The sequence below is a fragment of the Salvelinus namaycush genome, chromosome 23, assembly GCF_016432855.1.
Source record: "Salvelinus namaycush isolate Seneca chromosome 23, SaNama_1.0, whole genome shotgun sequence".
Lineage (NCBI taxonomy): Eukaryota > Metazoa > Chordata > Actinopteri > Salmoniformes > Salmonidae > Salvelinus > Salvelinus namaycush.
In genome coordinates, this window is record NC_052329.1 from 29,887,802 (window position 1) to 30,145,733 (window position 257,932).

Below are 257,932 nucleotides of genomic sequence, written 5' to 3' on the forward strand. Positions count from 1 at the left end.
ACATTCACTATTGAAAAATCTGCAGGGAAGTTTGAAATTGATAAAAGCAATGCTATAAAGACAAGTTGGAATATTAAATAGACAGCTAAGCACATCCCTATCAAATCCTACAAATAAATAATATGGTTGGCATGAGCACATCCCGGAGGTATTTTCAGTGATTGCCTAAGTCTGTTACTGAACTGTGTGACAACATTCATTCAAATACTAATTCATAACCATGATTCAGGTATAAGTAAGAGATCTTTGTAGATCTTTTGGTATACCGTAGCTTCTACAATTACAATGTAGTAGCTTGCCTTGACAACACTTTACACTTTAACAAGTCTTCAACATAGCTACGATAGAATTGAACCATTGTACATGCCTTAAAACATAATCCGTTTGAGAACAGAGTATGGTGATAACCAATGTGTTGAAAAGACATTTGATTATCAAAAGAGAAAATTGATTGAGTGCACAGACGTGCCTTGGAGTGGAGGTCCTGGGCTGAAACACTTGTTTTTATGTCACATCTCTTTTCCTTTGGCTATGATGAGCAGCGGCGAGAGCAGCGGCGAGAGAGCAACCCTCTGTGCTCTGGACCCTCTCACACACACAGATCTGGTTTGGATTAGTGCATCAAGGCTGAGATTACACAGCACACAGGCCATGACAGCCACCCCCAAAACACACAAACACACACATTCACATAGGCACACACACACAAAGGCACGCACAGACACACAGTCACACACACGCTGGTGCACATGCTGGCATGCATGTACGGACATGCTCACGTGTGTGCGCGCACACACACTCACAGATAAGTAAGACACACTCATACACTATACTGAGCATTTAGGATAAATCTGAACCTTGAGATGGAGTCTCATTGTTCTCTTCATTTGCCCAGCAGTCACTGTCTAAACCTGTATCCAACTGTATGATAGCACAGTGGTTTGACCAACAGGGGGCAGCCTTTTGTTCTATTACAACAACCATAACTGCATCCTCCAAATCCTGAATTGGGAGACAGGGAGGGAGATGGCTTGCAGGCTTCAACAGATTATATATACAGTACAGGGATTTTGTTATAACTTTCAAAGGAATAGCAAATATTAGTATTATATTAGTGCAGCTTCTCTCACACACTTCTTAGAAGGTGATAGCCTACACGGCAGGTTTCTTACAGACCTACATATTCTCACATACAGTAATCTCCTCCAAAAGGATAGTAAGGAGTGGAAATAAGAAATAATTCCATGATTATATGGAATAATGACACTACTTTTATCTAAAATCTAAAAGGTCAATGTCACATTTGTCTCTATCAGTTCTCTTTGGAACCGCATATTTTGTTTTGCATTAATGTGTTAGGTAAATATGGCATAGTACTTTAATTGATGGTTAGTGATGACGTAAAAGGTGCATCATAACTCTCAGACCGGAGTGCATTAGCAGTAGAGCCTGGTCTCAACAAAGCTGTGTATGCTTGGCTTTCCATCACAGCTGAATTGTAAATGTTTATTATACAGTTTATGCATAGATTTTTGATGAGCGGCTCACATACACACGTCTATATTACCAGTAGTACCATCATCATTCTTAACAGTTTTTGGTTATTGTTTTGTAAGGTGTACTGGAGCATTTCTGTTGACTGTGTTTCTCATCTATGGTACCTCTCAGAGAGTTGACATGTATGAAAATATGTGGAAGAGGAGACGATAGCACATCTAAACGCACTCACTTTCAAATTTCTTACAGTAATAACAAAAACACGATGAAATAATGTTAAAAAACAGATTCGAACCTCAACTGGAACTCTTCTAGAGTTTACTAGTTAGTCATTTATTAGACAGATCGGATCTCTGAGCCCTGTGACTAGACATATGATAGAGATATTCAAGACACTCAATGGAATAAGATGAATTATCAAGAATCTTCCATTTGTTGACCGTCCACTCCTGGCGGCTATATCAAGTAGTCTTAGACAGACCTAATGAAGTCATCATGGTTCAACTAAAACCGTTGGTAAGGCTTTACATGAAGGTATCCTATTTAAAGGGTTTCTAATTAGTTTATAGACTGTTCCCTTTGCCAGAGTGCTTCGGCTAGCACATCACTGCTTGTCTGAGCTATACCATGAATCACGATTCTACAATTTCAACCAAGTTATAACTGTTTATTACTGATTTATAAACTCTCAATAAAGGATTCCTTTACCATTAATAAACTATGAATAAACTCTAAAAAACCTTTATAAACTCTTCATAAATAAAGTGGGACCGATACTAGGGCACTTTTTTAAAGAAAACCTGGGTTAACAAGAGGAAACTTCCAAACTTGTTGAGTTGAGCACTACTTCTCTCTTCTCTCACTTCTCTCAGTTTTAGGTTTGGAGATGCCGAGTCATCAGGTTGTTGGCTCCTTGCATTTTGCTGCCCCGTGGGCAGGAGTTGTGCCTGCCACAGGGAAAGCTAGGAGGTTGTACAGTTATCTCCCGGGGTGTAATTCTCAACTATACAACCTACTACCTCAGCCTGGGAGCAAGCAGTACCGCAGTCCTGGAGTCACTGGGTAGCAAGGGTCTTGGCGACAGCGATAACAGTGAGTTGCTGATTGTGGTTCCAATGGATCAGTGGGTTAGAGCATGGTGCTGCTGGCAATGCCAGGGTTGTGGGTTCCATTCACACACGGATCACAATAACATGTACTAAATGTAGCCTACTGGGTCACTGTCAACTTTAAGCGGCTTTGGATAAAAGCGTCTGCAAACGAATCTGCTAAATTGCCAATATTTAAATTGAGTAGAGGAGAGACATTCCACCATACCTAATAGCCTTTTAGTGCCTGGAACGGTATAGTATTGAAGAACGATCTTAAGATACTATATGACATACCTGTCTCATTACAAAGAGATAAAAAAGTATGCCGTCCTATTGGTTAACACTAATATCCATGGATTCAAGAGTGCAACAGTTTGGGTGAAGGTCAGCTGCATGGGCCACACAGACAGAGACCTATAGAATCAAGCTTGTGAGGTCAGTTAGCACAAGTTCGGATCTACGGGTTTGTGGCTGTGGGCAGGTTTCTTCCATCCATACGTTGGGTCCATCTACTGTAAGGAGTCAAGAGTATACAATACCTAATAACATGATGAAACCACTTATTATATATTCTCACAGATAAGCTTGATATGGTGACTAATTGTATCCACAAGGAGTAAATCTAATCATATACCTTGAGGCAATAAGAATAATAACACAAGTTAACAGATTCATTTATTAATGGCAAAAGGTGATATGCAAATTGTTTTTTCATCCAGTTTTTTATGTATTTAATGTTGAGCAGTGCTCAGTGTATTCTACAAAAATATGACCGATTTTTTTATTAACTACTTTTTAACATAATCTTGCAGCGGTGTCATGGAAATTACAATAAATTATATTTGCAGTTGTTAGGAATGAGGTTACTATAGTGACTTAAGTGAATATAGTCTCCACTGTTAGTTTATGACAATGTTCGGACAATATTATGACATAGTGTTTCCAATGACAAGTTGATTATGTAGCGTAGAATATATGTGTTAGGAAACAGTAAGGCTGCCACATCATTTGGAAAAAGAATTACTTAGAAAAGTCTAATCACACTAAATCCTATATGATCCGAAGTTATAGTCAATTCTAAGTAAACAATTATAATACTCAATATCTCTTCGTCAATGACTACTTTTTAACACATTTGCTTCAGCTGAGGTTTTCATATTAGCTACATTGATAGTGAAAAAAATGACATTGCAATTCTAAAGAAATGACCCGCTTATTGCTCAAGTGTCACTCTGGGCTTACATATTGAGTGCTGAACTGAAAGAATATATGCACAGGAATTGACAGTACCCTTTTCTGCTATGAATAGATTATCAAAGCACTCCAAACCACTAATTCAGAAATAGATACTTTACGCAAAATGAAAAACATGACCGGTGTTCTAACCCAATCCGATAAAACATCATTCAGTTTTCTTCTTCAACTGCAAGCACACAGATCAGTATTATCACTAAAACTGATCCCAGATAGCACTAAGGCTTACAATCACTGATTGTAACTCTGTTTTATCACCTGTTTGGAAAAGTCCAACTCCTCAAAAATCCACTCCCCCTTTGCTGTAAACTGTTTTACTAGTTTATATTTCTAGCCATATATTCTAATTGTCTGTTTTCATACAACACTAAAACCTAAAGAGAACATGTACATAAGATAACTACAACTCAGACTAATTGTTCAAACAAGTATTTGGGCATAGATGTACTCTCAAAAACCTCGTGTTCAGTACAGTCTTTTCCCAGAAAATCATGTCTAACCTAGCAATCAAAGTAACTCAATTAAATTGTATTGACTGCAATAAAACATGTAAAACAACCGTTACACATCTCTCGTGAGCACTGAAGATTTACTACAAATACATTGCTTTTACTCCAAACAATAACATATCTAATCAAATTGGACACTCCCAACCTAATATAAGCTATAAAAACTGCAGATTTGAGTTGTCCCCATCCTACATGGGCAGAGAATGAACATAGTAAATTAACTCATTTGTAAAAAAATATATATATTTTTGAAGTTTTACTTGACAAGTTGTTGCGATTGTGAACAAGGTTGTGTTTCATAATCATTTCCATGATTTGGAGATAATTAACGTTGCCTTCCTCAGTGTATAGTTGTTAACGGAACTAAGTGGAGGAAGACAAAATAGTATTTCTGCAATCGAAAAACTCCTCCAAAGAGGTACTGCTGTTTGTGTTTTATTTACATTATATTTCAAAAAGACGGCTAAACTGCAAGCTTCTCCAATATCCATATTTATGATATTCCCTTGCTTGTTTTTTAGATCTTGAGTCCCACAAACCAGTCTGCTCTTTATTTTACTGGCCTGCTCACAACAGTGAGAGCACATCCCCAGGAAAGAGTTATTCATTAAATCACACGAACACTACAAAGCTTAAGACTAAAATTCCTCACTCCAGGTGTATCACTGTGTTGACCAATGTATCTACCTCCTACACAAATCACATTGAAGAAATATACTGTAAGCGTTGCTAGTATATAGTAAACAAACCAAAAGAGAAATTCTTCAAGTTGCAATGTGGATTGAATAGACTTCAATGGATTGAATGGAATTGCATGCTTCATGTCATTCATTGATTTCATGTAATTCATCCACTTCTTCATAGATACAAATATAATATGCAAAAAAAATGTGATTGATGAAAATGAAGATGTATGATAGATATTTTAGCAGATAATCCTGTATGGGTTACTATGGAGTGACAAGTGGCCTAAAAAAGAAGAAAACGTAAGTCAAATTGAACTTTCAGAGCCCAAAGTTGGTTTCCTCCTTGTTTCCCTCAACTTGAGTTGAAATCAACAGATTTGACTTTGAAGCTGCTGCCTAGGTACTCAAATGATGTTAGTGGGGCTGTGCCAAGAAGTTAAAAGACACCTTGAGAATAGTGGGCCAAAAGGGGCAGCGGGGGCCAACCACACCCTAGAAGCCCTAGCATCAGACCCAGTGGAGCAGAGCCCCTCGACCCTGCATGGGGGTGGAGAGGTTAAATGCACCAGGGTGCTACCGTGAACACACTCTCAGAGAGACAGAACAGAGCACAGAGCCAGGGATCACTACAGCCACCACCACCGCCACCACCGTCGCTCGACAGCAAGCAAACACAACAACACGGAGACAAACGCAGGGAGATTAAAAGAGAGGTAGGTACGCGACACGTCATTAGCACCTCGTAATGTCTAGAAATGCAAACAAAACGCACAGCCAGGAACTGTAGGTACAGGTAGGCCCTATCGCTGCACTGAAAAGTGTAAACAGCACAAAAAGAGAAAGTTATATCGACGGTTGAAACTGTGAGGTTGGAGAAACTATTAGAGAGAGAGCTGGAAGACGAGGAAGAAGCACCAGCGAGCTTGAAAGCAGGTTAATAATGACTTACCGATTGTCTTTTTATTGTTTCCAAATGTTTTCTCTCTCTACTCAGGGTGCCTACAGCACTTGGCAGAAGGTCCACTGTGGCCCACAAGGAAACAAAACACAAACATGCAACTAACGAACCCATCAAACAGGCAATAGAAAAGAGAGAAAGAGTGAGACAAAGAAAAACAGACAGAGAGAGGAAGGAAGAGGAAGGAAAGGAAAGCTGACAGAGAGAACTAAAAGACAAAAAAAGAAAGAAATATAAAGACAGATTTCCGTGTTTATAAGAGTTCGATTTTCATCATGATAATGAAACGACAAATAAGAAAGAACTAATATTTTCAGGCAGTAAAACCTCTGTACTCTACTAACCGGGTGCCTGCTTAACGGCCAAATGACAGGCAACATCTGTTTGTAAGAAAGCCAAGATCGACTCTTAAAAAAATTGTCTTGATTCTCTCTATTTCACTCTCTCTCTCTTTCTATCTCTCTCTCTCTCTCTCTCTCTCTCTCTCTCTCTCTCTATTGCTCTCTTTCACTGACTCACTCTGTTGAATAAAAGCGAAAGAAAGAAGAGACTGTGGAAATTCGGCGAAAGGGAAAATGGAGTTGTGCACCAGCCCCTTCACCCCTTTAACCTCGCCCCTTCCGTTAACGCTTCTCTTCCCCAGCTGGAGAGAGAGAGTCCAGGTACACCACAGTCCTCCTACAGCTAGCTCTCTCCCCCCACACATACACCCCACACCTCCCAACAAACACACACACACACACAAGCATGGACACTCACACAACCACACAAGCATAAGCATACACACACGCACACACACATGCACACACACACGCACACCCACATGCACACACACATGCGCAAACACACACATGCGCACACACACACACACACACACACATGCGCAAACACACACATGCGCACACACACACACATGCGCACATACACACACATACATGCACACACACTTCTTGGAAGACTTCCCTGCACCAAAAATAAATACCCAATCTGCAGTTTGCCTAGGCCCTGGACTTATAGAAAATAAGAAGTCATTTTGGGAGCTTGGCACACACTGCCGATATCTATTGACCATGTGTGTGTGTATTTGAATTTGAGCTCCCATACTGTACATTGATACAGTATGGTTCAGGTTATAGTGCCTGTGTCACCCTGTCACTGTGCTGTACAGTATATCACTGGATTACATCCATGTTGTAGCACATCTAACGATCCGAGGTGAATAAATATAGCACTGAGCAATGCACACGCATATAAATCACGAGCGACAAACCCAAAATAAGCCGTCAGGAAAAACAATGATGGCATAAAGTATTAGTTGCTCTGTACTGTTATAGAGGGCGAGCTATCACTATCAGTGTTCAGACAGCACAAACACAAGCATGGAGATAAAACACACACACACACACACACACACACACACACACACACACACACACACACACACACACACACACACACACACACACACACACACACACACACACAGTTAAGTGACTGGGGTAACATTTAACTGCCGGTATAATGCTTGTTAACTTGTTATTAGCATGTATGAGTCTTTAACATGTGCTATAACAAGGCGTATAATGTCTATCTATGTATCCACATTTCTACAATGGCTGGTATTTAGTCAGGATCATTATGAGATGATAATAAGACACTAAGGGGGTCATGTATGCTTATAACAAGTCTTATAATGCATTACAACCATTACAACCATATCATAATTCGTTATACCTGTAGGCGTAAAATAAAGTGTTACCGACTGTGGGAACTGACTTCTCTGAATCCTAGTCTCCACTTCCCCTTCAATAACCTGAGGCTGACACCCTGACATGTGCATAACCCCGGCCCGGCTGTCAGGGATTCACACACAGCCAGCTAATAGAGCACAATAACCACATATATCCTATTAAATGACTCATTACTAATTCTATGACAACAACAGAACACACTGAAGAATACCCATTAAAAACAAACGTGAACCAGCAACCAGCATTCACAGTGTTCTGCATGCTCAATTCTAATGAAGGGTGGGGGGAAACGTTGTTACATGTGCATTGAAATAAATAAGCGCTGAGTGCATGCAGCCTATGAGTGTTCATTTACTGTAAGAAGACACTGTGTCTCACCCTTTGCAAATTTTCTCACTCTCCCTCTTCTGCCCCTCTCTCTCTGATATTCCACTCACGCACTACTGCGGCAGCCCTCCACCAATGCCTTGCATTAATCCACACCTCAGCCAGCCCAGTCGCTCATTCTCTACTCTTCCACAACGCACAGCAGCACCAAAAGTTTTCCAAGCCACAATCGCTCACCCCAGAGACGTCAATTAGCATGAGTTGGTATTGATTAGTATAGTCTAAAATTCTCCTCATGAGTTTATGATTGTTATCTGGGATTGTCATAAACGTCTGAGGAATGTGTCCGTCTGGCATTGGGACAGGACACCACTAAGAGGATCATCGGACCCCAGCCAAGCTGGAGAGGGCCATATGAGCCAATGTATGGAAGGATGCATAGGGATGAAGAGTGCTTTTGTTCTCCAGTGACACTGTGAGATATGTTCCATCTCCACTGCCTGGCTGTCTGTCTGTCCAGCCCTGTGGCACACAGACCCAAAGAGCCAGAGGCAGACCCAGGATCACAACCTCCCTTCCTTCTCCTGCCTTTTCTACAGGGAGGCAGTCAGTCAGTCAGTCAGTCAGTCAGCCCTCCCTCCCTCCCTCCCTCCCTCCCTCCCTCCCTCCCTCCCTCCCTCCCTCCCTCCCTCCCTCCCTCCCTCCCTCCCTCCCTCCCTCACCTCTGTCTCCTTACCTCTCCCACTTTTCTCCCTCCCTTCCTCGTTCTTCCCCACCCCTCCCTCTCTCTCTCCCTCTCTCTCCGTGTCCTTAGATGACCTGGCCCAAATGAGCGTCAGTGCCCAGTGGGAGAGGGCACAGCTGGTGTTGCGAGCGATTGCCACCGGCGACAGTCTGTCCTTTCACAGCCCTCCCTCTCTACTTAGCAAGCCCGGCATTAGCTGTAGTTGCTAGTCAGGGGAGAGAGAAAAAAACACTCACTGGCAACAGATGTTGTCAGCCATATTAGCTAGCTGCTAGGACCTATATCTAGGAGGAGGATGAGGAGGATGAAGAAGGCGAGGGGGTGGAGGAAACAGACAGTAATGTAAAGTGTAAGTTCTGTCCAATCACAGATGAGGTGCTTGATAACATCAGGAAGTGGATTGACTGCAATAGTAACCCCAATATGGATTGACGGGTACAGTAGCAGTGGGCAACTGTAATGAGCTTCAGGTGTGTGTGTGTGTGTGTGTGTGTGTGTGTGTGTGTGTGTGTGTGTGTGTGTGTGTGTGTGTGTGTGTGTGTGTGTGTGTGTGTGTGTGTGTGTGTGTGTGTGTGTGTGTGTACAGCAACACAACATAAATGCATCATGCCAATAAAGTGAACCTGCACATGGGTCAAGGGCCAAAATAAGTATTTGAAGATGGTGAACATAAGCGGATAGCAAATTCCATATATACATGGCAATCGTCATCAGTTGTCACAAATAGTGTCGGCAATATAATGTATTAGCAGCAGTTATTTGGAAAATTGGAAAATAGGTTTAAATTGTCACACCGAAACTGTCAATACCAAAACAAAGTTGTATTTTGTTGTGGTAGTGACATCATTTTGGTAATGACACAAACTGCTGTCCCACATATTGCATGACAGCCCCTGATTGACACATCAACATGATGAAGCGATGCGTGAATTTACATTGAAATCAAACAGACTAATTCCATTCCGTTTTTTCAGAGAAAGCATCCATGCTTTTGGCAAGAGAGAAGGAAAATTGGAAAGGAAATCAATACTGGCAGACAAGGGAGGCTCATTTCTTTCCTTACTGAACATAAGATTTTGTAGAAAAATAAAAAATCAGTATGCCCTAAAGAAATGAAAAGACAAACAGTTCAAGCTGTTGGGATAAGAGGACCAGAACACACACAGAGTCTTACTCTAGTCTTTTTATTTCTCTCTAATTCATTCTTCATCGCTCCTGCATAACAACCCTCTCTACCCCGAACAGGCTTGATTTTAACTATGCACAGCCCTTTTCCCACCTCCTCCCCTTTTCTCTCTGCCCTTCTTCGTTCCTTTACCTCCCACTCTCCCTCTCTCTCTCTCTCTCTCTCTCTCTATCCCCCTCTGTTTCTCTCTCTCCTGATCTTTCTCTCTCTCTTTAATTTACAAATCCTCCGGTGAAGGACAGCCCAAGTGAGCTCCATGGCAACCTGGCGCGCTGCCATCTCATTACACTGCCAATTGATTTTGGTCCACCGCCACACTGCTGTCCCCTGCCAGCACACTTCCCATCATGCACCTGATAGCCACTGTCTGGGTGCTAAGCAGGTTTGAAGACAAGAGAACACCAGAAACCAGAGTTCAATCAAATGCGCAATCAGAAACGATATGCAGTTGGTTCCTGAGCCATGGCAAAGTAAATGGTAAAATATATGTTAGATGGTGTGCGATGGTACATTGTAATATCTTACAATGATAAATGATCCTGACTAAATAACAGCTGTTAGTGGATGTTACAAAGTAGAACCACATTGACAAAAAAATGCTGTATTTTAATGCCATGGAAAGATATGATATGCTACATTCCCATTATTTTATTCTCATCTGTCCATGAGAATAACTTGCTGCTTGGCACATTTTTCATGTAAAAACCCTCATTATCAGTCCATACCCTATCAAGTATTTATCTTTCATCCCTCCAAAAACCTTTCTAATCAAGCACTGAAATTCATACTTGTCTATAGCCGTGCCAGAAATTCCTCTTCGAGGTCTGAATAGCAAAAAGAGTTTGCAAGATGTGGCTACAGTATAGCACAAGTCCATCATTACAAGACGGGAGGCCTTTGACAAACCAAACAATGAGGAAAAAAAAGTAACACATGGACAACTTGTTTCATAATGGACTTCACATGCTCCGGGGTTGTTTCGGAACACAAAGACAGCACACATCTGGCGCACACGGGACAGGGGGGAAGCCAGCAGGGAAGATAGGGAGAATGGAACCGAAGAGGTTCCAGCTGAGCCAGATTATCATTCTCAGGGCAGCCAGGTGGCTCTGCAGCCACCACACTGGAACTCAATACCACACAGGAGGGCCCCGGGCCCCAACCCCAGCCCCCAACTCCGGCCCCTGATCAGCGGAGCATCTTCCAAAAAGTAGCCAATTAGGTAAAAATGTGAAATGCAGGAACCCATCAGTGTGTGTATGTGTGTGTGCGCACGTGTGTGCCTCTGTGTGTGTGCTTGGCCAAATACAAATAACTGCCCTAGACATTTCTAGAAATGCTGTGGTCCAAGCCTTTGAGGACAGCTTGCGGGTGGGGATTTCTTGATCAAACTATACTTACCATGACTTCCAGTTGTCACATGTGCTCCCTCTCTGGCCTCTAGGTCACCAGGCTGCTCGTTATGGCGCACACCTGTCACAATCGTTACGCACACCTACGAGTCATCAGACTCATCTGGACTCCATCACCTCCCTGAATACCTTCCCTATATACGTCACTCCCTTTGGTTCCTTCCCCAGGCGTTATTGTTTCTGTTCCAGTGTCATGTCTGTGCGTTGTTGGTGTTTCTTACTTCGTATTATGTTGTGTTTATTTATTAAAACACTCACTTCCTGAACTTGCTTCCCGACTCTCAGCGCACATTCGTTACACCAGTAGACTACGTAAGAGAAAATGATGAGTAAAAGTGTCAAAAATTCAGATTATTGGAAGTAGAGCCCGACCGATATCGGACGATACTGGCCTTTTACCGCTATATCGATAACTCCACTGATATTCAATGAATAGAATGAAAAAGGGGAATCTCATGCTGATCTGAATTATTTGAGGCCATTCTCATGATGTGTCATTAATGTCACAATGTATGAAATCAACATTTGAAGCATAGTTATTGGACAGTTGCTCTTTTGGATGGCAACTAATGACAAATCAGTGTGTAAAAGGCCACTTTTTAATTTCCGTGCTGTAAAACACTATATTGGCAAATATATCGGTACGTTTTGTGCCCTCCAAAAATGGTAATTGGTATCAAACCAAAATAAACATATCAGTCGTGGTCTAATTGGAAGGCCTTATAGTTTGTCAGCAAGTACTAAACCCAAAAGAAACTGGCTCTAGCCATTTTGATTCCCGGAAAATCACTACAGAGCTTTCAACTATTTCTTAGAGCACATACTGTAGATGGTGTTGAAGACAATTTAGATTGTCTATAGAAAACACTCATCCACTGCTATTCCCTCTTCTGGGATGCCTACAAGCCCCCCCCCCCCCCCCCCCCCCGGCAAAACAGATCACGTCTCCATTTTCCTCCTCCTTCCTATCCATGAGTTTCCCGTGTCCCATGATGTCTTGCGCGAATTATGGGCGTTATTTTCGGTTCTAAAGTAAACAAACGGTTTCTTCATTCATTCATTCATTCATTCATGAAGAGCTTGCCAAACGAATAATGATGTGGGAACACAACCTGACGGAGATCAAAAAGGGTAATATTAGCCGACCTTTACCCTCCGTAATTGATGGTTGGGAAGATGACGTGAAGAAGTGGCCTCGTATCACGTACGGTAGCATATTTACTTACTTTGTTGAATCCGTAGCTTGCGATGGTAAGGCGATGAGGTGTACCAATACCTACACAGTAACAAAGTCGGTCGGGTGTTATTGAAGGATGTTGGAGACGACCTTGTCTACATAAAAGCAGACAGAGCCGAGTCAGAGCCTGCACGCATCTCATCACAAGGCGTGGGTATTAGCATCAACGACAGGTGTCATACAGACAGAGGGTTGCTCATGTATTGCAGGGCCAGGACGCTCTTGTAGTCATGCTGCAGCAATTCTGTGGAAGGTCAGTAAAGACCAAAAATGACATGAAAGTGCAGGACAATGGGTACTCCAGGAGAGGAAAACACTGGGTTAGATAATAACTAAAAATATTTTCTTCAATGTAGGTTGAGAGTGCAGACAGGCAAGGCGAAACAGGAATTGCATGCACTGATGTGCAAAGGAAGTGGAACTCAGGTATGAGGAAGAATGTAGGGCTGAGGAAGGCGAAACACATTCATTTGAAACACCACAGACCCCACCACACATATCCAGGCCCATCAACGTCGTCACAGGACGATTCCACAACCTCCCCCTTACTTTTTAGGAACCATGCAGAGTTCACAAGCCACATCAACTCCTCGGTAATGGCCCCACTATTTCGGCTCCAGACAAATGGTCTTCTTCAGCTAAGTTACAAAGCAGATGTAGACAGCAGCAGCAAGGCAGGCCCAAGCCAATATGATTCAGCCCACACGAACACACTGAACAGAGCACAACACTAACCTGTAGAAAGTGCACAATGTTTTATGAGGCCTACATCAAATGATCCCCTGTGCAAGAAGCTACATTGATGGAAGAAACCAAGATCCAAAGTGCTTCACAGCTACAGCATGATGCTAGGAAGCTGCGTCTAACAGCCAGCACAGCGAAACGAGTCCCCAAACGAAACACCACAGATCCCCAAAAATGTGTAAGTGAGCATTTGTACCCAACCTTCATTGGCAAAACAGCAACAAAGCACGGCAAAGAAAATGAGATCAATGTCATCACATTCCTGGAGAGCAGAGAGCATGTTGTGGAGAACAGAGGCCTGGTGGTGCACCCTGACCATCCTTGGTTGGGAGCCAGCCCAGATGGAATCCTTGATGCAACACAGCTCCTTGAGATCAAGTGCCCCTTTAAGAGTTCCACGTCTCTGACAGAATTTCTGAGTCGGCCAAAGGTTGACATCAAAAACTTGGATGATGGACAGTATCTAATTCGTCCCAATGGAAAAGATGGGTACTACCTTCAGGTGGGTAAAAATATTTTCAAGAAAATTGATTATTAGCTGTATTATTACAAGTATTGAACATTGTATTGTAAACTCAAACTAATCAGAATTTTGTGGCAATGTGCTTTCTTATTCCTTCTTTCAGAAACAAGTGACCATGATGTGCCTGAGCCTACAGAGCTGCAAACTGGCCGGCTGGACACCAAGCGAGCACATAGAAGTGGACATTCCATTTGATAAAGATACACAGATGCACATGTGCAACAGCTGAAGAAGTTGTGTCTATTTGCTAGAAATAAGCTCTCCTCTCAGATTTACAAGAGCTGTACAAATGTTAAGTATGTTGTCAATTTTAGGGACCAAACTAATAGGCACAATTTGTGAGAGAATTTCGTACACCTTAAGACGCCTTATTGCTCATTCCACATGAATACAGACATTAGCAATGTGCAAGTGACCTGCTCATTTGTCAACTGGCATTGCTTGCGTGTAAATGCTGGTAAGACCAAGCGTACATTCCGTTCCTCTAGCAAGTCTCTAATTGTGAAGCCACGGTCCCGTAGTCAGATTCTTGTAACAAAAACTGAAGACAAACATGCGATATCAAAACTAGTCAACATACCTGTTCTTGTGACATGTCTGTCAACCCTCCTGCTGAGGCGACGTCTCTTCTCTGGTGGCCTCTCATAACCCAGAAAGAGCGTTGGGTATGGGTTATCCTGCGTTGGCGTCTTATCAACAAAGCGAAACGAGCAAACATTAAACTTTTTTTTTTGCCAATTTCTTTTCGATTCATCATCATTTGGGAGGCGATGGCAACTGTACAATCTCTGACAGGAACATTCTGATTTAGTTTTAGGTTTATGATCGAAGCACTCCAATTTAAGCCTATCATTAAGTTTTGTCTGGTTCTATGTACAACCACGAACAGCACGTTGTCCCCGAGCTCCATAACATTTCAACATCTAGCGAGTGAATATCTTATTATTGCTTATCCCAGTTGGCTAGCTTCTAAAACCAAAAATACCGCCGGTCAACTCAGTACTTTGCTAATTCCGCCGGAAGTGCCACCCATAATCGTATCCCCAGTAACCTCCCCAGGAAACTTGTGGACAGGCAGAAACTCAAACAGGAAGTACCCGTGCTAAGATCTATTCAACGCTGGTCTGACCAATCGCAATCCATGCTTCAAGATTGTTTTGATCATGCGGACTGGGATATGTTCCGGGTAGCCTCGGATAATAACATTGATGTATACACGGACATGGTGACTGAGTTCATCAGGAAGTGTATGGGGGATATTGTTCCCACTGTGACTATTAAAAGCTACCCAAACCAGAAACCGTGGATATATGTCAGCATTCGCGCTAAACTGAAAGTGCGAACCACCACATGTAACCATGTTAAGGTGACTGGGAATATGGTCGAATACAAACAGTGTAGTTATTCCCTCCTTAAGGCAACTTCTTAGGGATAGCCCCCTTTTTTACAATTTTCGCCTAAAATGACAGGATATGCATATTCTTGGCACCATTTGAAAGGAAACACTTTGAAGTTTGTGGAAATGTGAATTGAATGTAGGAGAATATAACACAATAGTTCTGGTAGAAAAAAATACAAAGAAAAAAACAAACGTTTTTTTCTATCACCATCTTTGAAATGCAACAGAAAGGTCCCAGTTCTAGCCATCACTCTGGTTGTAATTCCGATGGTGTCCACAAGACGGCAGCAGTGCATGTGCAAAGTCTCAGACGGATACCTTGAAGTATGAGCGAACTACATGACATTTAGTGTGAAGTCACCCAGGTACATTTGGGCAAATCGTGAAGGAGACATTTGCATTTATATAAAAAAAATTCTGCAAGAATATCGTCAAATCTGTATACTTGGACTTTGATTTAGCTTTCCAGTATTAGTAGCCATATTATAAGTTTGCAAAACAACCAGTTTTCATAACTTCATAACTCTGAATATTCTTATAATTTTTGTCCAAAAGGAAAAGGCATGATGCACAAGGTTAGCACAGCAACATTTTACGACAGGTACAGGGTTACTCCCGTAAAGCCCAGCTCATTGGCTATCTATTTAGCTTTGTTTGACCCCAATTGGTACTTATTTGACAAAGTTAGAGTCGATCAAGTTAAGACCGCCCGCGTCATCGGCATGCCATGAAGGCGTCGCTCTCTGACCAAATGTGGTGTCCTATAGGATATACTACACTCCTAATGATATAGTGAAGTCTGGTTACGTTCTAGGATCTCTGAGGAATACATATAAATGCGATTTGACTGATTGAAACAACATTTAGGGTTAGATTTTCACAGATTCCTTTCTTTGCAAATTGAACGAGTGGAAATACAAAATCGATCGTGCATGCTATATGGACGTTTTTAGGATATGAAAAATGATTTTATCTAACAAAACGTCACCTCATGTTATCTCTGGGACCATTTGGATGATAAATCAGAGCAAGATTTCATAATGTAAGTACACATTTCACCTTCAGAGGTGAATTTATCAAACCTATGAAAAAACCGGTGAAAAAACTGAAAAAAGACTGAAAAACAGCTTCCATCTCAAGGCCATCAGACTGTTAAATAGACATCACTAGCTGGCTACCACCCGGTTACTCAACCCTGCACCTTAGAGGCTGCTGCCCTGTATACATAGACATGGAATCACTGGTCACTTTAATAATGTTTACATAGTGCTTTACTCATCTCATATGTATATACTGTATTCTATTCTACTGTATTTAGTCTATGCCACTCCGACATTGCTCATCCTAATATTTATATTTTTCTTAATTCCATTATTTTACTTTAAGATGTGTGTGTATTGTTGTGAATTGTTAAATATTACTACACTGTTGGAGCTAGGAACACAAACATTTCACTACACCCTCAATAACATCTGCTAAATATGTGTACGTGACCAATAACGTTTAATTTGATTAAGTATAGCAAGGATTTTACAGCTTATTAATAGTGCATCTCACCACACTGTACAGGATAAAGTGAGGCTAGCACAGTAACAGTTCATTCAAATCTGTTGATAACTGATATTGATCTCAATGATCCATTCTAGGAATGGTGTAAACAGAAGAATTCTGTTAATCTGGAAGGGGTATTTGACGGGGGGAAGGGGAGAAAGCTGGCATATATAAACCATTGATGAATCGATGAATGCTGCTTCGGAGCTGGAAAATGGCTGCTGGCACTGGGAGTCGTAGCTGGTTGCCAATGTGGGGCCCCCTTTAGCACATGTCTGAATGTACATGGGTTGTTTGAGGACACAGTAATTTATGCTACTCGATCCTGACAAAAGACAGCCAGCAAGCGAGAGAGAGGGTGCCTGGCCCTGGGAAGAAGCATGCCAGGAATTTTAAGAGCTGAGACTGCTGGCTCAGTGCTGCCTCCAGATGTGGGAAGAAAGGCTTTATGCTGGCTAGCTACCTGGAGAGAAGAGGCTGCAGTGCATGCTACTTAGCCTGTGCACTGAGGCAGGAGGCAGGGAGGAAGGAGAGATGGACTGTGTCTCAAATCACACCCTATTCCCCATGTAGTGTACTACTTCCTATTGCTTATAGTGCACTACTTTTGACCGGAGTCATTCGTCTTCAGAGCCAAAAGTAGTTGATTGTATGGGTGTGGCTGTGAAAGTGGATAGTACTGTATGAGCAATAGGAGGTGATTTGAGACACAGCCATGGTCTCTCCCCCCCACCTCTCCACTCCTTCACTTATGACAATGGCCACGTCCTCTGTTGAGTCCATAGTTCGGAGTTACGTTTTATTGACAACCATAAGCCTATAAACTAAGACTTTCCCAGACCGGTTTCAAACATGGACAACTTGCTAGCTAACATCCTTATTTGCATTTTGTGTGGGTATCATCTCTACAAAATGAACAAAACCATTTTGGAACAATAGATACATAAATAAATTTCCAAAGTATGAGGCCTGGTTTGATAAAATTCTCTAAGACTATAGAGTTTTGTGAGCATTTCATTCGGTGTACAGTATATTTTGATGGTATGAGTAATGTGTAATTTGAGACCCTCAGCCTGCTATGGCTGGGGCTAGGAGAGACATTACTGAGTAATAAATGTGTGACCTGAAGGTCTGCACCTGCTGTGGGGAGTCCACAACTTCTTATCTCTCCTCAAGATCTGGAGTAGACCCATCATTCCTGTGAATCACTTCCAGCACCACTAAGACAGCAGCAGCCAACAGTCGAGCTAGTTGGGATCCTAAGGTAGGCAGGGCTGGAGGCACCACTGGGATTTTCAAATAAACTTTACCATTAGGAATGATGCACACAGGCATGCACGCACACGTACACACACATGCACACACTGTGTAGAGCACAGGTGGCTGGTGGTACTTTAATTGGGGAGGTCGGGCTGGAATGGCTGGAATGGCTGGAATGGAATGGAATTAATGGAACGGTATCAAACACATCAAACACATGATATCTACGTGTTTTAATACCGTTCCATTTATCCCATTCCAGCCATTATTATGAGCAGTCCTCCCCTCACCAACCTCCTGTGGGGTAGAGGAGAGGGTATCTGCCCAGAAGATCAGGGGTTGTCAGCTAGGTTCATCTCAATCACTATCTCCAACTGCAGAGATACTGTGTGTCTGTATACTCTTAGAAAAAGGATTCCAAAAAAATAAGGGTTGACCATGGAACCCAAAAGGGATCTTCAAAGGGTTCTCCTATGGGGACAGCCGAAGAACCATTTTAGGTTCTAGATACCACCTTTTGTTCTATGCAGCGAGTGTCAGGAATCGTAAATATTCCCCCTAACTCTCTCCATCATACTGTAAGCTTATACGACGGTCCGGATTTCTGTTGATATTGAGAGTAGAATTTGGGAGAGTTGGCTGGCTTCGCTTTCCTTAAAACATATGTTTCCCATTAATTGTTGAATGGAACGTTTTCCAATTAGAAGAGCCTGGGGGATGCGTAAAATAGTGGAGGATTCCGCTAAAAAGACAAGGTCTCTAAATTGTATTCTATCACACATAAAATCAGAGCTCTGTTATCTTGATGCAAACTACAGTATGGTTTTAAAGACCTCCAACTCTCAACCTATAGACCCCCTTTCTCTGAAAAAGAAAAGCTATTCTTTAAAACAATAGGGGTGGTAGGTATATGATAGCTTTTGAAAAATTCCAAAACTGAATTGATGCTGAACATTGCATTCGTTGTGGTACTCGACCAGATGCTGCCCACACAGTCAGTTGTGAGGTTATGGGTTGATAATAATCACATGAAAATGTTCTGTGAGCCATCCTGACAGATCTACAGTACACAGTATGATGAGAGAGTGGTTCAAAAGACTAGCGACACTCAGACCTGAACCACAATACCCCTCACACTCTGTCTGTCTGTCTGTCTGTCTGTCTGTCTGTCTGTCTGTCTGTCTGTCTGTCTGTCTGTCTGTCTGTCTGTCTGTCTGTCTGTCTGTCTGTCTGTCTGTCTGTCTGTCTGTCTGTCTGTCTGTCTGTCTGTCTGTCTGTCTGTCTGTCTGTCTGTCTGTCTGTCAATCTGTCTCTCTCTTTCTGTCTCTCTCTCTGTCTCTGTCTATCTGTCTGTCTCTCTCCCTCTCTCTGTCTATCTGTCTCAATTCAATTCAAGGGGCTTTATTGGCATGGGAAACATGTGTCAACATTGCCAAAGCAAGTGAAGTAGATAATATACAAAAGTGAAATAAACAGTTAAAATGAACAGTAAACATTACACTCACAGAAGTTACAAAAGAATAAGACATTACAAATGTCATATTATGTGTATATACAGTGTTGTAACAATGTACAAATGGTTAAAGTACAAAAGGGAAAATAAATAGGCATAAATATGGGTTGTATTTACGATGATGTTTGTTCTTCATTGGTTGTCCTTTTCTTGTGGCAACAGGTCACAAATCTTACTGCTGTGATGGCACACTGTGGTATTTCACCAAGTAGATATGGGAGTTTATCATAATCGGGTTTGTTTTCAAATTCTTTGTGGATCTGTGTAATCTGAGGGAAATATGTGTCTCTAATATGGTCATACATTTGGCAGGAGGTTAGGAAGTGCAGCTCAGTTTCCACCTCATTTTGTGGGCAGTGTGCACATAACCTGTCATCTCTTGAGAGCCAGGTCTGCGTACGGCGGCCTTTCTCAATAGCAAGGCTATGCTCACTGAGTCTGTACATAATCAAAGCTTTCCTTAAGTCTGGGTCAGTCACAGTGGTCAGGTATTCTGCCACTGTGTACTCTCTGTTTAGGGCCAAATAGCATTCTAGTTAGCTCTGTTTTTTGTTAATTCTTTCCAATGTGTCAAGTAATTATCTTTTTGTTTTCTCATGATTTGGTTGGGTCTAATTGTGTTGATGTCCTAGGGCTCTGTGGGGTCTGTTTGTGTTTGTGTACAGAGCCCCAGGACCAGCTTGCTTAGGGGACTCTTCTCCAGGTTTATCTCTCTGTATGTGATGGCTTTGTTATGGAAGGTTTGGGAATCGCTTCCTTTTAGGTGGTTGTAGAATTTAACGTCTCTTTTCTGGATAATTAGCGGGTATCGGCCTAATTCTGCTCTGCATGTATTATTTGCTGTTTTACGTTGTACACTGAGGATATTTTTGCAGAATTCTGCATGCAGAGTCTCAATTTGGTGTTTGTCCCATTTTGTGAATTCTTGGTTGGTGAGCGGACCCCAGATCTCACAACCATGAAGGGCAATGGGTCTCTCTTTCTCTCTCTCTCTCTCTCTCTCTCTCTCTCTCTCTCTCTCTCTCTCTCTCTCTCTCTCTCTCTCTGTCTATCTGTATCACTGTCTCTCTATCTCTGTCTGTCTGTCTGTCTGTCTGTCTGTCTGTCTGTCTGTCTGTCTGTCTGTCTGTCTGTCTGTCTGTCTGTCTGTCTGTCTGTCTGTCTGTCTGTCTGTCTGTCTCTATCTGTCTCTCTCTCTCTGTCTATCTGTCTCTGTCTATCTCTCTCTCACTCTGTCTATCTGTCTCTCTCTTTGTCTATCTGTTGCTCTCTCTCTCTGTCTCTCTGTCTCTCTGTCTGTCTGTCTGTCTCGCTCTCTGTTTATCTCTCTCTCTCTCTGTATGTCTCTCTCTCTGGCTCTGTCTATCTGTCTCTCTGTCTGTCTATCTCTCTCTCTCACTCTGTCTATCTGTCTGTCTCTCTCGCTCTCTCTCTGTCTATCTGTTGCTCTCTCTCTCTGTCTATCTCTCTCACTCTGTCTATCTGTCTCTCTCTCTGTCTATCTGTCTCTCTCGCTCTCTCTCTGTCTATCTGTCTCTCTTTCTCTCTGAATTTTTTCAACTCAATTTGCTTTATTGGCATGACGTAACAATGTACATATTGCCAAAGCTTACTTTGGATATTTACAATATTAAAATAATAAGAATCAAAATTGTCAGTGGGACAACAGTAAAAACAATAACCAAGGGTCAAAATAACCATACATTGAACAATAACAATAAGCATTGAGGACATGTGCAGGTTGGTTGGTCTGTCAGACACTGTCCCTCATCTTATGGCAGGCAGCAATGTAGTGCGCTGCCAACCCACAGCTCTCTGCGTCCTCCCCCAACAGGACAGGTAGCCTATTCTCATCAAAGAGGTCTTTGAAACCTTGAATAAGGGTTTCAAATTTTGGGAAATGACAGTCTCTAATTGTTTTATATTTTTGACATTTTGTCAGGAAATGCAGCTCTGTCTCAGGTTCTTCTGTTATGCAGTGGTTGCACAGTCTTTCCTCCACAGGGAGCCAGGTTTTCCTGTGTCTACCCTTCTCAATGGCAAGGCTGTGCTCACTGAGCCTGTACTTTGTCAAGGTTTTTCTAAGGTTTTGATCAGTAACCATGGTCAAATAGTTAGCCACAGTGTACTGTCGATTTAGGGCCAGATAGCACTGCATTTGCTTTGTGTTTGTGCTTGTGTTTCCCAATAAGCAATGTAGTTTTGTGTTTGACTGTGTTGTAATTTGTTTTATTCTGATTGATTGGATGTTCTGGTCCTGAGGCTTCAGTGTGTTAGTAGAACAGGTTTGTGTGCTCAGCCCCAGGACCAGCTGGATGAGGGGACTCTTTTCTTTGCTCAGCTCTTGGCATTGCAGGGCTTGGTAATGATATGAGAGGGGGTCACTGTATTTTAGATGTTTCCAAAACGTAATTGCTTGTAAAGGCACGGGGACGAAGACCAAACAAACACATAACAAAAACACAGGGTTGAAACCCAAAACAAACGAGCGAGGAGTACCTCGAATAAATGACACCAGCGCACAATGATTAACACACGGGACGAGACACGTACTCATCTGCACAATCCACAAGGGCACAAACGCCAAAACACACAGCACAGGTACTCACACGCACCAAAGGACACTGTAACAATAATCGACAGGACAATGGTATACCAAGGGCACACTTATACAATTACAAATCACTAGGAATAGGGGCCAGGTGTGTTCGGCCAGCTGCCGAAGTTGTGGCGGCATCGGACGGACCAGTGCAGTGGCTTCGGATGGACCGGTTGTGGGGGCGTCGGACGGGCCAGTTGTGGCGACGTCGGACGACCCAGTTGCAGCTGCCGAAGTTGCGTCGGCGCCGGACGGACCAGTCACAGCATCGTCGGACGGGCCATTCCCGCTGTCTCCCTTAATGGTCAATATTCTGTCACGGTGGTATGAATGATTCGGGAGACATGCGCAGGAATGTGTAATAGGGTTTTTAATTTCACCCCAAATTACGGCGTGCCGTGTAAAGTACCAAACAAACACTATACAAAACACAGGGTTGAAACCCAAACAAAAGAGCGAGGAGTATCTCGAATAAATAACACAAGCGCACAATGATTAACACACGGGACGAGACCCGTAATCATCTGCGCAATCCACAAGGGCACGAAAGCCCAAAACACACAGCACAGGTACTCACACGCACCAACGGCCATAGTAACAATAATGGACAGCACCATGGTGAACAAAGGGCACATATATACAAATACAATCAGTGGGAATAGGGGCCAGGTGTGCGCAATGAAAGTTCCAGAGGAATCCGTGACAACCCTACACCTCGCTGCCATAAAGTGCAATTGGTTCAATGACACATTCAATTCGTTTTAGCCAAATTTAAATAGGTATTTCAATTTGATTTAGTTTTTTAATGGTGTAGAATGCCCTGCGTGCTTTCTATCTCAGTTCATTCACTGCATCATTAAGGTGTCCAGTTGAGCTTTTTTTTTTAAAAACCTAAGTAATTGAAGTGTGTGCAGTACTCCATATATGTTGTACCAATTGAGAACTTTGGTCTAATTCCCTGAGATCTGGATCCTCTCTCTGTCTGTCTGTCTGTCTGTCTGTCTGTCTGTCTGTCTGTCTGTCTGTCTGTCTGTCTGTCTGTCTGTCTGTCTGTCTGTCTGTCTGTCTGTCTGTCTGTCTGTCTGTCTGTCTGTCTGTCTGTCTGTCTGTCTGTCTGTCTGTCTGTCTGTCTGTCTGTCTGTCTGTCTGTCTGTCTGTCTGTCTGTCTGTCTCTCTCTCTCTCTCTCTCTGTCTATATCTCTCTCTCTCGCGCGCGCTCTCTCTTTCTCTCTCTCTCTCTGTCTATCTCTCTCTCTCTCTCTGTCTATCTCTCTCTCTCTGTCTATCTCTCTCTCTCTCTCTCTCTGTCTCTCTCTCTCTCTCTGTCTATCTCTCTCTCTCTCTCTCTCTCTCTCTCTCTCTCTTTCTCTCTCTCTCTCTCGCACGCTCTCTCTTTCTCTCTCTCTCTCTCTCTCAATTCAATTCAATTCAATTTTCAATTCAATTGACTTTATTGACATGGCAAGTTCATTATTACTTACATTGTCAAAGTATACATTTCGAAAAATAAAAATCAAATATATATGTATATATATACAAAATATATATATATTTATATATAAATAAATGGTGGGACCAACAGCAATAATAACAGTAGTAGTGGACATGGGATTACCATTAACAACAACTACAACAACAATATTAATCAGAACAACAATAAATTAAAGCAACAGTAGTAGACCAGTGTCTCTGTCTATCTCTGTCTATATCTCTGTCTATCTCTCTCTCTCTCTCTCTCTCTCTCTCTCTCTCTCTCTCTCTCTCTCTCTCTATCTCTATCTATCTCTCTCTCTCTCTCTCTCTCTCTCTCTCTCTCTCTCTCTCTCTCTCTCTCTCTCTCTCTCTCTCTCTCTCTCTCTCTCTCTCTCTCTCTCTCTCTCTCTCTCTCTCAATTCAAGGGGCTCTATTGGCATGGGAAACATATGTTAACATTGCCAAAGCAAGTGAAGTAGATAATATACAGAAGTGAAATAAACAGTTAAAATGAACAGTAAACATTACACTCACAGAAGTTCCAAAAGAATAAGACATTACAAATGTCATATTATGTATATATACAGTGTTGTAATAATGTGCAAATGGTGAAAGTACAAAAGGGAAAATAAATAAACATAAATATGGGTTGTATTTACAATGGTGTTTGTTCTTCACTGGTTGTCCTTTTCTTGTGGCAACAGGTCACAAATCTTGCTGCTGTGATGGCACACTGGTATTTCACCAAGTAGATACAGGAGTTTATCAAAATTGGGTTTGTTTTCGAATTCATTATGGATCTGTGTAATCTGAGGGAATGTGTCTCTAATATGGTCATACATTTGGCAGGAGGTTAGGAAGTTTTTGTGGGCAGTGTGCACATAGCCTGTCTTATGCCTACAGCGGCCTTTCTCAATAGCAGTCAAAGCTTTCCTTAAGTCTGGGCCAGTCACAGTGGTCAGGTATTCTGCCACTGTGTACTCTCTGTTTAGGGCCAAATAGCATTCTAGTTTGCTCTGTTCTTTGTTAATTCTTACCAAAGTGTCAAGTAATTATCTTTTTGTTTTCTCATGACTTGGTTGGGTATAATTGTCTTGCTGCCCTGGTGCTCGGTAGGGTCTGTTTGTGTTTGTGAACAGAGCCCCAGAACCAGCTTGCTTAGGGGTCTCTTCTCCAGGTTCCTCTCTCTGTAGGTGATGGCTTTGTTATGGAAGGTTTGGGAATCGCTTCCTTTTAGGTGGTTGTAGAATTGAATAGCTCTTTCTGGATTTTGATCGGCCTAATTCTGCTCTGCATGCAATATTTGGTGTTTTACGTTATACACAGAGGATATTTTTTGCAGAATTCTGCATGCAGAGTCTCAATTTGGTGTTTGTCCCATTTTGTGAATTCTTGGTTGGTGAGCAGACCCCAGACCTCACAACCATAAAGGGCAATGGGTTCTATAACTGATTAAAGTATTTTTTGCCAGATCCTAATTGGTATGTCAAATGTTATGTTCCTTTTGATGGCATTGAAGGCCCTTCTTGCCTTGTCTCTCAGATCGTTCACAGCTTTGCGGAAGTTACCTGTGATGCTGATGATTAGGCCAAGGTATGTATAGTTTTTTGTGTGCTCTAGGGCAATGGTGTCTAGATGGAATTTGTATTTGTGGTCCTGGCGACTGGACCTTTTCTGGAACACCATTATTTTGGTCTTACTGAGATTTACTGTCAGGGCCCAGGTCTGACAGAATCTGTGCAGAAGATCTAGGTGCTGCAGTAGGCCCTCCTTGGTTGGTGACAGAAGCACTAAATCATCAGCAAACAGTAGACATTTGACTTCAGATTCTAGTAGGGTGAGGCCGGGTGCTGCAGACTGTTCTAGTGCCCTCGCCGATTTGTTGATACATATGTTGAAGAGGGTGGGGCTTAAGCTTTATCCCTGTCTCACACCACGGCCCTGTGGGAAGAAATTTGTGTTTTTTGCCAATTTTAACCGCACACTTGTTGTTTGTGTACATGGATTTTATAATGTTGTATGTTTTTCCCCTAACACCACTTTCCATCAATTTGTATACCAGACCCTCATGCCAAATTGAGTCGAAGGCTTTTTTTTTTTAAATCAACAAAGCACGAGAAGATTTTGCCTTTGTTTTGGTTTGTTTGTTTGTCAATTAGAGTGTGCAGGGTGAATACGAGGTCTGTTGTATGATCATTTGGTAAAAATCCAATTTGACATTTGCTCAGTACATTGTTTTCACTGAGGAAATGTACGAGTCTGCTGTTAATGATAATGCAGAGGATTTTCCCAAGGTTGCTGTTGACGCATATCCCACGGTAGTTATTGGGGTCAAATTTGTCTCTACTTTTTTGGATTGGGGTGATCAGTCCTTGGTTCCAAATATTGGGGAAGATGCTAGAGCTAAGGATGATTTCAAAGAGTTTTAGTATAGCCAATTGGAATTTGTTGTCTGTATATTTTATCATTTCATTGAGGATACCATCAACACCACAGGCCTTTTTGGGTTGGAGGGTTTTTATTTTGTCCTGTATTTCATTCTAATTGGAGAACCCAGTGGGATCTGGTAGTCTTTAATACTTGATTCTAAGATTTATATTTGATCATGTATATGTTTTTGCTGTTTGTTCTTTGTTATACAGCCAAAAAGATTGGAGAAGTGGTTCACCCATACATCTCCATTTTGTATAGATAATTCTTTGTGTTGTTGTTTGTTTAGTGTTTTCAAATTTTCCCAGAAGTGGTTAGAGTCCTATGGATCTTCATTTACATTGAGCTGATTTCTGATGTGCTGTTCCTTCTTTTTCCGTAGTGTATTTCTGTATAGTTTTAGTGATTCACCATCGTGAAGCCATAGACTCAGGTTTCCTGGGTCTCTATGTTTTTGGTTGGACAGGTTTCTCAATTTCTTTCTTACGTTTTTGCATTCTTCATCAAACCATTTGTCATTGTTGTTCATTTACCTCTTTCTCTCTCTCTCTCTCTCTCTCTCTCTCTCTCTCTCTCTCTCTCTCTCTCTCTCTCTCTCTCTCTCTCTCGCTCTCTCTCTTTCTCTCTCTCTGTCTGTCTCTCTCTGTCTCTGTCTCTCTCTCTCTATCTGTCTCTGTCTCTCTGTCTCTATCTCTCTCTCTCTCTCTCTCCAAAAGACTGGTGACACTTTGACCAGAACCCAAATACCCCTCTCTCTTTTTCTCTCCCTCTCATTCTCTGTGTCACTCCATCGTGCCAGGCCCCTGCTGGACTGGCTTTGTTTCTTAATAGGGGCTAATACTCAACCCTGGCTCCTTCCGTGGGGACGGGCCCTATGAATACCCCCAGTGTGTGCCTGCTCCCTCTCTCTGTTCCTGCTCATTCTCTCAGGGAATGCCAATGCCATGAGGTAAGGAGCCTTTGTACCTCCCAGACCAGAGCAACACACACACACACACTCACACACACATGCACACGCAAACACACACACACACTCACACACACATGCATACGCAAACACACACACACTGTTCACGTGGTGCCAACGGCCCTCAGAAGGAACTATTGTAAACTCACTCACACTTTCAAGCAGTACTGAATGTCCTGCAGAAAGTGTTTAAGCAGGGGTAGAACTTAGGAAGCGCATTAATAAAAAAAAATCCCAACGTGCTCATTGTCTGAATCAATGAAGATATCGAAGGTCGCATTCCCTCCCAGGCTGATGGGGAAAAAGGAAGGATGATTCCGTAAGAACAGTAATACTTTGTAAGACATCATACTATATCAGATCTGACATCATTGCGCTTAAACGTTGATAACCTTTTGGCTTTCGCATACTGTGTTAAGACCTCTCATGGTTTCGAGGTGTCCTCAATCCCACAATACCTCTTCATGGGCTCTGAACAGCCACGGACCACACAGTGAGTGAGTTTATTAAAATGGCCCCAGAGAGGGGTGAAGGGGGCAGTGTGTACCCCTGAGAGGGCATCCAAGGCAGTCATTGTGTTCACTGGCATAGGTACTATGTTGGAAGAGCATCATCTCAGGCTAAACCAGGCCAGGCCAGGCCAGGCCAATCTAAACAGGCTGCTAACAGAATGCTGAGCCAGCCATGTCTTTGTGTTGTGACTTCCTCTCTCACAGGGGGGCTTCACATAACCCCCCCCCTCTCTCCTGCTCTCTCTCTCTCTCTCTCTCTCTCTCTCTCTCTCTCTCTCTCTCTCTCTCTCTCTCTCTCTCTCTCTCTCTCTCTCTCTCTCTCTCGCTCTCTCTCTCTCGCTCTCTCTCTCTCGCTCTCTCTCTCTCTCTCGCTCTCTCTCTCTCTCTCTCTCTCTCTCTCTCTTCCCCCTTTGGAGGTGGAATCTTTCCCAAGGTCAGTACCAGTGCTTCAAAGGATGAGAGAGAGACAGAGAGAGAGAGAGAGAGAGAGAGAGAGAGAGAGAGAGAGAGAGAGAGAGAGAGAGAGAGAGAGAGAGAGAGACAGGCAGAGAGAGAGAGAGAGAGAGAGAGAGAGAGAGAGAGAGAGAGAGAGAGAGAGAGAGAGAGAGAGAGAGAGAGAGAGAGAGAGAGAGAGTAAGGGAGAGAGAAAGAGGGTTGTGTCCTCAATCCACATACAATAGGACTAGAGACCTCCTTGTGGACCAGGATTTGGAAGGGTTTTGGACTGGAAACTTAGGTTTTGTGTTTCAATGGAACTGAACAGAGGGATGAATGACTTTCAGCTCTTCTGTAATGTTTGGTCATGGTAAACAGGTGACCCACATCTGATTGGAATACAGTAATTCCCTTCACCTAGTCATTTCAATTGCTGACATATAGTATTTATGAGAAAACCTCACATAACTTTACAATATATTGTATGTACAGTCGGAAAGCGCATAAGGCAGAATATTACTGAGTATGAATCAAAGTAGGGAAAACAAAGTCACAGAGCGTTTCAGAGTAGGCCTGGATATCATGATCCTAGCCATATTATCATATACTGGAACAAAATGATGACATCCTCTCAAAGGGCATTCAAACAGTGGGATTAGAGAGAACATGCACTGACCTGCCTCCACTCGTCTCTCTCTCAGTCTCTCCTCAGTCCACAGCCTCTAGAGTACAGCATCTGCAAATGGCAACAAAGGTCTGGTCAGATCAGATGAAACAGGCCAAAGTACAGAATTAAATAGAACATTGTCTCTATAGTATATTGGCCAAAGCATATGGGAAAAATAAAAATGTAAAAACACGGAAAATCTTCCAGGAAATAATGTACAGTACCATATCATCATATCAACCCATGTGACCCTACAGCACTGTGTATACCATTAGTGATGGACCATGTGACCTTGCTGCGGCGGTATAGCTGAGCAGGTTGTTGACTCGTTGGGCTAATGGAGGGGAATACAGTATATCGAGAATAACATTTCCCACTGCTCATTTGCATGAATGCAAATTAATAGCATATCGAAAACCACAAGCAAAGAATTCAAGTAACACTTCGCCCATGTAATACCACACGACACAGGATATTTCAGGACTTTTCCCGAAATGACAGCGAAATGACAAACTCTCACTTAGTCTTTGAAATGCACTTGATGCCATGACACCAGGAGAGCCTTCGACAGTCAATTGTGCAGCACTAGTATCTCAATCAAAAGCTCTTAACAGACTCCCTTAACAGACTTGCGCTGACTCTTTCTTTTGACGTAGGCTACTTCACATACTCAGCCTGTGACCTCTGCACATAATAAAACCCCACAAATCATCCTCAATGCATGAAGTACCAAGAGAGCATCGTCTGTTCCAGGTTGGTTAGGCTCTGGGCTATACAAATAATTCTGTGAGGTCTGCTAAACTCTGGGTTCTACACATATTCCTGAGGTTGGCTAGGCTCTAGGTTCTACACATAATCCTGTGACATCATGGTGGGAAGACATCAAAAGAGGAACCAAAGTAGACAAGGAAAAATATTTTACCCCAGGGAAATGTCAGCATGGATGGTATGGTAAATGGTACCTCTCTGATGACCCAAATGAATGGTATAGGATTATGTTCACTATTGTTGGTGTTCATCTATAGCGTTGTCTCCAACCTTGGCTGGTAGCTCTCCTAGCTCCCTAGCAGTTTGGTTGTTGGCATATTCTTATTTACTGCTTATTGCTGTGTTATTATGTCCTTATGTAGGTATGGTCAAATAAAGTGTTACCTAATGTAGGCTTTTAATGGCCGCCTAAAATATAGCTGCCTAAGGAGTGACACACAGAGAAGGTTAGGACATGGTCTATCGAAATACACAGCAACATGTTCAGTCCCAACCCAGATGGAAAGCGGTGGTCCGTGGTGTTTATGAGAAAGGGACTCTGGCCGCTTGATGTACAAAGAGTTCTGAAGAGAAAACGACACAAAATGACACTGGTGTTTCTTAAAGATATTGTTCCTGTTCTAACCTCCAATAATGTGTTTGATCTATTTTGGGAAAAGCGTTAAAAGCAACATTTGCTGACTCTGACAAAAGTTGAGTGGAGGAGGCCATCACAGCCCCCTGTATCATTAAAGACAATGACCTTGATCAGCGTGATGGGACAGCTTGGCTCCAGATGAGAGGACAGCTATTTCCATCCAGTCCATTTATTTGTGTGTTTGTATTAAGATACCTACACCAGGCAGAAGGCAGCAGGCAGCGCCATGCTGATAAAGCAAAAAAAGCCACTGTTTTCCCCTGGAGAGACAGCAATGGGACAAGTGGATATGTGCCAGTGACTGACTGTTCAACTGACGCCCTGGCTCGCTGGGCGCCCGACTACTCCACTGACTGACTGACTGACTGACTGACTGACTGACTGACTGACTGACTGACTGACTGACTGACTGACTGACTGACTGACTGACTGACTGACTGACTGGCTGGTTGGAGCTTGGCTGGATGACTGACTTACTGGTTGGATGACTGGCTGTCTGGTTGGATGACTGACTGACTGACTATTCCACTGATTGACTGACTGACTGACTGACTGACTGACTGACTGACTGACTGACTGGCTGGCTGAATGACTGACTTACTGGCTGACCAAAGAGCTCCACTCAGCGCCACCTCCCTGCCTGCGGGGACAGACTGCTTGCCCAGGTCTAAGAGAATGCACATCTAATAGCCCCCCTGACAAACTCACTGAGATTTGACTATGGATGGACAATGTCAGAGATACGGTATGGTATAACAGGGTCATTGTCACGGTCTGTTCCTTAGAAGAGGGAAGAGAAGCTAGCATGTAACGCTGCATTCAAATGTTACTCTGAATCTTATTTTCTAGTTGGTGAAGTCATAAATTGCTTGGTCGGTCTAATGAGATAGCTAGCTATTAGAGTATTATCAGAAACTGAGCAAGCTAATGTTGCCAATAATAAATTAGCTTGCTAACATTGACAATATAGTTAAACTAGCGACATAGCTACATTATTATGTTGTAAACAGCTTTGTTCCATCATCTTTTATAATCTTTCATAGAAAATGTGAATAATCAGAGCGTTTACGTTATTCCGACTTGGAGGGTCGTTCAAATGATTCTGACACCACTTAAATGCATCATAAACACTTGCAATAAACTCACCAACAATATTTTCAGTGATACTTGCTAAAATGGTTGGAATTCATGATGATGTAAAAAACTAGGATATGGAAAACTATGGAACAGCAGCACACATGAAACAAAGCATCTTTGTGCCCACCATTTGATGGCCAATGAAAAACATAGTGGGCAATAACAAAACACACCACCATGAAAAGAATCCAGTAGCACATTCCAAACAGTAACCGACAGATCTCATAAAACTCTGCACAGGCCAATGCCCTGGAGCTACACTTCAACAAGAATGAAAATATATGGAAAATGGGTTGCACATTTCTTGGTAGGGATTTTATGTCTAAAAATCACATATTTGGTTAAGCATAATAATCCTGTCACTCTAGTGCAGACACCCACTGTAAATTCCAAACGGAGACAAATACTTTCTGCTCTGCTGCTTCTCTTAATTACTGGTTATACTTCTCAATCCGAATGTGGAGTGGTCAGCGTCAAATTGAGCATGATAGCAAAGCAATAATTGGTTATTCATTTTGAATCCCGATGGCCAAGGCTGAGTGGGTGCAAGCACGATCGGAATGAAAATTCATTTACACAGAAAATATGTGGCTTCACAAAGAAACGCTGCATCAATTCAGCAATGTCACATGGTAAAAGCTGGCATTGTGATGCGCAGTCTCCATCTTTTTGGCCAAATGACACAAATCCTCAAGGACAGCTAGAGCCCACTAATAATAACAATCATGAAAATGGCCAGTTTCTGAATATCAGAAAATAGCAGTGCTTAGTCAGTGAGTTTACATAATGTTTCCATAATCTGCATTTAATCACATTTAGAAGGTTTTCAGAGGAGTTACATATTAATGGCAGATTTATTTGTGCAAGAGATTAACCAAGGGGAGCAGTGGTACTGGAGAAATGTTTGTTCCTTTAGGTTTTGGGGAGTTTCAAGTCTTTTTTTTAAGTTTCAAGTCAGCTAGAGAAGGCAAGAGCAAGCACTTCAATAACTCAATTTCTTCTTTATTTGGATATGACTTTTTTAAATCCTGAAAATTTTAGTGGATATAATTCAATACTTGTCACAGATACTGAGTAACATCTGCTATGACCTCAAATCAAATCAAATCAAGTGTATTGGTCACATACACATATTTAGCAGATGTTATTGCGGGTATAGCAAAATGCTTGTGTTCCTAGCTCCAACAGTGCAGAAATATCTAACAATTCACAACAATACACACATCTAAAAGTAAAAGAAATATATAAATATTAAGACGAGCAATGTCGGAGTGGCATTGACTAAATACAGTAGAATAGAATACAGTATATACATATGATATGAGTAAAGCGGTACATTATTAAAGTGTTTAAAATATCTGATTATGATCAACTAAACTGTGACAACTTCATTTGAAATAAGCACTAAAGATATGTCTAGCGAGAAGGCCTGTAATGGCAAAATCCTTCAGCGCTGACATACTGTAGTGTTTGCGTGCAGCGATGTTTAACATCGACAGACATCTTAACTGCTGTTGGCTGTACAATAAATATACAGCTGTAATACATGGTATTATGTTTCTATGATAAACATGTCTGTTATATCTAGCTTAGCTGCAGAAGAACGCACATCTGCACGGTTTCACATTGTTTGTTTTCACACTTTCTCGTTTAATGAGATGTGCCACTCATTCTCACAACCCATTCATCCGTAAAGCAGCACACTGTCGTAAACCATAACAATGTACAGTACAACGTACAGCACATCGTACCATACATTACATTTTCCCCCCTTCCAAAACCAGGAACTGGTACTGTACCATATATAAAAATGTCCATAGGGCAAGAACCTAGAGTGATACCTGTAACAACTAGCCCGAACTAGCCAGTTCATTCCATTAACCTGGAGGTTGACTAAGACACCTAGCGGAGCCTTAGAATGAGAGAAGGTTAAGTAGCTCCCCAGATGATCATGGCGAGTTCGTGCCCGCATACGCCGTTCTTCAGCCGCCACCGCTTGTGGCTCTGGCCCTTGGAGAGCCCACAGAGGCTGGGGCTCGGGTGGTAGCAGTGGAGAATGTCCATCAGGTGGCGTCCAGAATGAGGCCATTTTGTTGCACTGCTGATGCCGTCGGGCTTGGACCCTGTCTGGCTTTTTCACCCTGTGTGCCTTGTTGAAACGCTGTTTCATTTGGTGCCTGTCACTGCCTGCTTTTCTTGGGTGCTACTCTCTGAGTCTGTCCAGTGGCAGTTCCATCTCAGCCTAGCATGAGAGATGCCGGGGAGACCTGTGTTTTTGTGTGTTTGCTTGCTCTGTAGTGCATTAGCATTTGGTTCAAGGCAGTTTGGAACGTGCACCCCTGGACCTCTGATGCCGTTCTTCAGCATTCCAACAGGTTGTAGTAGGCCTCATGGATGTTTTTGATTCCCTTGTTTCTGAGATAGGAGGAGAACTCGACAGAGGTTAGCTGGGGCCCATTGTCCGTGGTGAAGATGAGTGGTAGGCCCCACCTCGTGAACAGGCTGTCAAGGATGTCCACGATGGCCTGTGCTGTGACAGTTCCGACAGGAAACACTTCTGGCCACTTAGAGTGGAGGTCATACGCCACCACCAGGAAGCTCTGATGGTGAGGGACTGCGCGCCCATGGATCTCGCCACAGATGTCCAGCTTGATGTGATCCCAGGGGCGGGACGGGCTTCAATGTCGTGGTCGATGTCTGGCCACCACATAAGGTCATTGCTGCTTGACCTTCACTATGCCCAAGTGAGCTTCATGCGCCATGGATAGAACACATCCACACAGGCCACTCAGGACCACAGTGCAAAACCCTCGAGAGACACAGTCTTCTTCCCAGCAAGTAAGTTTGTGATTCACCCTGGCGAAAGGCGCCAGCTCTTCCGTTACACGTGCTGGCCATTCAGTGCGTATTTAGGTGCGCAGGGTAGACAGTGTGGGATCCTGTTCAGATGCTTGCTTCAGCTCCTCCAGTGAGACGGCTGACTGAAAGGGAGCGTAGAGCCTTTGTACGAGCTCTGTTTCATAGTCGTCTGGCAAGACGGTCAGAGTAGGAGCGTCAAAGGAGAGTGAGAGGAGGTCTGCCATTATGTTATCCCTCCCCGGAGTGAACTTCAGCTGATAGTCATACTGTCTGAGGCGGTCGGCCCATCTGTGCAGCCGAATTGGCTTGTGGCCAGTTCCTAATGCTGACAGTAGCATTGTGAGGGACTGGTGGTCGGTTCGGAGGGCGAACAGCCGGCCATATAGGTAAAGGTGCCACCTTTCACACGCCCAGACACAGGCCAGTGCTTCTCGTTCGCCCACAGAGTACCATTGTTCAGTGGGGATCAGGGCCCTTGAAGCGAAGGCGATGGGCCTCTCAATGCCATTCTGCAGCTGTGAGAGGACAGCTCCTAGTGTTTCAGCTGAGGCGTCACAGGTGACAATGGTGGGGCAGACAGGGTCAAAGTGAGCCAAGACTGGGGCTGTGGTCAGCTGGCTCTTCAGTGAGCGGACCGCGTCTGAGCAGGCTGCTGTCCAGGCCCATGGCTCGTCCTTCTTGAGGAGCTGGCGCAGGGGCACTGTGGTCTGAGAGTAGTGGTGCAGAAACCGGAGGTAGTAGGCTGTCATGCCCAAGAATGAGGCCACCTGAGAGGCTGAGGTCGGTTCCAGGATGCGGTGGATGGTTTAAATGTTCGACATGAGTGGGGCAATGCCTTTGGACGATAGGCGGAACCCTACAAATTTGACGGCTGGAGCTGCAAAGGTGCACTTTCCACCCTTCGGGGTCAGGTTGTTCCTTAGAGCACTGGATACTCTGTGGAGTCGATGGTCATGGATGTGGAGGTCAGGGCTGTGGACCATGATGTTGTCCAGATAGACTGTCACCTCGGGTATTCTAGCGAGGATGGTGCTCATTACCTTCTGGAAGCAGCTGGGGGCGGAGCTAAGTCCAAAAGGAATGTGTGTGTATCTGAACACAACACCATGTGTAACAAAGGCCGTGCGATCTCTGCTGGCTGGGTGGAGAGGCACCTGAAGATAACCCTGATGGAGGTCGAGCTTTGTAAAGACCCTGGAGCCATGAAATTGTGCGGTCAGTTCCTCAGCTGTAGGCAAGGGGTACTTATTCGGGACAACAGCCTTGTTCACAGCACAAAGATCCACACAGGTCAGGATTCCACCAGACTTTTTGGTTGCAATGACCAAGTTTGAAATTCAGGGGGCAGTGTTGACTGGCTCAATGACGCCTGCCTCCAACTGTGACTGTAGATCTTTTGTGACATCATCACGCATTGCAAAGGGAATGCGCCGCAGGGGCTGCAAGACTGGGGTCACGTCCAGGTTCACTAGGGGCCTGTGAGTAAAAGCTGTGAGGCAGCCCAGTCCATCAAACAGAGCTGGCCAGTTATGTTGCCATGTGCCGGTAACTTGGTGGATAGCTGACCCACTGTCATCTCTCAGTGTGAACCCCAAGCCTGTGATGAGGTCGAGGCCCAGGAGGTTGGCACCCCGCTTCGAAGGCAGCTGCTTGGCGCCGTAGTGCACTGGGACCTGGAGGGTGCCTGCAATGTCTATCTTGGATCTACATCACCCACACAGGGCAGTGGAGGGCTGTTGGAGTGGTAGGTGACCGAAAAACGTGTAGTAAGTGGCAAGGTTGAGGAACAACATCGCAGCGCCAGTATCCAGTAGCAAAGGCAAACCCACCTTGCCCAGCTGCACAGTGCATGTCTTGAATGACACATGGTTGGTGGAGACGGTTCGAATTTCAGTGTGTTCATGTTGAGAGTGAGACGAATATAAGGGCCTGTTCTGAGTGGAGCTAGTAGCTGGGGCAGAACGACACACTTTTGCAAAGTGATTGTATTTTGAACAGTTCTTGCATATTTTCCCATGGGCTGGGCAGTTTGAAGCCCTTGAATTGTGAGAGCTAGCACCACAGTTGCCACAGCTACTTCTGTTTGTTTGTCTGTGTCCATGCAGCTATCGACGTGGGAGGGCGTGCGCAGCTTGTGATCGCTGTAGTGCGCCTGCTCGGGCTAAAGCTGCTGTGTGAGAATGGCTGGGGGCCTGAATGTATGCTGCAGAACTGTCTGTTAGCATAGTAGAGCATTCCAAAGCCGCTTCAACCTGGAGTGCTATTTTAATAGCTCCATCAAGTTGTAAATTATCCGATTCCAAAAGCGGTTTCTCCCTTGTCTTTTCACATAACGTCCCCTCTATCAGCTGATCCCTGATGATCTCATCCTGAAGTGTCCCATAGTTACAAGAGCTAGCCAAATCCCTCAGACTAGCCAACAAGCTTTGAATGGTCTCTATCGGCCGTTGTTGTCTTCTCCGTAGCCGGTAGCGTCGGAGGAGGCTCTTTCCCGGCAAAGTGGTTCCATAGGAGGCTGACTGCAGCGTTGACAAGTGCCACTCATTCTCACAACACATTCATCCATAAAGCAGCATACTTTCATAAACCATAACAATGTACAGTACGACCATACATAACAATGCCAACCCAAGCCTAGTCATTCGCTGTTTCTCTTTACTTGAGTAATCTTCATGTGTCAGACTAACCTAATTTAAAATATTTAAATTTGAAGTATTATATGATACCCTTGCAAGTCTGAAAAACACTGATGAAAACATTGTCCAAGTGGATGGCTATTGTCCATGTGAGGCAGTTGGACAGACTCTAAAAGTGCCGTTAATCAGCCAGACTAAAACGCTAGCTGTGTTGCTAGCTGATCTTCAGTTTTTCTTGACACTGAGCCATGAGAGGGAGTTGGTGTTGGGGACAGTTGAGAAGCCATCACATTACTTGCTGCAGAGAGAGAGAGAGGAGTGGTGGCGGCAGGACCAGATGGCTAGCTCTCTGGACTCAATGTACCATCCCTCTGATAAACCCAGACAGAGCCGTTACACTTTCCAAAAGAGAGATGAAAGGAAATACAGGGAGGGAGGAAGGGGAAAAAAACAAAGGCTCGCCTTTCGCAAATCTTTAATTACCCAACTGTCGGCTGCTTTTCAGATTGCTGCTTTTTAAAACAACCCCTTCCCCAAAGAACACACACATATACACACACATATACACACACATATACACACACATATACACACACACACACACACACACACACACACACACACACACACACACACACACACACACACACACACACACACACACACACACACACACACACACACACACACACAGTGACCCCCCGCCAGAGGATCCCTATACGACAGTCTTGCTCTGCTGAAGAGGGGGAATCAAAACTGTTAAAAAAGGAGGAAATAACACATAAAAGATATGCAAATACAACTGTCTGGGGGCGACGATGAGCATTAACCAGCATTGAGGTTCTGCTATTTTTAGCTGGCGTCTCTTTGCAGACTCTGAAAGATGTGTGATGACTTCCTTAAGCGCAGGATTTTATGTGCTACAGAGACAGCTTGGCTGTGCAGATATGTCGGGAGAAATATTCCCCTTAATTGAGACACTTCACAAATGAAGCTGTCAAACCAAGTACAAGCAGAATACAGTGAGAGTTGAAACTGGATTTCGAGGAAAGAGCTACGTTGGAGTCTTCACTCTTCACACATAAAAAAGTAGAGTGTATAAAGTGACTAGCAAGGTTTGGAGCGGATCTTACGGAGACGGTTAGGCAGTAGCGCAAAGATTCTCTCCCTTTTACTAATATAACCACTGGCAAGTGTACAGTGCATTCAGGAAGTATTCAGACCCCTTATCCTTTTCCATCTTTTGTTACTTTACAGCCTTATTCTAAAATTGATTAAATAAAAAAAAATCCTCATCAAGCTAAACACAATACCCCATAATGACGAAGCAAAAACAGGTTTTTAGACCTTATTTGCATAAGTATTTAGACCCTTTACTATGAGACTTTGAGTGCAGCTGCATCCTGTTTCTATTGATCATTCCTCAGATGTTTCTACAAGTTGATTGGAGTCCACCTGTGGTAAATTCAATTGATTGGACATGATTTGGAAAGACACACACTTGTCAATATTTATAAAAGGTCCCACATTTGACAGTGCACAGATATGGGGAAGGGTACCAAAACATTTCTGCAGCTTTGAAGGTTCCCAAGAAAACAGTGGACTCCATTATTTGCAAATGGAAGAAGTTTGGAACCACCAAGACTCTTCCTAGAGCTGGCCACCCGGCCAAACTGAGCAATCGGGGGAGAAGGGCCTTGGTCAGGGATGTGACCAACAACCCGATGGTCACTCTGACAGAGCTCCAGAGTTCCTCTGTGGAGATTGGAGAACCTTCCAGAAGGACAACCATCTCTGCCGCACTCCACCAATCAGGCCTTTATGGCGATCTTGCATGGAGCCCCAGACCGAGGGTGATTGACCGTCATCTTGAACTTCTTCCATTTTCTAATAATTGCACCAACAGTTGTTGCCTTCTCACCAAGCTGCTTGCCTATTGTCCTGTAGCCCATCCCAGCCTTGTGCAGGTCTACAATTTCATCCCTGATGTCCTTACACAGCTCTCTGGTCTTGGCCATTGTGGAGAGGTTGGAGTCTGTTTGATTGAGTGTGTGGACAGGTGTCTTTTATACAGGTAACGAGTTCAAACAGGTGGAGTTAATACAGGTAATGAGTGGAGAACAGGAGGGCTTCTTAAAGAAAAACTAACAGGTCTGTCAGAGCCGGAATTCTTACTGGTTGGTAGGTGATCAAATACTTATGTCATGCAATAAAATGCAAATTAATTACTTAAAAATCATACAATGTGATTTTCAGGATTTTGTTTTTTGATTCCGTCTCTCACAGTTGAAGTGTACCTATGATAAAAATTACAGACCTCTACATGCTTTGTAAGTAGGAAAACCTGCAAAATCGGCCGTGTATCAAATACTTGTTCTCCCCACTGTATGTGTTTTCATGCATGCATGTGTGTGTACAGTATGTGCATGCATTTGTATGTGTATGTGTGTGGTATTTACAGTAGAACATAATTGGTGCGGGGCAGCGGCAGATGAGGGGAAGGCCAGTGGGTCTGACAAAAAGCAGGGCAGCCAGGCAGAGGCAGTGCTAAGGCCTGGTGGGTATGAGTGGTGTGCAGGGGGACAGACAGAGAAAACTGAGCAACTCTCACTGGGAAACAATATGCAGTTTCATCTGAGGAAGACATTTTGCAGCTCTTTCTCTCTCTCTCTCAGAGCCAAAGAGCCGACAGCACAAAGAGCTCCATTGTTCCTTCTGCAGCAACCTCACCGCTCTCAACTAGAGCAGCAGGGTCAAGGCCGCATAGGACCTGCCAGGGGCTGTTAGAACCTGCTCCCACTGTGTGTGTGTGTGTGTGTGTGTGTGAATATCGCTTTTCTTCAATATAATGTTTCATGCTAGTTCTTGGTCAGGATTATCGTACAGTTATATCTGTTTTTTTTCCTGTACTGTATAAATGGAAGCGAGTTCTAACACTGTACCTACCACACACTGTATGTGGTTCTAATGTTTCATACAGGGATGTGTTTCAGCGGGTTGTGTCAGTATCAGATCATGAATAGTTAGGACAGATATGCCTCCCTCTGTCCGTCTATCGCTCTCTCACCCTGTTTCACCCTCCATCACCGTCTCTCTGTAACACACACTTACAGTACTCGAGCACGCACACACACTCACACACACGCACGGCTACAGGACATAATGGAAAATCCTTTTATATAGAAGTGCGGGTCACATCCTTAGAGGATCCAGCAGATTTCTAGTTCATAATACTCTGGCAGGCAGGCAAGGTCTGTGGAGAGAGGAGGGGAAGAGAGGTAGCGGGAGGGAAAGGGAGGAGAAGGGAGGGGAGGTGAGGTCAGGGAAGGGAGGGAGGGTAGGCTAACGACTAATTGAATAGATAAGATCAAAGGCTGGATGAGAGAATTCTTCAAACTCAAAGGGCTATGAGAAAATTAAGAGACATGGAGGGCTGCGACTAATCAGCAGTTGGAAAATCCTAATGCTCCACTACCGGGTACCACAGTAATCCCCGTAAATTGTAGCGAGACAAATGCTTGCATCATTCAGTGAAGTCGAAATCCATTTTCAGAGAGGTGAAAACTAGTATGAGTGTAATAATGAAGGTGATTCGGTGAGCCACGGTAGTGTGATAAGTAACCTTGTCTGAGACTTGTGTTCACTCCCCGAACTAATGCCTAGGCTTGAGCTCAGCGAGCTAACAGAGTCTAATAATGAAAAAAAAACTCTTCTTCAGTACATACAGAGGAAATCAAGATTACTGCTATCAATCATGGGTAGATGATTCTGTTTCATCAACGTGCTAGTTTAGCAGAAGTGAAGTAGTTAGCTGTGTGCCCTAGGAACGGCGCGGTAGTGTTTAGCATGTTAGTTAACACCCGATAGTGTGTCCTCACCAACCAAGACCATGGTTTTGTGAGGCGTCTGTTTCTCAAACTAGACACTCTAATGTACTTGTCCTCTTGCTCAGTTGTGCACCGGGGCCTCCCACTCCTCTTTCTATTCTGGTCAGAGCCAGTTTGCCCTGTTCTGCGAAGGGAGTAGTACACAGCGTTGTACGAGATCTTCAGTTTTTTGCATGGAATAGCCTTCATTTCCCAGAACAATAATAGACTGATGAGTTTCAGAAGAAAGGTCTTTGTTTCTAGCAATTTTGAGCCTGCAATCGAACCCTCAAATGTTGATGCTCCAGATACTCAACTAGTCTAAAGAAGGCCGGTTTTATTGCTTCTTTAATCAGAACAACAGTTTTCAGCTGTGCTAACGTAATTGCAAAAGGGTTTTCTAATGATCAATTAGCCTTTTAAAATGATCAACTTGGATTAGCTAACACAACGTGCCATTGGAACACAGGAGTGATGGTTGCTGATAATGGGCCTATGTACGCCTATGTAGATATTCCATAAGCTACAATAGTCATTTACAACATCAGACTGCGTGAATCAGGCCTTCATGGTTGAATTGCTGCAAATACACCACTACTAAAGGACACCAATAATAAGAAGAGACTTGCTTGGGCCAAGAAAAACACGCAATGGACATTAGACCAGTGGAAATCTGTCCTTTTGGAGTCCAAATTTGAGATTTTTGGTTCCAACCGCCGTGTCTTTGTGAGACGCAAAGTAGGTCAACGGATGATCTCCGCGTGTGTGGGTCCTACCGTGAAGCATGGAGAAGGATGTATGATGGCGTGGAGGTGCTTTGCTTAGAATTCAAGGCACACCTAACCAGCATGGCTACCACAGCATTCTGCAGCAATACAACATCCCATCGATACGCCATCATTTGTTTTTCAACAGGACAATGACCCAACAAACCTTCAGGCTGTGTAAGGGCTATTTGACTAAGAAGGAGAGTGATGCTGCATCAGATGACCTGGCCTCCACAATCACCCGATCTCAACTGAATTGAGATGGTTTGGGATGAGTTGGACCGCAGAGTGATGGAAAAGCAGCCAACAAGTGCCCAGAATATGTGGGAGCTCCTTCAAGACTGTTAGAAAAGCATTCCAGGTGAAGCTGGTTGAGAGAATTATATATTTTTATTTTACATTTATTTAACTAGGCAAGTCAGTTAAGAACAAATTTTTATTTTCAATGACGGCCTAGGAACAGTTCTGCCCCTGAACACTGCCTTGTTCAGGGGCAGAACGACAGATTTTTACCTTGTCAGCTCGGGGATTCGAGTCCAACACTCTAACCACTAGGATACCTGCCGCCCCAGAATGCCAAGAGTGTGCAAAGCTGTCATCAAGGCAAAGGGTGGCTACTTTGAAGAATCTAAAATCTAAAATATATGTTGATTTGTTTAACAGTTTTTTGGATACTACATGATTCCATGTGTTATTTAATAGTTTTGATGTCTTGACAATTATTCTGCAATGTAGAAAATAGTACAAATAAAGAAAAACCCTTGCATGAGTAGGTGTGTCCAAACCTTTGACTGATACTGTATATACTGTATATACAGTTGAGGTCAGAAGTTTACATACACCTTAGCCAAATACATTTAAACTCAGTTTTTCACAATTCCTGACATTTAATCCTAGTAAAAATTCCCTGTCTTAGGTCAGTTAGGATCACCACTTCATTTTAAGAATGTGAAATGTCAAAATAATAGTTGAGAGATTTTTTAAGCCTTTATTTATTTCATCACATTCCCAGTGGGTCAGAAGTATACATACACACAATTAGTATTTGGTAGCATTGCCTTTAAATTGTTTAACTTTCGGGTCAAACGTTTCGGGTAGCCTTCCACAAGCTTCACACAATAAGTTGGGTGAATTTTGGCCCATTCCTCCTGACAGAGCTGGTGTAACTGAGTCAGGTTTGTAGGCCTCCTTGCTCGCATACGCTTTTTCAGTTCTGCCCACAAATTTTCTATAGGGTTGAGGTCGGGGCTTTGTGATGGCCACTCCAATACCTTGACTTTGTTGTCCTTAAGCCATTATGCCAAAACTTTGGAAGTATGCTTGGGGTCATTGTCCATTTGGAAGACCCATTTGCGACCAAGTTTTAACTTTCTGACTGATGTCTTGAGATGTTGCTTCAATATATCCACATAATTTTCCTGCCTCATGATGCCATCTATTTTGTGAAGTGCACCAGTCCCTCCTGCAGCAAAGCACCCCCACAACATGATGCTGCCACCCCCGTGCTTCACGGTTGGGATGGTGTTCTTCGGCATTGCAGCCTCCCCCTTTTTCCTCCAAACATAACGATGGTCATTATGGCCAAACAGTTCTATTTTTGTTTCATCAGACGAGAGGACATTTCTCCAAAAAGTACGATCTTTGTCCCCACGTGCAGTTGCAAACCATAGTCTGGCTTTTTTATGGCGGTTTTGGAGCAGTGGCTTCTTCCTTGCTGAGCGGCCTTTCAGGTTATGTCGATATAGGACTCGTTTTACTGTGGATATAGATACTTTTGTACCTGTTTCCTCCAGCATCTTCACAAGGTCCTTTGCTGTTGTTCTGGGATTGATTTGCACTTTTCGCACCAAAGTGCACTTATCTCTAGGAGACAGAACGCGTCTCCTTCCTGAGCGTTATGACGGCTGCATGGTCCCATGGTGTTTATACTTGCGTACTATTGTTTGTACAGATGAACGTGGTACTTTCAGCTATTTGGAAATTGCTCCCAAGGATGAACCAGACTTGTGGATTTCAAGCAAAGAAGCACTGAGTTTGAAGGTAGGCCTTGAAATACATCCACAGGTACACCTCCTATTGACTCAAAGTATGTCAATTAGCCTATCAGAAGCTTCTAAAGCCATAACATCATTTTCTGGAATTTTCCAAGCTGTTTAAAGGCACAGTCAATTTAGTGTATGTAAACTTCTGACCCACTGGAATTGTGATGCAGTGAATAATAAGTGAGATAATCTGTCTGTAAACAATTGTTGGAAAAATGACTTGAGTCATGCACAAAGTAGATGTCCTAACCGACTTGCCAAAACTATAGTTTATTAACATGAAATTTGTGGAGTGGTTGAAAAACGAGTTTTAATGACGCCAACCTAAGTATATGTAAATGTCCGACTTCAACTGTATATACAAAATTATAATTACATTTATTTTGTATGAATATTACTAACAACAACAGATAAAACACATTTTGGCCAAGGGATATGAGGAATAAGTTTAGAGATTGTAATACAATACAATGTCATAATATTAAAGGAGCTATATGTCATTTTTTTGTATTGTAATTTCATAAAATGTCCTTAATATACAGTATACAGTAATAGTGGAATGATAGTGTTTCACAATATTTCCTCCCCCAAAAATGTATGAAACACTATCATTCCTCTACTACTGTAGATACATTAAGGACCTTTGCTGAAATTACAAATATGACATAATAGCTCCTTTAATCTACAATTGATGTGTTTAACCCTGGGAAACATTGGCCTGGAAGACTCACAGGGATATTGGCATCCCCAGTACTCCACCAATAATCAATTGTTCAACTCAATACTTCTTATATTCCCCTTAAAACGTTTTTAATTAATTAATTTTTTACATAAATACAATGTTATTGAAGCTTTAAAACTGCATTTATTTTGCTCTGCCTCATGGCAAAATGTGTAGAATTGCAGGATATTAGCTTAAAAGCTGTAACAACAAAAAGTCTCTCTGCCCCATGACAAAATTAGTAGAATTGCAGAAAATTAGCTTGAAAACTACAACATTTCTCTCTGATGCCAAAGGGAGGGCCTTTAACATGTTCCTTCCCAGGGCCAAAGACTTGGCTTGTCCAGCCATGCACTGCCAAAGTCATATTATAACTCCTTGTATGCTATTTTAATCCCACTCGAGCTGTGTTCTGATTATGAGGGGGTCCCTGATGAATTTGCTATCACAAAAGGGGTCCCTGGCCCCAAAAAGTTTCAGAACCCTGGTCTACCTAACATTACACTACCAGTGTTGTTTCAGGTCATGGTCTCTACTATTCCTTCCCTACCTTTGGTAAGTAATGTACACGCTAGACATGCCGCACATTAAAGCAATTTACTCAAATCAAATCAAATTTGATTTGTCACATGCGCCGAATACAACAGGTGTAGTAGACCTTACAGTGAAATGCTTACTTACAAGCCCTTAACCAACAATGCAGTTTTAATAAAAAATAAGTGTTAAGAAAGTATTTACTAAATAAACTGAAGTAAACAATCAATAAAAATAAAGAAGAAAATAGAAAAATAACAAATAATTAAAGAGCAACAATAAAATAACTGTAACTAGGCTATATACAGGGGGTACCGGTAGCGAGTCAATGTGCAGGGGTACGGGGTAGTCGAGGTAATTGAGGTAATATGTACATGTAGGTAGAGGTAAAGTGACTATGCATAGATAATAAATAGCAGCAGCTATGCCATTATTATCTGAATTAATAGTGTTTCCCTGACCACAGCATACCAAGTTGTTTGCCACATAAACCAATAAAACAATGACTGTATTGAGAATTAGAATTTAGAGTAGAAATGACAACCGCATCCTCTGTCAAAAACAAAAATGCAGACAATCTTGTTTTAAGAGGCAATGGAAGTCCACCAGCTCTTACTGGTTGATGACAGATTATCAGATCCTCTGACAGCCCTCACACAGGCAGGCGCTTGAACACACACACACACACACACACACACACACACACACACACACACACACACACACACACACACACACACACACACACACACACACACACACACACACACACACACACACACACACACACACACACAGGGAAATGCGCTGGTGGAAAGTCAACAGCTGTTCCCATAGTAAAATCCTTCATCTGAAACATGCTCAGAACTGCTCTGTTTCAGTAGTGTTGTATGTTAACCCCAATAAGACGACGAGCTCTAATCATAGTTGTTTTTTCTTTGTTTAATTATCTATTGTTGCAGCCTAGATATCGCTGCTTTGTAGAGGTTCGCCGTCATATCAGCCGTAACTATTCACAACAGTTATGCATGAAGCGTTTGGTGCTTAACTTCTCTCATTATTAGGTTTCAATAACCATTTTTTCACTTTGACAGGTTCATTAAAGCCTCTCGAAAATATTCAAATATTAAAACGTGCCATCGTACATTTGATCTCCAAACAACCGCAGAGCCATGTCTCCCTGTTACCAGCTCATCTCTGTCACCATTTCAAAGGCTCTCTCTCAATCCCTTTCTCTCGTCCTCTCTCTTTTCATTCTCTCCCCTTCTCTCTCTCTCTCATTCCCTCACTCTCTTTCTCCCCCCACTCCTCCTCTCTCTCTTTCTCTCTCCCACCCTCTTTCTCACTCTGCCACAAAACACAGACATCAGCTCCTATTGGCTGATAGTCTGTCTCGAACCACGCCAATATTCCCTGACTCATGTGTGGGTATTGGCAGGCACTAGCTCAGCTAATGGCAGGTGAGGCAGTAGCGCTGTGCTGTGCTGTTTTGTGTCACTTAATCAATGCCCTGCAGAGGGGAGAAGTGCCAGACAGCTCAGCACTGGCAGCTCCCTCGGCGTTGGGCACGGCAAACTTTCTGGAGCCAGCAGAGCTGGGGAGGGCATGGCATTGCTGCATACAAACACACACACGCGCATACCCAACCCCTTCCTCTTCAAAACACCCTGCCCCCACCCCCAAACCCCACATCGGCTCTAGTGGTGTGTTGTCGGGTACATACAGCGTATGCCAGGCTGGTCTGACGTATCCTACACCCCACGTCGCCCATCCTGGCTTGGATCAGGGACAACATCCAAGATTCCGTCTCTCTCTCTCCCTCTCTCTATCACGCTCTCTCTCTGTCTCTCTATTTCTAGCAGCTGCGGTAGCCATGAGCTGCAGTAGACAGTGGCTCCAGGCCCCAGACTGAAAAACCCTCAGCTTAAAGCTTTCAGCATTATCTCTGTAACCCCAAAGCAATTGGCGAGAGGAACTTGGCCTTTTCGGCTGTCCTCAAAATGTGTTCCTGGCATCGGGTCCTTATCCCACTTCTCTCTCTTTCGACGACGTGCTGCTGGGCTTTAACCTTGCAATGACTCCTTCTCCTCTGCACCAGGTTAATGCCTGGGATTGTTTGCCACGCTCACTCAGTCAAATCCTTGCAAGCTTTCATCTGCTCATTTCATTGTTCATTTACAAAGAATTGTAATGGATGTCTGTGGTTGCAAATGTTGTAGACAACATGTACTTGAGGCTGTTTTTTTGTTGCCAAAAACAATAAACAGACTGCATTTGAAATGATAAAAATGAAAGGTATAAGAGTGGTCCATTTGTTGCTGTCATGGGCAGCAGGCAGACTCTGCTGGGGTTAGTATTATGTGTGTTGGTACAGGGATTTTGCTATCGCTCACAAATAACATCCATGTGATGAGAACTACCATTATACCGTACTTGTGGTTTGGTATTTTAATGAACATACACTACATGACCAAAAGTATGTGGACACCTGGTTGTCCAACATCTCATTCCAAAATCATGGGCATTAATATGGAGTTGGTCCCCCCTTTACAGCCTCCACTCTTCTGGGAAGGCTTTCCACTATATGTTGGAACATTGCTGCAGGGACTTGCTTCCATTCAGCCACAAGAGCATTAGTGAGGTCGGGCACTGATGTTTGGCGATTAGGCCTGGCTCGCAGTCAGTTGGTATTCCAATTCATCCCAAAGGTGTTCGATGGGGTTGAGGTCAGGGCTCTGTGCAGGCCAGTCAAGTTCTTCCACACCGATCTCAACAAACCATTTCTTTATGGACCTCACTTTGTGCACTGGGGCATTGTCATGCTGAAACAGGAAAGGGTCTTCCCCAAATTGTTGCCACAAAGTAGGAAGCACAGAATCATCTAGCATCTCATTGTATGCTGTAGCGTTAGGATTTTTCTTCAGGGGGCATATTATTGTGACCCTGGTGGCACAAAATAATCAAAGGTCTGACTGCACAGAGACGCTTGGGAAAATGGTCACAATGGGGGACCAGTGTGTGTGTGTGTGTGTTTCAGGGGAAGGGAGTGTATCTGATCTCCATCAACTAGGACTTGACATTGGTTCATCAAATCTCCCCATTTTTGCAAATTTTGCTCAATCTTGCATGCTTTCTCAAACAGCTGAAGCTGTATATGCTTTCGTAAATCAAGTCCTTTCTTGAGTTGGGCTCTGGGATGTAACAACCGTTGGGCATCTGAGCTTATGGATGATTGTAGGGGAAAGGGGTTGAGTGTGTAAGAGTATGTGTGTGTGTGTGTGTGTGTGTGTGTGTGTGTGTGTGTGTGTGTGTGTGTGTGTGTGTGTGTGTGTGTGTGTGTGTGTGTGTGTGTGTGTGTGTGTGTGTGTGTGTGTGTGTGTGTATCCCACATCTGTTGCTTGGGAGTAATGATGTTATGGACAATATAGGATGACTCACAATAATTGTTTGCTAAAATAATAATTGCTTGACAAAAATGTAACGCAATGGCAATCCTGGTTATCTGTAACAATCCTTTGCATGATCTGTCGACATTATTACACATATTAATTGTTAATGATGGGAATTAAGTTAAGCAATATTTTTGAATATATATCGTTTTTTATATCTATATATAAAGCAAATCGAGGTGAGGGCGATGGAAATGCTTTTGGCGGTTGATCTGCTTCTGTTCTGTGGGTGGCACCGTGTTCTCTTTTCAAAGAATAGGTCCTGGCCTCTCGGGGGGTCTAGGGATCCGGGGGGATGGGGGTGGCCTGCCGGTCACTGGGATGACAACCCAACTTGGGATGGGGAGGGGCTTTAGCGGGTGGAATAGTGGAGAACAATTGGAGGGTTACATAGTAGCAATGAAAATATCATGGTACAGCTATATGGACACTCAATCATTATGGTACTTTTCAATGGTAAATTTACAAACATATATTATGATAAATAGATCTGAAAATTGTATCTCATTATGGTAATTGGTGAAATAAGTATAGCCAGTTATAATTGTAATGGCTTAGCTGTCACGATCGTCAATGGGAGAGAGAGAGGACCAAGGCGCAGCGTGTGGAAAATACATCTTCTCTTTAATTGGAAGAAGGACAACGAAACAAAACAACAAACAGACGAACGTGACAGAATTACCCACCTAAATCGGACCAAGCGGCGTGTCAAGCGGCAACAGGACCCACCTACACAGGATTTCTGGACATGGGAGGACGAATTGGATGGTAAGGGACCTTGGGCTCAACCAGGAGAATATCGCCGCCCCAAAGCTGAGCTGGAGGCAGCGAAAGCAGAGAGGCGGCGATATGAGGAGGCAGCACGGAAGCAAGGCTGGAAGCCCGTGAGTACAACCCAAAATTTTCTTGGGGGGGGGCTAAGAGGTAGTGGGCCGAGGGCAGGTAGGAGACCTGCGCCCACTTCCCAGGCTAACCGTGGAGAGCGAGAGTACGGGCAGACACCGTGTTACGCAGTAGAGCGCATGGTGTCTCCTGTACGCGTGCATAGCCCGGTTCGGTACATTCCAGCTCCACGTATCGGCCGGGCTAGATTGAGCGTTGAGCCGGATGTCATGAAGCCGGCCCAACGCATCTGGCCACCAGTGCGTCTCCTCGGGCCGGCTTACATGGCACCAGCCTTACGCATGGTGTCCCCGGTTCGCCTACATAGGCCGGTGCGGGTTATTCCACCTCCCCGCACTGGTCGGGCGACGGGGAGCATACAACCAGGTAAGGTTGGGCAGGCTCAGTGCTCAAGGGAGCCAGTACGCCTGCACGGTCCGGTATTTCCGGCGCCACCTCCCCGCCCCAGCCCAGTACCACCAGTGCCTACACCACGCACCAGGCTTCCAGTGCGTTTCCAGAGCCCTGTTCCTCCTCCACGCACTAGCCCTATGGTGCATGTCTCCAGCCCATTACCACCAGTGCCTACACCACGCACCAAGCCTCCTGTGTGTCCCCAGAGTCCTGTGCGTCCTGTTGCTGCTCCCCGCACTAGCCTAAAGGTGCGTGTCCTTAGCCCGGTACCTCCAGTTCCGGCGCCACGCACCAGGCCTATAGTGCGTCTCAGCCGGCCAGAGTCTGCCGTCTGCCCAGCGGCGCCTGAACTGCCCGTCTGCCCAACGCCGTCTGAACTGTCCGTCTGCCAAGCGCCGCATGAACTGCCCGTCTGGACTGAGCCTTCAAAGCCGCCCGTCTGCCATGAGCCTTTAGAGCCGTCCGCAAGACAGGAGCCGCTAGAGCCTTCCGCCAGACAGGATCAGCCAGAGCCTTCCGCCAGACAGGATCAGCCAGAGCCATCTGTCTGCCAAGCGCCATCTGAGCCATCCGTCTGCCAAGCGCCATCTGAGCCATCCGTCTACCAAGCGCCATCTGAGCCATCCGTCTACCAAGCGCCATCTGAGCCATCCGTCTACCCAGCGCCATCTGAGCCATCCGTCTACCCAGCGCCATCTGAGCCATCCGTCTACCCAGCGCCATCTGAGCCATCCGTCTACCCAGCGCCATCTGAGCCATCCGTCTGCACAGAGCCATTAGAGCCGCCCGTCTGTCCCGAGCCGTCAGAGCCGTTAGTCAGTCAGGAGCCGCTAGAGCCATTCGTCAGTCAGGATCTGCCAGAGCCGCCAACCAGACAGGATCTGCCAGAGCCGCCAACCAGACAGGATCTGCCAGAGCCGCCAACCAGACAGGATCTGCCAGAGCCGCCAACCAGACAGGATCTGCCAGAGCCGCCAACCAGACAGGATCTGCCAGAGCCGCCAACCAGACAGGACCAGCCAGAGCCGCCAGCCAGACATGACCAGCCAGAGCCGTCAGCCAGACATGACCAGCCAGAGCCGTCAGCCAGCCAAGACCAGCCAGAGCCGTCAGCCAGCCAAGACCAGCCAGAGCCGTCAGCCAGCCAGGATCCGCCAGAGCCGTCAGCCAGCCAGGATCCGCCAGAGCCGTCAGCCAGCCAGGATCCGCCAGAGCCGTCAGCCAGCCAGGATCCGCCAGAGCCGTCAGCCAGCCAGGATCCGCCAGAGCCGTCAGCCAGCCAGGATCCGCCAGAGCCGTCAGCCAGCCAGGATCCGCCAGAGCCAGCCAGCCAGGATCCGCCCCTCAGTCCGGAGCTGCCGTCCTTCAGTCCGGAGCTGCCCCTTATCCCGGGGCTGCCCCTTGTCCCGGTGCTGCCCCTTGTCCCGGTTCTGCCCCTTGTCCTGCTGAGGCCTATTATTTTAGGTGGGGGTATTTGGAGGGTGGCCATTTGGAGGAGGCTACCAAAGCGGGTATGGACAATGGTGGAGTGGGGGCCACGTCCCGCACCCGAGCCGCCGCCATGATGGGGCCCACCCCGGACCCTCCCCATTCTATGTCAGTTTGTGCGGTCGGAGTCCGCACCTTTGGGGGGGGGTACTGTCACACCCTGGCCTTAGTATTCTTTGTTTTCTTTATTATTTTAGTTAGGTCAGGGTGTGACATGGGGAATGTATGTGTTTTTTGTAGTGTCTAGGGTGGTTGTAAGGTTTAGGGGGTTTATTAGAGTAGTTGGGTTTATGTTTAGTATAGAAGTCTAGCTGTGTCTATGGTTGCCTGAATGGTTCTCAATCAGAGACAGATGTCATTAATTGTCTCTGATTGGGAGCCATATTTAAGGCAGCCATAGGCACTAGGTTTTGGTGGGTAATTGTCTGTGTCTATGTTGCATGTTTGCACTTAGTCTTTTGATAGCTTCACGTTCGTCTGTTTGTTGTTTTGTTTCGTTGTCCTTCTTCCAATTAAAGAGAAGATGTATTTTCCACACGCTGCGCCTTGGTCCTCTCTCTCTCCCATTGACGATCGTGACATTAGCAGATAATAAGAAAAGACAAACAATATTTACCTGGCTTAAAGAGAAAGAATATAACATCTATTGTTTACAGGAAACTCATTCAACTCATTAAGTTGTGTGGAAAAAGGACTGGGGGTGAAATATACTTCTCCCATGGGCAAAGAAACTCAAAAGGGGTGATGATATTAATTAACAGTAATTTTGATCCGAATGTGCAAATTGTCCAAGCAGATCCGCAAGGTAGATGGATGATTTTAAATATGTCATTGGACCTTAAACAGATATGTCTCATTAACCTTAATGGACCAAATAATGATGATCCACGTTTCTTTGAAAATCCAGTAGCAGTCAACAGTTTGGACACACCTACTCATTCAAGGGTTTTTCTTTATTTTACTATTTTCTACATATGAAATAACACATATGGAATCATGTAGTAACCAAAAAAGTGTTAAAATATATTTTATATTTGAGATTCTTCAAAGTAGCCATCCTTTTTGGCACCATCCCTACGGTGAAGCATGGTGGTGGCAGCATCATGCTGTGGGGATGTTTTTCAGTGGCAGGGACTGGGAGACTAGTCAGGATAAAGATGAACGTAGCAAAGTACAGAGAGATCCTTGATGAAAACCTGCTTCAGAGCGCTCAGGATTGGGTCGGGGCGAAGGTTTGGGGTGAAGATTTACCTTCCAACAGGACAACAACCCTATGCACACAGCTAAGACAACGCAGGAGGGGCTTTGGGACAAGTCTCTGAATGTCCTTGAGTGGCGCAGCCAGAGCACGGACTTGAACCTGATCGAACATCTCTGGAGACCTGAAAAAGCTGTGCAGTGTCGCTCCCCATCCAACCTGACAAGAGCTTGAGAGGATCTGCAGAGAAGAATGGGAGAAACTCCCCAAATACAGCTGTGCCAAGCTTGTAGCGTCATACCCAAGAAGATTCAAGGCTGCAATCACTACCAAAGGTGCTTTAACAGAGTACTGAGTACATTTAGATTTTTTAAAATTATTTTTGTAAAAAAAATAATCACCTTTATTTAACTAGGCAAGTCAGTTAATTAAGAACAAATTATTTTTTACAATGACGGCCTACAACGGCCAAACCCGGACGATGCTGGGCCGCCCTATGGGACTCCCAATCACGGCCGCTTGTGATCTGAATACTTATGTAAATGCAGCTGTTGGCAGGTCAGCTGATGTATGTATAGGCTGATGACCATAAAGAGGGAACAGCTGCAGTAGTTGAACAGAGCTGAGAGAGGAGGCCCAGACCCTTCACTGTGTTTATTTACCATCTCCTCCATCTCAGTAGACCGTTCAAGGTACATTCCAGCAGGGTGGCTAGCTCCAAGGACTGCTCCAATACAGATACTACAGGTACACTTGAAATGCGGTTTGGTAAAAGTAGTCGTGGTAAAAGTAGCTGGATCGTTCCACCATTTCAGTGCCTTTTGAGTAGTTTAACTTGGTCAAAAGAAACTTTTGATTTCACACAAATGTTAACATTCTGTCATAAAGAGCACCTGCAACATAATAAAAACATGTTTTCCCATCTCGAGAGGTTAAATAAAGTAACAGGGTTGATGATTTCATCTTAAATCAGCCAAAAATCCCCTTGTGACAGGGGGAATAGAAGCTTGTTGTGTGCAACAGGGAGTAGCAATTGAATGCAAATTTCACCCAAAAATCGCAATTGTTAAAACATTTCTAGCCTGGGTAACAGGGTTGAAGTGTTATGCTTATCCCGCTCAGTTTTCCATCACAAAACACCAGATAATGGTCAAGAAGAGTAGAACCAGCTCACCTGCTTTCACACTATGATTTGACTATTAGAATGTTTTGAAAAAAAATATTTAAAAGGACTAGTTTCAACATATTAAAAAGAGAGTTCAGTTCACTAACAGTGTTGACCTTAAAATGAGGGACAGACGTAAACGAATCACTAATCACATAAAATTAATAATACTCTTCTGAAATGACTTTGTCAAAGCAACAAAAAAACAGGGCTTTACAATGATGGTGAAAACTTTAAGAAATGTTGGGGTTAAGTGGCTTATGTAAAGTGCAGAATTCTTTAATTATATAAAAAAAATCTGATTCATTGAATTCTCCAGGGCACTTAATATAGCAGGCTTTTAAATTCAATATTGGTGCACAATTTCTACTTAAAATATCAAAGGGATGCAAAAGGCACTCTTTTCGTGGAACGACCCAGCTGAGAATACTCTACTCACAGTCCAGAAGTGGTGCTAATGATCATGTGAGGCTGCTCTCTTCCACTCATTGGCTTCTATGGTTACTGTCTCTGGTTCCTGAAAAACATGAAAAACTCCAATATCTTATCACCATGCCACTATGTTGACATACACTGAGTATACAAAACATTAGGAACACCTTGTAGAGTCCATGCCCCGACATATTGAGGCTGTTCTGAGGGCAAACGGGGGTGTAACTCAATATTAGGAAGGTGTTCCTAATTTTTGGTATACTCAGTGTATATGGCATGAAGGATCTAAGATAGATGAGCAGTATCTGATGCTTCACTAGTATCAGTCTATGTACAGAACTGCTGAATCACATGCAGAGATGGTGGTTTACACAGCACACTAATTTCAATAGAGGGAGAAACAGATTCTGGTGTAAAATATGATCTTCACATTGACTGAGAGTGAACAATAATCATTGTTGTAAATGATTGTTGCATGACACACTAGATTCTCAACTACATTAGGCAGCCATGATGTAGAATAGAGTGGAAACAAGTAGTGTTTTACAGCCATTATCTTTATTGTAACAATTACAACCCAAATAAAAATGCAATTCCGCTCATTCCTGGCATGTCGCATAATGCCTGGAAAATCTGGGAATCTTTCAAAGGGGAAATTCTCATTTTGAAAGTTTTTTTTCCTTTGCATTTCTCAAGACGAGTGGTCTATTCTGGGCACCGATTCAAAAAACACAGGGAAAAAAACCTCTCTCTCCAAATTAGCCGGCGGTTCCTTTTATTGGAGTGGATTCTGTTCTAATTTTAAAGCCTTTTGTAATAAAAGGTCTTAATTATGACCTTGCATTCCAAGTAGCAGTGGTGTAACCAGAGAGCTATTACAGTGAGGCTCCTACTGGGCGTCCATTAGCCAATAGCCATGCACTACACCACCAGTCTTCCACTAGACAGCCTCTCTGCTTTACTGACGAATTCCCTCCCAGCCTACCTGGTAACACAGCTAATCAAAGGAGCAGTTAATGCCATGTACTTTGAGTTAATGTCTATAGCGGTGTTGTGTAATTATATGCGCCCTGGTCATGACTCAGACACGGATTGACGGACAACGGTAGAGCACTCCTCTGTCTGGTGTAGAAGACACAGCCGTTGGTGTAAGATGTAAGGTAATAGGAAATGGTTAGGAACACCAGAACAGGTAATGACGCTATTCTGACTGTAAGGTAAACAGGGAAAGGGGGAAAGGAATGAGTATTTCAGGAACATTTTAACTGTGAATGTGTGTTTTGTAGGTTCCCACTGGTATCACAGTTTGTCAACCTAAGTGTATCCTAAACGACACCCTATTCCCTATATTGCAGTGCTTTTGACCAGAGCCCTAAAATAAGTATGCTTCAGTATATAGGCTAGGGAATAGGGTTCCATTTCAGACCCCTGTCCCATGTTGTGGGTGGTGTGGACTGAGGGTTAGGATGGCTCCAGTCTGATGCCGGGGTGTACTGCAGTCATCAGGGGAGCTTTGAGAGATGTCAGTATGAGAGAAGCTTTCTTTGTGTGTCCTCAAATAACCCAATGTCCCACCCTCCTCTCTGCCTCTCTTTCGCCACTCCACTCCACACCACCCTCCCTCCCTCCCTCTTGTCCTATCTTCCTTGCCTATCCTCGTTCCCGACTCCTCGTATCGTTCCATTTCGTTCTCCCTCCTTTCTCTTTGTCGCTCTGTCTGTCGTCCGCCCGTCTCTCTCAACCTCTTGCCAACCTTCCACCCCTGTTTCTCCTCAGCATCTCTTCTATTAAAGACTATTATCTCTTCTATTATCTCTTCTAATATCATTTTTTGGGGGGAAAACAAACTCAAATGAAAACTGAGTAGAAAAGATAATGGACCTAAATTCATAGTTTCTTGACTGTGTCCAACTCACTAATAATCACTGAAATGAAAGCTAGTCAGTCAGGGAGCATCAAAAATTCTCAAAAAACGATGTATAGAGGACAATTTTTTGCAAACGTTGACGGCAAGGAAATATAACACATTTTCAGTGGGGCCCTCCAGACCTCGTTGAAGACTGAAGGCGGCCCGCGGTGAAAAATGTGTTCCACACCCTGCTCTATTCCATCTATTCAGTCTATCTATCATCATATCTTTTACAGGATACCCACCCAGAGCACAAAGACAGAAAGCTATGGCTAGCCTGTAGCTATCTTCAGGTTGGTACCTTCCTTTCCGCTCCCTCTGCCCCAGTTTTCAGATTCATCAGATCCTTTAAAATATCCTACTAGATGTATTTACATTCTAAAATATATTTGATCCAGGGCCTCCGGAGTGACGCAGCGGTCTAAGGCATTGCATTGCAGTGCTAGAGGTGTCACTACAGACCCTGGTTCGATCCCAGGCTGTGTCGCGCACAATTGGCCCAGCGTTAGGGGAGGGTTTGGCTGGCTGGGATGTCCTTGTCCCATTGCGCTCTTGCGACTCCTGTGGCGGGCCGGGTGCATGCACGCTAACTACAGTCGCCAGCTGTACGGTGTTTCCTCCGACACATTGGTGCGGCTGGCTTCCGGGTTAAGCGAGCAGTGTGTCACGAAGCAGTGCGGCTTGGCGGGTTCGTGTTTCGGGGGACGCATGGCTCTTGACCTTCGCCTCTCCCAAGTCCATACGGGAGTTGCAGCGATGGGATAAGACTGTAACTTCCAAGGGGAGAAAAGGGGGTACAAAAAAATATATATTTGATCTATTAAAAGATATAGGCTAATACAGACATACCTGTACCCCGACCCCACCATCTATCTCTCTCTCACGCTCTCTCTCTTCCTGATGGAGGGAGGGTGGGGTAATCCACACTGGTTGCCATGACACCAGACAGCCCTTGCTCGGTGAAGGGTCGAAGCTTCCTCTCTGGTCTATTTCTTCCACAGAGGAGTGAGTAAGTGAGTGAGAGAGTGAATGAGTGTGTGTGTGTGTGTGTGTGTCTGTTTGTCTATGTTAGTGTGTGTGAGTGTGTGTATATAGCTCCATTCTTGTGTATTTTATTCCTCTTGTGTTACTGTTTTTCTTTTCTTATGATTTGTTGTACTCTGCATCGTTGGAAAGGGCTCATAAGCATTTCACAGTAAAGTCTACACTATTCGGCGCATGTACAATATTGAACCGTTATTATTTTAAAACTTCTCAATCAAATTCTGATTTTGCCTTTGCTTATATCTGTATTCCATTTATTTTTTATCATAAAGTCTGTGCCAATAACAAGCATACCCATAACATGATGCCATCATGCTTGAAAATATGAAGGGTGGTACTCAGTGATGTGTTGTGTTGGATTTGCCCCAAACATAACACTTTGTATTCAATTTATTTTCCACATGCAGAATTACTTAAGTGCCTTGTTGCAAACAGGATGCATGTTTTTGAATATTTTATTCTGTACAGGCATCCTTCGTTTCACTTTGTCATTTAGGTTAGTATTGTGGAGTAACTACAATGATTTCTCATACCATTAAACTCTGTAACTGTTTTAAATTCATCATTGGCCTCATGGTGAAATCCCTGAGCAGTTTCCTTCCTCTCCAGCAACTGAGTTAGGAAGGACGTCTGTATCTTTGTAAGGACTGGGTGTATTAACCACTATTATTGAACATGGAAAGAATCCTTGCAACTTATTATGTGTGGGGGCGGCAGGTAACCTAGTGGTTAGAGCGTTGGACCACCAGTAACCGAAAGGTTGCTGCATTGAATCCCCGAGCTGACAAGAAAAAAATCGTTCTGCCCCTGAACAAGGCAGTTAACCCAGTGTTCCCCAGTAGGCAGTCAAAATAATTTGTTCTTAACTGACTTTCCTAGTTAAATAAAGGTCAAATTGAAAAAATACGATTTGTTAAGCACATTTTTACTCCTGAACTTATTTTGGCTTGCCATAACAAAGGAGTTGAATACTTATTGACTCAAGACATTTCAGCTTTACATTTTTTATTAATTTCAAAAAATGTCTACAAACAAAATTCCACTTTCACATTATGGGGTATTGTGTGTAGATCAGTGAGGCTGTAACACAACAAAATGTGGAAAAAGTTAAGGGGTGTGAATACTTTTTGAAGTCACTGTAAGTCATTCACAAGGGGGGGAGTTAAGTGCACGAAATGGAATGTAATTCCCTTTTTATGTACTTTTCTCTCTAAGCATATTCTGACCTTGAATTTAAGCATGAGAAAAGCATGCTATTCACCCACTATTCATTTGGGGTGAAATATATCTTCAATAAGAACAAATATCATTTTTACAGCTATTTGAAGCTGGTGGACCAAAAATGAAAGTTACTTTTGGTTTTGGTCTACCAGCTTCAAACAGCTGTAAAATCTATATTTTCTGTTATTGAAAATATATTTCACAGAGATTTAGATGATACAATGATTCCCTACACTAAACTGAAATTGAGCGAACAGTGTAGAATTTTTGCAATCAGGAAATGAATGATTTCCACTAGACAGATGCTGCTAAGGCGGAATAAATCCATACACGAATGAATATCACAGCCAACCACAACACTGGCACGTAAGTAATACTGTAAAATCTATCATTCCACTATTAGCGCCAGATATAAAATGAACATTTTCTGAAATGTTCAATTGATCCCTAATATTCTGGACTGTTCTCTCCATATATTCTATTGACTCTAATTAAAGGTACACCAAATTGAAATGGATGGATTTAGATAAATGTAATAAAAACCCCATTGAATAAAAACTCCACAAGAAAATCTGTTGGCCAGCAAGTGTGAGGGTTTTCAGCAGTTGAATTAAATGTATTCAGTGTTAGCAAGCGAACCATGCATGGAAAGCCTGTTATGCACCTGCATAAGGTAAGTCTGAATACCAACAATTTAGAAGTGTGTAGGAAATCCATGCATAGGAAAGGCATCTGAATTGGGCCCAAGGTAAATAATAATACACTTAATGTGTCATGCATCAGATGCAGCATGCAACAAAAATGTATCATGAATAAAGTGCACCGCTATCTTACTTAAACACCATGTAACCGTGTAATCATGCTCATCCCATTTACAGTAATGTAGACAACATGCTAAACAGTAAGGGGCCGATTCCAACTCAGGAAATGTATGCCTTTCCTAGGCACGCCTTTCCTAGGCATTTCTCAGACTAATACCTTACGCAGGTGCGTAATGAGCTTTGCAGGTGTGGTTCCCTTACGCGCTGAATACATTTAATTAAACTGCTGAAAACCCTCCCACTTACTGACCAACAGATTTTCTCATGGAGTTTTTTAGTACATTTATCTTAGGCCATCCCTTTAAATGTCAACAGACTAGAATACATAGAGAACCGGTTCAGAATATAGGGATCAATGAAAGAATGCCATCTATGCATCTTTGTCTTCGTTTCAGCACTAACTGGTAGATTTAAAATCACTCTAATCTTATAGATTATTTTGGCAAACTTTAAAAGTTAAAAGTTGTGTCTATGTCCTCTTTTGTTGGCCTAGTCTTGTTAAATGTTTCCAGAATGTATAGTTTTTCATGAAATATTGGAAGGTGGAAAAAAGTGTACAATAGGTGTTGAACAATAGTCCTATTAATCTACCCTAATTCTCACTATTCATGGAACTGTGTGACAAAGGTCCAGTCGTCATGAACCATCGCCAGGCTCCAGAGGCTCCAGGTTTAACCTGCTACTTGTGGTCTGAGTTCCATAATGATTCATAGAGGCTACATGTCCCAACATTAGCCTAATATGATCCAGTAATGTTAGTGACCCTCAGGAACAACTACACAGACGTGACAGAGGAAAGAAAGGTCAACGGAATGGAATGATGCAAAATGTAGACTACAAATTGAAGAAAACTAACACCTAAGTGACAGTTATAAATGTATGTGGGTATTACTGACGGTGGCTCCCGATAGTGACTAATATTTAACATGGTACAAATTGTAAAATAAAATGGAGAAAAGCCAGGGTATATCATTTAAACTTTCTAAAGCGGATAAATCAACTCAGCAGGTTCAGCCCCACAGAAGCCTATAGCTTGGGTCTCCAAATTTCATCCACGCAAATTATGATGGCACACAGTTACAATTATGAATAATGGCACAGCAATTTATAGCCTACTTCACTGTGGAAAAGGGGCCACAATACATTTCATGTTAATATCATTTTCAGTTTGCTTCGATATGACTGGTTTCACATTCGTCTCCCGGGATCATAAGAAAACATTTTCTAAAACAATTTCTATGTGTATTTACAATTCCCTTCCCCAAACGGATTACTAATTAATCTATCTATTATCAATAGCTCTTATCAATTTATAAATTAAAGTGCGTGGAGAATGCTGATATTTATATAGGAGAAATTAAGTCGATGCTTTTCGACTTTGAACCGGCAGGTTTGCTCAACCTTGCAAGTAAAGGTGGTGGAATTATTCAAGAACGGAGTCAAGGTCAGAATATGGTGTATTTATAGACACACCTCCACCACACCTTCATTACTTACATCTCCAAGCCAAATGAATAGCGGGTGAATAGCATGCTATTCTCATGCTTAAATTCAAGGTCAGAATAAGCACAGAGAGAAAAGTGCATCAAAAGGGAATTATGTTAAATTTATGCACGCTTAACTATGAGTGCAGAACTGCTTGTATCTAGACTGTTTACAGTATCTCTTCCTCCCCTCACTCTCTCACTCTCTCTCTCTCTCTCTCTTCCCCCACCTCAATCTCTCTCTTTCTCTCTGCCCACCCACCCACTCCCCCACCACTTCTCTCTCTCTGAGTCCTCCACCGACTCCTAGCTAATAAAACCGTCCACTCTAGCTAGCTTCCCATTCATCCCAAGGCTCCAAACCTGATGAATAATTTAGCAGTCTATATTTCCAGCCATCTGGTTCTCTTTGCCTGGCCATCAGTCCTCCTCCTAGTCTACGGACACTGGCTGCCTGCATAGGCTTCAAACATTCACATACCTATTCACACCCATAGACATATGCAGTACATAGGCACATTCATATACATTGGCATACATATTCATACTCAGTGTTAATATACATAATTGACCTTAAATGGTTTGCTTTTCATTCGCATAGCCACACTACAAGGAATCCAGGTGTTAAAGGTTTGAGGAGGAAGATAGCCACAGATCATTATAATGATAAAGCCATGACAGCCATGTCATGAATATTTATGAAGGTATATTTGTATGAATTTATTATACTTCTGTGAAGTAGCTGACTTTTACTCAACATGCAACAAAAGTGCAACTTAGGGAAATGTACGACAAATGCAGCAATCATAATTTCCCCTCTGTAACGACAATCAAAAGGAATCGCTGTCATATGAACACCACCTTAAAGCTAAAACGACTTGAAGGAACACTTTCACCAGTCCAAATGCCACTTTCTGGTCATGAACCTGCTGCACTAGCCAACACCCACCAGCAGAGGACAGAGTAACCCCTCTGTCCCCTTTAACAAATGATTCTCCAGAGAGGACCACACCAGGTTCAACGCTATACAATAAAACAGGGTTAGGGTTCTGATCAGTGAGGTTCACGACGACAGCAACAATCCTAATCTAAAAACATAATTACATACAATTTCATATTGACACAGCACATGGTTATGAGCAACTAAAACTGGCGGACATCTTGAAATGACTGTTTAGATGGGGTTGCTGTGCTGTGCTTACTGAAATAGATCATTTGAGAAAAAATCAGATGATGGGAAAAGCTGGGAATCCCTCCCTCCTTCCCTCCCTCTACTGAACACTGTCCTTTTCTCTGTTAAATTACAGCTCACAGAGATCAAGCCCCTGGTGGAGCGCCAACACAACCAGCCTCTTTGTTCAGGTGAAATTCTTCCCTGGTATCTCCGGCTCCCAAACTCCCGAGCTGCGTTTACTCAGCTTAAAGAAATGAGACGAGTCTTGTAGCTAGCTGCTTGGCGCCCACCCTCTTCCCCAGCCATCTCCATAGACAGAGGATGCGTCCCAAGTGGCACCCTATGTCCTATATAGTGCACTAAAAAGAAAATAGGATGCCGTTTGGAAAGCAACCATAGACAGAGATGAGCATTTAAAGATGCAAATGTAACAGCCAAGATAATCCAGTCATTCTTCGGGTGCAGGCCTACCCTGTAAACAGGATTTATATGGTGCCGGCATAACGTAGACATACCTGCGGTAATGATATTAGGATTCATAAAAGACATTCTAGAATTGTAACATATGTCTCTGTAGTGTCATAAAATGAAATACCAGGGTAAATTAGGTTCATAAAATGAAAGCTCCAGTGAAATTGTGATGTGTATGAAATGACAGCACTGGATAAGCCACCGTGCCATGACAGTACCTAAGGAAACCACAGTGAAAACACTTTTGGTTCAGTGAAAAAACCCACATTTGTCTATTGTATGAGAGGTAGCCCAGCGGAATGAATGTGTGGCTCATTGTGCTCTCTGCCCTGACATCTTCCCCACCCATCCCAGACATTAAATATCAGCCCTCCAGCATCGGCAGTTGTGTGTGTGTGTGTGTGTGTGTGGTGTGTATGTGTACATGCATGTATCTGTGTGTACACACGTGTGCGAGCGTGCATGTGCGCACATTGGTCTGTGTATATGTACAGTACGTGTGTAGGGGTGGCTTGCTGTATCTGCTAAACATGACTGAGCCCAGTCTGGCTGGCTCAGAAAGAGAGAGGAGGTCAAACATTCATGTTACACTGCCTTTACACACACTGACAGATAAGGCTTTGATCTAACTTCAGCTGATCCTGTCTGTCAGTTCGCTGGTGGTGACGGCATGGTCAGGAAGCAGCTTAAAGGTTCTGCTTGTCCTGCGCCACAGAAAGATAAGCTACGCAATCTAACACTATGGGGAGAGGTCCAAATCGCAGGCAAATACAAACACCAGTAAGGCAGTAACCCTTTGCTTTTCAATTCTTTACAGCTGCCTTTCAGTGCACAACCAATCGCCCAGGCAGGGACACTACCTTGGTCTCCGTGCCATATAACATATTTCCAGGAACCGCAAGCTACTGTGGTGTGTGTGGCTCTGTGTGGACGTAATGAGGAGTTGTGAGGAGTGACAGTTAAAGGAGAGAGGGAGGAAGAGGGCATTGGGGAGGGGGTTGCAGTGTGCCAGGCACTGCACACAATGGGGTTCGCCCGCCACGGAGAGAGCGAGAGAGAGAGCAGGAAGGAATCTGGCTGCTCTGTTTCTCTCTCCCTCATTCCCTCTCTCCCTGTCTCTCACTGGCTCAAATAGGAGAGGAGCGGCGAGGGGAGAGGAGAGAAAGGAGAGGGGCTAGGCGAGGGGAGAGGGGCTGGCTGCACTCGGAGCACTGCACGGCCAGGCTGAACTGAGTGAACTGCACCAGAGTGTTTGCTGTGAGGTCAGAGAGTCCAACATTCCTCTGGAGCTGTGTGTTTACACTGCTTGGGAGAGAGAGAGAGAGAGAGAGAGAGAGAGAGAGAGAGAGAGAGAGAGAGAGAGAGAGAGAGAGAGAGAGAGAGAGAGAGAGAGAGAGAGAGAGAGAGAGAGAGAGTGAGAGAGAGAGAGAGAGAGAGAGAGAGAGAGAGAGAGAGTGAGAGAGAGTGAGAGAGAGTGAGAGAGAGAGAGAGAGAGAGAGAGAGAGAGAGAGAGAGAGAGAGAGAGAGAGAGAGAGAGAGGCGCCAGGGGGGAATGAGGGGGCTTACAAAACAGGAACAAATCAACGTCCCGTCTCTCTTTGTGCCATACAGTCTCCTCCTGCTCTACTCTACTCTAACGCTGAACCAACGCAGCACTATCTATCACTTCAACTGGGTTTTTGAATCGTTACAAACTTTACATTATCTGTGAAGAAAAGCAACAGGCTGACAGCTTTTTATTTAAAGCCTGGGATCAAGTACAGATTTTTGAACGTTTGCAAGATGTGTGGTTTATTTAACGTTAATAATTTATGTGTTGAAAAGTTGGGGGAAAACTGAAAGGAGCAGAGTTAGTTCTGGTAATAAAACGCATATTTCTCTGTGTCTCTAGAAACACACATGGAAAGGGAACTCCGACAATGGTAAATTCTGCAGAGTGAATTTCTTTTTTTTTATTATGTAAAACTCACAAAGTGAGATTCTACATAAAACTAGCTCGGCTTAACAATTGTGAAAACCCCGGAGCCTATGGTAAAACTAGAAACTACTGATATTGCTATTTATATTTATTTGATTCTGTTTATTTTACATTTACCATTTACTATAGTATACAAAAAATACATATTTTCCATCAAACATTCTTCAGTACAATTTAATTCCAAATCACAAAAAATGTAATGATATTTGTTAGTAAATCATTGTAAAAATCAAACCAATTATCTGGTAAAAAAGTCCATAAGCATTTCCTTCTTAAAGCTTCATTTCTAATGAAGAGACATAGTAAGTAGTTCCTATGGAATAATCTCAACTTTAAAAACTAAAACCAATTTTGTCTTTACAAAATCCTTGCATAATTATTATAGAAATAGAATGTGTTTAGTATAAATTCTAGATCATGATCTTGACTAAACATGACTGGCTCATGCAACAAAATTGCAATTTTCACTATTAGCTACTACATGATCTTGGCTTAATACTAGGCAGACATATGCCATTCACCATTCATGTACATTGCTCATACTTATTTAAGAAAGGTTATTTAAGAAATGCATTAAAAAAACAGCTTGGCCAAAGATACAGTTGTTTTATGATAGTGCCCCTCTACCATTAAATCAACCAGACCTCTCTCAGATCTGGGACCTCTCTCAGATATTTAAAAAGCATTTAATAAATAAAATGACATAGACAGGGAGGAGCTGATCCTAGACCAGCTCTCTTAAACTGAGAAGCTTTGTGAAAATGGGTACTGGTCTGCTGTACTTGTACTCAGAGCTGGGACGATCAGAAGTGCAGTTCATCGGAGAGATTTTCATTCACTGAATAAAGATGTTTCCTTTCCCCCTCTCCTGGACAGTCAGACATACTACACTCTATTCACAGCACACTTCTGCACTGCAGATTCCACAACGCCGAGCACTAACACTTTAGGTAAGAACATTTGGCAACTGAATGAATCTGTAAACTTTTATAAATAACATGTAATATTATCTCTTGGTTGAAAGTATTCTCACAATCTCAGAGGCTATAATGAAGAAAGTATACAATTTACTGACTATACACTATAGAATTCTAAAGGGGTGATTTCTACAGTAATCCTACAAAATTCAGCGAGTTAAAAGAATACGTCAATGTAAAGATTTTTGCTTTATGCTAAATTTACTACTTTAAAATATATGTCTATTTAATTGTACTTTTCAATTTGTAAAGTACAAAAGTTTCTCTCTCTCTCTCTGTCTCTATCTAGTCTCCTTTAGTTTCCCTTTAGTTTTCCGTCAAACACTTTTTTGTGGCTAAATAATCACACAATTTCTCAACAAAAGAAATGGAAAATGTATTTGCCAGTGTTTTAGTAGTATATATAACAGGGGTCCCCTCAGAACCAAAGAGTTCAGATTGCTCTCTTTAGGAAGCCTCAGCAATCGTGATAACAAATCACATCCAATCTACATAAAACAATAAAACATTTTAAAATTCCTAATGATTGATTCCAGAAATAGTCTCTGTTTCATCTGCCATGCCATTATGTGCAACCATGATCAGGTTTCTTGACTTATACTATAATGATTAAGAATTACCATTTGAATTGCACGTGTTGGTTGCCTTTCAGGAAATCGTCACATCTGGCATCTGCTAGAATGTAATTTCAGCAAATCAAACCTGAGTGTTAGACTATTGGTTGTCTGGCATTCAAGACTGTTTAATCAATTTCAGACTGCTGCATATCAACACCAGTTGGTAGGAGCTCAAGTACGCACCCTGACAAAAACAAATCTAATACTGAACTACAGGGGAGGAATACGGCAAAATCCTGATAATTATTTAATCAATTTTAAATCTGCTGACTAGACAATAGGGTGAGTTACAAAGTTGCTTAGATGGTCTATTTTACATTTCTGAAGCTGAAATCTAGGAGATTGAAAAGACATTATACTAGCTTCAGATGACAGCTGTAATGCCACAGTATAGTTTCATTATTGTGGGAGTAGAACTTAAAAACTGTTTTTTAAAGCACAGTCAAAATTGAGAAACAAAAACAACAGCAGCTTATCAAGAACAAACAGGCACCAGACTATCCAAATGAACTGAACCATCAAATTCTCTCACTTTTTACCATCTTTCAATTTCATCAGTAAAACAAACATGTATTATTTGTTGAAACATGTCATTCAATTCAGAACAACTTGAGTCAGTACCAAAACCTTCGGCTCTGTAAATCTATCAGTTAAGTATTTGAGCTCTGTCCTTCAAGTTATGAACGTCTACAGCAATAAAATCAAGTCACAGACAGAGTCAGGAAATGAGAGGAGGAAGTGCGCTTTGCTTCCAAAGGTTGAGCTATCCTTCATAGTTGTGTATTCTTTGGTAAAAGTCCTGACGTACAATAACAATATAAAAGATCCAAACTGTCCCATCGTGCATTTGTGTGTGACTGGTGGTTGTGTGGATACGTTTACCAACGGCCTCAACAGCTCCAACATTACATTTTAACACTTCATTTAAGGGAAACATGCACTTAAAAAGCACTTAGTAACAACTGACAGGTAAGAGATAATTAAAAACTATCTTTACCCAGTGGAGAGCTGGAAAAGGGGGATGAGCGAGAGACAGAATGAAGAGGTATATGACAAGGTGGAGGTTTTGGCAGTTCAGCTACCGGTTAAGGGGATAGGGGACAACGGGAGAGAGAGAGGGAGAACTCACTCTGGCCAGACCTCCATTCCTCAGCTCCCCAGGGGGTACAGCCACAGCAGCCAGCCCTGCCGCAGGGGAGCGTAGCCAGACACCCACCCAGGACACCAGTCCCCCAAACAAACCGCTCCGGGAGGGAACCACCGCAAAGGGAAAGGCGGCAGGAGTTTTCCAATGCAGCTGGGCACCGGGCAGCTGCCAAATCGCCGCCACGCTTCTCTTCTTATTTTCTCTCTCTGTCAATCCCTCGCTCCAGAGCTGAGAGAGGCCCAGGATTGGGAGAGCAGAGGGAGAGAGAGAGAAGGAGAGAGGGAGAGTCAGCCACACAGACACAATAGATAGCCGTGGCTTTGACAATGCCTTCCCCAAACGCCAGAACCTTTGCTCCCTCTCCATGACACCCGCATTCAGCCAGACAGATTACGCTGGACACAGACAAAGGCAAGTGCAAAGAAGGACGGAAAGAATGGAGAGAGCAAGCAGGGGATAGCGGAGGGAAAAAAGGTGGTTAGGATAAATGGTAGGGTAAGATCGGCGAACTGCGCTCACCTTTCGTCCGACTCTGTTGTGTGTGTTTCATTCATTTTCCAAATTTTTTCACAGTAATCCATCACAAAGTTTGGCACAGAGTACCGCGACCGTAATGCGATGAGTACTGTTACGTATTTTCATATTCAGCCCTGCGCACTTTTGGGAATATGGGAAGTGTTTCCCCCTGCATGCGGTCATTGTCCAGTCCTAGTTGGAGATGACACAGAAAAGGAAAGGAGTGTGAGATGGTCAGCTCAGCTGTTGATGTTTTGCTGTTGTTTCCCCTGAATCCTTCCTGCTTCTCAGTTGCGGCATAAGGACTTTCTTGTCCCCCTCCCTCCCTTTCCACTCACAAGTATAACAGTAAGTATAAGTAGTGCCAATGAGTGTGTGTTTGTGTGTGTTTGTGTGTGTGTGTGTGTGTGTGTGTGTGTGTGTGTGTGTGTGTGTGTGTGTGTGTGTGTGTGTGTGTGTGTGTGTGTGTGTGTGTGTGTGTGTGTGTGTCTGTGTGTCTGTGTGTGTGTGGAGGGGGGGTGATTGCGTGTCTGAGTGTGTGTACGTACATGCGCGTGTGCTCGCGCATACATCCAGTGTGTTTTAATAAGGCACTGGGTCAGATGTGAAGACCTGTCTTCAGCAGCTCATTAAACTTCTCACACCAATCATTCAACAGGAGCCTATAGGACATGGGAAACACAGGAGAACAAAGGTATGGTGCACCCAATAGCACCTTCGCTACGCTACCCCGACAGAACAAACCCACTTCCCTTTTTCTTAAACAATCGCAGCTTGGCTGTGCACTATGGGCAGTAACAATTCCCTTAGTAAGAAACAGACAGTTCTGCCCACTCCACAATATATTGTAGCTACAGGGGCTGTGCATACAGGTGTAAGATCTTAACTTGATCACCTTATTGCAGGAGAACTTTCCTGCAATGCAGGAAATGTAAAACCTGTAGTGTATTTTAGGTTTAAAATGGCTTCTGAAGTTTGTAATTTCAGACTTGATTTTCCCTTACGAAAGATTCATCAACCCCTACAAAAATGTCCATTAATTATAATTCCCATTGCCTGTAGCTGCAGGAGTATTTTCCTGATGTAGCAAACTGGCTCAAATTAAGATCCTACATCTGTAGTTTCTTATAGACAGACCCAGCTGAGAAAAAAGCTTGTTTTTAACGGTTCAGCAAAGAGAGGAAGCCAGGAGGAAACATGCAACAAAGCAGGCAGAGGAGGAACTTTTCTAGTGAACTTGGTAAGGCAAATACTGTATGTGGCAATGGAGGAGAGACTATGGAGTCTTGGCATTTACTGTCTCTCAAAGACTGGGATGTAGGATTTGATTAGAAAACTATAATACATACAAATACACAGTAGCCAATTGAAAACGACCTACCTGATCATCATGTTCAACTTGTGGACCCAAACAGACCAATACAATATTTATGGGATTTGTTTATCAGGTTTATGTTAAATCTACAATTTCTGAAGAAATGACTTTCAGTTGTAACTGTCTGTGATACAGTATAATTGAATTACACATAAATAGCTTATAAATAGTATATCTTATATCTTAAATACAGTACCAGTCAAAAGTTTGGATAAACCTAATTTACATTTCTTTTCTTCTATGTTGTAGAATAAAAGTGAAGACATCAAAACTATGAAATAACACATATGGAATCATGTAGTAACCAAGGTGTTAAACAAATCTAAATATATTTTAAAGTTTAGATTCTTAAAAGTAGCCACCCTTTGCCTTGATGACAGCTTTGCACACTCGTAGCATTCTCTCAACCAGCTTCACCTGGAATGCTTTTCCAAGAGTCTTGAAGGAGTTCCCACATATGCTGAGCACTTGATGGCTGCTTTTCCTTCACTCTGCAGTCCAACTCATCCCAAACCAGCTCAATTGGGTTGAGGTCGGGTGATTGTGGAGGCCAGGTCATCTGATGCAGCATTCCATCACTCTCCTTAATGCTCAAATATCCCTTACACAGCCTGGGTGTGTTGGGTCATTGTCCTGTTGAAAAACAAATGGTAGTCCTACTAAGCGCAAACCAGATGGGATGGCATATCACTGCATAATTCTGTGGTAGCCATGCTGGTTAAGTGTGCCTTGAATTCTAAATAAATCACAGACAGTGTCACCAGCAAAGCACCCCCACACCATCACACCTCCTCCTCCCTGCTTCAAGGTGGGAACTACACATGCGGAGATCATCCGTTCACCTACTCGCATTTTAGGAACCAAAAATCTCAAATTTGGACTCATCAGACCAAAGGACAGATCTCCACCTGTCTAATGTCCATTGCTTGTGTTTCTTGGCCCAAGAATGTCTCTTCTCATTATTGGTGTCCTTCGACCATAAAGGCCTGATTCACGCAGTCTCCTCTGAACAGTTGATGTTGAGATGTGTCTGTTACTTGAACTCTGTGAAGCATTTATTTGGGCTGCAATTTCTGAGACTGGTAACTCTAATGAACTTATCCTCTGCAGCAGAGGCAACTCTGGGTCTTCCTTTCCTGTGGCGGTCCTCATGAGAGCCAGTTTCATCATAGTGCTTGATGGTTTTTGCGACTGCGCTTGAAGAAACTTTGAAATTTTCTGGATTGACTGACCTTCATGTCTTAAAGTAATGATGGACTGTCATTTCTCTTTGCTTATTTGAGCTGTTCTTGCCATAATATGGACTTGGTCTTTTACCAAATATGGCTATCTTCTATATACCACCCCTACCTTGTCACAACACAACTGATTGGCTCAAACACATTAAGAAGGAAAGAAATTCCACAAATGAACTTTTAACAAGGCACACCTGTTAATTGAAATGCATTCCAGGTGACTACCTCATGAAGCTGGTTGATAGAATGCCAAGAGTGTGCAAAGCTATCATCAAGACAAAGGGTGGCTACTTTGAAGAAGTAGCTTTTGAAGAAATATATTTTGATTTGTATAACACTTTTCTGGTTACTACATGATTCCATACGTGTTACTTCATAGTTTTGATGTCTTCACTATTATTCTACAATGTAGAAAATAGCAAAAATAAAGAAAAACCCTGGAATGGGTAGATGTGTCCAAACTTTTGACTGGTATTGTATATATCAGTGAAATGCATGTAATCGAAATATTCCATTTGAAGAATGTTACTACAGGGTATAGTCTGACAGCGTGGCCATATCTTATGCATGCAGTTTGTGTACAAATATGATGTGTGTGATGATGGGGTCAGTCTGTCTCCGAAGACAGAGAGAAAGAGGAAGGAAGAGATGACGAGAGGGAGAAAGGGAAGAGACAGGGAGACAGAGATAAAGAGAGAGCAAGAGACAGACAGAGAGAGAGAGAGAGAGAGAGAGAGAGAGAGAGATGAAGAGAGAGATAGAGACAGGCAGACAGAAAAGAAGAGAACGAGATAGAAAGAGAGAAAGAAAGGGAGAGATGAAAAGAGGGAGGGAGGAGGGAGAGTCAAGGCGAGGCCAGGAAGAAATGAGGTGTCTGGTGCACATGCCCAGAAGAATAAGGCTGCTCGATACTTCTAAAGTCTTCACTTGTACTGCATGTATTATTTATTGTCCCCACTGCAGCTGTCTCAGAGGAACATTGAGATGTGTCTCTGTCAGATTCATAGCAGCTATGGGACCCAGCACAGTGCACCGAGGAGCCATTGCCATCCGTTTGACCAAAAACCCAGGGAAAGAGTATGTTGATGGGGACATCGACTCATATAAATGAGTTATAGGAGGTGTTACCAAACTTGGTTACTTAACACTGGTATAATGCATTATGATGCGGTTCAAATGCATTGTAAGACTTGTCATAAGCATGTATGACCTTCTTAAGATATGTTATTATCATCTCACAATGACCCTGAATAAATAGCAGCCATTTTGAGTCAAGTGACATAGAGGGGTATAACTTTTTATAAGATTTATCATAAGACATTATAAAGGCTCATGCATGTTTACAACAAGTAGGCCTAATGAAGCATTATACAGTAAGTAAATGAAATGTTACCACTGATAAACTTTTCCATTGTTCTTTTCTCAGACAATCTCTAATCACCAGGGAAGGTGACGGAAACTTCCCGGCCCCCTTCTAAAATATGTTAATCCTAATTTAATTAATTATTAGATAATGATCATTCATGAGGATGAGGACATTACAGCAACATTCTGCAAAAACAGATTTTTTTTTATTCGCATAGCTTTCAGTTAGACAACTGAACATAACATGCTATTATTACAATATCATACAATGATCATATATGTCATGTATGATGTTCTGTCACATTCTCATCAACAAACTCAAATCACCAAATTACTCACTACAATTATGCCCGTATGAGTTATGCTACTCAAAAAAACTTTTCCAGATGTACATAAATTCACCCGTCTGTATGCTTTATCCCTCGGGTACTCCTGGCACATTTATTCATAGTCTGGAAGTGCCCAGAGGTTCTCACCTTTTGGCAATCTGTGGATTCATCATTATTAGGCATTTTGTCTAAACCCATCCCATGTCTGCCCAATGTACTACTGCTGAATGATGACTCGTCACTGAATTTAACATAAAGGCAGAGAATGATTTGGCTTGCCGCCTTAACAGCAGCCAAAAGATGGTTGCCTTACGATGGCAAGCCCCATACACTTTGCCACACCAAATGTACAGTACCAGTCAAAAGTTTGGACACACCTACTCATTCAAGGGTTTTTCTTTATTTTTTACTATTTTCTACGTTGTAGAATAATAGTGAAGACATCAAAACTATGAAATAACACATATGGAATCATGTAGTAACCAAAAAAGTGTTAAACAAATCTAAATATATTTTAAAGTTTAGATCTTCAAAGTAGCCACCCTTTTCCTTGATGACAGCTTTGCACACTCTTGGCATTCTCTCAACCAGCTTCATGAGGAATGCTTTTCCAACAGTCTTGAAGGAGTTCCCACACATGCTGAGCACTTGTTGGCTGCTTTTCCTTCACTGTGCAGTCCAACTCATCCCAAACCATCTCAATTGGGTTGAGGTTGGGTGATTGTGGAGGCCAGGTCATCTGATGCAGCTATCCATCACTCTCCTTCTTGGTCAAATAGCTCTTACACAGCCTGGAGGTGTGATTTGGGTCATTGTCCTGTTGGAAAACAAAGCGCAAACCAGATGGGATGGCGTATCACTGAAGAATGCTGTGGTAGCCATGCTGGTTAAGTGTGCCTTTCTAAATATATCACCGACAGTGTCACCAGAAAAGCACCCCCACTCCATAACACCTCCTCCTCCATGCTTCACGGTGGGAACCACACATGCAGAGATCATCTGTTCACCTACTCTGCGTCTCACAAAGACATGGCAGTTGGAACCAAAACTCTAAAATTTGGACTCATCAAACCAAAGGACAGATTTCCACCGGTCTAATGTCCATTGCGCATGTTTCTTGGCCCAAGCATGTCTCTTCTTCTTATTGGTGTCCTTTAGTAGTGGTTTCTTAGCAGCAATTTGACTATGAAGGCCTCATTCACGCAGTCTCCTCTGAACAGTTGATGTTGAGAGGTGTCTGTTACTTTAACTCTGTGAAGCATTTATTTGAACTGCAATATCTGAGGATTGTACCTCGAATTAACTTATCCTCTGCAGCAGAGGTAACCCTACTGTACCTTGTCACAACACAACTGAACTGCTCAAACGCATTATTATTAATGAATTATTATTAATTATTAATTATTATTATATATTATTATTATTAATATTATGGGGCGGCAGGGTAGCCTAGTGGTTAGAGCATTGGACTAGTAACCGAAAGTTGGCAAGTTCAAATCCCCGAGCTGACAAGGTACAAATCTGTCGTTCTGCCCCTGAACAGGCAGTTAACCCACTGTTCCTAGGCAATCATTGAAAATAAGAATTTGTTCTTAACTGACTTGCCTAGTTAAATAAAGGTAAATAAAGAAATTCCACAAATATACTTTTAACAAGGCACACCTGTTAATTGAAATGCATTCCAGGTGAAGCTGGTTGAGAGAATGCCAAGCGTGTGCAAAGCTGTCATCAAGGCAAAAGGTGGCTACTTTGAAGAATCTCAAATATAAAATATATTTAGATTTGTTTAACACTTTTTTGATTACTACATGATTCCATATGTGTTATTTCATAGTTTTGATGTCTTCACTATTATTCTAAAATGTAGAAAATAGTCAAATAAAACCCTGGAATGAGTAGGTGTGTCCAAACTTTTGATTGGTACTGTATATATTTATGGACATAGGTCAACATGAACTGTCAATTTTTCGACTGCATGGTGCAAAATCCGAGAATATTAACATATGGACTACAGCACTTGGCAGTATAAAATCATTACTTTAAGATGTGTACTTAAGTAAGCAGGTCCTGTGGGTGGGATGGGGAGGCGGAATAAATGTATTTGTGTAATGTCTGTTGGTTTGTTCTTTTTTGTTAATCAACTAAAAAATTATCAAAACTTGATCACAAAAAAAAGTATGATGTTGAAGCGAATCCACAGGTCCGTGGTTGAAGTCTCATAAAGCAACTGCTCTAAACATGAGTAGTCCAGACAGGACAGAAGCTGTCTGGGGAGAGGGATTTTAATGGATACTTTGGTAGAAAAGGCAGGGAAAAAAGACACCCCAAAAAAGAGAGAGAAAAAATCTCCTTTTTGGATATTCAAATCCCTCAATAGGAGAGTTCATTCAGAGTTCGCTCACAAGTCGACAAAAAACAACAACATTCTTCGTAAACATAACATGGGTGGAAATTGACTTGGTGCATCTTTAATGAATGAGATACTAGCTTTTTGAATGGGATCATTTTAGGGCAGCAAATAAAAGCTTAGCTCCGTTCGAAAACACCAAATCAGGTGGAGGCACTTTATAACTAAGTGTAATTAAAGTGATACATCACAACTAAACAAGCCTCATTTCATTACAACAACCCTATACCTCTCACAGGCAGACAATTGTCTTTGCACCAAGGAGACAAAAGCACTGCAATAATTAGCATGAAAACAAAGATGGGCGTCAGTGTGGTGGTAAACAAGCAGTGAGCTCAGGCAGTGTTGACCACCTTCCAGATGTGCTGATCAATACAGTGTCTTTTGACCGGTATCGATACACAGCACCATGTGTGAAACTGCACAGCCGTGGAGCCGTGCAGGCGTTCTGCATTCAGAGCATGCCATTCTCCCAGCAGTGGCGAGAATGAGTAATACAAATGGTGGGTCCGAGTCGAGGCTGCAGAGGAGAGCAGCACAATCTGCAGCCAGCCAAAGCGGAGTGTGGTCGCCGGTGTGTGTGTGTGTGTGTGAGACGCACTGTGTGTGCAGGGCCATCAATCACACCCACCATAGGCCCTTCGCCGACGCATACGTGCGCATGCACACACACACACACTCACACATGCATGTACGCACACGCATACACACCCTCTCTCCCTCGCACACACACCCTCTCTCCCTCGCATAAGACTAACACACACAAACACAAATGCAATCTCTTATCTCCTAACACACACACACACAATCATGCACTTAGTGTCACTGCAGTCAGATTGATTAAAGTGAGAGAGGGATCAGACTTTCCTTTGCATTTCTGCACTTATTAATTCACTGACTAACTCAGACTGACGTGCTTGGGGAGAGAATCCAGTTAAGTGTGTGGGAGCCATTAAAGCTACACCCAGAGATATACAGTAGACCACTGTTCTACAGAATGCCTCTGTTTTGATGAAAGAATGAGCTACTTTTGATCAAAGAGCAGCAGCAGCTTTTCACATTTGAAAAATGAAAGCCTGTATTCCATACAGAACTCACAAACGTATGTGTCTAGTAGGTTTTGGAGTAGGCATGCAATCTCACAGAGCTTCTTTGCAATCCAGTAGAAAATCAATTCACTTCAGTTTTCATTATATATCTCAACGCTGGTCCTCACAAGTGTACTTAAAGACGTAGTCCTTAGATGCACTTCATCTTACAGCGATGACATACACTACCTTTCCAAAGGTACGATAGACTCTTCTTTGTGATTTCAATGCTACATGTGAAGTGACTGAGGTATGCAACATAAAGATGCCACAGTAAAGTCTAGGTTGGCATCCAGATCTTAAGAATAATGACTGCAATTCACAGATACCTCTTGTCTAGGCCCGACAATTGACATTGACAGTAAAACCTCTAAGCAATACTGGAAATAGACAATATTTTTGATGGACACCATTCTTTTGAAGACAGAGGCATGTCGAGTGAAGTATACAGACGGACACAGACGGACAGACACAGACAGGCAGGCAGACGGACACAGACAGACAGACAGACAGACATATCATAAACACTGTAAAAAATAACTCTGCTATTTTCCCTGTGCGATGCTCCTGTCCTTGCTATCGCTGCTTACTATGCATCCTCTCTTGCAACAAACAACCTGACAAATAGCTGGAGTCAGGATGAGTTACAACGTCACCAGCAGTCTAGCAGCAATGAACCGACTGACCGGCCCTCTGCTTTACTATCTGTGTCCTGTGTCTCTAATGTTCAAAACCCCATCGGCAACAAACAAATCACACCTGTTCCCTGTTAAAGTACCACCAGTAGCTAGTTTTGGGATTGGGGAGGAAACCTGATATGAGCCCCTGAGGCGCTGTACAAGGTGAGGCACTATATTTGACCAGAGCCCTGGGAATAGGGAGCCATTTGGGACTCATCCCTAGACCTGTTGATGTTGCTTTATTTTGTTTACACCAAATACAAACATACACATACGAGCAACAACTTACAGACGCACACAAACAACGATCTCCTCTGCCCAGACCCGCATGCTCACACCCCCATTCCTAGTGCCTGCACTATGGTTTGCCACATGGCCTTAAATGTTGATGTTGCTTTAGAAAGCACATATTCATACAGTATCTACTCAGACGTATAATGAGAGGAGGGTGACTGTCACTGATTATCTCTCCCTTCCCCTAAACATATGATAAAACATGAGGGGGAACCAGCCCAGGCCCATAGGCATCCAGGCCTCCAGGCTCCTCTATCCCGGTGACAGGCAGGGAGAGGAGACCAGGACCCACACACTCCTCAGCCCCGGCTGGTGCTGCAGCAGCACCCACCGCTGCCCCACATTCCTCTCACTTAACTGGGGCAGCTGGGGCTTAGCTGAAACTCATTTGGCAGCCAGGGCCCTGAGAGAGATGGCTGGGGAGGAAGCAGAGGAGGAGGAGGAGGAGGGAGGTGTACGTCTGGAGCTCCAGACATAAATAATGACCTGTCACGAAAGCGATCATGTGAGTAGCAGTCATTTTTGGTGAAATTTAAAAAATTGTCCTGGAGATTAATAGCTCTCTCCGTTCCTCTCCTTCACTTGTACTGATGCTTTCAGAATGGCTGCTGCACATTGAGACAGCTGAACATGTTGAATATGGAGCACACAAGATGGACGCTAAACGATCTGATATGATAGGGATTATGAGTGGCAAGGACCTATTATCTGAACGAATTACACAAGAAAAATAACCCATTTCGCATACCTACACGGACACACACACACACATACAGTGTAAAGGCTATATATAAAATCATATTGATTTACTTTGATAACTTTGATAATTTTTTCAACCTAGCCCTTCCTCATCTGTGTGTGGTGTTATCATCTTATGAAAAGAGGTGAATATTATATGAACAACCTGTAAGTTGGTCCTGAAGGGACTCTTCAGTATTTTGTATTTAGTGAGCTGATAGAAGTAGTGTTTTATGAACATGTGTCTTCATGCCCTGAGGTGTGATGCTCTGTGTGTGTGTGTGTGTGTGTGTGTGTGTGTGTGTGTGTGTGTGTGTGTGTGTGTGTGTGTGTGTGTGTGTGTGTGTGTGTGTGTGTGTGTGTGTGTGTGTGTGTGTGTGTGTGTGTGTGTGGGACTACAGTTGAAAATTAACCTGCTGGAGAGAACTGTTGATTAATGTGCAAATACATGTAACAAAGTAAAGGAAGTGTGTTTGTGGGTGTGTGATGCTGCTCTACAGATGGCAGCTGTGTTGGGGCCCACCTCAGGGGGGTTAGACCAAACCACAGTCCACACAGGAGAGAACACCAGTCATTCCACAACGTCCTCCGAGGCAGATTCGGTGTTCTTTGCCACTCACGCCCTATGACAAAACAAACAGCATTTGTGATGTTTGGCTCACCGCTAGGATTTCAGAAAAAAAATATATATAAATCTTTCCCTGTTTGTCTCGAGTCACGCTGCCCAACTGCTGTCAGAGAGTTGTGGGTGTCGAGATCAGCTCACCCCCCAACTGACTCCCTCAGGACAGGGGAGGTTTGTTATTTAAGTTTAAGAATACCGCTAGTTGACTTTTCTTTCCATTCCCACTGTACTTTGGGTTGGGCGAGATTAAATATTCCAGCATCGTACGTAGGACACTGCTCACACAATACTTTAAAGTAAGGCATAGGTAGTTTTTTAGGGTATCTGTACTTTTACTTTACTATTTACAGTATAATTTTGACAACATTTACTTTTACTTCACTACATTCCTAAAGAAAATAATGCACTTTTTAATCCATGCATTTTCGCTGACACCCAAAAGTACTCGTTACATTTCGAATGCTTAGCAGGACAGAAGATTTTTCAAATTCCCCACTTATCAAGAGAACATCCCTGGTCATCCCTACTGCCTCTGATCTGGCAGACTCAAATGCTCAAAAAACACAAATGCTTCGTTTGTAAATGATGTCTGAGTATTGGAGTGTGCCCCTAGCTATCCATGAAATGAAATAACAAAAAAAATGTGCCATCAATTTTGCTTAATATAATGAATGTGAAATGATTTATACGTTTACTTTTGATACTTAAGTATATTTTAGCAATTACATTTACTTTTGATACTTAAATTAAAACCAAATACTTTTAGTCAAGTATGACAATTCTGTACTTTTTCCACCACTGCTCTCACAAAAGACTAAATTCCACTGTGAAAAAGCTTTTTTACTGTACATTATTTAGGCACTTCTTCAACCTAATATAGTTGACCTATTATGGAATATTTTGCAAAGGCTCTATGGATTTTCCATGGGCATACATATACAGTACTAGTCAAAAGATTGGACAGACCTACTCATTCAAGGTTTTTCTTTATTTTTACTATTTTCTACATTATAGAATAATAGTGAAGACATCAAAACTATGAAATAACACATATGGAATCATGTATTAACCAAAAAAGTGTTAAACAAATCAAAATATATTTTACATTTGAGATTCTTCAAAGTAGCCACCCTTTACCTTGTTGACAAGCTTTGCACACGCTTGGCATTCTCTCAACCAGTTTCATGAGGTAGTCACGTGGAATGCATTTCAATTAACTTCTCTGGGATAGGTGGCAGTATTTTCACGTCCGGATGAAAAGCGTGTCCAAAGTAAACTGCCTGCTACTCAGGCCCAGAAGCTAAGATATGCATATTATTAGTAGATGTGGATAGAAAACACTCTGAAGTTTCTAAAACTGTTTGATTCATGTCTGTGAGTATAACAGAACTTATTTGGCAGGCGAAACCCCGAGGACAAACCATTCAGATTTAATTTGTTTGAGGTCACTCTCTTTTCAATAGGTTTTCATTGGGAATCCAGATTTCTAAGGGACCTTCTTGCAGTTCCTATTGCTTCCACTGGATGTCAACAGTCTTTAGAAATTGGTTGAGGTTTTTCCTTTGAGAAATGAAGAAGTAGGACTGTTCAGAATGAGGCTCGAGGGAAGTGTACTCTTTGTTAGAGGCGCGTGACCTGAAAGCTAGCTACACTTTGTTTTCCTCCGGGTTTTGAACACAGATCATCCCGTCTTAAATTTGATCGATTATTTACGTTAAAAATGTACCTAAAGTTGTATTACAAAAGTAGTTTGAAATGTTTGGACAAAGCTTACAGGTAACTTTTATATTTTGTAATCACGTTGCACAAGTTGGAACCAGTGTTTTTCTGGGTCAAACGCGCCAAATAAATGGACATTTTGGATATATATCGACGGAATTAATCGAACAAAAGGACCATTTGTGGTGTTTATGGGACATATTGGAGTGCCAACAGAAGAAGCTCGTCAAAGGTAAGGCATGAATTATATCTTTATTTCTGCGTTTTGTGTCGCGCCTGGAGGGTTGAAATAGGATTGTCTGTGTTTGTTTACTGGGGTGCTGTCCTCAGATAATATCATCGTTTGCTTTCACCGTAAAGCCTTTTTGAAATCTGACATGTTGGCTGGATTCACAACAAGTGTAGCTTAGATTTCATGAAAGTTTAATTTTTATAGTAATTTATTTGAATTTGGCGCTCTGCATTTTCACTGGATGTTGGCCGGTGGGACGCTAGCATCCCACATATCCCAGAGAGGTTAACAGGTGTGCCTTGTTAAAAGTTAATTTGTGGAAATTCTTTCCTTCTTAATGTGTATGAGCCAATCAGTTGTGTTGTAACAAGGTAGGGGTGGTATACAGAAGATTTGGTAAAAGACCGAGTCCATGTTATGGCAAGAACAGCACAAATAATCAAAGAGAAATGACAGTCCATCATTACTTTAAGACATGAAGGTCAGTCAATCTGGAAAATGTCAAGAACTTTGAAAGTTTCTTCAAGCGCAGTCGCAAAAGCCATCAAGCGCTATGATGAAACTGGCTCTCATGAGGACCACCACAGGAAAGGAAGGCCCAGAGTTACCTTTGCTGCAGAGGATAAGTTCATTAGAGTTACCAGCCTCGGAAATTTCAGCCCAAATAAATGCTACAGAGTTCAAATAACAGATGCATCTCAACATCAACTGTTCAGAAGAGACTGCGTGAATCAGGCCTTCATGGTCGAATTGCTGCAAAGAAACCACTACTTAAGGATACCAATGAGAAGAAGAGACTTGCTTGGGCCAAGAAACACAGCAATGGACACTAGACCGGAAATATGTCCTTTGGTCTAATGAGTCCAAATTTGAGATTTTTGGTTCCAACCACCATGTCTTTGTGAGACGCAGAGTAGGTGAACGGATGTGTGGTTCCCACCGTGAGGCATGGAGGAGGAGGTGTGATAGTGTGGGGGTGCTTTGCTAGTGACACTGTCTGTGATTTATTTAGAATTCAAGGCACACTTAACCAGCATGGCTACCACAGCATTCTGCAGCGATACACCATCACATCTGGTTTGCGCATAGTGGGACTATCATTTGTTTTTCAACAGGACAATGACCCAACACACCTCCAGGCTGTGTAAGGGTTATTTGACCAAGAAGGACAGTGATGGAGTGCTGCATCAGATGACCCGGCCTTCACAATCACCCGACCTCAAACCAACTGAGATGGTTTGGGATGAGTTGGACCGCAGAGGAAAGGAAAAGCAGCCAACAAGAGCTCAGCATGTGGGAACTCTTCAAGACTGTTGGAAAAGCATTCCAGGTGAATCTGGTTGAGAGAATGCCAAGCGTGTGCAAAGCTGTCATCAAGGCAGAGCGTGGCTACTTTGAAGAATGTCAAATATAAAATATATTTTGATTTGTTTAACAAGTCCAATACAGCAAATGAAAGATACACATCTTGTGAATCCAGTCAACATGTCCGATTTTTAAAATATTTTACAGCGAAAACACCACATATATTTATGTTAGCTCACCACCAAATACAAAAAAGGACAGACATTTTTCACAGCACAGGTAGCATGCACAAAGCCAACCTAACTAACCAAGAACCAACCAAACTAACCAAGAAACAACTTCATCAGATGACAGTCTTATAACATGTTATACAATAAATCTATGTTTTGTTCGAAAAATGTGCATATTTGAGGTATAAATCAGTTTACATTGCAGCTACCATCACAGCTACCGTCACAAATAGGACCGAAGCAGCCAAAGTAATTACAGACACCAACGTCAAATACCTAAATACTCATCATAAAACATTTCTGAAAAATCGATGGTGTACAGCAAATTAAAGACAAACATCTTGTGAATCCAGCCAATATTTCAGATTTTTTAAGTGTTTTACAGCGAAAACACAATATAGCATTATATTAGCTTACTACAATAGCCTACCACACTACCGCATTCATTCATCAAGGCACGTTAGCGATAGCAATAGGCACGTTAGCGATAGCGAATAAACCAGCAAAAGATATATAATTTTTGACTAACCTTGATAAGCTTCATCAGATGACAGTCCTATAACATCAGGTTATACATACACTTATGTTTTGTTCGAAAATGTGCATATTTAGAGCTGAAATCAGTGGTTATACATTGTGCTAACGTAGCATCTTTTTCCCACAACGTCCGGATATTTTTCTGACACTTTTTCTGACACACATATTCTGACCAAATAACTATTCATAAACATAACTAAAAAATACATGTTGTATAGGAAATGATAGATACACTAGTTCTTAATGCAATCGCCGTGTTAGAATTCTAAAAATAACTTCATTACGATATGCAGTTTACGTTATGGCGAGAGCGTGCCCAAAACCTGGCCGCAAACTACTAGTTCACATGTACGACAGATATATGAAATAACATCATAAAATGGGTCCTACTTTTGCTGATCTTCCATCAGAATGTTGTACAAGGGGTCCTTTGTCCAGAACAATCGTTGTTTGGTTTTAGAACGGCCTTTTTCCCTCTCGATTTAGCAAGCACACTTGCCAAGTGGCGCGAATCTCTCCATCGTCAACAAACTCAGAGAACGGAACACGGCAAAACTCCCGAAAAATTTTCAATAATCTGATTAAACTATATTGAAAAAACATACTTTACGATGATATTGTCACATGTATCAAATAAAATCAAAGCCGGAGATATTAGTCGTCCATAACGACAGCTTATCAGAAGGCAAATCCAGGTCCCTTCTCGCGCTCTCCAGAAAACAGGAAACTGGTGACACGTCATGCCAAGAGCTATTATTCGACCCCAGATCAAGTTACACACTCAATTTCTTCTCTCACTGCTTGTCGACATCTAGTGGAAGACGTATGAAGTGCATCTAAACTAATAAATATCAAGGACTTTAATAGGCAGGCCCTAGAACAGTGCATCGATTTCAGATTTTCCACTTCCTGTCAGGAAGTTTGCTGCAAAAGGAGTTCTGTTTTACTCACAGATATAATTCAAACGGTTTTAGAAACTAGAGAGTGTTTTCTATCCAATAGTAATAATAATATGCATATTGTACGAGCAAGAATTGAGTACGAGGCCATTTAAATTGGGCACGATTTCCCCCAAAGTGAAAACAGCGCCCTCTGTCCTCAACAGGTTAACACTTTTTTGGTTACTACATGATTCCACATGTGATATTTCATAGTTGTGATGTCTTCACTGTTTTTCTGCAATGTAGAAAATAGTCAAAATAAAGAAAGACGCTTGAATGATGATTAAGTGTGTCCAAACTTGTGACTGCTACTGTATTCAGAAATACAAAGAGGTGTTGTGTAAATGACAACAGACAGTCAGGAATAGGCTATTCTACAGAAGAGACACAGACCCTTTAAGCTTTGTCACTATGATAAGTCTGCGGCACGCATTTGTCAGTGATAAGCCTGCAATTGGTATCTTAAAGGCTTTCATCAATATTAGTTGAACTAAAAAGAGTGCAATCAATTCACAGCAATAGCTTTATAAAACCAACCAGTATGGGTGGAGTGGAAAAAATAGATGACCTCTTATATCTGGATATCCCTTAAAATAGAACATCAACAATAATTTACGTCAAAAACATTGTCAAGAAGTCAGACTAGTTTTACTCTGCCAACTTCAGATTAGCGTTCATGTCACGGCCGTCGTTGAAAGGAGACCAAGGTGCAGCGTCGTGAGCGTACATTTTTCCTTTTTATTTCAAAATGTCAACAACACAACCAACGAAAGAAACAACCGTGAAGCTTACAGGGCTAAGTGCCACAAACAAAGTTAACTACCCACACTGAAAGGAGGGAAAAGGGCTACCTAAGTATGGTTCCCAATCAGAGACAACGATAGACAGCTGTCCCTGATTGAGAACCATACCTGGCCAAAACATAGAAATAAATAAACATAGAAAACAAAACATAGAATGCCCACCCCAAATCACACCCTGACCAAACCAAATAGAGACATAAAAAGGCTCTAAGGTCAGGGCGTGACAGTACCCCCCCCCCCCCCAAAGGTGCGGACTCCGGCCGCAAAACCTGAACCTTTAGGGGAGGGTCTGGGTGGGCATCTATCCGCGGTGGCGGCTCAAGTGCGGGACGCAGATCCCGCTCCACCTCTGGCTCACCCCACTTTGGTGGCACCTCTGGTGCGGGGACCCTCGTTGCGGGCCCCGGACTGGGGACCCTCGCTGCGGGCCCCGGACTGGGCACCCTCGCTGCGGGCCCCGGACTGGGCACCCTCGTTGCGGGCCCCGGACTGGGCACCCTCGCTGCGGGCCCCGGACTGGGCACCCTCGCTGCGGGCCCCGGACTGGGCACCCTCGCTGCGGGCCCCGGACTGGACACCCTCGCTGCGGGCCCCGGACTGGGCACCCTCGTTGCGGGACCCGGACTGGAGACCGTCGCTGGAGGCTCCGGACTGGAGACCGTCGCTGGAGGCTCCGGACTGGGCACCCTTGCTGGAGGACCCGGACTGGCCCGTGGAGGAGGCACGGGATGAACCAGGCTGGGGAGACCTACTGGAGGCCTGGTCCGTGGAGGAGGCACAGGATGAACCAGGCTGGGGAGACCTACTGGAGGCACGCTTGGCATTCTCTCAACCAGTTTCATGAGGTAGTCACGTGGAATGCATTTCAATTAACTTCTCTGGGATAGGTGGCAGTATTTTCACGTCCGGATGAAAAGCGTGTCCAAAGTAAACTGCCTGCTACTCAGGCCCAGAAGCTAAGATATGCATATTATTAGTAGATGTGGATAGAAAACACTCTGAAGTTTCTAAAACTGTTTGATTCATGTCTGTGAGTATAACAGAACTTATTTGGCAGGCGAAACCCCGAGGACAAACCATTCAGATTTAATTTGTTTGAGGTCACTCTCTTTTCAATAGGTTTTCATTGGGAATCCAGATTTCTAAGGGACCTTCTTGCAGTTCCTATTGCTTCCACTGGATGTCAACAGTCTTTAGAAATTGGTTGAGGTTTTTCCTTTGAGAAATGAAGAAGTAGGACTGTTCAGAATGAGGCTCGAGGGAAGTGTACTCTTTGTTAGAGGCGCGTGACCTGAAAGCTAGCTACACTTTGTTTTCCTCCGGGTTTTGAACACAGATCATCCCGTCTTAAATTTGATCGATTATTTACGTTAAAAATGTACCTAAAGTTGTATTACAAAAGTAGTTTGAAATGTTTGGACAAAGCTTACAGGTAACTTTTATATTTTGTAATCACGTTGCACAAGTTGGAACCAGTGTTTTTCTGGGTCAAACGCGCCAAATAAATGGACATTTTGGATATATATCGACGGAATTAATCGAACAAAAGGACCATTTGTGGTGTTTATGGGACATATTGGAGTGCCAACAGAAGAAGCTCGTCAAAGGTAAGGCATGAATTATATCTTTATTTCTGCGTTTTGTGTCGCGCCTGGAGGGTTGAAATAGGATTGTCTGTGTTTGTTTACTGGGGTGCTGTCCTCAGATAATATCATCGTTTGCTTTCACCGTAAAGCCTTTTTGAAATCTGACATGTTGGCTGGATTCACAACAAGTGTAGCTTAGATTTCATGAAAGTTTAATTTTTATAGTAATTTATTTGAATTTGGCGCTCTGCATTTTCACTGGATGTTGGCCGGTGGGACGCTAGCATCCCACATATCCCAGAGAGGTTAACAGGTGTGCCTTGTTAAAAGTTAATTTGTGGAAATTCTTTCCTTCTTAATGTGTATGAGCCAATCAGTTGTGTTGTAACAAGGTAGGGGTGGTATACAGAAGATTTGGTAAAAGACCGAGTCCATGTTATGGCAAGAACAGCACAAATAATCAAAGAGAAATGACAGTCCATCATTACTTTAAGACATGAAGGTCAGTCAATCTGGAAAATGTCAAGAACTTTGAAAGTTTCTTCAAGCGCAGTCGCAAAAGCCATCAAGCGCTATGATGAAACTGGCTCTCATGAGGACCACCACAGGAAAGGAAGGCCCAGAGTTACCTTTGCTGCAGAGGATAAGTTCATTAGAGTTACCAGCCTCGGAAATTTCAGCCCAAATAAATGCTACAGAGTTCAAATAACAGATGCATCTCAACATCAACTGTTCAGAAGAGACTGCGTGAATCAGGCCTTCATGGTCGAATTGCTGCAAAGAAACCACTACTTAATGATACCAATGAGAAGAAGAGACTTGCTTGGGCCAAGAAACACAGCAATGGACACTAGACCGGAAATATGTCCTTTGGTCTAATGAGTCCAAATTTGAGATTTTTGGTTCCAACCACCATGTCTTTGTGAGACGCAGAGTAGGTGAACGGATGTGTGGTTCCCACCGTGAGGCATGGAGGAGGAGGTGTGATAGTGTGGGGGTGCTTTGCTAGTGACACTGTCTGTGATTTATTTAGAATTCAAGGCACACTTAACCAGCATGGCTACCACAGCATTCTGCAGCGATACACCATCACATCTGGTTTGCGCATAGTGGGACTATCATTTGTTTTTCAACAGGACAATGACCCAACACACCTCCAGGCTGTGTAAGGGTTATTTGACCAAGAAGGACAGTGATGGAGTGCTGCATCAGATGACCCGGCCTTCACAATCACCCGACCTCAAACCAACTGAGATGGTTTGGGATGAGTTGGACCGCAGAGGAAAGGAAAAGCAGCCAACAAGAGCTCAGCATGTGGGAACTCTTCAAGACTGTTGGAAAAGCATTCCAGGTGAATCTGGTTGAGAGAATGCCAAGCGTGTGCAAAGCTGTCATCAAGGCAGAGCGTGGCTACTTTGAAGAATGTCAAATATAAAATATATTTTGATTTGTTTAACAAGTCCAATACAGCAAATGAAAGATACACATCTTGTGAATCCAGTCAACATGTCCGATTTTTAAAATATTTTACAGCGAAAACACCACATATATTTATGTTAGCTCACCACCAAATACAAAAAAGGACAGACATTTTTCACAGCACAGGTAGCATGCACAAAGCCAACCTAACTAACCAAGAACCAACCAAACTAACCAAGAAACAACTTCATCAGATGACAGTCTTATAACATGTTATACAATAAATCTATGTTTTGTTCGAAAAATGTGCATATTTGAGGTATAAATCAGTTTACATTGCAGCTACCATCACAGCTACCGTCACAAATAGGACCGAAGCAGCCAAAGTAATTACAGACACCAACGTCAAATACCTAAATACTCATCATAAAACATTTCTGAAAAATCGATGGTGTACAGCAAATTAAAGACAAACATCTTGTGAATCCAGCCAATATTTCAGATTTTTTAAGTGTTTTACAGCGAAAACACAATATAGCATTATATTAGCTTACTACAATAGCCTACCACACTACCGCATTCATTCATCAAGGCACGTTAGCGATAGCAATAGGCACGTTAGCGATAGCGAATAAACCAGCAAAAGATATATAATTTTTGACTAACCTTGATAAGCTTCATCAGATGACAGTCCTATAACATCAGGTTATACATACACTTATGTTTTGTTCGAAAATGTGCATATTTAGAGCTGAAATCAGTGGTTATACATTGTGCTAACGTAGCATCTTTTTCCCACAACGTCCGGATATTTTTCTGACACTTTTTCTGACACACATATTCTGACCAAATAACTATTCATAAACATAACTAAAAAATACATGTTGTATAGGAAATGATAGATACACTAGTTCTTAATGCAATCGCCGTGTTAGAATTCTAAAAATAACTTCATTACGATATGCAGTTTACGTTATGGCGAGAGCGTGCCCAAAACCTGGCCGCAAACTACTAGTTCACATGTACGACAGATATATGAAATAACATCATAAAATGGGTCCTACTTTTGCTGATCTTCCATCAGAATGTTGTACAAGGGGTCCTTTGTCCAGAACAATCGTTGTTTGGTTTTAGAACGGCCTTTTTCCCTCTCGATTTAGCAAGCACACTTGCCAAGTGGCGCGAATCTCTCCATCGTCAACAAACTCAGAGAACGGAACACGGCAAAACTCCCGAAAAATGTTCAATAATCTGATTAAACTATATTGAAAAAACATACTTTACGATGATATTGTCACATGTATCAAATAAAATCAAAGCCGGAGATATTAGTCGTCCATAACGACAGCTTATCAGAAGGCAAATCCAGGTCCCTTCTCGCGCTCTCCAGAAAACAGGAAACTGGTGACACGTCATGCCAAGAGCTATTATTCGACCCCAGATCAAGTTACACACTCAATTTCTTCTCTCACTGCTTGTCGACATCTAGTGGAAGACGTATGAAGTGCATCTAAACTAATAAATATCAAGGACTTTAATAGGCAGGCCCTAGAACAGTGCATCGATTTCAGATTTTCCACTTCCTGTCAGGAAGTTTGCTGCAAAAGGAGTTCTGTTTTACTCACAGATATAATTCAAACGGTTTTAGAAACTAGAGAGTGTTTTCTATCCAATAGTAATAATAATATGCATATTGTACGAGCAAGAATTGAGTACGAGGCCATTTAAATTGGGCACGATTTCCCCCAAAGTGAAAACAGCGCCCTCTGTCCTCAACAGGTTAACACTTTTTTGGTTACTACATGATTCCACATGTGATATTTCATAGTTGTGATGTCTTCACTGTTTTTCTGCAATGTAGAAAATAGTCAAAATAAAGAAAGACGCTTGAATGATGATTAAGTGTGTCCAAACTTGTGACTGCTACTGTATTCAGAAATACAAAGAGGTGTTGTGTAAATGACAACAGACAGTCAGGAATAGGCTATTCTACAGAAGAGACACAGACCCTTTAAGCTTTGTCACTATGATAAGTCTGCGGCACGCATTTGTCAGTGATAAGCCTGCAATTGGTATCTTAAAGGCTTTCATCAATATTAGTTGAACTAAAAAGAGTGCAATCAATTCACAGCAATAGCTTTATAAAACCAACCAGTATGGGTGGAGTGGAAAAAATAGATGACCTCTTATATCTGGATATCCCTTAAAATAGAACATCAACAATAATTTACGTCAAAAACATTGTCAAGAAGTCAGACTAGTTTTACTCTGCCAACTTCAGATTAGCGTTCATGTCACGGCCGTCGTTGAAAGGAGACCAAGGTGCAGCGTCGTGAGCGTACATTTTTCCTTTTTATTTCAAAATGTCAACAACACAACCAACGAAAGAAACAACCGTGAAGCTTACAGGGCTAAGTGCCACAAACAAAGTTAACTACCCACACTGAAAGGAGGGAAAAGGGCTACCTAAGTATGGTTCCCAATCAGAGACAACGATAGACAGCTGTCCCTGATTGAGAACCATACCTGGCCAAAACATAGAAATAAATAAACATAGAAAACAAAACATAGAATGCCCACCCCAAATCACACCCTGACCAAACCAAATAGAGACATAAAAAGGCTCTAAGGTCAGGGCGTGACAGTACCCCCCCCCCCCCAAAGGTGCGGACTCCGGCCGCAAAACCGGAACCTTTAGGGGAGGGTCTGGGTGGGCATCTATCCGCGGTGGCGGCTCAAGTGCGGGACGCAGATCCCGCTCCACCTCTGGCTCACCCCACTTTGGTGGCACCTCTGGTGCGGGGACCCTCGTTGCGGGCCCCGGACTGGGGACCCTCGCTGCGGGCCCCGGACTGGGCACCCTCGCTTCGGGCCCCGGACTGGGCACCCTCGTTGCGGGCCCCGGACTGGGCACCCTCGTTGCGGGCCCCGGACTGGGCACCCTCGCTGCGGGCCCCGGACTGGGCACCCTCGTTGCGGGCCCCGGACTGGGCACCCTCGCTGCGGGCCCCGGACTGGGCACCCTCGCTGCGGGCCCCGGACTGGGCACCCTCGCTGCGGGCCCCGGACTGGACACCCTCGCTGCGGGCCCCGGACTGGGCACCCTCGTTGCGGGACCCGGACTGGAGACCGTCGCTGGAGGCTCCGGACTGGAGACCGTCGCTGGAGGCTCCGGACTGGGCACCCTTGCTGGAGGACCCGGACTGGCCCGTGGAGGAGGCACGGGATGAACCAGGCTGGGGAGACCTACTGGAGGCCTGGTCCGTGGAGGAGGCACAGGATGAACCAGGCTGGGGAGACCTACTGGAGGCCTGGTCCTTGGAGGAGGCACAGGATGAACCGGGCTGTGGGGGAGCACTGGTGATCTGGTGCATAGCCTTGGCACCACTCTTCCAGGCTGAATGCCCACTCTAGCCCGGCACCTCCAGAGCGCAGGCACAGGTCGAACCGGGCTGTGGGGGAGCACTGGAGCTCTGGTGCTTAGCACCTGCACCGCTCCTCTTGGCTGCATGCCCACTTTAGCCCGGCACGTGCGGGGAGCTGGAACAGGCCGCACTGGGTTCTCCTGGCGAACTGGGGAAACCGTGCATAGAGCCGGCGCAGGACTCACCGGGCTGTGGAGGCGCACTGGAGGTCTGGAGCGCCAAGCTGGCACAAGACGTGCAGGGCTGGGGAGGCGCACAGGAGGCCTGGTGCGTGGGGCTGGCAGTCTTCACCAGACGGCTAGCACGCACCTCAGGACGAGTATGGAGAGCTGACACAGGTGACATCAAATCGAGGACACGCTCCGTAGGGCGAATGTCGTGCCTCATGCACCAACACAGCAGCTCTCTCATAGCTCTCTCCTCCAATCTCCCCATCAACTCCTTCACTGTCTCTGCTTCACTACCTTCGCTCCCCTCCAAGTTCACCCCGACTGGCTCTGGTTCCATCCTCGGCTCCGCCGACCGCTGTCCCTGATTGAGAACCATACCCGGCCAAAACATAGAAATAAAGAAACATAGAAAACAAAACATAGAATGCCCACCCCAAATCACACCCTGACCAAACCAACTAGAGACATAAAACGGCTCTCTAAGGTCAGGGTGTGACAGTTCGACCCTTTTCCGTTAAGATGATGACTATTGTTTTGTGGAGCTGCCTAGATTTTTTTAGCGAAGGAGGTGATGGCGAACAAGAAAATAAACATTTGACCTCCTGTGGCTGGGCAGCCTTGTTTTCCTTCCAATTAAACGTTTATGATACCATTCAGTCATTTAACTTCTCAACTCCTGACTTACACAAACACGAGTGCTACTGTATATCACTATATTATTGATAGATACCACTAGCGTAGCCGCAGGGAAAATGCAGTAATCAGTTCCTGTTTCAGCAGACCCAGGGGCATGGGCAGTAATTAATGGAATTCATGTTTCCCTACTGAGGAAATCTCTGATTACTCAAGGTAACACAGAGAATGGACTCTATTCATAAAACTCTTGCTGTTCTCCTAAAATGTAAGTATAACCTAAACAAGTACTTTTCCAAAACCACCATTAATATGCCCCAACCTTCAGCTGATTGCCTTTCCAACTACATACACTGAAATTCCACATGTAATTTGCCTGTTTCAGCCATGGGCGAAAAATAATTATAAACGTCTCTTGCATATCCGGCTGTGATTGGGAGTCCCGTAGGGTGGCGCATAATAGGCCCAGCGTCATCTGGTTTTGGCTGGTGTAGGCCATCATTGTAAATAAGAATTAGTTCTTAACTGACTTGCCTAGTTAAATAAAGAATCTATTTAAAAAAGCTAACTTAATGACAACCGATCAGAACTGAAATTGATACAAACTCCTAACTTAGTGCAGAAGCTGTTTAGTGGCCTATGTACATTGCTAAATAAAAATTCAGGAGCTCAAAATATCTATTTTGTTACTGTATATGGTGACTTCTTAGAGTCCACTTAAATTATGTGGATCCGCAAGCATCCACAGAACAACTGATCATCCCCAATCTGCTGTTTAGCTACTGTTCTAACTTTTCCTTTAACTGAATAACAATTACAAAGTCAATGGACCTTTGTCTAAAGCTCCAACATATCCCTAATAGGTTCATCCTTGGCAGCTCTAGAGCTTAAAGCCCAGCTCCAGCCCCCTACCCCAACCCCAAGCCCCAGACCCCAGCCTCTGCAAAGTTTCAGCCCAATGTCAAACCCCAACTCAACGTAAACCCCAAACTAAGCCCAAATCAGCAGCCCAAGCCCAAACTCAGGCAAATCTAGAAAAGCCAAAGGCCAGCCCAGACCAGACCTGCTCCTTCCCCAGGTGGTCAGCCCCAGTCTGTAAAGCCAGCCCATGCCCCAGCCCAAAGCCAATCCCATTGGGGAATTTCAACAGACTTTCATTTCACTTCTGGCTTCTGTCCAGGCAGCTTGAGCCACAGCCACACAAAGGACCCAAGTTTCAAGTTGAACGTGAGAACCACCTCATCTCTTGACCTCTATTAGCATATGAATGGTCCAGAAAGGAACTGAAAGCAAAGAGAGATGAGGGAAAGAGAGAGTGACCGAACACAGTCAGAGTGTGCCCTTGGCCGACTCTCCTCCTCAGTTTCAGTTACTGTGAAAACAAACTATGCCCTTTCATACAGATCTCTTTACAGGGTGACACGCTCTGACAAAGAGCTATGCCCAATAACATGTTGCTCCAACGTTGCACACACATTTTGGTAGATATGATTGGATACACAAAAACATTGCAAAGGCTTGTTTCTCACTGTCTACATGTCTGAAATTTGGTTGAATTTATCAAATGAAATGTATATTGGGGGAAAAGATCTGCGCAAAGAGCATACATTTCCTATAAAGAAAGTGCCTATTGACTATAATATTCAATGCATCTATATCAAATTCATGGCAGTTCAGTTGCTCTTATTTTCAGTTGTGTTAATAGGGGTAAAGCTATGCTGAAAAATGCCAAACCATACCTGGTGTAGTCCTTTACTGTGAGAGACTCATTGGATAATCTGCCTAGCCAGCAGTCCCCAGGTTGACACTATTCATTGAGTTTATCTGGGAGCGGGGAGGGGAGTCAACCACACTGACCTTACTCTCAGTCCACTAACAAAAGGGCACGCTCTCTCTGCCCTCAGCTCCAGCTGGTTAGAGGAAGAAATAGAAAGGGAGGTGAAGGAGTAGAGGACCGGAAAAGAGGGGGAGGGAGACAGACAGATCACTAACTCATCAAAGAAATTCTATCAGTACAAGTGGGGACCAATGTGATAAGCAAACAGTTCATTCGGACACCAATGACAACCACAATGCCCATGTGTGGTAACAACACATCCAACAGTGTTACGAAAAAATGCGATGGCCCAACCTTAAGTGGCAGGAGTAGGGAGAGGAAGACATTACAGCAGAGGTGTGGACTCGAGTTACATGACATGGACTAGAGTCTGACTCGTCACAAATTTTATGACTTGAGACTCAACTTGATAGAAAATAAAATAACTTGAGACTTGACTTGGACTTGAAGCCTCAAGACTCAGGACTTTGACTTGATACTGATGACTTGAAATGATTTGTGGATTACTCTCCACGCAGCCAGAGACTGTAGCCGCAGCATCGCATTTGCAAATTGTTTTTTTGCAACAGATTGGCGAGTGAAATGCACACTCGGCCCTCTGATTGGACCAGCAAACTATCAATCAACACAGGTCGGGTGAGCTAGCGAAGATTGCTGATTGGATCGGGTGCAGCGCAAACGCCAAATTGTAGGGAGAGAGGATTGCCATAAATAAATATGCAGCTCTATAAATTGTTTGGGGATCAAGAACTTTGCTTTGCAAGCTCACCAGCAGTGGGTCATCAAGCAACAATTACTGGTCTTTTGGTATGTCAAAATTGCTTGAAATTTATAATTTACCTATGAAGCATTTGGAATTTGTTGTTAAAATTAATTATTGAATAATCCAAATGTGTTGTAAACCAAATAATGAAAAGGGCTGTATGGTAGCCTTAATAAATAGACAAACATTTGTAGTCATTGCACATATAGATTTTTTTTCTTACTTCACTTGAGACTTCACTTGATAAAAGCGTGTGACTCGACTTGACTTGCTCTTAGAATGCACAACTTGGATTTAACTCAAAACTCGACCCATTCTACTTGGGACTCAAACTGAAACTTTGACCTTGTGAATAGTGACTTGGTCCCACCTCTGAATTATAGTGGCCGGCAGGAAGAGGTATATGAACTATATATATGATGCTGCGAGCAACAACGTGAGCTGCCAGGAGAGGCAACATTTCAAAGGCACAATGCGAAAAAAATATCACATAATATCTAGCTGGTATCTTATTCCATTGTTGGAAAACCACCAGTATCTTTACACCCAGACAAGCACCCGATTCTCACAAACACCTTTAGTGGCACAGAAAAGTATTTCCGTCTGTCTGTCCGAGGTAGATTATGTCCTGTGAGATGTGAGAGGACAGGGCTTGGAGGAGCATCTGTCTGTGCTGTGGTAGATTATGTCCTGTGAGATGTGAGAGGACAGGGCTTGGAGGAGCATCTGTCTGTGCTGTGGTAGATTATGTCCTGTGAGATGTGAGAGGACAGGGCTTGGAGGAGCATCTGTCTGTGCTGTGGTAGATTATGTCCTGTGAGATGTGAGAGGACAGGGCTTGGAGGAGCATCTGTCTGTGCTGTGGTAGATTATGTCCTGTGAGATGTGAGAGGACAGGGCTTGGAGGAGCATCTGTCTGTGCTGTGGTAGATTATGTCCTGTGAGATGTGAGAGGACAGGGCTTGGAGGAGCATCTGTCTGTGCTGTGCCATTATTGCTCTCCTCCACTGCTTTTATCATCTCTATAAATCTCCACTGTCTGAGCCCCAGCCTCCCCATAAAGAGCCAACCTGAGTATCAGAGAGAGAGAGAGAGAGAGAGAGAGAGAGATTTGAAAAATTAAGAGAGAGAGAATTGAGAAATTGAGAGAGAGAGAGAATTGAAAAATTGAGAGAGAGAGAGAGAGAGAGAGCGAGAGAGAGGTACCCAGACACATCCATCTCACACACCTCTGTCTGGAACAGTCAGACAGATGGACACGCCTGGTAAGCTACAACTGAGATTTGAACTTTATAATATTGATCAGAAACATCCAATAGTATAACATTTTAGACCCCAAAGACTCATTGTCTAGCAGAAAAGCACATTTTGAACACTTGGACTGGTTATTACAGTGCAGAATTACTGGTATGAGGACGTTACATAGCAAGCTACAGTAGTACAGTGAAAGGGAAATAGCAGATAATAACAGAAGAGAGATGGCGGATGGATACAGGGTTCAGAGGAAGTGCATTGCCACAGGATCTCTCCAGTGTCAGTCAATCAAAAAGGCTGAGCTCTCTGAAAATGAGAATCCACACAGATAAGTGACCCGCCGAAGATTGTTTCGTCTCGCACAAAGCCGAGATAACTCTTACACAACGTGAACCGCAACCAAGAACATTTGACACAATCTACACCAAACGACTGTTGAAAACGACCTATCGCTGTATTGTGTGCGTCAAATACGTCCACCTTCAGTTAGCAAGTAGGCCTACAGGCTACTCTTAGTACAGTATCACCTTTATGGAAAAAACACATTTGAGTCAATAACTAAAATGGACCAATATTGACCTCCAATAAAGCACAATGGTCTGTGTTTATGTTCCCTCTGTGCAGGCATGCCGTTAGCTTATGTCAACAGACGACTGAGTCCTTTTACCCCGTATTCATAACACAGCCCTGATGTCACTGAGATAACCTTAAGTAACCACTGACGTGGATCTGCTAGCTAGACCAAACACAAGGCTTGAGTTGACACACAGAATGTACTTTGCCCAAAGATGGATAACTTGAAACATCATAAAACATTCACAACAATTTCTTCATGCCATTTTCAGTCAGTTTGAACTTTTGAACCCTGAAATATCACCGCAATATCCCTTTTTTCCATGTCATTTTGAGTCACTTTTGACTGTTGGATTCATAGTCTTCAGTCAGTTTCTTATGATTCCCCATTCAGTTCTGCCAAGGCTATTCAACTATTACTCTGGTAGTGACAGATGGCCAGGGAGAATCATTTGATCACTTCAACAGTACATGACATATTTCTTCATTTGGCATCTCTCTACAAGGCACATTTAACTGGACAAGGAACTGACACTGTCCATTCTCTAGCCTCGCTCCCGCTCACCCTCTCATTAAATGGTCCTCCAGACGGTGACAGCCACTGTGTCAGATGGAGATTTGCCGTGCAGCTCATACTGAAATAAATATAATCCACTCCACCTTCTTCCCACCTATGAGCCTCTTTCTACCCTTCGATATCATAATCACACAACAATTTTCTGACAAGCACAAGAAAACATGTTTCAAAACATTGAACAAACCCCCTTGAGGTTGCAATTTGAATATCAGCCACTTGTACAGAGATTCAGGACTCCCTAGACGGGATACTTCAGTATCTGCCCATCTAAGCTCTCATCACCATGGTGATTGTTAGGATCACCATGGTGACGATAGGCTGCCCTGCTCCCATCATGCATCTGTCTACCCATCATGCCCTAGCCTTTGTCCTCTCCCCAGGAGAGATGTGGCAACACCCAGAGGAGTGGCATTAGATTGATGCATCTATTTCCAACCATCATACAAGCCCTAGTCCCAATGAATGGAGGTCAATAGTCATTGGAGCGTTTCAATGTCCCTCACCCTGGGACTAAAAAGTAACAAACAACTAAATGTGACAGGGAGCCCGAAGGGAGTTGACAAGTTCACAGCTCTTTCAGAGAACATGGCTTCATACTGCTTGATGGATTCTGGGCCTACAGAGGGCCAAGTGCAGTAGTAGTGCACTACTTTTGACCAGAGCCCAATGGGCCAAGGTCTGGGCTCATGCCTCCCCAGGCCTCTGGCCTCCATTCTCCTTCCTCTGGCTCTCTCTCTCTGGGGTGATGTTTAATGAGGATTCTTTATTGGAGTTCTCTGGGAAGAGTTGGGCCCCATGAGGTTTCTACTCATCCCAAGTTTAATTGTGAGCTGCTTGCTTGCCTGGCTCATGGCCTATGTGAGGCTACCCAAGTATATTACTATGTCTAAAACGATGCCAATGATGACTTTTACAACTGTAATTAAGCTTATGAAATAGACAATAATGTGTGATTTGATCAATTCCACTGTCACATCTGAAAACATTCCGTCTAAATCTTTTAATTTACTCATAATCACTGCTGTCATTTGATCAAAACCAGCCTAACGTGTCTCTGCCTCAATGTTTTTTTATCTATGAAATGATTGAAAGATTGATCATATTTCCTCTTGGCAATTCATCAGGCCACCAGCCTGCTATCCGTCATATCTACTGACAAATCTACTGACCAGGCAGGTAGCCTAGCGGATAAGAGTGTTGGGACAGTAACCGAAAGGTCGCTGGTTTGAATCCCCGAGCCAGCAAGGTGGTGGAAAAATCTGCCGTTCTGCCCTTGAGCAAGACAATTAAACCCAGACAGAACATCTGCTCTCTGTGGATGTGGATTAAGGCATCCCCTGTACCTCTCTGATTCAGCGGGGTTGGGTTACATTTCAGCTGAATGTATTCAGTTGTGCAACTGACTAGGTATCCCCTAGTGTAGCTGGTGGTTCATAGTCAAATACTCAGTGTAAAGAGGACAACAGGGTGGTTCATAGTCAAAATATGTCTGTTATGCCACAGTTACCAAACAGCATGTTCATTGTACTGAAGCCATTGCTCATCTCTACCAAACCTTAGCCAATGGGAGGTAAGGATAGACACAGCTGTCAGTACCTGAGGGGCTTTTTTCATTAACTTTCTCTGTCACGACCAAAGGAAAGACTGACTTAAGAGAATGGAAGGGTGATGAAATCATGGCAGCCGAGAAGACAGTTGGTAGAGAATGGTGTTTGTAATGCTAAGAGTTATGGGTTCGATTCCCACTGGAGCCGTCCATATGTAAACAATGTAATGCATTGACTGTAAGTTGTTGGACAAAAGCATCAACTAAATGGCATACAGTATATTAGCTGGTGCAGTAGAGTAGTAGCACCACTTGTCCCACACTTCCTAGTGCTCTTGCACCACTCTCTGCCCAGAGACAGGCTGAACATACATTTCTCATCAACAGGTTTCTCCGAAAATGTTAGTGAACAGGCGTCATAGCTTACTATGATATACTGTACCTACCTCATATCTATGTAGTAAGAGAGGGCATATCTGTTAGATAATATTGCATCCTCTGTATGTTGTTGAATTTCTGTCAAAGTGTGTATTGGAAAGCTACAACCATACCCACTATGAGCTTGGATTGAACTAAACAGATACCACATACCTCATTTAGGAAAGGTCCTGAAATACTATCAACGTTACATGTTGTCTGGAAATTCATAAAGAAGTGTGTACTTCTGTGCCTTATTTAATGAGTAAATAACAAGGAGGCTATAGGGTAATGTACACAATGTTCAACTCTACCAGCACTAGCTCTCTCCCTGGTGACATATTCTGCCCCAGTTCTAGAAGCATAAATTATAAATCTGGCAACACAATGTCTGTGGAGAGGTCACCACTGACACCAACCAGTAGCAAGGCATGAAACATGCTGGGATATACGTGGGTAGTGTTCATTAGGGCACACACCGGAAAACTATTTAAAACACGAAATTAGCATTTCTTATGGAGGTAGTCCCGCTCCTGTTTCAGTCCGTTTTCTTCCATTTGATACCGAATGAACACGACGCAGGAATTATATCTTCAGTATTTGCACAGCCAGGTAAGCTGCCTAATACTACGAATAGTAAAACGACAGGTTCATTATTGTATTCTTTCTCTCTGGTGATCATACCAAGATGCTGTTTATTGCTGCAATACAATGACACAATAATACGTGTGATGATTTCAGGGCAAAATATTCCACTACTATGTTGAAGTTAATGTAAAATTGTGAGAATAAAATAAAATAGTATGGAATAGAACTGGGATATAACATTATGTGACATTAAGTGTGTTAAGATAAGTAATCTTTGAAAATGGGCAATCATTCAAGGCTGCAGTATGAGTGTCAGTATGCCAACTATGATCATTTGTTTCTTGACATCTGAATGTGTGGTAGTGAATCAACAAAAACACAATGTACTCTACACTCTTAGAAAAAAGAGTACCAAAAGGGTTCTTCGAATGTCCCCATAAGCAGAACCCTTTTTGGTTCCAAGTAGAACCCTTTTTGGTTCCAAGTAGAACCCTTTTTGATTCCAGGTATAACTATTTGGGGTTCCATGTTGAACCCTCTGTGTAAAGGGTTCTACATGGAACTCAAAAGGGTTTTATCTGAAACCAAAAGGGTTCTGCCTGGAACCAAAAGGGGTTCTTCAAAGGGTTCTCCTATGGGGACAGCTGAAGAACCCTTTTAGGTTCTAGATATAACCTTTTTTCTAAGAGTGTATTGAAGAAAACCAGTTTTCACTCTTTCAATGACCACTGTCAAATAAGATTAACCAGAGCCATGTACTATATCTACATATTGCTCCAACCTGCACGCCCACGCCGTGGTCATTTCTCAGTGATTTTTCCTTTATTAAAACCACTTGGCTTCGGTCAAGACAGCAAGACAAATCCTTCTACGGCTAAGGCTCTGGACTCCTATTCCAAGTCTCTCCAAAAAATGGTCACATAATATGCTGTGGAAGAATGCAGGCAGTTAAACCAGTTACAGACTACAGTAGGTGCCACTCAGCAACACTGAAGGGCATAACGAGAGTCCACGTGTCTGTCTGCTCACCCTGTAACATTGCACAATTCTCAACCAATAAATCCTTTCCAGGACGGTGCACCCTATAACACCACATTTCCACATACAAGCAAACATGAGATGAAAGAACTTTGACTGTGCAATAACCAGGAAAAATACATGAAATGGAAACTCCTGTCCCTTGCTTGAGAACCTCATAGTACTGACCTTAACAGAAGACCACAGGTTTCTCATCTCTCCTTCCTGCTCATACTTCACACCAGCTCCCTCTTGCCTTTCTTTTGAAGTTAGTCCCTCCAGATCCACTGTTTCTGAGGCAAAGTTAGTGGAGGAAAAGAACAACAGTCCAGACAAACTCTGTTCATTTTCTTCTCTTCATTTTCTTGCTTCTTTCAGCTGTTTTGTCTAGTCTTCCTCCCTCGGCTATCTCTCCACACCAAAACAAAAGGGATAAAGAAAACAAAAGGAGAGAGCTGTGCAGCGAGAGAGCATGACAGAGACAGAGAATGTGTGGCACAAAAGTCTGCTCGGACACAGACACCTCACAACTCTCCTGTTCAAATTTAGAGGCTGGACCTGGTAGAGCAGAGCCGAGCCCCACTGAGCATGCTCAGAACTGAGAAGCACACTTTTAAAGGAACATTAGTTCCTTTCCAGTCCCTGGCTTCCCCTCCCCTCTCTCCAATATCTCTCTCTCTTGCTCACTCCCTCCTCCCGCATGCCTCACAGTTGAACAGGAATCAGGAATGCTACTCTTATACCAGAGTCAAGCCATTTTCCCTACCTCTCTGGATCAACACGTATAGCCCCCCTCTGACTGACAAACAGTCAGACAGACAGCGGAAACAGTATTTAGTCATATTGGAGCAAGACATGCTTTACTTACAGGAACACACAGCGTCAAGCTAATTTTCAATCCAGATCACTTGCAACAGTCTTTTCATCTTTCTGTGAAGTCTAGACAGGAATGATAGTTGATTTGAGGGTTTCTAATACTATAACCAAAATGCTAAGTGTAGTGTTCCATAGGTCAAGTCAGAAATAAGGTCAGAATGATGTCACGTGACCTTTCTCATTTCCCCAACATATCTCCACACGCAGCACCTTGTCGGTCATCACAAAAACACAATTGCTTGCAAATGCTTTATGAAAACATGAAATGTTTAAACAATCATATATCTATTTAACACTCTCTTTCTCTCTCTGGTCCCTTATATCTGGGCTTGACTGATAACAACATAATCTCTTCCTATGTGTGAGCCCCCTATTTGGCATCAGACTGGTGATCCAGCAGGACTTCAGCTTACTGTTCACTGTGTCCCACACCACTACCTCCCACAGATGGGTGACTTACTCCCACCACTTTTCACTGTTCCCACACACACACACACACACACAAACACCACACCACACCACACCACACCACACCACACCACACCACACCACACCACACCACACCACACCACACACACACACACACACACACACACACTAGAATCAGTGCAGTGCACTTACCCACACTTGGCTGATAGCAGAGGCTTGGGAAATGGAGAGTCATTCTGTAGAGAGTGATTATATTGCACAGTGAGAGAAGCAGCAAGTCAGATCCTGAACAGGGGGGACTAACACTGACCAGTACATATGGCACATAATCTATTGACAACAACCTAAGCATTTTATAAACATTGAGCCACCTCAGCCAAGCCAACCACCATTACATAAAATACTCAACATGTCGTTCAGAACAAAATTACTTAACTGCCTAATACAGCCTAAAGGTAGAAATATTGGTTATTCCTTTAAATTGTTGATCTTCTGGGACCATGTTATGCAGTTAGGTGCCTGTGTAATCTCAAGACTCCATATTGACCCAATTCCTCTGTTTCGTGGAATCTGTATGTATTGAAACCAGGCTATGCAACCAGGACAGCAGTTGGAAGACAAAAACATTCCTTATACATCTGTCCTCTGGTAGTATACAGTAGCTAGGACCACATCACAAAAACATTCCTTATACATCTGTCCTCTGGTAGTATACAGTAGCTAGGACCACATCACAAAAACATTCCTTACACATCTGTCCTCTGGTAGTATACAGTAGCTAGGACCACATCACAAAAACATTCCTTACACATCTGTCCTCTGGTAGTATACAGTAGCTAGGACCACATCACAAAAACATTCCTTATACATCTGTCCTCTGGTAGTATACAGTAGCTAGGACCACATCACAAAAACATTCCTTACACATCTGTCCTCTGGTAGTATACAGTAGCTAGGACCACATCACAAAAACATTCCTTATACATCTGTCCTCTGGTAGTATACAGTAGCTTGGACCACATCACAAAAACATTCCTTACACATCTGTCCTCTGGTAGTATACAGTAGCTAGGACCACATCACAAAAACATTCCTTATACATCTGTCCTCTGGTAGTATACAGTAGCTAGGACCACATCACAAAAACATTCCTTACACATCTGTCCTCTGGTAGTATACAGTAGCTAGGACCACATCACAAAAACATATACACTCAAATGGCAAAGCAAAGCTATTCAATGTTTGTGACATAGAAGGGTTCACTGCTTAATTATTTGGTTCAAGATGCACTGATAGTTTTCTCTAATAATAATATAGTATAAATGATTTATCTTTAATTTCATAAATAGAGTTTTAAAGGACTGTTATCACAACAACGAAAATAGGAATTTCTGCAAAACTCAAATAAATTACATTTCAATGTAATCTTGTCGACATTATAGCATTAAAGCAATCTCTCTGAATCTTGTCCAATGTATTGGAGCTAACCTGACTGATCATACTCTCAACACTCTCAACAAGCTCTCACAGTCTCACATCAGAATTAAACGTTCATCCATGTTTCTCAAACGTCAAATTTTCAAAGTTGTTCAAAAGTCACATTTCGAAGCGTTTAAGGTTAAGTTTAAGTTTAGGCGTTATCTCCAAAGTCTTAAGGTTAGACATTAACTCTGAATGGTTAAGGTAAGGGTTAAGGTTCGGAATGGGCTCAAAAACAACTTTCCATTACTGGATTTGAACATGCAACTTTTTGCGCGAGAAGCAGATGCTGATGCCCATCCACCATCCCCATTCACAATGCCCTAGCAAAACCAAAGCCTACTTGAAGGTAACAGCGCTCACTGTTGCCCGTAGTGGCCGGTTTCCATATCATCTCTCGAAGTCCTCAGACATGGATGGATGTCTAACACTGACTTGTATCACGGGTGACCTGGCTAAACAAGCTACCTTCCCAAATAACAGGGAGCTCAGATTCAAATTCGAAAAGGTCTGTTAATATGGGGGGGGGGGGGGGGGGGGGACAAGATGGGAGTGAGGATCGGGGGAAGGGAGTGTCAGTCAAGCTCCAGACGGTTATGGACTGGTCCTAGAGGTCAAAGGTCAATCAAAGGTCGTGGGAAAGCACAGGTCTATATGGTGATGTCAGGGTGGTGCTCCAACTGACCAGGGAGCAGACAGACAGGCTAGGGGCAGAAGGGTCCTAGCTACTAATTAATTACCCCCCCCACCTTCATTTTTTAAGGTTTCGAGCTGCGCGTCCCCCCGCGGTGGTCTCAGAGCAGCGTCACTATGTCACAATGGGATGCTGGACTATCGCGTCTCAGCGTCTGTGGGCTATGCTTTATGCTTTAGGGATTCCTTGGGATAGCTGTTTGGGGCATTGTGAGGTAGTTTGTGGTAATTAACCGGACCTGGGGAGAGAAGGAGGCGAATCATCAACAAAGTGACTAAAGCCAAGACCCTTTAGAGTTAGGGCTTGCTATGCCTATCTGAGCTTCAGGAGAGCCCCAGTAGGATAGTGGCCAGTCCCTCTTAGCTCCATGCTGCCTCATTAGCTTTCTTTTACGGGGGACATGGGGGCCGGAGGCCGAACATGACCTCTGACATTGTGTGCTGACAAGCTGTGCACCGAGAACAAAGCACTGTCATTAAGAGTAGCTCAGAAGGGGCTGAGCCTTACAATGTGCAGCAGTGTCAGTCTGTAATGAAATGAAATGGCCGAATGCATTAGCTCACCCAAACGCACTGCTTGTCAACTTAAGTCTGGCACTGAAAAGGGAAGGCAGGCGGCAACAACATGCTGTTAATAGACCACACTTAACGTCCACCTGTTCCTGTGCAAATACATGTGTAAAGTCTATTGTTTGTTTTTGACCATCAAGTGCCTAAAACCCCATAATCATGGTAGTCCACGGTAGTATATTTCCCCTCTCTTTAAATCATTAAATCAAGAAAAAAAAAACATGTCTAAGGTGCGCAGAGAATCTAAAGCCAAGAGCCATTCAAATTTGAGCTCAGAACAATCTGATCTTAAGAGTTTGTGAACCAGCCTAGGGCTTGTTGTCGAGAGTGGTAGAGTAGTTGACTTGAAAACATTGAGGAGAAAAACATGTTTGGCCTGCCAAAGACCACTTCTACCATTAAGAGAGGGGGGGGGGGGGGGGGTCAGGAAAGGTTCACTAAGGTCTGCTGTGTTTTCTTTGTGGAAAGTCCCCAAGGCAATAGCAAAATGAGGGAGATGGAGAGGAAATGCGTTGCACTCTCCTGATAATAGCTACTATATGAGGACCTAACCTCAGAGACCACTTTATGTATTGACATAGCAATTAATGGATATAAAGCTAATGATATCTGTGTTATCAATTAGCTGCATGTATTGGCAAAGCACAAAAAATACCATTACCCACAGATCTCATGTCAACTTTCCCAACTTTAAATAACATTGATGCAATATTTACTTCTGGATCAATTGTGTCTTAAGGAAATAATATTTGCATTACCTTGATTTGTGAAAAACCAAAGCTCAATAACAAATGATTAAGTTGTTAGTTCAGGAATACATTCTCAATGACATTTGTAAAAAAGAAAAATACTCAACTTAAAACTTGTAGTTATTATGCATTATTATGCCGTTATAATGCATTGCAAGACTTGTCAAGAGCATGTATAAGCCCATGATGTAAGGGATAATCAACAAGAGGCTATGCGTTCTATGGAAAATAATGAACGATGAATGAGGAACTAACCTTCCACGGAGTTGCATTATTCCCCTTTTATACCATGGCTATAATTGAACATTTTTGATGCTAGAAATGTGTTCATTTGCCTCTAGAAATGTGTTCAACATCAACTGAAATAGCTAGAAAGTTTACTAGATAGACAGTAGTTGCCTCGGTATCCAAACAAACAGACTTGCTAGTTTAGGTAACCAAACTAGCTTGCTATTATAAAATCTAATTCAACAATGACAATAATGTTTTCAATTCGGCTGTTGCTTTCAAAAGCAGCTCAAACACAGATCATGTAAGAATGAACTATAGCCATTGAATTCCACTGTGCAAATATACCGTGCGTTATATGGAAATAATGCACACTCTAGAATGCCCTTCAAGCCATTCAGCAACGAGCATAGTGTCACAATCGTTGATGTGAGTGAACCAAGATGCAGCGTGGTATGTTTCCATCCTTTTATTTAGAAGATAAACTTAAAGCACAAAAACAATAAAGCGAATAAACGAAATGTGAAGCTACATGCAGTGCAGAAAGCAACTACACACAAACATAGTCAAGATCCCACAAATACAATGGGGAAATGGCTACCTAAATATGATCCCCAATCAGAGACAACGATAAACAGCTGCCGCTGATTGGGAACCATATCAGGCCAACATAGATATACAATTCCCCTCGATAACCCACCCTAAATCACACCCCGACCCAACCAACATAGAGAATAAACAGCTCTCTATGGTCAGGGCATGACAGTACCCCCCCCAAAGGTGCGGACTCCGACCGCAAAACCTGACTCAATAGGGGAAGGTCCGGGTGGGCATCTACCGTCGGGGGCGGCTCCGGTGCGGGGCGAAGTACCCACTCCACTCGTGGATACATCATCGGAGGAACCGGACCGTGGATCGTTGCCGGAGACTCCGGACCGTGGTTCGTCGCCGGGGACTCCGGACCGTAGATCGTCGCCGGGAACTCCGGACCGTAGATCGTCGCCGGAGGCTCCGGGCTGGGAACCCTCGCAGGAGGCTCTGGACTGAGAACCCCCCCCTGGAGGCTCTGGACCGCAGACCGTCGCTGGAGACTCTGGACCGCAGACCGTCGCTGGAGACTCTGGACCGCAGACCGTCGCTGGAGGTTCCGGACCGCGGACCGTCTCAGGAGGTTCCGGACCGCGGACCGTCTCAGGAGGTTCCGGACCGTGGACCGTCTCAGGAGGTTCCGGATCGTGGACCGTCGTAGGAAGTTCCGGACCGTGGACCGTCGTTGGAGGTTCTGGACCGTGGACCGCCGTTGGAGGTTCCGGACTGTGGACCGTCGTTGGAGGTTCCGGACTGTGAAACGTCGATGGAAGCTCTGTACTGGGAACTGTTGCCGGTAGCTCTGGACTGGGAACTGTCGCCGGTAGCTCTGGACTGGGAACTGTCGCCGGTAGCTCTGGACTGGGAACTGTCGCCAGAAGCTCTGGACTGTGAACTGTCGCCGGAAGCTCTGGACTGTGGAGGCGCACTGGAGGCCTGATGCGTGGGACCGGTACAGGTGGCACCGGGCTGATGACACGCACCTCAGGGCAAGTGCGGGGAGGAGGCACAGGACGCACTGGGCTGTGAAGGCGCACTGGAGACACAGTACGTATGGCCGGCGCAGGATATACTGGGCCGTGGAGGTGCACTGGAGATCTGGAGCGTAGAGCTGGCACAACATGTCCTGGCTGGATGCTCACTTTAGCACGGCAAGTGCGGGGCGCTGGCACAGTACGCACTGGGCTGTGAAGGCGCACTGGCGACACAATGCGTAGAGCCGGCGCAGGATATCCTGGACCGAGGAGGCACACTGGAGACCAGGAGCGCTGAGCTGGCACAACCCGTCCTGGCTGGGTGCTCACTTTCGCACGGCAAGTGCGAGGAGCTGGCACAGAACGCACCGGGCTGTGGATGCGCACTGGAGTCACATTGCGTATCTCTGCAAAACACGGTGCCTGACTGGTCCCACGCTCCTCACGGCAACTGTCTTGCTCCAGACACCAAACCATCCACTCTACCTCATCACTCCCCTCAACCATCTCACAATACTCCTCGCTCAGTCTATCCCAATATTCCTCTTCGCTCTCAGACTCGCCCCTCGGCTTCGCTGACCATCCCGTGTGCCCCCCCCTACGCAGCCCTTAGCCGTGGTATATTGGCCATATATCACAAGCACTCCGCATTGCGTTGTACTTAAGAACAGCCCTTAGCCATGGTATATTGGCCTTATACCGATCGGGCATTATTGCTTAAGTATACCACGGGTATGACAAATCATTTATTTTTACTGTTCTAATTACCTTGGTAACCAGTTTATAACAGCAATAAGGCACCTCCTGGGTTTGTGGTATATGGCCAATATACCACGGCTACGGGCTGTATCCAGGTACACCGTATTAATTATCTCGCAGTGATCCAAGCCATTTTGAGTCAGTTGAATTGTCAATCAGACTTATAGTATGCATATTACATACAGTATTATGCCTTGTTATAAGAGTATAACAAGTTATACAACATTAATGCATACCTACATTGAAAATAAAATGTTACAAAAAGAAAACAAGGCAACCACATGTTGTCCCCTGGAATTTGGGCCAATCAGAGCCCTCCACACAACCTCTCCAATCTGTCTTGATCTCCAGCTTGGTAAATGTTCTGTCTCCTTTGACTGCTGGGTGTATCACCAACGATGATCAAAAAAGGCAACAGTAAACATGTAGTCCCCCACGAATGATGCAGCGCCCCCCTTGGGCCAATCATTGTAATTTTGTTAATGATCGCTCTCTATGGCAAGATGCATCATTCACCCAAGTTTTGTCAAAATCGTGCATTCATAGATGCACGTGTGATTTATGTAGAAACGGACAGACTGAGACAAATCCACAGTCCCTTCCCCGATTTCATTGTGGGTGACAATACAAATACATGCGTACATTATTTCAAACAATATAACAACAACATTCACAGTTATGCAAGTGCAATGAGATATATTTCCATGAAATAACAGTTAAAAGATCATCAAAACATATCAAAGCCAATTTAACAAAGTTTTCAACTGTAGGTCCCAAGGTCCAAGACAGATTACAACACAGTTCAAACCAGAGCAACCAACAACAGTAACTGGATTGTTGAGGGCGCTAGCTCGGCTAGAGGGGTTGGAGCATCATGTCTACACCTCATAAAATGGAGCTCTAGTGACCCTCACTGGATTTAAATTGCACATCATCTCACAGGCGTTTCGCTTTCAGATGTTCAATCACTCATTTGCCAAACGTCCATGCCTGATCATGTATCCAAGTAATCGACAGTGAAAGCCACCAAGTTCATTCTTGGAAAAAATAGAAATAGAAATTATAACCTCTCACCCCGTTAAAATACCAGCATCTACAACCAGTCTCTCCACGGATGCAGTCGGCACCCAAACATTTGCAGAAAGTCCATTCAATAAGAGAGGGCCTTATGTGAAATGTATCTGTATCCATGATTTACTGTATGTAAAGTGTACACCTTATTATTGTCAAACTACCCTTTTCATCTTGAAACCCATATATTTTGCAAATATAAACGTTCCTGGAAAAATTCAGAACGTTAAGCCACAATTAACCGGACTAATGCTGAAATGACCTCTTGAATATGTTTGCCATAGACAACTGAATTCAAACAATATAGGCAGACAATAAACATAGACCCAGATTTCGACCTACATGTTTACGTTAATTGCCTGATTACTGAAACTTGAACTGATGAATAATTAGGCTATTATTATCATTATCAGCATTATCATTATTATTAATATACTACCATTATTATTATTATTACAGGATTTGATAATCAAATAGGCCTATAAATCAAGAATGGTATAACATTACATACCTGGCTCTTATAGCCTATCGCGTAGCCTACGTGTCAAGTGCAGCGCATGGTTTGGTCTTCCTTTGGTCCCTAATTTTGTCAAAGAATGGTCAGGAGATATTCTTTGGTCACCTGTTACGGTAGACTAGCCTACAACTGAGTTTGCCAGCATCACTGATGCAGGCTAACCTTCATATGCTGCTTTAAAACGAAGTCCACTTTTATAGCCTGAGAATCGAGGCAATGCAATTGAGCGAATAGGTTTCCAAGACAGACAAAAGCACACCTCCATTGATCTAGCGCTGAAAACAAATACATTGACGACACCCATTATTAATGTTTTTCTTAGAGGGAGAATAGCGATTCATATCCAAATAGCACACATCAATTGCGCAAGCCATTGAGAGCACCTCGTGTCACGTGCCTCCTGGAGAATGGAATCATTTCAGGGGTTCTTGAGCCAACATTTGTGACCCACTCCAATCAATAGTTTGCCAATTTGGAATCGTTTCTTGTACTATTTCACTGTGATATTTGTACATGTTTAGCGATCTTCTATGTCTAGGATATAAACCTAGGAAGCAGCAGTAGCCTAGGCTATGAAACCATATTCAATTGTAATAATATGGAACCATATTCAATTGTAATAACAATGCAATATTGATTTATTTCATTCTAAATAGTTTTTTTTAGCAGTGCTTACCATTATTGCACCATACATAATGTAATATTGGGTGCCCGATGCTTTATTGTTGTGAAGCAACCTTCTTTATCGGGAAAGAGCACAATGATTATTCAAACGTCTGGAAGTCTATTGACTCGCCCAAACAACGAACAGAGTCCACCGTTCGAAAGTTATAGCTCCTTCAATATGTGAAAAGGCGGGGGAGATGTTTGAGGTGGGAAGTATAGCTGTCTCGAGAGCCTCCGTTACCGATAATTAGCGATCAATCACGAATTAGTTTAAAAGCTTGAGAAGAACACCGAGAGCACTATTAGATTGCAAAGATTCACTGCTCTCCGATAATTACATGTTTTTTTAGAGGAATGAAACCGCCTGTGCTTTTATCAGCCTCTTTGGTGGCCTATCACTCCATAAATCAAGTGGAAATTTAAGGCAACAAACACATAGGCCTACAGTGAATGAGACGTAGGTAGACCTATGGAAAACTGTTGCATTTGGAGTAAGGGCTTAATAAAAACGTTCTAATCAACTGCAACTAGTTCATTATTTCATGAGGATCCATTTTTTTTTTTTTACAAGTATTATTTATTTTCTGATAATTAAGACCTGCCTGAAAGACATCTGTACAAAAACCCTAAGTCAATATCATTAATGTGCGATCAGTACTTCAGCTGCTGGAGCTTCATTTCATTGATAGTGTTGGATGAGAAAATGCACTGGAATTAGAAAAGGTCTGTAGCCACCAAAACTTATTCACTACATTGTCCAAATAATATGGCATCTTCAACATATATTGTGAGGAAAAGCAAGAGAAACACAGCGCATGGACAACTACCAGATCACGGTAGATTGGATATACAAACTACCATGACATTTGGCGCTTGTCATTATAAAGTGTGTGACATGATGGATAATCAACACAAAGCTACCTACTACATTTGCATTCATACATATGATAGTACCATTATGTATATTGTCCCGGCGATATGTGAACAAAAATATTAATCCTTTCATAAAAGCATGAAAATTGGTACAGGCCTGAATTCCCAAATGAATACCGTTGCCATGACTCTATCTCAGTCGCACCTTCTCAAAATCATTATTTGGGGTGTAGGCCAATGTGATAATCAACTTACAACATTTTCCTTTTTTAAATATTGTTCAATAAATGGGCATAGTGTATTCTTGTGGAAGTTCCATAAAAATAACACTCATCCTGTATCCTGTCCAATACAAATGAGGTTTCAGGCAATAATAGAAGATAAACTGTGATGCATTTAATTGGGTTCCTCAGACATCCGTGAGGAATTCGTGTGGTTTAGAGCTTGGCATAAAACAAAAGGCTAAACAAATTAAGCAACATCAAACTAATGAGAGACTGGAATATAGCAATCACTGAGGATAGCTTCGGGAATAATACAGACACAGCCCAATCCAGCGGGATAAGAGTTTCTTCAAAGTTGACATCTGCCTCCGTAAACATTGGCATTACTAGAAACATGCAACAATATAGTTCTTCAGAGGCAGCGCAGGCCTACTCTTCCGGCTGAGTTTGTGGAGATTGGAGTGTGCAGTAGCCCCGGTAGATCCCTGTAATTGGTTGTACAATGATGCCAAAGCCAGCAGCTACCTCAGCCACAGAAAACAACTTGTCGGTGAGTTCACTACAGAGGCATTGAGTGGAGTTTTCCTTATTTAACATTGCGCAACTTTGTTTTTTTAACCTTACTTCAATCCTTAACCCTAAAATGAACCAATCACATTTTTTTGCCTGAATTTAACTAATCCCATTTGGTTCTGCCCTCAAGACAGACGTGCCCTCAGAACAAAACGGAATAAGGAAAACTCCAATCTGCAAAAGAGGCTGGACATTGACAATGATGTGAGACAGACGTACCACACTCACACAGGTTTGGGGGTCGACTGCCCTTTATCTGCATGCTAGACAGCGTTGTCAACTCAGGTCTCCCTCTGGCTCCAGGCAGGCGGCAGCTGGGGGAAGGTGGTGGTGGTGTTTGTGTTGGTGGACTGGAAGCTCCATTTGAAGGAGCTCAGGAAAGCTTGTTAGTCAACAGGCACAGTTGTAGCAGACCTTGACCAACTCCCGTCTCCAAGGTGACCAGCCAAGGGGCAGGAGTCTACAATAAATCAAGTAGGGGAAACAAAAAGAGAAGCACAGCAAAGCAAGTTAAATCTTGCAAAACTAAAAATACACCATTTCTAATAAAAAGTCACTGCAAACTCAAAATAATTCATAGATGCACACAATAATTGCTGGTCTTCAATTTGGGGGGAAATGTACTACTGTAGATGGGGAATAGATGAAACACTTTTGTTTTCACAGGAAGATTACTCAGACTGAACTGTATATTTACGTTGAATATCTACATAAGTATATCTAACTGATACCTACCTTGAGATTAATTTCTTCAATAAAATGTTTTGTTGTTGACCTAGTTGTATATAGGTTTTCAACAAAGTTGTATATTCAGCAAAATGTTTTAATCGTGCATCAATATGCATTTAAAATACAGTATGTCTGTCTGTCTGTCTGTCTGGAAGATTTAACGTAAACGTGTTTGTTTTTAGACGGTTGCAGAGTTTTTCTGCACTGCAGTAGTAGATGAGGCTTTTCTGAGTGGACATTTTAGCCTTAGGTAATAAAAAGTCTGTTTACATCCAAGTGGGTCAATGCTTCACTTCTCTCATTTCCCAGTCTACTTTAGGTATTTTAGAAGAAGGCAATCATAGCATAGACAAGAAATCTAACTAATACATTTAATTTGGCCTCCAAAGTTCAGGTCTGTTGGGGATGGGAGAGGACTGGCACATTACAGGAGAGTCCAGGCTAAATCAGGACAAGAGTGGCAGAGATCGAATATCCCCAGCTCGGATAAACCCGTTGGCCAGGATTTTTAAGCTGCTGCTGGTGCTGAGACAGTTTCTGAAACCAGAGCCCCAAAGCCCCAGGTGTATTTATATGCTGGAGTAAATAGGGGTGAGCAGGCCACCAAATATAATTACAAGTCTGTGCAACAATAACTCAACGTCAGAGGTCTCTTTGGGTCTCCTTTTGGGGTATAATTATACAGAGATAAGTACTCAACGAGCGAGAAAGATGCTACTGATGGAAGGACGCTGTTTCTTTCCCAAAAAATTCAACAAGATGATTGATACACAATTGACTCTCATTCAAGTTTTATGCACATAATCAGAAGTATGAGTTGGCTGTCAAATTTGTAGTCATCATAGAGTACGCCAGTATGAGGAAATTACGTGTACTGCGAGCATACACTTACCAACTGGCAAGTGTCTTCACTGACATTTTCAACCTCTTCCTGTCCGAGTCTGTAATACCAACATGTTTTAAGCAGACCACCATAGTCCTTGTGCACAAGAACACTAAGGTAACCAGCCTAAATGACTACCGACCCGTAGCGCTCACGTCTGTAGCTATAATGTGCTTTGAAAGGCTGGTCATGGCTCACATCAACACGATTATCCCAGAAACCCTAGACCCACTCCAATTTGCATACCGCCCTAACAGATCCACAGACGCAATCTCTATTGCACTCCACACTGCCCTTTCACACCTGGACAAAAGGAACACCTGTGTGAGAATGCTGATAATTGACTACAGCTCAGCGTTCAACACCATAGTGCCCTCAAAGCTCATCAATAAGCTAAGGACCCTGGGACTAAACACCTCCCTCTGCAACTGGATCATGGACTTCCTGACGGGCCGCCCCCAGGTGGTAAGGGTAGGTAACAACACATCCGCCACGCTGATCCTCAACACAGGGGCCCCTCAGGGGTGCGTGCTCAGTCCTCTCCTGTACTCCCTGTTCACTCATGACTGCACGACTCCAACACCATCATTAAGTTTGCCGATGACACAACAGCGGTAGGCCTGATCACCGACAATGACGAGACAGCCTATAGGGAGGAGGTCAGAGACCTGGCCATGTGGTGCCAGGACAACAACCTCTCCCTCAACGTGATCAAGACAAAGGAGATGATTGTGGACTACAGGAAAAAGAGGACAGAGCATGCCCCCATTCTCATCGACGGGGCTGTGGTGGAGCAGATTGAGAGCTTCAAGTTCCTTGGTGTCCACATCACCAACAAACTAACATGGTCCAAGCACACCAAGACAGTCTTAAAGAGGGCATGACAAAACCTATTCCTCCTCAGGAGATTGAAAAGATTTAGCATGGGTCTTCAGATCCTCAAAAGGTTCTACAGCTTCACCTTCGAGAGCATCCTGACTGGTTGCATCACTGCCTGGTATGGCAACTGCTCGGCCTCCGACCACAAGGCACTAAAAGGTTCTACAGCTTCACCTTCGAGAGCATCCTGACTGGTTGCATCACTGCCTGGTATGGCAACTGCTCGGCCTCCGACCACAAGGCACTACAGAGGGTAGTGCGTACGGCCCAGTACATCACTGGGGCCAAGCTTCCTGCCATCCAGGACCTCTATACCAGGCGGTGTCAGAGGAAGGCCCTAAAAATTGTCAAAGACTCCAGCCACCCTAGTCATAGACTGTTCTCTCTGCTACCGTATGACAAGCGGTACCGGAGCGCCAAGTCCAGGTCTAAGAGGCTTCTAAACAGCTTCTTCCCCCAAGCCATAAGACTCCTGAACATCTAATCAAATGGCCACCCAGACTATTTGCATTCCCCCCCCCCATTTTACACACTGCTGCTACTCTCTGTTGTTATCATCTATGCATAGTCACTTTAATAACTCTACCTACATGTACATATTACCTCAACTAACCGGTGCCCCCGCACATTGACTCTGTACCAGTACCTACCTGTATATAGTCTCGCTATTAAGAGCACTTTCTCAAGCAAGAATTTTGCTAGGACTGTCTAGGAGTGGTCTGAGTGGGGAGGGGAAAACTGGCTGTTATTGGCAAAGACGTTTGGAGCTCTCTTATCGGTCCATTAACTAATTTAATTCGTGGTGATGTCACCAGGCAGGCCAAAACTCCAACAATTTTTTTTTTTACACACAATATGACAGTATCTTATTCCTTTCAGTTCGTTATTTATGTCTACTTACTGCATAATTTTCTAATGATTTCTTTGTTTTTAAATCACTTCAGGCCAGGGGTGTCATGCACCTATTATTTTATAGGGGGCACCAAGTACGTAATGGAGAATTTTGAATTTTTCAAACACCTGAAGCATATGTTTCCTGCAATCTAGAGCCATAAGTTTAGTAATTAATTTAACATCTGAAAAAAAAGTACAAGACAAATCTGAGGGGTCGCGTTTCCGTGTGCCCCATGTGGGGATGTCGCCTCTGCTTCAGGCTAATTTTCTCCCTAAGATATGTAGTCAACTCCAAAGGTCTTATACCTACACCTAGTGGCTAAACCATAATACTATTGAACAAGGTGTTGAAGGAGTTCTCGATCTAATAAAATAAAAATAGATAATAATACAAAAAGAAATGACCAGATTTTTTATTTATTTGATATGTATCTTCTACATATCTGAAACAGTGATAATGTCTGTATCATATAGAGGGGGGAATTCAGACAATTTTTGAATCAAAATAAAGAACACACCTCAGATATGCTCAAATCTGAATATACAAGTGGCAATCTTTTCAATCTTTTGCAAATCTTCGCCCAAACATAAAGTATATGTTTGACTTAACTTTTAGCATTTTGGTGAAAAACTTAAATGACTTAAATTAACGTTTATATACATTTGGAAATACAATATTTGAGACAATAAATTAACACAAATTAACACAGATGGCTTCCTCCTCAGTTTCCAGGGTTTTCTCAACAGTGCATGTGGCTAACCTCTGATGTAGTCCTGCTTTGTTCCTCACTGACACCTTTATCACACATTTGTAATTGTACTTGTAAGTATTGTACTTGTAAGTATTGTATTTGCATGTATCAATGGAAGAACAGCACCAGAGCATTGTTTTAGAGCCTCCTCAATAATAAATGCATTATTTGCAGAAAGATTAGATCAGATAGATTTAGATGAGGCTAAACAAAAGCATTCAAGTTGACATAATGAGCAGAGAACTTCCCTCTGATTTCACCACTGAGACGTCAAGAGAAATCAGGTTCAATCTTAAGAGGCACTCACAACAATTTTCATGACCCAATGAAATGCAAATACTGTATTAGGTCACAATGAAAACTGCACCTGAGAAAAACTTATTCTCCTACCACAGGACAGGTCTTTTTAATATGATATGATAAAAGCTCTTCAATTGTTAAGTATCTGAATAAAATATAAATGGTCACAACTGGAAGACTGAAAGATATTTTCTAGTGCAGTTGTCGACAACTATTCTGTCATAAGACCTTACATTATGTAAAATAAACACATACAGTATAGGTTCCTAACTTCTGGTTATTAGACCAGCCTCACCAAGGCTCACCTGTGATTGTCAATAGTGCATTTTGTCCCATCGAGACCGTTTCAAATAAACCGGGTGAAAAGTCACCCAGTGGAAAACACCTTAATGACGTCATTTTATGGTTGTAAACTGTTTTTCTGGTTGTGAAGAAGTCATAAAACCAGATTTTCAACTAGTCTCAGTACAACCATGTAAAGATGCATTTTCTATGACGAGATCATGATGTCAAAGTAAATCCGTCATATGTTGGTTGTTATCTGGTCACATAACAACCAGGCAGACAGCTTTTTCTGGTTACCTTCGTTAACAAAGCGTTTTTATACAACGTGACCATAAAGTCATAAAAGATGTCATACTGACCACATTGCAAGAGATCATGAACTAAGTTGTGCATGTTTTCTCCCACAATGAGTTAAACTTTATACACACAGAAACACAGATTCCACACTGGGAAACATCCGAGACATGACTTGCGGCTACAATGAAGGGCTTTTGAGGATAACATCTGCAAGCGGGACAAGGGATACAATTGCTTTTCGAAACACAAACTACTCTGTTTGTTTTTTTAGGTCAATGTTCTCAACCTTGTGACTTTCTTCTGGCACGCAGTTGATGATATAATATGTAATGGTTCATGTGCTAGCCTCCACGATCAACCAGGCCGAGACTTAGCCCTGCCCTCTCCACTCTCACTTACAACAATACTGTCAAATTAGAAATGTCAACGATACTATCAAATTACAATATGTACAGTACAGTACATCCAGGTCCAACCACCCATTGACTCTGGTGGGGTCTTTCAGTGCTGTTTGACCAGAAACGAAATCCTCGGGATGGGTCTGAGCAAGTCTGCTCTCCAGGGAAGCGGATGTCATTCCTGGAGGAGGGTCTCCCTCCAGTTGAAGCTGTGGTTGGGTCCATGTGTGAGGGGCAGGATGGGCGGGTCCACCAGCTGCCAGACCCCCGTGTCGCTCTGCTCCTCGCAGGTACAGAAACCCAGGTAGGGGATCTACAAGAGGGAAAGAGGCTCTCGTCAGCCGCAATAAAGGCAGAATGAAAGTTAGGAAGTGGGGTGGAAAGGCAGAGGGGGAGAAAGAGAGAGAGACAAACAGACAGACAGACAGACAGAAACACAGATACAGAGAGATAGGCACAGTGTGAAAGTAAGAGTGAAAAAGAGTGAGGGGGAAGACACAATGAGATTAAAATAAAATATCACATTGAGCAAAAAAATTAACTTCAGTTGACCTTCCTGACTACTTGGATGAAGTCCTTGGAGGTCTGGGGGCTGCGGCCCTGGAGCTGTCGCGTGCAGGCCTCCAGGGAGGAAGCATGGGCCACAATCAGTATGTTGTTTCCTATAGAGTGAGAGATGAGGAGATGAGGGAAGGGAAGAACAACAAGGACCAGATGAATCCCAATGTCCATCCCACACAAGATGTTTCTGTATCACATCTGAGATTCAAATAGTATTGGTTTTCTTTCAAATGCCATGAGCATTTGATTGAGCCTGTCTAGCGTGGAGTGGGAGATGAACAGGGTTTGCACTTTGGGGATTATTCCGTTGATTGAGGTGTATTACCGGTATCTGAGCAGTAGAAAGAGACCTCTTTAATAAGGTCAAACCACACCATTGCGCCAGGCAAGCTCAATCGAGCACAGCTAAAGGATTTGAAAGATAAGTACTAATTGAATGCAGGACTGTTTTTTTTATACACATCCCATCCAAAGCCACAGCAGTGACTGAACCCTGCATCATAATTACCCATGTTTTTGCAGTCAGACAGAATGTCTTTGGTCACTTGGTAGCTCCGGCTCATGTACGTGTCATAGGACTCCGACACGCTAAGTTTGCTTATCGGTATGAGAGGTCTGTGGGAAGAAGGAGTGAGAACATGTGAGACAGAGGCATGGCTGAAAAGGCACCGGCCCCGTCCAGCAACAACCCTTAGCCCCTACCTTTACCACTTTATGTACGTAGGTCAGAAGCAATTAAATAAGCATAGGCAACATGGTAGTAGCTCCATCATTTTCTTTGATAGGCTTAATGGAATGTTAACCATATTATTTGTACATATCTGGTTGTCTTTATACCTGTGCCTAGGCCCAAGGTTAAGGGGACTAGGGGTTGTTTCTGGATGGAGCCTAACTCTGCGTTTACACATGGAAGCGGCATCGCGTGTTGAAACATCGGAAGCCATTCACCTTCAATAGAAGGAAAGCGAGAGAAGCGGAGAGTGGGCGAGGGACCGTTGAGCGATGCGAGCATGGGCGCGGGAGCTGAAAAGGGCAGGACTAAAGCTGGGGAAAGCAGAATTTTCATCAAATCCTCAGTGATATGGGGAAGCGACTGACCAATCGAATCTCACCATAGCTTCCAACCCCTACTGGATTGGCGACAATGGCTGTTAATACGTAGCACAACCTAGCTTGCTTGCTAGCTTGTTAGCACACACGAGGGTGAGGCTAGCGTGGCTAGGCAAGTGCCGCTTGTATAGTGTAAATGGCCAGTAAGAGTACAGTATGGAGGTGAACCAGGAAACAGTCTTGCCTGTATCACCTGTATGTTGTGTCAACACAGAATTGGGATGCAGCCAGGTCTGTGGGAGGGATCCAGGCAGGAAGAGAGCTCCCAGAGATCCACTTGGTCCACTCGAATAGCCCTGGCTCCACTCTGATCTTCAGCTTGCCATCCTGCTGCAGACCTGCAAGGGGAGACAGAGAGGTGCATAAGCAAAAGAGCAAGACTGCAGCCTCTGCTACACACACCAGCCCTGTCCAAAAACAACCCCTAGTCCCCTAGCCACTTAGGCAGATCTGAAATGATTAGATTGAAATGATTAGATTGAGATAAGCAATTTGGAGGCAATTTCACTTAGCCTATCAGAAGGAAAGGGAACTACTACCATATTGGCTAATCTTATCAATCCCCTCTCAGATCTACATAAGTGCCTCGGAGGAAAAGGTTGGACCAGAACACATGATATGCTCTCAACTATGTTCATTGACAACATTTCAACCACTGAAGGGGCAATCCACAGTTGAAACAATAACAAAGAGTCCTCTCTGCCACTGTTTCAGGATGGGGCTGGAGAAATGTAACCATGTTCTAATGGATGCAAGAACTGACCATCCATTATATCAAATTATAGTTTTAACTATGTTTGTAGGCTATATAGTGTATTCTTACATTTACTGTGTTTACAAACAATGGAGTGAAAAAAGTGTATATTTTGGTTCTGATGGAGTACAACAGTTGCTAAACTCATGAAGCATTTATAAATTAGATTGTTCTCGAATCAATGGGTACATACAATTCATTTATAAGTTATATTCTTCTAGAATCAATGGGTACATATCATTCATTTATAAGCCCCAAAATGGTTGTAGCAACTGCAGATCACCCTTTTAAGTCTTCATCAGGGGTTAGAGAGGCGAACATAATCGATAAGGCATTTTATCCTAAGCAGGATTTGTGGTGGCAAGTAACTACATGCTGGTTACCTTTGAGGATGTTCTGAGCAGTCTGGACACAGCGCAGAGAAGGCGAACAGTACACAAAGTCTATCACTGTGTTGCTCTCCAACAACGCCTGACCTGCAACACAGACAGACAGATAGACAGAGGAATAGATTGTTATCACGCTGTAATGAAACATTAAACATGGAATTGGGCAGATAACATAGCCTACTACTATATGTTGACAACCACATACCCACTATTTGTGCTTGTGTGGAACCAAACACAGTGATGGGGGTGTCCATGTTGTAATCTCGGTGTCCTCCATTCCACATGGGCAGGCTGACTGGCATGTTCAGGTTAGTGCGCACATATCTACCTGTAGAACAGAACACCACATCCCAGCACACTGCTGTTATGGTTTCAAAACCTACAAACAATACTGCCGTTTTATCGATCCAATCAAAACATCAGATTCATCCAACTCAAAATGTATGACTCCTTTGAAAGCACACTTGCTTTTAGGATTGATGCGCGATGTCTAATATTAAAGAAGTCTCGAGGTATTGCTCGCCTGAGATAGTGTGGTCTACATCTTATCATAAGGTACTCTATCTACCAAGAGAGTTCTCACCTATATTATTCGTAGCCATCTATTTACCACCACAGACCGATGCTGGCACTAAGACCGCAATCAGCCAAATCTATAAGGCCATAAGCAAACAAGAAAATGCTCATCCAGAAGCGGCACTCCTAGTGGCCGGGGACTTTAATGTAGGCAAACTTAAATCAGTTTTACCAAATTTTCACTAGCATGTCACATGTGCAACCAGAGGAGAAAAAAAACTTTAGACCACCTTTACTCCACACACAGAGATGCATACAAAGCTCTCCCGCGCCCTCCATTTGGCAAATCTATCCTCCTGATTCCTGTGTACAAGCAAAAACTAAAGCAGGAAGTACCAGTGACCCACTCAATACGGAAGTGGTCAGATGACGCGGATGCTACGCTACAGGACTGTTTTGCTAGCACAGACTGGAATATGTTCCGGGATTCATCCAATGGCATTGAGGAGTATACCACCTCAGTCATCGGCTTCATCAATAAGCGTATCGACGACGTCGTCCCCACAGTGACCGTATGTACATATCCTAACCAGAAGCCATGGATTACAGGCAATATCCGCATCGAGCTAAAGGCTAGAGCTGCCGCTTTCAAGGAGCGGGACACTAATCCGGATGCTTATAAGAATCCCACTATGCCCTCAGAAGAACCATCAAACAAGCAAAGCGTCAATACAGGATTAAGACTGAATCTTACCACACCGGCTTTGACGCTCGTCGGATGTGGCAGGGCTTGAAAACTATTATGGACTACAAAGGAAACCCAGCCCACTGAAGCGAGCCTACCAGACGAGCTAAATGCCTTTTATGCTCGCTTCGAGGCAAGCAACACTGAAGCATGCACGAGAGCACCAGCTTTTCTGGATGACTGTGTGATAACGCTCTTGGTAGCCGATGTGAGCAAGACCTTTAAACAGGTCAACATTCACAAAGCCACGGGACCAGACGGATTACCAGGACGTGTACTCAAAGCATGCGCGGACTAACTGGCAAGTGTCTTCACTGGCATTTTCAACCTCTCCCTGACCGAGTCTGTAATGCTTACATGTTTCAAGCAGACCACCATAGTCCCTGTGCCCAAGGAAGCGAAGGTAACCTGCCTAAATGATTACCGCCCCATAGCACTCACGTCGGTAGCCATGAAGTACTTTGAAAGGCTGGTCATGGCTCACATCAACAGCATCCTCCCGGATACCCTAGACCCACTCCAATTCGCATACGACCCCAACAGATCCACAGATGACGCAATCTCAATCGCACTCCACACTGCCCTTTCCCACCTGGACAAAAGGAACACCTATGTGAGAATGCTGTTCATTGACTACAGCTCAGTGTTCAACACCATAGTGCCCACGAAGCTCATCACTAAGCTAAGGACCCTGGGACTAAACACCTCCCTCTGCAACTGGATCCTGAACTTCCTGACGGGCCGCCCCCAGGTGGTAAGGGTAGGCAACAACACATCTGCCACACTGATCCTCAACACCGGGGTCCCTCAGGGGTGTGTACTTAGCCACCTCCTGTACTCCCTGTTCACCCACGACTGTTTAGCCAAACACGACTCCAACACCATCATTAAGTTTGCTGACGACACAACAGTGGTAGGCCTGATCACCGACAACGGAGAGACAGCCTATAGGGGGGAGGTCAGAGAACTGGCAGTGTGGTGCCAGGACAACAATCTCTCCCTCAATGTGATCAAGACAAAGGAGCTGATCATGGACTACAGGAAAAGGCAGGCAGAACAGGCCCCCATTAACATCGATAGGGTTGTAATGGAGCGGTCGAGAGTTTCAAGTTCCTTGTTGTCCACATCACCAACGAACTATCATGGTCCAAACACACCAAGACAGTTATGAAGAGGGCACGACAAAACCTTTTCCCCCCCAGGAGACTATTATATATGCATAGTCACTTCACCCCTACCTACATGTACAAATTACCTCAATTAACCTGTACCCCCGCACACTGACTCAGTACCGGTACCCCCTGTATATAGCCTCGTTACTGTTATGTTATTGTGTTACTTTTTATTATTTTTTATGTTTTACCTTAGGTTATTTGGTAAATATTTTCTTAACTCTTTTTGAACTGCACTGTTGGTTAAGGGCTTGTACTGTAAGTAAGCATTTCACGGTAAGGTCTACACTTGTTTTATTCGGCGCATGTGACAAATAAAGTTTTATTTGATTTGACTCTGCTCACCTTTGGAGTCAGAGCACAGTGAAAGCCACTGTTTCCCAAACACCACATCCATCCGCTCACCATGCCGACAGACAAACAGGGTCCGCTTGGGCAGCCGAGAGTGATTGCTACCGACCCGAAGCACCTAAGAAACAATACAGTGAATTGGGGCATCAAATCCATAACATTTCCCAACATTTTCAAGAATTGATCAGTACACCAGAAAAACAGCTTTTGTATTGGAGCAAGGTTATTATAGTTTTGTGTTTTTATATTCGTTTTTATTTACATTAGATTATATTTTTTTATTTGAAATTCAGTTTAATTTCCTTTTCAGACCTGATTTGCTCATTTTAATTTAGTTATAGTTGTATACAAATATTTATATTTCATTTTATATGATTTAGTTTCAGTTTTAGGGGCGGCAGGTAGTCTAGGGTTAGAGTGTTGGGCCAGGAACCAAAAGGTTGCTAAATCGAATCCCCGAGGTGACAAGGTAAAAATCTGTCGTTCTGTCCCTGAACAAGGCAGTTAACCCACTATTCCTAGGGCGTCATTGTAAATAAGAATTTGTTCTTAACTGACTTGCCTAGTTAAATAAAGGCTAAATAAATAAATCAAAAATTGGTGTTAGGGACAGAAAGCATGCGTGGGAGGCTAGGAGCCATTGGTGTTGTGTAGTGTTTTGGGGATGTCATTTCTTGCAACCGAAGGCAGTAGTACAGTCGTGGCCAAAAGTTTTGAGAATGACACAAATATTAATTTCCACAAAGTTTGCTGCTTCAGTGTCTTTAGATATTTTTGTCAGATGTTACTATGAAATACTGAAGTATAATTACAAGCAGTAATTCAGTAAAGGCTTTTCTATTGACAATTACATGAAGTTGATGCAAAGAGTCAATATTTGCAGTGTTGACCCTTCTTTTTCAAGACCTCTGCAATCCGCCCTTGCATGCTGTCAATTAACTTCTGGGCCACATCCTGACTGATGGCAGCCCATTCTTGCATAATCAATGCTTGGAGTTTGTCAGAATTTGTGGGTGTTTGTTTGTCCACCCACGTCTTGACGATTGACCACAAGTTCTCAATGGGATTAAGGTCTGGGGAGTTTCCTGGCCATGGACCCAAAATATCAATGTTTTGTTCCCCGAGCCACTTAGTTATCAATTTTGCCTTATGGCAAGGTGCTCCATCATGCTGGAAAAGGCATTGTTCATCACCAAACTGTTCCTGGATGGTTGGGAGAAGTTGCTCTCGGAGGATGTGTTGGTACCATTCTTTATTCATGGCTGTGTTCTTAGGCAAAATTGTGAGTGAGCCCACTCCCTTGGCTGAGAAGCAACCCCACACATGAATGGTCTCAGGATGCTTTACTGTTGGCATGACACAGGACTGATGGTAGCGCTCACCTTGTCTTCTCCGGACAAGCTTTTTTCCGGATGCCCCAAACAATCGGAAAGGGGATTCCTCAGAGAAAATGACTTTACCCCAGTCCTCAGCAGTCCAATCCCTGTACCTTTTGCAGAATATCAGTCTGTCCCTGATGTTTTTCCTGGAGAGAAGTGGCTTCTTTGCTGCCCTTCTTGACACCAGTCCATCCTCCAAAAGTCTTTGCCTCACTGTGCGTGCAGATGCACTCACACCTGCTTGCTGCCATTCCTGAGCAAGCTCTGTACTGGTGGTGCACCGATCCCGCAGCTGAATCAACTTTAGGAGACGGTCCTGGCGCTTGCTGGACTTTCTTGGGCGCCCTGAAGCCTTCATCACAACAATTGAACTGCTCTCCTTGAAGTTCTTGATGATCCGATAAATGGTTGATTTAGGTGCAATCTTACTGACAGCAATATCCTTGCCTGTGAAGCCCTTTTTGTGCAAAGCAATGATGACGGCACGTGTTTCCTTGCAGGTAACCATGGTTGACAGAGGAAGAACAATGATTCCAAGCACCACCCTCCTTTTGAAGCTTCCAGTCTGTTATTCGAACTCAATCAGCATGACAGAGTGATCTCCAGCCTTGTCCTCATCAACACTCACACCTGTGTTAATGAGAGAATCACTGACATGATGTCAGCTGGTCCTTTTGTGGCAGAGCTGAAATGCAGTGGAAATGTTTTTGGGGGATTCTGTTCATTTGCATGACAAAGAGGGACTTTGCAATTAATTGTAATTCATCTGATCACTCTTCATAACATTCTGGAGTATATGCAAATTGCCATCATACCAACTGAGGGGGCAGTCTTTGAAAATTAATATTTGTGTCATTCTCAAAACTTTTGGCCACGACTGTACATAAATTCTAAAGTCAATCTCAATGTGACTTGGATTTAATAGGAATAGCGCAAAGACTGGTGCAAAAAAATATGGTGGAAGGATTCGTTTTTGTTTTCGTTTACTATGATAACCTTGATTTGAAGTCATTCTTCAAGAATAATAAGAATCCTGCTGCATATCATAACCAGGAATTTTTCCTGATCAGGATTAAACGCTAGGCACTAGTTATCCTGGCTAGTAAAAGCTGTATGGTTTAGTTGAAGAAACTTCTTTCTGTTCTTTGGAAAAAGTGCCAGTACCTGCATGGGATGACAGATGAGGCTTGAAGTGGGTGTGTCCCCAGGGCTTGCGTTGTCGAGGCGACGGCTGTCCAGCAGCCCATCGAACAGGCCCCTTTCCCTGCTCTCTTTGTCGGAGGGTGCGGAGCAATTGAAGAAGGAGTGTGATCTGCACAGGGTAGAAGACAAGAGTTAACACACATACTCAATACTACTCATTCATCACTACTGACTACTGAGCAGAACTCTCCATGCTCTTTTACAGTGTTCTGGCCCTGGGTACGGGTCAATTCCAATTCAAGATGCAAACAGTTCCTTCTGGATTGACTGAATTGAAATGGAATTGACCCCTGCCCCTATGTTCTGGACCCAGGACTGTAAGTAAGAAGTAAGAAGAACACCAGGGGTGTAAGTAAGAAGCAGGGCTCACCCGTGGAAGACCCAGGTGTCACACTCATCTGCCCGGCTGACGTAGTTCTCAGGCAATAGGCCGGACAGCCCCGTCGCCAGGGAGGACCCGTAGACCCAGCCCTCGCTGGTGTTTTTCTGCTCCAAGGGAGACGTGAAGACAAAGTCACCCAGGACCAGCTCCAGCTCGTCCTCATTCTGAGGGGCGTAGGGATACATCACGCGCAGCGTCTGCAACAGAGGGAGGGAAAGACAGAGCTTGAGCACACCAACGCTGTATCTAACACCAGAATACAGTACAAGGCAAGGCTATAGGTCTAAATGGGCAAGCTCGTAAAGGGCCACTGATATTTACAGCCGTTTCTAAATTAATTATACTGTATATTCCCATATATTCTTGAAGAATATCACTTATTATAAATGCCTCATGAGCTTGTCTTGTAGAAGGTACAAGGTCCATGTCATGGTGTTGATTAGTAGAAAGTACAAGAGTAGTATTGAATGTGAAATGAAGGTGGACAGGGTTTGCGTCAGAAAACAAAGTGGTTATTATTACCTCATGATTGGCAAACCGAATGTCCCGGGAGAAAAGGACAGCCAGCCAATCACAGCCTAGCTTCACCTCGATTCCCTTGGCCAGCTTTTCCAGGGAGGACAGGTGATTGGTGGGGAAGTAGTAGGCTAACGTCACATGGAGCTGCTTCTTATGGGGCTCTAAATGGACATCTGAGACAGAGAGAGGAGCACGAGTGAATAAAGGTAAAGAATATAAAGAAAGTAATTTCTGTGGGGCAAACTACTACGGTGGGAATCTAGCTCAGCAAATGATAGAACTACAAACATCTACAGACTGGAGCAAAATGTCCCAATATTTTCCAAACAATCTTTTTTGACGTGTTATAATCCACCATGCACAATTTGAAATGAAGCTCCAAACTGCCGGTGCTTTATGGTGAGGATAATCTCTTTAGGATTAAGCATTACAGTCAGGGCCGGCGCCAGAACGAATCAGTTGGACAAGCATTTGATTTTTATTCACGGGCACATCCTGTGTGCTTGCGCGCAAACACATTTTGTTAATGGGTGTTATGATAAAGACCATACACTCTTAGAAAAAAAGGTGCTATCTAGAACCCAGAAGGGTTCTTTGGCTGTACCCATAGGAGAACCCTTTGAAGAACCTTTTTGGTTCCAGGTAGAACCCCTTTGGGTTCAATGTAGAACCCTTTCCACAGAGGGTTCTACATGGAACCCAAAAGGGTTCTACCTGGAACCAAAAAGGGTTTTACAAGCAACCAGAAAGGGTTCTCCTATGGTGACAGCCGAAGAACTGTTTTGGAACCATTTTTTCTAAGAGTGTAGGCAGCTCGAGTTTCAAGTTTGGGGAAGCTTACAATTTATCCTACCATTTCAACCTTTCTGCGTGCCATATAACTATAGGCCAATGCAGCAGTAGGCCTATAACTTCTATCATCACCTAAATAAAATACATATACCTAAAGTCGCAAAAAAGTGGAAAATATCCTGATGAAAATTCTGATTCTTTCAATCACATTAATATCTCTGCCTCCCTTTCTATCTGTCTTGACTTGAGCTATCGCTAGTGAAATGCAACATTGTACCAACTCAGCAGGTTGGCGTACTCAGACGCGAACGCTCCCTTAATGTTGTCAGGACAGAGAAACCACACACATGCTCATTGCTCACATGGAGCACTCCAAACAAAAGACAGTGAAAAAATTGACAAAACTCCTAAACGATGGTTATGAAATAAACCAAAACGTGTTTCTCACAAGTGTATCAGGTTGTGAACTCTGCAAACAACGTTTCCACTCCGAGAATGAGAATGGTAAATTACTGTAATACATGCATTAACCGAAATGAATGTAACCAAATGACAGAGATGAATGGTACATTTACTAGGCCTACTGGTTACATATGTAATGTTGAATTGTCAAAAAGAAACAATCAAAGGGCAAACAATTCACACAATGAAACAATGACTGTGCAAGATTTGGCGGGAGACACCGGAGAACATTCTGGAGTGCTGAGTGCATGTATTCTGGAGAGAGACGCCCATATCTTCGCCACACACCCAGCCCCTTCTTCTAGTCTCAACATTTTATACTCAAGACACATTATCTTCACACATTTTAGATGCTTTTCACTGACAGCCGCAGCTCAATAATCAGTTAGGCCTATTGCCACACGCTATGCCCAAATTGCTGCCTACACCAATAGGCATAGGCCTATACACTTGTGATTTGAAACAATCCATAGCAAATAACAATTTTAAGAAGATAATGATCCTCTGTGGCTAAGTCAAGCTTTCTGGTAAAGTATTTTTGAATGATTTTACTTAGACAGGAGTAATTATATAATTTTGGCAAAACATCACTTTACTTTAGGGGAAGCCAGCATCCGAACAGTGCACTGTGCCAACTTTCCTTTCTGATTTTCAAGTGGATGAAACCAAAGAACTGTATATAATGGCGAGATGCTCATGTCTCCGCCCTAACAATGTGAGTCGTTGTCCCAAAGGCCGGAATGCAGGTGACAAGTTTAGGTCTGCATATAAACGCAATGGGCTTATTCAGGACAGATTTGCGGGAGAGCAAGCCCTCTCACTTCGCCTCTTCCTCTCTGCTGAAACTAGCGGACGAAACAGCACCCCTCTGTCTTACTATATGTAGCCCATGTATCTGATGCTGTCTGGCCAGAAAAAGTATGACATGCCATACTACTTTTGTCTAGACAGCATCAGATACATGGTCTACACATACAGAGACAGAGGGGCGCTGTTTCACTCGCTCAGATGCTTAATCTGAGATTGATGCGTCTTTCTTTCTTTGCGTGTCTCAGTCAAATAAATGATCAGTCGGTTGGGCCAGGCCACCTAGGGCCCGCCAATAAATTCAGCCCGGATTACAGTCATCCTTTACCAGCTTAAAATATGTAATTTTCTGACCAAAGCGTGTGGAGAGATAGATTGCCTGTAAAAAGGCAATGTGTGCATGCTTGTGTGTGTGTCTGGCGTGCTTGCGTGCGTGGGTGTGTGTCCATGTGTCACAGGCAGAGATAGTTCCTACCTGCTTTTCTGGCAGCCTCGGAAGCAAAGTCAGCAGCAAACTGCTTGAGGACCTCTGCGATCTGCTCCTCAACGAAGAGGCCTATGAAGTTGAAGGAGGTGTAGAGCTCCAGGGGCAGGGGGCTAGGGAAACGACCCCTCCATTGGCCCACCGTGGCCTGCAGGGCCTCCAACAGGGCATCCACCTTCTTGTCTGCACACTGTGGGACAGGGTAGAGTCTGAGTACTACACAAACACTGAGTCTTACATCAACATTTAGGGCCAGTTTTCCAGACACAGATTAGTCCTAGTCCTGGACTTGTGTTCAATGGAGAATCGCCATTAAAAGCACGTTTTAGTCCAGGACTAGGTTTAATCTGTGTCTGGGAAACTGGCCCTTACTAGACAGATGTTGGAGTCTCTTGACCTCAACGGGACTTCCTGGATAAATACACACTTAGAAAAAAGGGTTCCAAAAGGGTTCTTCGGCTGTCCCCGTAGAATAACTCTTTTTGGTTACAGGTGGAACTTTTTTAGGTTCCATGTAGAATACTCTGTGTAAAGGGTTCTACATGGAACCAAAAAGTGTTTTTCAAAGGCTTCACCTATTGGGACAGTCAAAGAACACCTTCAGCACCTTCTTTTCATAAGTCTTAAGGAATATAATTACAATACTTCATGGTGAGCTGAATTCGAGGGAGAAGCATCCATGTGTTGATGTATGACATGAGGCGTGTCATTTCCCCCTGGGCTCACCATGAAGAACTGGCAGAGCGTGATGTGGGGGAAGATGTTGTGGGCCTTGTTCTTGCCGCAGGAGACGCGGGATTGCTGCCAGAAGTGATGGAGCTGATTCTGCAGGGGTCCGCTGGGGCGCAGGTACAGGACGTACTCTCTGGGCAACGGGTCATCCAGGAAGGGGTCATCCACATGGGAGAACAGCCTGAGGAAGAGCAGGAGAAGAAGAAGAGGAGGAGGAGGCTTATCAATGACTGAGGTAGAAGATGTGTGTGTGGGGGGGGGCTCCAATGCAGCTGTTTTGATCTCAATATGAAATCATTTCTGGGTAACAATTAAGTACCTTACTGTGATTGTTTTCAATTAAAATGGTCAAAAATAAACAAAAAATTGCTTCTTAGAAAATAGCCATTTCTCAAGCAAGAACTTAGCTAGGACTGTCTGGGCGTGGTCTGAGTAGGGAGGGGAAAACTGAAAAACTAGCTGTTATTGAAAAAGAGGTTTGGAACTCTCTTTCTTATTGGTCTATTAACTAATTTACCATCTGGTGATGTCACCAGGCAGGCCATAACTCCATCCCACCAAAACAAGCTGAAACTGACGGTCTTTTTCAAACAGCTCCTACACTAAAAGGCCATTATCATACTTTTCACAATTTCACAGTATTATTCCAACCTCATAGTGTGGAAATATATATAAAACCCAGGAAGTTTTGACTTGCACTGGGCCTTTAAAGAATTGTAGTCATTCACACATGGCTATATAGTAAGAGCACACACATATGCAGTACAGCAGAGGGCAGCATAACACACATGGTTTATCTCTGGGAGTGTGTTTGTATACCTGTGCATGTGTGTGTTAGAACTCACCAGTCACATGCTGCCTGTACACTCCTGCCTCCTGTTGATACTAGTGCCTTCAATCTGCAAAGATAGAAAACAGTGATGCTTCCTTTGAAGGTTTTATTTACAATGCTTGTATGCAGTTTTCTTATTTGCATACCCTTATGGTATATTGTGACTTTGTTACTAAAATATTATTTAAGAAATGTTTTATGGTAAAGGTGTATATAGCCTACTTATAGTGGATTGAATCTCACTTCTTTATAGCCAAACTGAGCAGCACAAAGTCAGAGTTCACCATCTCTGTCCCCAATTTGTCTGAGATAAGTGACCCAGGCTACGTCCCAAATGGCACCCTATTGCCTATTGGGCCCCCGCCAAAAGCAGTGCACAATATAGGGAAAAGGCTCCCATTCGGGAGGCACAGATTCACACAGTTGTAATAAGCACTACTGAGGTAGAGTTCATACACTGTATCTTTAGTCATGTGGAGCATGGTTCAGCAGGAGTAACACAGCCTTTATTATAAACAGTGGAGTCTGATACAGTGGACAGTTATGCTAAGTTAATCACATCGTTTCAATAAGACACTCCAGAGGAAAGTGTGGAGGAGATTCCTCGATACAGTATGAATAAAACATAAAGGTGTGAAGGGAACAACCCACCACACATAATTTCCACTAAGCCATTTCAAATGTCAAAACCAATTCAATCCATGAAAATAGACACATATGCTCAGTCACTCTCCAAAATAGCAGACAACCGCATTGTGAGACAGCTTCCTAAATCCTGCAGCACCTGGAGGCCTGGTTAACAAGCAGTGGAGGAAGCATGCTGATTCTTATTAGGCATCAAAACCTAATTACAAACTACTTAAGGGAAGGAAAAAAACTTGGAAACTGCTAATGCGATTCACCTCTCTGGGGACTATAGTCTCCATGGCATCCGCAGCGGTGGAAACCAAGAGAGCACCTAGTACCGAGACCTGGGGACACCAGTAGTGCAGAGACAGACCCTCTCCTATGTAAATGTAGATGTACATTGCAGACTAACTGGAGGTATGCAGAGCGTCTCAGGGCACTGATCTGTGTTTGGTTGATTTGGACAGGGCCTCTTGACCATACCTTTTGGCTCACTTAAAAGTACAAATACAATGTTGATCCAGTTTAACTTACTTCTGTATCCGCAAACACGGGTTGACGCAATAGAGTCAAAAGGTATTAACCAACCAGTTTAACGTTTGAGCTCCGCCAGACACCCAAGTCAATCTGTGGAAAAGGGTAGTACAGATGCCTAATGGTATATCTACCGTAAGTATGTAGGACATATTTCACCTTTCACCCAGGCCCCTCAACAGTATTAGTTTAAACTTGACAATTCTAGGATTGTGTGAAGATGTAATGTTGCGGAGAGGGAGTGTCCACAGAGGATTGATACCGTTGTTGACTCATCCTATACTCATATTTGTGGCCAAAGCATAAATTGGAGAAAAAATTAAGAAAAACAACACCTCAAACAGACCGTTTCAAATGTCATCCTCCTGAGGAGGATGAGCTGGACAATCAGCGGTCTACTCACATGAATATCTTTAAGGACCATATACACCCACATCATTCTATTGTTGGGGTATACCCACACGATTCCAACACAGAAAAGCTGCTTTTTAACATACTTAATGAAACAAATTTGGAAGGAAAATTATTTCACTCATTTGAAATTAATGATATTTTTTAATTATATATTAATTATCATATTTCATAGAAATCTGGAAACACTGGACAGTTACTTTAAAGGAGGCTACAATTGTCAGATCAACTGGGTGTCCTGCCACAAGATTGGCATTAGCCAGAGCTAAAACTGAATACGACTGAGCTAAAACCTGGGCATTAGTTTAGGTAGCTAATGCTAGTCTTCAGGTCTAAGGTGCGGTTACTCCTTAGACCAAAAGTGAGTGTGTATACAGTTAAAGTCAGAAGTTTACATACACCTTAGCCAAATACATTTAAACTCAGTTTTTCACAATTCCTGACATTAAATCCTAGTAAAAAATCCCTGTCTTAGGTCCGTTAGGATCCCAACTTCATTTTACGAATGTGAAATGTCAGAATAATAGTAGAAAGAATGATTTATTTCAGCTTTTATTTCTTTCATCACATTCCCAGTGGGCCAGAAGTTTACATACACTCAATTAGTATTTGGTAGCATTGTCTTTCAATTGTTTAACTTGGGTCAAATGTTTCGGGTAGCCTTCCACAACCTTCCCACAATAAGTTGGGGAAATTTTGGCTCATTCCTCCTGACAGAACTGGTGTAACTGAGTCAGGTTTGTAGGCCACCTTGCTCGCACACGCATTTTCAGCTCTGCCCATATATTTTCTATAGGATTGAGGTCAGGGCTTTGTGATGGCCACTCCAATACCTTGACTTTGTTGTCCTTAGGCCATTTTGCCACAACTTTGGAAGTGTGCTTGGGGTCATTGTCCATTTGGAAGACCCATTTGCGACCAAGCTTTAACTTCCTGACTGACGTCTTGAGATGTTGCTTCAATATATCCACATAATTTTCCTTCCTCGTGATGCCATCTATTTTGGGAAGTGCACCAGTCCCTCCTGCAGCAAAGCACCCGCACAACATGATGCTGCCACCCCCGTGCTTCACGGTTGGGATGGTGTTCTTCGGCTTGCAAGTCTCCCCCTTTTCCTCCAAACATAATGATGGTCAATATGGCCAAACAGATCTATTTTGACCAGAGGACATTTCTCCAAAAAGTATGATCTTTGTCCCCATGTGAAGTTGCAAACCGTTGTCGGGCTTTTTTATGGTTTTGGAGCAGTGGCTTCTTCCTTGCTGAGCGGCCTTTCAGGTTATGTCGATATAGGACTCGTTTTACTGTGGATATAGATACTTTGTACCTGTTTCCTCCAGCATCTTCACAAGGTCCTTCGCTGTTGTTCTAGGATTGATTTGCACTTTTCGCACCAAAGTACGTTCATCTCTAGGAGACAGAACGCGTCTCCTTCCTGAGCAGTTTGACGGCTGTGTGGTACCATGGTGTTTATACTTGTGTACTATTGTTTGTACAGATGAACGTGGTACCTTTCAGGCATTTGGAAATTGCTCCCAAGGATGAACCAGACTTGTGGAAGTCTACAATTTTTCTTCTGAGGTCTTCGCTGATTTATTTTGATTTTCCCATGATGTCAAGCAAAGAGGCACTGAGTCTGAAAGTAGGCCTTGAAATACATCCACAGGTACACCTCCAATTGACTAAAATGATGTCAATTAGCCTATCAGAAGCTTCTAAAGCCATGACATCATTTTCTGGAATTCTCCAAGCTGTTTAAAGGCACAGTCAACTTAGTGTATGTAAACTTCTGACCCCCTGGAATTGTGATACAGTGAATAATAAGTGAAATAATCTGTCTGCAAACAATTTTTGGAAAATTTACCTGTGTCATGCACAAAGTAGATGTCCTAACCGACTTGCCAAAACTATAGTTTGTTAACAAGAAATTTGTGGAGTGGTTGAAAAACTAGTTTTAATGACTCTAACGTTAGTGTATGTAAACTTCCAACTTCAACTGTATATGACAAGCCATGTTCCAGAGTGGAAGCTAAATGTGGCCTGTGTACCAAGTGTGTTTCAAACTCTGAATCAGAGGAGGTGCAGCGATCAGGTCTCTGTAACTGAATATGTTAGGTGCATAACACAATTATACATACAAAAGCCACAGTTGTGTGAGTTCAGCTACATTCAGCTCAGAATTGTTCCAACCTCAATGGAAAAAACAGGCAGCTGCTTTTGACTTGTGGCCTGTTCTCTGTTCTAGAGATCCTCTGTGAACTGCACAGGCCTCAGTCCAACATCCTGAAACAGGTAGCGAAAGCATTCTCCCTGTCAGGCTGTCTATGGGCTGTGCGAAGTGAAACCCTTAAGAGTATCGCAGTGCTTCCCCATCTACACTTCAGATGCTTCTGACAGGAAACGCTTTAGAAGTAAATCAGCTGAGGACAATGTGGTCTGTCTTTCTCAGATCTGAACCAGGCGTAAAAATAAGCTGTGGTCACTGGTATTTAAAGGTTTGCAATCAACCTAAATTGTTTGAATGAAGAGAGAACCAGTGTGACAGTTAGATCACTCCCACATGTGAACACATCATAGCCCAGGGTTCCCCAACAAATTGGTTTTATTCGCCCCTCCAAGTTAAAAAAAAATATATATATTTAAAAAAAAAGAGTATACATTATTTTTGGGGCTTGATGGGTCGTTTTCTTTTTTGGACATAAAAGACTGTAAAAACATCAGGAAATCAGCTAACTTTTTGCCCCTTTTTCGTGATATCCAATTGGTAGCTACAGTCTTGTCCCATCGCTGCAACTCCCGTACAAACTCGGGAGAGGTGAAAGTCGAGAGCCATGCGTCCTTCGAAACTTAACCCTGCCAAGCCACACTGCTGGCTTAACCAGGAAGCCAGCCGCACCAATGTGTCGGAGGAAACACCGTCCAACTGGTGACCGTAGTCAGCCTGCATGCACCCGGCCCGCCACAGGAGTCGCTAGGAGCGCAATAAGACAAGGACATCCTGGCCGGCAAAACCCTCCCCTAACCCAGACAACACTGGAACTATTGTGCGCCGCCTCGTGTATCCCGATCGAGGCTGGCTGCGACACAGCCCAGGATCGAACCCGGATCTGTAGTGACGTCTCAAGCACTGCAGTGTCTTAGACCACTGCACCACTCAGGAAGCCCTGCGATTTTAATTTTAGAAATCTGTTCCCAAGTATTCCCACACATAGAGAGACATATCCTTTTAGGCTTCTTGCGGTCAGTTTGCAGTCGAAATGTTTTTTTTTTATTATAATGTTCCGGGCTCCCCGACCGTCTGCTCAAGAACAAATTGGCCCGTGGCTGAATCTAGTTGATGATGCCTGTCATAGCCTAAGTTGACAGAGACACAGAGCCAGCAACAGCAGGGCTGTGCTGTGGTCGTCCACCACAGTAGGATGAGAACTACATCAAGTATGAACATGGTGTAGACACTGACTCTTAATTGAGCATAACTGCTGTTTTTTTGGTCCCTGAATTCATTTAAATTCAATTCAACTTTATTTGTCCCTACGGCTATTACAATTAATGAAGTTCCCAAAATAGACCTTTGATTGTGTCACGGCAGTCATTGGAAGAAGAAGAGGAATCGTCAGACCAAAATGCAGCGGGGTACGTGTTCATCTTTATTAGCTTAACTGACTGAACACAAAATAACAAAAAGAATAGCCGAAACAGTTCTGCAAGGTGCAACCAACACTAAACAGAAAATAACCACCCACAACTAACAGTGGGAAAACAGGCTACCTATGTATGGTTCTCAATCAGAGACAACGAAAGACAGCTGTGCCTGATTAAGAACCATACCCGGCCAAAACATAGAAATACAAAACCTAGACATACAAACATAGAATGCCCACCCACATCACACCCTGACCAAACAAAAAATAGAAACATACAAAGCAATCTACGGTCAGGGCATGACAGATTGAGCAGTAAAGTAGTTTTACCAGGGCTGGGGTGAATTTAGAAATGGAATTCAAATGAATTTCATTATGACTGAGCTACTGTAATAGTGTTGTGTGTCTGTAGCATGGAAGAGCTCAGCTTCATCCTGAGGTATTTATTTACACTATCACCCCACACACACATGTCTTGCGCTCAGTTTCTCAACCTATCACATCTGTCCAGCAATAACATGACATCAACGATCCCACAAGTCCATGTGCACTTGTAATTGACTACATTTTGATCTGTGAGTTTGGTTGCAAGGGAACCGAGAGGCTTGGACCCAGTTGGATCCAGTTTCCTAAAGAGCTGATGAAGTACAAATTCTGTACAACATTCTGTTTTGTGAGCTAATCTAATTTTAGTCCAATCTCTCTGGGGAAAATAAAATAAATATGAACATTTCAAAACACACAATGTTGTCTGCAACTGATCAAAGTATGGGGGAAATCAACGTAGAAGACCGTCCTTGAGAGCCTTCTCACCAATCGCCAAGTTACCACTCCCTAGGAGTCTACAGATCATATACCAACTTTAATTTGTGTAATAACAATCTCTCGTGACAGCCTTAACATCTAGTGGCTGATTTGGTCGTGGGTGCCGAGACTAGTGCAATAATAACTGTTCATATAGTGCTGAAATACTTCCTCTACTACAGTGTATGGAGCGACATGGGAAGTCAGCTTGTCTCAGTCCATGGTTCATGATCTATTCTAGTGTATTTCTATACCCATTGATCATTTAACCTTGTGTTACGTGGATTGCTTGTTATTCAGATCACATTCAGTGGTTGTAAAGGACTTTATCACACGAACTAAACATTCTTGAAGGTTAGAAAACCACTTGCTTGTTCTAACGCCCACTACGCTATGAAAGTGAGATTTTCCAACCAGAGAGTTCCTGTGAGCTTCTCAAGACAGGAAGAGGAACAGATGAGCCTCTAAGCAGGACACCCCCACAATCAGCGCACTCATGTACGTATGTATTGTATAGTACACCGAGTGTATGTGTGTGTCTGTGTGCACGTTTTTGAGGTGCACAAAAAAACTAACACGTCCTTATGTAGCACTGTAGACAGCATTATGTTCCTCCTTCTGCGTAATACAATGTAGGACTGCACACATAATTGGGCAGACATACACGTACACATGGAGACAATGACTAATATTGTCCAAAGGTTCTGAAAAAGAACTAACTATGAAGCTGAGAAAACCAGGGGTTAGTTAGTCAACCTTTAAGCGGAACTTTAGTCACTTCATTTCCACATGTGTTGAAAGACTGAATCATAAGGAATAATTGATACCCAAAAGGTGTTGTGAAGACCACGAGATGAACAAGGAGACAATCAAATGTCAAGTTGGTCAGGACAGGCTGAGATAGCAATAAAGGGCTACAACACCCACCAGATCTGTGATTAAGGCCGGGTTTCAACCCAAGGCACGGCATAGGGCAGCACAATAGACAGCCGACAATTCACCTTTTAAAGGTAACTTATGTTTGAGCCAACGTTTCCAGTGTTGACCATGAATGCGATCTCCGCGAACATCGGGGAAATGACCTTTAAAAAGGTGTATTGTCAGCTGTTTAGTGTGCTGCTCTATAAAGCGCCTTGTATTGAATCATGGACTAGGTCAACGAAAAGGAGGTGGGGAAGGATGCAATTCTTAAATATTGGAACAGGGCCTTTGTTTCATGCCAAAGTTACCATGTGCACTAGAGCCTTCCAATGTGATATTTACAGCTCAGAACACTACTGTGTGTATGATTATCACCCCTGGCTTACTCTCCTCTCAGTCTACTCTTGGCTAACCAGGGCAGCAGACAGACAGTGTGAAGTCACAAATGCAGACACAAATGCAGACACTACATGGAATGTCCAAGTCTTAAGACCCTGAGATATTTCTGAGCTCTCAATTCAAGGGGCTTTATTGGCATGGGAAACATATGTTTACATTGCCAAAGTAAGTGAAATAGATAATAAACAAAAGTGAAATAATCAACCAAAAATGAACAGTAAACATTACACTCACAAGTTTCAAAAGAATAGACACATTTCAAATGTCATATTATGGCTATGTACAGTCTTGTAATGATGTGCAAATAGTTAAAGTACAAAAGGGAAAATAAATAAACATAAATATGGATTGTATTTACAATGGTGTTTGTTCTTCACTAGTTGCCCTTTTCTTATGGCAACAAGTCACAAATCTTGCTGCTGTGACGGCAAACTGTGGTATTTCACCCAACAGATACGGGAGTTTCTCAGAATTTGATTTGTTTTGGAATTATTTCTGGGTCTGTGTAATCTGAGGGAAATATGTGTCTCTAATATGGTCATACATTTGGCAGGAGGTTAGGAAGTGCAGCTCAGTTTACACCTAATTTTGTCAGTCACAGTTGTCAGGTATTCTGCCACTGTGTACTCTCTGTTTACGGCCAAGTAGCATTCCATTTTGCTTAGTCTTTTGGTAAATTCTTTCCAATTTTTTAAGTAATTACATTTTTGTTGATTTGGTTGGGTCTAATTGTGTTGCTGTCCTGGGGATCTGTGGGGTTTGATTGTGTTTGTGAACAGAACCGCAGGACCAGCTTGCTTAGGGGACTCTTCTCCAGGTTCATCTCTCTGTAGGTGATGGCTTTGTTATGGAAGGTTTGGGAATTGCTTCCTTTTGTAGAAAGGAAGCAAAAGGAAGCTGTTGTAGAATTTAACGGCTCTTTTCTGGATTTTGATCATTAGCAGGTATGGGCTAATTATTCAGCTCTGCGTGCATTATTGGTGATTTACCTTGTACACTGACGATGTTTTTGCAGAATTCTGCATGCAAAGTCTTAATTAGGTGTTTGTCCCATTATGTGAATCTTTGGTTGGTGAGCAGACCCCAGACCTCACAACCATAAAGGAAAATGGGTTCTATAACTGATTCAAGTATTTTTAGCCAGACCCTAAATAGGATGTCAAATGTTATGTTCCTTTTGATGGCGTAGAAGGCCCTTCTTGCCTTGTCTCTCAGATCGTTCACAGCTTTGTGGAAGTTACCCGTGGTGCTGATGTTTAGGCCGAGGTAAGTATCCTTTTTTGTGTGCTCTAGGGCAACGGTGTCTAGACAGAATTAATATTTGTGGTCCTGGCAATATGTGCTGAAGATCTAGGTGCTGCTGTAGGCCCTCCTTGGTTGGGGACAGAATAACCAGATCATCAGCCAACAGTAGACATTTGACTTCAGCTTCTATCCAGGTGCTGCAGACTGATTGAGTGACCTCACCAATTCGTTGAAAAACAGTGCCTTCGGAAAGTATTCAGACCCCTTGACTTTTTCCACATGTTGTTACGTTACAGTCTTATTCTAAAATAGATAAGAACAAAACATCCTCACCCATCTACACACAATACCCCATAGTGACAAAGCAAAACAGTTTTTTTTCAACAGAAATGTCTTATTCAGACCCTTTGCTATAAGACTCGAAATTGAGCTCAGCTGCATGCTGTTTCCATTGATCATCCTTGAGATGTTTCTACAACTTGATTGGAGTCCACCTGTTGTAATTTCAATTGATTGGACATGATTTGGAAAGGCACACACCTGTCTATATAAGGTCCCACAGTTGACAGCGCATGTCATAGCAAAAACCAAGCCATGAGTTCGAAATAAATGTCCGTAGAGCTCCGAGAAAGGATTGTGTCAAGGCACAGATCTGGGGAAGGGTACCAAAACATTTCTGCAGCATTGAAGGTCCCCAATAACACAGTAGCCTCCATCATTCTTAAATGGAAGAAGTTTAGAACTACCAAGACTCTTCCTAGAGCTGGCCGCCCGGCCAAACTGAGCAATCGGGGGAGAAGGGCCTTGGTTAGGGAGGTGAACAAGAACCCGATGGTCACTCTGACAGAGCTCCAGAGTTCCTCTGTGGAGAGGGGACAACCTTCCAGAAGGACAACCATCTCTGCAGCACTCCACCAATCAGGCCTTTATGGTAGAGTGGCCAGAAGGAAGCCACTCCTTAGTAAAAGGGCACATGACAGCCTGCTTGGTGTTTGCCAAAAGGCACTTAAAGACTCTCAGACCATGAGAAACACGATTCTCTGGTCTGATGAAACCAAGATTGAACTCTTTGGCCTGAATGCCAAGCATCACATCAGGAGGAAACTTGGCACCATCCCTACGGTGAAGCACAGTGGTGGCAACATCATGCTGTGGGGATGTTTTTCAGCAGCAGGGACTGGGAGATGTTTTATTTAATTAACCTTGATTTACCTAGGCAAGTCAGTTAAGAACAAATTCTTATTTACAATGATGGCCTACCCCAGCCAAACCCTAACCCAGACGATGCTGGGCCAATTGTGCACCGCCCTATGGGACTCCCAAACACAGCCAGCTGTGATATAGCCTGAAAAACGAACCAGGGTCTGTAGTGCCGCCTCTAGCACTGAGATGCCGTGCCTTAGACTGCTGCGCCAATCGGTAGCCCACTCGGGAACTCGGGAGACTAGTCATGATCGAGGCAAAGATGAACAGCGCAAAGTACAGAGTTCCTTGATAAAAACCTTGATAAAAACCTGCTGGTTCACCTTCCAACAGGACAATGACCCTAAGCACAAAACCAAGACAACGCAGGAGTTGCATCAGGACAAGTCTCTAAATGCCCTTGAGTAGCCCACCCAGAGCATGGACTTCAACCTAATCGAACATCTCTGGAGAGACCTGAAAATAGCTGTGCAGCAACACTCCCCATCCAACCTGACAGAACTTGAGAGGATCAGCAGAGAAGAATGGGAGAAGCTCCCCAAATACAGGTTTACCAAGCTTGTAGAGTCATACCAAAGAAGACTCGAGGCTGTAATCGCTGCCACAGGTGCTTCAACAAAGTACTGATTAAAGGGTCTGAATACTTTTGATATTTCCGTTTGTTTTATTTTTTATAAATTAGCAAACATTTCTAAAAGCCAGTTTTTGCTTTGTCATTATGGGGCGGCAGGGTAGCCTAGTGGATAGAGCGTTGGGCTAGTAACCGAAAGGTTGCAAGTTCGAATCCCCGAGCTGACAAGGTACAAATATGTTGTTCTGCCTCTGACCAAGGCATGAATAAGAATTTGTTCCTAACTGACAGTAAAAGATTGATGAGGACTTAAAAAAATATCTATTTTAGAATAAGGCTGTAATTTAACAAAATGAGGAAAAAGTAATGGGGTCTGAATACTTCACGAATGCACTGTATATGTTGAAGAGGGTGGGGCCGAAGCTGCAACCCTGTCTCAAAAGCATTTTTTTCTCTCTGTCACTTATCTCTTTTCAAAAGGGTGACACGCTGATCATTACTGCACTATAAAACTGAAAACTGCATTGCTTGGAAATGCTAAACTAATGAGAATGGAGGTTGAGTTAATATTTATTATAGCCTGTCAGTATCAGACAGACGAGGGAACTCTCATAAACATTTGTGGAAAAGTGCTTTACATTATAACCAGGCTATCTCTGTGAGGGATGATCGGAGCAATGAGAAGGCTCCCGAATTCATCTCTGACATCCCATTCAAAAGAAAGCTGTCTATGTGCTAGAAAATGTAACTAATTTTGTATATTCAATGGCCCCTCCTCACAGTTGTGCCCCATCACCCCACACCCTGCCAGTCACACACAAACACACACACACCACCCATCACCCATTCACAAGAAATGTCCCATACCATTTCAACACCAGCTGACCTTCACCCACACAGACACACAGACACACTCTCACCCCTCCCACCTCAGCTCTGTGGGGAAATCCCATGGCTCTGGTCCCTGCATACGGACAGTTCCTGTTTATAAACCTGCCAGAGACCTTGAGGCCCTGTCACACTGAAGCTAAGCCACTGACCACTAGAGCATGACCAGAGTGAAACACCATGGGCTGCACCCCCCTTCTCTCTCTGATTATGCTCCTCTTTCAAAATCTCAAACTGTAAAGCATGCAAAGATGACTGACAGCACCATAAAAATATAAAGAAAATAGTAATATCGGTAATGATAATGGCAATATCTGAACTTGTTCATGATCTTATCTGGGACAGGTCAATGTGGGGGTGTAACTGCTTTGTTCTATCCACAGAAGGTTATATTTCTTCTGGGAGACTTTGTTTCCTCCTGCATTGTGTTGTGATGGGGGGAGAATTCCGTCCTCCTCACGTTAATAGAACTGATCCTCTTTTTCCTGTTTTCCTGTACATTGTTACAGCCTCTATGTGTTTGCCTGCCTCTACTCTCACAGTCCAACAGAAACACGAGGAAGTAGTATAATAACTTGAGAGGCATTTGTTGATCTACTCCCAGGAGCAGTGAAGATGTGTTTTGAGTTGAAAGTTAGGGGGTGGTGAATTTAATTGAACTAAATATTGAACTGCACAATTTAAACGGCATTGGAACATCACATCTTATTGCACTGTGGCAGGCAGGCAGGCAGGCAGGCAGGCAGGCAGGCAGGCAGGCAGGCAGGCAGGCAGGCAGGCAGGCAGGCAGACAGACAGACAGACAGACAGACAGACAGACAGACAGACAGACAGACAGACAGACAGACAGACAGACAGACAGACAGACAGACAGACAGACAGACAGACAGACATATTCTTATTAATAACATGTGTCAATGTAGAATATTTGTAAGCCCACTCTCACATGCAGACTCTCGCTGGATTCAGAGCCCCATGAGCAACAACATTAAGGCTTTTACTGACGACTAATTCTCTGCTGTGTTTTCCTCTCATTATGCATTTCATTGATGTCTAGAGGAAGACTTGAGGGGTAAATGAAGGACTTACTGTTCAGACAAAACTCCCCTCACTGTGCTCTACCACACTGACTGCAATTATCTACCACGCTACAATTATGCTCAAATTATTTGTGAGGGAGGTCTTTACTTATCCACAGATCGAAGATCTCTGTAGAGACCTGAAAATAGCTGTGCAGAGACGCTCCCCATCCAACCTGACAGAGATTGAGAGAATTTGAAAAATTCCCCAAATACAGGCATGCCAAGCATGTACCGTCATACCCAAGAAGACTCGAGGCTGAATACTTAAATGTGATAGTTCTGTTGTTTTTTTTAAATACATTTGCAAACATTTCTAAAAACCAGTTTTTGCTTTGTCATTATGGGGTATTGTGTGTAGATTGATGAGGAGAAAAAAAACAATTGAATACATTTTAGAATACTTTCCGAATGCACTGTACAGCATGCGTTATACATTTAAATGCTAGCCTCTTTGATAAAAATCCGATGAAGAGACTTCTGGTTAAGGAAGGAACCATCCAGTTCAGAAATTAACCATCCAGTTCAGAAAGACAGTGTGCACAGCCACAGCCCGCAAAAGATGCTCCACAGCTGTAAGTTCCTTGTGCTTGCCAAACCAAGCCTCAAACACACTTGCCTTGTCATTACGACTCTAGTACAGAGTCAAGAAAGCTCCTCTGGTTCAGTGCCTAGTCTACATTCACAGAACTCAGGGGAATCTCTGTCACTAATCGTAATGACATTATTTAGGCTATAAAACACATTGCTGTTTCTCCAGTGAGTTGTTTCTGACTCTGGGTTGGTACACACCTTTGTTTTTCACATTGCTAGTAGGGCAGTAGGTGAAAACTGGATACAGTATGCTACACATATGTATAAATGTTCACAGTAAACATACAGTAGCTATGTACTGTGTACATAACAATGATAAAGTAGGCTGCATCATATATGGGCATCTGCTTATCATTGCACAGGCACACAGTATGAGGGCAAATGCATTTTGACATAAACATTTTGTCATTCACGCACACCCGTCATCATATCAAATTGTAATTAAAAGCGCATCAATTGTGATTTCATCTCTGATCATTTGGACCCAATATCCAGCAAACTGACAGGGAGTTGCAGCTCCCTATGTCCAAACATAGGGACTCCAGTCAGCGGTTTGGATGCCGCAGTATGCTGGAAGCATGAGGCTGGAAGGACACTAGCTCTTGGATTGGCTGTCATAGTCCTGGCAAAGATAGCACAGACACATATGGCGCAGCCACAACTATACAAACAAACACAGACACATACACAGAATACACACACAAACACAGAGTACACACAAAAAGGATGGCAAGCTAAAAAGCAGTTACCAATGGACCACATTGCATCCACACAAGATGGTGTGTTTCCAAGCAGGATCAGCTCAGCTACTGCTAGTGCATGTGTGAGGTGAAGGTACAGAAAGGCTGGATTGTAAATGTGCTTTGTCTCCAATGTGTCTGTTGCAAAGCTCCTAGTCGTCTGTTGCTGATGGCATCACTGAACAGATGCAACGCCGTCAGTCTCACTCTGAACGAACCCTGTACGACTTAATGCAAACAACAGCTGCCTCGCAGGCCAGGGGGACAGAAAGGGGCAGAGACGGTACTAGTAGCAGAGGGGACCGAAGGAGCACAGCTGTCAGTCCCAAAATATGCCAAGGCGGGCACCTGCGGGTATGTCAGCAACTGTGGCCAGGCCTCGTCAGACTGGCGAGACAATAGGCAGCATTGAGGAGAGCAGACTGGCACACTTCTCTCTTTGTGCTGGTCACCCATGGGATTTTAAAGCAGCCTTTCTTAACTGACCATACTGTGTGATATTGGAGACAACAATGACAACATGATATGGTATCTGAGCGTCTGGACAGACCAAAGATACACTGTGGAGGTTGAGTTGCTAATAATTGACGTTCTATGTTTGCTTGAATCTTGGCTGTGAGGTTCATGATATAATATGAATCAATTTATTATCTCATGAAACCGCACAAATCCTTTGAAACGTTTGCCACTTTCTCTGGCCAATGAGGTCATTTCAGGAAAATATCTCTATCCAAAGGTCCTGTATAGCCTCTTTAACTGGTCCTGTTGCGTGATGTTGGAGAACAATGATCACATGATGTGGTGTCCTGAGTTTCCAGACAGAACTTTAAAGGCATTATGGACATGAGGGTTATATTCAGTGATGTACCTCTCTTAGGAAGGAAACACATGACATTTACACACCCTCGGTTGATCCTCCCACTACAGAGTGATGCAGCGTTAATGTAACGTTAGTGCAAAGTTGGCATATAAATGTAACGTTTGCTCTTAGAATTGTAATATGTATGATAGAATAACTAATGGCTCCTGTGGCAAAAAAAGTGAACCCCACTGATATGTTAAACAATATGTTAAGCAATCCAAGGAATCTCATTTACATAACTATTTCAAAGACAGAGAAAATGACCTGAACAAAAACACCCCAAAAAAGAATCATGCATAATAAAAGCGCTATTCTACATCCAATGTTGCTGCTTAAGAAGTGGGAGGCAGCTAGAGCAATTCCCTTGAAAATATAGGTTCCACTGTGTCAGCAACTATGTCGTCCACTCATGCTCCAACACTTCAGACTTTCCAGCCACAGTTAACAGATATGTCCCACTCATCATCACAGCGGAAGGCAAGACAGAAACAGCACATAGGTACCAGCATATTTCCACAATTTTCCACAAACCTCTCCGGCAAATACACAGAACAATACAGAGGTGTGGAGATAACAAATGATAAACTAAACTGCTCAGAAACCGGGGGGTATGCTCAGACAGCATTCGTAGCATACTGTGTTACTTGAACTGCGACTATGCTGCAATGTTCAGAGATTTCAAAAACAGTGTTTGCCTGCACTAAACCAAATCGTATGAGCCAGAAATATCCCTGGAAGCTGCAGTGCATTGCAATTTTGGATTATGCGGTGAGCATAGTTAATTGGTGAAAGCCGCATTTACTACTACACACGAAATGTGTGGTGAACATCCCTGGAAAAGAGTCATGTGCAGAATAATGAGATATTATATACCTACTCTTTTCCAGCTTTTACTTAGAGTAAATATAATCATAAAAACATATACAGTACACAGTTATACAGAATATAGATATAGAGTAAATATATTGTTATAAAGAAACTGTACAGGCTATGTCTTCCTAAATATATTTTTGGTCATCATCAGCTTAAACCAAGTAGTAGAAGACTTGGAAGAGAATCTGAAAGCCTGCATCAGACCAAGCCATGGACCTCAGTATAAATGAAGTCCCCAGACAGTATTGGGAACTCAGAGCATGATTATCAGATAGCAGCTCAAGAACAGAGGAATTCAGATGGGAAGAACACTGTCCAATGCCAGACTAGCTGTCGCCATTGGCGTCGGCTAATGAGGATGCTAATTAATCAAATCAAAACCGTACTAATGTGTTCCAATTAATGAACACTGTTTTAGTCAGTCGTAGCAGATACTGAGGGAGAAACGACAAACCTCAAGGACAGCATTTCACAAAAGCATCTCTGAGGCTGTATTGTTTTGAACCCTTGGTGTAAATGCAAACCAAAAGAGTCATTTGTTTGTAGACTGTGAGAATGATGTCAGTCAGTGGCAGAAAATAGGGTATCTGGTCATTGTTGGAGTCTAAGCAAGTGCCATAAACATTTTCTTTGCTAAATTCCTTAACCATTTTAATTGATTGTCTTGTCTTGAGACAATTATGCACTAAACATACAACACAAGAATAGAGCGTGTCATACCCTCTATTCAGGGTTTCATACCCTCTATTCAGGGTTTCATACCCTCTATTCTTGTGTTGTATGTTTAGTGCATTATTTACTATCAACCAAATAAAAAGGAACTGATGCCAAACAGACAGTGAAGTGAAATGAGAGAGGGCTTTCCCCCCTAAGGGCAGAGTTGTACATTAGACACCAGTATACTACACCAGTATACTGAGTGCATGGCACAACCAACCGAGAAGCCTCAAGTGCAGGGTCAAATCATTGGCCCTTGGGGTGCCCTAAAAAAATGTACATTCATTAGGGGTTCAAGCAGCGAAGCTGGGTGAAACCCTATTATATTTGTAGGCGTTCATTATTCCGGTTCTCCTTGGATTTATAATGGTGCCGGAAGGGATGGCTGCCGTTTTACGGGCTCCTAACCGACTGTGCTATTTTTTGTGATTTTACCCATTGTTTGTAACTTATTTTGTACATAATGTTGCTGCTACCGTCACTTAGGACCGAAAACAGCTTCTGGATATCAGAACAGAGATTACTCACCTCGAACTGGACGAAGATTTTTTCTTTAATGAGTCCGACGCGAAGGATATACTGCTTCTCCGAGACCAGGCCCAAATCCCTGTCATTCGCGTGAAGAAAATATGGAAATATAGGGGGCAGAGATCGGCATGCCTTGTGAGAATCTGTCAGCGAGTGGGTAACCCGCCTCTAGCATCCGTTCTAATGGCCAACGTGCAATCACTGGAAAATAAATTGGATGATCTCTGTTCGAGACTATCCTACGGGACATTAAAAACTAATGTCTGCGTGGCAGTAATGAGTGGCAGTTTTTTTATTTTTTATTTAATCTTTATTTAACTAGGCAAGTCAGTTAAGAACAAGTCGGTTAACTGCCTTGTTTAGGGGCAGAACCACAGATTTTTACCTTGTCAGCTCGGGGATTCAATCTTGCAACCTTTATGGTTACTAGTCCAATGCTCTAACCACTAGGCTACCTGGCGCACCGTTGTCAAAGGCACTGCATCGCAGTGCTAGCTGTGCCACTAGAGATCCTGGTTCGAGTCCAGGCTCTGTCGCAGCCGGCCACGACCGGGAGACCCATGGGGTGTTGCGCAATTGGCCCAGTGTCGTCCGGGTTAGGGGAGGGTTTGGCTGGCAGGGATGTTCTTGCCCCATCACGCTCTAGCAACTCCTGTGGCGGGACGGGCGCAATGCGCGCTGACACCGTCGCCAGGTGTACGGTGTTTCCTCCGACACATTGGTGCGGCTGTGTTCCGGGTTAAGCGGGCATTGTGTCAAGAAGCAGCGCGGCTTGGCTGGGTTGTGTTTTGGAGGACGCACGGCTCTCGACCTTTGCCTCTTGAGTCCGTACAGGAGTTGCAGCAATGAGAGAAAACTGTAACTACCAATTGGATACCACGGAATTGGGGAGAAAAAGAGGTAATAGTTTTAAGAAATACAAAAATAAATACAAAAAACTGTAATGTCTTATGTTTCACCGAGTCAGGGCTGAAAGATGACACGGATAATATACATTTGGCTGGGTTTTCCGTGCAGCGGCAGGACAGAACAGGGGTGGGGGTGTGTGTCTATTTTTCAATAACAGCTGGTGCGCGATGTGTAATATTAGTCTCGCGTTATTGCTCACATGAGGTTGAGTACCTCATGATAAACTGTAGACCACATCTACCAAGAGAGTTTATCTATATTTTTTGTCGTCGTCTATTGACCACCACAAACCGATGCTGGCACTAAGACCGCACTCAACGAGCTGTATGGGGCCATAAGCAAATAAGAAAATGCTCATCCAGAAGCGGCGCTCCTAGTGGCCGGGGACTTTAATGCAGGCAAACTTAAATCCGTTTTACCTCATTTCTACCAGCATGTCACATGTGCAACCAGAGGGAAAAAAACTCTAGACCACCTTTACCGCACACATAGAGACGCATACAAAGCTCTCCCTCGTCCTCCATTTGGCAAATCTGACCATAATTCTATCCTCCTGATTGCTGCTTACAAGCAAAAACTAACGCAGGAAGTACCAGTGACTCGCTCAAAAGTGATCAGATGACGTGGATGCTACGCTGAAGGATTGTTTTGCTAGCACAGACTGGAATATGTTCAGTGATTCATCCAATGGCATTGAGGAGTATACCACCTCAGTCACGAGCTTCATCAATAAGTGCATCAACGACGTCATCCCCACAGTGACCGCACATACATATCCCAACCAGAAGCCATGGATTACAGGCAGCATTCGTACCGAGCTAAAGGCTAGAGCTGCCGCTTTCAAGGAGCAGGACACTAATCCGGACGCTTATAAGAAATCCCGCTATGCCCTCAGACGGACCATCAAACAGGCAAAGTGTCAATACAGGACTAAAATTGAATCATACTACACCGCTCTGACGCTTGTCGGATGTGACAGGGCTTGCAAACTATTACGGACTACAAAGGGAAACCCAGACACGAGCCTACCAGACGAGCGAAATGCCTTTTATGCTCACTTTCAGGCAAGCAATACTGAAGAATGAATGAGAGCACCAGCTGTTCCGAATAACTGTGTGATCACGCTATCCGTAGCCGATGTGAGCCAGACCTTTAAACAGGTCAACATTCATAAAACGGATTACCAGGACTTGTACTCAGAGCAATTGTCTTACCTTTATTTAACTAGGCAAGTCAGTTAAGAACAAAATCTTATTTACAATGACGGCCTACCCCGGCTAAACCCGGACGACGCTGGGCCAATTGTGTGCCGCCCTATGGGACTCCCAATCACGGCCGGATGTGATACAGCCTGGATTCGAACCAGAGACTGTAATGACGCCTCTTGCAATGAGATGCAGTGCCTTAGACCGCTGTGCCACTCAGGAGCCCATGCACGGACCAACTGGCAAGTGTCTTCACTGACAGTCTGTAATACCTACATGTTTCAAGCAGACCACCATAGTCCCTGTGCCCAGGAAAGCGAAGGTAACCTGCCTAAATGATTACCGCCCCGTAGCACTCACGTCAGTAGCCATGAAGTGATTTGAAAAGCTGGTCATGGCTCACATCAACACCATCATCCTGGAAACCCTAGACCCACTCCAATTTGCATACCGCCCCAACAGATGCACAGATGATGCAATCTCTTTTGCACTACACACTGCCCTTTCACACATGCACAAAAGGAACACCTATGTGAGAATGCTGTTAGAAATTATTTAAACACACTTTGCCGTAGGCTATTATTTACTAATTAACAAAAAATCAAGTATGTCATATAAAATATATTCACCCCACCTGGTATTGTAATCAATACTTACCAGAAAGCATGTAGTCCTTGGCTCATACAGTGTAGTAGTGTGGGCTCAATAGCATCTCATTAGTGTGCAAGATCTTGAGAATCAGCTGTACATGTGATGGAAGAATGCACTGTGCATGCAGAGGGTTGCAATTCCATTGAATTGGGGATAGTTTAACCAAAATATGCCACAAGACCTAGAATTGCCTTATGTGTATCCCACAAAAAAAAAGTTCACTGTTATAAGCTAACTTTTTTGATGGATTTAAGCAAAATTCCCCATATTCCAGGGCTTTACTTCCCATGGAAAATTTCAGCAAATTTAACAGAACGTTTCCGACCCTTTGCAACCCTAGTCGGTACATAGGTCCCTCTCCTCACAAGGAACAAATGAGCCTCAACAACCCATAAGGTCCGCAATGATGGATTTTCTGCCATTTGTAATTCTTTGTTAAAACACTACTCCTCTGGCAGCGAATGACCGATTTGCGTGAAACATGATATATAGTATGTATGGACCAAGGTCTCTCAACCCAATATTTTCCAGGCTAGCATCTCAAACAACATGGCCGCTACTGACTAATAAATATTAATGTGGGCGTGGTCTGGCACATTAATGCATATAAATCACACACAGATATTTGTATTGTAACAAAACTTGATGTTCCAATCACTGTCTATACTCAACGTATGCAATCACATTCAGGTCAACCACACAGTGGTGCTATAACGGGCACATGTTTATATCTCTTGATCTGTTTGATGATTGATTAAATGTTGCACACATGCTCAGGGATATGAGTCCAGCTAACCTGTACTGTATGGTTCAGTTTGGCCACATGGTGGCGCCATTTGGCAGGAAAAACATTAATGCAAGCTCATTGGCTCATAGCAGACATATTGTTTGAGGTAGTCCTGGAAAATAGTGTGTTTAAAGATATCGGTACATAGATGCTATTTACCAAATTTGGTGCCAATTGGTCTAGCAGTTGTGGAGAAGAAGACGTTTAAAGTAGTCAACATCATTAAAATTGGTCCAAAAACCAACAGAAGCATATTGCATGATCTTTTGATGTTGAGTTCTGATATTTGGCAAGCGTGGTAAGGAGTACAGTTCATCCTAGGGAAATGTGTCAATTTTTTCCTGGTGGTGGCGCTATGGGGCCAAAGTGTGAGCCCTGGCATGGCTGTTTACAGCTATATTTATCTTTATTTTGGGAGTGCACAGCACGCACCACCGGGTACGACTGGAATCAAATCCCTGCTGAAGGGTTGTATGTTTGGCACAATGACAATGTGTAGAAAGCAAGTCTGAAAAGCAGCACCTCGTGACTGAGTTTCAACATCCCAGATGTTATTCGGTACATTGTTGCCTTTTGCTCTTTCACTCCTCAGTGATATCTCTCACACACTGTAGCTACTGTGGTTCATCTCCCCCATAGAATATCTAGTAAATGTCAGTTGATGCTGACCCAGCTTTGTTCCCCTTCTGCATTGTCATTCTCCTAAGCATCTAAGTGAATATCCGACTGCTTGACTATTTCAGTCCATTCACAGCGTCCAGTGAATCCAACATGCTCTCAGGCAACCCCTTCTCCCCCTCCCTGGACCAAAACACTAGTCAGTGACAGAGGTGGCAGATATGATGATTCTCCTAGTGCATGTCCCTTTAAGTCAGTCAGGAAATGTAGTGGGTCAATACTTGAGTGAGAGAGATAGAGAGAAAGAGGTTATTAATAACTTGCTCTGTCATGGCTAAGCAGTCACGGGCTGTCTAATGTAAAAGAGCTTGTGGCTTCACTCACAGCTTCTAGGCATTCTCTCTCCCGCTTTCTTTCTCTCTCTGCTGACAAAGGGAGCCTCGAGGCATTCCTACTGCCGTGTGTGTGTGCGCATGCGTAATGTCTGTGACCATTCAGCATGCAAGTCACAACAGACTCCCTATGACATCTGACCTCAATGTCTAGGAGGTAATACAGATTTGAGACTGGGACTTAAAAGTGTGAGATGTAAAACAATACTATTGTGAATAACTATGATAATAACCACTGGGATGCATTTTTTATATTTTACTGAACAATGATGTGGGTTGTGATCCTGATCACATAGAAATTATGCAATTGATATAAATTTGAAAAGTTAACAATGTATTTACTCTCTATAATGGTGACATGAGGACAACTGTAAATGCTTCCTTACATGGTGGGTCTGTCTGAGTCTGTGTCTCTCCAAGTGAGGACCCAGCTGACATAACAGTTGTATACTGTGCTGCAGTAATTTGGTCACATCAAGAACAGTCAATCCATTCAGCTCAAAACATAAGATTGAGCGTGATCCATATGACACACAAACACTCTCTCTCTCTCAAGGTCACGTAATTTCAGTTTCTTCCAGACTTAAAAACGTTTTCTGTTGGCTATCATATCTGTGTAGGTGAAGTGTATATCTCATCTCATCAATACCATCAGCATTTATAAGAATTCCAGCTTACATACAGTCTCCACCAACTACCATTAATGTCTATTGTGCACCAAACTCCAACCCAGACCAAGAGCAACATTCATGATTACAGTAGCCTATGACATGACCTATTGAGACAGCCCGGTGTCATAGAGTAGACGTTACATAGTAAACAAAAATCGGGGGCACTCAAATTAGTATGATATGTTATGTTTTGTATTGTTACATAAGACAACCTGGACTCAGGGATAGACGCGATACAGTAAAAACAAATCCGAGACACTGAAATTAGTATAATATGTTACGTTTTGTATAGTATGTATTAACTTGTGGATCCATTTAGTATGGTATGTTACAAATTCCAATTCGTACAAAATATTACGAATTTGCAATACGTATTGTACGTTACGAATTCCAATTTGTTGTGGCTAAAGTTTAGCTAGGTGGCTAATGTTAGCTAAGCAAGGGGCTAGGCATTAAGGTTAGGGTTAGGAGTTAAGTTAACGGGTTAAGGTTAGGGGAAGGGTTAGTTAACATGCTAAGTAGTTGCAAAGTAGCTAAAAAGTAGTTGCAAAGTAGCTAAAAAGTAGTTGCAAAGTAGCTAAAAAGTAGTAAGTAGTTGCAAAGTTGTTTATTAGCTAAAATTGTCTGCGATGAGATTCGAACACGCAACATTCGGGTTACCTGTTTTAATGGTGTTGGTAGTTTGTCTTGATTTTCTATTGTTGATTTTAGTTTTTTAATCAACCGTTAGTGGTCACATGAAAATACTTATGGGCTGCTTGTAAAACCCATACAGCCAGAGATCTGACGTCATGTATAGCATGTTACTGTACGGCCACTAACCTCCAATTTAGGTGTTTATTAGGGCCCAAATCTTCCAATTTCAACAAGTATACGTGTAAGACTGTAAAGGGCTACCATATCATACTAATTTGAGTGGCCCGAATTGCCCAGATTGTTACATCTATTCTATGAGGCCAGGCTGTTACTTAAGGTAAAAACAAAAAGGTGGATGGTCGTATAACGTGAACACAGCCTGAATCTCATCACGGACAACTTCAGCATTTTGCAACTACTTACTACTTTTTAGCTACTTAGCATGTTAGCTAACCCTTCCCCTAACCCCAATCTTAACCCTTTAACTTAACTCCTAACCTTAACCCTAACCCCTAGCCTAGCTAACAGTAGCCACTTAGCTAACATTAACATTACCCACCTAGCTAACATTAGCCACAACAAATTGGAATTCATAACATATCATATAGTGCCTTCAAAAAGTATTCATACCCCTTGACTTATTCCACATTTTGTTGTGTTGCAGCCTGAATTCAAATTGGATTAAATATATTTTTCCTCACCCATCTACACACAATACCCCATAATGACAAAGTGAAAACATGTTATTAGAAATGTTTGCAAATGTATTGAAAATATACATATAATGTATTAAATATAGAAATATCTAATTTACATAATTATTCCACACCCCTCAGTCAACAAGTTAGAATCACCTTTTGGCAGTGATTATAGCTGTGTCTTTCTGGGTAAGTCTCTAAGAGCTTTACACACCTGGATTGTACAATAATAGCACATTATTCTTTTTCAAATTCTTCAAGCTCTGTCAAGTTGGTTGTTGATCATTGCTAGCCAGCCATTTTCAAGTCTTGCCATAGATTCTCAAGCTGATTTAAGTCAAAACTGTAACTAGGCCACTCAGGAACATTCAATGTCATCTTGGTAAGCAACTCCAGTATATATTTGGCCTTGTATTTTAGGTTATTGTCCTGCTGAAATGTGAATTTTCCTCCCATTGTCTGTTGAAAAGCAGAATGAACCAGGTTTTCCTTTAGGATTTTACCTGTGCTTAGCTCTATTCCATTTATTTTTATCCTAAAAAACTCCCTAGTCATTGCCAATGACAAGCATACCCATAACATGATGCATCCACCACCATGCTTGGAAATATGAAGAGTGGTACTCAGTGATGTGTTGGATTTTCCCCAAACATAACACTTTGTATTCAGAAAAAAAGTTAATTTCTTTGCCTAATTTTTTATCAGTTTTACATGAGTGCGTTATTACAAACAGGATGCATGTTTTTGAATATTTTTATTCTGTAAAAGCTTCCTTCTTTTCACTCATGTAGGTTAGGACTGTGGAGTAACTATAATGTTGTTGATCCATCCTCAGTTCACAGCCATTAAACTATGTAACTGTTTTAAAGTCACCACCATGAAATCCCTGAGTGGTTTCCTTCCTCTCCGGATGCCTGTATCTTTGTAGTAACTGGGTATATTGAAACACAATCAAAAGTGTAATTATTATCTTCACCATGCTCAAAGGGATTTTCAATGTCTAATTTTTTTTTACTACCAATAGGTACCCTTCTTTGCGAGGCATTGGAAAACCACCCTGATCTTTGTGGTTGAATCTGTGTTTGAAGTTCACTGCTCGACTGAGAGACCTTACATATAATTGTATGTGTGGGGTACAGAGATGAGGTAGTCATTCAAAACTCCTCAAGACTATTATTGCACACCGAGTGAGTCCATGCAATTTATTATGTGACTTGGTAAGTGATACATTTTTACTCCTAAACTTATTTAGGCTTGCCATAACAAACGGATTTAATACTTATTGACTCGACATTTCAGCTTTTCATTTTTTATTAATTTGTAAAAAATGTCTAAAAGCATATTTCCACTGACATTATGGAGCAATGTGTGTAGGCCAGTGATAGAAAATCTAAATTTAATCAATTTTAAATCAGTAACACATCATTCGAATTGTAATTCGCAACACATCATATGAATTGTAATTCGTAACACATCATACGAAATGGATCCAAAAATAATATATACCCTACCAATGTAACATATCATACTAACTTGAGTGTCCCGGATTTTATTTTTGGATAATACGTCTACCCCTACCCCTGAGTGCAGGTTGCGTGAAAGTTTCTGGTCATGAGGAAAAGTAGGCGCCTGCCAGCCAATTGCGCATGGTGAGAAAGAGAATGGGGATCAATACATTGCCTTCAAAGGTGAAATACGACAGTGCGTCAGAAAACATTATTTTGTAACAATACAAATTGTCATTTTAACACATGCTAAAACTATACCCAAAGAGCTAGTGTTCACTCTACGAGTGACTCGGATAAAGTACACAGTAGCCTACTTACGCCCTGGCTTTGGGGAAACCCATCGATAAGAGGACGTCCAAATTCGATCCATATTTCACAGTGCCCGATACTTTCGGCCGAAGGCTTCGCGGGATGATTTTGCTGAAGAGATCCTCTTTTGCAGCCATGATTCAGGATTCCATTGGTTTCAGACTAGATCCAGTCTACGATACTGTAGCGAGTGGTGGAGAAAGATATCTAATAGTCTACAACCGATAATTTTTGTGAGCAAGTGCGGTCGCGGGTGCTCCCTCCCCGCCCCCAGAATCTGAAATTATGTATGCTGCTGCGTTTTGAATTTAAAAAGGAAAGATACGTGCAGAGCGCACGGGATTTATTATTAATTTTCGCCTCTACTCTGTATGGGACCCATAGCAGTATCCTAAATTATAGTAGCCGAATAATAATAGGCATACTAGCATAATAATAGACTATTCAGTATAGCTTGAGCCAAAAATAAAAGAGAATTGTAGATAGGGAGCAATATGTAATACAGAGTAACGTTAGACTCAGTCTAATATGGTACAATAAATAAATAAGTGAATTTAGGCTACTAATAAACTGCATTTGCCTAATAAATTAATAATCCATATTTATTCAATGTTCATAAAAAGACAATGTGTTACATTTATAAAATGACTCACAAACCATTACATGGCACATTAATTTCTCAACAGTCTCATCATATACCATTCATACAGGATATCATGGGCTACAAATCTGCGCACATGAATAGAAAAATATAATGTTGTGTTATCTTAGCTCCAGATTTTACATTTGATTGATTATAATGACGTCCATTATAGATCATTTAAAATCATTCTTGGCTGTTGGTTGCAATGGTACCAGATGGGTTATATGGTACAATCACACAGAACGCTTTCCTCATCTCCACCTAGTGTCAAAGCAAAGACATGCACAACATTACTACTGTATGGGTAACACTGGATTTGGATAATAGAGCCTACAGATGGACCCGTTTATAGATGCTCAAGTACTATCTACAAACTTTAGCTCTAACCGTAGGAAGCTGTGGTGTTTCAAGTTAAGTCAAGTTATATAACAGAGTTGCAGTTGATAGTTTGAGCATCAATGAACCATTTATGCGGGACTATCAAAATAAAGTGACCAAAGTATGACAAATAATTAAGCTCTTTTACATTGATTTCACTGCGTACACAGTATACAGTTTTGTTTAAGATGTGAAAGTATAAGTCTTATCAGTCTTCCTACAGCACCACCACTGCTGGGCAGTTTCGCAGCTGAGCCAAACTGCAAACACAACGAATGATAAACAAAAAGTACAAAGAAACATAATAGGAAAAGATCATCTTGAAAATTGTAACTCTATACTGTACCTGTCTTGCCAGTTGCACCATCTTGAGATTACCTGGTCCCAAACAGTCTTCTGAGTACACAGACCTATAGGACAGAGATTGTTCCAGTATTAGTGGTTTCCTGTGTGAACAAAAAGTTGCCCTTACATCTTACTATGTAAATTCATACTGTTCGTTGATGACAATCAACTCTTTAGGACCATGAGTTTTTCCTGATCAGGTCATGTGGTCAGGAAAATCTTTCTGGCTCTATGACATTTGGCGATCATGTTTTATCTTTCCAAGGTCACAGATATAAAAGCCTAATTCATGGTAGCAAAGAGATTAACTTCCTCAAATCAATGACAGACTCAAGGGATGTCACGCTTGTCTTTACCATCACAGCTCTAAGTTCTCTTCCATCAACTGGGCCAGCCTGCTCCAGTCCATTCCCTGTAGTGCAACCCTGTGGAGGACAAGAGAACCCAACCGTTACATTACCAGGTAATGCTCACTTACAGATGCACTCTCAAACATTTGTATAACTTCAGCCAGTAGTTTTGAGTGGTGCTTACGAGCCAAAAGTGGTCCCTGTTTTTTTGTGTACTCTGTCATCAAATTGTGTACTACATCATCCATTTCATATGATATGTTACATCCTGCAAATGCATATATACTTTTTAAACATTACGAATTTGTTGTGCTTAAGATCCTAGATTGGATCTTTAAGCCATATCACAGAGACAGGCAATAACTCTGTGGGGGAGGATGTAGACAGAGGTTAGAGGGGTAGACCAGTACCGGATGGCTGCTGGTTCAAATCCAATAACTACCATCCACTGATGTTGTGCCTTTGCTATCGCACCAGGGGCACTATTGCCACTGAACCTGTGCGCCTCCAAACATCTCACACAAACCTGGCTTGATCTGCGAGCTCAGCAAAAGACTTCATGGCCTCAACCACTTCTGCTTCTCCTGAAAAAAAGAGGAGGACAGAGGGCCTAAATACGAATAGAGAACAAAGGTATTCCTTTTCATTATCATCTGATTCGTCTAGCCTACCGTTTAACATCGATGAAGTGATAATTCCATCAGTACAGGAAGAAAAACCGAAATTCCCAATGGAATTGAACTCGACCTTGGTGAACATTCCTGCCTGCCAACTGAGTTTACCGTGTGTGTGTGTGTCTTACAGTTGAGCCAGCGCTGTCAGATAAGCTAACCAGAACGGTGGCAGGTTGCTCATGTCCATAGGAGTGTAATCCCCTGTGTACAGTCAACACACAAACATGAACATTTAAAATGTTCATTGTAAAACTCAGTTACATAATGTATACATAAATGTTCAGCTCTAGATATATGTAAGAGGATGCACAAAGATACCCACAGGTGCCTTTAAAAACACGCATGCACAATCTCCCATAAGCCTAAAGAAATAAATTACCTTTCAAAAATCATTAATCAATCATTAGACCACACAGGGGGGGCTGAGTGTCTGCGGGGTGTTCTCTACACCCTTGTATTTGACTTATGAATTAAGGGCATCTGGTTGTCTAGGTATAAATTGAAAGTAAAAAACAAAACCTGCAGACACGGCCCTCCATGGAATGAATTTGACTCCCCTGCAGGGGTTCACAGTTGTCAAGCGTAGACTGGTAACTTTTTTTTATTTATTTGGCGCATGGAAACTAGAGGCCATGAATAACTTGATCAAAAAGAATGGCATCGATTGGCACTATTATAAGCAGTCTAACTTAAACCCTCATATCCGTCGCCCGGTTTGACATGAAGACTTGAAACTTTGTATGTAGGTGTCTTTCCTCATGTTGAACAAATTTGCCTCAATGTTCATCTCTTCGCTTAGTTTGAGAAAAGATAAAGGATTGGTTAAGAGATGGCTGAGTTATTGATAAATCAGAATAATTTTTTTTACGGGTCCATTTAAATCCTTAGGGTCATCAAAGCCATTAACATGATGTACCATGTTAAGTTTGCATTGATATCTTAAAAAATATGAAACTATTAGCACTTTCTTGACTTTGTAACGCGAATGCATAACATCATAATAAAAAATCTTCTCATAGACAAAGTCAGATTCACTCAAAATTTGCTCTTTGGACTTACAATAGTCCATAAAGAGTTTGAGAAATATATGGCAACATTATATGCATATTAGCACATACGCTAATATGCTACAATACGCAAGAAATACTTCAAAAATCTTCTTCTAGTGAACCATAGGACCAAATGACACCAAATGTGGAATTTAGGCCCATGGTACATCTTAACTAGTTTGAGAAAAGCTTATTGACAAATCAAAAATCTGATTTTATGCGTCAACATGTCCTATCAACGTCAAACTTGTCGTCGCTACCATGGATGTCCTTAAGATGAACCACACTTTATTTTAAGAATGTGAAATGTCAGAATAATAGTAGAGAATTATTTATTTCAGCTTTTATTTCTTTCATCACATTCCCAGTGGGTCAGAAGTTTACATACACTCAATTAGTACTTGGTAGCATTGCCTTTAAATTGTTTAACTTGGGTCAAACGTTTCAGCTAGCCTTCCACAAGCTTCCCACAATAAGTTGGGTGAATTTTGGCCCATTCCTCCTGACAGAGCTGGTGTAACTGAGTCATGTTTGCAGGCCTCCTTGCTCGCACACGCTTTTTCAGTTCTGCCCACAAATTTTCTGTAGGATTGAGGTCAGGGCTTTGTGATGGCCACTTCAATACCTTGACTTTGTTGTCCTTAAGCCATTTTTCCACAACTTTGGAAGTATGCTTGGGGTCATTGTCCATTAGGAAGACCCATTTGCGACCAAGCTTTCACTTCCTGACTGATGTCTTGAGATGTTGCTTCAATATATCAACATCATTTTCTGTCCTCATGATGCCATCTATTTTGTGAAGTGCACCAGTTCCTCCTGCAGCAAAGCAGCCCCACAACATGATGCTGCCACCCCCATGCTTCACGGTTGGGATGGTGTTTTTCGGCTTGCAAGCCTCCCCCTTTTCCTACAAACATAACGATGGTCATTATGGCCTAACAGTTCTATTTTTGTTTCATCAAACCAGAGGACATTTCTCCAAAAAGTATGATCTTTGTTCCCATGTGCAGTTACAAACCGTAGTCTGGCTGGTTATGGCAGTTTTTGGCTTCTTCCTTGCTGAGCGGCCTTTCAGGTTATGTCGATATAGGACTCGTTTTACTGTGGATATAGATACTTTTGTACCTGTTTCCTCCAGCATCTTCACAAGGTCCTTTGCTGTTGTTCTGGGATTGATTTGCACTTTCGCACCACAGTACGTTCATCTCTAGGAGACAGAATGCGTCTCCTTCCTGATCGGTATGACGGCGCGTGGTCCCATGGTGTTTATACTTGTGTACTATTGTTTGTACAGATGAACGTGGTACCTTCAGGCATTTGGAAATTGCTCCCAAGGATGAACCAGACTTGTGGAGGTCTACAATTGTTTTTCTGAAGTCTTGGCTGATTTATTTTGATTTTTCAATGATGTCAAGCAAAGAGGCACTGAGTTTGAAGGTAGGCCTTGAAATACATCCACAAGTACACCTCCAATTGACTTAAATTACGTCAATTAGCCTATTAGAAGCTTCAAAATCCATGCCATCATTTTCTGGAATTTTTATTTAAAGGCACAGTCAACTTAGTGTATGTAAACAATTGTTGGAAAAATGACTTGTGTCATGTACAAAGTAGATGTCCCAACCAACTTGCCAAAACTATAGTTTGTTAACAAGAAATTTGTGGAGTGGTTGAAAAACTAGTTTTAATGACTCCAACCTAAGTGTATGTAAACCTCAACTGTATATGACAAGCCCTGTTCCAGAGTGGAAGCTAAATGTGGCCTGTGTACCAAGTGTGTATCAAACTCTGAATCAGAGGTGTAGTGATCAGATCTCTGTAACTGAATATATTAGGTGCATAACCCAATCCCACATACAAAAGCCACAGTTGTGTGAGTTCAGCTACATTCAGCTCAGAATTGTTCCAACCTCAATAGAAAAAACAGCCAGCTGCTTTTGACTTGTGGCCTGCTCTGTTCGAGATCCTCTGTGAGCGAGTTTTAATGACTCCAACCTAAGTGTATGTAAACTTCTGACTTTAAAAACACGCATGCACAAACTCCCAATAACTATTGATCAAGTGGACTTTGTTTCATGCAAAATAATGTTAATTTTAATTATGCATATGAACAATTTGAAATATCGTGATTAGTAGATCAGTATAATCACATAATGTTGCCCTATTATGTGGTATGAATGTATTGAAAACTGGATCTTTTATTTTGGAAAATAAGAAACTGGAAGTTCTGCTGCTTGCGCACACAATCAGCATATACAATGAGTGTACAAAACATTAACAACACCTTACTAATACTGAGTTGTACCTCCCCCTTTTGCCCTCAGAACAGCCTCAATTCTTCGGGGCATGGACTCTACAAGGTGTCGAAAGCAATCCACTGGGATGCTGGCCCATGTTGACTCCAATGCTTCCCACAGTTGTGTCAAGTTGGCCGGATGTCCTTTGGGTGATGGATCATTCTTGATACACACGGGAAACTGTTGAGTATGAAAAAGCCAGCAGAGTTGCAGTTCTTGACACAAACCGGTGCGCCTGGCACCTACTACCATACCCTGTTCAAAGTCACTTAAATATTTTGTCTTGCCCATTCACCCTCTGAATGGCACACATACACAATCCATGTCTCAATTGTAAATATTTAACCTGTCTCCTCCCCTTCATCTACACGGATTGAAGTGGATTTAACAAGTGACGTCAATAGTTAAAGGTTAAATTAACAACAACAAAAAATGAATCATTGCTTTCACCTGGATTCACCTGGTCAGCCTGTCCTGAAAAGAGCAGGTGTTCTTAATGTTTTGTACACTCAGTGTATATATGTATAAATACTCATATTTATATAGAAACTCAATACATTAAGTATGATTACCTGCTGCATTCCAAGATAATCAACCTACAGCACTACACTTCACTTGCGTAATCCTTGTGGTATTGAGATAAACTTGGTAATGCTTTCACTATTTGCATATAAAGATAGTTCCTACATGATAGAGTGCTTGCTTTGTTATGAGACTGATCTTGTCATTTCTGACATCCTGTGAACCCTGTTGATTGCTGCTCGCAGCTGTATTTATCATTATTGTTAGCGTTAATATACTGGCAGTCTATAGGGGCCCCACAAGGGTGCGTGCTCAGCCCCCACCTGTACTCACCGTTCACCCATGACTGTGTGGCCACGCATGCCTCCAACTCAATCATCAAGTTTGCAGACGACACAACAGTAGAAAGCCTGATTACCAACAATGACGAGACAGCCTACAGGGAGGAGGTGAGGGCCCTGGCAGAGTGGTGCCAGGAAAATAACCTCAACGTTAACAAAACAAAGGAGCTGATCGTGGTCTTCAGGAGACAGCAGAGAGAGCACGCCCCTATCCACATCAACGGGACCACAGTGGAGAAGTTCCTTGCCGTACACATCACTGACAATCTGAAATGGTCCACCCACACAGATAGTGTGGTGAAGAAGGATGGAGATATGTTCCATTCACATTGTCCTTTCCAGGACAATTACAACAACTACAGTAACCATGCCAGCACAGTACAGCTTGGCTTGGTTTGGCTCAGCTCAGTAGTGTGAAAAGGGAGCGTTGTCTTTTTATTGCTGACCTGAACAACTCTGTCCTGAAGACCAGCAGTGACGAGGAGTTAATCCGTCTCTTCGTCACTGCCGGTCTTGGCCCTGATGGGTTTGGAAAGGTCCTACGCTAACAACTGAACAAAACAAAATAATTTGACACATGAGTAGAGTGATCTCCAGAGTAACATGTTATTCTTCTTAAACTTTCTGTGATGTAGAATTTCAGACTCTTCAGAGTGGCAGACACTATTGCACTGTTAAAGAAGAGAACGTTATAAAATTGTATAAACAAATAGGATGTCATTATTAACAGAAAGGGAGTTCGAGATAGAAAAGATAAGACCAAAAAAAAGGCAAAAATCAAGAAGTATATGACTTACTATGTGGTTAATCTATAAAATATAGAAGAAAAATGTAAAACAGTATTCTCTCAGGGACTTTCACAGGATACACTGTCATGAACTAGGCTCATGAGACATTTATAAGTGATATTCTTCAAGAATGAATGGGTATCATTAATTCAAATGAACAAAAATACCTAATAAATATCAGAGTGGGCCTTTAAATAGAGAGACTGTAGTGAAGACACTTACCACCTGGCAAGGAATGTTGGTATCATATTTGAGAATGAAGTTCTGCTTTGTCAAAGCAGTACTGGAAAAGAAAGCGTGCAGGGACTCAAATGAGCATTAACCATGTCAGATCTCTGAATGTTTGGCTATGAAAAGCCAACTGACATTTACTCCGGAGGTGCTGACCTGTTGCATCCTCTTCAACCACCGTGATTATTATTATTTGACCCTGCTGGTCATTTATGAACATCTTGGCCATGTACTGTTTTAATGTCAAACCAGCACAGCCATAAGAGCACTGGCCACCCCTCAGAGCCTGGTTCCTCTCTAGGTTTCTTCCTAGGTTCCTGCCTTTCTAGGGAGTTTTTCCTAGCCACCGTGCTTCCACATCTGCATTGCTTGCTGTTTTAGGTTTTAGGCTGGGTTTCTTTATAGCACTTTGTGACATCGGCTGATGTAAAAAGGGCTTTATAAATACATTTGATTGATTGATATGAGCGGCATGTTGTAGGTTTGGCAGGGTATTCCTGTTGCTAGGCAGAATAGTGGGCAAGCCACTTGGTGTAGTCTGACAGCCCCTGTGATATCCAGAAGAGAAATACATATTGTCAACATACATCATCATCATCAAATCACTCTTTCCAATAGAGCTAACACTCTAGTCATACCACCTTCCTTCCACTATATTGTGATGCTTAAATGATTTTCTATCTATTCCCATGCTCTCCAGTGGACATTTACAAATCTCATTTCATAACAACTTGAACTGAAACTTACACTATAGTAACACCATTTGTCATTCAACATATTCCGTTAACTGAGCTGGAACCCTGTGGGCAGTTTCATGCCAAACACAGGTAACTTCTCCTCATTGATAATCCACTGCTGGGTGAAAAGACAAACAGGGAGTCTTGTGACGCGAGTGTTAGTTGCTAACTGATTTGATAGACAGTACTAACAATACAGTAATAACCTGGGTTGGGGTCAATCCAGTTTTCAATTGAGAAAGTGAATTGAAATTCAAATCATGACTAGAAAATCCTTCTATAAAACAGGCAATTATTAATACATTTCACTTCCAGAAGTCACTGAATTGAAAACTGAACCCAAACATTCCCATGTTCACAGTCCTTACTGACCCAGAACCTGCTGAAGGTCCGGTCTGGGCTTGTGGCTGCAGGATAAGGAAATCTGAGAGGTAAGGCAGTGTGGCGTTGTAAAGGCAGTAGAACACCACACTGGCCAGACGCAATGGTGTCACTCCCTCCTGTGACTTCTCAAGGAAGCGAGTTATCCTAAAATACACAGAGATACCTAGGCTTTTCGGCTTTTCTGTTGGTGGCAAATGACCCATACAGTCATCAAATGTGAGTACTGTTATCAACAATATATTGGTATCAAGATGGGTTGATTTTTCCTGTTGCCTACCAGTGGGTCTCAGAGCATACCCCCACTATACCCCTTGAGCTGCTCTTCTCTCCCTCCTCTTGCTCATAGTATATGGCCAGCTCTCCATGCTAAGTCAAAGAGAGAGATACTAACATGTAAACAAGGCCAAAAAACCTACTCCACTGTGAATTTGGTTACAGTTTCTCAGAGGTGAGGTATATGTTGTTATTCACCAGAAGGAGCACATATGTTATCTTACCTTGGAGCTGAAGAAGCGGAGAACCTGAGCAATATCAAAGTTCTGGTCTGCACAGAACATATCCCCTGCAATCTGTGAGTTATCAGCCACTGCTCCTAGCCGGCCCTCGAGGGTGGTGCTGCCGTCATTCGCTACATTCTCCACAGGGAAGTTATTAGCCGTTGCCCAGCACTCAAAGTGCTTATACCTGGAATGGGAGAAAAGTGTCAATACTGTTACTACATGTTACTGTACTTACTTGTCTGCATTTGTGACCAGATAGACCTCACTGCACAACTGCCACCTGGAGAGAAATGAATATTCCAAAGTTAAAGGGATTCAATAATGTATTTATGTAAACTGGGACTGAGTATAAGACATGTAGTACAGCAAAACTGTACGGGCAGTCGACAGTAATTAACTTGACTGATAACTCACTTGTTCACGTCTCCCACCAGGAATCCAGGATTTTATTTTCTCCTATCCCAGACAACAATGCATTTGGTACCCCAGTCAGCTGTCCATACAAACCTGTGACATCATTCTAGAAAAATTACAAATATAGAGTAAAGGGATGTGGGTTTGGCAGTTGTTGCACACCTTAGAACTTTATTTACTCTTCTTAAAATAATATTCCCCCAAAATATGTTGATACTTGAATCTATTTCAGCAGGCCTATAGCATAGTGACCAGTTGTCGCTCACACCTCAGCTTGCCCTACAGTCATGAAGGTGAATAGGGATAGACTTACGTAACACTCCGAGACTGACTGAACGCTGCGTCATTGAACATGCCCTTTTCTTCCTGAGAAAACTAAACTAAATCTTTGCATTATTTTGGTAGTTTGCCTACCTTGTGCGGCGGTAAGTCTGATTTGGTATTATTTAAGTGCATTTTATGTGTTTGTGTGCATTGACCTGCTTGTGTTGTGAAATGAACCAACCACGTATGCGAACTCTGCACCCAAACCTCGCCTGCTCACATAAACAATTTACCTTCATCCGAGTTTATAGAATGGTGCTGTGGCCAGCTACCAATAAAATGCATATTATTTTCTTGGCCCTAGTCTTATTCGCTTGTAAACGACATCAAATACATTGGTTTATGCGATACAGTACAATAAACAGCAAAATTGTGTACCCATACGATTTCACGTCGAAATGTGACTGCTACACTGTAGCCTAATTCTTAAAGAGCCAGAGTCTCCGAATGCTGACCCCCTGCCGACGAGTTCCCATAAATTGCAGTAACATTAGAAAACATAGTTCATAAGTCCATATTACTTGTATATTTTTGTTTAATTAAAAATGCTAATGACAATCACACATGATGTACTAGGTTAGCTAATGATGAAATGAAAACTCAGAATGATACAACTGATGTTCATAGTGGATTCAATAAGTGAACCGAACAGAAAGCGCTCAAACACTTTACGTTTTTCACTCAATTGTGAAGTTCCATCATTTACCAATACAAAGATCCTTTATTACAATATATATATATAATTGTAATACATATTCCACTGACAACTTTAGAAAAACAAAGTGCTGAGCCATTTCTGGAAGTGGGGACATCTGATACTAGATGTATCTGATGTAAATGTATTTTGAAACTTACACTAAGAGTTACTAAATATACTTGATACAATGAAGCGCAATTGTGTCAAAGGTAAAAAAGCTAAACAATTGTATGTACATGACATCTGAATAGCTGCGGGGAAAATCTTTACTTATAAGAGCTAAGATGGTTTTCCGTATGTAAAATGTGACCGTTTAATGACCTATCTGCAAACTCCTTCAGACTGATTTTGTAGTGAAGTGAGAATTTTCTTCTGGTTTGAGGTCCAAAGTTCTGTCACAAGGTAATTCTACCATTCCTCCACTGAGATATTCAAATTCTATGATCTAACATCCTTCTTCTCCCCTGACTATCCATGCTGCCCATCACTGAGGGTCTGCTGTTGCTGCTCCAACAATGCCATTCTGTCGCATCTGGTTCCTCAGAATCTGGTTCTTGGATTTCCAGTCTTCTACCTGTGCAAAATTGGAGGGGAAAAGCAGCTCAAACAAAGCCTATTATTACAGCTGATGCATGGATTTGTGAAAAGCTATCCTATGGTTTGGTATTTTGTTTGCAAGTGACATTTTCAGCATGTTTGAGGGGTACAGTTTCAGCACAGCGAGGTGCAGAACCCCTAACCTTGATCACTTTATAAGTAGTTAATAAGTTGTTGTTTGGATGCACAGTGATTCGTAGATCAGTGATGCTGCGCAGTCTGACTACAATGCTGTCAAATCTCCAACACACATTTTTTCTGTGGTTATGTGTGATTGCATACAATTAGTGTTGCAGTAAGTAGGTGAACAGGATTGATGATAGAACAAAAATCTCTCTCACTCACTAATCCTACAGCCTGATCAGCAAAATCCAAATCTGAACCTAATTTGAAAGCGTGAATGAATCATAGTAGGCTGCGTTTACACAGGCAGCCCAATTCTGATCTTTTCCCACTTATTGGTCTTTAGACCAATCAGATCTTTCTACAATAATTGGGCAACATATCAGAATTGGGCTGCCTGTGTAAACACAGCCATAGTGTCTTACCTCCTGCCTCAGTAGTTGGTTGTCCATTCTGAGCCTCTCCAGGGTGCTTAGGTCATCCCCTAGTCTGAGGTTGTTCTGCCGAAGCTCCTGGATATAGTCACAGGCTTTGGAGAGGATCCCACCTTTACTCTGGACCAAAACAGAAAGACCGTGTCACCCTCTCCCATGTAGGGCCAGGATGTTTTTCCTGAGAATGTGTTCTGACAAGGAAAAACTCTAGGTCCTCAATTTTATAACTAAGTTCTTTCTAGTCAGTTGACATGTTCATGAAAAACTCTTGGCAATACCCATGAGACTTGAGTGTGACCCATTTTATGGTGATACTGACCTCATTACTGATACTGACCTGCCCTGACTTGGTAGGGTCAATGTTGCAGTCTGGGATGGTCTTTGAGAGCGTGACAATCCAGTTGTTGATCTTGTCCCTGCGTCTACGTTCAACTTGGAGACAAATTACACAATAACACATTTGAGTAGGCAAGCAGGGCAACATATGATTCTGTGCTCAACGTGACATGCAAACCCAACTAGCATTTAATAGACATTTCATATGAAGTATTGTATGAGTAATTTATGATAGGTATCTAGGTCTCACCCTCGTTGTGCTGGGCTCGCCTTTTGTCATCTCTAGAAGTGCGTGGGACCTCTGATTTTCTACAAGACACAATCAGCATAGACATGAATAAACAGATATTATCATGGAAACCATTGTCATACACAGCATACATCCATATGTGCAGCTAAAACAGTAACAAGGCTAAGTAATTAAGACCCAACACAAAAAGAAACATGAATGTGCATGGGACAGTGTGACTAACTAGTATGGTAACTGTGATGCTTCCCCTGGCTTCTCCAGTCCAATACCTACTGTACTGATCAAAATGGCAGCTTACGTGTTGTAAGGTTGTGTGCGAGGTGCAATGGACCTCTGGTTGGCTCCCGTCAGCACTTCCTGGGGGGACATCATCACATACAACTGCCCTGAAACAAAGAAGTCCCTTGCTTCCTTCAATCCAAATTGGCCATATAAATGTATCAATATCAAATGTCAATCAAAATGGAAAGCCAATTGGAAATAAATGCATAACTTGATGGAGCATAGAAATGGGATCTATTCATTCTATGTGATTGAGTCTCCTTAATCTCCTCACCAGTGGGAGTGCTCTGACTTAGATGCGTATCAGATGCCTGCACCACGCTGGTTACCATGGTGCCTGGTGAAGTATCAGCGATGGTGGCAGGGTAGTAGGTGTAATGCGTCTCAGTGCCGTCCCCTTCCAACCCCTCGGACTGAGAGAACACAGCCTACAGTAAGAGGACACCTTTGTCAGTGTTGAATAACAATCAGAACTGTACACAGTGAGGAGTAGAAGTAGAGGAATAGAGTAGAGAATCTGTATTATCCCAGATTAAAAACAATGCTGTTTGATTTACAGAATCTGATTGAATACTACTAGCCTGGCGGACAAAACTGGTTAAAATGTATGTGATTACAACCAGAAACAGGTTGAAATGACTCATTTTGGCATCATTTCAAACCAGTGTTTCCCGCTGGGAGAGCCCCAAGTCTTGCTCGTATAAATTTTCACCTGGGTCATAGGTTGTGTGGCTGCAGGAAATCCAGTGAGCACACTGACTGCTGTGGCTCCATCACTTTGAGCCTCCAACTGTCCATCAGACACCTGGATGACTCTGTATGTCACCTTCAGCAAAAGAAAACACACAGGTTTGCTGAGCGAAACATCAAATCGGTAATTAGTAATGACAGAAGACTGAGCCTCAGAAAACTGTGGATGGGCATTTGCTGGGCTCAGAGCTCTAGCTCAGAAACTTCAGCTAGATCTATTGAGCCCTGTAGAGTATGTTCTCCCTAACTGTACCTGCCCAGCGGGAGGGTAGTACAGCTCCCCTACCTGCCCCCCAGCTCCCTCCGTCTTGAATAGATACTTTATGGGATGCTCTGAGGAGAAGGTGGCGGCAGACTGAATGGTGGCGATGGCAGCTGATGGGTCATCAGCTGTAGCCACTGCACCTGAAAGAGCAAAAGTCTCTATAATATAAGAAAGAAACTACCATGGGTGTCTTCTGATGTTTTGAGGGGCATTAATTCCTTTCCACATGACGTTACCTTCTTCAATGACATGTGAACTTTCATCCGGGTCTGGGCTTTTCTGTTGACTACATAACAAAATGAGAAGAACAATCTGGTAACACACCGCTCTTTCAACTTTTACTAGAATATGATCATCCAGCCCAACACTCAAATTCATTACAACAAATCATGTGGAAGTAGCTTTGGTTAAAAATGGATGATGGTTAAATACATTTATTGTTAACTCACCCCTTCATTTTCACAGTGTCAACTGGAAAGAGAATCTCCTTCATTCACCCGGGAGATAAACAGGCTTGAGGAAAATGGACACGTTGGTTATTTTTTGGGGGAAACAATCTAGGCTACAGAAACCCAATCACAAATCTGAAACATCTGATTTCCAAACATTGGTACAGGCTCTGCGTGTATTCAACTAGAATATAGAAAGCCTTCAAGGAACAAGCTATACTGTGTGTTTAATTGAAGTGATAACAGTACTCTTTAGGCCCCTTCAGTAGTTAGTCAACGTTACACACTACAATGTAGCCGCGAGCGTAGAACCTCATTCAGCAAATAACTAGCGAACATTACCCTGTAACTTTAGCAGATGCATTATATTGCTGAAGACGTCATGCAAACAGCTGCAACGAAATATCAAAATTCTAAATGGCGAATCCAGCTTTCTAAAGTAGTAAGTTAACTAACCATACACTAACACATACCGATGTTTACTTGTTGTATAAATGAAGAATATGGAGCTAGCATTAAGCTGCATTATTCCAGCGGTTCCTTCAAGCTGCGACGGGTCAGTTCAACAAAGCATCTTTGCTATAGCTAATGTTGTGATTTAACGTAAACTAGCTATTTAGCCAGTAATAATGCCAAGCAAATGTCCAATATGTGGTATTTGTACAACACTGCTTGAAACATCGAAGAAAATAGCTACATACAAGATCGGAAAATTGTAGCTACTTACCGTCCAATTGGCCCCTCCCCAGTTGTTTGTCAACATTACTGGCTGTCTGCGCCAATGACTGAATGGTCTGCGCATGTACCAAATTTTCGGTGCGCTTAATTTACACCGTATGGCGTGCTCAATAGCAGATTTGGCCTGTTTACCATTGCACTACTCCTCTAAATTGTGCCGGGTAAGATAAATCAAACGGATCTAGAGTTGTGGCTATCTTTACCGGGCTTCATCAACTGTGCAGATCTAGGATCAGCATTTTAACCACACCACTGGTATAAATCAAGAGATACAATATAAAACCGATTCTGAATCTGGTACCGTGGGCAAGTACATTAACAGTTATTTTGGCCCTAAGGGGTTCACTGTTTCACTACTTTGTAGGTCTATCAGGCAGACAGTTATGTGAAAGTTAATCTAAATTCCAAAATGAATGATGCCTGCATGCACCGTAACTCTGGCTTGTTTTGTTGTAGTCTCTATTTTCCCGCTCAATACCCAACGAATTGCTAGTGATGAAAAAGTGACTGGCTGGACAGCGCCCGAGGTTCGAACCCATTTACAAAGTTATAGAATATGGAATGCCGTTTGGGTCTTTACGTGTCAAACAAGATACACATCAAATAACACTATTCTATAATAGAATGTCGTGTGTGATGAATTTGCACGTGCAAGCCAAGCGCCACCACTACTATCAGTAGCATTGTCAAAGCTGTATAACAAAAGTCTGCAAACAAGCACACACTGGCCAAGAACGATGTGTTTACAATACCGCGTTGGTAATAAGGCATTATTTGACCGCAACTTCTGGGGTAGCTAGCTTTAGCTTGGTACCTAGCTAGCACCAGCCTGAAAACAATGACCAGTAGAAACTGCAGTAATTTTCATTATTCTTAACAAGTATTTAGGAATCCTTGTGAGTAAGTATTTGCTAGGTAGCCACTTGTTCGCCTATTGGAATTGAGCATCAGTTCATGAAAATAAATAGCTAGCCAGCTACTTAACCCTGTTGCCCAAAGCTAACGCTATAAGCAGCCAGCTAGCTTCACCCTTGCTAGTGACGCTCGACAGGACCGGGTTATGTGTTGTGAAGCTAGAAACAATACGGATTAGGCACAACAGTGGAATTTGCGGTTGCCATATTTAGAATAGACGTTAAACAAGGTTGGAATGTGAAGCAATGCAATGGGGTATCAGTCTACTCAGTGACACGCACAGAACATAACTGTTAAGAGTTTACGCAAATATTAGCGTTGTAGCTCTTATCACGGGATTGTGACTGTGTGAAATCACCTCACCAGTCAGCCTATTGTGTGTATTGACATTCATATTGCACTGTACAGCTTTACCTAAGGATTGGGGATCAATGAAACGGGGTATCAGTGTACTCAATACCCAATATATGTTTTTCCCAACGTCTTCCTCAGAGTTATCAGACTCCAAAACATCCACGCAGTATTGTTTTTCCTTGGGAATAGTGTTCAATACATATAGGTTGACAACAAATGTGTCTCAATTCACAGTTGTTTCAGAGTCCCGCAATAATAGACAGGTCAAATAGTGCTGTTTGATTACAAATAGTGAAATCATGCCATAATGGAATAGATCATGCTAAACGAGGTTGGAATGTTCTTATATGAATTCAACAAAAGACAATTTGTTATTTTGACAAAAATATTTTGAAATCACACTGGACGTATTAGACTTTAGAATTGCATTGGGGGCATACTTATTTCACTATAAAGCCTTACCTATGGATTGTGGATCAATGACATGGGGTATCAGTCTACACACAGAGAACATTAGTGTCGTAGCTTTTATTGCGGGACTCTGACACCACTGTTAATTGAGCCACATTCTGCCCCAGTCAACCTACTATATGTATTGAACATTATTCCAGAGGAAAAACAATACTGCGTGAATGTTTTGGAGCCTGATAACGCTGAGGACTTTGGGTAAGGCTGTACAGTACAATATCAATGTCAATACGCACAATGGGCTGACTGGGAGGTGATTTCCCACAGTCAAAGTCCAGCAATAAGAGCTACGACGCTAATATTTGCATAAACTCTTCACAGTTGTGTTCTGTAGGTGTCACCGAGTAGACTAATACACCACTTCATTGCTCCACATTCCAACCTTGTTTAACATTAAGTATGGCATGATTCCACCAATTGTAACCTTATGCATCCCTTTCAAACAGGGACTTTTATTTTGAAGGCGAAACGCAAATTACACTATTGTGGTTAATCCTTATTGTGGCTAACTTCACAACACATAACCTCTTTCCGGTCAAGCGATACTAGCCAGATGAAGCTAGCTGGTTGCTTATAACGTTAGTTTTGGACAACAGGGTTAAGTAGCTGGCTAGCTAGTTATTTCAATAGGAGAACAACAAATGGCTACCTAGCTAATACTTACTCGCATGGATTGCTACGAATATTGAAAATGACTGCAGTTTCCACTGGTCATTGTTTTCAGGCTGGTTGCATTGGTGCTAGCTAGATATCCCAGAAGTTGCTAATAACATATTTGCAAACATTTTAGATCCTGATCTCATTTCAAATGCTCACACAGACGTCACTGAGCTATGCCGCCGCAGTATTTTGTGTGGGAAATTCGTTTCTTACCCAAATAAGCATCTTATATGCTCCAGGCGGTCAGCTGACCTGTTTGTTGGGGTAGGTAGTGCATTTAGGAGAGGATCTTTCATAGTGACATGAATACCACAGGCCATAGCAGGGTGTGAGCTTGATGTAACATCAACCCCATGGTAGAGCAAGCTTTGATGTGTTCTGGGGAGAGGAAGGTTATTGTGTTCATTTACATGTACAAAGTCATCCACTTGAGGAATATTGTCAGGGTGAGTTCTCTGCAGCAGTGGGCCTAATCTTTGTTCCTTTTACAATGACGATTTTAGCATGTAAATCTTGGTGGGGCAAAAAAAAAAAAAAACATAGTCGCATGCCAGCAAAGCCACTACACAACACAACACTAAACAGTACATTATTTGGACTATAACGTTGACAAACGGTGCCCACAAACTGTTAGAGCTTACATAAAGCTGTCCTAACAGTTGAGTCCCAATACTAGTCCCAACATCTTAGTACTGTTACATCTGGCTATCAGCGGAACCTTGTCTGGTAGTCGAAACAGTTCATTTAGCCTCATTTACTGCCTTTAAAAAAACATAGCTGATATGGCTGACTTGCTTTAACAAATCTGATTTCTACTGACAATTACAAACTATGGCATTAAGGGATGATGAGCGGATAAGAGACAATCCGTAATTTCGATTAAGACAATAATGAGCGAGCTAGGACGGACATAGTCAATATAACTACTTGTTCAGCACTTTTGAAGTGTACAGCGACAGAATTCAGAACATGGGCCGTTCTTACAGTATTCTCCCTGTACACCAAGTCAGAACTGTAGGATAAATAAAGGCAGACAATGAAAGCTCTTACAATATTCAATGATGACATTTCTCTAAAACAGACTATAGGCTACATGTGCACCCCCAAGTCAGAACAGTAGGCTAAGTTAAGAGGGGGAAAAGGACAAAATTAGTAGGGTGAGGCACATTGGTTACTAACAGCTTACTACACAACATACACTTAGTATTACTTTCTTGGCTACAGTATACATATCTCCCTGGCATATTGGAAAACTTGGAACTTGGAAAAAACATGGTTGAACCATGACGTTAGTGATCTTCAGGTCGGAGATTTAGTTAGAGGCCCAAGTTCCCGACTTGGAATTCCGAGTTGGATGACAGTTCAAAACATATTTTCCCAGTCAGAGTTCATTTTTTGCAGAGTTCCCACTTGTCTTGAACTTACTGAAGTTGGACATTTCCCAGTTCCGAGTTTCCAGTTGTTTTGAAAGCAGCAGAAGTCATGCTAGATTGACAGCATGGCCAATGTTGAATGTTTATCCTTTTAAACTTGGAAAAGAGACCCTTAAACACAGACTTGGACCACACATTCACTCCACTGAATAGCAGGCTAGGGTTGCTTTGCAATGCTTGCAGTTAGCCACTAATTCCATCCAAACCACTTAGTGTTGAATTTGCAATTTCCGACTTGTTGTGTAATGTTTATGTTAAATGTTCGATGAGCACCGATACGTCTTATCTATAATTTATCTTCATATGACAAGGATTGAAAAGGATTTGCCAGTAGATTGTCAACTTGATTCATGATGATGACTGCTAGCTTGCTAGCAAAAATTTTGAAAGTATGATGTTGACATGATCAGTACAATCAAAGCTACTGTGTCAAAGCTACTGATATAACGTGATTTGATGTCATTTTATCTGTGGCCTTCTTGGATGGGTATTTACAATGTAACACTTTGGCAGCACCCAAGGGGCTTGCATTTTCGAGCTCTCCCCTTAGATTTAGCTGTGATGTGGTTTCCCCATGAGTGACAGAACACTGAGCCAATCATGGCGCAACTAGAGAACATTACCAACCCCTACTCTCCGTATTTTCCGCTGGCTGCCCCACCACCACAGAAAGCACTGAGCTAGGCTGAAACACCTGCATTTTGGAGCTGCCTTACTCAAGAAAGAAAAAAAGAGACCATCTTTGTATGCAGCTTTATTAACTCAGTGATTATTATTCATTTTTTTTTTACATTGTTTGCAAACTGATATGTGACACGTATTAATGCTAAAATAACATGCAAAACAGGACCACTTTTTTTTTTTTAAAGCTAAACTGTCCTGAATGATGTGTCACAGCTGTCCTGTTATGTGGTGAACATTTGTATTTTTTCCACTCAGCTAACTCCATTTGTTTTTATTCACCTAATTTCATCAAACTTTTAGGGCTGCATTGCAGCTTTCCCCAGTCATATGTGCCTTTTGACAATACAACAGGACCCCGTTCTCTGTGGTGAGGATGTCACAATTAAAGGGCACGGACCGGGGACATGCTGGGTACTCGCAATTCAACCTGAGGCTGTTGTCTTCACTGATACAGGCAATACATTTTCCAAAATCCCATTTCTTCTTTGCTGAACAGGTGACTGAAAGTACAAGACAAACGAAAACTTATAATATCGCTTCATTTGGTTTGGTAAGTTAAAGGGACATTTCACTCATAAATGAAAGTTTGTCAGATGTTTTAGACTTCAAAAGTATGCTAATGTGGAGATACAGTACATATGTCAACACCCCAGCCATCTGTTCTGTGGATCAATATATATGCCTCAGTCCCAAAGGAATGGAAAGATGAACACCATCTAATTCCATGGTTTTATTCAGTGCTTATATATTTTCCATTAATTTATGGTGGAGGTATATACCTGGATCTACACTCAACCATTGTCGAGGGACATGGTTTTATCTTGACATTAGACTACTTTGGAGGTCTGAAAACATCTGACAAACTTTGATTTGAAAGTGTAATGTCCCTTTAAGTGAATGTACCATAAATAGTCCTTCATCACGTTACTTGTGATAGTGTGCATTTGAAAGCCTGACATTTCTAATAGCCCCCACCCACACAGGTATAAATGTGATGCAAAGAGATAAAGTATGTATGTATCTTTATATGAAATAATGTATTTTTATGAATTTAAGAAAAACATGAGACAAAGTCCAACATGCATCTAGCGAGGTAATTCAATCAGTGGACAGATTGGATTAGAGGGATTCTCCTGATGTATGAGCTTTTGTGTGTGCAGCCCTGATCTGGAGCTTGCTAGCTTACTCACCCAGAAACAGGAAGAGAAGTGTTGTGGAAAAGAGGAAAATGTTTCCGACACCCCAGTGTCGCTCTGTGGGAGATAAAACACACTGGTTCTGTGTTCAAAAATCCTTAATAAACCTCCCATTTGCATTCTAGTTGTACTGGTGCATGTTTTGTTATTGAAAAGTGGAAACCCCACACCCTTGAGCCTGCTACATTGTGTTAATCTTTTTGCAGGCAGTGGTGTTCTTTAAACCCTTGAGCCTGCTACATTGCGTTAATCTTTTTGTAGGCAGTGGTGTTCTTTAAATGAATGTATTTATATTTTGAGAAGGCAACTACATTTTGAAAATAGATTTACTGTTTTGTCTTGTGGACTTGAAAATCAACCGCATTGTTCCAAAAAATCTCGAGCTTTTGGTTAGAATACAGTTGATTTCCTTCTACCCTTAAAATCAGTAACCACTGAATTGGGTGTGATATTTGTATCCATTGATCTTGAAATCGTCCAAGAATTCCTGCCATTGTTTATCTAATTGGGATTGAATAGACAGGAAGTCACGAGACACTAGAAACTGTAAAATATGTTGTTAAAAAACTACCAGAGCTGGGAAGCTTGTTGGCAGTAAATATCTCCATGGTTTTTCCCCATTTTAGGATTTACAAATGGAAATAGATATCCATGAGTTGTATTTATTACCTGTACAGCATCTCTGAAAAGCATGTTTCCCATAATATTATGATGCCAAAGAGTACGTTTGAACATTTTGTATGGAGTGTTTCCAAGAGTTCCTCCATTCAGCCGGTTTAAATCCATGCTATATTTCAGGTGGGAAATGTATTGTCTTACCGTTGTCACTGACTGTATTTCAGGGTTGTCTTCGATGTTCTAGCTTCAGCAATGCAATACGTACAGTATATTGTAATATAAGAGCCCAGATATCTGAGAGTTGTAGGCTGGGCAGGGCACAAATGAAGAGAGCAAGAGGAAGAATGAGTTGGAAGGGGGTTTAAAGAGCTACTGTCCAATCAAGTGGGCTTCTTATCTTCTCTGAGCAAAAAACAGGATGTATTGACATCTGAAGTAGAGTGTGATTGAATACTCTTTCTTGATATCAGATCAATATGTACACTTGTCAACCCATAACAAGGACGTCTTTCATTTCCCGTTGCTAAGTCATAAGTCTTGCTGCTCTTCAAAAGTAATGTTTTTCACAGCACGAGCCTACACCTTGGAACTCATTTCTTGCCACAGTGTGACAAAACTTTCTGGGAAAAATGCTCAAGAATAGAGTTTTACTAAAAAAACTTTTATTCCAGTTACATAGTTTACTTTAGTGCTTGAAGGATGTCTCAGCGGTTGCAGGTGTGACCTCTGTGAATGTAATTGTCTTCTTGCATCTGCAGAGGGGCATATACAATGATAGATAGATATATGTAAGGAATGAGCGCTTTTAACTGAACAGCATTTAGGTAAACGAAATGAAGGAATATTGACTCAGTTCAATAAAATAATTTAAATTACATGTATAGAGTATACATGTATAGTATATGGGTCAGTTATAAAAAATGACCAATAATTTGAGATTTAAAACAGCTCATTAGTTTGTAACCCCAACTTGCAAGGGAGACATGTTCTTTCTCAACCTGGTCACCTGAATAGAGCCATACAACACATCAGTCTCAGTAAATGAACACAAGTTAGCCAAATGTTACTAAAAATAAGAGGGAAAATACTTTTTGGGGAAGGTTAGACATAAACTTGCATGGCTGGTTGTAGATCTTGACCACCGTTGGCTTTAGATTCTGTACTGGGAGCTCCTGTATGATGTCCAGGGTGTGGTTGAAAGTTAGGAATAGTGATGGGAACTTTTGGGAGAAAAAAACATTGGGCACAATTATTTAAACGCTCTAATCAGAAGTGTAATTTCAGCTTTGCTGACTGAAGGACATTCTACACAAATAATAGAGTAGGGATATTGAGAGGACAGACGCTGGGAGACAAGAAGCAAGTACAGGGAGTGAAAATGTAATGAATAATGGACATGAAACAAAAGAAGGACAGCGTCTGACAAGGGAAACATAACAACAATAATCCTGACACAGGGATGAAACCGAGGAATAGACAGATATAGGGTAGGGAATCAAAAACGTGCAGGAGTCCAGGTGAGTCCAATGAAGCGCTGATGCGCGTAATGATGGTAACACGCGTGTGTAATGATGGGCAGCCTGGCGCCCTCGAGCACCAGAGAGGGGGAGAGGGAGCAGGCGTGACAGTATCCCCCCCTCTAGGGGCGCCACCCGGCGTCCCACCTGGGCAAGCCTGACGAGCCGGCCGAGGCGTGGGAGCCCCGACGAGCTGGCCGAGGCGTGGGAGCCCGACGAGCCGGCTGAGGCATGACGTGGGGTGGGAGTCTGCCGAGGCAAGGAAAACGTGAAGGAGTCCAGGTAAGTCCAATGAAGAAGCTGATGCGTGTAACTATGGTGACAGGTGTGCGTAATGATGGGCCACCTGGCGCCCTCGAGCCCCAGAGAGGGGGAGCGGGAGCAGGTATGACAGTATCCCCCCTCTAGGGGCGCCACCTGGGTAAGCCTGACGGGCCGGCGGAGGCATGGGAGCCGGATGAGCCGGCTAAAGCATGGGAGCCCGACGAGCCGGCTGGGGCGTGGGAGCCCGACGAGCCGGATGAGGCGTGGGAGCCCGACGAGCCGGATGAGGCGTGGGAGCCCGACGAGCCGGCTGAGGCATGACGTGGGGTGGGAGCCTGCCGAGCCAACCAAGGCAAGGAAACCACTGAAGCCAGCTGAGGTACCACCAGTTCCTTCGGCAGCGGCACCCGGACCCGACGTCACCAACCAAAACAAAAAACAAAACTCCCTGATGCTTCCAATATTGATGTCAGAATTCTGAGAGGACAGACGCTGGGAGACGAGAAGCAAGTACAGGGAGTGATCATTTGAATGAATAATGGACATGAAACGAAACAAGGACAGCGTCTGGACAAGGGAAACATAACAACAATAATCGTGACACAGGGATGAAACTGAGGAATAGACAATAGACAATAGGCAATCAAAAACTCAGCAAAAAAAGAAACATCCTCTCACTGTCAACTGCGTTTATTTTCAGCAAACTTAACATGTGTAAATATTTGTATGAACATAAGATTCAACAACTGAGACATAAACTGAACAAGTTCCACAGACATGTGACTAACAGAAATTGAATAATGTGTCCCTGAACAAAGGGGGGGTCAAAATCAAAAGTAACAGTCAGTATCTGGTGTGGCCACCAGCTGCATTAAGTACTGCAGTGCATCTCCTCCTCATGGACTGCACCAGATTTGCCAGTTCTTGCTCTGAGATGTTACCCCACTCTTCCACCAAGGCACCTGCAAGTTCCCAGACATTTTTCGGGGGAATGGCTCTAGCCCTCACCCTCCGATCCAACAGATCCCAGACGTGCTCAATGGGATTGAGATCCGGGCTCTTCGCTGCCCATGGCAGAACACTGACATTCCTGTCTTGCAGGAAATCACGCACAGAACGAGCAGTATGGCTGGTGGCATTGTCATGCTGGAGGCTCATGTCAGGATGAGCCTGCAGGAAGGGTACCACATGAGGGAGGAGGATGTCTTCCCTGTAACGCACAGCGTTGAGATTGCCTGCAATGACAACAAGCTCAGTCCGATGATGCTGTGACACACCGCCCCAGACCATGACGGACCACTCACCTCCAAATCGATCCCGCTCCAGAGTACAGGCCTCGGTGTAACGCTCATTCCTTCGACGATAAACGTGAATTCGACCATCACCACTGGTGAGACAAAACCGCGACTCGTCAGTGAAGAGCACTTTTTGCCAGTCTTGTCTGGTCCAGCGACGGTGGGTTTGTGCCCATAGGCGACGTTGTTGCCGGTGATGTCTGGTGAGGACCTGCCTTACAACAGGCCTACAAGCCCTCAGTCCAGTCTCTCTTAGTCTATTGCGGACAGTCTGAGCACTGATGGAGGGATTGTGCGTTTCTGGTGTAACTCGGGCAGTTGTTGCCATCCTGTACCTGTGCCGCAGGTGTGATGTTCGGATGCACCGATCCCGTGCAGGTGTTGTTACACGTGGTCTGCCACTGCGAGGACGATCAGCTGTCCGTCCTTTCTCCCTGTAGCGCTGTCTTAGGTGTCTCACAGTACAGACATTGCAATTTATTGCCCTGGCCACATCTGCAGTCCTCATGCCTCCTTGCAGCATGCCCAAGGCACGTTCACGCAGATGAGCAAGGACCCTTGGCATCTTTCTTTTGGTGTTTTTCAGTAGAAAGCCAGTAGAAAGGCCTCTTTAGTGTCCTAAGTTTTCATAACTGTGACCTTAATTGCCTACCGTCTGTAAGCCGTTAGTGTCTTAATGACCGTTCCACAGGTGCATGTTCATTAATTGTTTATGGTTCATTGAACAAGCACAGGAAACAGTGTTTAAACCCTTTACAATGAAGATCGGTGAAGTTATTTGGATATTTACAAATTATCTTTGAAGACAGGGTCCTGAAAAAGGGACGTTTCTTTTTTTGCAGAGTTTACATGGAAAAAGGTCACAGGTAACACTATAAATGTATGTTATCACAAAAGAATCACCCTCCACAAAGAGCCTGGGTCTGGGACAAACCCATACAGCATTTTCAAATCCACTATAATCATATTGGTGGTCAGCTCCTTTCCATGATATCTGTGAAAGCAAAGTTTGATTTTGACAAGTGCTTGTAATAATCAAATTAATGAATACTAAAAAGACCAGATATGTTTTTTTACTGCTACTGATCCAAGCTTAGGTAGAAATTAGAAGTGAAATAACCTATATATAGGTATAATGAAACCAAGTCATTTGAGTCAATTCCAAAATAAAATGTTGGATTGTCATTAATGACCTGATTGAAATAATACACTGATTGAAAGAATGCTTCTGTGAATGCAAATCTGTCATACATTCTTACTGAGACTGGAATTTCAGCGCGACTCTGTGTCTCAAAGAGTTACTGTTGCAGTCCACCTCTGGCTTCACCTGGATACTGAGCTTTGTGCTGTCAGTAGGAGTAGGGATGTTGTAGTGGAGCGCCACCTGAGAAAGAGGGAAGAACAAGCCAGGGAAACCATTTTGCCCAAAAATAAACATTTTAAAAGATAGAAAAAATAAACACTTCAAACTAAATATCAAGCCAGACAAAGCTTCTTAAATGTTTGAACTTCACAGTAATATATAAAACTGTATTTTACACCATAGGATTGGTAGGAGAGATGTGTTTTTACTAACCTGCATTGCCCTTCCACGATGTACTTCCCTTCTGTGTCCTGCAGCGCCCTCTCCTGGTAGAGACGCTTGTTGTTTTGGTTCACTTCGAAGATGTGCTGTGCCCCACTGGGAGACTGTACTGTGACTGTGCTGTAACCCTCTCTACTGTACACCCTGGTGGAGTAGAGAGCCAGGGCCTGGAGGGCCACCACTGTGTCCTAAACACACACACCAACAGACCACAGACAAATATGTTCAAAATGAATGAAAATACCCCATTTACAGAAAGGGTAGATTTTTACATTGATCTGTTACTAGAGTGACTATTTCCCTTTTCCATCCATTATGGTTTCTTGCCTCCATTTCAGTGGAAGTTAGTCTCAACAGGCTTGACATGACAAGAAGCACATACATGCCTGTGGTCTGGTAAATGTCAAGGTAATAATGCCTCACTACTTGTGCACGGCACAGGGTACCATTCCGGAACAGAGGTGTTTAAGAAATACACATGTGTGAAGAAGAAGTCTCCGTAGGTGTTCTGCTGCCTCACCAGCCACCTGACGATGCGGGAGGCGTAGCCCAGGTCAGTGGTAGACAGAGGGGAGGCACTGAGGGAAGCCAGCAGAACATAGGAGCTGATCTCCACTGCCAGGGAGGCTGAGACACACACACACCATAGAATCTTATTCATCATTATACAGAGTGTAAAGTTCTTCTCTGACCTACCCAATTCATTTTATGACAGACACCGGAGTTCAAATAGTATTTTTGTTCTTTAAAATACTTTTGCCAGACGTGTGGATGGTTTGCACATTTGGGATTACTCCATTGGCTCCATTGCCCAGGTAAGCTCAATCAAGGCAAGACACCACAAACAGATCTTGGACTATGACATGTCTCACCTTCTTGTAATGCGATCGTGTCCAGGTGCTGCAGAAGCTGGGCCCGGGTCTCCATGTCCCCTGCCAGGGTAAAGGTGTAGGCCAGCAGAGCAGTAGTGTAAGTGTTGGACAAATCACTGGCGGAGTTCCTCAGGCAAGACAAGCTGCTGTACACAACAGGATCCTGGAGCACAAAATAACAGAGCAGCACATTAAGAGACATGTTAGCCTGGTCCCAGATCTGTTTGTTCTGGCAAGGTAATACAAACAGATCTGGGATCCGGCTAAACACATTCATGCTGGAGCACTTTTAGTTTTTCAGTTTACAGTATTATAACTAAACTGACTATCAGTTTTAACAGCACAGTACCATTCCGATCTGCTTACAGTAACAGCTATTTCTATGCTTGTTCATAGGCTACTTTCTGAGAAAAAATACTTTCACAGTGAATTAAATGAATACACAACTCACTACATTTTAGAATATCTAAATGACAGTTGACATAAGATGTATACAACAGACTTCATGCAGGAGTTTAAACCAGTTTCCTGTAAATGGACGTTGTTGAAGTGAGAAACAATGGTTATGTGGAGATGCTACGTACCGACACTGACATGTTGAGCTCCAGCATTGAAGACGTGATGTAGGCCGTCAGTGTGACTTCATCTGTCACCCCACCCTACAAAACAATATGTTAAATACTAAAACATGTGTAAACTGTAGCCTGATACAATTCTGTAGAAATCATCATTCCCAAATTTATGGCTGGTCTGACGAGACGTAAAACGACATCTTCTACCATCTTCTATCAGTTTGTTATCAATATAAATACCTTCATTCTGTTGTTAAAGAGTTTCCCCAATCTGACGAAACAGCCATGTTTGCCTTGTTGACGTTCCAACCAAGTCTTGGATTGCTCAATTTTTACCGGGTCAATATAAATGAAAGACTTTGCTTTGCCAAAGGATCTCAAAACAAAAGCAGCCAGCCTGAGAAAAGAGAACTTGATTTGACTGTCCCGTCATAATACCCACATAAGGTTGTCATAAACATGATTTAGAGCTTGACATTACTTGCAATGATTGCTCATGTTAACATATGACACATCCACATCCATGCCAGAGACAATGCCATTTGATTGGTTAATACTTCCTTGAAACAGACATAATTATGTGTTAACCAGTAAGTGAAAAAAACAATACTCACCCGGTGTTCCCCGAGCCCTGTAGGAAATAGGTAAGGTTTGGTAGGTTACTTTCTAAAGGTAATCAGTTACTAGTTACCTGTCCAAAATTGTAATCAGTAACGTACATTTTGGATGACCAAACATTTCAGATTACTTTCCATTTAAGAGGCATTAGAAGAAGAAAAAAAAGGATCCATCAAACGCATATGGTGTCATCATATTGGTCCAGTGGCATTTATTCATGGGTGCCAATGGAAGCCAGGTTTCCCCAAAAAATTGACCAAAAAAGAAAAAATACATATAAAACGTACCTTTGATCTCTCCGTGCTTCATAATGTTCTCTCAATTTGCAAGAGGCTGAATGTATCTCACCAGAGAAAGCATCCAAGCGAGCTAAACAGCTCCCCTTTATGTGTATATAGCCTATCTGATGCTGTCTGGTCAAAAAGAGTATGACATTGTTGCCACCCGCAGCATTGAATGCAATGTAAGTCAGCGAGCATCTGGCCTCCCTTGATAAGTTTTTAAATAAAATAACAGACAATCAGCGTTGAACTAAACTGAGTGAGCTCAACTGTGAATGGTCCTGGCGCACCAAAAGAAGTGTCAAGGGAAGCCAGTTTGGATTTGGCTTCACACCAACTACAACAAAACAAAGGAGCTGATCGTGGACTTCAGGAGACAGCAGAGGGAGCAGACCCCCATCCACATCGACGAGACTGCAGTGGAGAAGGTGAAAAGCTTCAAGTTCCTCGGCATAGACATCACTGACGATATGAAATGGTTGACTCACACGCCTTTTCAACCTCAGGAGGCTGAAGAAATTTGGCTTGTCCCCTAAGACACGTACAAACTTTTACAGATGCACCATTGAGAGTATCCTGTTGGACTGTATCCCCGCCTGGTACGTCAACTGCACTGCAACTTCAGGGCTCTCCAGAGGGTGGTGTGGTCTGCCCAACGCATCACCAGGGGCACATTTCCACATTTCCATCACCTGATGTCACAGGAAGGCCAAAAAGATCATCAAGGACATCAACCACCCGAGCCACGGCCTGTTCACCCTATTGTCATCCAGAAGGTGAGGTCAGTACATGTACATCAAAGCTGGGACCAAAAGACTGAAAAACAGCTTCTATCTCAAGGCCATCAGACTGTTAAATAGCCATCACTAGTCGGCCTACACCCAGTACCCTGAACTGAACTTAGTCACTGTCAATAGCCAGCTACCACTTGATTACTCAACCCTGCACCTTAGAAGTTGCTGCCTTATGTACATAGACATGGAATCACTGGCCACTTTTATAATGTTTAACTCCTATTTTACTAATGAATGTATATACTGTATTCTGCTGTATTCTAGTAAATGCCACTCTGACATTGCTCCTCCTAATAGGTATAGTTTTTTTTATTCCATTAATTTACTTTTAGATTTGTGTGTTTTGTTGTGAATTGTTAGATACTACTGCACTGTTGGAGCTAGGAACACAAGCATTTCGCTATACCTGCAATAACATCTGCTAAATATGTGTATGCGACCAATAACATTTGATTTGATTTGATGTGATCACATCAAAAGCAAACATCATTGACAGAAAAAAACTTGAATTGTGTCGCTGTCCTCCGGTGGCTAGCTAGCTAAAATTGTCCCTTTCCTAAATTAGCCATGGCTGGAGATAGTGTTTTTTAATTATCCGTACAGGCCAGTGATTATAATGGCGATTCAGATCCAACCAAAAATTCATACATTGTGCCCCAGGCATGAGAGCAGTGGCGGATTTAGGTATAGGCAACATGGGCAGCCTCCCAGGGCAGCATCTGCCGGGGGTGGCACAGGGCGCCCGCACAAAAGATGTTGGAATTGTGACATTTGCGCAATCGGTTTTCTATAGCTCATTTGCACGTCACGTCAGTGACATCATGTCACCGTGTGGGACTGTGGGTCAATTAACCTTGTCGGAGTGGGCGCCCTGATTCTAGTTTGTGAGCTAGGCAGGCTACTGCCTGGGAAGGTGTCCCACTCAGAAGTACGAGATGGGAAGGGTGGCGGGGGTAGGTTGACCTCAGGCCTCCCCACAGGGGGAGCGGGGGAATCTATCAAATAGTACTGTACAAAGTTAGAGGTGCGCTAATACAATTAGTAAACGCTACGAAATGCTACCAAATAAACCACAATTCATTCATAATACTGTGAATATATAGTTTCACAGACATATTGTTGCATTTATTTCTGATTTGTGTGAAATCGTTAAGAATAATATAAAACCAGTCTGCACACCACCAAGGTGAGTTGGTTTAGTCTTGACTCTTGGTTGACAGTGTTGGGGGATGGGTAATGTATTTATGCTCGAGTGCCAAATCAACACCATTTTTTCCCTATTTGTTTTTGTTAGTTCTTTTTGATATTTATGTGTCTTATTTTTGAATATATGTTAATATTTATATAGTTTTAAATGTTATGATTATTTATTTGTGTTGTTCCGAATGTCTAAATAAAAATTACAGTTAATGCAGAATGGTGCTTTTTTGGGGGGCGGGGGAGGGGGCGCTGAAGGGGGGGTTCGCCCAGGGAGCCATACAAGCTAGAACCACCACTGCATGAGAGGATGGAAGTTCAATATGTAGGCTAATGTTAACTAGCTGGCTCATCGTTGACCATGAAAGGAAGTTAGGGTAGTGAGCAAGCGTTTTAGCCAGGTAGCCTAGGACAACAAAAACTAAAAGTGTGTACTGTATGACAGAGTGATAGACCGTTTAATCAACATGAAAGAGAGGGGGATGGCCTTGGGGTTTCACTACAAGTAGGGTGAGTCAACATGTTTTTTCTGCTTGCACAAACACATACACACAAATTAGAACTATGGACAGCCACATCATATTTAGCTTACGTTGATTGGACTAAATAGTTTTTGGTATATTTGATTTGTCACTGTATTAGATTAAGAATAGGTGATTTGATGATGTTGAAATGTTGAAGTTGAAATGGTGCTGGAATAGTGGAAGCAGCTCCTGTTTTCTTTGTGACTTGCAGTAACTCTGTGGTTCTAAATCAATAGTTGTTAACCAGTCTGAAAATGTCAGAAACATTCAATTTCTTGACCATGCTGTAGGTGATGTGACTGTTTGTTACATGCAATATGCTTTGTGGACTTCACCGGACAGAGGTTGCTCTCCGGTTTTGTGATGAAACAAAGGTGTGGTTTAATTTATTCTGCCGCTGTCTTATTATTGTCTCGGCCTTAGGCCTATATATCACAGTGGCAAGGCATATGAACTAACAGGTTATAGAGCTAACAAGATAATTATCACAACACATATGTTGTAATATGGCTTATTTTTCTGGCTTCGCTGACTAGTGGTCAGACTCATTCAGGTGGAACAAACTTACATTTCTGCCTTTTTCAATGCTGAATTGAATTTCATTGAGAAACACAAAGGTGTCAATAGTGTTTTTTTCTTCTTCGCAAACATCCTTTCTGAATTTAAAAGTAATCATCCAGTTTTTCAAAAGTACCTGTAATCTGATTACAATATTTTAGCTGGTAACGTACATGAAATCAGTTAGCCCCCAACCCTGGTGCCATTTTGGATGCAGCCTCAATATTCTATGATCAAATCAAATTTATTTATATAGCCCTTCTTACATCAGCTGATATCTCAAAGTACTGTACAGAAACCCAGCCTAAAACCCCAAACAGCAAGCAATGCAGGTGTAGAAGCACGGTGGCTAGGAAAAACTCCCTAGAAAGGCCAAAACCTAGGAAGAAACCTAGAGAGGAACCAGGCTATGAGGGGTGGCCAGTCCTCTTCTGGCTGTGCCGGGTGGAGATTATAACAGAACATGGCCAAGATGTTCAAATGCTCATAAATGACCAGCATGGTCAAATAATAATAATCACAGGAGTTGTCGAGGGTGCAGCAAGTCAGCACCTCAGGAGTAAACGTCAGTTGGCTTTCATAGCCGATCATTAAGAGTATCTCTACCGCTCCTGCTGTCTCTAGAGAGTTGAAAACAGTAGGTCTGGGACAGGTAGCACGTCCGGTGAACAGGTCAGGGTTCCATAGCCGCAGGCAGAACAGTTGAAACTGGAGCAGCAGCACGGCCAGGTGAACTGGGGACAGCAAGAAGTCATCATGCCAGGTCGTCCTGAGGCATGGTCCTAGGGCTCAGGTCCTCCGAGAGAGAGAAATAAAGAGAGAAATAGATAATTAGAGAGAGCATAATTAAAATCACACATTACACTTGATAAGACAGGAGAAGTACTCCAGATATAACAAACTGACCCTAGCCCACCGACACATAAACTACTGCAGCATAAATACTGGAGGCTGAGACAGGAGGGGTCAGGCGACACTGTGGCCCCATCCGATGATACCCCCGGACAGGGCCAAACAGGAAGGATATAAACCCACCCACTTTGCCAAAGCACAGCCCCCACACCACTGGAGGGATATCTTCAACCACCAACTTACCATCCTGGGACAAGGCCGAGTATAGCCCACAAAGATCTCCGCCACGGCACAACCCAAGGGGGGGCGCCAACCCAGACAGGAAGATCACGTAAGTGACTCAACCCACTCAAGATCCTCATAGGGACAGCATGAAAGAGCACCAGTAAGCCAGTGACTCAGCCCCTGTAGTAGGGTTAGGGGCAGAGAATCCCAGTGGAGAGAGGGGAACCGGCCAGGCAGAGACAGCAAGGGCGGTTCGTTGCTCCAGAGCCTTTCCGTTCACCCTCACACTTCTGGGCCAGATTACACTCAATCATATGACCTACTGAAGAGATGAGTCTTCAGTAAAGACTTAAAAGTTGAGACCGAGTCTGCGTCTCTCACATGGGTAGGCAGACCATTCCATAAAAATGGAGCTCTATAGGAGAAAGCCCTGCCTCCAGCTGTTTGCTTTGAAATTCTAGGGACAATTAGGAGGCCTGCGTCTTGTGACCGTAGCGTACGTGTAGGTATGTACGGCAGGACCAAATCGGAAAGATAGGTAGGAGCAAGCCCATGTAATGCTTTGTAGGTTAGCAGTAAAACCTTGAAATCAGCCCTTGCCTTAACAGGAAGCCAGTGTAGGGAGGCTAGCACTGGAGTAATATGATCACATTTTTTGGTTCTAGTCAGGATTCTAGCAGTCGTATTTAGCACTAACTGAAGTTTATTTAGTGCTTTATCCGGGTAGCCGGAAAGTAGAGCATTGCAGTAGTCTAACCTAGAAGTAACAAAAGCATGGATTAATTTTTCTGCATCATTTTTGGACAGAAAGTTTCAGATTTTTGCAATGTTACGTAGATGGAAAAAAGCTGTCCTTGAAACAGTCTTGATATGTTCGTCAAAAGAGAGATCAGGGTCCAGAGTAACGCCGAGGTCCTTCACAGTTTTTTTTGAGACGACTTTACAACCATCAAGATTAATTGTCAGATTCAACAGAAGATCTCTTTGTTTCTTGGGACCTAGAACAAGCATCTCTGTTTTGTCCGAGTTTAAAAGTAGAAAGTTTGCAGCCATCCACTTCCTTATGTCTGAAACACAGGCTTCTAGCGAGGGCAATTTTGGGGCTTCACCGTGTTTCATTGAAATGTACAGCTGAGTGTCATCCGCATAGCAGTGAAAGTTAACATTATGTTTTCAAAAGACATCCCCAAGAGGTAAAATATATAGTGAAAACTATAGTGGTCCTAAAACGGAACCTTGAGGAACACCGAAATGTACAGTTGATTTGTCAGAGGACAAACCATTCACAGAGACAAACTGATATCTTTCCGACAGATAAGATCTAAACCAGGCCAGAACTTGTCCGTGTAGACCAATTTGGGTTTCCAATCTCTCCAAAAGAATGTGGTGATCGATGGTATCAAAGGCAGCACTAAGGTCTAGGAGCACGAGGACAGATGCAGAGCCTCGGTCTGATGCCATTAAAAGGTCATTTACCACCTTCACAAGTGCAGTCTCAGTGCTATGATGGGGTCTAAAACCAGACTGAAGCATTTCGTATACATTGTCTGTCTTCAGGAAGGCAGTGAGTTGCTGCACAACAGCTTTTTAATTTATTTTTGAGAGGAATGGAAGATTCGATATAGGCCGATAGTTTTTTATATTTTCTGGGTCAAGGTTTGGCTTTTTCAAGAGAGGCTTTATTACTGCCACTTTTAGTGAGTTTGGTACACATCCGGTGGATAGAGAGCCGTTTATTATGTTCAACATAGGAGGGCCAACCACAGGAAGCTGCTCTTTCAGTAGTTTAGTTGGAATAGGGTCCATGATCAAATGATTTCAGTGGGAAAACATCTGGAAGTCCCTACATGTATTGGGTCAGTGATGCACTTGTTGATAAGACACCATGATGTCATCAAGGGGCGCAACTTTGGTTTTAGAAGTGGGGGGTACATAATTCAAAATGTAATAATTTATTTTAATACAGTTGTATAAACACTCCAAACAGCCTACCCGACCGCTCGGAGGCGTCCGCATGGTCCTATAGCACACCGTTGCCTCGTTTTGTATCACACTACATTGATAAAACACAATTTCAGAATGTGTGGGGGACATGTCCCCACCGTCCCCAATGGGGGACCAGTACGAAAAAAAGTATGTAAATGTATGCGCTCTACTGTAAGTCACTCTGGATAAGATCCTCTGCTAAATGACTAAAATGTAGAAAGTTGCGCCTCTGATGCCATTTATCCTGTTGAGGATAGAGGGCGCTATTTACACTTTGGGGGAAAATCGTGCCCAATTTAAACGGCCTCGTACTCTATTCTTGCTCGTACAATATGCATATTATTATTACTATTGGATAGAAAACACTCTCTAGTTTCTAAAACCGTTTGAATTTCGTCTGTGAGTAAAACAGAACTCATTTGGCAGCACACTTTCTGACCAGGAAGTGGAAAGTCTGAAAATGATGCTCTGTTCAAGGGCCTGCCTATAAATGGGCATGATACGTATGAGTATACATGCACGTCATACACCTTCCCCTAGATGTCAAGAGGAAGTGAGAGAAGAAATGAAGTGTTTATCTTGGTCTGAGGTGGAATATATCCTCTTGGCACGACGAGTCATCCATTTCCTGTTTTCTGGAAAGCGCGAAGATTGACCTGGAATTGCCTTCTGAAAAGCCGTCGTTATAGGCGACTACTATCTCCGGCTTTGATTTTATTTGATACATGTCACAATATCATCGTAAAGTATGTTTTTTCAATATAGTTTTATTAGATTATTGACATTTTTTCGGGACGTTAGGCGTGTTGCGTTGTCTGTGTTTGTTGACGATGGAGAGCTTCGCGCCACTTGGCCAGTGTGCTTGCTAATTCAAGAGGGAAAACGATGTTCTAAATCCAAACAACGACTGTTCTGGACAAAGGACCCCATTGTACAACATTCTGATGGAAGATCACCAAAAGTAGGACCCATTTTGTGATGCTATTTCATATATCTGTCGAACTGTGTACTAGTAGTTTTGCGCCCAGGTTTTGGCCACTCTCTCGCTATAACATAAGCCTTATGTCGTAATGAAGATATTTTTAGAATTCTAACACTGCGATTGCATTAAGAACTAGTGTATCTATCATTTCCTATACAACATGTATTTTTTTGTAATGTTTATGAATAGCTATTTGGTCAGAATAGGTGAGAGTCTAATAGAAATATCCGCACATTCTGGGAAAAAGAAGCTACGTTAGCATAATGGATAACCACTGATTTCAGCTCTAAATATGCACATTTTCGAACAAAACATAAGTGTATGTATAACCTGATGTTATAGGACTGTCATCTGAGGAAGGTTTATGAAGGTTAGTGAAAATTAATATCTTTTGCTGGTTTATTCGCTAACGCTAACGTGCCTATTGCTATCGCTAACGTGCCTTGATGAATGAATGCGGAAGTGTGGTAGGCTATTGTAGTAAGCTAATATAATGCTATATTGTGTTTTCGCTGTAAAACACTTAAAAAATCTGAAATATTGGCTGGATTCACAAGATGCTTGTCTTTCATTTGCTGTACACGATGCATTTTTCAGAAATGTTTTATGATGAGTATGAGCTTCGGTGCTATTTTTGACAGTAGCTGTGATGGTAGCTGCAATGTAAAACTGATTTATACCTCAAATATGCACATTTTTCGAACAAAACATAGATTTATTGTGTAACATGTTATAAGACTGTCATCTGATGAAGTTGTTTCTTGGTTAGTTTGGTTGGTTCTTGGTTAGTTAGGTTGGCTTTGTGCATGCTACCTGTGCTGTGAAAAATGTCTGTCCTTCTTTGTATTTGGTGGTGAGCTAACATAAATATACGTGCTGTTTTCGCTGTAAAACATTTAAAAAATCGGACATGTTGACTGGATTCACAAGATGTGTATCTTTCATTTGCTGTATTGGACTTGTTAATGTGTGAAAGTTAAATATTTCTAAAAAAGATTTTTTGAATTTCGCGCTCTGCCTTTTCAGTGGAATGTGGGAGGAGTTCCGCTAGCGGAACGCCTGGGCCAGACAGGTTATAGTGTAGCTCTGTCATTTACATGATAGCAGGGTCGTAGTCACTGTGACAAAACGTTTTCAAAGGTTCTTCAATGGAAAACAAAAACAAAGGGCTCCTATTGGACAAATCCAGCCCTGTATGACCCATATTTTGAGGACCTCTCATACCACAAGTGAGGAACTTGGTGGCCGTGTCTCGAATGGCTGGGGTGAGCTGCCCTGTGTTCCTCAGGTACTCCAGGATGTAGATATTGGGGGCGAGGAGGGCCATATTCTGCTTTCCACACCCATACGGCATCAGCAACAGTCCATCCAGGTTCTTGAGGGCCCGACCCAAGATGTCACCTACAGGTAAACATGGGACTTCTGTAATACTGTCCTCTTTAGCGAACAGCAGCATTATCATTGGAGAAAGGTTGCTTTTCCCACCACAACTCCTATCTAAACTCCCCAAGCCTCTCTAAATAGTACAATGGTTTATTTTACCCAGGACTGAGAGGGAAATTCCATCAGATCCATCCACCACATTCTTGGGGAGTTGCAGTTCAATTCCACCTCCTCTGTCAGAGCTTCTGCTGTAGACATACAGATGATAAGATGAATGAAGAGTATCAGTTCAATCAAAGTGAACATTCGATGTGTCCTCTCTCCAGTACGTTCACAATCTCATTGTCACACACAGAATGGGACTGGACAGCTTCTGCAATAATGGACACATTCAAAATCCCTACACACACATTGACAGACAGAGTGCAGTACAGGTTACACAACATCCAAAATGGTGACAGAGTACACAACTCAGGGTGACATCCATTCTGCTGTTTGAACGGTTGAATGAAGACTGGTGATTTACCCAGGATAGAGGGTGCCATCGTCCAACTGAAGGTCTTTCGTCCATTGGCACACAAGCATGATGAGTACTGGACATCCTTCAAGGGTGTGAGAGTGTAGTCTAAGGAGTGAGCTGGAGTCACAGAAACCTGCCAAATAGGAACACTTGTAAGATAACATGGAAAACCCAAGACTGATACATTGGGTGTAAAAAAGAAATACAAAATAAACACTGACTAGACAAACTGCAACAAAACAAAATACAAGAGTTTAAAAACAACTCAAGAAACAACTCAAGAAACGATAATGATGCAGTGTCGTACCATGATGCACTTGGACATCTAGTTAAACACAGTGGCCTTCAGCCCAAAGTGCTCTCCACAGATGATGGAGTAGGGCAGGTTGAGTTCCAGGAAGAAGGGCTGGAAGACAGTGAGCTCCACTGGAGGAGCCAGGCCAAAGCCGCCAGGAGCCAGGCAGAATGCCTCTGAAAGTGCACCCATGTAGCTGTGTTCGCTAATATAGTCAAAATGTTGGCTTTGGGGTAACTTAGTCAATGGCCATGGGGTAAGTTGAGCCAACGGTCACCATACCCCATACAAATGCTGATTACATTTGGTCAGTTTTATGCATAATATGCATAGTATATTTGCAATGTGTCATGCATATGTAATCAAGATAGTGCATTTGTATTGAAAAAGAGCTGACATCATCATGCCCCACGTATACAAACGTAAAACAAAATAGTAATATACTATGCTATAAATACTATAGTATTCACTATAGTATTTTTACTGACTTTACTGTAGTATTCACTGTAGTGTTTCTGTAGTATACTGAAGTATTTACATTTAACTATAGAATAAATACTGTAGTAAACTAAAACCATAGTAATTAATGTAGTGTTTTTGCGGATTGTAGTATACTGTAATATATACAATGTTGTGTTTTTGCAGACTGTACTATACTAATTTACTGTAGTGTTTTTGCTTACATTACTGTCGTATATACTGTAGTATTTTTGTTTTAGTATCTTTGACATACAAGTAGAGGCTTTCCCCTTCAGGAAACCTACTGAAGAAATACTGCAAAAGCACATTTTCAAGGAAAGGTCTGGGGTCTGAACAGATAATTCAAAGCTTCAGCTCTTATCCATAACCTGTAAGGAACACAATGTATGGTATATACTTGGCCTATAGGTTTCTCACTTATGGGTGGCACAAATTGTGACATGGGGGAGGGGAATTGGCAGTGTATATGCTAATAAAATACTGTAGTATTTCCTATAGTTAAAAAAAGTGTTGTGTTTTGGTGGATTACTGTGTTTTTGTGGACATTACTATAGTATTTACTAGTGTTATTTTGCGGATAATATGACAGTATTCTACAACATTCTATATTAAGTACTTCACATGATTGAGGGAAACTACAGTGTGTAGTATAGTAATAGTATGTGTAGTATAGTATAGTATTCTCCAGTGTACTACAGAATTATATGTATGTACTATATTATTCTATAGTAAACCAAAGGTTTTTTTCATGTGGGGCAGCAAGTGATGAAAAAATTGACTGAATGACACTGAAGAGGTATGTTGACAAAAAATAAAAACAAACATGTACCAGGGCGAAAGAGAGGCAACGAGAGATGAGCAGAGGTCCACATGGTCTTATCTAAGCTTGGTAAACATATCAATATTTTTGCGGACCGGTTTCATGGGCTTAGTAGTCTCAAATAGTAGCCTCTACATTTGCTTTTTAGGCTCAAACAAGCTCCATGATGTGAAAACTCTGGTCCACAGCACCGAGGCCACAGAGGGAGCCGGGCTGGGCCGAGAACTGCAGGGTGTTCTCCTCCCCTGGAACTGCTTGTGAGGGTGAGAACTCCACCGACACCTGGTGCACATGACATACATAAGTGTACATTATACACCTTTATACAAGGAATGATATCTATGTGCATGGAAATACTTGACACTATTTATACCTTCCATAAAATGAACATAGTATGTTTGTGATGTGCAGAAGTCAGAGGGTATAACACACGAAGAAGCATGCCCACAGTCTCACTGGGTAGCATACTGTACACAAGGACCTGTACCACAGGCGCCATCTCCGGAACCACTGCCAACTTCAAAGTAACTTCACCCCCAGTTGCTGTAACGCAAGAGCATGTCACTGTCATTGTCATCAAGCACCTTCCAGTAGGTTCATAATTACTTAATGAAACTCCCTCACCAGGACTCCCGTGCTGCACGGTAAGATTCATGTGTCCATGCTGAACTATCACCCCTCTGGATAAGGCCTGGAGGAGGGAAAGGGTAAAACACTTGTCCCGGTTATCCCATCAAGTCAGCAAGAATATGATGAGAAGTACTGGTGTTGTATAGAGACATCCTTCCTTTGAAGATGAGATGTTGGGACTGTCTGAAATGACCCTGGTCAAAAGTAGCACACTAGAGAATAGGGTGCCATTTTGGACTCACCCTGGGTTTGCAGGTTGTCACAACTTGTTCCTGGTTCTACTCACCAGGTAGATGACATCCACTGAGCCCTTTGGGACAGTCTCCCCTACGATGGCATACTGGATGGTGATTGACACTTCCTCCCAACATGCCAGTGGGTTTTCCATCTTCTGAATAGCAAGAGAGCTGGATGTTTTACTGTGAGGGGCAGTGGGCTGGATCAGTGAGAGTTTGTGTTGCCCTCTTTTGAAATAGGGGATCCTGTATCTAATGTTCTCCACTTGAGGTGTGTTGCTAACCTGGAAATCAACAGAAGAGAGAGAGAGTACAACTAAAGACCCAATCCAAAATCGACCCTTAGAGCTCCACCTTGCACTCTGATAGGCTAGGTGGAAGTTTCACCATATTGCTTATTATACCAATGGAATCTTCTCAGATCTCCACAAGAGCATGATAGACCCTAGAGGGTAGGGTCAAGGTGGTAATTTGGAAATGAGCATAAAGAATCTTTAGAGTCTCAGAGTCTTTCAAAACCTAGAAGGAATCATACTTACTATGAGGTTAATATTCTCTTTGGGCATACTGGTTGTGTTGAGGGAGAAACTGGCAGTACCAAGACTGTCCATTGGACTCCTCTCCAACCACAGACAAATGATGATCATAGAGAAAGTGATGGATTACAGTATATTAAAAAGACACAAAGTAGACTGACATTTCAGAGCTAGGTGTCTTGTTGAAGTGAACATAGTTTCTTCAGGAAAGCATACAGACCTCTATTGACTCTTTATGGCAGGGGGGTGTATAATCAGGAACTCCTTCTGGATTTCTCTCATCAATTCCTATTGGTATCAATACATTGTGCCCTAAGGGTTGGCACAACTCTACCTCTGCTTTACCAGGTACAGGCTGCCCATAAGCGTATCTGATTTTATTTCATAATAAAACACATAAAAAACATAAAACATCATACATTTCCTATAGAAAGTATATTATAAACCTCATAAGAGATATTATAAAGGCTCATACATGCATATTTGTAATTCATTATACCTGCAGGCTTTTAGTCAAGTGTTTTCAACAATGAATTTAGACCTGCATTCATAAAGACTCTCGGTGTGTGAGTGCTGATCTAGGATCAGTTTAAAATTTTGGATCACAATGAACAAGGTTACATGGACAGGGGGAGACCTGATCCTACAGTCTTATAAAAAAAGGTGCTTTCTAGAACCTAAAAGGGTTCTTCGGCTGTCCCCATATGAGAACCCTTTGAGAACCCTTTTTGTTCCAGGTAGAACCCTTTGGGTTCTATGTAGAACCCTTTCCGCAGAGAGTTTTACATGGAACCCAAAAGCGTTCTCCTTTGGGGACAGCTGAAGAATCTTTTTGGAAACCTTTTTTCTAAGAGTGTAAGTCACCAATCCTTCACTGAGATGCTTTATGAATACAGGCCCAGCTGTTCATGTAAATCCTAAACGTGTCCCAAAGTCTCAGGGCCTCATAGGAACAGTTTATGACATTGAGCAGTTACATTGTAGTTCTTCAATTAGCATTTATCATTAGCGCAGACCTGGGTTCAAATAAATGCATATTTAAGTATTTGTATTTAAATACACATTTTCTGTGTATTTTAGTATTTTCAAATAATATGTGCAAATTAACTACTTCTATTTGAACTATTTTCAAATACTAGTTTCCAAATACATTATTTCAAATATCCCTAGGACCAAACAGACCTGGGTGCAAATGCATGAAGTATTGAAATTGATTCGACATGAGTTGGAAAGGCATACAAAAAAAAGATTCCACAAGTCTTTACAAGATCGCACAAGTTGACAGGGCATGTCAGAGCAAAATCCTAGTCATGAGGTCAAAGGAATTGTCCGTAGAGCTCTGTGATAGGATTTTTTCGAGGCCCAGATCTGGGGAAGGGAACCAAAAAATGTCTGCAGCAAGAACACAGTGGCCTCCATCATTCTTAAATGGAAGAAGTTTGGAACCACCAAGATTCTTCCTAGAAATGGCCGCCCGGCCAAACTGAGCAATCGGGAGAGAAGGGCCTTGGTCAGGTAACTCGATGGTCACTCTGACAGAACTCCAGAGTTCATCTATGGTGATGGTAGAACCTCCCAGAAGGACAACCATCTCTGCAGCACAACGCCAATCAGCCCTTTATGGTAGAGTGGCCAGACGGAAGCCCTTCCTCAGTAAAAAGGCACATGACAGCCCGCTTGGAGTTTGCCAAAGTTTGCCAAAAGGCACCTAAAGGACTCTCAGACCATGAGAAACAAGATTCTCTTGGCTGATGAAACCAAGATTGAACTGTTTTGCCTGAATGCCAAGCGTCACGTCTGGAGGAAACCTGGCACCATCCCTACGGTGAAGCATGGTGGTGGCAGCATCATACTGTGGGGATGTTTTTCAGTGGCAGGGACTGGGAGACTATTCAGGATCTCAGACTGGGGCGAAGTTTCACCTTCCAACAGGACAACAACCCTAAGCACACAGCCAAGACAATGCAGGAGTGGCTTCTGGACAAGTCTCTGAATGTCCTTGAGTGGCCCAGCCAGAGTGTAGGGGGTGCGTACTGGCGGCAGAGAAGTCAGGCGCAGGAGAGCAAAAACTGTTTTACAACGGCACAGTTTAATAAACAAAAACCACCGTAAACAGAACAATAAATCAATGGGTAAACAAAACCGTTACACACCAGCATAACGTGCACAAGCACTTCAATAAACAATTCCGGACAAGGACATGGGGGAAACAGTGGGTTAAATACACAACATGTAATAATGGAATTGAAACCAGGTATGTGGGAAGACAAGACAAAACAAATGGAAAATGAAAGGTGGATCGGCGATGGCTAGAAGACCGGTGACGTCGACCGCCGAACGCCGCCCGAACAAGGAGAGGGACCGAGTTCGGTGGAAGTCGTGACACAGAGCCTGGACTTGAACCCGAGCGAACATCTCTGGAGAGACATGAAAATAGCTGTGCAGCTCCCTATCCAACCTGACAGAACCTGAGAGGATCTGCAGGGAAGAATGGGAGAGACTCGAGACTGTAAATGCTGCCAAAGGTGCTGAAACAAAGTACTGAGTAAAGGGTCTGAACACCTATATAAATGTGATATTTCAGTTTTTTTTTTTTATTATAAATTTGCAAAAATGTCTAAAAACCTGTTTTTGCTATCTCATTATGAGGTATTCTCAGTGGTGGAAAAAGTACCCAACTGTCATACTTGAGTAAAAGTAAAGATACCTTAATAGAAAATGACTAAAGTAAAAGTAAAAGTCACCCAGCAAAATTCTACTTCAGTAAAAGTCTAAAAGTATTTAGTTTAAAATATACTTAAGTTTAAAAAGTAAAAGTATGAATCATTTCAAATTCCTTAAATTAAGCAAACCAGATGGCACCATTTTATGAATTTATGGAAAGCAACATGCACACTACAACATTTAGACATAATTTACAAAAAAAGTATGTGTGTTTAGTGAGTCCGCCAGAACAGAGGTAATACGGATGACCAGGGATGTTCAGTGAATAAGTGTGTGAATTGAACTATTTTCCTGTCCTGCTAAGCATTGAAAATGTAACTAGTACTTTTGGGTGTCATGGAAAATGTATGGAGTAAAAAGTACAGTATTTTCTTAAGGAATGTAGTGAAGTAAAAGTTAAAGTAGTCAAATATATAAAGAGTAAAGGAAAGTACAGATACCCCCCAAAACGACTTAAGTAGTACTTTAAAGTATTTTTACTTAAGTACTTACACCACTGTGTGTAGATATAGGAGGGAAAAATACTATTTAATCCATTTTTAGAATAAGGCTGTAATGTAAAAAAATGTGGGAAAAGTCAAGGGGTCTGATTACTTTCCTGATTCGCTGTGCATTCCAATATTCATTTCACGCCCTGACCGTAGAGAGCTTTTTATGTCCCTATTTTGGTTTGGTCAGGGTGTGATTTGGGTGGGCATTCTATGTTAATTTTCTATGTTTTGTATTTCTTTGTTGTTTGGCCGGGTGTGGTTCTCAATCAGAGGCAGCTGTCTATCGTTGTCTCTGATTGAGAACCATACTTAGGTAGCTTTTCCCCACCGATGCTTTGTGGGTAGTTGTTTTCTGTTTTTGTGTCTTCACCAGACAGAACTGTTTCGTGTTGTTACATTTTGTTATTTTGTCTCAGTGTTCAGTTTTTAAAAATAAATAATCATGAACACTTCCCACGCTGCGCTTTGGTCCACACCTTCTTCATACGACGGCCGTTACAATTCAAGATACTTGTATTTTCTCCGAAAGAAATATCCAGATACTTACTTTGAAATTTAGTGAAAGTAATGTAAATACTGAAAATAGTATTTGAATCCCGATCAGCTTGAGCATAATTGGACAGTGACATTTGGTGGAGTTCCACATTTTCTTGTAACTACAGTGCATTACAGAACAGATATAGTGTTGACTCATGTTGCACACACTTCTACTTTATACTCCTCTTGAACAACGCTGATCTCATCAGTGAGGTTCATTTTGATCTCAAACTTTGGCAAAACTAGAGATAAGAGAACAGCAGGCAACTCATGAATGTTCCAGAAATGTGATGCATTGATTCAACTTCCAGATCCATAATATTACCTAGCATGAAAGGTCAAATAAAGAAGCTCTACTTACCATACTTTTCTACCTTGAAGCGATGGTATATTTTGTTTCACCAATCCACACTACAATAGCATAGGATCCTACGGGTGCTTCAGAGTTCAGGGGGTAAGAAAGCTGCAGAATGTTGCCACTGGATGTAGTATTGACCCACTGTCCAATCCTGTTCTGATGAACATCCTGTTGGTTCATAGAACAAGGGACACGTTTAGCAGGGCACAAAATTGTGGAACGTTCAGATACAAATGATGTTATGTAGGCCAAACATGCCTGTCTGACATGAAGAGTAAAGAGTCACATCAGCTCTATTCATGACATTTCTATCTGCAACGTTCTGAAGTTTGCTTGCTGAAGGTGGCCCAGATGTGATCACATAAAGCTGATAGGGAGTCTTCTGGTAACTGCCATGTAGAAATTAATGATGACCTACAGTACCTAGCTGGTGGAGTCATTGTCTTATAATGTACTAGTATTTACAGTGAGTCATCATACATTGATAGACTAATAAGGGTCTTACCTGCAGTTCCACAATGTTGTACTGTGAAAGGAAAGACAAAAGACTGGTTAATGTTTTATGAATAACTCTCAAATTCCCCCCAAATTAAAAGAGGAGCAAAACTGTCAACTATAGGAACTAGGCAGATGCTTGGCTTTGTTTCTTAAATTAAACATAACATGTCGCTTTTGCAATAGATTAATTCAATCTCAGGAAGAAACTCCTATACATTCCAATCTGACCTATATGAGTGGAAAACACCATGACTTGTGGCGAATGTTTGAGGACCTTGAAATCCACCCACGCAGGTTAACTTAGAGAACCTCTGCAGACATGTACAATATGTTTGCCCTGAGTGCTATGTGTCTCAACTGTTTGTGTAGCCTTATCAAACAGATAACATTGGTTAAAGATTTGGATTTGGGATTTTGCCCAATAGTTGTTCAAAACATTTCCCATTTCCAAAGCCTTATTGTTCATGAAGTACAAATGAGATGTGTATGACATGTGGTAGCTAGTTTAAAAGAAGATTTTACAGTATATTGTACATAATAATCCTTGTCCTTGTCTATGGGGCAGGAGCCCATCTCCTGTTTCTGTAGCTTGAGGCAGCCTGGACAGGACGCTCGTCTATCGCAGGGCATTAACCCCAACCCGTCACACAGTATTATGATGTTGTGATCCTTGTGATTCCTCTGTATCTGTCTTTTTGTTTGAAATAGTGGAGAAACCATTCTAAAGGAAGACCAAATAAGTCATTGTTTTCAATATTCAATGTTTCACATTTTCAACACTCACCAGCTGATTGACAGGGCTAAAACTGGTATCCAAGGTGATGACTCTAAACTGCACTGTAAAAAGACAAAGAAAAGACAAAGACAAGCACTCAATGAGAGCTCTAGAAGCATCATTTTGAAGGATTTCCAGATACCAGGAATCGTTCAACTGGGATTTCTGGAAAAGCAGGGATTTTAGGGAAAGTTACCAGAATTTTGGAAGACAAACGTTTGACAGCTACTCTGGATAATATTTTACACTGTTGGTACTAAGGCCCCAATTCAATCAATTGCAGATAAAGGAAAAACGGCACTGCAATTTTACTGAAACTATTTACACTATCGATACCCAATGATATGTCCAGGAGAGGAACACCTTACAACATGTGGTATGTTGGTTCAAACTCCAGTGTACATATCCTCAGTGAACACGGTGGATTTTATCTTTATGATGTGCTGTTGCAGGTGTCTCTTAGGAGCAACATGTGATGACAGAGCAACCCATCATAGAAACATGATACCACCTAATTGTCCTGTTTCTTAGCAAGCAGACTAATTAAGTACGGGCTCTGTGTAAAATTACCTGTGTGTCCCGGGTTGTAGATTGGTTTATCTGTTTGGACAAATGTCATCAGACTGTAGGGTTTAATCATGACCTTTCTCTCCTCTGTCGATAGAAACGCTTCACCTCGAACCTCCACTTTAAACGTGTGCACTTCATCACTCTCCACGAGGGGCTTATCAGCAAGACAATGAAGCATTAACATAAGGTCCTGTGCGGCTCAGTTGGTGAGAACTAAAATTAAGAGACGCACCACAAATCTGAGAACTACAGTACACTCTTATTGAATGGTTCTGGATGTCGACCAATGCTGGGCTGACCTGAAACTGAAAGCAGCGGTGAAACTCTTGGTCAGAACTCTCTTGGAGAAGTATTTTGTTCTGTCCATTGGCGATCAGAGATATGGTCATTACCAGGGTCTCGTTGGGCTGCAGAAGGCTGGCACAAAGCTTGACCTCCGAGCCTGCCTGGATTACTGCAGGAATGGCTACCATGATCTCCACACATGCGGAGATCATCCATTCACCCACACAGCGTCTCACAAAGACACTGCTGGTTGGAACCAAAAATCTCCAATTTGGACTCATCAAACTAAAGGACAGATTTCCATCGGTCTAATGTCCATTGCTGGTGTTTCTTGGCCCAAGCAAGTCTCTTCTTCTTCTTGGTGTCATTTAGTAGTGGTTTCTTTGCAGCAATTTGACCATGAATGCCTGATTCACACAGTCTCCTCTGAACAGTTGATGTTGAGATGTGTCTGTTAATTGAACTCCGTGATGCATTTATTTGGGCTGCAATTTCTGAGGCTGGTAATGAACTTATCCTATGCAGCAGAGGTAACTCTGGGTCTTCCATTCCTGTTGTGGTCCTCATGAGAGCCAGTTTCATCATAGCTATTGATGGTTTTTGCGACTGCACTTGAAGAAACGTTCAAAGTTCTTGAAATAATATGGACTTGGTCTTTAACCAAATAGGGCTATCTTCTGTAGACCCCCCCCCCCCCCAACCCAGACCCCCCCACCATGTAGACCCCCCCCCACACTAAATTAACTTTTAACAAGGCACACTGTCACACCCTGATCTGTTTCACCTGTCTTTGTGCTTGTCTCAACCCCCCACCAGGTGTCTCCCATCTCCCCTCATTATCCCCTGTGTATTTATACCTGTGTTCTCTGTTTGTCTGTTGCCAGTTTGTTTTGTTCGTCAAGCCTACCAGCGGTTTTCCCCTTGTGACTGTCTTTTCTATAGTTCCTGTTTTCACGGTTTTGACCATTCTGCCTGCCATGATCCTGCCTGCCGTACTGAACCTTGCCCCACCACACTAGATTATTGACCTCTGCTTGCCATGACCCTGAGACTGCCTGCCGTTCTGTACTTTTTGGACTCTGATCTGGATTACTGACCTCTGCCTGCCCTTGACCTGTCATTTTGCCTGCCCCCTGTTCTAGTAATAAACTTTTGTTACTTCGACACTGTCTGCATCTGGGTCTTCCCTAAAATGTGATACACACCTGTTAATCGAAATGCATTCCAGGTGACTACTTCATGAAGCTGGTTGAGAGAATGGAAAGAATATGCAATGCTGTCACGAGGCAAAGGGTGGCTATTTGAGGAATCTCAAATAGAAAATATATTTTAATTTGTTTAACACTGTTTTGGCTACTACATGATTCCATATGTGTTATTTCATAGTTTTGATGTCTTCACTATTATTGTACAATGTAGAAAATAGTAAAAAATAAAGAAAAACCCTTGAATGAGTAGGTGTTCTAAAACTTTTGACCGGTAGTGTATAGCCACAGACTTGTTGACAAGAATGCATTTCTGCACTTTGCTAAAAGCTGCCCAGAATCAAGTAAGTAATTGTCCAATTATCACCACCAATGTAGAACTAGCAGTGTGCAAGGACATAGAATATACATAAATGCTTTGCGGATTTAAACTTGGTTAGGGTACAGTCAGGCTTGGCTCCAGGACGACATGCAGTGGTGTAGTGGTGCCTGAAGAAGTGGGTATACTCTAATATGGCCCTCCCGGCAAAGGAAGGGGCCCTATGGGAAAAATGGTTTTCCTATAGTTTTTTTGAGGTTTCAGGTTATCACTCTCAAACCACACTTTATATATAGAAAAACGACCACAATTGTATGTTCGCAGTCCACAACAATGCTTAACCCACATCAGAAAACAATTTTTTAGGTCTGGAAAAAAACATTTTAACACATTTTTAGAGGATGTTGTCACGATCGTCGTATTGTGGAAGAGAGGAGGACCAAGGCGCAGCGTGATAACAATACATCTTCTTTTATTAACGAAGACGAACACGAAACGAACACTGACAAACTATACAAAAACAACAAACGACCGTGAAGCTATAAAACAAAAGTGCAGACACAAGCAACTAACATAAAGACATAGACAATCACCCACCAACTACCTAATGACTATGGCTGCCTAAATATGGCTCCCAATCAGAGACAACGATAGACAGTTGTCTCTAATTGAGAACCAATCTAGGCAACCATAGACATACAAACACCTAGACTGAACACTGCCCCATAAACATACAAAACCCTAGACAATACAAAACACATACATCCCCCATGTCACACCCTGACCTAACTAAAATAATAAAGAAAACAAAGATAACTAAGGCCAGGGTGTGACAGATGTAGTTTCATTCAATTGCCACCCAGCAAGAGACCTGGTTAGCAGTATTTCTGTACTGTACAATGTCCTATGTGTGACGGCAGAGTTTACAAAACAAATGCCCTCCTGATTGACAAAAATCATCATGATATCATTCTGCCAGGTAGGCTTACTTTGCAGTCAGCATTTAATTGGGAAGCTTAGAAATGTTTCTTCAAACAGCACCACTAGCTTATCAAACATTCTTACAGGCTTCATAGTTTAAACTTCCAGGTGCAGAATATTTTCTGTGGGGGAGTTTCAGAAAAGTTAACTAAATCAAACTAAGTGCATATTCTATAGTCATAGCTGATGTGAAATGTCCTACATGGCAGTAGCTAATTTGTATCTGCTGCGAATAAGAGAAAATGCCCATTCCGGGAGCAACACACGCCACAGCAAGAGAACAGGGAGTGGGCGAAGTAGTAGACTGTGTCGTTTTCATAGCATTGACATCACTTTTACGGTAGCTTATCACACAATGACTGTGTAATGTTTCCTTCTTGTTTTAGTAGGCTACAGACGGTAATGATCCTACATAAAAAATGTAGGCCTATCTGAAATGCAACCATATACACAACAACTGTCATTTTGCACACAAAAAAGTGTAACGGATGTGAAATGGCTAGCTAGTTAGCGGTGGTGCGCGCTAATAGCGTTTCAATCGGTTACGTCACTCGCTTTGAGACCTTGAAGTAGTGGTTCCCCTTGCTCTGCAAGGGCCGCGGCTTTTGTGGAGCGATGGGTAACGATGCTTCGTGGGTGACTGTTGTTGATGTGTGCAGAGGGTACCTGGTTCTCGAGGGGACGTACTAAAGTTAAACTGTTACAAAAGCATGTTGAAGAGAAGCCCCACGAGCCAAACGACTAATAGGCTTACATGAGGGAAAACCAATCAATTAGTAATTCTGGCACGGCGGCCTGGGCAATAAAGGTTTAGCTTACCATTTAGAAGAGTTGCAGCCTCCTCCATGCTCACGAGAAGATTCTGATTCCATTCTCCTTCCTGGCGAAATGTACTTGTCAGGACCCTCTCAAATGCCAGCTGGACAAGTTGGGCTTTCGTTGATGTAACAGTGTTCACTGAATGCGTTCTTCAGAGTGGAGAAGGAATCTTTGCACATAGCTATAGATGTCCCAAATGTTAATCCAATTCCACAATCGGCATTTCTGATAAAGGCCCGTCGTATCTTTGAAGAACACTGAGTGGGGTCCATTTGTTGTTGCTGGCTGTGGTTGTGATTTCACTTTGCAAGAATCAATAAACTCTGCTTCCACTGGTTCAGTTTTGGTTAAATCCAACAGGTCGTCAGGTGCATTGTAATTGATATATAATTTGTTATGTTTATAGGGAAACAAAACTGGGGGGGCACATATAATTTTTGGGGAGTCCATGCCCAGCTTTACCACCCTGTAGATCCACCTCTGTGTTGTTCACCGAGGTACAAAAAAGTCAAAGGTACACTTCACAAGTACACATATCAACTCACATAGTACAACCTCAAGTGTATCTTCCAGCAAGACAATAACCCTAAGCACAAATCAAAATCCCCCCCAAAAGGGTTAATTGACCACAAAACCTACATTTTGCAATGGCCATCTCAGTCTCCAGACTTGAACCCCATTGAAAACCTGTGGTTTGAATTGAAGAGAAAAGTCCATAAGAAGGATGAAGGATCTCAAGGATTGGGAAAGATTCTGTATGGAGGAATGGTCGAAGATCCCTCCCAATGTGTTCTCCAATCTCATAAAACATTTTAGAAAAATAATCAATGTCGTTATCACCACAAGGGGAGGGTGCTAGAGATTTTTTGTATTAATTGTTAAACAAAATATCTGATTCTGAACAATTGTATTAGCATAAAATAACCTAATTGTTCATTTTTTTCGAGCATACCATACAGCTCAATATTTCTATTATTTATTTTATAGTATTTTCTGCTCATCAATAATTTTGGACCCAACTGTATATTATGAACAAACAAAAAAAACAGGCATTGCATGCAATCTATTGAGATGTAATCAGGTTATAGTGCATGCCAATGTCATGCGCAATGTACTGGATGCATATTAATGGTGCATCAAGAGAATCAGCCAATCACACCACTGAAAATCATTGTTATTGACACAAATTAGTCAAACATTCACAACGCTTTTACTTCAATCATGCTATACCAGTTCCTCTGCTTGTCCTCTACACAGTGCAGTAGGATAGTCTTGCCAGTAGGAATACTGGGACATAGGCTGACTTGCTGTTTTTTATTTCTCTCCTTGAGTCATGGTTCCTTCTGGGCTTCACGTTTGGAGATGGATACTGTTCGCCTGCTTTCACTGGCTTTGTGTCTGTCAAGAAACTCCAAGACCGTAAGTAAATCTACACAGTCAGTTAGAATTGAGTAACCAGATGTGGCGTCTCATCCTGGTGTAACATTCTCTCTGTCAGAGAGCAAATTTAGAACTGCTTTTCATCTAACCTTTCTGCAGATATTTTTTTCTGTGTATTTCACCTACACCTACACCTTAATATTCTTTATCTTTTTTTAAAAATAACTATTATTTTTGTTACATTTTTTAATTAATATATTCACTGAAAACCTGCACTATGCATGGTATATTAACGGTATTGCACTTTTCATGTAGCCTGTAGCCTACTTTTGTCCAGCTAATAGCCGAACCACATGTCAAGCAACATTATGGACAAAACGTTAAAATCCTGTTGCTGCAGGATTATTTTGCTATGACAATACTGGTCAAGTTAAGATCCTAGTTTCTTGTTTAGAGGTGCCCTCTCATTTTGTATTGATTTTCCTGTCTGTTTGTTGGTTTGTGCATGTGTGTGTGTGTGTGTGTGTGTGTGTGTGTGTGTGTGTGTGTGTGTGTGTGTGTGTGTGTGTGTGTGTGTGTGTGTGTGTGTGTGTGTGTGTGTGTGTGTGTGTGTGTGTGTGTATGTTCTCTGTAGGATTTACATGGTAGCCACTCCTGCAGTGATCCAGGCAGGCTCAGAGGCCAAGCTTTGTGCCAGCCTTCTACAGCCCAACGAGACCCTGGTAATGACCATATCTCTGATCGCCAATGGACAGAACAAAATACTTCACCAGGAGAGTTCTGATCAAGAGTTTCACCGCTGCTTCCAGTTTCAGGTCAGCCCAGCACTGGTCGACATCCAGAACCATTCAATAAGAGTGTACTGTAGTTCTCAAATTTGTGACGCATGTCTTAATTTTCTATGTAATACCAGGTTATTACATAGGAAATATCAATGTGGTGGCTTACTATAACCTTTCTGGCATTCAGGCTGAAATTTTACATAAAAATATGACATCAGCTACTAAAGAAAAATCACTTTTAAAACACACTGATGAAAGAAAACGTGATTGAATCTGCACAACCGTGACATTGTTAGCAGCACTTTCTTACCAACTGAGCCGCACAGGATCATATGTTATTTGTACATTGTCTCCCTTTCAGGCCCCTCATGTGGAGAATGACGAAGTGCAAAATTTTAAGGTGAAGGTTCAAGGTGAAACGTTTCTGTCGACAGAGGAGAGAAAGGTCATGATTAAACCCTACAAACCGATGACATTTGTCCAAACAGATAAACCAATCTACAACCCGGGACACACAGGTAATTTTACACAGAGCCCGTACTCAATTAGTCTGCTTGCTAAGAAACAGGACAATTAGGTGATATCATGTTTCTATGATGGTTTGCTCTGTCATCACATGTTGCTCCTAAGAGACACCTGCAACAGCACATCATAAAGATAAAATCCACCGTGTTCACTGAGGATATGTACACTGGAGTTTGAACCAACATACCACATGTTGTAAGGTGTTCCTCTCCTGGACATATCATTGGGTATCGATAGTGTAAATAGTTTCAGTAAACTTGCAGTGCAGTTTTCCTTTATCTGCAATTGATTGAATTGGGGCCTTAGTACCAACAGTGTAAAATATTATCCAGAGTAGCTGTCAAAAGTTTGTCTTCCAAAATTCTGGTAACTTTCCCTAAAATCCCTGCTTTTCCAGAAATCCCAGTTGAACGATTCCTGGTATCTGGAAATCCTTCAAAATTATGCTTCTAAAGCTCTCATTGAGTGCTTGTCTTTGTCTTTTCTTTGTCTTTTTACAGTGCAGTTTAGAGTCATCACCTTGGATACCAGTTTTAGCCCTGTCAATCAGCTGGTGAGTGTTGAAAATGTGAAACATTGAATATTGAAAACAATGACCAATCTCCACTATTTCAAACAAAAAGACAGATACAGAAGAAGGATCACAACGTCACTTTACTGTCTGATAGACATAGCAATCAGGTATTATGTATGTATGATATTGTCCTACCAACTCAACTCTGCGATCCTGGTTAGAGTGAGAATGGAAGGTTGGGGGGGTTGAGACATACCAAAGACTCTAAAAATTGGACCCGATGCCTCTCTGCTTAGCACTCAATATTAAGGAGATGGATTGGGGGTAAGGTCCAGCAATAGATTAGTATCCTTTCCAGACTGCTTCACGCTACAGAAACAGAACAAAGGCGCCTGCCCTATGGACAAGGACGAGGCTTATTATGTACAATATACTGTATTTATACTATATTTTAATTCAGCAATCAACTAGTCAGAACTCCATAAGCAATAGGACTTTGGAAATGGGAAATGTTTTGAACAACTATTGGGCAAAATCCCAAATCCAAATCTTTAACCAATGTTATCTGTTTGATAAGGCTACACAAACAGTTGAGACACATAGCACTCAGGGCAAACATATTGTACATGTCTGCAGAGGTTCTCTAAGTTAACCTGCGTGGGTGGATTTCAAGGTCCTCAAACATTCGCCACAAGTCATGGTGTTTTCCACTCATATAGGTCAGATTGGAATGTATAGGAGTTTCTTCCTGAGATTGAATTAATCTATTGCAAAAGCGACATGTTATGTTTAATTTAAGAAACAAAGCCAAGCATCTGCCTAGTTCCTACAGTTGACAGTTTTGCTCCTCTTTTAATTTGGGGGAATTTGAGAGTTATTCATAAAACATTAACCAGTCTTTTGTCTTTCCTTTCACAGTACAACATTGTGGAACTGCAGGTAAGACCCTTAATAGTCTATCAATGTATGATGACTCACTGTAAATACTAGTACATTATAAGACAATGACTCCACCAGCTAGGTACTGTAGGTCATCATTCATGTCCACATGGCAGTTACCAGAAGACTCCCTATCAGCTTTATGTGATCACATCTGGGCCACCTTCAGCAAGCAAACCTCAGAGCTTTGCAGATAGAAATGTCATGAATAGAGCTGATGTGACTCTTTACTCTTCATGTCAGACAGGCATGTTTGGCCTACATAACATCCTTTGTATGTGAATGTTTCACAATGTTGCACCCTGCTAAACGTGTCCCTTGTTCTATGAACCAACAGGATGTTCATCAGAACAGGATTGGACAGTGGGTCAATACTACATCCAGTGGCAACATTCTGCAGCTTTCTTACCCCCTGAACTCTGAAGCACCCGTAGGATCCTATGCTATTGTAGTGTGGATTGGTGAAAACAAAATATACCATCGCTTCAAGGTAGAAAAGTATGGTAAGTAGAGCTTCTTTATTTGACCTTTCATGCTAGGTAATATTATGGATCTGGAAGTTGAATCAATGCATCACATTTCTGGAACATTCATGAGTTGCCTGCTGTTCTCTTATCTCTAGTTTTGCCAAAGTTTGAGATCAAAATGAACCTCGCCGATGAGATCAGCTTTGTTCAAGAGGAGTATAAAGTAGAAGTGTGTGCAACGTGAGTCAACACTATCTCTGTTCTGTAATGCACTGTAGTTACAAGACTATTTTTAACTCCACTATTTGTCACTGTCTACTTAATCGCATTTCACTAATGCAGACCTTGATTCAAATTCAAATACTTGAATACTCCATGCATTTCAACCCAGGTCTGTTTGGTCCTGGGGGTATTTGAAATCGTGTATTTAGAAACAAGTATTTGAAAATAATCTAGGAATTAGAAGTTTTTGATTGGGCCATATTATTTGAAAAATACTCAAATACGCAGAAAATATGTATTTAAAATACAAATCCTTAAATATGCATGTATTTGAACCCAGGTCTGTGCTAATGACAAATACTAATTGAAGACCTACAATGCTACTGCTCAATGTCATAAAATGTTCTTATGAGTACCCTGAGAATTAAAACGTTTGGGACAGTGGCATTTACATGAACAGCCGGGCTTATATTCATAAAGCCTCTCAGAGTGGGATTGCTGACCTACGATCAGGTCTCTCCTGTCCATGTGACCTTGTTCATTCTGATACAGAAGTTTACACTGATCCTAGATCAGCACTCATACACTGAGAGACTTTATGAATACAGGTACAGATGCATTGGCAATGTTGAAAACACTTGACTTAAAGAAAGCCTGCATGTATAATGCATAGTAACTTGTTGTAAGGATGCATGTATGAGCCTTTGTAATGTCTCATAAAAGGTTTAGAATATACTACGTCTCTCTAAGTAGGAAATGTATGATGTTTTATGTTTTGTATGTGTTTTATTATGAAATCAAATCAGATACACGTATGGGCAGCCTGTACCTGGTAAAGCAGAGGTAGAGTTGTGCCGACCCTTAGGGCACAATGTATTGATACCAATAAGAATTGATGAGAAAAATCCAGAAGGAGTTCCTGATTATACACCCCCCTGCCATAAAGAGTCAATAGAGGTCTGTATGCTTTCCTGAAGAAACTATATACTTGTTTTTACCATCATATTACATTTGAATGTGATCTGGTTCATTTATTTAAATCATTTCTTAATGTGTGTGGTTTTGCTTGCTTTTCCCAGATGGACCAAACTGGCTGTGCTTCTCATGTCTTCAACATGTTCATTTTCACAAAGGATGCTGGCCAGAAAATGCTCATAGACAGGCTGAGTTTTAATGCCAAAGTAGAGGAGGAGGGGACAGGCAAGTCATTTATCATAAGAATTTGGAGACGGTAGAAGTGATGACAACATTTGCCTGAAGTCAAATGAAAACGTTTTTTTTCTTCTTGAGAGTGAATTACATAATGTCAAGATTGCATGTTTAATTAGATTATAAAGATTGGCATGACCTGCGTATTTGACCTTTGGTGCTACATCCTCATATTATGCTGTTTTTATTCATGTCTTCTGTTTGTAATCATGTTTTTAATACGTTGAGTAAGCTGCGCTGGAATTCAGCTTCTGCATTGTGAACTGCCAATGTGCATCATGGTGGTGTGTGTAGTTGTGAAATAAACCCTCCTATTTTCTTTTGTTTTCCTTTGACAGGTATTACACAGTCAAAGGAAAAACACATTGAGCTCTCCTATGTGATTGGAAAACTCACATTTGTTGACACACCCAAAATCTATGAGCATGGATCAATTATCGAGGGAAAGGTGCGTCCAAATCCAGTGATATTGTTTCTTAGACTTAGTTGAATTGTAGATGCCATTTGTCTTTGACATTCCTGTTTACTTAACTACCAATGGTAGGTAACAGTGACACATGTAGCATCACTACTTACAACTTTCCCCCCCTTTTTCCTCAGATAAACGTTGTTCACTTCAACAACACACCTATCTCAGACATGTTAGTCTACCTTTTGGAGGAGAAAAACTGGTCCTCACATCATCTCCAGAACCTGACCACGGACAGTCATGGTATTGCCAGTTTCTCCCTCAACACAACCAGTATGCCCAAAGAGAATATTAACCTCATAGTAAGTATGAGGTTTTGAAAGTCTCTGAAGACTCTTTATGCTCAACCCCAAATCACTCACTTGACCCTACCCTCTAGGGTCTATCATGCTCTTGTGGAGATCTTAGAAAATTCCATTGGTATAATAAGCAATATGGTGAAACTTCCACCTAGCCTATCAGAAGGCACGGTGGAAATGTTAGTTACCATATTTCCAACTGTCAAATCCTCTCAGATCTCCACAAGTATATTGTATAGGGTCTAAGGGTCGATTTGGGATTGGGCTTTAAGTTATACTCTCTCTTCCCTCTGTTGCTTTCCAGGTAAGCAACACACCACAAACGGAGAGCAGTAGATACAGGGTCCCCTATTTCAAAAGAGGGCAACACAAACTCTCACTGATCCAGCCCACTGCCCCTCACAGTAAAACATCCAGCTCTCTGGCTATTCAGAAGATGGAAAACCCACTGGCATGTTGGGAGGAAGTGTCAATCACCATCCAGTATGCCATCGTAGGGGAGACTGTCCCAAAGGGCTCCGTGGATTTCATCTACCTGGTGAGTAGAACCAGGAACAAGTTGTGACAACCTGCAAACCCAGGGTGAGTCCAAAATGGCACCCTATTCTCTAGTGTGCTACTTTTGACCAGGGTCATTTCAGACAGTCCCAACATCTCATCTTCAAAGGAAGGATGTCTCTATACAACACCAGTACTTCTCATCATATTCTTGCTGACTTGATGGAATAACTGGGACAAGTGTTTTACCCTTTCCCTCCTCCAGGCCTTATCCAGAGGGGTGATAGTTCAGCATGGACATATGAAGGTTACCGTGCAGCACGGGAGTCCTGGTGAGGGAGTTTCATTAATTAATTATGAACATACTTGAAGGTGTTTGATGACAATGACAATGTACGATTACATGCACACAATAATGCGATTGTTGTGGATACTCAGAATAAGATAATACTTAGATTAAAATGCTTTGCAAGATGAACAAGTTCCCTAATAATACTGTTTACATGGATGTCTGAAATCAGGTTACCGATGGCAGTCTGATGAATGCAGAAATCGTCAATCAAAACAAATGTTCTACCTCAGTGAACATGCTATTTTTGGGAAGTATTGTTGATTTTGAGGTCAGACATATAAAATTTGCATGTGAAATCTACTTCTAAGACACATTTATTTCTTTATTTTATTTTTATTTCACCTTTATTTAACCAGGTAGGCAAGTTGAGAACAAGTTCTCATTTACAATTGCGACCTGGCCAAGATAAAGCAAAGCAGTTCGACACATACAACAACACAGAGTTACACATGGAGTAAAACAAACATACAGTCAATAATACAGTAGAAAAATAAGTCTATATACAATGTGAGCAAATGAGGTGAGATAAGGGAGGTAAAGGCAAAAAAAAAAGGCCATGGTGGCGAAGGAAATACAATATAGCAAGTAAAACACTGGAATGGTAGATTTGCAGTGGAAGAATGTGCAAAGTGGAGATAGAAATAATGGGGTGCAAAGGAGCAAAATAAATAAATACAGTAGGGGAGAGGTAGTTGCTTGGGCTAAATTATAGATGGGCTATGTACAGGTGCAGTAATCTGTGAGCTGCTCAGACAGCTGGTGCTTAAAGCTAGTGAGGGAGATAAGTGTTTCCAGTTTCAGAGATTTTTGTAGTTCGTTCCAGTCATTGGCAGCAGAGAACTGGAAGGAGGCGACCAAAGGAAGAATTGGTTTTGGGGGTGACCAGAGAGATATACCTGCTGGAGCGCGTGCTACAGGTTGGCGCTGCTATGGTGACCAGCGAGCAGAGATAACTTTACCTAGCAGGGTCTTGTAGATGACCTGGAGCCAGTGGGTTTGGCGACGAGTATGAAGCGAGTGCCAGCCAACGAGAGTGTACAGGTCGCACTGGTGGGTAGTGTATGGGGCTTTGGTGACAAAACGGATGGCACTGTGATAGACTGCATCCAATTTATTGAGTAGGGTATTGGAGGCTAATTTGTAAATGACATCGCCAAAGTCGAGGATTGGTAGGATGGTCAGTTTTACAAGGTTATGTTTGGCAGCATGAGTGAAGGATGCGTTGTTGCGAAATAGGAAGCCAATTCTAGATTTAACTTTGGATTGGAGATGTTTGATGTGAGTCTGGAAGGAGAGTTTACAGTCTAACCAGACACCTAGGTATTTGTAGTTGTCCACATATTCTAAGTCAGAACCGTCCAGAGTAGTGATGTTGGACGGGCGGGCAGGTGCAGGCAGCGATTGGTTGAAGAGCATGCATTTAGTTTTACTTGTATTTAAGAGCAATTGGAAGCCACGGAAGGAGAGTTGTATGGCATTGAAGCTCGTCTGGAGGGTTGTTAACACAGTGTCCAAAGAAGGGCCAGAAGTATACAGAATGGTGTCGTCTGCGTAGAGGTGGATCAGAGACTCACCAGCAGCAAGAGCGACATCATTGATGTATACAGAGAAGAGAGTCGGTCCAAGAATTGAACCCTGAAGCACCCCCATAGAGACTCCCAGAGGCCCGGACAACAGGCCCTCCGATTTGACACACTGAACTCTATCAGAGAAGTAGTTGGTGAACCAAGTGAGGCAATCATTTGAGAAACCAAGGCTATCGAGTCTGCCGATGAGGATGTGGTGATTGACAGAGTCGAAAGCCTTGGTCAGATCAATGAATAAGGCTGCACAGTATTGTTTCTTATTGATGGCGGTAAAGATATCGTTTAGAACCTAGAGCGTGGCTGAGGTGCACCCATGACCAGCTCTGAAACCAGATTGCATAGCGGAGAAGGTATGGTGGGATTCGAAATGGTCGGTAATCTGTTTGTTGACTTGGCTTTCGAAGACCTTAGAAAGGCAGGGTCGGATAGATATAGGTCTGTAGCAGTTTGGGTCAAGAGTGTCCCCCCCCCCCCCCCCCCCTTTGAAGTTTGGGATGACCGCAGCTGCTTTCCAATCTTTGGGAATCTCAGACGACACGAAAGAGAGGTTGAACAGGCTAGTAATAGGGGTTGCAACAATTTCGGCAGATCATTTTTAGAAAGAAAGGGTCCAGATTGTCTAGCCCGGCTGATTTGTAGGGGTCCAGATTTTGCAGCTCTTTCAGAACATCAGCCGACTGGATTTGGGAGAAGGAGAAATGGGGAAGGCTTGGGAGAGTTGCTGTGGGGGGTGCAGTGCTGTTGACCGGGGTAGGGGTAGCCAGGGGGAATGCATGGCCAGCCGTAGAAAAATGCTTATTGAAATTCTCAATTATAATGGATTTATCAGTGGTGACAGTGTTTCCTATCTTCAGTGCAGTGGGCAGCTGGGAGGAGGTGTTCTTATTCTCCATGGACTTTACAGTGTCCCAGAACTTTTTTGAGTTTGTGTTGCAGGAAGCAAATTTCTGCTTGAAAAAGCTAGCCTTGGCTTTTCTAACTGCCTGTGTATATTGGTTTCTAGCTTCCCTGAAAAGTTGCATATCACGGGGGCTGTTCGATGCTAATGCAGAACGCCATAGGATGTTTTTCTGTTGGTTAAGGGCAGTCAGGTCTGGAGAGAACCAAGGGCTATATCTGTTCCTGGTTCTAAATTTCTTGAATGGGGCATGCTTATTTAAGATGGTGAGGAAGGCATGAAAAAAATAACCAGGCATCCTCTACTGACGGGATGAGGTCAATATCCTTCCAGGATACCCCGGCCAGGTCGATTAGAAAGGCCTGCTCGCTGAAGTGTTTCAGGGAGCGTTTCACAGTGATCAGTCAGAGGTCGTTTGACCACTGAGCCATTACGGATGCAGGCAATGAGGCAGTGATCACTGAGATCTTGGTTGAAAACAGCAGAGGTGTATTTAGAGGGCAAGTTGGTTAGGATGATATCTATGAGGGTGCCCGTGTTTACGGCTTTGGGGTGGTACCTGGTAGGTTCATTGATAATTTGTGTGAGATTGAGGGCATCAAGTTTAGATTGTAGGATGGCTGGGGTGTTAAGCATGTTCCAGTTTAGGTCGCCTAGCTGCACGAGCTCTGAAGATAGATGGGGGCAATCAGTTCACATATGGTGTCCAGAGCACAGCTGGGGGGCAGAGGGTGGTCTATAGCAGGCGGCAACGGTGAGAGACTTGTTTTAAGAGAGGTGGATTTTTAAAAGTAGAAGTTCAAATTGTTTGGGTACAGACCTGGATAGTAGGACAGAACTCTGCAGGTTATCTCTGCAGTAGATTGCAACACCGCCCCCTTTGGCCGTTCTATCTTGTCTGAAAATGTTGTAGTTAGGGATGAAGATTTCAGAGTTTTTGGTGGTCTTCCTAAGCCAGGACTCAGACACGGCTAGGAGATCCGGGTTGGCAGAGTGTGCTAAAGCAGTGAATAAAACAAACTTAGGGAGGAGGCTTCTAATGTTAACATGCATGAAACCAAGGCTATTACGGTTACAAAAGTCATCAAAAGAGAGCGCCTGGGGAATAGGAGTGGAGCTAGGCACTGCAGGGCCTGGATTCACCTCTACATCACCAGAGGAACAGAGGAGGAGTAGGATAAGGGTATGGCTAAAAGCTATGAGAATTGGTCGTCTAGAACGTCCGGAACAGAGCGTAAAAGGAGCAGGTTTCTGGGGGCGATAAAATAGCTTCAAGGTATAATGTACAGACAAAGGTATGGTAGGATGTGAATACAGTGGAGGTAAACCTAGGTATTGAGTGATGATGAGAGAGATATTGTCTCTAGAAACATCATTGAAACCAGGTGATGTCATCGCATGTGTGGGTGGTGGAACTGAAAGGTTGGATAAGGGATAATGAGCAGGGCTAGAGGCTCTGCAGTGAAATAAGCCAATAAACACTAACCAGAACAGCAATGGACAAGGCATATTTACATTAAGGAGAGGCATGCTTAGTCGAGTGATCATAAGGGTCCAGTTAGTAGTGAGGTTGGTTGGGGTAACGGCGATTCAGACAGCTAGCCGGGCCATCGGTAGCAAGCTAGCATAGGATGGAGGTCTGTTTTTAGCCACCTCGTGCGTTTCCGTCGGTAGATTAGTGGGGTTCCGTGTGGTAGAGGGGATCAATCCAATTGGCAAAATAGATATAGTTATAGTGACCCAAGAAAAATCACATACAGTGCATTCGGAAAAGTATTCAGACCCGTTGACTTTTTCCACATTTTGTTACGCTCCAGCCTAAAATGGATTAAAAAAATTATCCTCAGCAATCTACACACAATTACCAATTATGACAAAGCGAAAACAAGTTTTTAGACATTTTTGCAAATGTATTAAAAATAAAAAACAGAAATAGACCATCGAAATTGAGCTCACATTCATCCTGTTTCCATTGATCATCCTTGAGATGTTTCTACAACTTGATTGGAGTCCACCTGTGGTAATTTCAATTGATTGGACATGATTTGGAAAGGCACACACCTGTCTATATAAGGTCCCACAGTTGACAGTGCATGTCAGAGCAAAAACCAAGCCTCCATCATTCTTAAATGGAAGAAGTTTGGAACCACCAAGACTCTTCCTAGAGCTGGCCATCCGGCCAAACTGAGCAATCGGGGGAGAAGGACCTTGGTCAGGGAGGTGACCAAGAACCCGATGGTCACTCTGACAGAGCTCCAAAGTTCCTCTGTGGAAATGGGAGAACCTTCCAGAAGGACAACCATCTCTGCAGAAATCCACCAATCAGGCCTTTATGGTTGGGTGGTACACAGCCAAGACAACACAGGAGTGGCTTCGGGACAAGTCTCTGAATGTCCTTAAGTAGCCCAGCTAGAGCCCAGACTTGAACCCGATCGAACATCTCTGGAGGGACCTGAAAATACTTGTGCAGCGACGCTCCCCATCTAATCTGATAGAGCTTGAGAGGACCTGCAGAGAACGGGAGAAACTCCCCAAATACAGGTGTGCCAAGCTTGCATCGTCATACCCAAGAAGACACAAGGCCGTAATCGCTGCCAAAGGTGCTTCAACAAAGTACTGAGTGAAGGGTCTGAATACTTATGTAAATGTCATATTTCAATATTTAATTTTTATACATTTGCAAAAAAAAATCTAAAAACCAGTTTTTGACATTATTGGGTATTGTGTATAGATTGATGAGGGGGGGGGGGACGTTTTAGAATAAGGCTGTAACATAACAAAATGTGGAAAAAGTCAAGGGGTCTTTCTGAACTCCCTTCCCTTGAGCTAAAGAGGGCAGATCGCTGACATGGTGAAAGCACATCCGCAGATCAAATGCACTGCTCGAACACCGATTAAGGTGTTCACATGTCCTAATAATGTGAAAGATTGCTCAGAAAACCAGGGGCCTCATTCACAACCTTTGCGTAAATGTTTCACTAAATATCCACGTGCGCCATTTAAGAAAAGACTGCACACACATAAATATTGAGATACATAAACTAGGCGCACACCCGTTATGAGTCAGACCTGTCGTTAAACTGTGCGTGGGTGAACGAGCATTATAACTCCGCCTGGAAAACGCTCAGCATTCAACTTTTATGGTGACAGTAACGCCCTTATTGGCTGTATACTTTCAAAGTATTGGAATTAGGCTAAAACAGTATCTAAATTAAATAGCAATGGCGAACTTGATTAAATGTCTTTGGAGGTGTTGGCAGAATTGCTTCTTTGCAGTGACATTTGCTGTAGGCTATCTGACTGTTTCTGAAAGACAAAATAGCAAATTGTAGTGGACCTGTGAACAGATGGTTTGAATGCAATAATGTTTTGCATTCATTTTTTCCCCGAACTTAAATATGATGCACTGCCCACGAATTCTGAAACATTGTCTACAATGAAAACTACGGTAAGCCTACTTACAGTGGTAGCCTACACATTTCAATGCAAAAGATCAACTGCTGTTCGCGTCTTAAGGGCTCCCTGCCTGATGCATAGAGTAAAAACGTGAAATTACAATATAATAGCCTATCTAATAGGCTCAATAAATGAGAGATGCGCATGGTAATTTGTTGTATGGCTACTTCGGGATTATAAACTCATCATGCCAGGAAAAGTATTCTGCAATGGTTATGATATATGTATTATGTTAATAAATGGAATATTGTCCACAAGAGAAATTCGACATTACTGTATTCAGACACCTACAAAAGTCAAGGAAAAGGGTGAACCGTCTGTTCTATCATTAAACTGCGCTTCGAAACGGGTCGCCTCCCGAGTGGCGTTGCGGTCTAAGGCACTGCATTGCAGTGCTAGAGGCGTCACTACAGACCCTGGTTTGTTCCCAGGCTGTGTCACAACCGGCGGTGATCGGGAGTCCCATAGGGCAGCGCACAATTGGCCCAGTGTCGTCCCGGTTAGGGGAGGGTTTGGCCGGTGGGTAGGCCGTCATTGTAAATAATATTTTTTTCTTAAAACTGACTTGCCTAGTTAAATAAAGGTTAAATAAAAAAAATACTTGAAATAGCTTATCTATTTATTCTGGAGTGGGTCCAATTAAATGAGAGATGGGATGAACGGTAGGCTATCCTATCCTATACTTGTTGTATGCCTATGGGCTATTTTGCGAGTAGCCTATGAAACCATGTGGTCAGAAAAGGTGAGGATTTATTCTGCAATGATCATGGAAATGAAATGAAATAGGCATCCATTTCCTACAAAGATAAAATAAATGTTTGGTCTTCTCACTAAGGGCAAGTGATAGCATCTTGTTATATGTAGCTACCTGTTTTTTGTTATGAATATGAGCGTAATTTATTCCTGCACAAGGCTATAAACTACTTTTGCCTTCTTGCAATGCAATACTTTAACCACTAGAAACTGCATTCACATGGTCTGGAGTTTGCAGGAGGATAATAAGCACATTCTCACTTCAAGATCAGTTTTTATAAATACCAACTTTTGTGTGAAAACTGGCACATGCATGTTTTGGGGCATATTTTGTGCAAACCTAACGTTTATATGTCCTTGTGTTTTAATAGGCGTATGCTTTCATCGATTTTGACCATACGCGATTAAAATAAACAGAGTAAAGTGACTACTGCATAATCAGTTTACTATCAAATTATTACTGCGCACGTAAACGTACTCAGTGTGACATGCTCTTGCGTTACAGCAACTGAGGGTGAAGTTACTTTGAAGTTGGCAGTGGTTCCAGAGATGGCGCCTGTGGTACAGGTTCTTGTGTACAGTATGCTACCCAGTGAGACTGTCATCGCCCACAGCATGAACTTTCCCACTGAGAAATGCTTCAGGCACAAGGTGTGTGTATATGTGGGCATGCTTCTTCGTGTGTTATACCCTCTGACTTCTGCACATCACAAACATACTATGTTCATTTTATGGAAGGTATAAATAGTGTCAAGTATTTCCATGCACATAGATATCATTCCTTGTATAAAGGTGTATAATGTACACTTATGTATGTCATGTGCACCAGGTGTCGGTGGAGTTCTCACCCTCACAAGCAGTTCCAGGGGAGGAGAACACCCTGCAGCTCTCGGCCCAGCCCGGCTCCCTCTGTGGCCTCAGTGCTGTGGACCAGAGTGTTCACATCATGGAGCCAGGGAAGAGGCTGGATGCTGACAAGGTAACAGAGCTCGGTGTAGTGAATATCAACGGTCATACAGTACCACCATATAAACAGCTGTTGTGGTGCTGGCAATACAACCAGCTTCAGGGGACTAAGAAGTGACAACGGCAGACTTGGAGTGGGTCTGTTCACTGTTGGCCATTTGGTGTACCTTCATCAACTGGAAAGCACCTCCCTATTGGTTCACATTCTGTTCATATTCATGTTCATATTCTGGGTTCTGTTCATTAGGGCACGGAAAGCATTAAAAACGTTTAGCAATGGAAAACAAAACTGAGCGTTTCTTATTTGACAAGTCCAAGTAGTCCCTGCCTTCTGTTTGGTGCCCAATGAACAAGGTCATTTCCCGTCTCCTTATTATCCCATTCCAGATATTTGATTTGTTACCAGTCAAGGAGTCAACACACATTCCCTACCAGCTTGAAGATCCAGTAGCATGTTTACATGTAAGACCAAGGAGATATGTAATGCCATACCCAGGACAAACTGAGGAGGGAAATGAACCTCATGAAGTTTTTAAGGTAACTTCAGCCTTGTTTTCTCTTAACTTGAAGCCTCTTTTCCTCTCTCGTAAGAATCAGTTACCATACTGTTACCATGCATACATCTTCTTAAATATTATATTTCTAAAATAGCCAGTTGGAAGTAAAAAACACACATTTAGAATAGAAAAATTAAACTGAGACATTCATTAATATTGAGCTCTTGTCACGATCGTCATAATGTGGAAGAGAGGAGGACCAAGGCGCAGCATGATACGAATACATACTTCTATTTAATAAACGAAGAGGAACACTAAACAGACAAATACAAAACGAACGTGACGCTATAAATGACAAGTGCAGACACAGGCAACTTACATATAGACAATAACCCACAACCCACAATAAAAAAAAGCTACCTAAATATGGTTCCCAATCAGAGACAACGCAAAACACCTGTCTCTGATTGAGAACCATATCAGGCCAAACACATAGAAATAGACAAACCAGACATACAACATAGAATGCCCACTCAGATCACACCCTGACCAAACAAAACATCAAACATACAAAGCAAACTATGGTCAGGGCATGACAGCTCTCTTGTTTGTGATTTCTAGAAACTGGGACTGAAGCTGGCAACTAATCTGGTTCTAAGAGTACCTTCCTGCCTAAGTTATAAGGGGAACCAGTACCAACGTGGTGAGATGTCCTTCTTACCATCTCTTACACTTGTCATTGCCAGAAGTCTTTGGTGAATCTTGGGAAATGTTATTCTAACATAGCCTGGTTAAACCAGTCTGAACGCTGCATTCATCACCAGTGACCACAGCATTCAGTCTGGTTTGACCAGGCTGATTCTAACACGAGAATAATTACTATGTTTTGTTTTATTGGGACCCTATATAGGCTTCCTCCACCATCGAGTCATGGACAGACTTCTAGTGGCTCAATCTGTAGCATTCGGTGCCCCTGCACGTCTGCCACCCATACAGACGGTCCGTACCTTCTTCCCTGAGACGTGGATATGGGATCTTGTGGAAGTTGGGTAAGAGCACTGCACAGTGAGGCTGTTGCCTTATAAACATCACTAAAATAATGTGCGCACATCGATGAGGCAGAAGGGGATGTTATGATTCTGAACGGTCAGATAGTAACAATAACAAGAGGCTGCCATGTGGGGAATCGTAGGTTTCTCGTTTCAGCTCGTTGTATCTTGTTATTGATACCATGTCTTGTTTTGAGGTGTTTTGACTGATGACATGTCTATGCTAATATGGCAAAACATTTGCTATCTAGCTACCAACAACTGTAACGATGTATTTGAGAGATGACAAGTGCTCATTGTGCAAATGTATTTATGTTTTCAATAGACATTTGAAGGCAAAATATAGTTTAGATGTTGTCAACAATCTAAGCCAACCTCGTCTGTTTTGCTCCATATTTCCACACTTGTCGGTTTTGTTGCTAAACAACCAACTGGTCTATATCAAAACATACAGTAGTAGTTAGATTAGGAACCGGTACCTCATTAAACTGCATTACAAAGTAGGGGAGAGTGGGGTAAATTTAGATTTGTTTTACATTCAGCATCACACTGTCAAGGGAAATATAGTGTTATTTCTAACAAAGATATCGACATATATTTCAGGATGTTGTTTATCCCTGGAAATAATCAGAATGAATGTATACATTACAGATTGAAAACATAGCTTGTCCAAACAAGTGGTCTCTTGGCACAACACCCCAGGTATGGGGTAAGTTGAGCCACGGGACAGAGTCAATTAAGCTGCCTACAAATTTCTGTACTGAATGAAATATTACCACTACCTTATTAAAACCATAGCTAGGTTTCCATCCAATTGGCGACAGATTTTCATGTGAATATGTTCAAAAATCTGCATAAAAACAATATGCTTATTTTCCTACCAGAGATATGTTTCCATCAAATGTACTTGTTGCAGGTAAAAGGCTGTGCGTGATGATGTAGTGCACATAAAAAAATACATTTTGCGGTTAATTCCCATGTACTGAATAAAAAATACTTGTTAAATGGGTTTCCATTGAATTTTCAAAAATGTGTCTTATAGCGAGTCTGCCCACGCTAGTATTGGCACATGAGCTCTAGCTAACAGCTCGCAGATACAGTGTGGGTATAGCCTACATGATGAGATTATTATGGACAAAAGAGATTATTTTTATTTGTCAAAAGGCAGCCAAGCATCGATCATCATGTCACCAGAATAAAACCCTCAATATTTATTGGAAAGGAGCAGGATGGCCCTTATGGGTATCCGTACCTATGTATGACATGCACAGACTAGGCTAGTAAACATACTGAAGCTAAAACCTCATTGTCGTGCCTCCTTATTTTAGATGATACTACATGGTGTCAGAAGTGGTTTTAATAATCACATAAACGTAAAGGATTTACCAAGTTTCAAATCAAGGAGGGCACAGTGTTGGAGATGAACGGCGCAGATCATCATTGGGCTAGCTAACGAGCGAGGACAGCTAAGCAACTTGTTGCAAGAGGAAGAAGCTGGTGGGATTTCAGGGTTTGCGACTCCAAGTTCAACGTGCTCTCGCGCAAACATGGACAGGTCAGTGGTTAGTGCTGACGGATTTCGCATTAGTCCCCCAGAGAATTTTGATTGTATGGACATTCAAATATGGTCAAAATGGATCAGGCGCTTTGAAAGGTACAGAGTAGCTTCAGGCTTAAACGTGAAAAATGAGGCATTTCAAGTTAATACACTGATCTACTGTATGGGTGATGAAGGATATGTTAAATGCTTCACTGTTGACTGAGGAAGAGAAACGTAACTACTGTTAAAAAACTACAGTTAAAGACTGTTTTGAAATGCATTTAGGAGGGAGACACAAAATATTTAAGAGAGCTTAGTTTAATGTGCACAAACAGGAGCAGAGTAAAACCACTGACAGTTTTATCACAGCTGTTCACAAGCTAGCGGGAACATTGTCAGTTTGGCACATTCGGGGAAGAGCTGATCCGAGATCGGATTGTAGTGGGAATAAGAAATATCTATCTTTCTGAAAAGTTACAGTTGGATTCCCAGTTTACCTGGTTCAAAGCTGTAAACCAGGTTAGGCAGAGTAAGAGAGTAAAAAGACAACAGACGATGCTGTGCCACAGCAGCTCCTTGCAGACTGAAGACAGTAAGGAAATACATGCGTTTTCATACTGTGCTAAAAAAAAAAGGGGACACAGAACAGAGACGGACGTGGAGAAAACAATCACAGACAGCGCTAGTAGCCAATTCAAGTGTTTGTCGCAAATGTGGGAAATCCCCTTTCCACAGCTGGAAAGATTGCCCAGCAAAGGATGCGGAATGCAGGAAATGTCACAGGAGAGGACACTTTTCAGCTGTCTGTCAATCAAAGAAAATGCATGAGGTCTCAGAGGAGGAATAGCAGCTACAGCAGGCCAGCATCTGTCTATGAGAAGTAAAGGAAAACAATGCTGGCTGGCACTCAGACATTAAACTCAATAGGGAGGTTGTGTCATTTAAACTAGACACAGGGGCAGCAGTGACAGCAATCCCCACTAGGTTGTATACCTATAGTAGAGATGGCTCTTTGATCTCTACAAACGAACAACTTTACCGGCCCAGTAATAAGATATTACCAGTGGTAGGGCAGTTGGTGATTAGACTGGAGAATAAAGACAAGTGCCATCCAGCCTGTCTTCGTCATTGACTCTCTGGCCAGACCGTTGCTGGGGCTGCCAGCAATTGAAGCATTGCAACTCATTCAGAGAGTGAGCGAACTGGCGGACCCAGGGGAGGTTTTCAAAAAGACATTCCCAAAAGTGTTTTTTGGCCTAGGAAGGCTAGAAGGTGACTACAAAATCCACTGAAGAGGATGCGGTCCCCTATGCCCTTACCACCCCCCGCCGTGTGCCTAACCTTTATTGGCAAAAGTAAAGGAAGAGTTGGGGCTGTGTCTAAAATAGAGAGTCCCATTGACTGGTGTGCAGGGATGGTGGTGGTCCCAAAAGCCAACAGGGACATAAGGATCTGTGTGGACATGACTAACTTGAATGAGGCACTCTGCAGCGAGAGACACATCTTACCATCAGAGGAGCAGTCGCTGGCTCAGTTGGATGGCTCACAAGTCTTCACAAAGCTGGATGCCCGCTCCGGCTTCTGGCAGATACCCCTGTCACCAGAGTTGTAGGGCGCTCACAACGTTTAGAACACTGTTTGGCCGGTACTGTTTTAACATTTTGCCATTTGGAATCGCTTCCGGTCCTGAGCATTTCCAAATACGTCCCAAATGTCCCATTTGTTGGATGGGCTGAGTGGCGTCAACGTGTACGTGTGCAGATGGAAGAGAGCAGAACATGATGAAAAGCTCACAGCAGTTCTGACCAGACTCCAGGAGAAAAATGAAAACTGCACCTTTGCACAGTCAGAGGTCTTGTTCTTGGGACATAAAATCAGCGCAGCTGGAATAGAGCCGGACACGGAGAAGATCAGCCTCATCACAGATATGCCCATCCCCCAGACTGTGGCTGAAGTCAGGACCTTCTTAGGCATGGCCACATATGTGGGTAAGTTCCTCCCACAGTTTCCAGATACAACCAAACCCCTGAGAGACTTACTAGCCAAAGAGAATGACTGCAACAGGTGGCATATGACAAGATCAATGGAGACCTGGCCTCACAGAGAGTGCTGGCCCTGTACTGTCCCCATGCTAAGACAAAGGTATCAGCAGATGCATCATCCTTTGGGCTAGGGCCGGTCCTCACACAGATGCAGGACAACATGGAGTGGCGTCCAATAGCATATATCTCACAAAGCTTATGCGACATGGAGCAAGGGTATGCACAAGCGGAGAAGAAGGCGTTGGCTATCACATGGGCATGTGAAAGGCTCAGCCAATACCTTATTGACCTGCAGTTTACAGCAGAGACTGACCACAAACCTGTTAGGGATAAAAGCACTGGACGACTTGCCTCCCAGAGTTCTGCGCTTCCGCCTCAAATTCCTGAGGTTCACCTACAAGAAAGTGTATGTGCCAGGGAAGGCACTGATCACAGCAGACACACTCTCCAGGGTCCCAATTAACCATCCATTAACAGAGGAGGAGCAGTGTCTAGAGGGTGAGGTACAGGTATCCATTAATGCAGTAAGAGACAGTCTACCTGCATCTCAGACCAAACTGAGGCAGATTGCAGAGGAGCAACAGCGATAGTACAGCAGTGCAAAAAGGGATGGCCCAGGCAGGGGGAACAAATGTCAACCTTGTCATCCTGAACCAATGATGATGGCCATGGCAAAATGTAGGGGCAGATATGTTCTATTGGAAAAATGACACTTATCTGCTAGTGGTAGATTACTATTCAAGATACATTGAAATAGCAAAGGCACCCATAACCACATCAGCTAGTGTTATCAATGGATTAAAGTACATTTTTTCCAGGCAAGGGGTCGCTGAGGTCCTGGTTACAGATAACGCTGAGGTCCTGGTTACAGATAACGCTGAGGTCCTGTGTCACGTTCCTGACCGGTTTTCTGTTATTTTGTATGTGTTTGACGGTCAGGGCGTGAGTTTGGGTGGGTAGTCTATGTTATGTGTTTCTATGTTGGTTAAAGGGTGACCTGATATGGCTCTCAATTAGAGGCAGGTGGTTTTCATTTCCTCTGATTGAGAGCCATATTAAGGTAGGTGTTTTCACTTTGATTGATGTGGGTGGTTGTCTCCTGTGTCAGTGTCTGTGTATGTTACGCCACACGGGACTGTTTCGGTTTTGTTTGTTCGTTCGTTTTATGTAGTCATTTTTCCTGTTCGTGCGTTCTTCGTGTTTCATGTAAGTTCGTCGTCCAGGTCTGTCTACGTCGTTTATTGTTTTGTAATTATTCAAGTGTTCGTCGTGTTTCCTGTTTTGTTTATTAAATATCATGTCTTATCACAACGCTGCGTCTTGGTTCAATCCATGCTCCTCCTCTTCGGATGAAGAGGAAGAGGAATTCCGTTACATCCTGGTTACAGATAACGCTGAGGTCCTGGTTACAGATAACGCTCCCCAGTTCTCTGCAAGCTCCTTTTCTGCTTTTGCCGCAGAATATGACTTCACACATGTGACCAGTAGCCCCTACCATGCACAGAGTAATGGTGAGGCAGAGAGAGCTGTGAAAACAGTCAAAGGACTGCTGAAAAAGAACAAGGATCCGTACAGGGCTCTGTTAGCTTACATAGTTATACCACTGCATCATGGGCTGTCGCCTGACGAGCTCCTGGTGGGCAGGAGGCTGCTTTACCCATTTGCCTGTCTCGCCAGCACAGCTTAAACCCCAAACAGCTGAAACAAACACAAACTGGAGACTTTAATTGGAGACACCGTGCTACGGAGACGCCAGAGCTGACAGAAGGTCAACCTGTGTGGATTACAAACTCAAAGACACCAGCAAAAGTGCTGAGGAAAGCGGATGTCCCCCCCCCCCCACTATGTGGTGGACACAGACTCAGAGGAGGTTCGGAGAGAAAAAACACACCCCAGAGCTCTTCCAGATATATCAGCCACACAGGCTGATGAGGCCACAGACAACACACAAAAATAGGGGGAAGGAGAGAGAATGCTCATAGATCCACAAGCTCGCCCAAAAAGGGATGTGAAGCCACCAGAGTGGCTGAAACACAATCACTTTTTAAAAATAATTTTAAGCATCTTTAACATCTTTAACACCTAAAAAAACGTTGTACTTAAAAAAATTAAAATAAACTTTTAACATAGGCTAGGCCCTGTTGTTATCTCATATCCCAGCAATAATGCCTGGGCGGGGTTGGCCGGATAACTTGAAATATGAGATCTGTTACCGATTACAGTTACATGAGAAATCAGTAACGTAATCAGTGGCGATTTTAGCATGTAAATCTTGATGGGGCATACAAAACAAAAAAATTGGGGGCTGCATGCCAGTAAAGTCACTACACAACACAAAACATTAATTAATTAAACATACATTAATCCCTATAACTGTGACAAACGGTGCCCAAAAACAGTTAGGGTCTACATAAAGCTGTCCCAACAGCAGAGTCCCAAAAGCAGTCCCAACACCTTACCACTGCTACACCTGGCTATCAGCGGAGCCTTGTCTGGCAGCAAAACAGTTCATTCAGCCTCATTTACTGCCTTCAAAAAACATAGCTGATATGGCTGACTTGCTTAAACAAATGTGGTTTCTACTGACAATTGACATGTACAAGCTATGGCATAAGGGGACAACAAGCGGATAAGATGCAATCCATTATTTTGATTAAGACATTAATGAGCGAACTAGGACGGACGTAGTCAATATAACTATTTGTTCAGCACTTTTGAAATGTACAGCGACAGAATTCAGAACATGGGCCATTCTTACAGTGTTCTCCTGTACACCAAGTCAGAACTGTAGGATAAATAAAGGGGGCATATAAGCATACAATGAAAGCTCTTACAATAGTCAATGATTACATTTCTCTAAAACAGGTTATAGGCTACATGTGCACCACCAAGTCAGAACAGTAGGCGAAATTAAGAGGGGAAAATAGGCAAAATTATTAGGGTGAGGCATAAAGGCTACAAACAGCTTACTACTGTTAGGTTCTAATTCTCAAGATAAAACACTAAACGGACACTATGAATGCTTACCCAAGTTTATTCGCCCAGAGGGTCAACACAGCTGCATCAGACAAAACATGTCTCCTCCAACACAGGTACATATATTCCAATTTAGATGCACTCCTCCTTCTCTCCAACCCTTACATATTTTATGGTTCGACAGCAAGACGACGTGATGGGGTAATAAACCATTCCTTCTCCCTTAAGGTGACCTGACCTCAACCCCCTTAATGCATAATCCAAAGCTCTCTCCCCTTATCCATGCTTGCCACATGTGATCACTTCCCTGCCCAACTCACGGCTGTCATGGTGCCTGGTACCAGACGTAGTGCCCCCATGAGTGACAGAAAACTGAGCCAAACACGGCACAACTAGAGAACATTACCAACCCCTACGCTCCATATTTTCGCTGGCTGCCTCACCACCATATAATGCCAAATAATATGCAAAACAGCCAACCCCCCCCCAAAAAAAACAACAACAACATTTGTGTTATTTTTTATTTTTGCTAAAAATGTGAGTGTCAAAACAAGTGGGGCTCTGCCCTGAATGACGGGTCGCCACTGAACGTAATCCTTTGGATTTCTCAAAATGAGTAACATGAGTTTTTCCAAATTGGGGACTAGTATTCTATCTATTCTACTGTATGTGCAAGGGCATAGTCACATGGCTCCATACTAAAATGTTCAGTTGGTGACACCAGCCCGTGATTTGGTTGTGCCACAACTGTGGGGTCATGCAATAGAAAAAATGTATAGCCTCATCATCAAAGTGTTTCATTAAGAAGTGGGGTGGCAGGTAGCCTAGTGGTTAGAGAGTAGGGGTGGCAGGTAGCCTAGTGGTTAGAGAGTAGGGGTGGCAGGTAGCCTAGTGGTTAGAGAGTAGGGGTGGCAGGTAGCCTAGTGGTTAGAGAGTAGGGGTGGCAGGTAGCCTAGTGGTTAGGGAGTTGTGCCAGTAAACAAAAGGCTGCTGGATCAAATCCCTGAGCTGACAAGGTAAAAATCTGTTGTTCTGCCCCTGAACAAGGCAGTTAACCCACTGTTCCTCGATAGGCCGTCATTGAAAATAAGATTTTGTTCTTAACTGACTTGCCCAGTTAAATAAAGGTTACATTTGAAAATGTAACTGCTAAAGAACCAGTGATTGTCATGCATTTGATCTCTTGAACAGCAACCACTAATAGTGGTTGCTTTCAATTGAACCTTTATTTAACTAGGCAAGTCAGTTAAGAACAAATTCTTATTTACAATGACGGCCTACAATACTGTGTTTTTCCCACCATTAGACCTACATTTTGAAATATTGTGCAATCAGAAAGCATTTCACAAAGGAGAGAGCGAGAGAAACTGCAGCAAGCAGGAACTCTATAGTCCAGACGACTGCCTGATTGACCAGTGGGCCAGGTGTAAAGGTTTGGAAGCCTTACCTTCAACAACAGAAGCCATCCACCCTTGATGGGCAATCAGCAGAACAATAGAATCTCTGAGAGCATGTTAGAAGTCTTGATGATGAGCTAAATGAAAGCATTGAGTTTTATCAAATGTTCCTATCGATACTAGATTAAGTCATCCCGAAAGTAATCAGCAGTTTTTAAGAATGCAACATAAAATGTTTATTTTTGTAATCGGATTGCATAATCCCTGTTAATCTTTTACTACCCAACCGTTTGCCTGGGAAGAGAACACTTCAATTTGCTCAACTTGCCATAGAGCTCACCAGCTTGTAGTCCTAAAACCCGGAAATGAGTTATCTCTGGTTCGTTCAGCCATTCATATGAGGAAAATGAATGGGGAAAGAGTAGGGTTTTGGGATAAACGCCAAAAATAAGGTCTGAGGTTAACACAGGTTTAGGAGATCTTATACGTTTTGTTCAGTGACATAATATCCGTCAGTTAACATGACCTTTATGAAGTATGAATCATTTATGTAATTTATGTGCTTTTATTATTACATTACATTATTCACAAGAGTGACGTTAGCTGATGAAGATTATCTCATAGAGCAAAACGTACAGTATAAGATCTCCTAAACCTGTCTTTACCACAGACCTTATTTTCTGCATTTATCCAAAAACTCTATTCATTTTCTCATAGGCTTTGTCCAACGTACCATGGAGAAGTTAGTGCCTTCAAAAAGACGCCATTACTATTGCTCTCTATTGACTAAACCGTTAGCTTAATTTACCTCAAGGCAAATATTTGGACTATATTAGCCCACACAGCTACAAGGAGGCACTTTCATGCTAGGTTTAGGACCTCATATTGAAGCTTGTAGAAACCCCAAATGATGTATTGAACAATCTTAATTATCTAATTTGGTTTAGATACAACAATCATGAAACGTCTTACACAACACATTCATTTGACTTGGTGAAAATCAGTTTTTTGGACCTAACTTGCTTTTTCTATGTGGTTTCTTCCTTTATAGACTCCATGAAATGTCCTCTTCCTAAATATGTAGTCAAATTATACATTTTGTGTGTAGTTTCCTAGAAACAAGGGTGGCTCAATTTACCCCTTTGGCTCAATTTTTCTCAATGGAACACTTAATGGCTTTCTGTTTGAACTCTGACCTCTGTATTACAGGGAATCCGGAACAGCAGTCATGCCCCTCACAGTTCCAGACACCATCACCACCTGGGAGACAGAAGCATTCTGCCTGGCTCCTGGCGGCTTCGGCCTGGCTCCTCCAGTGGAGCTCACTGTCTTCCAGCCCTTCTTCCTGGAACTCACCCTGCCCTACTCCATCATCCGTGGAGAGCACTTTGAGCTGAAGGCCACTGTGTTTAACTACCTGTCCAAGTGCATCATGGTACGACACTGCATCATGATCGTTTCTTGAGTTGTTTTTAAACTCTTGTATTTTGTTTTGTTGCAGTTTGTCTAGTCAGTGTTTATTTTGTATTTCTTTTTTACACCCAATGTATCAGTCTTGGGTTTTCCATGTTATCTTATAAGTGTTCCTATTTGGCAGGTTTCTGTGACTCCAGCTCACTCCTTAGACTACACTCTCACACCCTTGAAGGATGTCCAGTACTCATCATGCTTGTGTGCCAATGGACGAAAGACCTTCAGTTGGACGATGGCACCCTCTATCCTGGGTAAATCACCAGTCTTCATTCAACCGTTCTAATACTGTAGAACTTTGTTCTAAAGCTGTATCTGTACCCATTGGATGCAGTGATCACAACATAGTGGCTATACCCAGGAAAGCCAGAGTTCCAACAGCTGGGCCTAAAATAGTGTATAAGAGATCATACAAAAGATTTTGCTGTGACTCTTATGTGGATGATGTTAAAAATATTTGTTGGTCTGATGTGATTAATAAGGAACATCCAGACGCTGCACTTGATGAATTTATGAAATTGCTTCTTCCAATTATTTATAAACATGCACCTGTTAAGAAACTGACTGTTAGAACTGTTAAGACTCCATGGATTGATGAGGAATTGAAAAACTGTATGGTTGAAAGAGATGGGGCAAAAGGAGTGGCTAATAAGTCTGGTTGCTCATCTGACTGGCTTACTTACTACAAATTGAGAAATTATGTGACTAAACTCAACAAAAAGAAGAAGAAACTGTATTATGAAGCCAAGGTCAATCATATAAAGAATGATGGAGAAAAAAAATGGAGTACTTTAAATGAAATTATGGGCCGAGAGACATTCAACTCCATCTTTTATTGAATGAGATGGCTTATTCATCACGAAACCATTTGATGTTGCCAATTATTTTAATGATTATTTAATTGGCAAAGTGGGCAAACCTAGGCAGGAAATGCCAACAACGAACAGTGAGCAATTGTATTCATGCATTGCAAGTTAGAATTTTGTAAAATTAGTGTGGGAGAGGTGGAAAAATGATTGTTATCGATCAATAATAGCAAACCTCCTGGCATTGACAACTTAGATGGAAAGCTACTGAGGATGGTAGCTGTCCTCTATAGCCACTCCTATCTGTCATATTTTGAATCTGAACCTAGAGGAAAGTCTTTGTCCTCAGGCCTAGAGGGAAGCCAATGTAATTCCACTACCCAAGAGTGGTAAAGAGGCCTTTACTGGTTCTAACAGCAGACCTATAAGCTTGCTGCCAGCTCTTAGCTTCTCTAGGATAGGGGGCAGCTCAAATAAACAGCAAATCTGGTTTCAAAAAACAGATAAAGCAACACCTCGCGGCACAAAGCCTCTCCCCTATTTGACCTAGATAGTTTGTGTGTATGCATTGATATGTAGGCTACGTGTGCCTTTAACATTTTTTATGTAGTTCTGTCTTTGAGCTGTTTTTGTCTATTGATGTTTTGTATTATGTCATTCTGTATTATGTTTCATGTTTTGTGTGGACCCCAGGAAGAGTAGCTGCTGCTTTTGCAACAGCTGTTGGGGATCCTAACAAATACCAAAAACAGCAGAATGGATGTCAGCCTGAGTTGTGTACTCTCAGTCACCATATTGGATCTTTAGTAACTTGTGGTGTACTCGGTCTGTCAATGTGTGGATGTAGGGGTTTTGAATGTGTCCGTTAGTGCAGAGGCTGTCCAGTCCCACGTGGCGTGTGACAATGAGATTGTGAACGTACCGGAGAGAGGACGCATCGACACAGTCACACAGAGCCTCCTGGTGAAGGTATGTAGCCTACTGTTGTGACGGAACGTACTGTTGTACAGATGCCTAGTGTAACTGCCTCTGACTGAAAATAATATCCTCTCCTCTCAGGCTGAAGGAACAGAGAAGACCGACACCTACAACTGGTTGCTGTGTCCAACTGGTCAGTCAGTAATGAATGAACGTTGAATGTTCACTTTGATTGAACTGATCATCTCCATTCATCTTATCATCTGTGTGTCCACAGGAGTAACTATGACAGAGGAGGTGGAACTGCAACTCCCCAAGAATGTGGTGGATGGATCTGATCGAATTTCCCTCTCAGTCCTGGGTAAAATAAACCATTGTATTATTTAGAGAGGCTTGGTAAGTTTAGACAGGAGTTGTGATGGGAAAAGCAACCTTTCTCCAATGATAATGCTGCTGTTTGCTAAAGAGGACAGTATTACAGAAGTCCCATGTTTACCTGTAGGTGACATCCTGGGTCGGGCCCTCAAGAACCTGGATGGACTGTTGCAGATGCCGTATGGGTGTGGAGAGCAGAATATGGCCCTCCTCGCACCCAATATCTACATCCTGGAGTACCTGAGGAACACAGAGCAGCTCACTCCAGCCATCCGAGACAAGGCCATCAAGTTCCTCACTAGTGGTAAGAGAGTCCCTAAAAATATGTATTGTATTGATTAGGCACCAAACGGAAGAAAACTGACTGAAACAGCGCTGGGTTTGTCCAATAAGAGCCCTTTTTTTTGTTTTCCGTTGAAGAACATTTTTAAACGTTTCACCACAGTGTGCCCTAATGACTACGACCCTGCTATCATGTACATTATAGAGCTACAGCACAGATGACATTACAGTGTCTTATCAACAGAGCATCAGTGACCCAACACATGTAGGGACTTCCAGATGTTTTTCCACTGAAATCATTTGATCATAGAATATTGAGTCTGCATCCCAAAGTGCACCCCAATGGTTGGGGAGAAACTGATTACATGTAATCATTCATTTTTCTCTGACTCTAATCAATTATATTACCAGCTCAAATATTGCAATCAAATTAAAGATACTTAAAAAAAAAAAAGATTATTACAAACTTTTCTATTTAGAAAGAATGTTTGCGGGGAAAAAATACATTGACTTCTTCCTGTTTTCTCAATGACATTCATTTCAGCATGGAACAAGTTTAAGTTTGTTCCACCTGACACACCAAATACGTTCGATGGATTATTTTTGTCTTCTATGCCTCTTAAGGGGAAAGTAATCCAAAAGTAACATAAAGTAATCCGATTACATTACTGCGTTTAGCGAATCAAAAGGTTACATTACTGATGACAATTTTGGACAGGTAACTAGTAACTGTAACAGATTACCTTTAGAAAGTAACCTACCCATACCTGCCTATTCCCTACATACTGCCCTCATTTTTTCCTGACAAAAGTAGTGCACTATAATAATAGAGCATCAGTGAGCCAACACATGCAGGGACTTCCAGATGTTTTGCTAAAATCATTTGATTATAGAATGTTGATGTTTATCCCAAATGACACACTATTCCCTACATAGTGCACTACTTTTTTCCTGGCAAAAGAGTACACTAGGGAATAGGGTGCCATTTGGGGCGCACTCTCAGTGACTATAAAACACACTTGTTTACTGTTGTTTGCTTTAAAAACTCACTGACAGGTTACCAAAGGCAGCTGAACTACAAGCATGTTGATGGTGCATACAGCACATTTGGACAAGGCTCAGGGAACACTTGGTAAGTATTGTGTTTTTCACCTACTGGTAAACACATTGTAACTGTGTCTGTTTCAATTAAGTATTGACCAATCAAAAGGCATTGTTTCTGACAGGGAGACCATTGATGTGACATAAGTTGACATAAGCTCTCATTGCATGTAGTGTCAAGCTCTAAGTCATGTTTATGACAACTTTATGTTGGTATTAAATCAAGTTCTCTTTTCTCAGGCTGACTACTTTTGTTTTGAGATCCTTTGGCAAAGCAAAGTCTTTCATTTATATTGACCCGGTAAAAATTGAGCAATCCAAGACTTGGTTGGAACGTCAACAAGGCAAACATGGCTGTTTCGTCAGATTGGGGAAACTCTTTAACAACAGAATGAAGGTATTTATACTGATAGAAGATGGTAGAAGATGTCGTTTTACGTCTCGTCAGACCAGCCATAAATTTGGGAATGATGATTTCTAGAGAATTGTATCAGTCTAGATACAGTTTCATGGATATATTTTATTATTTAAACATATTGTTTTGTAGGGTGGGGTGACAGATGAAGTCACACTGACGGCCTACATCACGTCTTCAATGCTGGAGCTCAACATGTCAGTGTCGGTACGTAGCATCTCCACATAACCATTGTTTCTCACTTCAACAACGTCCATTACAGGAAACTGGTTTAAACTCCTGTATGAAGTCTGTTGTATACATCTTATGTCAACTGTCATTTAGTTATTTTAAAATGTAGTGTTGTGTATTTATTTAATTTACAGGGAAAGTATTTTTTCTCTGAAAGTAGCCTAAGAAAAAGCATTAGAATAGGTGTTACTGTAAGCAGATCTGGGACCAGGCTAGCATGTCTCTTAATGTGCTGCTCTGTTATTTTGTGCTCCAGGATCCTGTTGTGTACAGCAGCTTGTCTTGCCTGAGGAACTCCACCAGTGATTTGTCCAACACTTACACTACTGCTCTGCTGGCCTACACCTTTACCCTGGCAGGGGACATGGAGACCCGGGCCCAGCTTCTGCAGCACCTGGACACGATCGCATTACAAGAAGGTGAGACATGTCATAGTCCAAGATCTGTTTGTGGTGTCTTGTTTGAGCTTACCTGGGCAATGGACCCAATGAAGTAATGAGAAAAGTGCAAACCCTCCTCATCTGGCACTCCAGGTAGTCTCAATTCAATGTCCAGAGTCTTTCAAAGAACTCAGGTGTCTGTCATAAAATGAATTCGGTAGGTCAGAAAAGAACTTTGTATCTTTTATTATGATGAATAAGCTAGTCCCTATTATCTGTGTGTGTGTGTGCGTGTGCGTGTGCACTCCTCGTTCCTCAGGGGGTCTCCTGCACTGGACTCAGACCTCCTCAGAGACCTCAGCCTCCCTCGCGGTGGAAATCAGCTCCTATGTTCTGCTGGCTTCCCTCAGTGCCTCCCCTCTGTCTACCACTGACCTGGGCTATGCCTCCCGCATCGTCAGGTGGCTGGTGAGACAGCAGAATGCCTACGGAGGCTTCTCTTCCACACAGGTATATTTCCAAAACACCTCTGTTCTGAAATGGCACCCTGTGCTGTGCACTAGTAGTGAGGCATTGTTACCTTGACTTCACAACAGGCATGTATGTGCTTCTTGTCATGTCAAGCCTGTTGAGGCTAACTTCCACTGAAATGGAGCCAAGAAACCATAATGGATGGAAATGAGAAATAGTCACTCTAGTAACAGATCAATGTAACAATTCCCCCTTTATGTAAAATGGGCTATTTTCATTCATTTTGAACATATTTGTCTTTTGGTGTGTGTGTTTAGGACACAGTGGTGGCCCTCCAGGCCCTGGCTCTCTACTCCACCAGGGTGTACAGTAGAGAGGGTGCCAGCACAGTCACAGTACAGTCTCCCAGTGGAGCACAGCACCTCTTCGAAGTGAACCAAAACAACAAGCTTCTCTACCAGGAGAGGGCGCTGCAGGACACAGAAGGGAAGTACAGCGTGGAAGTGAAGGGCAGTGCTTGTGCCTCAGTGCAGGTTTGTGAATACACTCCTCCCAATCCTATGGTGCAAGATATGGTTTGTATATTACTGTGAAGTTCAAACATTTAAGAAGCGTTGTCTGATATTTAGTTTATGAAATGTTTATTTTTCACTATCCTTTAAAATGTATATGTGTAGACATGACGGTTTCCCTGACTTGTTCTTCCCTCTTTCCAAGGTGGCGCTCCACTACAACATCCCTACTCCTACTGACAGCACAACGCTCAGTATCCAGGTGAAGCCAGAGGTGGACTGCAACAGTAACTCTTTGAGACCCAGAGTCACACTGAAGCTCCAGTCTCAGTAAGAAGGAATGACACATTTGCATTCACAGAAGCATTCTTTCAATCAGTTTATTATTTGAATCAGGTCAATGATGACACTCCAGTGTTGTTTTGGAGCATGTCTTACAGAATGCATCTGACCCAATTGAATTTGTGTTATTATACCTATAATGCCCTCTGTAATTATTGGGACAAAGAAGCATTTTTTCTTCATTTGGCTCTGTACTCCAAAAGTGTGCATTTGAAATAAAACAAAGACTATGAGGTTATTGTGTGGTATTAACATCCATATTTGGTGAACCGTTTAGAAGTTACAGTGTGATTTGTACATAGTCCCACCATTTTAGGGAACCAAAAGTATTGGGACAAATTCACGTATATGTTTATTAATGTGGTAAAAAGCGAAGTACTTGGTCCCATATTCACGCTACAAATTTGTTGGATGCATTTCCTTTTTGTTTCAGATTATTTTGTGCCCAATAGAAATGTATGGTAAATAATGTGTTGTGCCATTTTGGAGTCAATTTTATTGTAAATAAGAATAGAATATGTTTCTAAATACTTCTGTATTAATGTTGATGCTACCATGATTACGGATAATCATGAATGAATTGTGAATAATGATTGAGTGAGAAAGTTACATACTCACAAATAGCATACCCCCAAGAGATGCTAACCTCTCACCATAACAATAACAGGGGAGGTCAGCATTTTTGGGGGGTTTGATATTTTTGTGTCTTTAACTATCTCACTCATCGTTATTTACGATTCATTCAGGATTATCCGTAATCATAGTAGCATCCACATGAATATAGAAGTGTTTAGAAAAATATTATATTCTTATTTACTCAATTACACAATACATTATTTACCATTAATTTTATTGGGCACAAAATAATTTTAAACACAACCAAATCAAACAGCAAATGCATCCAACTAATTTATAGAGTCACAAGCTTGATGTAGTCATTGTGTGCTATGAATATAGGACCAAATACTTAACTTTTTACTACTTTAATACACATATAAGTGAATTTTTCCCAATAGCCTACTTTGGTCCCCTAAAATGGGGAGACTATGTTCATAAAGTGCTGTAATTTCTAAAGCTGAAAGTCTGCACTTAATCCTCAGTCATTGTTTGATTTAAAGAAATGCTTCGCTGTCCCAATAATTACAGAGGGCACTGTATGTATGGGTCATTTCACAACTCTTTGCTTTCACAGATATCATGGAAAGGAGCTGACAACCAATATGATTATAGTGGATTTGAAAATGCTGTCTGGGTTTGTCCCAGACCCAGAGTCTTTGGGGAGGGTGAGTTTTTGTCATAACATACGTTCGTTTATGTTGTTACCTGTGACCTTTTTCCATGTATAGTAGCTCTTGCCTCTTTCACCTGTGAATCTTTCTGAAACTGAACATTGTTGTCAATGCAATATGAATAACATGTATGGCTTGTCTTCACAGCTGAGAAGTTCACTTTTTGTGGATCGTGTTGATGCTAAAGATGACCATGTGTTAATGTACTTGACAGAGGTGAGACCAAAACCAAATCATCCATTCTATCAACTTTGTACGACTCTTAGGGCAACATATGCCCATTGTTTCTGTCAAAATTGCTTTGGTTGGGAATCATTGATCGAGAACAATATTCAAATCTTGTCTATGATTTTCATATTTTAGACCACTCAGGAACACCTTTTGGTAAGCAATTCTGGTCTTTGGCATAAACATTTGTTTAATTGTCTCTCTGAACAACAGAACTCTATCCCAGGGTTAGGTTTTCAGAAGATTGAGGGGGGTTTTCCTTTACCTGGGTTTTGGGCCTTTCATATTTATTTTGATCCTGACAAACTCCTCAGTCCCTTCCAATGACAAGCATACTCATAACATGATGCTGCCACCACAATGCTGGAGAATACAGAGGGTTTCTCTGTGCTGCATTGGATTTGACACAAACCTGTAGTTTTTCATTTAGGCCACAACGTTAATGTCTTTGCCATGTTGTCTTGCAGTATTACTTAACAGCCTTGTTTCAAACATAATGGATGATTTGGAGTGGATTTTTTAACACAGACTTTCTTTTTTTCACTTTCTCATACAGGCCAGTAATGTGTCGTGAATGCAATGTTGTTGATCCCTTCGTATTTTCTAGTATTGTGGTGGCAGCATCATGTTATGGTTATGCTTGTCACCGGCAGGGACCGGGAGTTTATTAGGATCAAAATAAATATGAAAGGAGCAAAGCCCAGGTATAGTTCCTTACCCTTCCTTACCCAAGGTTGGAGTTCCTTACCCTTCCTTACCCAAACCTTACCCTGGGTTGGAGTTCTATTTTTCTGCGGGACAATTACACAATTTGTAATGCCAAAGACACAACAGAATGTCTTTCCAATAGGTGTTGTGTTCCTGAATGGTCAAGTCTCCATCCTGATTTAAATCTACTTAAAAAAATCAGAGACAAGATTTGAATATTGCTGTCCTTCAATGATTCCCAACCAAATTTACTGACCTTGAGACATTTTGACAAAAACAATGGATATGCAGTGCCTCCGGAAAGTATAGTCGTGGCCAAAAGATTTGAGAATGACACAAATATTAATTTTCACAAAGTCTGCTGCCTCAGTTTGTATGATGGCAATTTGCATATACTCCAGAATGTTATGAAGAGTGATCAGATGAATTGCAATTATTTGCAAAGTCCCTCTTTGCCATGCAAATGAACTGCATCCCCAAAAAACATTTCCACTGCATTTCATCCCTGACACAAAAGGACCTGCTGACATCATGTCAGTGATTCTCTCGTTAACACAGGTGTGAGTGTTGACGAGGACAAGGCTGGAGATCACTCTGTAATGCTGATTGAGTTCGAATAACAGACTGGAAGCTTCAAAAGGAGGGTGGTGCTTGGAAGCATTGTTCTTCCTCTGTCAATCATGGTTACCTGCAAGGAAATACGTGCCGTCATCATTGCTTTGCACAAAAAGGGCTTCACAGGCAAGGATATTGCTGCCAGTAAGATTGCACCTAAATCAACCATTTATCGGATCATCAAGAACTTCAAGGAGAGCGGTTCAATTGTTGTGAAGAATGCTTCAGGGCGCCCAGGTGTGAGTGCATCTGCACGCACAGTGAGGCGAAGACTTTTGGAGGATGGCCTGGTGTCAAGAAGGGAAGCAAAGAAGCCACTCAGGGACAGACTGATATTCTGCAAAAGGTATAGGGATTGGACTGCTGAGGACTGGGGTAAAGTCATTTTCTCTGATGAATCCCCTTTCCGATTGTTTGGGGCATCCAGAAAAATGCTTGTCCGGAGAAGACAAGGTGAGCGCTACCATCAGTCCTGTGTCATGCCAACAGTAAAGCATATTGTGACCATTCATGTGTGGGGTTGCTTCTCAGCCAAGGGAGTGGGCTCACTCACAATTTTGCCTAAGAACACAGCCATGAATAAAGAATGGTACCAACACATCCTCCGAGAGCAACTTCTCCCAACCATCCAGGAACAGTTTGGTGACGAACAATGCCTTTTCCAGCATGATGGAGCACCTTGCCATAAGGCAAAAGTGATAACTAAGTGGCTCGGGGAACAAAACATTGATATTTTGGGTCCATGGCCAGGAAACTCCCCAGACCTTAATTCCATTAAAACCCTGTGGTCAATCCTCAAGACGCGGGTGGACAAACAAACACCCACAAATTCTGACAAACTGCAAGCATTGATTATGCAAGAATGGGCTGCCATCAGTCAGGATGTGGCCCAGAAGTTAATTGACAGCATGCCAGGGCGGATTGCAGAGGTCTTGAAAAAGAAGGGTCAACACTGCAAATATTGACTCTTTGCATCAACTTCATGTAATTGTCAATAAAAGCCTTTGATACTGAATTACTGCTTGTAATTATACTTCAGTATTTCATAGTAACATCTGACAAAAATATCTAAAGACACTGAAGCAGCAAACTTTGTGAAAATTAATATTTGTGTCATTCTCAAAACTTTTGGCCACAACCGTATTCAGACCCCTTGACTTTTCCCACATTTTGTTACGTTACAGCCTTATTTTAAAAAAGGACATTGTTTTTTCCCCCTAATCAATCTACACACACTACCCCATAATGACAAAGCAAATAAAAAAAGAAAATGTCAAATTTACATAAGTATTCAGACCCTTTTCTCAGTACTTTGTTGAAGCACTTTTGGCAGTGATTACAGTATCAAGTCTTCTTGGGTATGATGCTACAAGCTTGGCACACCTGTATTTGGGGAGTTTATCACATTCTTCTCTGCAGATCCTCTCAAGCTCTGTCAGATTGGCTGGTGAGCATTGCTGCACAGCTATTTTCAGGTCTCTCCGGAAATGTTTGATCGGGTTCAAGTCCGTGCTCTGGTAGGGCCACTCAAAGACATTCAGAGACTTGTCCCGAAGCCACTCCTACATTGTCTTTGCTGTGTGCTTAGGGTCGTTGTCCTGTTGGAAGGTGAACCTTTGCCCCAGTCTGAGGGCCTGAGCGCTCTGGAGCAGGTTTTCATCAAAGATCTCTCTGTATTTTGCTCCATTCATCTTTGCCTCGATCCAGACTACTCTTCCAGTCCCTGTCACTAATAAACATCCCCACAGCATGATTCTGCCACCACCATGCTTCACCTTCGGGATGGTGCCAGGTTTGTGACGCTTGGCATTCAGGCCAAACAGTTCAATCTTGGTTTCATCAGACCAGAGAATCTTGTTTCTCATGGTATGAGAGGAAAACTCCAAGCAGGCTGTGATGTGCCTTTTACTGAGAAGTGGCTTCCGTCTGGCCACTCTACCATAAAGGCCTGATTGGTGAAGTGCTGCAGATGGTTGTCCTTCTGGAAGGTTCTCCCATCCCCACAGAGGAACTCTGGAGCTCTGTCAGAGTGACCATTGGGTTCTTGATCACCTCCCTGACCAAGGCCCTTCTCCCCCGATTGCTCAGTTTGGCTGGGCGGCCAGCTCTAGGAAGAGTCTTCGTGGTTCCAAACTTCTTCCATTTAAGAATGATGGAGGCCACTGTGTTATTGGAGACCTTCAATGCTGCAGACATTTTTTGGTACCCTTCCCCAGATCTGTGCCTCAACACAATCCTGTCTCGGAGCTCTACGGACCATTCCTTCATCCTCTTAGCTTGGTTTCTGCTCTGACATGCACTGTCAACTGTAGGACCTTATCTAGACAGGTGTGTGCCTTTCCAAATCATGTCCTGTTAATTGATTTTACCACAGGTGGACTCCAATCAAGTTGTAGAAACATCTCAAGGATGATCAATGGAAACAGGATGCGCCTGAGCACCTTTAACTTGACCCCAAAAAAACATCTGGGTCAGATGGTTTAGACCCTTTCTTCTTTAAGGTTGCTGCCTCTATCGTCGCCAAACCTATCTCCAACCTTGTTAACATGTCTCTCCTTTCTGGGAAGGTTCCCATTGCTTTTAAGGCAGCCACAGTTCGTCCTTTATTTAAAGGGGGAGATCAAGCTGATCCTAACTGTTATAGGCCTATTACGATTTTGCCCTTTTTTATCAAAAGTGTTGGAAAAACTTGTCAATAATCAACTGACTGGCTTTCTTGATGTCTATAGTATTCTATCGGGTATGCAATCCGCTTCGCTAAGGAGTATTGGTGTTTCTGAGGGGTCTTTGGCCTGGTTTGCGAACTACCTCTCTCAACAAGTGCAGTGTATAAAGTATGCTGTCTGTCTCAGCCACTGCCTGTTACCAAGGGAGTACCCCAAGGCTCAATCCTAGGCTCCACGCTCTTCTCAATTTACATCAACAACATATCTCAGGCAGCAGGAAGCTCACTCATCCATTTCTATGCAGATGATACAGTCTTATACTCAGTTGGCCCCTCCCTGGATTTTGTGCTAAATGCTCTTAGTGTCCAACAAGCTTTCTCTGCCCTTAACCTTGTTCTGAACACCTCCAAAACAAAGGTCATGTGGTTTGGTAGGAAGAATGTCCCTCTTCCAAAAGGTGTTATTACTACCTCTGAGGGTTTAGATCTTGAGGAAGTCACCTCATACAAATACTTGGGAGTATGGCTAGATGGTGCACTGTCCTTCTTTCAGCACATATCAAAGCTGCAGGCTAAAGTTAAATCTAGACTTGGTTTCCTCTATCGTAATCGCTTCTCCTTCACTCCAGCTGCCAAACTAACCCTGATTCAGATGACCATCCTACCCATGCTAGATTACGGAGACATAATTTATAGATGAGCAGGTAAGGGTGCTCCTGAGAGGTTCCCAAAGTACACACATCCCTGTCTCATTTCTCTTTTCAGTTCGCTGCAACTAGCGACTGGTACGAGCTGCAACAAACACTCAAACTGGACAGTTTTATCTCAGTCTCTTCATTCTAAAGACTCAATCATGGACACTCTTACTGACAGTTGTGGCTGCTTTGTGTGATGTATTGTTGTCTCTACCTTTTTGACCTTTGTGCTGTTGACTGTGCCCAATAATGTTTGTACCCTGTTTTGTGCTGCTACCATGTTGTGTTGCTACCATGTTGTTGTTATGTTGTGTTGCTACCATGCTGTGTTGTCATGTGTTGCTGCCTTGCTATGTTGTTGTCTAGGTCTCTCTTTATGTAGTGTTGTGTTGTCTCTCTTGTGATGTGTGTTTTGTCCTATATTTATATTGTATTTACTTATTTATTTTTAATCCCAGGCCACCGTCCCCGCAGGAGGCCTTTTGCCTTTTGGTAGACCGTCATTGTAAATAAGAATTTGTTCTTAACTCACTTGCCTAGTTAAATAAAGGTTAAATAAAATAAAAACAAAAAAAGCTGGGTGTCAAGTAGAGTGTTACCGAAACAGAAACTTCTGCTTATAGCATTTAAATAATTGTGACCCACATGTTTATTACATTTATGTTTTATCTCCCAACAGTTATCATCACGTTTTCCATCCAACCACACCCTGGACATCATACAGGAGCTCCCAGTACAGAATCTAAAGCCAGCGGTGGTCCAGATCTACGATTACTACCAGCCAAGTAGGTTTATATCTAACCCTCCCCAAAACGTATTTTTCCCACTTCTTTTTAGTAACATTTGGCTAACTTGTGTTCATTTACTGAGACTTACCTGTCTTATTTTTTTATTCAGGTGACCAGGCAGAGACAGAATATGTCTTCCCTTGCAAGTAGGGGTTACAAACTGGTGAGCTGTTTTAAATATGGAATTATTGATGTTGAATTATTAGATTTACTATACATGTATACTCTATACTTTTACTATAAATTATTTTGTTTAACTGTGTCGATATTCCTTCATTCCTTTTACCTAAATGCTGGTCAGTTTGTTAAAGCATTCATTCCTTACATGTACACTACTGTATGTATTTACTCCTTTGCAGATGTAAGAAGAAAATGACATTCACACAGAGGTCACACCTACAACCCTTGAGACAGCTTTCTCTAAAGTAAACTATGTAACTGGAATTAAAGTTTTCCATTATAACCCTATTCTTGAGCATTTTTCCCAGAAAGTTTTGTCACATCGTGGCAAGCAATGAGTTCCAAGGTGTAGGCTCAGGAGACAAGGTGAATATTGAAAGGCTTTATGTAAGACAGTGGTTCTCATCCCGGGGTACTAGTACCTGTTGGGGTACCTGGCCTATCCACAGGGGGTACTTGGGAAGACTCATGGGCAGCGCAATATGTGAATGGGGTAGAGTAAGCAAAAATGGTCTAGAACCACTGTAGTAGTAAGTAGTAACAGAAGATCTACACACAAGAAAGATTTATGAGCATGGTTTATGACCTAAATGTCAAAGGTCACGGACACGTACATCTACGTGTGTAAAGTAGGCCAGGTGGTTTAGACACTGTTCACTTAAGAATGTGGGAGTATTCTGATGTTGATGCATGTACGTACATATACGTTGTATATATATGTACACATGCACGGTGGAGATATAGGAGCAGGTGCATGTGTTTGGTGAATTTGGTGAAAAGTATATTTGTTCACTCAAGAATGTGATTGTTGATGTATATACCAAACATTTGTATGTGAGTGAAAATGTCTATTTGTCTAGTACACACTCTGTTTAAATATGGGTTTGTGTAAGACGTTGTGCGTATGGGTCTAAATATGAAGCATGTATGTGTGTCTAAGAAGTGTGTATGGTAATATGTGAGTGTGTGAGGTTTACTAAGAGTAACTGGGTCTGGGTGGGATAGCTCAGGGCTACAGTATGTGAGGAAAGATTAGGGATTGCTTGTAGGGATAGCTCATGGCTTCAATATAGCCAGGTTTGAGAGGGGGAGAGTAAGGTGGAGTCAATATTCAAGATTCAAGACCGTGTCCATGACCGAGATTCAAGTAACTGGGGAAGTTAACTTAACTGGAAAAGTTACCGGTGTGAAGTTTGTCCCTAGAGAGTTGGAGAAACTTTTACAGGTCTGGCTTTAATTAGTCTCTGTCCCAGGCCCATAAACAATATGTGGGGGTTTTCCTGACTTCAGCCCCACTGTCCAAACAAAGTTACCACTAACTTTGATTTTGTAGGCATGGTCGGACACATTTTGTTCACTGAGGAATGTGGCCATATCCTCATGATGATGAATGTATGTACGTACAAGTGTACGTACCCGGTAGGGGTGTAGTCCAAGATTCAATGAGTAAGATTAGTCCAAAACACTCAAACCACCTGGGAAAATGACTCGGCTTTACATTATATTTTAAAAAATGTTTCTGGGCCTCAGCACCGCTCTCTCTCCCAAGTGTTATATCTAAGTCTATCTCTTCATTGGCATATCAGTAAAAGCCGAGTCCTGACATAAACAATGCAGATTCTCATTTTAGACCTAATCAAATAAAATATCCTTGTCAGGAATTAATGTCTTATAAAGAGGCTGTCACGTTGGCATGAATGATTCGGGAGACAAGCACAGGAATGAGTAATAGGAGTTTTTATTAAGCCCCATATTACGGTGTGCCGTGTAAAGGCACGAGGACGAAGACCAAACAAACACGTAACAAAAACACAGGGTTGAAACCCAATCAAAAGAGAGAGGAGTACCTTGAATAAATAACACAAGCGCACGATGATTAACACACGGGACGAGACCCGTAATCTGCGCAATCCACAAGGGCACGAAAGCCCAAAACACACAGCACAGGTACTCACACGCATCAACGGACATTGTAACAATAATGGACAGCACCATGGTGAACAAAGGGCACATAGATACAAATACAATCAGTGGGAATAGGGGCCAGGTGTGCGCAATGAAAGTTCCAGAGGAATCCGTGACAGTACCCCCCCCCCCCCCAGATCTGCCCCCAGATTCAGTACTCCCGGTACATGAGTGGAGATGCACACTGCTCCACATAATCAGTCTGTGTGCCAGTGTGTGTAAGTGAGGGGATCGCTGTCCCCCTAGTCTGATTATGTAGGCCACAACGGTGGTATTGTCTGTTCTGAATAGAACATGACTTCCCTCCAGAAATGGGAGAAATGACTATAATGTTAGGGACACTGCAAGGAGTTCCAGGCAGTTTATCTGAGTAGAACGGAGATGGGATCCCCACACCCCGTTGATCGTTTTGTCCTTGTGGGTCGCACCCCAACCCGAGAGAGACGCGTCTGTCATGACTACTTTTCTGGATAAAACAGTGCCCATCTGGGCAACCTGTGACAGAAACGTCAGGTGTCTCCAGGAGTGCAGTGCTACCGTGCAATCTATGGAGTGAAATCTGTACACAGTGATGTTTGTGATGTAATTGCTAGGCAATTCTGGAATGTTCTTATACGTTCCACTGAAAGGCGAGCTTTGAATGATACCGAATCTATGGTTAAACCTAGGACAGAGATTGTCTGCATAGGAATCACAACGCTCTTTACTGTGTTTATTCTGAAACCTAGAAATGTCAGGTGTTCCAAGAGTAGCTGACTGTGTTCTAAGACATCTTGTCTTGATTGAGCGCACAATAGCCAGTCGTCTATGTATGTCATCAGCCGAATGGCCCTCTCTCTGAGTGGAGCTACGGCTGCCTTGGTACACTTTGTAAAAACCCAAGGTGACAGTGAGAGGACCATAAATTTGTAGATTACGCCTTGAAAAGCGAATCTGAGAAATTTCCTGTGAGGATATATTGAGATGTGAAAGTAAGCATCCTTCAGGTCGACGGATACAAACCAATCGCCTGGGCGCACAGAACATAGCAGAGCGGTGTGTGTGAACATTCTGAGGCACTTAGATCTGGGATCTGGCATATCCCGCCCCCCTTTTTTGGAATTAGGAAATATCTAGATTAAATCCACAGTGGCCTTGCTCGGGAGGAACAATTTTTATTGCCCTTTTCTCTATTAGCGATGTGATTTCCTCCCGCAGGACATGGCCTATCACCGCAGAAGGAACTGTAGCTCTCTCTGGTGGCAGTATAGAGAGGCACACTGTTTGTTTTGATTTTGTGAGAAACAACATGTCTGACTGCGCCCTTGGCCTGTAGCCTGGTTGAGCTAGTGTTAACATTTTTTATGTGAACTGACATTGTGGAGTGTTTGTGAGACAAGAGGGGGCCTTGTAGGAGCATCCACTTGAACATTGTCTCTTCTCCTCTTTGGGCTTTACTCTTTTGACCACCGACTTGGGCCCGGTACGCTGGACAGAACACTGAAGTGCCTGGGAACTTGCACCCTGGAACAAACTCAGGATTGGTGGAGGATATAGAACTGCGCTTGGAGGGGGCCGTTCTCGTCTCTCTAGAGATGGGGACACCTTTAGGCCATCTGCTTCTTCTTCCCTACCCCCTGGGTGGGGTTAGAGGCCATCTGGCTCCTTGGTGCCATGGGTGGGAAGGTAGGCTTCCTAGACCAGGGGCCCTTAGGGTCCAAGGTTCTCTTCTGCCCTGGGCTCGCAGCCTGGGGGCTGGGCGTCTAGGGATCTTAAAGGTTGAGGGGGGTCGACCTGCTGCAGCCTGGGCGAAGGTGCGGTGAGGCACAGGGGAGGCACTGGGCTGTCTCTTCCTGAGCAGACAGAGCTGGAGGGCTTCACCCTCCCTCTTTTCTCCTCGCACAGTTTCTGCATCATCTCAACAGTGGGACCGAAAAGGCCTTTAGGGTCTACTGGAGCATCCAGGATCTTCAGCTTCTCACTATCAGACACCATGGATAGATTGAGCCAGTGCACCGTCTCCTGGAATGTCATGAGCCTCATCGCCATTCTTGACACCTGGATGGTGGCATTAAGCAGATGCAGGTTGAGGTTTGTGGCAATGTAGATCTTGTCCCATAAACCCAGCACCGGTGTGACCGCTTTCTCCTCCTGTAGTTCAGCTTGGTATGCTGAGAGAATTGAGGTGGTGCTGAGAGCCCTCACGACTGTGGTGACCGACCTGTAGACATTCTCTTTCAGGGAGGACTGGAAGAGTTTGTACTTGGTTGGTAAGGTGGGGCTAGTCGAAGTCATGGAGGACTTCTGGCTGGGGTGTAGATGGAAAGCCACCAAGTGTTCGATGGGTGGCATTTGGGCAAGCCCAATCCCTTCCATGTCAACACAGTCCAACAACGACCCAACTTGAACAGGGTTCTTGGAAGAGAAAGGTGTACTCCAGGTATGGGTAACCTCCTGCAGTCATTCTGGGAAGACTGGTAGTAATTGCTTGGCCGCCCGTTTGGATTTGGGTAGCCTCTTACCCTCATATCGGGACATGGTGGTCTCTGCTACTGCGTTGGGCCAAAGAATCACCAGTCTTCATATCCATCAGATGATTCCGAACGGAGGCTGTCGCAAAACCCTATGGAGTCGTTGTCGTCTCCAATCAGGAAGCCCAGCAGGAAGGTTGCCGGGTCGTTGCTGGAGTCAGCGGGGCAATGGCATTGAGCTGGTCACCCCAGCTAGCGCTAACAGTCAGTCCAGTACTCCCCATGGGGATATCCATGGCCTCTGATGAGCCATTGGGGATGCCAGCCCCCATGTTAGGGTCCTGTTGACTCAGGCTAGCTTGGCGTGCTAGCCTGCAATGGAGGCTCTTCACATTGAAGAGAGCACAGTGTGGACAAAAGGCAGGGGAGGCTAACGCTTCTTGGGCATGTTGCCGAGTCAGTGTCCTTGGCCAATACCCTGTTTCCACAGGAGCAGATTCGTGCCGGGAAAATTAGCTAAAATAACAATAACAATAATGTAAAAAAAAAAAAAGGCTTTGTATAGACTTTGCTGTACTTTGTAAAACCAAATATGACATTTTCAATTAGAAGGAAAAAATGTGCATGTATATGATCTACAACAAATCTACATATATCTTAACACAGCTTCCGGGTATAAGAGCAATACCAAAATAATTGTAAAGCAGTCTCCGGTTGTTCATTACAGAAGGTACAAGAAACATCAATGTATTTTTTTGTAACTTTTCAAGATAATGTTTAGTAGGGTACCACTTGTGGCTTAATTTTGTATGAAAAGTATTCCATCTTATTAGTTTAAAAGAAACTTCTGAGAAAGAGACCAAACATTTTTCCAATTAATATTTCTGATAAGGCCATTCCAGAAACACATGACATATGGGACAGAAACAAAATCACATTGAAATAAGGCACGTATTTTCCTATTGTTGTTAAAAACAGAAATATATCTTGCCTACTGGTGAGTCAGTTGGATCAAGAGATGGTAAAGAAGAGGGCATAGATTTGTCCACATCCTTAAAAAGTATAATAACTCTAGAGGTGATTGCATTAAAAACAACAACATTATCCATTGTAGTAATTGTTATTTTATGAAAAGCAAAACATTTAGCATAATTAAATAAAATCCCTTCATCGTTGATCAGTTGACTCACCAATAGAAGATTGTTTTCAACCCAAGACCAGATGCTTTAGAGAATTAATTAATCACATTAGGCACAATTGGTGGTGTTATCTGCTGACTAATAATGATCTTCCTGTCTGCAATAGAAATACCCTTTAAAATATTTGTCTTAATATGAGAAGAAAGAAGCTGTGTGGCTAATAGGAAGAAATAAGGTGAAATTGGACACCCTTGTCTGATACCCCACATTAATTCAAACCTTTGGAGAGGTACATGCTTTCAATTTGATAGAGCTATTACTATTTGTATACAGAGTTTAATAGTTTTACAAAATACATCTCCAAAGCCACATTTTGAAAGGGCATGATAACAAAGCCATGTTTTACTGTAACACAGGCTTTATAAAAATCCAAATGGAGCATAAAACTCATCAGAGTCCAAATCTGAGTAATCTATGATATCTAATACCAGTCTGACATTATTCAAGATGTGTCTATTTCTCATCAACCCTGACTTTGACTAATCTATAATGGCATCCAAAAAAGTGATTCATCATTTAGCAAGGACAGGTGCTATTAGCTTATAATCGTTATTTAGGAATTTGAGTAATTAAACCTTATGTTAAAGTGGAAGGGAGTGCTTCATTGGCTACACTTTCAAAGTACACTTCCAATAGAAAGGGAGCCAATTCTTTGGAAAATTCTTTGTAGAATTCTGCAGTAAAACAATCAAACCCAGGGGATTTGTTAATTTTAAGGTGATTGATACAATTTCCTCTAAGAAGATGGAATTATCACATAATTTGTGATTGGAAGAATCAATGAAGATAACATTTCCAAGAGAATCAAAGAACTGAGATGTAGACTCTTCACAGTACCTAGACGTACAGTAAGTTCCTGTAAAAATTAGCACTGTAGTTGGAAATTGTCCTATTATTGTCAGAGATCACAAATTCACCTTTACATTTTAACAGTGTTACTTGTAGAGTGACATTACTCCAGTCTGAAACAATAAGCATAGTTCTGCTCTCCTTCAAGACATTTTTTCTGTGACCTGATGAAAGCACCCTCTGCCTTAAAATTGTACATTTCATCCAGTTTATTTTTCTACTTAATTAACTCAGATTTATCCGTATCTGAAAGACTATTAGGAGGTCTCTGGAAGAGCCAGGTAATTCTTGATATAACAGTTCCCTCTTTTATCCTTCTGGTCTTTGCAACATCACTGCTATAGATTCTTAAGTATTTGTCACGTTCGTTATAGCGATGAGACCAAAGCGCAGCGTGATTTGAATACATCTTCTTTAACGAAGAAAGAAACACTGAACGAACTATACAAAAACAACAAAACGAACGTGAAGCTATAATAATAGTGCTGACACAGGTAACTAACCATAGACAATCACCCACGAAATACTCAAGGAATATGGCTGCCTAAATATGGTTCCCAATCAGAGACAACGATAAACAGCTGCCTCTAATTGAGAACCAATCTAGGCAACCATAGACATACAAAACACCTAGATCAATTTCGAATTTTAAAAGTTCCCAGTTTGTCCTATAGAGACATTCACTCTGGTCTTTATTGCACAAATATATAATAAAACCTGTAATATTACATTTCATGTAAGATGGAGCTATTAAGTTTCCAGTATGAAGCTTTGCGTTGAATGTTGTTACAAGGAAATATTTTGAACTTGTAAGCGAATAGCTCTATGGTCTGTTAGAGGTGCGTCAAGAATATGAACAGAAACATCATTTCTTAAGCCCTCTGAAACCAGACAATAGTCAATAAGTGAACATCTGGTACATGTGTTGTTACACCAGGTATAGAATCTCTCAATAGGAAACCACTCTCTCCATATATCCACTAGATCAAACTTCTACATAAATAACTTTAGACTGGCATTCAGAGAAGTAGACTGCCGCGGAGGCCACCTATGAAGCGCAATATTAAAATTTCCACCTATTAAGAGTAAGATTTAGGTAACCAATATAACATTTGATTTCCTACATCCTCAAGAAGGAAATCATTTTCTTGTTTTGAGTTGTACCAATAAATATTTACAGTAACCAAAATTGTTTGACTAATTTCAATTACCGGACAAAGATAATGACCACTTGAGTCATGATCTGAATGAAAAATGACCGGCAAAACCATTTTTAATGTAGCGACATCTGCTGATCGTTCTGAACCATTTAAAAGCCAAATATCATTACCCCATTGCAACCTCCAAAAGTTAGCATAATTTACTGTAGAATAAGATTTTTTATTTATTATAATAATCTGTTTTCAGTTGCTTAACAACAAGAAACAAGGCTTCACGTTTCAGTGTCTCTTAACCTAATAGCATTAAGATCAACTATTGACAAAGACAAGGTGAACAAGAACACAGAGAAGAAAAGAAAAGAGGACACTCAGGAATTGTTGTCAAGTGCTCACAGGTGGTAACTGTGTGCAGAGCAGAAAAAAACAAGTGCAGCACCATATAGACCTTAATGAGTGAAATAATATATACCAATAATTAGCTGTCAATCAGCTATATAAACAATGTATTTGCTGTCAGTCAGCAACAAAATTACTCTTCAAGTGTCCTTTTCATATAAAAGGAAATAAAAACAATGTCTATCAGAAACAGAATACAAAAATAACATAGTGTACCTTCATTGTCCACACTACAAAAAGTTCAATGCTCAGACATGTGCATAGTAATAGGACGAATGCATCGTTCCATCAATAACTTTATGTCCCTCCTCTCTCTGTCAGCCTTGGAGAAATCCTCAGCAAACTTCAGACAGTTGGTTTGCAGGTAGTTGGACTTCTTCTCTTCCTTCCACACTGCAACTCTGTAGATCCGCTTCGTAAACTGCATGATGATGCTTCTGGGCTTGGAGTTGTTGGGATGCTTGGAGCCAAGATAGTGAACGGTGTCAATCACCTCAAGGAGTTTGGTCTTCTTTTCTGGGAGAATAGCTTGACAGATCCGTATGGTCTACTGACGTATATCTTGCATCTCCACCTTGGGTACCGCCTGCAGTTTCAGGTTCCAACGCCTCAAGTAGCTCTTTATTTTGGTGATCCATCTCCCACACGCATCCCACCTTCTTCTTTCTGGATGTGCTTTTCAAGGTGGGTAACCTTTCTTTCATATCTTTTATCTCTGCATAAGTCAACCTTCTTTTTCGACGCTACAATTTGGACCGCGTTGCTACCAATCATTTCTTTCCAGGGCATCAGATCTACTGTTGATTAACTGCGAAAGCGTGTTGATGATGTCCGCCGATGTCACACCCTAACCATAGAGAACCCTCTGGGTTCTATATGGTGTATAGGTCAGAGCGTGACTAGGGGGGTTTCTAGCATTTCTATTTCTATGTTGGTATTTGTATGGTTCCCAATTAGAGAATCTGATTATTGTTGTCTCTAATTGTGGATCATACTTAAGTTGCCCATTGTTCCCACCTGTGTTGTGGGATATTGTTTTCAGTTAGTGCCTTAGTGCGCTCTGTACTGGACGTTCGTTTATTCTTTGTTGTTTTTGTTAAGTTTCACTTTGAAATAAAGTATGTGGAACTATACGCATGCTGCGCCTTGGTCCGCTCCTTTCGACGAACGTGACAGCCGAGTTGAAGTTACTATAAGACTTGCCTTTTTTAGAGGCAGGAGGTTTGCTGGAGTGATGGGTAGAGGTGGAAAGTCCTCATTGTCCATAAGAGAAAGTTGGGGAGCATCCACTGGGGCAACAGCGTAATCGTGGCAGCTAGCGATTACAACATTAGCTTGAGCTTCAGGAGCTTGTCTGGACATGTCCATTCGATGTGATGCTGTGTCCATGCTAGCCGTTTGTCTATCTTTACGTTTCACCAGGGCTGAACTAAGAAATAAGATTAAACTGTCTTAAATAATCTAAAATTGTTAAACAGTCAAAGGAAAGATAACTTTAGCTAATTTGTAGGAGTTTAACAAATTCACCATTAATTCCAAGTTTTAATACGGAGCTCAGAGAAAAGTGTGCGCTCACAGCGCCATCTTGGTGAGATCGCACGGTGCCTAGCGAGTCTTCGCCACGCCACACAACACACTCACTCTTGTCATCCCAAATTTTAAGCAAGCTAGTTACTATTGGTGCTTTCAAGACAACTGGTACAGCGTACCTTGCTCACTGCCTGTAATTATTATCTCAACATGATGCACACTCTGGCAGTGAGCTACCCTGAAGGAGCAGAGTCTAACGCCAAGACAACGTATTGCATGTATTGTAATCTTTCAAATAAATGGTTCAACAAATACGTGGTGTTTCCTATCTGAACTTGCTTCAACCAAATCTTTCCATGCCTTATCTACACCATTAGCTCAATAAATGATTGTCATTAGTGCATTAGCATACATTCAAAATAGAGATTATAGCCAGGACTCATTATGGGTATGATTAGGACAGGACACATCCCCTTGTAAGATGTTTGTTGATGGGATTTAGTGAGTGGATTTCTTGGATCCTGTAACGTCTCTCGTCAGAAGGCATGGACCAAAACGCAGCGTGGCAAGTGTTCATGATTCTTTATTACTCAAAAACACTCAAACAAAATAACAAAGTGAAAAAACGAAACAGTTCTGTCAGATTGCAGACACTAAACAGAAAATAACTACCCACAAAACATAGGTGGGAAAAGGCTGCCTAAGTATGATTCCCAATCAGAGACAACGATAGACTCTGATTGGGAACCACACTCGGCCAAAAAACCAAGAAATAGAAAACATAGAAATAAAGAAACTAGAATGCCCACCCTAGTCACACCCTGGCCTAACCAAAATAGAGAATAAAAGCCTCTCTATGGCCAGGGCGTGACAGTACCCCCCCACCCCCCCCCAAAGGTGCGGACTCCGGCCGCAAAACCTGACTCTAAAGGGGAGGGTACGGGTGGGCATCCCATCACAGCGGCGGCTCCGTCGCCGGAGGCTCCGGACCGCGGATCGTCGCTGGAGGCTCCGGACCGCGGATCAACGCTGGAGGCTTCGTGCCATGGATCCTCGCTGCAGGCTCCGAGCCATGGATCATCGCTGGAGGCTTTGTGCCATGGATCATCACTGGAGGCTTTGTACGTGGAACCGGAACAGGTCTCACCGGACTGAGGAGACGTACTGGAAGCCTGGTACGTGGAGCAGGCACAGGACTCACCGGGCTGGAGAGACACACTGGAGGCCTGGTTCGTGGAACAAGCACAACCCGTCCTGGCTGGATACCCACTTCAATCCAGCAAGTGCAGGGCACCAGCACAGGACGCACTGGGCTGTGAAAACACACTGGAGGTCTGGAGCTTAGAGCTAGCACAACCCATCCTGGCTGAATCACCACTTTAGCCCGGCACGTTCGAGGCGCTGGCACAGGACGCACTGGGCTGTGCAGGCGCACTGGAGACACCTTGCACAGAGCCGGTGCAGGATATCCTGGTCCGAGGAGGCGCACTGGAGACCAGGAGCGCTGAGCCGGCACCACCCTTCCTGGCTGGATACCCCTCTTTACAAATCAAATCAAATTCTATTTGTCACATACACATGGTTAGCAGATGTTAATGCGAGTGTAGCGAAATGCTTGTGCTTCTAGTTCCGACAATGCAGTAATAACCAACGAGTAATCTAACCTAACAATTTCACAACAGCTACCTTATACACACAAAGGGATGAAGGGATGACGAATATGTACAAAAAGATATATGAATGAGTGCAGTAGATGGTATCGAGTACAGTATATACATATGAGATGAGTAATGTAGGGTATGTAAACATTATATTAAGTGGCATTGTTTAAAGTGGCTAGTGATACATGTATTACATAAAGATGGCAAGATGCAGTAGGTGGTATAGAGTACAGTATATACATATGAGATGCGTAATGTTGGGTATGTAAACATTATATTAAGTGGCATTGTTAAAATTGGCTAGTGATACATGTATTACATAAAGATGGCAAGATGCAGTAGGTGGTTGTCACGTTCTGACCATAGTTCTTATGTATTTTACTTGTTTTAGTGTTGGTCAGGACGTGAGCTGGGTGGGCATTCTATGTTGTGTGTCTAGTTTGTCTGTTTCTATGTTTGGCCTAATATGGTTCTCAATCAGAGGCAGGTGTTTTGTGTTGTCTCTGATTGGGAATCATATTTAGGTGGCTTGTTTTGTGTTGGGGTTTGTGGGTGGTTGTCTTCTGTCTTTGTGTTCTGCACCAGATAGGACTGTCTCGGTTTTCACGTTTGTTATTTTGTATTTTGTATAGTGTTCACGTTATCGTCTCTTTGTTTATTAAACATGTTGAACACTAGCCGCGCTGCATTTGTCCTCTCCTTCACCAACGGAAGAAAACCGTTACAGAACCACCCACCTAACTCGGACCAAGCAGCGTGGCTACGGGAAGCAGCGGCAGCAGCAGCAGCAGCGAGTTCAGGAATGGACATGGGAGGACGAGCTGGACGGTAAAGGACCCTGGGCAGAGCCAGAGGAATATCGCCGCCCCAAAGCAGAGCTGGAGGCAGCAAAAGCGGAGAGGCGGCGTTTTGAGGAGCTAGCTCGGCAGCGTGAGCAGGATCTGGATTATACCACTTGGGAGGAAATAGACAGGTGGTCGGTCGACCCAGGGAGAGTGCCGGAGCCCGCCTGGGATTCGCTGGAGCAATGCGAGGAGGGATACCGGCGAATGAGGTTAGCAACACGGCTGGCCAGGAAGCCCGAGAGGAGACCCCAAAAATGTATTGGGTGCGGGCTAAAGGGGAGTGTGGCGAAGTCAGGTAGGAGACCTGCGCCCACTTCCTGTGCTTACCGTGGAGAGCGAGAGTACGGGCAGACACCGTGTTATGCGGAAGAGTGCACGGTGTCTCCTGTACGGGTGCATAGCCCGGTGCGGTACATTACAGCTCCACGTATCGGCCGGGCTAGATTGAGCATTGAGCCAGGTGCCATGAAGCCGGCTCAACGCATCTGGTCTCCAGTGCGTCTCCTCGGGCCGGTGTACATGGCACCAGCCTTACGCATGGTGTCCCCGGTTCGCCAGCACAGCCCAGTGCGGGTTATTCCACCTCCCCGCACTGGTCGGGCTACGGGGAGCATTCAACCAGGTGAGGTTGGACAGGCTCGGTGCTCAAGGGAGCCAGTACGCCTTCGCGGTCCGGTATATCCGGTGCCACCTCCTTGCTCCAGTCCAGTACCACCAGTGCCAACACCACGCACCAGGCTTCCTGTGCGTCTCCAGAACTCTGTTCCTCCTCCACGCACTCTCCCTGTGGTGCGTGTCTCCAGCCCGGTACCACCAGTTCCGGCACCACGCACCAAGCCTATTGTGCGTATCCAGAGCCCTGTACGCACTGTTGTTTCTCCCCGCACTAGCCTTGAGGTGCGTGGCTACAGCCCGGTACCACCAGTTCCGGCACCACGCACCAGGCCTATAGTGCGCTTTGAGAATCCAGTGTGCCCTGTTCCTGCTCCCCGCACTAGCCTAGTGGTGCGTGTCTCTAGTCCAGTACCACCAGTGCCAACACCACGCACCAGGCCTACTGTGCGCCTCAGCAGGTCAGAGTCGGCCGTCTGCCCAGCGCCATCTGAGCTGCCCGCCTGCCCAGCGCCATCTGAGCTGCCCGCCTGCCCAGCGCCATATTCGCTGCCCGTCTGCCCAGCGCCGTCTGAGCTGCCTGTCTGCCCAGCGCCGTCTGAGCTGCCCGTCTGCCCAGCGCCGTCTGAGCCTCCTGCCTGCCCAGTGCCATCAGGAGCCGCTAGAGCCGCCCGCCAGTCAGGAGCCGCTAGAGCCGCCCGCCAGTCAGGAGCCGCCCGCCAGTCAGGAGCTGCCGGAGCCGCCCGCCAGTCAGGAGCTGCCGGAGCCGCCCGCCAGTCAGGAGCTGCCGGAGCCGCCCGCCAGTCAGGAGCTGCCGGAGCCGCCCGCCAGTCAGGAGTTGCCGGAGCCGCCCGCCAGTCAGGAGTTGCCGGAGCCGCCCGCCAGTCAGGAGCTGCCGGAGCCGCCCGCCAGTCAGGAGCGGCCGGAGTCGCCCGCCAGTAATGAGTCGCCCGCCAGTCATGAGCTGCCCGCCAGTCATGAGCTGCCCTCCAGTCATGAGCTGCCCTCCAGTCATGAGCTGCCCGCCAGTCATGAGCTGCCCGCCAGTCAGGAGCTGCCCGCCAGTCAGGAGCTGCCAGAGCCGCCCGCCAGTCAGGAGCTGCCGGAGCCGCCCAGAGCAGTTCCTGTATGTTGTTATGATCACACCACGTCTCGTTACTCATAAGGCATACCTCCCCCGCCCCTCTTCTTACCAGAAAGATGTTTGTTTCTGTCGGCGCGATGCGTGAAGAAACCAGCTGGCTGTACCGACTCTGATATCGTGTCTCGAGTGAGCCATGTTTCCGTGAAGCAAAGAACGTTACAGTCTCTGATGTCTCTCTGGAATGCTACCCTTGCTCGGGTTTCATCAACCTTGTTGTCAAGAGACTGGACATTGGCGAGTAGTATGCTCGGGATCGGTGCGCAATGTGCCCGTCTCCGGAGCCTGACCAGAAGACCACTTCGTCTGCCCCTTTTACGGCGTCGTTTTATTGGTTCGCCGGCTGGGATCCGATCCATAGACCCGGGTGGTGGGCAAAACACAGGATCCGCTTCGGGAAAGTCGTATTCCTGGTCCTAATGATGGTGAGTTGACGTTGCTCTTATATCCAGTAGTTCCTCCCGTCTGTATGTAATATAACCTAAGATTACCTGGGGTACCAATGTAATAAATAACACATAAAAAAACTAAATACTGCAGTTTCCTAGGAACGCGAAGCGAGGCGGCCATCTCTGTCGGCGCCGGAAGGTACGGAGAGCATGTACTGCACGCATGTACTGCACGCACCGGAACCATGACCAACTCCGCTCGCCCCGCTCGCCAACCCGTGTTACCTCTCGTGCTCCCACCTCTGCCGTAACTCCTGATCTCTCCGCTCCATCTGCCTCCGCCTGTTTCCATGGCAGGCTTTTGTCGCCTGCCATGATCTCCTCCCATGTCCACGATGTCCTAAACTCCTTTCTCTCCCGTGCCCAGGATCCCTTCTCCGCCTGGCCACGCTGCTTGGTCCTTTTGTGGTGGGTAGTTCTGTCACGGCTCTCGTCGGAATGAGGATCGGACCAAAGCGCAGCGTGGTAATTGTTCATGATATTTTATTTTCTCAAAAAACACTCGAACAAAATAACAGAGTGAAAAACCAAAACAGTTCTGTCAGGTGCAGACACTAAACAGAAACTAACTACCCACAAAACACAAGTGGGAAAAAGGCTGCCTAAGTATGATTCCCAATCAGAGACAACGATAGACTCTGATTGGGAACCACACTCGGCCAAAAAACGAAGAAATAGAAAACATAGAAATAAATTAACTAGAATGCCCACCCTAGTCACACCCTGGCCTAACCAAAATAGAGAATAAAAGCCTCTCTATGGCCAGGGCGTGACAGATCCCATTCCCTGATGAGAAATAAAAGAGAACCACGCCTTGATTATTACTACAGGGGGCCCATGATGATTACAGATGGAGGAAGAAAAAAGCTGAGAACCAAAAGCTTTGAGCAAAA

The 257,932-nt window shown here is 42.8% G+C and overlaps 4 protein-coding genes and 2 pseudogenes across 12 annotated transcripts; 1 reads left to right on the top strand and 5 right to left on the bottom strand.

Moving 5' to 3' along the window:
- Positions 1 to 113,839: 113,839 nt before the first annotated feature.
- LOC120018282 (ubiquitin-associated and SH3 domain-containing protein B-like) lies at positions 113,840 to 153,891 on the bottom strand. The gene is made up of 14 exons (XM_038961398.1): positions 153,695 to 153,891; positions 128,678 to 128,731; positions 127,827 to 128,013; positions 127,092 to 127,290; positions 124,559 to 124,728; positions 124,025 to 124,233; positions 123,616 to 123,763; positions 121,067 to 121,190; positions 118,494 to 118,616; positions 118,283 to 118,375; positions 117,339 to 117,483; positions 116,544 to 116,650; positions 116,027 to 116,136; positions 113,840 to 115,787 (listed from the first exon to the last, which is right to left on the bottom strand). The coding sequence occupies exons 1-14, from the start codon at positions 153,820 to 153,822 to the stop codon at positions 115,650 to 115,652; spliced, it is 1,935 nt and encodes a 644-aa protein (XP_038817326.1). The 5' UTR covers positions 153,823 to 153,891; the 3' UTR covers positions 113,840 to 115,649.
- Positions 153,892 to 154,511: 620 nt separating this feature from the next.
- On the bottom strand, positions 154,512 to 163,438 carry LOC120018630 (annotated as a pseudogene).
- Positions 163,439 to 164,179: 741 nt separating this feature from the next.
- On the bottom strand, positions 164,180 to 168,860 carry LOC120018276 (upstream stimulatory factor 1-like). Of its 5 annotated transcripts, none has more exons than XM_038961385.1 (11): positions 168,573 to 168,860; positions 167,846 to 167,909; positions 167,633 to 167,682; positions 167,385 to 167,536; positions 167,094 to 167,207; positions 166,656 to 166,809; positions 166,398 to 166,485; positions 166,100 to 166,158; positions 165,833 to 165,945; positions 165,505 to 165,633; positions 164,180 to 164,933 (listed from the first exon to the last, which is right to left on the bottom strand). In XM_038961385.1, the coding sequence occupies exons 2-11, from the start codon at positions 167,887 to 167,889 to the stop codon at positions 164,844 to 164,846; spliced, it is 993 nt and encodes a 330-aa protein (XP_038817313.1). In that variant the 5' UTR covers positions 167,890 to 167,909; positions 168,573 to 168,860; the 3' UTR covers positions 164,180 to 164,843. The 5 variants fall into 5 exon arrangements, with proteins under 5 accessions (XP_038817313.1, XP_038817315.1, XP_038817316.1 ...); XM_038961387.1 differs by having other exon boundaries at positions 165,851 to 165,945; positions 168,573 to 168,850; XM_038961388.1 differs by having other exon boundaries at positions 167,418 to 167,536; positions 168,573 to 168,847.
- Positions 168,861 to 175,556: 6,696 nt separating this feature from the next.
- On the bottom strand, positions 175,557 to 180,311 carry LOC120018281 (pregnancy zone protein-like). 5 transcript variants are annotated; one of them, XM_038961396.1, is made up of 5 exons: positions 180,093 to 180,311; positions 179,564 to 179,760; positions 179,239 to 179,371; positions 176,000 to 176,131; positions 175,557 to 175,663 (listed from the first exon to the last, which is right to left on the bottom strand). In XM_038961396.1, exons 1-3 carry the CDS (start codon positions 180,234 to 180,236, stop codon positions 179,311 to 179,313), a joined length of 402 nt encoding a protein of 133 aa, XP_038817324.1. In that variant the 5' UTR covers positions 180,237 to 180,311; the 3' UTR covers positions 175,557 to 175,663; positions 176,000 to 176,131; positions 179,239 to 179,310. The 5 variants fall into 5 exon arrangements, with proteins under 5 accessions (XP_038817324.1, XP_038817323.1, XP_038817322.1 ...); XM_038961395.1 differs by having other exon boundaries at positions 175,557 to 176,131; positions 179,247 to 179,371; XM_038961394.1 differs by having other exon boundaries at positions 175,557 to 176,131.
- Positions 180,312 to 180,382: 71 nt separating this feature from the next.
- On the bottom strand, positions 180,383 to 200,079 carry LOC120018631 (annotated as a pseudogene).
- A 4,652-nt stretch (positions 200,080 to 204,731) lies between these two features.
- On the top strand, positions 204,732 to 243,070 carry LOC120018268 (alpha-2-macroglobulin-like). The gene is made up of 36 exons (XM_038961376.1): positions 204,732 to 204,914; positions 205,510 to 205,690; positions 206,019 to 206,175; positions 206,683 to 206,735; positions 207,615 to 207,635; positions 207,973 to 208,138; positions 208,258 to 208,342; positions 209,131 to 209,281; positions 209,404 to 209,524; positions 209,872 to 209,981; positions 210,134 to 210,304; positions 210,606 to 210,839; positions 211,065 to 211,131; positions 218,350 to 218,495; positions 218,674 to 218,823; positions 219,198 to 219,347; positions 219,929 to 220,010; positions 220,218 to 220,356; positions 229,521 to 229,746; positions 229,909 to 230,035; positions 231,435 to 231,556; positions 231,647 to 231,698; positions 231,783 to 231,866; positions 232,008 to 232,184; positions 233,219 to 233,294; positions 233,504 to 233,660; positions 233,811 to 233,885; positions 234,166 to 234,328; positions 234,609 to 234,799; positions 235,078 to 235,293; positions 235,478 to 235,602; positions 236,807 to 236,897; positions 237,051 to 237,119; positions 242,494 to 242,599; positions 242,712 to 242,765; positions 242,962 to 243,070. The coding sequence occupies exons 1-35, from the start codon at positions 204,829 to 204,831 to the stop codon at positions 242,750 to 242,752; spliced, it is 4,368 nt and encodes a 1,455-aa protein (XP_038817304.1). The 5' UTR covers positions 204,732 to 204,828; the 3' UTR covers positions 242,753 to 242,765; positions 242,962 to 243,070.
- Positions 243,071 to 257,932: the final 14,862 nt, after the last annotated feature.

Coding starts and splice junctions, on each gene's coding strand:
- LOC120018282 (XM_038961398.1), bottom strand. CDS start 153,822: ATGGCTGCAAAAGAGGATCTCTTCAGCAAAATCATCCCGCGAAGCCTT. Junction 124,234..124,558: donor TTCGGTTTGCCAATCATGAG/GTAATAATAACC, acceptor CCTCTGTTGCAG/ACGCTGCGCGTGATGTATCC. Junction 118,617..121,066: donor ACTGTGCTCTGACTCCAAAG/GTGAGCAGAGTC, acceptor TCTGTTCTACAG/GTAGATATGTGCGCACTAAC.
- LOC120018276 (XM_038961385.1), bottom strand. CDS start 167,889: ATGAAGGAGATTCTCTTTCCAGTTGACACTGTGAAAATGAAGGG. Junction 166,486..166,655: donor AAGTCAGAGCACTCCCACTG/GTGAGGAGATTA, acceptor TCTTTGTTTCAG/GGCAGTTGTATGTGATGATG. Junction 165,946..166,099: donor GCGAGCCCAGCACAACGAGG/GTGAGACCTAGA, acceptor TTTGTCTCCAAG/TTGAACGTAGACGCAGGGAC.
- LOC120018281 (XM_038961395.1), bottom strand. CDS start 180,236: ATGATGAATAAGATTCTATGGTGTGTGTGTGTCTCAGCCTCCCTGGCA. Junction 179,761..180,092: donor CCCGCATCGTCAGGTGGCTG/GTGAGGCAGCAG, acceptor GTGTGTGTTTAG/GACACAGTGGTGGCCCTCCA. Junction 179,372..179,563: donor ATCGTGGAAGGGCAATGCAG/GTTAGTAAAAAC, acceptor CCTCTTTCTCAG/GTGGCGCTCCACTACAACAT.
- LOC120018268 (XM_038961376.1), top strand. CDS start 204,829: ATGGTTCCTTCTGGGCTTCACGTTTGGAGATGGATACTGTTCGCCTGC. Junction 220,357..229,520: donor TGGGATCTTGTGGAAGTTGG/GTAAGAGCACTG, acceptor TCTGTATTACAG/GGAATCCGGAACAGCAGTCA. Junction 237,120..242,493: donor TGTTAATGTACTTGACAGAG/GTGAGACCAAAA, acceptor ATCTCCCAACAG/TTATCATCACGTTTTCCATC.